The 286,533-nt window shown below is 42.6% G+C and overlaps 9 protein-coding genes across 14 annotated transcripts in view; 5 read left to right on the plus strand and 4 right to left on the minus strand.

The window, feature by feature from the left end:
• Nucleotides 1–38,820: 38,820 nt before the first annotated feature.
• On the plus strand, nt 38,821–125,224 carry SPAG17 (sperm associated antigen 17). Its single transcript, XM_066341189.1, has 47 exons — nt 38,821–38,913; nt 47,326–47,466; nt 48,269–48,328; nt 60,039–60,170; nt 64,266–64,428; nt 66,559–66,753; nt 68,971–69,152; nt 72,036–72,191; nt 72,786–72,873; nt 73,807–73,928; nt 74,817–74,951; nt 75,039–75,152; nt 76,601–76,751; nt 78,396–78,626; nt 80,564–80,652; nt 81,307–81,423; nt 83,009–83,163; nt 87,726–87,805; nt 89,433–89,515; nt 90,765–90,998; nt 92,241–92,352; nt 92,891–93,016; nt 94,865–94,978; nt 97,343–97,575; nt 100,221–100,341; nt 102,139–102,470; nt 104,829–104,937; nt 106,248–106,444; nt 106,736–106,880; nt 108,026–108,180; nt 108,593–108,769; nt 109,565–109,686; nt 109,858–109,988; nt 111,576–111,709; nt 112,095–112,262; nt 113,898–114,011; nt 115,392–115,437; nt 117,064–117,157; nt 117,607–117,660; nt 119,029–119,131; nt 119,750–119,846; nt 120,712–120,807; nt 120,937–121,088; nt 121,552–121,718; nt 122,602–122,662; nt 123,785–123,929; nt 125,088–125,224. Exons 1-47 carry the CDS (start codon nt 38,821–38,823, stop codon nt 125,222–125,224), a joined length of 6,363 nt encoding a protein of 2,120 aa, XP_066197286.1.
• Nucleotides 125,225–130,378: 5,154 nt separating this feature from the next.
• On the minus strand, nt 130,379–149,523 carry WDR3 (WD repeat domain 3). Its single transcript, XM_066341195.1, has 26 exons — nt 149,279–149,523; nt 147,696–147,905; nt 147,172–147,290; nt 146,176–146,254; nt 145,747–145,842; nt 145,182–145,295; nt 144,132–144,233; nt 143,914–144,011; nt 142,902–142,997; nt 142,360–142,590; nt 141,202–141,295; nt 140,770–140,871; nt 140,040–140,125; nt 139,492–139,627; nt 138,740–138,796; nt 137,992–138,092; nt 137,735–137,846; nt 137,486–137,620; nt 136,220–136,270; nt 135,939–136,004; nt 135,043–135,135; nt 134,440–134,487; nt 133,016–133,059; nt 132,401–132,529; nt 131,807–131,900; nt 130,379–131,185 (listed from the first exon to the last, which is right to left on the minus strand). The coding sequence occupies exons 1-26, from the start codon at nt 149,447–149,449 to the stop codon at nt 131,030–131,032; spliced, it is 2,820 nt and encodes a 939-aa protein (XP_066197292.1). The 5' UTR covers nt 149,450–149,523; the 3' UTR covers nt 130,379–131,029.
• Nucleotides 149,524–149,580: 57 nt separating this feature from the next.
• GDAP2 (ganglioside induced differentiation associated protein 2) lies at nt 149,581–174,060 on the plus strand. Its single transcript, XM_066341201.1, has 14 exons — nt 149,581–149,699; nt 151,243–151,493; nt 152,987–153,126; nt 156,977–157,130; nt 158,634–158,722; nt 160,642–160,718; nt 161,775–161,934; nt 163,451–163,601; nt 164,526–164,602; nt 165,258–165,334; nt 165,895–166,034; nt 166,635–166,689; nt 172,266–172,409; nt 173,307–174,060. Exons 2-14 carry the CDS (start codon nt 151,318–151,320, stop codon nt 173,352–173,354), a joined length of 1,488 nt encoding a protein of 495 aa, XP_066197298.1. The 5' UTR covers nt 149,581–149,699; nt 151,243–151,317; the 3' UTR covers nt 173,355–174,060.
• A 14,784-nt stretch (nt 174,061–188,844) lies between these two features.
• Nucleotides 188,845–193,560, plus strand: LOC136373999 (C-type lectin domain family 6 member A-like). Its single transcript, XM_066339105.1, has 6 exons — nt 188,845–188,970; nt 189,860–189,955; nt 191,289–191,393; nt 191,717–191,868; nt 192,071–192,192; nt 192,918–193,560. The coding sequence occupies exons 1-6, from the start codon at nt 188,931–188,933 to the stop codon at nt 193,063–193,065; spliced, it is 663 nt and encodes a 220-aa protein (XP_066195202.1). The 5' UTR covers nt 188,845–188,930; the 3' UTR covers nt 193,066–193,560.
• A 4,881-nt stretch (nt 193,561–198,441) lies between these two features.
• Nucleotides 198,442–203,747, plus strand: LOC136374004 (C-type lectin domain family 4 member E-like). Its single transcript, XM_066339116.1, has 6 exons — nt 198,442–198,577; nt 200,060–200,155; nt 201,491–201,598; nt 201,925–202,076; nt 202,279–202,400; nt 203,125–203,747. The coding sequence occupies exons 1-6, from the start codon at nt 198,538–198,540 to the stop codon at nt 203,273–203,275; spliced, it is 669 nt and encodes a 222-aa protein (XP_066195213.1). The 5' UTR covers nt 198,442–198,537; the 3' UTR covers nt 203,276–203,747.
• Nucleotides 203,748–220,704: 16,957 nt separating this feature from the next.
• On the minus strand, nt 220,705–238,911 carry LOC136375588 (C-type lectin domain family 4 member D-like). 2 transcript variants are annotated; one of them, XM_066341192.1, is made up of 9 exons: nt 237,425–238,911; nt 233,783–237,216; nt 233,493–233,573; nt 228,349–228,694; nt 225,554–225,667; nt 222,511–222,618; nt 222,032–222,183; nt 221,708–221,829; nt 220,705–221,307 (listed from the first exon to the last, which is right to left on the minus strand). In XM_066341192.1, exons 4-9 carry the CDS (start codon nt 228,413–228,415, stop codon nt 221,160–221,162), a joined length of 711 nt encoding a protein of 236 aa, XP_066197289.1. In that variant the 5' UTR covers nt 228,416–228,694; nt 233,493–233,573; nt 233,783–237,216; nt 237,425–238,911; the 3' UTR covers nt 220,705–221,159. The 2 variants fall into 2 exon arrangements, with proteins under 2 accessions (XP_066197289.1, XP_066197290.1); XM_066341193.1 differs by lacking the exons at nt 228,349–228,694; nt 233,493–233,573 and having other exon boundaries at nt 234,038–237,216.
• Nucleotides 238,912–239,121: 210 nt separating this feature from the next.
• On the minus strand, nt 239,122–245,988 carry NECAP1 (NECAP endocytosis associated 1). Of its 2 annotated transcripts, XM_066341190.1 has the most exons (8): nt 245,718–245,959; nt 244,218–244,318; nt 243,973–244,077; nt 243,504–243,585; nt 242,992–243,100; nt 242,702–242,888; nt 241,494–241,587; nt 239,122–241,377 (listed from the first exon to the last, which is right to left on the minus strand). In XM_066341190.1, exons 1-8 carry the CDS (start codon nt 245,813–245,815, stop codon nt 241,329–241,331), a joined length of 825 nt encoding a protein of 274 aa, XP_066197287.1. In that variant the 5' UTR covers nt 245,816–245,959; the 3' UTR covers nt 239,122–241,328. The 2 variants fall into 2 exon arrangements, with proteins under 2 accessions (XP_066197287.1, XP_066197288.1); XM_066341191.1 differs by lacking the exons at nt 239,122–241,377; nt 241,494–241,587 and adding an exon at nt 242,305–242,634 and having other exon boundaries at nt 242,681–242,888; nt 245,718–245,988.
• A 2,146-nt stretch (nt 245,989–248,134) lies between these two features.
• Nucleotides 248,135–254,391, plus strand: C3AR1 (complement C3a receptor 1). The gene is made up of 2 exons (XM_066341194.1): nt 248,135–248,629; nt 252,773–254,391. The coding sequence occupies exon 2, from the start codon at nt 252,780–252,782 to the stop codon at nt 253,896–253,898; it is 1,119 nt and encodes a 372-aa protein (XP_066197291.1). The 5' UTR covers nt 248,135–248,629; nt 252,773–252,779; the 3' UTR covers nt 253,899–254,391.
• A 1,496-nt stretch (nt 254,392–255,887) lies between these two features.
• Nucleotides 255,888–286,533, minus strand: part of FOXJ2 (forkhead box J2) — a 31,101-nt gene continuing 455 nt past the window's right edge. Inside the window, exons 1-12 of one of the 4 annotated variants that reach the window (XM_066341196.1) lie at nt 283,119–283,325; nt 281,848–281,972; nt 266,912–267,264; nt 266,322–266,396; nt 264,331–264,399; nt 263,845–263,985; nt 263,232–263,430; nt 261,060–261,380; nt 260,567–260,668; nt 259,899–260,099; nt 259,059–259,157; nt 255,888–258,496 (exon numbers count right to left, since the gene is read on the minus strand). In XM_066341196.1, the coding sequence (XP_066197293.1) occupies nt 258,408–258,496; nt 259,059–259,157; nt 259,899–260,099; nt 260,567–260,668; nt 261,060–261,380; nt 263,232–263,430; nt 263,845–263,985; nt 264,331–264,399; nt 266,322–266,396; nt 266,912–267,244 (1,629 nt within the window). In that variant the 5' untranslated portion in view covers nt 267,245–267,264; nt 281,848–281,972; nt 283,119–283,325 and the 3' untranslated portion in view covers nt 255,888–258,407. The other 3 variants (XM_066341197.1, XM_066341198.1, XM_066341199.1) reach the window with 3 other exon arrangements.

The following is a 286,533-nucleotide window of genomic DNA, read 5'->3' on the forward strand; positions in this document are numbered from 1 at the left end:
AACTTTTGTGCCCACTGTCTTTCCAACCTCCCATCTTTTCCATCAACATGGCCAAAAGAAAGAAAATTAATTTTGAATGGGTAATCATCACCAATTTTGCTATTCTACCTTTGTAACACTTTTCATTCAGAAGATCCAAATTATCTGTCCTGAGAACAATTAGATGCAGAGTTCATTTTCATGAAGACAGGGAGCTGGAAAGGAAGGGTCTGATGAATTCATGCACCAGTTCAGACAAGAGGAGAGGGCAACCCTTTACCCTAGAGCATGACTGTTACTAAGTTAAATTATTTTTATAGAAACTTACATACGCCTTTTTCAGACTAACACAAACTCCAAGTAAAAAGGATCCTGACTTTTAAGGGTTCCTCCCAAAAGCTTTGCACATGCAGAACAGAAGGGAATTAATCCTAAGCACCCAAAAAAAACTGTGACAATAGAAATAATAATAATCTTTCACTGTGGTTTACACATTTGGCCTTGTTGGACATACATTTCTGTACCAGCATAAACTGAGGCTTGACTTTATTTTTGCCTTTGAATTATTGCCTCAGCTGTTGATACAGTCACATTTCATGCTTATCTTGGTACAGATTATCCTCCTCTAGTAAAGAACTAAGCTACACCAGTCAAAAGAGGTGTGGATTCACTCACCACAGATGACTCCCTGAAGTCTGTGCTGGCCTGGATCACACTGTGCATTAATGGCCATGCAGTGCCAGAGTCATTCCTCCACCCATCCTGTCCAACTGTTAGCCCAGTCTTCCACAGGATAGGATGGATACAAGTGAGGGACTGGATGCAACGTTTAACTAAAGCAACAGGACAATCATCTCTAAAATAAGGGAGTTGCATAAAATAAATTCACTGTTCACAAAGGGGACTGGTCAAAGTATAGACATTGCTTGTAGCTCGCCTCCTAGGCTGATTCAACCTCCATTTTAAGATAAAGTCAGGGGAACATCAATGCAAAATCACAAAATTCAGACCAGAAAGCAATGAGGCCATTCTGAGCCCCTCCATCTCCTACAGACAGTTTTGTTAGATTTCACTGTATGGCCTTGCTGCCCCTTGGCATCACTACCCAGTGACTCTGGTTTGATTAAGACGTACCAGCCAAGAAAGGTCTAGTACAAAAGATTCCTTGCAAAGGGAGCAAAATGTTTTCTGATACTACAGTAGTATGATATCTGACTAAAACTGAGATGAAACAAGGAGCACAAGCCACTTCTCCATTTCTAACTGAGCAAGAGAGGGAAAATGCTCCATTATGGGTTAACGGCGACATTTTCTGTGGTGCAACACTTCCAGAATCAGGTAGTATCAGGAGCTGTGTACAGCACACTGCCAGCTACTGACTGGAGCATCTGCAATCTCCCTTGGACATGAGGGACAAGATCCAAACAAGGAGCCACCTCGATTCTACAGAGATAAGAATTAATGAGTTAGCATTCCATGATGGTACATATCATAGAACAGAAATTACATATAAGACCTACAGAAAATCTCATCTGGTAGCTGGGCTGACTAAAACAAAGCTCAGATTCTTTGCTACAAGATGATGTCTACTCCATGCTGTTTCAGGATTTCTGCAGGTCTTAAAGAGCTATTTAAGTGAAATAAAAATAAATCTTCATAAATAAATAGCTTATTGACCAAACTTGCCAAGGCTGCATCTCCCCAAACCTCAGGGGAAGAACTGACTGTACTGAATCAGCTACACTGAGAAAGGTCCTTCTCTTCATACCTTCAACACCTACAAATCTTCCAGGGTCTCCTGGGCTGCCCACAAGCTGACAGCATTTCTGCAATTAAAATATATTGGCTTACAGTCAATTTTACAAAAGAAAAGTGGAGGATTTCTTTACAGCTTGTGAGAAAGAAGACTGGCTTAGAGGTTTGGGGAAAGACAGAATAGTAGATACAGAGTAGAAGCAGTGTAGCAGAAGAGAGATTGGGTGGATCTGCAAAAGAGATGGCCTGTGTTGCCCTCTGTGTATAGAATTAGTTGACCTTTGGCAGGTGACACAAAAATACAGGAATTTCCACCAAACAAGAAAAGAATTTTTTAGCTTTTTTTTTTTTTTTTTTTTTTTTTTTTTTTTTGGTGTTAAACACCTTGTTAATTTTTCAGCGATTAACAGCCGTTTAGCACATGGAGAGTGTGGTGGGCAACTCATGTAGATGAATGAATTAAGGCTAAGAATGCACACTAAGATGAAAATCAAAGCTGTCTGTTTTATTAGAATAGCATCTGCAAATGAGAAGGGAGGAAATTGGTATCTCATTAAAAATGGGAAAGAGAGTAACAGCATGAGAAGGGGGGGGGAAACTGAAATCTCGTTAAAATAACAGGACAGTCTGTCCCAATTATATGTTTCCAATTGCTAACAAGAGGATATTTGTTAGAGGTTTTGAGTGTTTTTCCTCCAACCAAAACAAACAATTATTAATGGCATTATTCTGTCTCCTCGGTGCAGTAGCAGTGATGGGATCTTTCACAAAATAAACACTTCAGGGCTGAGGATCAACAAAGTTAATGCAAGCAAAAAAAGGTCAATTACTTTTTCTCTTAATGACTGGTTGGAGTTTTGTGGCCTGACCTCTACCCCACTGCACATGAAGTGGCAGGTGGGGCTTAAAAAGAGGCAGCTCAGCTTAGTAATGAACAAGTCCACAAGGCAACAGAGGCACCCCTGCTCTGAACTACAAGGCTAAGAGCTCCTTTCAGCCTCACCAGGTGCCTGTCTCTGTGCTGGAAAGCAGTGAGACTCATCCCTCACCTCTGAACTCAAAGATAAGGCATCCTGTCTAGCAACCTGGGACATTTCATCCCAGTTCTTCCTCCGGCTGATTCAATTGCTTTGCAAATGTAGCCTTGCCTCCACTTGCTTATGTGTAGGCTGAAAGTAAAAACACTTTCCTCTATTGTTTCAAGACCACAGTAGAACAGAGATGGAAATACAAAGTTCTACCTCACTGCAGGAGGAAGCCTAGAGCCTGCTATCACTACAGAATAAACTGCAGCTGAGCTTGGCTAAAATGGTCCAGGATTTGTCCCTCAAACAGCCACGGCCTGGTTTGTGAAACCCACTACAAGTTGTAACAAGGCTGAGTTGCATCACAGTGTTCAGAGAAATTCTGTGCATCTGTTGTGGAAACCATGGAATGCACTGGTCAAAGTGGACAAGTCTCACCCATGCAAAGGCAGTGTGGACCTGAGCCAGACAACGTTCTTTCCGAGTTCCTTTCCTCCCTTCTCCACTTTTTTTTCTTTTTCACAAGTGATTCCTCTGATAATCCTGCATGCTGGTATTACCAGCAACACACAAGTGTGTCTAAAACCTTGACGACAGTAATTAATGTATTCCATCAGCACCCATGTCTCACAGCCAGCTGTTTTGTTGTGAAATCTGCCAAGCCCTAGAGGGTGAAGACTGTGCCCCCTGCTTTCACTCCATACAAAGTCTGGTGTGACTTTCACATAACGATTAGTGGCTTTATTCAATCCATCAGCACAGGGCAGGGGTTACACTGCTCTCAGGGGCATCCAGCAAAATCTGATCTGATAGAAAGCACTCTGATTGAGGAGAAGCACCTATCAGAAGAGTAGCTGCAGGTGGAGAAATGAGACAGGAAAGAGAGGAGGCCTTTTAGGGAGAGAAATGTCACTTCTGTTCTGCTTAGTTATCGGGGCATACAATAGGATGCCTGAGGAAGAAAAATCTTGGCTGCCAGAGTAGGCAGATAAGACAGCAGCTATTCTTGTAGGGACCAGCAGACTCTGCATCTGGGATTATTGTCTTATTCTGTTCCAAGCCTTGAAAATATAAAAAACCTTCTAAGAAACCTGTTTTGTACTGCCAAGCCCCCACAATTTCCCTGTATGGAAAACTCCACTGTTTATGGCACACAAAATAGGAACAGAGTGGTTTTATATAACACATGTATTGCCAAGCTGCAAGTAGAAAAGGAGCTTCCAATTATCTAGAAAGAAAGCCACTTATTTATCCAAAACATAGAGTAAGTAGGAATAGAAAACTTCCTTTGAATTCATTGATTATTAAGTTTATGACTCAGTAAGATTAGTTCTGTCCTTCTCTGATTCACAGCAAGAATGTGCATGCAAACGAGTTTTCCATTACTATTGTCCCAGTAAAGGCAAAGGAAACTCAGGTAAATTTACAGGACTTGAATTTTGCCCTTAAAACAGGTAGGTTTATTCCATTTCTCAAAGCAGTAGTATCAAGGCACCAATATCAAAGCATTCTTCACCAGGAACTTCAAGTGGCAGACAGGAATGTTCCATAAATTTCTTGTTTGCTTTGTACCCGTTACCCAGCTAAATCTACATGGAGGTTCTCAGTCTGTGTTGGGTGCCTTAGGAGTCCTTCAAAACTACCACTTATTCCCTTCCCAAGTTGCGCTGCAGACTGCAGTTGTCATTCCTAGTTCCTGCACTCCACGTCCTTTCTTTGCAGTACCCTTCTCTAGCTAAACTCTTGCACCTTTTGCCTCCCCCTTTTCCACAGTAAGTTTATGTGCTTTATTTCCACCTTCATAACTCTGCTTTTAATTGCCTCATTCATGAATCAGAAAGGATTCTGTCTGATAAACTCTGACTTATGGGGTGGATGAAGAAGCTGTCCATCCTTCCACTAGAGCTGTCTGTCACTGTATGCACAACCTGCAACACCTGAAGTGGTTGGCACTACTCAGCTTCCCAGTTCAGGGCAGCACCATGCTGTCAAATGCTGCCAACAGCAAATGCTTTCTACCCTCATGACTTTATGTGTTTTCCTATCCTGTTGTCCTCTTCGAAATATCCTGGACTGTCTATATTTAGGAGCTTTGCCTTTCATCTCCCTGGAGGTTTTTTCTTTTGCTTAAATTTCCAGGACTCTTTTACCAGACCTTGGGTCTTCTTATTCTCTTTTACATAACACATGGCAAAGTTAAATTACTTTCATAAAGTCATGGCAGGGGAAAAGGGAAAGCAATCACTTCACAATTTCTAGAAGAAAACTGAGCTTGACAGTTCACTGGAAAATAATCAGCGATGCTACAATGTGCATGTGAAATATTTTTCATGAGCTTTCCAAAGTCTGCCAGACTTGAATCCCAAGACATGGGCCATGTTGACCAAAGAGGGCACACTTCATTTGTTCCACAACCCTTTTGCAGGAAAAGCACAAACTAGCCTTTACCAATCATCACTGTAGGTGGCAAATAGCGTCAGTAGCTAGGTGTAGTATTCAAGTATAGGTAAAGACTCCCTCCTGTGGAGCTAACAAACTCTGCAAAACCCTATCAGAATTTGAGACTGCTCTGCAGTGGAAATTATTAAACAACATTTGGGACAGCCATTAGCTAAAAAGATACAGGCAGACAGTTTTAGTCAGTGGTGCTTCACTCTAACTCTGCTAGCCTGAAAAAAGAGATTCAGCTGTTGCCACATCAGTGGGCAGCTATAGCAAGGTGGCTTTGCATCAATAAACCTTTTCAAAACAAATAATGATGGCTGTGATGTAGTCACCCCATGCCTGATCTCACACTCTTTGCACTTTGATGTCATGAGAGGTGTGGGACCAGGGGTAGCTGGGGGCATTGGTAGCTTGTAGGGGAACTTCTGCCTCATGTTCATGCTTACAACAACTGCTTGGATATTCACAAATACTGTCTCATTTAACAGATATGAAGAGCAAAGAGGGCACTGATGAAAGACTCTGTGGATGAAAACTGGGGTCTGGATGAAGCCTGAGCTTCAGAGAATGCCCAGATTTTCCTATTTCAAAGATTCTCAGAATCTCAATGAGTGTGCAAATCCTGCTCCAGCACAGCCCAGTGCCCACCACACACCAAAGCCTTCCCTCTGGCATTGCCAAGAGACTCGTGCTGCCCCCAGGACAAGAAGCCCTGAGGGCCTTGGTCAGTTTTTGAGAAGAAACATGGAATGGCCACAAAGGGCAGGATAGTGGCTAAGGGGAGAAGTTTTTGAAATAGCCACGGCTAGAAGTGAGGCAGGACAAGACTGTGAGAAGCCTCAAGGAGTGCTCAGTGGAGGAGAGTTCATGACCTGTAGCACATACCTTTCAGCAGCCCGAAGAAACCATCTTGTTTAAATCCTTTCTGATCCACAGCTGACCATTGAGGGTCTCCAGAGGCAAATGAGACGTCTGTGGATTACTTTTCTCCCAGAAGACTTGCAGTCAGCTCTACCATACCCTTTCCACCCTGCCAAAAACAATGTAAACAAGTTCCTTCTGTTTAGTCTGTGGCCAAAGAAATCCCTATTTTGAAGAACTCTGGCCCTGATGATCAGGATTGTTTGAACATCTTTATTTTTATTTTTTTTTTCATTCATGCTGCATTTAATGGCTAGTAGATAGCATGTTCTCCTGTATTTGTGCACAACCTCACTTCTACAGGTCAAACTCCTGAGCGCAGCTAGAAGGACTGCAATGCTACATTTAGAGGAGTCTGAGGTTGAAAGCAAAATGTGCTGGGTACACTAACAGCCCTGCAACAGTGTAGGTGCCTCTTGTAGACAATGTGTGCAACTCCGTGAAAAGAGAAGGATGCCTTCACTGCTTTATTCAGCTACCTCCTTTATACAGACAATTATGAACAGCCAGGGGACAGAAGAGCATCCAGTCGGTAGAAGGCTAAGTTTTAAAACATGATAATCGCTTTTGCTGCAGAGAATTGTTTTGGTGTGATGTAGGATTAACTTCATATTTCAAAGTGCCTTTATTTTATTGGTTGTTGGGGTGTTTTTTGGTGTTTTGTGGTGGGTTTTTGTTTTGGTTTTGTTTCGGTTTTTTTTGTATTCCTTGATTAAAAAGCATCTAAACACATCATGTGATGGGAAACCTTTTTCACTAGCATAACTAAGAAACATACAATGAGATTGTGGTCAAACTTTCTAAAACATTTTACCTCCACAGCTAAGACCACGCACTGAAATGGGAGATTATAATAAAAGTCCAGACATAACCTTGATGATAGCTTCTGTTGTTTTGAAAGCTATAATATAGGGTAGCTACTTGTACCAGCCCAGCAAATGGAGGATTTCTTTTGTCCCTGACATATACAAAAGATTCCTTTGGGCTAGGAAAACATCTTTGGGTTCCTTAACTGAATCACCAAAAGAAAAGAAAGAAAAGGGGAATAAAATTACAAGAGAAAAAGACTTACTGACTCCATCTAATTCAATGAGCTCCCAAAATAGCAAGAAAATTCTGCCAAACCTCTAATGCCACAAGGTTCATTCATTCCCTGATCTGATCTGGTGTTTTTCATTCCACACTAGGATAGAAAATTTCACTAACCCCTCCTGGAGCTGCACAAATTGTTGTGCACTCTCTGCTCTTTCTCTGCTGGGAACACCTCTGGTTATAGAAAACTAAGAGCAACAAAGAACAGTTTGGGATGGGAAAGAAAAAGAAAAGAATGGTTATGTGGGAAAGCCCAAAGACAAGAGAAGCTGAAGAGATATACAAAAGGAGAAGAAAAACACAGGGGAAGGAGAAGAGGGGAAGGTGATGAGAGGAATAGAGGTGGCCCTCAGAATGAAAAGGAGATTATGAAGAGGTATTTTATTTTCCCATCCATCTGTTAGAAGCAGAGAAAGCACTCCTCATTTCATTGTACATTTGGTGGAATTCTCCCATCTGGTTTGACATACCAGCTGAATCTACAACCCACCCTGAAGCCTCTACAAATATGTCAATCAAAATGACCTGCTGGGAAAGCTGTGAGAAGGCACTCTTTTGTGTTATCCTCACATGCATGTTAGACCCATACAGAAACCCTGCTGTATCTTAGTTTCAACCACAGGACGTTGGAAAGCTCCTGCAGATGTTATTTTTGCCATGCAAGTAAAGGAATATTGTGATGTGACTAAACCATGAAAGATGAGGAAAAGCCATGAAATGGAGTCTGATGTGTGAGCTAGCAGAGGGGGATCAGTCACACATGGGAGGCTCTGACACAGGAAGCTCAGCACTCTTTTACATGACTCATCCTGGAACCACAGAGACAACCAGCTCTGCAAATATTTCTAGAGAGCCAGTGATGAAATTGCTGCAGTCAACCCAGATGTTCCTATAAAGAAGCCCTTCAAGAAACTCCTGAAGCATCAATAATGGCCAAAGAAAACTTCCCCATTATACCACAGAGCAATTTAAACAAGTTTCATCATCCAGCTGCAGGAACTATCTCAGCGTTATGATCATTCTTTTGTGCATTTCAGATTTTCTTGGACCCACAAAGTCAGTTCCCTGATTCAGTAACAGGTCTAAATCCTTCACCTCACAGGAAGTTTGAGGAATAGCTTCACTGTATTGCAATTTAAGTTTAGATTTAGTTAAATTCTGAGGAAGTTGCCGGACAGATGAGGCCTGCTTGGTCTGTCATTGCCAAGCTGGGTTTTATCCAGATGCTCACGTTATATTTGCCGGTCCTAGAGCTGTCTCTTACCAGTGTTCACAGTGTGTGCAAAAGGTAAATGATATTTGTTCGTGTTTGCGCATCACTATTCAAATGACAAATACCTGGTGTCCCAGCTGGTTCTGCAGATATCATGAAACTTTAGGCTATAGAAAAGTAATTTGAGGAGTTTGTCCAGTAAAATATCAGATTTTTTTCTCACCTCATGACCAAACTTTCAAAGGAAAGCCCGAATAAAACCCCTCTGTTTTCTTAAGATCATTTTATACTGCCAGCTTTTCATCTTCATATGTTTCCTCCGTATTTCAGTTCTGATCAGGCACAGTGGGAGAGAGTCCTCTTTTATTTTTTTTTCAAGCAAATAATGCAATTAATTGTAATCCCATGGTGTAAGTTTGACCTCAAGTGAGAAATTCTGACATTTCTGTGAAAAGGACAAAGTCACTATTGCCACATTTCTTGTGTACACAGTTACACAAGTGAAATCAGAATTATCTTGTGAGCACGCTGAGAAGCGAGGGCTGCAGTGGGACACCCTTCAGGTTATGATGTACATAGAGTGGTAGGGTGGGGACTAACAAACATATGATGAATACATAATAAAGAGGCATTATTTGCTACTTCCACAGACAGGTGAACTCTGGAATATAATTTTCTTTACATCCCTCATACTGAGTTAGAGAAAAGCATAAATGCCCTGTGGCCTGGCTCCCGATGTTGATGCCTTCTCACTGGTATTGTACTCCTGATAGCTGGCCTTCTGCAAAAACCAACTGGCATACAGTTCCATTTAGGGCTCTTTTGTGATGAAAGGCACATTATCTCAGAATAGCCAAAACCTTAGCAGAGGATGCCTTAGGAAATATTGCTACTATTTCCTTTTGACAGGTAGTCACAACTTAAATAAATGTGTCTGAGTGGAAAACTGATACAGCAATGATCACTCGTATATGACCTCTGATAGAACTCTTGGATGCTTCACTGATTAATTCATTTCAGCTTTAACCACTGGCACTGCTGAAGTTAGTTAAGTTTTCAATTGGCCTGCAATTGGATCTTAATCATCCATCTCAAAGGTATGGGTAGACAATTTGAGCCAACCTGATGATTCACTGTCATGCTGAGCAGGTCACACTTGTCCAGAAGGGTTGCATAAGGGTGGGGGAAGGGAGAGAGTTGTCCAGAATGATGCTAAACTGATCTGTACTGATCTCAATCAAGCCTATGTCCAGCAGTAAATCAGATCCTGTGACACAAATAATTGAAATAGAAATCTGGTGTCTTTGTGAGCTGAAGACTGTTCCTTTCTTTAGACAGCAGGCTAAAATGGTAAAATGGTAAATTGATGCCTCATGCAAATTGAAGTGGAAATAGTAAGGCCTACTGTATCAAACAGATTTTCTGTTCATAGTGAGAACATCAAAAGTACCACTAGAATTTATTTCGTTGCCAGGTTCTGATAACAGGACTGTCATCTTTCTCACTCATCTTCTGAGAAAACCAAGAGCCTCTGTTTTAGAAGAAACAAAGAAGAAATTGAAAAAAGTTTTCACTGGGGTCCAGTTTGTGCTTCCTGTGTTTATACTGGAGGTTTGAGCACTGGTTAATAGATTTTTAAAATCTGAATAAATTAAACAGCCTCTTGACTTCTCTTAGAGGATGTTTCATCTCTTTCAGGAGACTTCCTTGTTACCTTGCTTCACAAAATTCCACTCTCTATTCCCTACCACATAACCAAGGTGAAGTTTTAAATGGGAAAGCATACACAGCCTCATATGGAAGAGGTGCTCTCCCTTTTCTCCTTTCCTGTCGTATGATCAGATACACAGAGGCCACGTGCCAAAAATGCCACCACCCCACATCATGTGAGCGCCATTTATGCAGTGGCATAATGGGCAATAACACTGAGTCATGTGCTCATCTCCCTCCTTGTCACTTGATGGAAGGAAGGGCTGTGGGGACTTTGGAAAAGATGACAGCAAAGAAAAAACTAACAGAAAAATTATTCCAGCCTGCAGAAAACTCCCTCTTCAGCCACCTCTACAAACAGTTTCAAGTGACACTTCTTTCCACTAATGGGCAGCTGGGAGGCTGTCCTAGAAGAGAATGCCTTGGCTGTGTCTTCTGTCTTGGTCATCATACGGCTGAACAATACCAAGGTCACAGACTTCGTGAGGAAGCCTTTTACCCACTGGAAATTCTGGGTACATATAGAGGCGAGCAGGCTATGGATTTCATCCATACAGGTTGGGGAGACATGATATCTGATTGCCCCTGTGCTCTGGGTGCATACTGCAGATCTGAAAAATGTGTAACAGGAATATAGGAAATTAGGATAAATATTTTTTTTACCATCCATTCCTCCACATACCCACCATGCTTTTTGATACACTCTTGGCTAATGTTCTATCACAGCTATCACAAGTAGCAGAATATTCTTTTTACATTTTAAAATAATAAAAAATTACAATAAAAGGGTTTCCCCCCATGAAGCAACCATTTGTCTTCCAGCAGCAGCTTCTTCCACTTCTGTCTCCACTGTTCAGGATCACTTCCTTCACTCACGCATCCTCTGAGCCATCTCTAGTACTGTCTGTGGTATGCCTCCTTGGGTCTGCATCCCTTCTGAGTAAGAAAAGATGGTATTAGCTTTTGGGGGGCAGTTACAGGTCCTATCTGAACAGGTGCAAGGAGCTGCATATGCGGTGAGTAGTATGGCTGATGCCAATTAAGGGGAGAGCACATGCAACACACGTCCGTCAGTTAAGATCCTGCTTCTGCCTCTATTCTTTGTCTCCATCATAAATTCATTTGGAAGGGGATTGTTTTGTTTTCTTTGTATGGCATTCAGCATAGAGAGATCTTCATCCCATCACAAAGGCTTCTGAGGTTATAAGCACAATGATGACAGTGATACATATGAATGAAATACATTGTGGTGTTCCTGTTACTTTGCATATTCCTAGATAAGCAATGGGAGATGTTTGGGAGCCTCTGTTTTAGTAGAAGATGATGCAAGGATGATTGTTCCTTCAAGGCTTTGTTAAATACAACTTTAGGCACCTCAGTTCAGTACATTCTTGAATTGCATTTCCCCATCAGACCATTGTTTCTTGGACCTTTTGAAGTGTCTGTTCTGTCAGTCAAGTTCTCTGTCAGTTACCCTCCTTTTCATGTCATGGTGGCTCCCTTCTAACCAAAAATTGATCACAGGTCCTTAGTAGCTGCAGTCCAGCTACTAAGCTATACTCAGAGTTGTGATAGAGGGGCATCAGGCAAGGAACTCCCCAGACAGCATCTGCTTTAGTGGAGAGAATTCAGAGTATCATAGGTTGATGTTTCACAGGACAAATCACATCAGTTCAAAACAACGTCATCAGTGTTCGGGGTTTAGCTTCGGCAAGATAGTAAAAAATTACATAAACATTCACTATTTCTGAATCACTAATTTTTTTAAGGAAAAATTTGGTTGTTAATTTTTTTTAAGAGAACATCTGAAGGAGGGCCACAAAGATGGTGAAGGGCCTTGAGTGAAAGCCATGTGAGGAGTGGCTGAGTTCACTTGGTCTCTTCAGCCTGGAGAAGAGAAGACTGGGGGAAGACCTCATTGCAGTTACAACTTCCTCATGAGGGAAGAGGAAGGGCAGGCACTGATCTCTTCTCTGTGGTGACCAGTGACAGGGCCCAAGGGAATGGCCTGAAGCTGAGTCAGGGGAGGTTTAGGTTGGACATTAGGAAAAAGTTCCTCACCCAAAGGATGGTTGGGCATTGGAACAGGCTCCCCAGGTAAGTGTGGTCACAGCACCAAGAATGACAGAATCCAAGAAGCATCTGGACAATGTTCTCAGACATCATGGTGTGAATCTTGGGGTGTCCCGTGTAGGGCCAAGAGTTGGATTCCATGATCCTTACAGGTCTCTTCCAACTCAGGACATTCTGTGATCCTATGATTTGTGTTTTGATTTGGGAACAGAAATGAATGTTGAAACATTAGAATTTCTCAGAATGTCATGCAATGTAAATAAATAGTGCCCTGTTGCAGTTCCTTCTGATGGGAATTGTTCACTAGTAATCAACCAAGAAGCTCTGCTGAATTTTTCTGAAATGGTAGGACAGACATTATGTCTGTTCCTACCACCCATCAAAAGTGGCTTTGAAGCTTTTGGGCCAAGCTGAAATGCCAGCCTGTGAACTGCAGCATCTCAGCACAGATGTGCTTCCTATCCTTGCACTTCTGCAAGGTGATGCCTCCAGAAAAGGACTGAAGCAGAAATGCCAGGAGAAAGTGGTATCTTTGGCTGTCTCAGCACATGAAGTTCCTGTGCTTGCTCTACTCCTGGACTTGCATTCCAGGAGACACGTATGATCCCCTCACATGAAAGCTATTGCCAAAATATTTCTGTGGTTGGCCTTTGGTTTTTGCAACACAGATTCCTTAGCCCTCTCCTCACCTGGCAGTGTGTGCCTTTTTGTTCCCTGACATCTGGCAGAACTCTGTGGTAGAACTTTGTGTAATATAAGTGTGATTGAACACTAATAAAAGAGGAATTTAGGTTTGAGTTTGTGCGGCCATTCCAGTATTTAGCTTTTAATTTCTTCACCAGTGTTTGGAATGAGCTAAAATACTTCCAATATGAAAACAAAATATACCTGATTTTTTTTTAAATTAATTCACTGACAATAAGAGTATCTTTTTCCTATTTATAAGCTATCATGACATACTGAAGTGGAACTGTTAATGATAATGATAATTATCTGCATATAAGACTAACTGAACAGTCAGACTTTATTTCAGTGCTGAATCACTTTTCATAACCATATTTCTTTTCCTTAGTTGATCATTCTTCTCAATATATTTTACTGTGATTTTTTACAAAGACAGTAGAAAAACACCTTGATTTGAACACTCACATATCAGCTAATCAGTCAAAATGACCAAAACCGAAAACGAGATCATACATTCCAAGAATCTGTATATTTTATCATTTCTTTCCATCATATTTTTAAGAATTGTAGTTTTTAAAAGTATTTATAAGGATAACAATAACTTTGGGGGAGAAAAAACCTAAAATGGGCTACTTCAATCTCATAAGGCATTTGCTATTAATATTTTCAAACCTGAGATCAGATCTCTGAGAGATAATGTACAGTACACTGAGAGATCTTAAAGAACAGTTTGACAGAAAAGCAAAATAATGGGACCTTGCTTTCCTTCTGGGACCTTTAGCCACAAGCTGAGCCCAAAGTAGTGTCAATGAGCTGATCTTTGAGCTGGGATTGAAACTTCAGACTTCTGTTAGCCCGCCATTTGAATATTATTGAAATCACAAATACAAATAATGAAACCAAAATAAGTGGTGTTCCTGCACCAGGTGTCCCAGATAGTACTTGCAATTAGCAAAAAATGGGAGCATTTTAATTATACAAAGATCTGCATTATGAATTTCAGCCTTTGCGATCATCTCTGTCTAAGGACAACACTGGAAAAATTCTCTCTCTGTTTCAATGTCTGATCAAAGTGAACTCTTGAAACACTGTCTTTTATGAATTGCATTAGAATCTGAGATTCCCAAAGAAACAATTGTGTCCAGCATTCAAAGGCCTGTGCTCCAGGGAACATGTCTTTGAACAAAGCAAGGCACATGCAGACACTGAGGCAGGGAGATCCCTCTCGTGAATGTTTCTTACCAAGGTGGGAAGATAGTCTAGATTCTGCTTCACCTGGAAGTGCCACCAGCACTCGAACAGCATGAGTTTCTCAAGAAAGGGCATCAGTATTCTGAGGAACCCCATGAAGGAAAGAGAACAGCACATTGCTATAAACTTTACCTAATAGCATGAGTATTTAAACCTCTATTTTTTCTGCAGTAAAACTGTTATTATCTGAACTCTCCATCTTGATTCCAAATATCTGGATTTTATCAAACTCACTCATTTTTGAGAAATTACAAAATAACGAAATCCATTTAGAAGGAGACAAGGAATAAAATCCTTCAGGAAAGTTATAGTTCCCTTTAAAAACCTGGAATGAGCATTGATCTCCAGTGCCAGATTGCAACAATGGCAAAGGAAAAAGTCATCAAGGAAAATGCTGACTTCATATCACACCTGATGGTAACAAACCCAGCTGCAGTTTCAAGCAGGGGAACAGTACTTCTCCCTCACCGCTTTAAAGTCTGATCTGTTTTAAAGTTCCTGCTAAATTTGACAGTTTAAAGGGACATTTAAAGGAATTGCTCCTTGTACCTTGTGTTATGCTTTAGCTCTGGAAGGAAAAACTCGCCCGTTTTGCTGAAGTCCTGCCAGAAGCTCGGCAATGTGCGCTATGTGTGATCATCCATTTGGGACAGGAGCGAGATGGTCACTTGCACAGACCTTTTATAGCCATCTGAAGATCAAATGACCTGCTGTGGTTCTAATCAGGGCTCAGCTCAGCAGGAACTGCCAAAAGGAAAAGGCCAAAGGAGAGAGAGAATTCAAAGCTCACATCATAACAGCAATCAAGTGGGGCCATAGTTACAGGCAAACCACAGAAATGAGCAGGGTAAAAGAATTATCCAACTATCACAGGCACATTAACGCTGGTCGCATTCCAAAGCACTCATTACAGCACTCCAGTGTGGCTCTCTGTACAGCTGGTCAAATAATGCTCATCAAATAAACGATTTGACAAATTTTGCAGAGTTTCAAAAATAAATTATCCAAAAAAGTGTGCTTTTTAAATTATTCCCACAGCTGTAGTCTTGCAAGTCCAGAAATATGTTCAAACTCTCCTCTTTCCCTGAGCTTGCTCACTCTCTACATTTTCTTAATTCATGCTCCCCAGTCACACCTTCTAAGCAACTCTTTTAAAGTCTCTGGGTGCACATTGCAGCCTTCCCAAGCAACTCAAAAGACCAGCACAGTGTACCTTGTCCAGTGCACCCCTGAATTTTAATAACAAATCAGCACATAAATCAGCATAATAAAGCCCAGAACCTTGCCAGTTTCTCCCAGACAACTTAGGCATCCAGTGATACTACACTGAAGTGCTCCACTGAAGTTAATGGCACTGTGTTGGTTTACACTGTGTGAGGATCTGCTCTGTGACTCAGGGCAAGGCACACTTTAGAAAGGGTCCTGCTTACTTGCCTGCCTCAGTATGGTTCTCCATTGCCCGGTATACTGGGATTTGTTAGTAAGTACAACTCTGCAAATTTGTATTTTCCCACGATAATCTCATTTGAAAAAAAAACAAACAAAAACCAACCAAAAACAACCACCCAAAACCAGAGCATATATTTATTGACTGTAATGGATTAAAAAAAAAAAAAATCCTGGAGCCAGGAAAATGGCTTTTCATACATAACAATGCATACTGAGTGCTTGTCCCAAACAAGTATAAAAGAACAGGTTCAGCAAATTTTTTCTAGTTCTTCTGAGTGGCTTCAAATGATAACTGTGTTAATACAGCCAAGCTGTAACAGTCATCCCTTAATGCTAGACCCAGTTCTTAATTCAGTTCTTGATTCAGTTCTCCACAGCTCTGGATTGAAGGCCCTTCCAGTAAGAAATATGTAGGCCAAAGCTTTTCCTTTTTTCACAATCATTAGGAACAGCGACACAACAGCAGAAAGATAATTTATTCTGTATCAACAGAAAGAATTAATTTTCCTCGTCCTGCTGGACCAACTCATTCAACAGTATAAACATACATTTAATCAACAAAAAGAAGTTAGTGTAGAAATTATTCAAAACTGTGCAGATAAAATTATTACATTTTTTAATTTTGTTGGCAGATTTGAAAACCACTTGCAAGATGTCCCAGACACCTGGCAGATCAGGTCCTGTTCCTGCTTCCAGCCAAAGCTCCCTCCTCCTGAACAGTGAGATTATTGGTCGATAGAGGGAGGCTTCTGACCATGGGAAGCAGGATTCTGGCCAGGACCAAGGTCAGGCTGCAGAATTTGTCTGTCTGCTGAAAAGCAAGTGAACGTTCAGTCTTGCCACTTTTAGAAAAAAAAATGCAATACCTATATATTTCAAAAGGCTTGGTTTTTGTTGGTTTTTTGAGGAGGTTGTTGGGTTTTTTGCTATTTTAAAGTAATAATACTTTTTGTGGTGCATTCATTTAGAAAATCAAGACAAACTTAACATTTCCCCAAAGGAAGGGAAGAGCATAAAAGTTTTTTATCATTTACTTACTATAGCTATGATAACGAGGGATGCACAAGCATTATGGTTATTAGCAGAATTATATAATATCACATTTAGATTCACAAGAAAATTACTGCTTCACTGCTGTCCACTAAAAAATATGTATCCAATTCATGTAAAACACAGGAATACAAGCCTCTCAAAATTTCTCATTTCTTTTTGACTATTTCTTTTTCCAAACTGGACAAAATTACTGTGGCTAAGAGATGAAAATAGAGAGATGTGCACTATTTCTTTAAATCCAGAGCAGGAGAAAGTCATATGCAATAGTAAGCCTAGAGAGTAACTTTGGAGATAGATCAATTTTCCTTAATCTAATAAAGTTGAGAGGCAGCAGGAGGGTGCTTGTACTGATCCATATCATTCTGGTAGTTCAAACCCTTCACAAATACTCTATCAAAATGGGTGTTAAGCAACGTTGCAGTCTCACTGGGAAATTAAGTTGTAGATTGTTCTTACGATTAGGACAGGAAGAGTAGTGTGTGCCAACAGAGGCTGTGTTGGTGATTTTAGGCACATGACCAATTTATATTTGCTAGGATCTAGACAAAGGTGTGCCAGTTCACTCCATAACAGCTCCCAAGTAGTCAAAGAACTTCAGTAAAGTCAGTGGAAAATTAAGTATAAGGAAAAATGGTCCAGTAACAGAAACAAGTAAAATGAAAATGTATCTAAAATGGAACCATGATGTCAAAAGCAGAAGCAAAAAAAAAAAAATAAAGCATTTTGACCTTTCTAATTCTGTATGTATTGCAGAAGTTCTTAAAAATCTTACACATTTTATGTTTCTTTCTCTTTCCTCAGTTGTGTATTTTTTCACCTTTATAGGAATGGGTTCCAAAGCCATGTTTATTACCCAAGAAGGAGCTTTCAATTGTGTCAGAATATTCAGCCTTTAAAATATGGGAGAAGGAGGGAAAAGGAAAAAAGGTCTAGGAGTGAGAGAGGCCAGAAAGCACCAGACTGTTATTTTCCAGATGCAGGATTACCATCTATTTTGATTTTTATAGGGCAGTCCTGAAACACAAAGGACATGCTTCCATCTTACAGGATTGCAGATTGGGATTGTTAGACTTGTAGGTCCAAAGGCAGCAGCCCTTTTGGTAGACTCTCTCATCCTGCTGTCCACACACATGAACCAGTTGTATACAGGGTAACTAGGTCTGGGCTCAGGTGTAGTTGCCATGAAACCTCAGGAGTCTTCCAAGAAGCTGAGGGATGATGGAGCTGGGCCTGATCTTTGGCCTCCATACAGCATTCTGCTATGTTTGTGGTGCTTCTCAGCTAAGTCACTGCAGGTGCAACAGCTGCTGCTGCTGCTTCTGCTTCATAGGTGAGGAAATCTAGGAAAAGCTTTCCTTTCCTAAGTCACCTACACAAGTCCTAAGGGAAGCTTAGAGAATAGGGCTGAAAACACACTTATTTGGGGCAAAAAAGGAGTCAACATGAAAACAGGCAAAAGATATGTCAATGACAAACAAAGAGGGATAGGTGTAAACACAGATGCTAGAGGTGTTTTTAGGGAAGAAGACCCCACCAAGATTCTAAAAGGGCTGAGAGAGAAATAAGGAAGAAACAAAATAAAGAAAAAAAAAACTTAGAGACTTTAAGAAGGCAGTGGCACACATTTGAGTGGGTGCATAAGGGTATTGGACCAGCACTGAAGAGGATGAAAGCTAAAAGAAATCTAAGTTTTAAACACCACTACTGCGACTAGGGATGTCACTCAACATAAGGACTGGGCATTGATGAAGGGGAAAGAGGTAGACAGAAAAAAAAGTCAGACAAAGATATTAGAGAGACTGGAAACAGATCAAGAAGCAGGTTCATCAACAACAGTCATCCAGGATCCTCAGTGTGGCAGCTAAGTCAGTCTTTTCATCAGGGCAAGACTTTGGCCTCAGTGGCAGGGAGTAGAACTATAAAAAGACCACAAGATCTAAATGAGCATTTCAACAAGCAAAGAGGGATTTGAGAAGGAAGTTCATAAAGAGAAGAGGGAAGAGGCATAAAGCTGGACAGAATAAGTCAAGGAGAAGGAGAGGATGTAGGGGGAGCTTGGTATTTATAATCCGCATATTTCTTCCATAAAGTGATGAGGCAATTTATTTTGGAGAGGTTTATACTGTGTGGATGGCAAAGCGACTGTAGACAATCTGCCTCATGCAAGTTACAATTGAGCCATCGGTGTCAGGTGGCACAGGAAGAGTTAACTTCAAGTCCCACCAAGTGGCTGTACAGCTGCTGAAATGCATCTGTCAACAGAACTATTACTGTCATCAGATCAGCACAATGTCCTTGACCCTGGAGGTCAACTGTGAGGCATTAGCTGCTACACAGACAGAGCTGTCATGCTCCTGTGGGAACCGAAAGGTTACAAGACCAATTGGATCAGCCCCAAAAGCAAAACCATCCCTCCTCATCCAATAGTGACTTAGAGGTGCAGGTGGAGAGTTGTGATAGAGTTCCTCCAGCACCTTTTCCCTTTGGAAACCTAGATTTAAACACTCCCTTTCAAACAGGCAAGGAGAGGGACTCTGCTTATTGCCTTTCATAGTCCTCATTTTTGCACATCACTAAACCATTGAGTAGTTCGTTGGATACAAAGCCTGCACTAGGCATTGAATGGCAGAAGGCTGGAAGAAGGTGGGAAGTAGATTTGTCCAGGGGGAGTGACAGGAGTGGAAAGGCTTGGGGAAAATAAGTAGCATGGGACAGAGGTTTTAGGACTGCAGGAGTGAAGAGTTGCAGGACAAGACTAAGATGTCTGTGCTTTCGACCATAAGGAGATTAACACAGGGGTTAAAAACTCCTTTTTAAAGTAACTGGTGGCATTCACATTGACTCCAGTTATGTTTTTATTATTTTGTTTACAGTAAAGTGTACTGTAGACTACTGTAAATCCACTGTAAAATTTTACTGAGTAAAATCTCAGTAAAAGTTCTTGGCTGTCATAGAGGTAGAAGGCTCTTAATGTCACATTTCTCTGAAGGGATGTGAAGTCTTAAAGCTAAGATTTCATTAGTTAACAATTCCATTAAATCTCCTCTGCTGATATATATAGACACATAATCCAGTGCTGTTCAATTTTCAAGCCTGGCAATTTCAACCCAGCTTAACTGAAATATTATCTAAATTGCATTTTTAAACAGGTGATTGGCAGTGAAATGGCAGCATTTCCCTCAATAGTAGAATACAGCAGCATGTAAGGGAGATGAGAGAAGGCAGAGGAAGCAGGGAATGAAGACAGAAAAGGTCAAAGGGAAAGGGAAAATAATCAGTTTGTTTTGTCTTGTTTTTGTTTTTTTGTAAAGTAATTGCAAACTCTTAGTCTAACAGCACATTTTTCAGCTTATAGAGGTGCCTCCCATCATGCTCTTCCAGCTTACCTCCTCTGAAGTCCTTTTTTTGTTTGTTTTGAGAAAGCCCACAGTAGCAAGATACGTTTGTGTTACTTAAACCAGGCACAGCCTCCCACTATGTGCCAAGAGAGAAGAGGACTCAACCCTTTTGTTCATCTTCAGGTTCTGCAAATTCTGCAGCATTCATGAAGTCACAGCAGGTGGAAGCTCCCAACCCTGCAGCAGCTGTGCACAGACTTGATCTTCAGGTTTTCACACACAGTCCTCAACATCCCCTGGCCAAGCCTTCTTTCCCTGCTCTTTTTTTTTTTTTTTTTTTTTTTTTTTTTTTTTTTTTTTTTTTTTTTTTTTTTTTTATGCAGAAAGCAGTAACCCTTTGGCCCAGCTAGCCCCCCGCTATCAGATTCCAACAGAGGAATTCTGGGCACGAAGCTTCACAGACCAAACAGGTCTCCCGCCTTCTCTAAATGTCTCCCCCTCCCTCTCTCCCTCCCTCTCTGTTGCTGGGAATCCACCCTTATCCAGTGCAGCAGGGATGATATTTTTGAATTGTGTTTATTTGTTGGCACCCTGGTGTGAAAGCGTTTCCCATCAACTGCATATTAATCTTGTCAGCAGTTTGTGAACATTTTCCTCTCTGCTCTAAGTAGACCATGACTTTTGGGTCTCTTTCTCTCTTTCCATCCCACTTCTCATTGTAATTAAAGAGAAACTAATCTTCCTGGATTTTGTTAAAGTGAGTTCAACCATGTCAAAATAGTAAGACAAGGATTGCTTTAGCCCTAGAAAAAGTGAAGTTAGAAAAGTTGCAAATAGGCTTTTAGAAAAACACAGATGGGGATACAGATACTAGTCTTTCCATGTTCAGATGATCTTTAACAGTCCTCAGTCATTTGTCCCTGTACTCACTGGAACCTGTGCTAGGTTTTCCTTATCTTGAAAACTCCAGGGACATTGCAAACACACAAAATTGCATAACCTAAAAATTTTGAAAATATTCATTGATACGGCGTTTTGTTCACTATTTCCATCAATACATTAAAACCTCTGTTATTTGATCACCCAAACATGCCTGGGCATTTTTTGCAATCCCAGATTCATGATCCCTATTTCTTGGGTACATTGTGACTTTTATCTCAGGGTTGTTTTGGAGAACTGAACTGAGTATATTTGCACTGAACAGTATTGCTCAGGAAAAGGCATTATTAAAATCTCTCTGACTGATAATACGATGTTGGGAATGGATGGGGACATTGCATAGTCAAATGATAGAAGAGGTAACTGAGAGTGCCCATCACAGAGGGACTGCACATATCCATCTTCCCCACACCCATCAGAGAGGAAAGTGGTCTCCCCACTCCACTGGAAGACTGGAACTAGCAGAAACCCTGTACCTTCTTTGCTTATGATGATTCAGATGTCCAGATGGGTCCTGGAGCCACTACCAGAAGATCCAGCTGTATCTAGGATGGGTAGTGCCAGCTTGAAATAAGCTCTACCTGATTAAAAGTGGAACTGCTTGTTATACAGCACCCCAGGCTGTATTTACCATCTTATTTTCCCAGGACCCTTGCTAAATAGCCCGAGCAAATAGAGAACTTCAGGAAATACCTTCTGGTTCCTCTATTGTAAGAGACCCAGTTATTTGGAAAAAGCACGTGCAGTCTCCTCCTTCCAGATCTAAAACACAGATGGGCATAATTCAGGGAAGCCTCTGAACTATGCCCAGCTGTGAGCTAACTAAATGTCTTCTGTAGCTGTTTGGCATTCATATGATGGTAGTAACTCTCAGCCTTTCCACCTACATTAGGGTGTGACTTTTGTGGAGACTTTTCTACTGTGCCATTACAATTCATGCCTTCATTACTTCACAAGCAGATTAATTGTTATGTACCAGGGAGAGGCTGATAATTGAAGTAAATTCCACAAAGATGGGACTGGGAAGTATTACTTGCCTTCTAAAGGAGCATCTTCTTAAGATAATGTGTCCCCACAGCCCTGGGAATTGTACCACATGCCCATTAGGCCTCAACTTCCTCTTTTTGACCCAAAACAGCCAGAACCAATATGCACAAAACATTCCCTCTTCCCAGGATCCTGTCCTCACTGAAGCTAGGGATGGCTGATAAACCCAGACCCAGAATTTCCATATCATATCATATCATATCATATCATATCATATCATATCATATCATATCTTTTCTTCTTTGTGGTGTCCAAAATTCCCCAGATCTGTCAGCTTTTTTGGTACAGTGTATAAATTGTTTATATGATCAGTGTTTCAGGAAAAGGTTCAGTTATAGAATGGAAGGCAAAGAATGAGCTTTTATCTGTGTGAAGGAAAGTGGACGGTGGTTTGAATTTATGCTGTTGGCCTATCTGAGTAAGAATATTTTGTGATGCTGGCTGACAGATGTTTTGTAAGAATTTGATATTGCTAAGTGCCTTAGCAATGCTGTATTCAGATTTCTATTGTCACAAAGCACTTCACAGTAAGCAAACAGATTATCATCTCAAACAGAGAGGCCAATGACTTGGCTGAAAAATTAGCAACCTGCTTCCTGTGGACTGAAAATTAATTCTGATTTTTCTCTTTGACAGCAAGGTTTTTATACCACACCGTGGAGCTGCAGATTCGGCCTCCCTTCAAATATCAAGAGAAAGATCATGCTAAGCACTGAAAAGTGCAGCAAGGTGAGTAATCTTGTACTGGTTGAAGACTCGAAATGCAGCAGGGAGAGGGCATGTGACCCTCTAGATGCTTTAAATTCAAATTCCATAACTCAGCCTCTTCCTGCAAGATTTCATTTGCAAGGAAGATTTCATTTGCTTCCTGTCTGAATACTCATCTCCTTGTTCTGCTAACAGAGCTACATCTTTCCATTCTGAGCTCTGATAGTGCCTCTGCTACCAAATTTACATCAGATGCAAGTGTGCCACTTTGTAATTTATGTCAGCATCATCCTGGCTGGGGCTAATGAGGCTTCATGTGCCATAGGGCTGCAGCTTTTATTTTTATTTATGTTAATGAGTCCTGCATAAAAGGTTTTGCCAAAGTCTAAAAACATGCAAAACTGATGACATAATTGTGGGAGAGTCTACAGGAATATGAAGCAGGATTAGGATACTATCAACAAATCAGAATTTAAGTATTGTTCCACTGGGCAAGGAGTGTTTTCAATTAATTTGTAATTAAATAAGGGAAGCAATTTAGTGAACTCAGAGAGATATTCCAGCAAACGGTTTATCTCATCAGTCTGAGCCACACATTCCTCCAGAACAGGATCATTGTTTAGATCTTGGGCATGTTATATGATCTGACCTATAGGAGTAATTCAATAAAACATCAATATTTTCCTTCTATTAACCCTCAGTGTCATGCTGAATGGAGAGAGCTGCCTCTGCCTCCCTTCACAGTCCCCATTAGATCTGTACCCTCTCTATCTGGTTGGACAGGTGTTACCACTAAGCAGCCTGGGGCTTTCAAACATAGTCAAACCAGACACATTCCCCAGCCAATTTGCAGCACAGCACTGATGTGTGGAGAAATGGAGATGAAGCAATGGAGGGACAAACAGAGGACAGAGAAAAATGAAGGGGAAACACACACTGCTTTCACAGTGAAAAACATAGTGTCAGTTGAAGACATTTACAACTGACAAGATTTGCTAATTTTTTTCTCAAAATATTCTTTATAAAATCCTTTTTCAATCAGACTCAGAAGTATAAGGTAGTTTAAGAGGACCTGAGAAAAGACGAGCAATTCCAGATGGAGTTCTGTGCATTAATATATTCTGGCCAGGCAGAGCAGGGATTTGTTGATTGTTTAAAGGGCTTAGTGCAACAGCTGGGCACATTTTGTGTATTACCAAAAGTAAGAGCACAACTGAATGCTGATGTCCAGACATCTGGCCTTATAGCTATTGTTCCTGGCTTTTTCTTTTTTTTTTTTTTTTTCCATAGCCAGAATTATTCCATGAAGTAGACTGAGGAGAGAAGACAGGCAGAGGAGTAAAAAGAGCATAATAACCATATGCTGTTAAAGACTTACTGCAATTGCTGCTAAAGAAATGAAGACACAGACACCTTTGGCATAATTTTTTTTCCTTTTCAGGTCTCTACTCACTTTTCCTTACTCTCTCCTTCTCTGTTCCTAGCCTTCCCTGGCCATGGTCATATTCATGGTAAGACACTTGTTTGGAAAAACCAACTTTAAAAAAAAAAAAGTAATTTATGGACTTGTTTTCTCATATTGATCATATTCTGAGTTTGGGGGTTTTTTTTTGGAAGCTGTAGTAGTAATAATGTTGAAAGGAAAATGTAGTCCCATCAGGAAGAATGCCTTTTGAGTCAGGACTGTTCCTCATTTTCTCATTGTGAAAATTATCAAAGCTTGGCCAAGTTCAAAGGTCACATTTTGATATGCACAGGTCAGAGCTGTGCATGTGAAGTCACTGAGGATTTTGTGCATTCCCTGCATGCATAAGAAGCCAAGTAGGTTGCTTCTTATAGTTACTGCTCCTGTAGTTAATAGTGGCAGGACAGACTCCCCTCAGGATTGTGATTATCTGCTACTGGCAATGAGAGAAAATGATGGAGAACACCTACTGAATGGAAGCAGATGTGGAGGGGAGAGGGAAGGAATAGAAACCAACTGATACTGAGCAGGAAATTGAGCAGAATGCTCAGGACAGGAATCTGAGTAAAAAGGAAGGCCACATTCAGGAGAATAGAGGACGAGGCATCTGAAAAGGAAAGACTCAGCCTGGGGAGAAGGATGTAGTCATAAGCTATTTGGAAACCTGTTAGATGAAGAGATGTGGCAGGAGAGAGATCAATTCTAGTAAGAGATGTGTGCAAGCTAAAATTGGTCTACATAGAGCCTGAGACTGGAGAGGGAGCAGAACATACAGAAGACAGAAAATAGAGTGAATGCCAAAAGTGATTGAAGATTCTGAGAAGTTGGAATGGGACAGAGCAACAGAGACAGTGAGAAATACAGGTAGGGAGAAATGACTGTAAACTCAGCATGGCAGAGAAACACCGATCAGTGAACTAGTTAATGCTAGTGACACAAATCAGAGAAGGGGGTCAGAGACAAGCTGAGCCAAGAAACTGGGGCAGGCATGGGAGAGAAGGGATTGAACTACAACACGTATCTATGAACAGGAAAAAGGAAGAACTGCAGCAAGGTTCAGGGAACAGAGATGGGACACAAGGATCAGTTTGTTTGGAGCTGGCAGAGGGGATCCACGGTGATCACAGTCCCCATGGAAACAGAATCTGCATCTCACCACTCTTCTCCTGCCACACATTCTCTCCAAAATCCAGTAGTATGGGCTAGTACAAATTGTATGACCTCATCTCTTTTTCATGCTTCTTCACCATCAAACAGCAAACCTCTGCTGTTACCAGTTGTTTCACTTAGCTCAAGTGACAGGGGCTTCTGAAAGTGACCTTAAGTTATCAGTTGTTAAGGATGTCAGTGTGATCCTACATAACTGGTTTATTTTTCCTCTAGCTCACCTTTCCTCTTTGAGGCCTAGGAACATAATTCAGAAAAATATTTTAAGACAACACTATTGAGCTGTTAAGGTCAAAGACTTTTAAGTTGTTTAAAATAAGGACAGCATTGTAAGGTATGCATCAGGTCAAAAGTATGAGGTTATGCTACTGTATGAATTTAACCCTGTGTTTCATAGCGTTTATCCTGTCATGCTGTATTAATTTGTTTTGTATCTAACAGTGAACTCAATCTCCAGCTCAATTTCTAGTATGCTGAGACACAGCATTCAAAATACCTGAAAATTATTCCAACCCAAAAAAAAAATTGCCTGCATCCTTTTTCAGCTACACATCCTGCAAAGAAAATTACTATGACAGGAAACATACAATTTTCAGAGGTCCACTCTTTAGAAAGTTCTCCTTTCCTACTCCAGCAGTGGTTCACCCTGCCCCTCTCAAGCTCCTAGAGGTAGGTCCCTTTTAGCTAAGGAGTGGCCTTGGTAATTTAAAGTTAAATACTGCTTGAAAAATCAGATCATATTTTCCCATTTCCATTTAGCAATGGGTCCTTATCTGAGTGTGACTCAAGCCTTCTCTGCCCATTCCTGAATGAAACAACCAGGGGCTTTTATGTCTTATTTAGCTCAGACACCTGAAAAGAGATCACTTTCCTTCTGGAAAGACCAGACAGGACTGGGTTACAGAACAACACAAATCTTTGGGCACGTAAGAATTGCCTTGGTTGTGGTGCTGTGGTTTTGTATTTACAGTCTGCCCAACTACAGGCATGGAACACAGCCACAGACTTGGCTTGTTCATCTTTGTTTTGGTTGCACCAACACCTATAAATGAAACAAAAAACCCAGAAAAGGGTTTCTGATCTTAACCGCTGCTGAGCCTTTGCCCAGCTGTACAACTTCTGGCTTTCTCTCATATAATTATGGAAGGACCAGAAGATTGATCCTCAGTCATACACGAACCTTCCCCTCTGAAGAAGGGAAAAAAATTAGCTCTTATGAGGAGGCAAACAATACAGATGATAAGGCCAGAAGAAGCCATTGTGATCATCTGCTCCAGTCTCCTGCATAACACAAAGCATAGGGCTTTCTTAAATTATCTTATCTTCGAGTTAGAGTGTCTATTACAGGATAATAAAACATTCAGTTTTGCCTGTTCCACATTAAACACCTGCTTTTACCCACTGCAGAATATCAGGAGTTTGTTAGCAGCAGTGAAGAGGTCTACAGTGAAGAGATCTGGTGCTCAGTTTGCCTTACCTGTCACACTTGAATGACAGGATAACTTCACTGAATGGTGTCATCTCAGCAGTGCAGCTCCAAAAAAACCCACGGACCTGAATATCAGTCATCAATGACCCCCTGGTTCCTTACTGAGCGTTACAGAGCATTGCTGAGAGAGACCATTCCTTTCAAAGCCCATGGGGATTCATAGCAGGAAAGACACGATGACTTTCAAAACACTGAAAATTGTTTATAATTGAAGTGGTCACTTATAAATAGCTCCCACTTGATGTCATGTGGCCAGCTTAATTAAGTAGTGCAGAGCGTGTGCGGTCATTCACCTCCGATAGAAAAATCTGTATTGGGCCTTCACCCTAATGTGAATTTCCTGACCTGACAGATGGGGATTGAGTGTCTGTTTATGCCAAGAGGAGTTTGCTAACATTATTCCTCTAATTACTAATTATACCAGTGAAAGGGGCTTTACGGCCAGAGTCCTGGATACGTGAAACTTGATCATCAGAGATTTGCAGGAAAGATGGAAGATTGATGGGTGACATCAAACAGCTGACAAGGAGGCCAAGGCAGCCAGACGGACAGCAGCTGCTCCAAGGGGCTTTGGGGGGTGGAAGGGGGCAGCTGCTCAGGGGGACAGGGGTCCGTGGGGGAGCAGCATTAAGGAGAACAAGCCATTTTAAAATTTCGCACCCCCCTGTCATTTCAGATATGAATGGGTCTAATCTCCTCGGGCTTGAGGCTGCCTGGGAGAGAGCGTCCACTAACAGGTGTTAGGCAGAGGCAGAGCAGTGGGGCTGAAGGCAGTTGCTGCTACAGAGGGGTGCCAGCTTCAGCTGCAGTAGAGGGCTCCAGAGGACGCTGGATCAAAGAAGAGGAGGTGGAGGATGTAAAACAGCTCCTCTGGCCTCAGGTTTTTCAGATCCAAGCCTGAATATCAGTGTGTCCATTCCCTAAAGCCCCAGGAAAATTGTCCCAGTCAGCTACAGAGTAAGGCCAAAGACATTGTGAAAAGCTCCCTGCAGGGCAATTTCCTTGCCCTTTACTTTCCAGGTTGCATAATATCATCAAGATACATCAGCACCTGTTTAGGGGACCAGACCTGAATCATCCTGGTGGTCTGTGACTCAATGGTTGCCTGATTCTCTGAAAGATATTTGGGCCAATCTGGTCTGTGTTTCCCCTGCCCTGCCAGCATCTGGTGGGCTGGTGACTGGCACTGCACAACAGGGCTTGTACAAGTTCTGTCTCCAGGGATCCTGCCATAGTGTACTTTATGTGGTCTGCAAACCACTGGTTTTCTTAGCATTCTCGAGAATCACAGGGACTGGCTGCCAGAGCTTCCCCTACATGCTGTGTTGCCTAAACTTCAGATGTCCCCAACTGCAGCCACCCTGCCTGTGAAGACTCTGTGGAGACACAGAGACTCCCACACTAACAGCTCCTCTTCTACTTGAGGAGTTAAACCACCACCTTGAATGACATTCCCTGAGTGGACACAAAAGTCCTGGTACTTGCATAGCTACTCCTGTCCCCATCATGAAGAGGATTAATTATCATGAGCCCATATCACTACACTAGCAAACCAAAGCCCATATCCTGTTCAAACCCTCTATTGTACAAACCAAGCAGAGGGACCACTGGAAACACATAAACTGTGAGTCTACTGAGAAGTTGAGAGAAAACAGCTTTCACTGGCCTGGAGCAGTAGCCATCTGGCTGATTCATATAATAACAATTAGAAATTTATTATTGAAAAGAGACAAGTGCTTGGATTTTCATTCCCTGAAGATGAAGGAAGTATGGAGACTAACAGTGAACTGTCCTTATGAAAATAGCTTTTTGCTCAGTGTAACAGAACACAGCAACATTAGCATAGGGATGAGTAGATCTGTGATATTAGAAACTTTCCCCTAGTATAGTAGGTTGAATTTCGAAGTGGTATGATACACAGTGTACATGTACATCAAAACATAAATAAACTCTACTGCCATCTAGCCAATAATCGAGGTCTCTACCATAAGCTCTATCTTGGGTAACAAGTCTGCCTTTCACCAGATTTGTCAGAACATTTTCATAATTTGGCATGTTTACCAGAGCTCTAGGTCATGAGTGTAAGTTTGAAACTATCAAATGCTAAGATAGGCAATACTATAATTTCATGATTCAGCATGCACACACATCACACTGTTTCTGCTCCAGGTGAAGTGCTGTAACACATATACCTGTTTTTGAAGGATGGAATCCCTACTGACGTTTGCTTTCCTGTTCTTGTACTTTTCATACATAGAAAGTGCTAAGCATTTGTTAGCTTAGAGAACAGTCTTGGTCTTGAACTGCTATCAAGAATCTCGCCTGAATTTAGCAGCTCCAGCTTTACAAATGCATACTGAACCACACTGAAAGTATGGAAATTTAACATTACAACTTGTTTTGTCTTGTTCTTTCTTTCTTAAATTTATGTTTCAGACTTACTACTGTACACAAGTGTCTTATGCACTTAGAAAAAAACACTCAAAAAACACCACATCAGATTCTCACATGAGAAATCACAGAAAGCAGCCTGGCAAAATATCCCCAGTATGATCTTTATCAGGCTGATATGCTGTTCTTTTAAAAAGTCTAATGCAAGTGAGTTCCAGGGCTTCCCGTCTAGGTCAGGAGCCTTTCAAAACACAATTAAAATATTCTATTTCCCCACTGACTTGACGAAAACAAATGGATGAAAGTGTGTGCATAATGTTTCTTCCTTTCAACAATTCCTTAAATTCCAAATGCATAAGTGGAGGTCCAGATACCAGCACGGGAGGATGGGCAAATGAATAGGTTAAGGCAGGTCAAGATATCTCAAAGATATTGAAAAAGATATTTAACACATAGCATAGTCTCAAATGGTAATATTGTCATGCCCCACTTGTACAAATTTGCATTAAAAGAATTGGAATTATTTTCTTCCGGCCTCAAATGCCTGCTTTTAGTGCATTCTCACCCTTCACCACACTTCAAGCTGTACAGCCTGCTTTGTTTGTGTGTTGGAGCAGTAATACAGTGGTTCTCAGGGTTCTGAGCTCTGTCACTCCTTTGTTTTCTCCATGCCTTCACATTACTTCTGTAGATAAAATCAGGATCAGGAGCCATATTCATTCTTTCAGAAGATCACTGTTCCTGGCTAGTTGATAAAGTATCAATGGTGAAATAAATGAAGCCTTGAACAGTGCCTTGCAAAGACCAAGCTGTATCATCAATAGCCATTTATTGTGAACACTTAGGGAAAAAATTGGTTTATGGCACTGTGAAACCTTCCAACATTGTGACATGTTCTGAAAAGCAAAAAAGGAGAGTGATTTCTACATGGCACTCCACTGCTCTTGGCAGGAAAGATCTCCAAGTCTCTGATTTGAACAGGATCCTAGTATACATGTAGTGAATCAACTGACTAACATTTCCTTAAAATCTACCAGAACCACTGCATGAGAAGTGCTGCCAATTTTACCTACTGCATGTTGCTAATCCACTTATTCTGGGCAGAAAAGAAGGGTAATCCACCTCAGTCTGTCCTGTTCTTTCCCTATCAGACAGCACTCTGATCAGAGGCAAGGATACCTCTAGTGATCCAAGGCATGTGTGTGAAGATAGGCAAGGCAGGTACAAAAGCTCAGGTCACTCAATGGCTGGAGAGCTCAGTACCTTCAGACCTGGGCTTCAGCCTCTTGTTCAAACCATCTAGAGTTACTTGAACTCTGATGGTAAGGTCTGAATGAGGAAAGTGTTGAGCTTTAGAAGTCAATAATTACCTTACTTCAGAACTGATCAGCTTTTCCCACAGCTAACTACTGTCACAAAAAAACCAACAGAGATATATTTGCTCCATCTCAAGTACTGAGCTTTAAAAAGGAACATAAAGGGATGATTGAATGTTTTGTGCAAAAGCTGTTATGATCTCCAAAATATAGTTCCATAACCTCTGAAATGTAAACTACTCTAGGAGTGATTCATTTTCAGAGAAGTCTTTTATTCCATCCAAACTCTCACACTTTTTGGTGGCATAGCTCTGTCTTTCTAGCGTTGTCTAAACAGCATTACACAAGAAGACTTTCAATTTCAGTTAATTAATCTTCTGTCCAGGAAGACAATATTTGCTGTTACAAAATTAAAAAAAAAAAAAAAATTCAATTAAATCTTGCAAATGTTAGCTATTTGTCTAAATGGAAACCAGACAAGTTGCAGTTCATTGATCCACACTGGTAGTAATGGCACTCAAGATTTACTGTTGAGAGTTTGCAGTAAAAATAACTAATTCATCAGTGTTTTTCTTTAAATTATTATTGTTTAGTCATCAGAGGATTTAGTGGGATGACGAAGAAAAGCAAGATAATTCAAGGGAAGTGAAAAAGTATGTTTTCACCAAAAAAAGCTTTCTTTTGGCATGTAACTTATATTTTAAAGAAAACTAAGAAATCTGCTTTCTTTCATTTTGCTCACAGTCCTAATTTGACATACACAATGACTTTCACAATGACTTCACGACATTTACATACTCCAAGTCTAAGGGTACTGTTGAGACTTAGAGATTAGACACTATAGCTGGTACATTGGGCCAAACTGCTGAGCTCAACTGTTTATCTCAAATCTCTCCACATTATTTTCAAATGGTGACTATTACCTCTCTTAAAAATCATTGGATACAAAGTAAGCCTTAAGGATGCATGATCTGAAATCACTGGCACAAGCAAGTCAATGCATCTGGAGCATGGCCAGACTCTAGTTATGTACCGTACCCTTTCCATTAATGGCCCTCCACATCTTGCAGCCCTGCCACAGTAAATGTTTTGCTTTGTCTGAAGTAATGAGATGGAGAGAGATGGAAAAAAGCCTGCTTTTTCATTTTGACTGCTATTAATGTGAGTTAAAGAATGTGACTGATAGGAATTAGTGCTAACACAGTTTGTTAACTAAGAAAAGTGCTAATTAGAAATGCTTTTGAACTCAATCTCTGCAATGATATAATATAAAAAATTTGCCACATTTTATTTGCTTAAAGCTTACTGAATTCATATGAATGGCTAGTCATGGCAGAAGCTATCCAATGTTGATGATATATCATTACTGAATCTTTGTAACTTTTATTTATTATACAACATCCATCAATAATGAGTGGAGCTTTTACATTAAATCAAGTGTCAGCATCCGATAGGGATGAAAATATTATCTATCTTTCATAAAATTATTTAATTTGATCTTTAAATAAATACTTTTCTCAGAATTAAATCACTCTGACAGAGCCTTTGTTTTGCTGGTATTTGCATAAAAAAAGACTCCACAAATTATTTCAACTTCCCATATTGTTAAGACTTGCTAAAATCTTGCACAAAAGATACATATGTAGACTTTGGTGGGGCAGTCTTATTTTGTGGTTATTCCACATAACTGCACAGTGTCCTTCCAAAGAACCTGAAGAATGCTACTCCTTTACAGATAATTCCACAAAGGTAAGCCACATTTCATAATACTTTACAGCTCTCACTGTCTTGGTAGGATGGTGCAAGATGAGGCAGAGATTGCCAATAGCGTGCTCATCTCCATCACTGGGTTCTCATTATCTGGACTTTCTATAGGAGGACTCACAAATTTTAGTCTTTGAACTCATCTCATCAGCTACAGCAGAAGCCAGCCTTCCCATGTTCTTTTATTTCATATAATTGCCTGGGAAATGGTGGTAGTGGGGTGCCCAATAAAGGCCAAGAGAGGAGGCATTCCAGCACAGCTGATGAGGAAGAGGACCACACCTGCATAAATATGTTCATTGGAGCACTGTGCTTGGAGTTCACAGGATGGGGTTCTTGGCAGGTGTAGCTCAGATCACACAGAGCAGCTGTGTCTAGCAGCAAGGACTGGCAGGAGAGGGGTGCTGGTGAAAGATGAGCTCCTGCTGGGCAGCGCTGGATTTGATTCTTTATGGTGCTACAGTGTGCGCTCCAGTTTGAATGCTGGAGATGCAGGATAAGAAAAGCTTGTGAAGCAGGAATAATGCAGGTGGGGAAGAGAGCAGCACAGGATGCTTTTCTAGTCCGTGGTAAGGAGACAGAGGTTGCACTTCAGGTTTATGAGAGAGTAAAGGATTTAGTGGGTGACATCATAAGGCATATGATAATGTTTTGTGATACAGTCCTAGGACTGGGAAGCTTAATCATGGCTGTTCTATAAAGCAGATTTCAGGCACTAGTATGACTGAGAGCCAAAACAGAGCAGGAAATAGTCATTGCTCCATGTACTTCTTTCCAAAACATGCTCACTGACCCAGATCTATTGGGGGGTGTATATGTTCAGGAAAATGGTTTAGAAAGAAATGAGGGGGAAATAAAGTCAAAGCAACAGTTTCAGTACAGTCTATAAGATGGCAATTTAGTAATTCTGCCATTAGACATCACCTTAAGAAAATCCAGTTAAAAACTATCCAACTAAAAGTTCACTGAATGAGACTACCAAGGCCAAAGAAGCATGGCCCTAGCCATTCAGTTACTCCAATTCTAGTACACTTTACACTTATTTTTAAAAATAATCTCTTGTTTTTTTAAAAAATAAACACACCGTGTCTTTCCACCTCTTTTCATCAATATTTTCATTGCAAAGTCTGGCATACAGCTCCAGTCTATTTACCCTCCATGGTGTTAATGTTTGTTTTTAATGGATTAGAAACTTTTTTTTTTTCCCACCAGTAATGGCATAATGTTTCGAATCCTACTTATTTAGACTTTGCTTTGTTTGGCTCTTGAGAAATGTTAGCAGTCAGTGCTCAGCACTGCTGTGCAAGTCACCCTTTCTGGATGGTGATAGGAGTAACGACTGCTAGAGTTTTTCTCCATGAAAAACTTAATAACCTTAGGGAAACTACTCCTTATGTGGCAGAAGAAAGCATGCAGCGATGCAGGATTTGAAAATATAGGAGAATGGAGTGGAGAAGGGGAGTTTGGCTTTCTGGAAGATGGAGAGAAGGTTTTCTTTGGATTTCTTCCTTTAGAGAGAAATATAAAAACTTGTGATCTGTTTTGGAAAGGGGCCGGAATAAAACTGGAGATACCTGAATTTGGATTTTTTTTTCTATGCTGGCTGATAGCACTGAACTATATCCAAAATTCAGTTACCTAGAGACAGAACTACAATACCAAATGCAGGAGTCTTTCTTTAAAGAGACTGTTACACAGGATCCATCTGGAATTTGGAAGTCATTTTACTGACAGATGATAATGGATTTCATTTTGAGCTTTGCCAGGAATCCTTATGCCATTTGCTACAGAGAGGAAAAAACATTCTCCTTGCATATGCACACACATGGGAGAGTGGACTAAGAAAGCATCTTTTCCAAAATTAAATACAGAGCCTTGCAACTTTTAATGTTTTTTCCCAGTAAAACAAAGTTGGTGGGGACTCCTAAATCTAAACGTATTAATATAAAGAAAGTTTGATCTGTACGTTATACTTGTGGTAAACAGCAGAGTCTACAAACACTTATAACTCAGCTTGACTAGAAACATTTGAGTGAAGACTGACTGGCCAGGCACCCACTAAATGCAAGAGCTGAAGGGAGAAGGGAATATCTACTTGCTTTCTTTTGGCCATGTTATTAGATGGACTAGCTTAAATAGGCTAGGCCCAGAGCGTTGCATAGAGTGGCCTAGCACTGGAGGGCAGGCTCTGCCATGTGGTGGATGGACTTGTCTGAATTGCATTGTCTTTACAATGCAGCTCTTCCCTTTCCCTTAACCATCCCGGCAAGTTCTCACAGTTCAGCAAGCATCTAGCAACCCTTATTTTACCACTACAGTCTGAGAAGGAGAGGTTGTTTTATTGTCTCATGATCAGAACATAGTCTAATGAAGAAGTTACTGAGCCTTGGCACTAGAAAAATTAAGAGTGCCATGTCATATTCAGAAGAGGAATGTGTTAATATATTTACACTTGGCTTAACCTTTATCCCTTTCAGGGCACATGCACTTACAATTTACTGATGTAGAAATAAGCCTTCTAGATCCTAAAGCCAAAGAAGATACTTGCTCCACATCCACACGGCCAATTCAGCCCATGTGGGAAGCTTTATGCAAATTGTATAAACAAATTTAGAGACTACGAAATAAATTATGAAGAATCATTTGGTGGCCAGAGCAGCAACTGTAGGCAAAGACCTCCTACATCCAACTTGGCACGTGAGAGTTCAGGGAGGCTGTGGTAACACATGCTATAGCTGTCAAATCTGTGTAACTTGTGAGACACTTGTGTCCTGGGGGGTTGCAAACTTCAAGCAAAAGCTGTTCCCAGCCCAGATGCTGCAGCGCTATGAAACTCGAAAGGAAAGCAAAATGAGTTTCATGTTCCTCCCCTTCTTCCTTTCTGAGGGGAAAAAGGACTGAAACAGTGTTCTCTTGGGGGGGGGGGGGGGGCAGGGGGGTTGAGGGGGAGGAAGTGTGCTTTTCTCTTTTTTCTTAATACCTTTCTTCTTTTAGAAATATAAGGAGGATGAAAGGCTATTTCCTTAGCAGTGCTGAGGGCCATGTTAGCTGTTCTAGACAACTTTTCTAGCCAGTTTTCTAAAACAGAAACAGCTTTCTGAAGCCATAATTCAGGAAGCCTCCCTGTTTCAGCAACACTTAAATCTTATGAAAGCAATATAAAGCAATTAAGTGTGTTCTTAAGGACTCAAGCAAAGAGACTCTGCTTACTTCCCAACAAAAGCTGAGAAGGTTCTTACTGAAAAGATCATTTTTTCCAAATAATTTTCAAGCATTTAAAATAAGCACATTTTTAAAACAAAGCAAGCAAGATTAAAATTAATTCCTGTCTCAGTTAATCAGGCTCTAATTAATAAGAATAAAACCGTTTACTGGTTTTTTAGTCAGTCATAGTCTTTCAGAAAATATCAAGTAGAGAAGAAATGACATGTACAACTAGTAATGCCTTTCCACTCCGCACACTTCATTGAAGAACAAGTAAGTGCAAATGTTGTTTAAGTTGCCCTAGAAGAAAAGGCAACCAATGTTCCTTCTCTTCCTCAAGGAGGTAAAGAGTATACTTCATTTTTAAATACTCCTATACTACTATTAAAAGTGTGGGCATGTGGACATGCTACCCTCCTGTATAAACTCATAATGCACAGCCTTGTTAAGTGTCTCCCAGGGAAGGGTAAACTATGCTTTATTTACACAGAGTATTATTCAGAATTGCAAGTGTACTGTAAATTCATGGCTTAGGTTACTCCACACATGCATTCAAAAGTGGGATTTTTTAATCAGCCAAAAAATTAAAGGCTCATCTTGGCATTTTTAGGTTGCCACTCTACCTGAAATTCTCACTATAAATATTCCTGTCACACACAAAGCCATCACAGATAGTCCCATTAACTCTTGCACTAGACCAAATTTTTCTTGGAGATGTCAAGCTTACATCTGCACATTCCTGTTTTCTGCAGAAGGTACCCCAAACTGCGAACTCTCTCTCTGAATCTGAAACCTGCCTATTCCTCCAACCAGAGGCTTATCAGTATAGCTGAATTATATTTAGGCTTGGTAATACAAGTTTTGAGATTGCAGCAGCTTCATATTTTAGTTATCAGAAGGAAGCTGAAGTCAGCTGCAAAACATGCAGCTGGGTGTTGTGCAGTCCAGACCTTTTGGAGGAAAGAAAGGCCGTAGTTTCCCAATATTTCTGATTTATCTGTCTGCTTCAGGATTTAACCAAGGGGGTTCAGTGATCTGGTTCACAGCTTGGCCAACAAGCATCTTTGGCAACACAACAGAATAAACAGGGACAAGCAGCCAAACAGGAGATGTCTTCAGCTGAATTCAGTGATGGATAACCCATTTTAGGACTACACGCTACAACCTTTTATAATAGAGCATAAATACAATTTCTTCCTCTCCTTTGTGAGAGTGGTGGAGGTAATTTTAAATGAACTGGTATAAATTCCCAGTGATGAGATATCCTGCTTTAGCTGGACTTGGTATCTGCTACAGCATCCAACAATAAACAAGTTATCAAGATGCATTTACTAAGGTGGTAAGCAGGACAACAAAAGCATTTCCTTCAAATAGACCATATGCATCAAGCAAACCCACAGTATATAAACAGACCAGTTCATGGCTCCCATAAACTGGGATAATAACCCATAAACAGGCCAGTTCATGGTTCTCACAGCTACTGTTTGTGTTCTCAGAGCTTTTGGTTGGCTAATATCAGTCTCTCTGTTTTTTAACCTTCCAATGATTTGAGCATAACAATCCAGGTATGGGTATAATTAAACAGTTATCATCTCCCACCAAAGTCATGGGAATGCACATTCCAGCCACACCATCAAGATCTGGGTGCACAACCCTCTCCTGTCACTCCTCCCAAAATTTACATTTATTCCTGAAAACTGAGTCATGAAAAATCTGATGGGTTGTTCATAGTTAGGGTATATAATAACGGTATCTGTGCATTCAACCCCAAACCCCTCTCCTGTTCTGCTATATCAGCTGGTGATCCTGCCCACTTCTCCTTTCATACTCTGTCAGTGCACCTCAGCCAGCACAGGCTCTGTATCCAAGACTTCAGCGAAGAACAAGGATATAGTGGGAACATCATTCAGCCTGTTTCTTTGAACAAGTGATTTTTGTTTTTCCTGGACAATAAAAGAAAAACTGAAAAAGAGAAAAATGGACACGAGCCAAGACATCGGCTGGGGGAAAATATTAATGGATGTTGGCAAATCTACTGTGCAGCTTTCCCATGTTACCAACCACATCACTATTTACAAACACCGGGAAGATACCTTTCTGGAAACTAAAATGATGAGAGACTTGCCTATGCCCTATGAAGCTAAACTCCTACTTCTTCACTAAAACTGTGTAATAAAAGGTGTTTTATATAGCACACACACTAGGTCAGTATCATCCCAGAACAAAATCCTGACTAAGGCAGTAACACACTGCGCAGCAGGGTTTTAAGCTCTGACGAAAATAAAATAAAGATTTGGAGGCTCTGAGCAACCCCGGTCAGTACAAGGGTGTGGGGGAAGGGCAGCATGTGGTTTGGGGTATTTTCACCAAATGTTAAATCACACAGAATATTTCACTCGTCTCCAGTGTGAGATCACGACATGACTCCTCTGTAATGAATTCTTTATCTTGGCAGCTCTCCTGTTTTCTCCCAACAGTGCCTCCCTCTCCCCTTCTGGTCTCAGTGCCGTAACATATGGTAGTATTTGGAGAGCCACTTGGGCCTGGGAGCAGGCCTGGCTGCCCACACCTGCACACTCCTGCCCGCCACTGGGCCCGGAGCTCGCTCCTTCACCCTCCTCAGGGGCAGCCGAGAGCCGCCACATGCTGCCATGTGGCCCTGGGGACCACATGTGTCACTCGGTGCCCTGGGGATGGGATGTGTCACTCGGTGCCCTGGGGATGGGATGTGTCACTTGGTGTCTGTGTGCAGCCCCAACACTCCCCACGCTGCCTCGGCGAGGCTTCTCCTTCGGGTGGCTGTGATGGGGGCGGCTCGTTGTCTCAAAAGTGACGATGGTCTCAAAAGTGACGGTCTCAAAAGGGATGATAGAAGTACCCAAAAGCCCCAAGAGAATGCACAGAATCCTTCAGGTTGGAAGGAACCACAGTGGATCATCTGGTCCGACCTCTCTGCTTAAGCAGAGTTTCTAGAACCATATGGCACAGAGCATCCAAACGATCCTTGCCTATCTCCAGCGAGGGAGACTCCGCAACCTCTCCGGGCAGCCTGTTTCGGTGTGCGGTCACCGGCATAGCAAAGTTCGCACTCATATTCAGGTGCAGCTTGCTGTGCATCACTTTCTGCCCCTTGCCTCTTGTCCTGCGGCTAGGCATCAGCGAGCAGAGCCTGGCTCCACGCTCTGACCGCCCTTTTAGACATTTACAGACGCTGACGCTGTCCCGCGCCGCCTTTCCCGGCGGGAGCGGCGCCGCAGGCCGGGCCCCGCGCTGTCCCTGCGGGCAGGCTCCGCCCGCGGCCGCCGTCTCCGGGGCGACGCGTGGGGCCGGGGCCGCACCGCCATGGGCCCCAAGCGGCCCAAGTCCGTCCGGGAGTCGCCGGTGTCCGGGCAGCCGAGCTGGGAGGCCGCGCTGGTGTCCGCCCACCTCGAGGAGGTGAAGGCAGCCGGGGGGCAGAGCCGGCGGGGGAAGGGGCAGCGGGCCGGAGGCGGTGTGCCCGAGGCCGCGGGGAGGGCCGTGAATGTCCCGGTGTGCGGCCGAGCCCCTCTGCCCCCCGCCACCGAGCGCGGCCCTCAGGGTCCCTGCTCCTCTCCTCGGCACTTCCCTCTCTGGGCTCTGGGTGCCAAGTTTCGGCTCCGAGTGAACTTTTTATAAACTGCTGAACAACCAGGTTTGATGGAGGTGCTGACACAGCATTAACCGTAGCGTTGAAAATGTGAGGCTGTAATTTTCCTGCCTGAGTGTGTGCAGCTAAAAGGCACTTTTTTTTTTTTTTTTTTTTTTTTTTTTTTTTTTTTTTTTTTTACATAGTGTGAGGATCTAAAGGCATATTTAGGTTTCCAGGTTCTGTGTAAGCAATGTAATTCTCATAAATCTCGACTTGCAAGAGAGAATTCGGTTTCAAAGTAGGGTGGTAGTTTAGCAAACAATAATATTTATCTCACATTTGTTTATCTAGCACGGCTTCTGCAAGTGAGACAAATTGCTTCCCTGGCTTCCTTGTTTTCTGGATTCCTGTTGTGCCCGATTTTAAAAAAAAAACCAAACCTGTTTTTTGGTTTAGCTGATGTGGATTTATGTTTTGTTGGTTTTTTGGTTTTTTCTTTTTCCTTTTAATATGCCAGCAGCACTGGTTAAATATGAGGAAAATTTAATTTCAGAGGAGGCTTTTAAACCAGCTAATTGCTTTTCCTGAAAAAGCCACAGATGTCCAAAAATCTCTTAAATATTTACTTGCTTTTACTTTTATTTGGTAGTAACCATATAATACAAGCTTAGCCAAACAAGACCATTTTTTTAATAGCTTAGGCTGTTAAAGGCTGTTGTTTCCCATTTTCCCCTAGAACACAGATTTTTCAGTAGAGTTCTAAGGTGCTTGAACCCTTTTTTCCTGTGAATCTTGTCTCTACCCTTGGGAAAGCTCCCTGAAGTGCAAGAATGGGGTGAAGGTTCAATCTCCATCACCTACTCTGTGCCTGGTCTTCCTCCAGTGCTTAATAGCAAGGTGCCAATTAGTGATTATGGTTTTTTATGGTGGTGTTTATTGTGGTTGTGGATATTGTGCAGTGAATTCACTGAACAAAGTGCTTTGTATGCCCTGCTGCTCTACACATAATTTATTATATTTCTTAAATGCAAACCATTATACCGAAGTATTTTTAAAGGTAGGAAATAAAATGCTCAAAATTTAGGAAATGTCAGAGTTGGTGTTATTCTGGACCACACATTGAGGCAGATGGAAAAAAAATGTTGCGCGTTCACGGAATGGGGCAGGAATTCCATAGGAAAGAGTATGTGATCGCCTACTTAAAGATTATCGTAATGCCTATATCCATGGGGGCTGACTTGAGATTCCTTGTTTCTGTAATTCTGGTGTCACCTAACTGCTTTCTGTTCCAGTTAAGCTAATTTCACTTTCTCTGCCGTGCTGTTCACAGACAGAGCCTTGGGAACTTGGGAAAAACTGTCCCCTTGCTGCGGTCAGCTTGAGCTCAGGCTTCTGAGATGCTGAGCAGCCACTGAAATTTCTTACTGCAAGAGTGTTGTTGTTCAGCTCTTACAGTCCTGGGCAAGAGCACACTCAGTGAAAAACTGTCAAATGCCAGCAAATCTCTTCTGAGCATGTGTGAATCAAGATTCATCAAGTGTGGCCAAATGTGGGTGTACATAATGTAAATAAACATGCTCTGTAAAAGCAAATCTTTGACACAAGTACAGCTCTGCTGCCAAATTTAATTCCTTCCTCTTGAACACAGAGGGCATTGAATATCTTAACTACTTAATCACATAGGGGGTTTTATTAAGGGATAAACATGATTTTTAAAAATCGAATCTCATTCTGCAAATAGTCTAACCACACTTTCCCTTCCCCCACCCGCCCTACCCCAGTAATCATATAACATACAAAGATTAAACTCAAATATATAAAGCTCAGGAACTGAAAGCAGTCTGTAAAAGAGAGTGTTGAGCAGCTTGAATTTTAGATCTCACCAGACATAGTGCACTAAACTTATTTCTTACTTGTCCTCAGTATTGTATGTGAAATACCATATGAATCTGAAATTATTTGGGAGATGACAGGAACTCCTATCAAGTAAATAAATGTCTCTCCTGATAATTCATATGTAAAGAATTTTTAAATCTTTTACTTGTATCAATTTGAAAAATATTATTTCTCTTTATTGGATGCAAAGGAAGTTTACTAGAACTGGTTTTAAATTGTACCAGATAGAGTGGTGAAATTTCACATTTTAATGTGTTTATGACTTGCACTATTTTATTAGTTCAATCTATGAAAAGCATTTTACCAGAGCTATTAAGACTTCTATGAACGAGTGTACTAACGAAAATATGATTTAAATGGTATTTACTAAGCAAATAATTGCTTTTACTAAATGCACTGTGAAAACTGGCAAACACACAACTTAAAAACACATACAGAGGAAATATGGATTTTCCAGAGCCTCACATTATAGTTTATGTATATCTTTCTTGTTTGTAATATGCTATGCAGAAGAACATGGAGTTGCAAACTATATTTGCCTTCAGATAGTTATCATCTGTTTTGATTGGGTTCACTACAGAATTAAATTGCAAAATATAAATTAAGATTCTTAAGTAGTTTTAAACTTAGCATGTGTTAAGTAGCTAAAGGGCGATATTTGCTAAGTGAAAGGTGAAGTCTGGGCAAATGCAGCCTTTAATTGAAATAACTGTCATTTATTATTTGTTCTTATTAACTAGTATAACTAAGCATAGCAGCTGGAAGCCATGTTCTGAGCTGACTTTCCATCTGTATGATTTCTCTCGTTTCACTGGCATTTTAGGGTCTGAAAATCGAGCTTAAATCTTGTGAAACCTCTAAAAATGTTCTGAATAGGATAGCTCCACTTTTGATTGCTATTCATGCTACTTCGTCTTCAGAGAAAAATTAACATTCTGTTGAGCTGTGATATTATCTGCCCATGTTATACAGCAAAAGCTCTTAAGAACAAAAGCCATTAGTAAATGGGTGTGTCAATCAGCAGGTAATGAAAGTGGGTCTGCAGATTTCCAAGCAGTGATGTTCTACCTTAAGGCTACAAAACTCCTGATAAACAACCTTTCCGAGTAATGCCAGTTGTATTTACTGGTCTACAAGCTCCCTCATTGTTGAAAATAAAGGGTGCTAGAGTTGCTACCGTAATTGTTCATAAATCACTGATATGCTTGATGCTCAGATGTTTTGAGTGTGAGTTTTCGAATGTTTCTCTTCTGCCCTTACAGGTAAATTGGAAATTCTCTAATGCTGTAATGAAATTAACTTACTGGTTGTTGTCCTAAGGTAAAAAAAAAAAAAAACAAAAACAAAAACAAAAAAAACCCAATCAAACAAAACAGACACACAACCCGAAAAAACCCAAACAAACAACCAAAAAACCAACCAAACAGAAAACAGTAAACTCCACCACATTAAGTGCCACAAAAAGAAAATGACAGATACCCAGATTGTCTGGAAATGGGAGGAGGGTAAGATGGCAGCTTGATGCTTTTCTTGGCCAAAGAGATCTAGAAACTGGTACTGAAAAAATAAACTATATACCTGACTTGTTCAACTGTCTTCCCTAGAACAGCTGCCCTTTTGTGTCCAGGAAATGAAGCAGAGAAAACAAGATATGTATAAAAGGGAAGAAAAAAATTGTGTGCTACATCTGCTTTTTTTTCTTCAATGGGAATTAAAGTTATATATTTTCTTAACATACCTATGCTATTCTAATACTGCTGTGATGAAGAAATGCAGGCTATGTGTACTGGTTTGTAACATTGGAAAAAAATAACATTACAGAGGAACATGATAGAGCCTTGAGAGCAAAATCCTGAGAAGATGAGGCATCTTCTCTGTTTTGTGACAGCAAGAATTTTGGACAACCATTTGCTGCTTACATGGAGCTTCCAGAATTACGTTGATCTTGCAGATTTGGGGCCTCTCCAGCTAAGGGACATAGAAGTTTTGCACACAGACGGTTATTTCTAACACCAAGAGACTTTGGTGCATTTTAACTTTTGATATAGCCAGGGGTTTAAAACCAAGACAGTGTCATTTGTAACAAAGGTGGTCACTGGATGTTTTCCAGTGAGAGTCATCTGGCTGGCCCTTAATTGGAGTTTGTTTCAGGTTGCTTAAACAGTATTCAGCTGCCAATGCCACATTTCCAGCTTCAGTTTTTTTTAAATTCGCATTTGAACCAGCATTGTTGATTCTGTGGGATATCTGTTCCCTGCATTTTGGTTTTATTTGTGCAGTTTCTAGTGCTCATGTTAAATTCTCAATGGCAAGCTCCCTAGACTGTTTCTATGATATTCCAGTAGTTATTTTTATGGTTTTTTCTATCCTGTTCATTAAGCTGGGAACGTCATTTGAGGTAGCCTTAGGGTCACTAATCTATCCTCTTTCAGATCCTTTCTCAGGCCTTGATACTACAATAACATTTGAAAGAATAAAACTAAGTAGAGGAGCAGTTGTATATTGAGGGAGAAAATATTTTTAAAGTAACCATATACATTTTACTACTTTTCCTTCACATTTTTATGTTGTGATTTTAGGTGGTGAGCTGTAGAAGCAGGGTCTGTTTCTTCTCTGTCCTTTCAGTGCCTTGAACATTAAGGGTACTGTTACAGGATCGATAGTATAAAGCCAGTAGTGCAAAAATACTAGATTTTTAACCTCAGAAAATAGTCTAATCAATTAAACACCTTAAACTGTGTATTTACGCTGCCCATTGACTATTGACTTCAATTCATGTTCTCAGTGTGCAGCTTTCCTGAAAAATTATCTTTAAGGGCTTCAAAACCAGCCTAGAAATAGATGACATGCTATTAATGACTCTGGGAAGTCTAGATCATTATTTGCTGTGAAGATGTAGGTAGCTGCTTTGGGTATTTACTAACTACTTCCAGGTCCTATTCCCAGGTATTGCACTTTTTTTAGAAAATCAGTTTCTTGTCTTCATTTAGTACTAGGAAGATATAGGCTGTCTCTAATAATAATTAAATTTTCGTGCAAAAGACCTTGTATCGAGCCGCATATACTTCTCTAGAATTAAGTAAGATTATAATTTTCACTGCCAGTTCAGTTATCTTGTAGAGGTTCATTCCATGTCTTTTATTTGAATGTATTTGCCAATGGTTTGCCTGTAGTATAAATATTCTCATAGCTGTTCTGTGGAGCAGCTTTATCACCTTATTTCTTTGAAGCAAAGTATTTTTGGTAGGGAGAAGATGTGGCCCACTGATGGTAATTTCTTCTTGGATAACAAAAATCTGGAGTTGGATAATTTTGTTTGTGCAAGCCATTTTTATTTTTTTTATATATTCATTTTGCACAAACAGGACCTACCATGGTGTTTTGCTTTGATGCTTTGTCACAAGCTGCTGAGAGGGTGGGCACCATAGTGGGAACAAGGAAAATTCTCTTCTCTTAGAAAGGCTTATAATACTTTTGTGGAGAAGGGTCTCATTGCTTGACCATAACTCTGAAAATACCTGGGAATTATTATGTGGGCTAGAGGATAAGAATTTGGAGAAGGAATCTGAGGATGGAGAAAGCCTGAAGTGGGATTAGATAATGAAAGTAGAGACTAGCTGAACAAGGAGACAGAGGACAAGAGCTGGGGAGCAAGTCACAGGTGGGGGAAACACTGAGACAAGTGGTGTAACTCAGATGAGGAACAAACAGTGGAAAAGGAAGGAGAAATTAACTAGGAACAGTTGTGAACAAGGGGTGGAAAAATCAAGGAGAGGATGATAAAGAAGACAGGTTCCACAGACAGTGTTGTTGCAGTGATATTAATCAGTGCTAATCAGGTATAATTTGTGGGCAGCAAGCTATCAGCATGTTTTAAGGAGGAGCTAAAGGAGCCATAAGGCAGGGGTTTAGAACTCTCTGATAGGTATTTTTTATATATCTGAAAAACTGCGGGAAGTTGTGGGAGTAATTTTGTATATCTGCTGGACCGTGCTTACCATAGGATCCTGAGTAGAACCTGACATTCCTGATTCTTGCTGCTCTTGAGCTGTCAGCATCTCTCTGTGAGACTTACTGGACCTTGTTTCCCTCGCTTGATGGTCCCCACTGAAGTGGGCAGTGGAGTGACAACAGTTGCTCCGTTAGCTCATGCCATAGGTAGATGGTTATTCTAAAGATTCCATGTCTGCTGGTCAGCATTGGGAACACCAGGATACTGCCACATCAGAGCATTTCAATCTCCATTCTGAGAGCCTAGAAAAGTATGCATTTCCACACAAGCATGGAATCTAAATACTTCCTGTTCAAAGAATGCTGAAATTTTACTGTCCAACTTTTGGCAGGTATACAGTGATAAATTTAATCCAGATTAGTTATAACTCCTGTACATGTTGACAATATTGGAATACCTAGAGCTCTTTCACAGTGCTGTGCACCTGTAGCTATCTTGCAGCTTTAGGGAGAAAGACTTAAAAGGGCAAAATGAAATTCAGTGCACTTGGTGCAGTCCTCACTACTGCTGCCACTTCTCCAATCAGTGGTGTCTGCTGCCGCAGTGCAGCAGGACACTCATAAATTCCACCATGTTTACACACTCCTAGAACATCAGTGATATGCTTGATCTCTCTAGCACTTCATAATTTCAAAAACTTGAGGTTTATTTTGTGCTGCAATAAACCATCAAAGAAGTTCATGATAGGTGGAGCTGTAGGCACCTTTTTGGATTAGTTATCTGATCTGTAGCTACTTGCAGTTTCACTTAATGAGCCAGGTGATCTTGACATCTTTTTTGTTTTTCTGAATATTCTGTGGTTAGAGAAATGGGGCATACTTATGTGATGTTATCCTTTGTTACCTTAAGTGTTTGACAAACTCTTTCCCACCATGCAAGCATGCACTGTTTTGAAACTTAAGTCAACTGTGGCTTTCTCCCATCCCAAGCCATCAGTTACTCAAATTGCAGACCTTTACGTAGGCTCTTTACCAGCTAAGAAAAGGAGCAAATGAAGAAGGCTACTGTAAAACTGGAAGAAGATGCTTCTCTTACCATCTGAGTCTTTTTTCTTAGAATGGTCCTTTTCCTCACTTTACCATAACTCAGCTCAGCTCAGGTTTTGTTCCTATTTCACAAGGACTTTTTATGTAATATAAATATATGAAAATACTCAACATCCTGAATTACCACCCTATCCGAAATCTCTTAAAATCTTTCTTTGCTATGATGCACACTGGCTGTGACTCTGCTTAGCCTGGTCCTGATTAATGGGACAGTTTTGGGACTGCCTTGATCTGAATGAATCCCTTCCCATGTTTACCTTTATGCAGCTGCATTGGTAACCTTGCAGTTTACACATGCAGATATGCGTTGAAAAAAAGTAAATTTGGTGATTCTTGTACATCGCAACTGTTACAAATGTTCCTAGTTCAGCCACCATAATGCTGATAAAGAATACTCTAGAGTGAGACGTAGATATGCTGGAGATAGTAACTGTGAAAGGGATTCCAGCAGGAATATGAAATAGAGTAACCAGTAAAAGTTGCTTAAATTATATAAATTTTAAGCTTTTGTGGATGCACATCACTAAATAAAGTGTTCCAATCTTCTCTTGTTCTGCATTTTTTAAGTGCTGAAAATATTTTTTACATTATAGTAATGTGTATGCTACTGCAAATGTTTGAAAACTGCTAGTGTTTTTAACTTATCAATATTGTAGTGTACAACTTGCCATTGGTAAGTAATTTTTCTTGATTCAGAATATTTAGTGAAACCATGCAAGAGTCATACTATGCATTAATATACCTTCACAAAACATCATAAAAATAATCCTACAATGTACAGAAAATAGTATCTGGGCATTATCTAAATCACAGGATGAGGGAGCTGAAAATTGGGGGGGGTTTCCTACATCCAATAATTACAATAATACATACATAATTCATTTCTTATTTGCTACCTGAACTGTCAAATCTGCAAATGGCATTTAAAAGTTAGTACATCTTTGTGTGACGCTAATGCATCATTTGCCTGCGCAAGGGTTTAAGGCTGTTAGTAAGCATGTGTGTTTTCCATAGCGTAATGCTGCCACCTGATGGTAGAAAGAATTGGGACAAAGTAGTAGGGACTTTTTGGGGTTGCATGCAATTTCAGTGTGATTAATACAGTGATGTTTAATATGTCTTAAAGTGACATAGAGCCGTCTCTGCAAGATTACTCTTTGAAACTGCAGAGAAGAACTTTTTTGCATGAGTTTTAAAATATGAGTTTTAAAATTGAAATGAGTTTCAATTTTAATATTTATATTTTTATATAAATATTTACAAAAGTATTTTGTTTTGTAATGTAGGATGACTGGAAGCCTAGCATCACTTTCGTTGTTGGGACAAAGATTGAGGATGAAATCCACACCCAGGCCCTGGCTCTTGCTGTGCAGGTGCCACTGCGAAAGCTCTTCAGTGTGGTAACACGTGAAGACATTTACGGACAGGTATTCCAAGAAAGTGACTTTTAATAATAAACCAAACTGTAGATGCCACTTCTAGATCCTGCCTTCTTTGGTCTGTGGTAATGATAAACTACTCTGTGGAAGTTTCAAAAATTTCACTAATTCATTAAGGTTGGAAAAGATCTTTAAGATCATTGAGTCCAACCTTTGAACATGCCTTTATCAACTAAACCACAGCACTAAGTGCCACATGCAGTCATTTCTTGAACAGTTACAGGGATTGTGACCCTACCACCTCCCTGGGCAGCCGATTCTAATGCTTGACAAACTTTTCTGTGAAAAAAATTCTTCCTAATGTCCCATGTGAACCTGTCCTGGCACAGCTTGAGGCCGTTTCCTCTCATCCTGTCATTTGTTGCCTGGGAGACGAGGCCGATCCCCACCTTGCTAGAACCTCCTTTCACGGAGCTGTAGAGAGTGATAAGGTCTCCCCCGAGAAATGGATTTCTCTGGGCTAAAAAGCCCAGCCTCTCTCATCCACTCTTCACAAGAGTGATTTTCTATACTTTTTTTCAGCTTCATTGCTCTGATTCATAGAAGTTTGAAATGGAAAAAGAAAAACTTATGGAATAAGCTGCTCTGGTCCCTGTAAACAAAGTTTTGTTACAGACTTTTCTTCAAGGTGTTGATCAAAAAATCTCCCTCCCTAAGGTACAGGGTTGCCGTAAGATGATTCCTTGCTGTTTTGGGGTGTGAGTGTAGTGTTTGCAAAAGGGAATAATGAGTAAAGTACTTACTTTAAACATAAAATCTTCTTACAGTAGAATTCTTTATTTACTTGCAGATTGCAGAATTTGGGAGTCAAAAGGGAAAAAAGGCTAAGAATCTGCCTATGTACTATGAGGTAGGTTAAAACATGTATTGCAGAGTCAGTGCACTTTTTACAGTTCTCTGTCCTTGTCTAGAGCCTTGTGATTTTGTTATTCATTCCTGAGTAAATGCAAATTTGTTGGTTGTAGCTGGTAAAAACATTTATCCGTCTAGATACTTAAACTGCTTTGTTTTTGTGATACCAGCCATATTCTGTTGGACTCCTGATTAAGTGATGATCAAAACATGTTTTCAGAGATATGAGTTTCATTATTGAAGGATACATGGTCGTATTTTGATAGCGATGTCTCAAATTACAGAAAACCTGTCAGAATCTTCTGTCTCAGATGCTCCCAATAATTTAGAAACTTACACCTTCATTTATGTGTATGCAGTCCCCTATATGAAACACTATTCTATGTGCAAGTACTCCTTATAATCTCAGTTTGATGTAACCTGATTCATCTAATGGGCTATGTGAGCAGGGTTTGGAATCATGCTTAGTACAAAGAGTACTTCCTCCTACCCTGTTAATGTTTTACTTATAGCTTGTGAGAGGTGATAAAATCCTGCTATTAATTAGAAGATTGTTTCAATTTTTCTCAGAGTTTTACAGTCCTTACAGACCTGGAACATAAAGAATTTTGGGTCCCTCTAAAAAGACTTTGTTTGTGGTTTATTTCTGCAGTGACTAATAAACTTTTTATGTGTCTCAGGTTTTGGTGGACCTTATAACAGTACTTTTTAGCTGCGGTCTGTTTTTCAGTAATGCCAGACTGCTATCTGAACAAGTCCCTTTGGAATTACTTACCGCTGATGGGACTGTGAATGTTATGCAATTAACCCTCTTCATTTAGGATTAGTCTCTCAGGCAAACTCACCCTTGTATTACCTGGTATGTAAAACTTCTTCACTTCTACTTGACAGAAGGATTTTGAAGTCTAGCTCTAAGCAGAAGCTTTGTGTGGTACCTGTATTTAATTACTAAGAACAATTTTCCTTGTGAAGTGGACACTTATTAAATTCCAGCTGTCAGTGCTGTGTCTCATTAGCTACTTACTTTACTCCTCAAAGACATTTTTTTCCTTCCCTCCTTTAACACAGAATATAAAATGCCTGTTCTGACCTTTTGCTTGGACTCAGTTTCCGTTCAGGCTGTAGCAAATTAAAAGATCGATCATGTTGCCACAGCATTAAGATCCCACCTCTCTGGGCAGAGTTTGTTCCTGAACATTCACATACATTCCATGTGCAGTTTGAGCAGTCAAAGCTTTCACTGCTTCCACTAGCAAAAATAAGCAAATACAAGGTTGGCAGGGAACACAGGGTTGTGAAAAGTTCTTCTGGGAGGAGCATTTCTGTCATTGCCACATGCAGTTCTCTGTGGCAGGCTTCAACATGCTGCCATTTCCACAAGTTTCCATATTCATTTTAGAGGTACTGTGTGATTCCTGACATTTAATGGTCTTTGAACATACGACATGTATATGTGTGTGAATTTGGGACTAATGATGTGCATAGTAATGTGGTTATTATTGTTGTTAGTAGTAATCTTGTTACCCATGCCATTGGTCTTACACTTTGCATCCACTGATTTTAATCGATGGATTAAAATAATAAATTTTAATAAATTTTCGTGCAGAAGTCTACAGTGTCAACTAGTCAAGAACCTTTAACAAACAGCTCATAGTACATGGCAAGCTAATTATATATCACATTAAAATAACTCCTGCTGTCTGCTCTAAGTTATTCTCCTTCAGGCTTTCTATCATTTTATTGTTTTGTATCTCATATCACTCTTATTGTACAAAGTGAAGAGGCTCAGGGCAAGGTTTATAAATATGTAGCTAAAAGATTTCCAAATCCAGGAGAATTAGGTGTCTAACACCTTTTCTGACTCTTACATGACTTGATGGGGGTAGGAGTCTTGCTGGGTAATTTAGTACTAATTCGAGCACTTAACTGAATGACGATAGACTTATTCTCTAATAAAGATGCTGAGGAATTAATTTTTTCCCGTATATATGAAAGGGAAAATGTTACGCTTCCTGTAATACATCAACAGATTTCATAATTTATCATGTACAATTTTTCTAACAAGACCTACAACTAAAAATATATGTATTTTATCAGCAAGGTATGAATGTTTTATTGTTTACACACTTATTTGTTTGGCCAGTTTTCTATTAAGCTTAATAACCTCATGTGTAATTAAGATATTTTGCCTACTAAATATGATAATGTTGTTAAGGTCTGATTATTGAGAGATGTCTCTGCCCAAATTAAGGTGTAAATAAGACCATATGCTGAAGTCAATGGTACAGATTTTATTTAACAATGAATTAGAAATAGAAGAAAGGGGAGAGAACGATAAAGTAGAAAATTACACCACCTGTGGATCCAGCAACATCCTGTTAGTCCTTCTTCACTCTGGACTTTTTGGTGGGGAGGGTCCCAAGGTCATTCAAAACTTTTCATTAGCTCTACATTTTAGCAAACAAAGAATTTAATGTTTGTTGGCTACGCAGTTCTCTTATGCTATTGGTTAAATGATTACCTCACCTCTAATGCTGGTTAGTCTGCATGCGCAGTCTTTCTCTTCTTTGGAGTCAGTGAGTTTCTGGGATCAGTGTTCACAACCTTCCCAGAATTGCCTTTTGTCCATTTGGGGCTGATTTCAGCACAGATGCTGATTTGGCTGTCCTTGTAGTTCATAGATCCCCCATTATCAGTGATACATTCTTTTTCATAGACTTTGTTAACCTCCCCCTAGGTCTGAGGTAGCACCTACACAATAGTAGCACCTTTATCTTATGTTGTCTACAGTCTAAGTTTCAGGTATCCAGAGGAGTATTTAAGTGGGGCTTTGGTGGTTGTTGGTGGCCACAGATGCCATCTCTCCCAGACCTTGGGGTGATCTTCGTTTGACTGGTGATATGCTTATGAGCAGTTGCTTCTTTACACAGTTTGCCACAGTGGGAATTTTTGTCCAGATGTGTTACCCAGGATGTGCTAGCCAGATCTTGCCTCCATCAGACCTGGAGTTAGCACCATCCTGTCGCTCCCTTCTGTGCTAATCTCATGGCAAAATCCTTCTGTGCCCTTAACAGTGTTTGAGACAGTCAACTGCACTCCTTAAGTACTTAGAAGTGTTCTAGTTTCCCAACTTTGATTTTTGAAAATCTATTCAAGCCTAAATTTTCCCCACTAGAATTGTTCATGAGGCTGATATTTATTTCTCCTACTTCCCCCTTGAAACTTCTGGTGAGATTGAGTTGAGGTGTTGTGTGGATTAAAGGATTATTTTTTTTCTTTTTCTTTTTCTTGTAAGAGTTATTTTGCAGTTTTGTTGGGCTTACTGCGGCAGGGAACAGAACGTTGCCTTTGTGTTACCTGGGAAATTCTGAGAAGGAATCATGTCCCATACTAATAAGGAAACAAGCTGGAGCTGCAAGGTAGTACCATGGTGATTATGAAAGCAGATGGAGCCTCATGAGGCCCTTTCACATGAGATGACTGGAAGAAGATGGATAGTGTTGCTGGAAATAAACAGTTTAATAAGGGTCATGGCCATGAGAGAGAGAAGGATTGGAGGGAGAGAGATGTGGAAGAGTTTTGTGGTTCTGTCAGATAAGCTGAGATGCTTGGGAAAAAGTTTCATGGAAAGATGAAAAGGGCACAACTGGCAGAGATTAGAGCAGTTTTGTTTGGTTGTGGGTTCCTGAATGTTGCCTTCAAAACATTGTCCCTGTGCTTGAGAAGCCAGCAAAACTAAAATCTTGTAACAGAAGCATCCTTCCATGCTGCTCTGACTCGTCTCTGGGACAAGTCATCCTGTGTAATCAAAAAGGTATAATTAAAACTGTTAATATTTATACTACTGCCAGACAAGAATTAATATATTAGTTATTTTTTCTCCCAGCAAAGTTTCTGCTATAGTTGCCAAACTGAAAAATATTATCAGATCAGATGCCAAATCCAAATTGTGTCCCATTCTCATCCTGGAATTCCATGAGACTGGAGCAGCATAAATCAGTTGTAAATAAGTTTTTCTCAGCTGTGAATCACCAGGCTGATAACTAATTCTACTGGCATCTCCTGCATTCCTCCCAAGAGTTGGTTAAAGTCAATACTTGTAGTCCAAAGAGTTCTTCAGCTACCTGGTTTTAATACTTTGATTTTATTGTCCAGGTCTACTGATTTTTGGTATTCCTAGCTTTAAAAGCTGCCTTTTTGCAACTTTCTCTTGATGCAGTTGTAAATAATTACTTTTAATGAAATGAGACAACCATATTATCTGTGGGGTTTTTTTTCTGAATATAAAGGAGAATAATATCTGATTAGCCTGACTTTTCCTGCATTTATATTGACTCTTCTGTTGTTTCTGTTTAATACCAGACCATGTCAATGATTTTTTTCTCTGATACAGTTAAAAAATAAACTCATCATTATCTCTGCTGGCATCTGTTGTCTCTTAATTTTTTTCCTTTCTTCATTGAATCTGAAATAGTGAGATTTTTTAAATTACACTATCCAGAATCTTGTAATCCCACCTGATTTATGTGAATTATCTCCGATATTTGCATGTGATGAGCAAGCAAATGTTAGATTTCAAATCACATACTGGAACTGTAGATATTTAAACAGAAGATCATACAAAATTTTGACTACAAATCATTCTACATTTTGTCATCACTGGGTGAACACAGGACCTGTTTGATTCTCCTGTTCCAGATCTGCCTGGCAGATTGTTTTCATACAAAACCTCACTTTATTTTACCTCCTTGCCAACAAGGAAGCAGTGTCGGCTCAAAAATCTCAAGCCTCTGGGTGGATAAAAGCAGGAGAAGCTCCAGGCTTACTGTCAAGATACGTAACAGCCAACTCTTATCACCAGGCATACCAAGATACCAACTAGTTGTGTAGTTTCATTAAACAAACCTTCTCACTCTACATATGCATGTCAATAGAATTATTTTCCTAATGCAAGTTAGAAAATTTTTGTTTTCATTCCACTGAAACAAAATTAATTTTAGAAGTTGGTGTAAAATGGAACAGCTCAGGAGCCAAAACTTATCTGGTGTCATTGTTTTCATGAGAGGGTTTGACACTAGAAACAACTTTGGCAACCATGCTGAACGGTTAGAAGGATAAAAAGACTTTATTTTTCATTCCACTACAAAATAAATTTCATACTGCACTCCTAAATGTCATAATGAAATGGAGAGGTTCTCCAGTCAGCCTTTGTCAAGTGGTATTGTGTGGGTGCAAGTGAAGAGAATTTTATTGCAGAAGGACCTGGCCCTGACACTGTGTGGATTCACAGAGATTTAATGTGTACACTTGGGAATTGTTGCTAAAAGAATATGCCTTTTAGGGAGGTACAGGCTTCAGGGAAGGATAAAGGACTTTAAATCCTACTGTGGGCATTATCTACTCATCTGTTTTCAGCTCTTTTCTATGTTACCAAGCTCCTACCGGTTTACAGTATAGAATACAGGATGTTTTATAAATAGTCCAGTAAATGAGGTGATATTTTACCTGAGATATTTAGTGTTTTATCTTCTAAGGAGGGTTTAACTACTCTGCCTGCTGGTTCCCAGTATTTAGGTCAATCTACTTACAAGGCTGTTAGGGAAAGAATTGGTTAATTTGGGTTTAGCATGTCTTTGCATCAGCCTTTGCCATTGTCAGAGCATCTGATGCCACTGTGTGATAAAGTGGCCTGTGTAGTCCTTTAAGTTATCAAATTGTATTCCTTCCATTCAGACTTATTTATTCCATGAGTGGAAACCATTGTTGCTATGAACCACGCAGTTCCATAAATTGTAGCTGTTCACAGTCAGTCTAAGTGTCTGTAGCTCGATATCCTGTTCCAGGAACAATTCCTCATGTTAAGAAGTACCAGCATTTCTAAATGTTAAAACTGGGGGAAGAAAGTCTTGAGCTTGAGCAGGAAAACTATCTGTATGTTCTAATCCTGTTTCCTAAAATCTGAGAGGTGGGGTTCTATTATTTACATGAGGCAATTGACATGCACGTCTTCTAGTTTCATTTCAGAATAGTGACTCTGCATAGACTCCTAAAGCTAGGATTTTAGAAACATGCATTATTATTTTATTACCATTAGTTGTAATATTTTGACCTGAGGCCATTCCTAATACTCAAATTGTTGGCCATTTATTTTCTAGGAAAGACAACTGATAACCTTTTAAAATTCATCTACCTAATTAAAATCTGCTTTAGAATGCTGGTGAGACTTTGGGTTTGCTTCACAGATTACAAGAGTTCCTTCATACATGCAAGTTGGTATCAGATTTCTGCTTTTTCTGTGCAGGTTTTGTTGAGAAGTCTGTGTAACTAGAGGAAACAGCAATTACGTCTGTGAGAATGTCATCCTTGAAGTGTTAGAGGGACTCTCTGAAGTAGCCAAAGGCAATGCTGTCTTCGGAGGTTTTGTCTTCAAAGTTTTTGGGGGACTCTAATAGGTTCATAAAGGACAATAAAGTGTATGATATTTTTCTCAAGTAGAGCAACTAATCCAGGAATCCTTTGTCACCAAATTTAAATAATAATAATAATAATAATAATAATAATAATAATAATAATAAATATATATATTAAAACAATAATAATCAAAGCCCTGTTGCAAAGCTGGACCAACCAAGATGCAAAGATCCTGTCCAGTTTTGTGGTGCCAAGGCCATTGGAACTACCTGGCCCAAATATTCTGACATGGCTTAGAAAACTCTGTCAAGATGTAGCTGGATGGGTTCTGCCAGTACAAGGTTTGATGAGGCAATTTTGTTTCTTAATCTTTTTGTTCCAACTCTGATTGGGTACTCTTCCTAGCCAGATGCAATGTTATAAAAGCATGACTAAATCTTTTAGCTTTGTGGTGTTTATTGTGTGGATTCAGTTGGCTGAAATTGCTGGAGAAAATTTGCTTCTCAGAAGCTTAAAATATTCTGTGCCATAATGGAAAGATTTGCTGGGCAGATTCATCCCACTGAAATGTAAACATTTCAGTATTTGATCATAGCAATATATCCCTTCATCTGAGCACAAATCACAACAGACTGGCCTGTCCTCTTTTTCTAAAACTGTCTGGGTACTGTAGGGGTTCTTCTGAAATCACTTAAATTTTGTTTCAACTCTTTATCCCCAGTCAGTGTTAAAAGAAAACAGATATATGAAAGGTCACATGAGAAAACCTTCCCTGTGCATAGAACTCCTTCCTGAGATCACAGTGCTAATACCTGATCGTTACAATCACTGGATATTTGTATCCCTTAAAGCAGTTTGATTTTCATAGCAGCTGATGGTCAGGGAGCATCATCCGAGATGGTGAGAGCTCCTTTATGAGCCCTGTAATAAAGCCCTCCTCATTTTTATATAATATATTTTCTCATTTTTACTGAAATTAGGTTATTCATCATTTCTGTTTTTCTTAAAACATTAAGTACTTGACATAACACTGTACATGTGTGTTAGAAAATTCTCATAGAGCATCCCTGGGATTAAATCAGTTAAAATATCCCCTCAGGTTGCAGATTTTCTGTAGAGAGAGGTTTAGAGAACAAACTTTCTTACTATGGATAATTCTAATAGGTTTCAGCTAACCAGATCAAGCTGTGTTGTGTTTTGGGAAAAAACAGACTCACTCATATGAGTGACAAGTTATTTTTCTGGAGTACAAGCAGCCATTTGCTTCTGCTTTGAGAAGTGTTCTCACAATAGAAAGGAAGATATTTAGCATATGAACAGCATTCATATTTGCTCAGTATTGCTTTGTTTCAGTAGGTTTAGTTGGAAAGAACTCCATGAGATACAAGGAGTAATCAAATCCACTTTAATTATTTTCATTCTCTGAAATACATCTTCACTGATCAACAAGGTTTATTTGTTTAGCTTATCTTAGGTTTTACAGTCTACCTTATGGATACATAAGTGTTATATAGAGTTCTGCTCAGATATGCAATTGATTTATTGATTTTTGTATGAGTCCTTAAGCTCTCTTTGAACTGTGAGTCATTAATCCACCAGTGAAAGATAATGATTAAGCGAGTGGTCTTTTGACATAATAGGTGGGAATAAGTTCTGAGAGTTAAAATGAAGTTAGATCTGATATGAGAAACTGAATTCTTTCAACACCCTGGAGGTGTCATCTGAAAAAAAGTTATTTCCATTAACTCAGATCCTTCTTGGTATTCTTTCAAAATGATTGTTTGTAGTATGTTTAGTCAATGAAATGGTATTGACAGAGTCAGAAATATTTAATAGTACATGTGAAGAAGTCTTTAGAAAAAACAATTATCAGTATGACACATGCAGCTTTTGTCCCCTAGTCTGTCTTAAAGGTTACTTGTGAAAGGCTCATAAGACTGACAGCAGATTATAATAAGTCAAGATCACTTTTTTTCTCTCCCTTTTATTACTTTGCTCAGGAAAATACATCTGCATAGTAATTACCAACATGACTGTGTAATTGTCAGAGCCTCTTGACTGATGACTATCCTGGTTCAAATTAACTTGAACTGTGTCAGCAACTAAGGGATTTTACTTATTTGGTTCTAGGAACTATTATGTTTCTTTTAGTAAGTGGTGTATGAGTCTGAGGCATATGTGATGGCCTGGATTTCTTACAATTTCAAGAACAAGAGGGAAAACAGGGCTTTAGAAAGCTCACTGTGGGTATGGGAGAAGTATAATGTTATGTGTGCTGACCACTGTTTATAGCCAGCAATGTTACTGCTGCCAGGTGGTAATAAAGCTGTAAAGTTTATAATCTAATTTATCTTTTTTCAAAGGTTTTCTGATTATGATTTCGCCACCACAAGGTTCTGTATCTTGAAAAAGAGGCATTTCAAAGAAAGATAGCACAAAGTCTCTGGCTTTAAATGTTTCCCTAACTTTTAAGACCTATCTGCTATCTCCGTGGCGCTGACATCTGTCAATAGTGTAGGGTCACTTACAAGCACTCATGCAGTGTTTGAGTGGCTCAGAATACATGCCCTTTGCACCAGACAGCTAAATCTCTGCGTGGCTCATACTGCCACCATATGAGATCAAATACTGCATTGCCAAGGCCTTTCTGCACTTCACCAGTGTGACCCCTGCTGTGTGAGGAATGCTGTTTCCTCTTGCTTTAAAGGAAAAGAGGCCCTACCTAACGAAGTTTGTCTATCCAAGTTTCCATGGTTTTTCACATAAGAAATAGATCATCACTGGTGGAATGAAGTATAGCCAATCTATAACAAATCCAATTCATAGTATCCAAAAAACTTCCTTCTGTGTTCCTACACAGATTTTGTCCTGAGGTTTTTGTTTGGTAGGTTTTTTTCGTTTGAGGCTCTGTTGATTTTTAACTGTTTATGCCAAGTACCTGCATAATGCACAGGATCACAGATGAAGAAAATATGGATGTGTAATAATTTTAATTTCTTTTTTCTACTGTGCATGGATTGATCAATGTTGTCTTTAAGATTGGTTTCAATTTCCTCCTGTATAAAGCACTTTTTACATTTCTGCATGAAAAGGTATTTGCTTTCTTTCTATTGGCAAACATAGTTCACTCATTCTGTCTTTGTTTTATTTGTGTGACCTCTTTCCACAATCATGGAATGTATTCCTGTTAAATAATTTTGGCTATACTTCTCGTGGCTCACATAAGAAAATGTGTTGCTCTAGTCTACTTCATCAAGTCTGTATTCATTTATCTATTCTACAAAATCTACAAAGTAGGAATAATTATTAGGCATTGCTTTTGACTGGTAAAATACTTCAAAATTCTCAGGAAGAACGGGATTTAAGAATTTTAGCACTTTTTTCTTTTTCCATGAACAATAAATCAGCAACTGCCATTGAGCTACGTACGTTACTATATATATACTTTTCAGGAGTCCCTCCAGAATGGCTCCATTTCCCCTCTACTGTGTTTCAAGAAATATGCAACTCATCTACATTAGGCCAGTGAGAAGCATCATTTTCCATATGCTGTTAACATCAATTCTGAAGAAAAACAAAACAAAACAACTTTATGAGAATTTTTCTCCCTGAGGGAAATTACTATGATATTTCTACCAAAGTCTCTTTCTTTCAGAGCACAAATTTGTGTGCCTAGCTCTGTGTGACTTTTTTTTTTTTTTTTAATAACTCATAGTTCTTAGTGTGCCCACAGTCTGTAGTAGCATTTAAGTCTTGTTCTCGACATGTCCTTGATTTTCTGGTGTCAGCTCTGATGTCAGTGGCTCTTTCCAGAAGCCTTCTATGATTGGCTTGTTGAGCTAGTGACCAGTCTTACTTTAAGTACAAAACATGCAAACCAAAACTCATTTTAATAATAATGTATCTTCCTTTGTGTATGTTAAGATCATTAGATGTATTTGTGTTGCAGGAGCAGGATTGTTTTGAAAGGGTTTTTCAGTACATGTTTTGATTTGTCTCCCTGCTTTGCGACTTGGAAAAAATCCGAATTTTAAGACATTTCTTTTTGTGCTCCTTGTTTTCGTTTGCATGAAACAATAATTTGGCACAAAATAGTCTAGATTCTGACTTAGCTTTGCTTTATTCAGAGAAGCATTTTAGTGGCTACATTTAGGTGAAAAGTGAAAATTTCTAAACTAGGCAAGAATCTATGGAAGCTCAAAGCTAATGGTGGTGTTTGTATTAGACAAGACACAGTTCAGTGAGATGCAGTGTGCACCTTCATTGTCTCGGTGTTAGCCAGCAAAATTGACACCATATGTGCCCAACTGTAATTGCTCCATGAGGAGAAAAGAGAAACATGTCAGAACATTTGAGTAACACCTAATTCAGGCCATGGTTATAAATAAAGCTGATGGTTGCTTAAAAACAAAAGTAAGAAAATATTATGGTTATATTATTCCTCAGCAGCGCTTCCTACATAGGTGAACTTTATTACAGACACAGCACAAGTGAAAAGAAACATATAACAACTTTTTAACAGTATTTTTATGTTATTTTATTTTTTTCGCAGTAAATAAAGTGGTTATGAGGCTCCAAGGAAAACGGCACAGATGTTAGTGAGTTGTATGAAATTTAGTGGAAACAAGCTGTAAAAAACATAGTCATAAAACAGCCTGTCAATGCCACACATCTGGACAATGCAGCTGTATGTTCCCGCTGCTGTCATCACCCTAAGAAAACTCAATAGCCTTATTTCACCCCAATTAGGCTGCATACCAACAGAATCAGAATTACACAGGGAGGGGGTGTGTTTTCACCAAGACAGACCCTCTCAAATTCCCTTCAAGACGTTTTTATCTTTCATTTAGGGCTAGTCCCTCAGACACTGGTCACTTTGTAAACAGTGCTGTGAACTAGTCCCCTTGCTTTGCTATCTGTTATGTGCTTTTTAATTTATTACTTTATAATATACAGTTGCTTAATGTTGTTTCTTTGTTTAAAACCTAAAGAAAATTACATTTGCCTGTGAGAACTCTGTGTCTGTTGACTTTCTCATAAATCATAGAATTTTTTTTTGTTTTAATTTTATCTCATGCTATAGCTGATATAACTTTATTTGAGGTCTTTGGAACTGAAGAACAACGGTGTGTCTTACTGATATGTTGTTTTTTTCTGGAAATGTGGCCATTTTGACCCACACACAGTACAATGTGAGATAGCACTTCCTCATTTCAGCATGCAAGTAAATATGAGTGGAGTGCAGTATTAAAACTATGCGAGTAGTAGTTTTGTTGTGATTCTTTTTTCCTTTGCAGGTGACAGAATTAGCCAAAGCCTTTCTAGACCAGGGTGAAGAAATTCCTGTAACACTAATGGGAAAGCTGTTGAAATTTCAATTGCTTTGTCTCAAACAGAAGGACCTGAACAGAAGAGAAGAGGAAAAGAAGGTACTATAGTATGCCCTAGGAACATTACATTTTTGAAGACACTTCTGTTCTCGTGTTGCTTCCATAAATTCAGCTTTCTTCTCATATTTGGCTTTCTAGAGCTGTAATTAAACAGAAGTGTGATTAGAAATATTTTTTCAGTTGATTGAATTTTGTGAGTGAAGTTCTCAATTACTCAAATGCCAGAACATTGGGAAAAAAAGAGAATAAAAATATTTTGGAAGAAGTCTTTGCTAGAGTGAGAGCTGGTAATGGCTTAGCTGAGTCTTAGGACCAATAGATAACAGAGCTAGGAACAGGCTTTTGCTGAATGTATCCCTGCTAAAGTAAGGGTAGAGGAGAGGTTGTAACTTGGGAGGTATCAAGAATAGACACAGAGCAGACAATGACAGAGTTCTTGTAATGAATCTCCTCTCTGGAGAGAACTTGGAGAAGTTATCTCTTCCATCCTCTGGCACTAAGGCAGTATATTATTTATATAAACTATTCCTGGCAGATGTTTGTTGAACCTTTTCTTGAAACTTTCCAGTGCTGTGTCTTTGCTTTTCCATGTTAATCAGTACTATCTCTGTAACACATGCATTTGAAAAACGTTTCTGATCCTACCAACCCTACTCTCATTTAAATCTGTTTCAATTCTCCCTGTGTATGGGGACAACGTTACAGTTCATTCTACAGGAATCTATTACATATTTAACTAAACAAACCCAAATATGTGTCCTGGTTGTTTTTTATTGTGCATGTTCCTCTCCCCTGAACTCTTTCAAAACAGTACATATTTTGAAGTCTGCTTCTCAGAACTGGGTGCCACATTTTCCAGTGTTCCCAAAACTTGCTTCCATTTGTCTTCAAGGGTGTCACTACTAGCTCCAAGATTGTCTTGAACAGATTGCATATGTGTTCTAGGAGAAATTTCACCAAGCTTGCACAGAACCATAGATCATACCTCTAATTTATTTCTAGCAACTTTTGGAGTTGTCAGTGGTACATTTCAACAACTTACTGAACAGTTGGTATTGCTATAGTCCTTTTCCAACATTCATGAAACTGAAGAAAGTCAGTTAATTAGCAGAAAGTCATATAATTACTGCAGTAAGTTTACCCTGTTAATTGATCAAAAACTATAATGTGGAGTGTGATGACATGGAGACCTAAGCAGTCTGGGCATGTTAAAGATGCAAGCAGAAAATAGTTTAATGGATTTTGTATAGCTGGAAAGTCTGTAAATTTCTTTATCAACGGTTTTATTTGTGGTAGTAGTTGGTGGATGAATCACAAAAACATTAAATGCTAGGTGATTCATTAAAATTGTGCCTTGTTCCCACAGAAGTCAGTTTATCAGGACATGATAATTTAAATGACAGAAGTATATGAAGAATATGGGAAAATTAATGTGTTTTCAATCTGAAAAGAAATTGAGAGGCTGAAGCTATAGAATAGATTGTTAATAGTGAATTGAGAAAAAATGGCTTTTCTCTTAGGCAGCAGTCAATTCTTGTAAGTAAACTGACAAACAAAAATTTAAAATTTGATGGCACTTCAATATTAAAATGGAGTCTTTAGAGCTTTGATTTGGCAAAATTAGTCTTGTAACTGTAATTTTATTTCCCTGGTTAATTTGAGGATAGTCAATGTTGAAAGCTGAAGGGTCTGGCACTTACAGTTACTTCCCCGTTTTAGCTAAACTGTCTGCAAAAGTTGTCACCTCCTTTGAATTGTATCTATATCAGTGTGTGAGAGGCAAAAACAAGAAGGACAGAGTCAAGAATTTGAAGGCTCTTGGATATGAGGATGCTCTGGACTACAGAATGGGCAGAAACTGACTTCTAATTTAGAGTTCAATCTCTAAATTGGCCACCATAAATTTTTTAATCCTTTCCAACTAGCTTGTACAATGCAAGTTCTGTTGCCAACAATCTGGGTGTTGAAAGCAGGATTTTACTCACAAATCAGTTCTCAGAAAGCAAACATATCTGTCCTTGGGATTTTTTAATAGATACTAGTTAATAGAATGGATGAGCAGAACTAATATAACATGTAAATATCTAAAAATAAGGCATTAGGAATTTTTTGTATGTCATTCGGATCAGGAGCTTGTCATAAATTGACACATGTATTTAAAATATTATGCAGAAGAGGTGTCTCTGAATGAGAAAACTGTTTGAGGTAGTAAAATTTTGTAATGTGAAGCTTAAAATGACAAAATTGCAGAAGTTAGTGGATTATTAGAAACTCCAGAAAAAGCTGCACCTTGTAGGGAAGGAGAAATAAGACATTGAAAGGAAAAGGAAAGAGTTCAAGAAAGGAGAGGCTTTTACTTTCTAAAGTGTTAAGGTCAAGTAGTGTTTGTTGGAATTCTGGCAAGTTCAGAAATGTCTCTGCTTATTCAAGAATTACTTAAAATGATGCAGATGCAATAGAGGAAGTTGGTTGTGAACTTTGTGGCATGATGGTTGTTTCATCTGTTTGGTGTGTTCATCAGTTTAGAATTCAAAGAAGTACTATCAAAAATTTAATTTGAAATGTCAAAGGTAGAACAAATTTGAAAGAAAATAATGAAAGCCTCCAAATCCTTCATTACACAGTGGAAATAGTTTCAAGAATCTGTTGAAGACATTTCTAAATTTTACAGAAAGGAAAATTAGGAAGAAAAGGTAAAGCAGGAAAAGTTTTTCTGTTTTGATTTTGAATTTGAAGTAAAACTTCCACAGCTGGAAAGTCTGCTTTTCTGATGCCTAAAGAGACAATCTGAAACAGAGGCTGGATAGTGTAAAAGGAATAAAAGATATTTATTAAACGGCCTTTATAGGACACACCTTGGGCAGTACAAGAGCCTGGCCAAAGCTCCACCCAAGATCACGAGTTTTCACAGTTTTATAACTTTTGGTCCATTTACATGGGATTAATTGTCCAATTACAGCTTCAGTGAAGTCCCATCCTCCCAGTTTGCTCTCCTCAATTCACTGTTGTTTGTACTTCTTGGGCCTGAAACTGCAACAGTGTCCTTCGTTCTCATCCTGAAAAAGGATTGTTTTCTCTAACTAAACTGTGAAGAGGGCTTGCCAGCACTTGATATGAAGGTCAGAGTTATATACTAATGCAGTACAGAATCTAGAAAATATGAAAGCTAAAACTTAAGGCATCATTCCAACTGGATCTATGAAGCTACTATATAGACTTAACAGCCCTCTATCTTTTGCACGAAGCGCTTTCCTAATTGCTTTAATAGCCTTTGAAGTGACATCAGCAGGACTGTAACTATAAGTTAAGTTAATATTTTTATTTTATTTAATGTAGCTTTATAATCCTGGAATGTATTCTTTGCATAGTTCGAATGTAGTATTTCTGGTGGGCAAAAATAAGGTGGAGACTTTCTTGCTCTATAGAACCTACTTTAGCTTAATATTTTTTGATTGTTTTAATTTTAGACCAATTCTCGATTTTTTGGATTTATAGTATGAGACTTTGGGATACTTACAAAATCTTTTTTCATCCTGTACTCTTAAGTTACTGGGAAGAGCTTTATATAGGTGTTTTTGTTCGAAAATAATGAGAATGACTGAGTAATATCCTGTGTGAAATGAACGCACAACTCTTAGTTCTAGTTTGCATTTGACAGATACTTGCATCAAAGAAAAATAGTACTGGTACCAAGTTTGCACTATAGTCAAGAGTGTTAACAGAGATGTTAAAGATACTAACAGATATTGAATATTTATTATATTTCCCCTCATACAAGGAATCTTCTGGTTGATGAAAGTGCTGTAGTGGAAGTAACTAAGACACAGGGATTTTTTACTCACCTTCCTACCCATATACATTTTGTTAGTTTGATGAATATACTGTCTAACTACTTCTTTCAGTTCCTTTTTAATGTGAAGTCTTAGCATTATGACTGAGTAAAAGCATATAAATAACTGAATGATGTGTTTAAGTAGGAAAAAGCAGGGTGTGCAAGACAGATCCATCATGTGAATATTGTAGCAGCTGAGAGGGAAAAGTGCTTTAAAAATTGAACACCTAAAGTTTTACAACAGTCTGACTTTTGTTCTGCACAAAGGCTATAATGAGAACTTCATTTATTTGTCTTGTCAGGCACAACAGCAGCAAAAAGAAAAAGAAAAAGAAAAGGCTAAACCTCCTGGTAAGACATCTGGAAAAGATAGTAAAGGAAAAAAGTCAGTGGCAGCACCCTCTGTTAAAAAAGACACCAAATTGAAACAACGAGGACAAGTAGAAGTGAAAGACAAATACATTGGTATGTAAAATATGATGATATAGTCCTGATCAACCTTTGAAGTACTTTGCTTTGTTCCATGTTGAAAAGTCAAGATCTATTTGGCAATATCAAAGCTTTGCCACTTTGCATTTGAAGAGGGCACTGTGTTCTGCTCAGTGTTAGAAGGGATTGTGCAGTTCAAGAAGTAAAATACAGATGAATTATATGTGGCATGTTAACATCAAAATGTTTGGGCATATGTAAGATGAAAAGAAAATAGCTAAACAAATCCTACAGAAAACTTATCCTACAGCAAGATTTCAGAATAACTAAATGTGTCAGTATCTGAAGGTGGCTTTCTCCTTATACTGTAATTTAAAACAGAGATGATAGATCAATTCTGTCAGTGAAAAAAATTTCCTAACATCCAATCTAAGCTTCTCCTCTTTATATTTGTTTTAATATAAAAAAGGTATATATAAAAAGAAAGGAAAAAAAAAGGACCATGCCTTAAATTCAAAGACAGCCTATATCTGTTTCTGATAGCCAGCAGTCATTTTATTTTTCATCCCATTGTCACCTTTCTGAAATTAAACATTTCTTCTTTTGAGTATTCTCGAGACTACTTGCATTGATGTCTTTCCTCTTTTGCATATGAACTAGTCATTGATAATTAGAACTCACTGATGGTTATCCACTTGTCATGATTATTAGCATAATCATAATTATAATTTTCAAATGGCAAGCAGTCTTCAGCATGTATATATTGGAATTTTTTGATCTCTGTAAGTGACTATGCAGACACCTCTCTTCTTTTAAAACAATTATTAATGTTCAGTATGTGCTTATGTCTTTTCTTCTTGCAGTAACTGAGACTTTAATTTTTGGACTTCAGTTTCAGGACTAGGAGTGAAATATTAAGCTAGTTTTCTACTAGTTTTGATTTTTTGCTTTATGCAATATACATGCTGGACTGCTTCCTCAGTCAGTCTCTCTATTTCCATGTTATTGTATATTTAGGTAATATTACAAGCAACAGAGAGCCTGCTGCTCCAGGTGGTAGCAGCATTTGCACAGCCCTGGCCATGTATCGGAGCACAGGCAGATGTCAGTGCCAGGCTACCTTTTTTCCTTCCTTGGATAAATGAGTCCCATGAGCTGAGGAGTCAGTGAAACACTTTGGCATGTGATGTGTTAGTAAGCATAAGAAAGAATCTTAATGCTAAATAGAGTATAAACCTGGGGTTTGCTTTTAGTGCAGGTTTGTCTGCACTAACTCTATGTGTTTTCAGCATTGATGGAGAGATACAGGACATTCAGCAGGCAGTTTCTGTTAGCTTAGGATGAATTAAATCATCTGATACCTGTCTTACTACCTGTATTTCTCCATAAGGCATAAAAAGAAACCACACAACTCTAGAGCTTCTAGAGAGTTCATTTCTACTTATATCATGCTTAACCTTTTGCTTTGGTACTGAAATGTTGCTATGCATATTTCTACATGATTGATAAGCCCAAATAGAACAGGCACTCAGTGAAACTTCTCATCTGCATTTTAACATGCATTTAGATATGCCCCTGCCAAAGGCCTAATGTGAGCTGGTATTACCAGCTGCTGATGATTTTGCCAAGAAGTACATCTAGTGAACATGAACCTGCTGGGTAGGGAGGAGTCAGCAGTGAGTCAGCTGATACCTGCAGCTAATCCTTTGAAATTATTATGACTTGGGTAATCTTTCATGTAAGACACAGTAACTTACTCTGTGTATGCTCCATGTCCAGCTTTATGCAGGATGAAATGGGATAGTTGAAACTACCATTAGAGCATGTGGGTATGTCCTGACACTAAACTCCTTTGAGAGGAGCAATTACAGAAATGCTGTTACAGCATTCCGATTATGATCGGCTTCTGCAATTTTTCTCCTGGTCCTTCTCCAAACAATTATTACTTCTGACTTGTAGCCTTCCTGCTGTGTTCTACATGGTTTGGTGCAGAACTGAGTTTTATGCACCTAATTTTTGAATTTGTATGTAATTTCCCAATAAGATTATAAAAGAACTGTTTATCTGACCTTCATTTGCATTACCCCATATAGTCATGTATAAACTTTATTTTGTTTAGCTGATGAATGTTCTTACTCTAATCTGGTTTTGTTGTGTTTTGAACAGATGATGAACCAGATGATGGTGCTCATCATTACTTTATCATTCTGGGTTTCCCTAATCTTCAGTTGTTGCTTGTCTTGACTGACCTTGGGATTAACATTTCAAGTGTGATTCAAATTTCTTCTGAGAATTACACACCATTGCAGATATACTTAGGAGCAACTAAACTTCAAAGACGATCCTCTATTTCATCTGCAGGTAATCTGGTAATTTAAAAAAAAATATGTAGAAAGAAGATAATTTTATATCCAGAGAATGACTGTTCTGGCTGTGTTTTTTTTGCATGCCTTGCCTTGTGTTTGTGCATGCTACCTTTGAGCAGCTGTGTTTGCCAGTGCCTAACTTGCATTGTCATTGGTTTGCCACCAAACCAAATGGTGTGCCAGTGCAAAAACTGGACAATAGAAAGAGGGACTGACTAAGCAAGCAGAATTTGCAGGCACAGTTGTCACCAAAGCACAACATTTTATCAAATGCACACTTCTGTGAATTGCTAGGAAGTGTACTGATAAGAAATTTGGCTCATTTGGGATTTTCAAGGAGAGTGGAGAGTTGGCTGCTTTGGAAATATGGCCTCAGTCACAGAAGAATATACCACAGCATAATGCCCTGTAATTGTACTCAGCTGTCCCCAGGCTGTAACACCTTTCTTGAACTGGGATGCTGGTAAACAGCAAGCTAAATATGTGTCATCAGTGATGGCTGGCTATCCTGAGCTGTAGTGACATAGCCAGCAGGTCAAGGGAGGTGGCTATTCCCTGCTACTTGGCTGTCATGAGAATAGAATTATGAACTCTGCAGTACAAGAAAGATATCAATAAACTCTATTCAAACCAGCAAACAGCCTCCCTATAAGGACTGGCTAAAGGACCTAGAAAAAAGAAAAAGTGGTTGTGATCATGAATGACCTTTGGAGTTTTCAGGCCCCAGTCATAGGGTGGAAGTTTGGAGAAAGCCTCTTGGTGGAAAAGGACCTGATTAGGGAGTACTTAAACAAACTGGACACACATAAGTCCATGGGACCTGATGGGATTCACTCAGGCATACTGAGCGGCTGGCTGTGATGTCACTGCAAGGCCACTGTCAATTACTTTTGGAAAAACATGGCAATTGGAAAACATGCCTGAAGACTGGAGGAAAGCGTCACTCCTATCTTCAGAAATGGCAGGAATGACTCAGGAATCTAAAGGCTGCTTGGACTCTTCTCAGTCTCTGGGAAGATGATAGAACAGCTAATCCTGGAAACATTTCCAGGCGCACGAAGGACAAAGAATTGGTCATTTGGCGTGAATTTGCTGATGGAAGTCATTCTTAACCAACTTTCTATGGCAAAATGGTTGTCTTGGTAGAGGAGGAGGGAGCAGTGAATATTGTCTGCCCTGACTCAGTAAGACCTTATGTCTTCTCATAAAGAAGCTGGATAAGCAAACACTGAGTTGAATTGAAAAGTGGCTGAATGTCCTGGCTTAGAGGGTATCAGAGGGGATTGGTGGCATGAGTCCAGCTGAACATCTTTAGTGAGTCACTAAAGGAAAGTCCTGCACCAGTTCATGGTGGGAGCAGACTGGCTGGAAGCAGCTCTGCACAGAAGGACTTAGGGGTTGGTGGCACGTGAGCCAGCACTGTGCCTTTGTAGCAGGCAAGGATAATGGTGTCCAAGGCTGCATCATGTCAAGGGATTTGAACTTTCTTTTGCACTCAGCACTGGTGAGGCCACACTTGGTGTTAGTTCTGTGTCCATTTCTGGACTCCTCAGTACAGGAGAGATATGGAGCTACCAGAGAGAGTCTATCAAATGACCTCAAGTATGTTCAAAGGACTGGAGCATCTCTCATATGAGGAGAGACTGAAAGACCTGGGAACGTTTATTCTGGAGAAGAAAGAGCCTGGAGGGAGCTCATCAATGTGTATAAATGTCTGAAAGGAATGTGCAAAGAAAAGGAAGCCAGGCGCTTTTCAGTGACAGGACAAGAGGCAATGACAAAACTGAAATATGGGGTTTTTCAACAAAACTGAAACCTGAAGACAAAGAAACACTTGTTTACTGTGAGGGTGACTGAATGCTGTCAGAGATTGCCCAGAGAGGTCATGGAGTCTTCATTCTTAGAGCTACTCAAATTCAATCTGGACATGGTCCTGGGTGATCTGCTCTTGGTGACCCTGCTTGAGCAGAGGAGTTTTACCAGATGACCCCCACAGGTTTCTTTCAGGACCAATGACTGTACTTGGAATAGAAAATGATGGCAAGTTATAAGTGGGGGTATATTTTAATCCCGAAGTTGAGTGTCAGATATTTGCTGAGACTCTGAGGATAGAAATATTTTAACAATACTTAGGGAATACTTGTACATGATTCATGCTTTATGTTGAAGGGAGACATTGTACCATGATTGGTCAAATACTTATGTATTTTAGATGTAGAAGCGGTGAAAAGAAAGGAAGATGAAGCTAACAAAGACCTGGAAACATTTTGGAAATTCCTGGAGCCCGTTCTGAACAGTGGAAAGCATGGATCAAGTCTCTTTGATGTTGCCAGGCTTCATTACCTAGTTAAGGAAAGTGATTTTCCCCCTGACTGGTCAGACAGTGAAAAGCTGGTCAGTACATTCTGTGTTTACAGTGCATGACATGCTTTAGGATTTGTAACTTTTAAGAACACTTTAGGAATTTAATCTCAAGTCTTCTCTGAAACAGAACCACAGTAGTTAGTACATTTGTAATCTTAAACAAAAATTATTTCCTGTATATCCAACCATTTTATTCAGCATTTGTTTACAAGGACTCCTTTGAATAAAAATGCCTGATTTGGAGTTTCTTAATATTGTAGCCACAGCAAAAAATTTGTAAAATAGTTTTAAATTTATTCAGCATCTTTATAGACCCAGTTTTCATCTCATTCAAGAGTCATATGTATGCATGAAATAACACAGAAGTTATATTTTTGTCCTCATAACATCAGGTCTACTTCCTGCACCTCAGAATAGTCACATGAGAAAAATTGGCTGAATGCAAGAATACTTTTTGATATATTATATTGTTTTATCATACTCAGTACTGCTTCTTTTTGTCCAAAACATGGCTCTAACTTATTACTCATTATAGCCTGCTGAGTCAGGACTATTACCAGGCACTGAAGGAGAAAGTGAGTCATTAGGAATTTTTTCCATCCAAGATTCTCATGTATAGTGGAGGTAAAAAAGTCAAGTATTTTTCAGTCTACAATGTCAGCAGTAAAAAAATACAAACTGCTAAAGCAAAATAAGGTAAGGCAACATGCTATAATTTAACCTACTGTATTTGTAGTCTGTATTATTAGGATTAAAGGACATTCTAGGGTTAAATTACATTCTTCTAACCCTTATTTATAGTACAGTAGATTCTGTATACAAACAATTCACAGTGGTTTCCAAAGCATTCACTGAAAATTTCCATAATTGTGGAATCATGTAGGCTTGCTACTTATAATATTACTTATCATTATACTCTTTGTATAATCTTACTGTGCCAAGCCTCTTTTGGGAAAACAGTTTTTATCTTCCCTATAATCACATGTTACAAGGGACTGTTTCTACTTTTTAATATCCTGCAAACACCTATATTATAGCTGAAATAAAGGAAAAAAAATCTTTCACTGAAACAGATTTCAACAGATTTGAGTTATAATTTCATGAGCCCTACAGAAGTAAGAAAACTTGTAAGTTTTTTAAGAAACAGGTGGGGAGCATATTAAGTTCTGAAATCATAGGTGGATAGAGTAAGTCTGTTCTTGTGGACTTGCTGGAGAATCTCTGAGTCCAAGCTTACTGCATCTCTGAAGTGCAAGATACACAGCAAGAAAATTCTTGGGACAAAATGTTGGATATTAATATAAAAATGACAGAGTACTGGATACTACAAGTAGTCTCTGCTGTCAGATTTGAGATCTTTAGAAAGGAAAATATATTCAAAAATATTTTCTTTGTTGAAGAGTCACTATTGGTTAAACTTGAAAAACTTTTGATAAGCATATATATCCTGAGGAGAGACCAGGCAAATTGAATTACAAAATTATAATTATACTAAACTTTGCTTGGATCCCTTTGAGTAGCACTGGGTTTTGTTACTTATGACTTTGTAAAAAATCTTGTTTTAAAGACTGTGCATTGAAAACACTCTAATATTTTATACAAAACTTTTATGGGCTTTAGTGATACCTTAATAAATATATGGATGAAAAGGTGTTATACTAACCCATTCTTCAGAAATACTGAATTGGGAAAACAAAGGTGCAAGTATATTCATGAACACTCTGTTTTCGCTAATAGAATTTCTTTCCCAAGTGTCTTTTCTAGTCTTTCAGTGTTATGAAAATGGAGACAAGTATTCCATAAGTTATCAGTGATTTGGGATTGCCTGTTTCCCAGCATCATAAAGAGGCACTGAGTTGATGAGAGCAGGTGCTTAATACTTCTTAAGGGTTTGTTGTTTTTCCTAGTGCCTAATGCCAGCTGTGCTTCTTCGCTGTGTTTTATTTAGAAAACTTAAAATTTAGACATTCAATGCTGTTAGCCACCTCTTAGAGGCAAACTTCTTGAGGCTTGCCCTACTTTCACGAAAGTGAAAGAATCACTCAGAATAGTGCTTTTTACAGGAATTGTCTAAAAGTTTAAATAATTCCATCCTTTCCACAAAGTCCAGGATGTACAGGGGAAGAATACATCCATTAAAACTGCTGAAACTTGAGTGTTTCATGTGGTCTCCAACAGGGTTTTGGTATCTGTACAAAAACATTTAATATTTAAAATAGCAGCTGCTATTCTTTTTATTCCTCCCAGGCTTTGGTGAAAACCACAGTACATGACCTCAAGAACCATGACTGTTTCCTTGTCAGACTTTTGCAGATACAGCACTCTCCCTTTGGACATTTGGGCAGTATGCTGACATTCCTTCACTAACAACTGTAGAGCTCAGAATGCCATTCTAGAGGCTTTCTTTGTTTTGAAAGGGCAACAGAAAGAAAGAAAATAATATGAGATTATATTAATTACTTGGTTGGGGTTTTATTTTTTTATCCTTCCAGGGCAGGGAAATGATTGAGCTTGTACATATACTGCAGGTTGATACTAGGAAAAACATACACATATTACAAAATACTTTAATTTTCCTCTCCCATTCCTTCCCATACAAAAAAACCCCATAAGTTCCATCTGCAAGGCAGCAGACCTTGAACAGTTACGGTTAAGACAAGTTAGACTTTATAACAACTAAAGCACTTTGGCAATATACAGTCCATACAGTGCTGTGGCAGTGTTAGAAGCAAATAAAATTAAGCAGATTTTAGAACAATTCTATAAAACATATTGAATTGGTGAAGAGAAAGTCTTTTGGAGAATCCATAAACAGATGTAGATCTGCTGGTTAAAGAGCTACTGACTCCTGTCACTAAGTTATGACACCTTTATATGCACACTTTGTCCTTTGTATCTGATTTTCTCTCATAGCTTGCATTTGGTACTGTGCTGTTTGAACACATTGCTTGTTTGATGTATGACTGCCTGGACTGGAGAAGACAGCATTGTAACTACTTGGAAAACACCAAGTTTTTTAATGTGTCTCTGTTACCAGAGAGCAAATCAACGCAACCATCTGAAGCTGAGGCAAGAGCCTTCTCTCCTTGTTGGGAATAACTAATTATAGGGTAGAATTACTATCTTTAATTTTGACTCAAAAATTCACCTTGAATCGTCACACTCTGAGTAATTTTCAGTGAATGAAATTTTTATTTTTGTCTTCTGCATTTTAAACCCCCCAAAAATGGGGGGAAAATAGCTGAGCATTGAGGAAACAGAAAAAGGAAATTGGAAGGATCCTACAGGCATAAAGTGTCACAGATGTAAGAATTTCTTAAATAGTGTCTGATGATACATTCTTTTGTCTGAAAAATCAATATGCCTGCACAGAACTACTGTGCAATATTGCAGATCTGTGAACAGTCAAAAAGAATATTATTAGTTCTATGCAAGATCAATTTCTTTATTTTATTCATAGTAGGCAAAAGCCTAAGTGGGCAGAAGAAAGTAGCTTATTAGAACATACACTACATTCTTATTATCTTTTTCCATGTAAAAGTTTAGCATGTAGTCTAGGGTGAGTAACCAAAGCTAAATGAACTTAAGTTCTCCCACCCATTTGTGCAATACTCATTTGTATTATGGTTTCTAATTTTTTAATGTTAACTTTTGTTCTCTTAGGAGCAGCCAACACCAGTACCACCCGTGACACCTACAAAGAAAAAAGGGAAACCAGAAGAAATTCTGCCAACAGTAGTTTTGTCAGGGAGTATGTTTAAAGGATAAAAAACATCCATCTGTAGTTGTTCACTCTGTCAAACCATTCATTCATCTGACAGCACAAGTCCTCAAAATGATTTGTGCAGTGAGGTGAAGATGTTGTGTATCCTGGTGAATGCATTGTGGAAGTGTCTAAGTGGTGATAGCCAGGTTCTTTAGAAAATCATGTTTTCTATCTGTTCCTTGTCACAGTCAGATTTAAAAGATCTCAGTAATTTTGTTCCATCTCTAACTCTGTTAGAGTCTTTTTAATAAATATTGTCTGAAGCTTCACAGAATGTTCTGAGTTGGAAGGGACTCACGAGAGTCCAACTTAGCCCTGCACAGGACATCACACCATGTGTCCGAAACCATTTTCAAAGGTCTTGAACTGTCAGGCTTGATACTGTGACCACTTTCCTGGGGAGTCCGTTCCAGCCCAAGCGCCCTCTGGGTGAAAAATTTCTCTAATGCCCAAACTAAAATTCCCTTGACTTGAGATGAGGCTGTCCCCATGCAGAGCAGAGCAGGACAGTCCCCACCCTTGCCCAGCTGGCAATGCTGGGCCTGATGCTTCCCCAGGACACACTTGGCCCTCCTGGCTGCCAGGGCATGGCTGGCTGATACTCAATTTCCCATCAAACAGGACCTCTGGGTCCCCTTCTGTGGTGCTGCTCTCCAGCATCTTATTCCCAGTCTGCCTGTACATCCAGGGTTGTCTCATCCCAGGCACAGAATCAAACACTTCTGCTTTTTAAGGTTCATGAGGTTGATAATTGCCCATCCCTCTAATTTGTCAAGGTCTCTCTGCAAGGCCTCCCTGCCTTTGAGAGAGTCAACAGCTCCCCCAGTTTTGTTTGATCTGGAAGCTTGCAGAACTGACTTGAAATATAAATTGGCATTTTTGAACAAACATATCTTAATGCTTTATCTCTTAATATAGCAGGTGAAGAAACTTCTCTTCTGTTTCTTCCAGTGGAAATGAGGTATTACAATGACTTGCTGAGTAAAATTCCTGAGGAGTACTTTTCTGTACCCTTAATGCTGAGCTGCATGTTGGAACAGGTGGGAATGCTCTCTTTTTAGTTTCTGTGGCTATATCAGCCTAGACTTAATATAATGAATTGTCAAAGATCAATAAATCCATCTGTTTAAACCTAAAATATAAGACTCTGCATTCAGGCTCTGAGCAAGGAGGTTCAATACAAAGGAGTCAAAGCTCCAAACTTTGATTTTCTTTCATATTGTGCACTTACCCTGTATATATATAGTGTTATTCCATAATTAATTATTGAAGGCTACAGATATAATCAAATGAGGAGAAAGGTGCAATTCTTGTCTAAATCAATAAGAAAGTTTTCTTGTACTACAGCAATGTTATTGATACTGCAATTTTGCTGATTTACTCAGTACAAAGGTCTTAGGTCAAGCCTAACATAAGAGCATCAATGCTAGTGCTAGACAAATCTAACTTCTGTTGAGTTCAGGCTCAGTCTATGATTTTGAAGAGACGCACAACATGATTTGGAAATCCTCCTTCTTTTAGGAGTAAAATTTCAGCGTAGTATCAGGGTTTCTACTTTTTGTAACTTAGTCTGAAAATAGACTCAAGTAACAATACTCAAAGTCTAACACCTAATAGACAATCAGTTTTTAATTACCTGTGTTCCTTAATAGTTCTTAACATCTCAAGTTAGAAATATTTTTCTTCTCATCCTTTCAAGAGTAACCAATAGGAAAAACATTTAATTCTGTTTTCCATGATCTTTGTTTTGTGCAGAAACAAACTTGGAAAATTGTACTTTTGCTGCTTGTAGAGAAAAATTAGGCTTTTCTTCCCTGACAGAAGTTATAGATGTGTGCTTAGCTTATAGCAGGATTTGCTTGGTATTTCTGGTAAAGTTAAGCAGCAGTCATACTGTGATAGAAGCTAACATACTCTATATTTGCCAGGTTATTGCAAGTGAAGAAGACCTTACACCACCGAGTCTGGTGTCAGAGCCTCAGGCAGATGGGCTGCAACGTGCCGTTGCAGATCATATAATCTCTATCCTTCCTTCTCTTTCACTTCCTATGCATGAAAAAAAGGTTTGTGTTGTCTTTCATTCACTTCATACATAAAATGATGAATCTCATTTTTGGGGTTTAATACCTCTTCCTTTTATTTTTAAACAGAATCTGTATGACTACTTTTCTCTTAAATATGTTGAACAAGAGACTGTCACCCCCCAGTACCCTCTCCTATTTAACTACCATGATGCCCTGGCTCAGCGGTTGCACCTGCTGAAGGTACAGTTCAACCTATTTATATGTAAATATTTCCAAAGTTCACAGGCAATGAATGCTCAATGCACTACAAGGGAAAGAGTGGTGTTTTTGCAAAACAGGACGGAATATCCTAGATCTTTTTTCTTCTGAGGTGGACCCACCAACATGTGTTTAGTTTACTTAAGAAGCAATGAGTCCTGATGGAGGACACCTCACGAACATGGAGCACAAACATAATGATTTCAGTGATCTATTTGCATTATTAATGAGAATGTTTAGCCTTTGGCATAGATGAGAGATATTGCAGAACTGTTGATTTGCTGTTAAACACTGATGATACTGTGGAAAAGGAGTTACTAATTTGCTAATGGTGATTTAGCATGGAGACTAGACTGAATACTAAAATGTTGAGAAGAAGAAGAAAATACATAGCAGTTATTAATGAACACAAGAAATGTATTCGGGTTAGCTAAATAGTTGCAGCATAGTGTGTAACCAAGATACTGCCAAATTCTGAGGCAGAAAGATTCAGAGACGGCATAGTTTGGGACTATTGCAAAGTAACAGTTCCTAGACTTTTTGAATCAAAAAAACACTGTGAATGTCTTGTATTTTTCCAAAGACGAGGTTTAGTTTTACCATTAAACTTTTAGAATTAACTGAGGATAACACAAGGGATAATACAGTTCTAGAATTTCATAGCTAAGGTGTGTCTGCCTGGCTTCATGGATTACAAATTACCTGGAGAATACTTTGACAACCATTGATTAGAAGTATTCAAAAACAACTCAAGTTTGACACGTTGGATGCATTCAAGCAGAAGGAAGGACTGAGTAATCAACATAAGAGATGCTCTTAGCAGACATACACTTGATGTATTTTATATACTTGCTGAAGAGAAGGTTCAGGATATAGCCCAATGTTTGAGGAAAGAGTAGAGGGCAAATATTTTGAGTATGCAGTTGAAGAAAAAGATAATGTAAATGTGTAAAACTAAAAAGAGTGAAACTGAAAGACACCACTACGTCTGAAAAAATAAATCCTTGGATATAGAGGAATGCCTCTCCTCACAGACTGATCAATAAGTTTATGGATTTCATTACTATGAAAATTAGCACAGAGCAGCTGAAAGGTACATGGAAGGTAGCTGCTACCAGTCTGAATAGATCAGTACATATTTCTGTATTTTTATGTCTAGCTAGCACAGGCAAATAACTTCTAACAAATGTCTGTTATTATGCTGTCAGTCATTCTCTTATGTGTCTAATGGTTTTTTGCCTACAGTATCTGACACCATGATTCAAAACCACACTGTGGGCACATGTTCAAATTTAAGTTTATGTCCAACTGACTTAAGAACATGCTAATGTCTTCTGCTGTAGAAAGACTTCTTTATTCAAACATAATTTTTGGAAAGTCAATAGTATGAAAGTTTACTTTAACTTTGGTACTTTGATTTTTTGTTCCAGGTCCAGGAGAACTTCAATCCAGAAAAGATTGAGCGTGAAATGATGGATAAACTGCCTCTTACAGAACTTATCCATTTCACCTCTCCTTCAACTGAAAACAACACTGAACGCTTGGCCAGAATTCATGAGCTCATGCATTATTTTACTACTGGTAAAATAATTTTCATTGATATAATTTCCATTCTTTTTATTTCTGGTTGATGATCCTCTTAAATAGCAAGAATTTTGAGACAAGATTTTTAAGCTGCCAAAAGGAGCTTTGCAGAATTTCACATTTTCACATTCTTGCTCGTATATAATTATAGCCTACTTACAAGTTAACCCTAACTTCAGACCTCAGTTTCATGGTTAATGGGAATGGCTGTGTGAGTGTTATATATTGCATAACTGAGAGCTGGAAGTATCTTGGAATTAATTTATTTATTTATGTTTCCAAGCATACAAGCACTTACTAGCTCTGAGGAAAAAAAACAGCTGTAAAAATGGCAATTTTGGTCCTAGAATACAGAACGTATTTTGAGAGACACTGATGTAAACTGTGTTTATTTAGCAACTCACTTTTGGAAGTAAAGAACTTATATCTTAGGTAGACAATTTTTATGGAACAATACACGGCTTTCAGAATGTATTCTGTGTAAGCTGTTGGTGTTAATAATGGAACTACTTTGTAACAGTCCCTTTATCAAACCAAGAATATATTCTCTACTCCAACCGTAAACACTTCTGCAGTTACCTTTTCTTGGAGTGTGCTTGCCACTGTGACATACACTGGGAAACAATCCCAAAGACTACATAAATACCCTTAGTCAGTATCAAAAGTCTGCTCTAGGTTATTAAGAAATATAAACATCCAAATCCCTTTGGTGACATTCATGTTATCTTATAAGGCACTGGATTTGAAGGTACTTCCCCAGCTCTTTCATCCTGAATTCCCTGTGTTGGATTAATTTATGCTTCGCTGTGTTTTTTCTAGTTGTTGGTATGTTCGTTTTGGACGGTGAGCTGTTAAAGTATTCACTATTGTTGTAGTCTTCCAGCTGATAGGTGTTGAATTTGATGATCCTCATTGGGCCATACTGTACTGCCAAGCTCTCCTAACTGGTAATTTAACTAGCAAAGCCTTTGCTTTTATCAAAGGAGATGATTAATTTGAACAGAAGATGAGGGGTCCAACATTCTCAAGATATATGACATGTTTAAGTGCTTAACCACCCTAAAGAGAAAACACTTCAAACTGAAGATATTCTTTATGTGATCTGGGCATTATACTACCTGTCTTAAACTTCAGTCCTTTGCATGGTTATCATTGTTATATGGACATACAAGCATAAATAGGATGCATTATTGCCTTTACACCTTGCATACTTCTCTTTAAATTATGTGTAAAGTTCTGTCTGTCTGAAGAAAAAAAAATTAATATATTTTTGGGAAGTTACAGATGATGGAAACATTTCATGAACTGAAAATAGCTAGTTGCTAACTGGCCTGATAAAGTCTACTCAGTATTTTAAAATCAACATCATTTCTATAAAGTTAATGAGCCAGAAGGTATTCAGGTGTAGGAACCACTTCATTTAAGATGGATTAATACATAGGCATATAATTTTGCAATTTGGAAGCATTGAGCTTCGAATGCAGTGTAAAATGGAGCCCACATAAATTGATCCAGTACCATTAAGGAAATTGGTGTTGGCTTTTGCAGAGTTGCCAAGAACAATACACTTAAATAGTCTTGTATTTATTTTCTGCTGAGCTGTAAGGACGTTTTCAGTTAATGATTATAATTCTTTTTTAGAACTTCTGAGTTGGGCTGAAGTAGAAAGAGCCTTCAGAGTATTTACTTTTGAAAGCCTGAAGCTGACTGGGCTGAGTGACTCTGGTTTCCTGGAGAGCTCTGGATGTAGGGTTGGAGGTGATTCTGAAGTGTCTGATATCCCTTGGGATAATCCAGCCATGTTTGCAAGACAGCTGAGACAACTCTTCCTTATGGAAAAGAAGTTTAATGGGAAATCCCCAAGAGGCTCTGGTAAAAAGCTTTTTGTTTATGTTACTCCTGAAGAATTTGAGAATTTGAAGAATTTATGTCTTACCATATCATTTGCTATTGCAGGAGTGTGATTTTTCTTCCTTGTACAAGTCAACAAATTTTCAAGGATTATATAGCCTGTGCGTTGAATAACTGTGTAGGAATACTAGAATAAAGACAAAAGCTATTTTGTACTACAGGATTAACAATGATAGATGATGCAGAATGAATTTTCTGAAGTTCTACGTTTTCTCCTGCAGATTTTAACATAAGGAAAAGTTGTTTGCCTGATCAAAGATGTGTTGGCCAAAAAGCAACATTAAAAACAAGTGATTATTTTTTCAGGACACAAGAAAAGTAGAAGTTAGGCCAATTTAAGCAATTAAACCTTTAGGTTCCTGATCACAGAATTGTGGAATCATTGTTTAGGTTGGCTGGGACTTCTAAAAGTCATCTGTTCTGACACCCCTGCAATAAGCAGAGACATTTTCAACTAGATCAGGTTTCTGAGAGTCCAGTCTGACCTCCAGTGCTTCCAGAGATGGAGCATCCACCACCTTTCTGGGATACCTGTTCCAGAGTTTCACCACCCTTATGATAAAAAATTCTTCCTTATACCTAGTCTGAATCTATCCTCCTTTCCTTTAAAAGTATTACCCCGTGTCCTATGACTACAGGTCCTAGTAGCAAGTCTCTTCCAAGGCCACAGTAAAAAGAGCTCCACAGAGCCTTCTCTTCTCCAGGCTGAACTCTTGGAGCTTGTCTTCATAGGAAAGGTTCTCCATCCCTCCGATCGCCTTCACTGGCCTACTCTGGACCCACTTCAGCAGATCCATGTGTTCCCTCTGCTGAGGACCTCAGAGCTGGATGCAGTACTTTGTGATGTTGTCCATGCTTTCCTAATAGAGATGCCTAAGCGGTTTAGATGGCATCCTTTCCTTAGAATGCTGGAGCAGACAAAAATGAGTCCTGCTTATCTCCTTTTCTTCTGAATCTTGGGAACATTTTGGGGTGTTTATTTTGCTTTTATAGTAGCCACAATCTTAAATTTTGCGGTTACAAGCATAACAATATTTCAGCACTTCTGCAGGACAAAAACAAATACCAGGAAGATAAAACATTTGCTTTCAGGTTTCTTCAATCTTTAAAGGCAGTCAGTAAACAGGAGTAATTTCCAAGAGAAGCAGAGCCTAAAGATGTATGTCTGGAAGCTGAGCTGGTTATAAGACACTTACAAATACTTTGTGGTGTATTTTCCACCAGAAAGAGTAATTTTCTTGTACATATGAATTTTGGTCGAATATTAGTGATCTCTGCCCTAACTTAGGGAATAAAGAATTCTACTTAAAGGAAATTAATTTTTTTTAATTAAGAGAATATAGAAGTTAAAGCCATCATGTAATGCTGTTCATATCAGGTGTTCATTGCAACAATTGATCAGATTCTCAGAAGTAATATTCTGTCAGTAGCTTATGGATCTGTATAAACCAAATTAATTTAGAATTTAAAATTTGCATTTGTCAAAAATGTCTGAAAATGCTAAAACAACTGCTTTGGCCTTTTATTTTAATGTCATCTGTGCAAAGGACTGCTTTTTAAAGTATGAAGAAAAATGATTCTTTGTTTATGAATATGGAGGATACTTCTGAGAGTATTTTTAGTGGGCCAGCATGGGTCAGATAGAAAGGATGATTTGAGTGGGTTTTATAAAGTCTTCTTGTCTTTTCTTTCTTTTTTTACTTTTATCTAATTATCTGGCACTTGTCACTGGATTTTAAAGTAGCAGAGCCGATTGTGTATTTATAGGACAAATGTGACAAAAGGAAGCTTCAACTTGCTCCCAGTCTCATCAGAAAGACTAAGGAAATTACATTATTCCAACCTTAGTAGGGCTGAAATTTCTGGAACAATTCTGTAAATTCTGCTTCAATTTCCAGGGTATACAGAAACAAGTGATGAAGATGAAGAAGATGATCCTGTCGGTCCACTTTTGAACGTAGATTTGGATCTTCTTTATTCAGATATGGCAAGTGTGAGAAATGAAGTTAACTAGGCTTTACGTGAGGCAACAGAAGATACTGCTCTATGCCAGGCCCTCTTGCTGGGGATTCCTTTGCAGAGCTACATGCAAATGTTAATTTTGTGATGTTTGGCAAATACTAACATAACTTTTAAGCACTCTGAAGTCACTTTCTTTGAATTCCATGGTGATGGTTTCAATGAAGGTGTTAATGATAATTCTGTGCTGGTTTTGCTGAATGCAAATACAAATGTGAAAGTTTGAAAGAAATTGTCAAACTATGTCACACTAGTAAACTGTGTAGTTTGGCATCTTCAGAATCACCTGTCTGCCATACATCCCATAATAAACATAGCAATTTTAAAATCACGTCATAGGACATGTTTGAATACTTATAATTGCTTACAGAACTCAAAGACATATAAGCTAATAATAAAAGTATTTAGATTATTTTGTCATAAAAAGCCCAAGACCAAACCTGCTTGGGAGTTAAGTGTATTTTTTATTAAACAGTGCCATATGGGTCTGCATATATGCATCATTATGCAGTTAACTGTGATGCAACATGGGGTGCTGTCTATTAATCCTACAAGATTACAGTAAATTTAATACTGACACTGAAATGTTGATATTCATTATTTTGGTTTGTTGTATTTTGAGGTGAGTCAGGAAAATTATAGCCTAGGACCAAGTTTAGAAGAAATAAAAAAGACACAGAGGCGTTGCTTGACAGACTGGAGTTTGGAAGAGCATTTTCAACCACATGTTCTCCGTCAGGTATCTGTGAACTGACAATCTCATGTGTACAGTCCTCCCTCAGAACGTAGAATATACTGTAGTAGAACTACTACTACTATAAAGTAGTAGTAGGGGAGTTCAGGATATTTTTCTGCTCAATAATTTATTCAGTTTTATCTTTCATTTTTACCAAAACTCACTGTGCTTTAGCTACATTTCAGTTCTTCACATGAAATATAGTTTGTAATAGGGTTTGATTTCCTGATTTGGCCAAACTGGCGCTGTCCTATTTGGCAACAAGTCTCTTAGCTGAAAGTGTGGTGGAGACAAAACCACCCTGCCCTTAGAGGTGATCCTCTGTGGCAGTTTTGAAGCTCAGTGCAGTGAATGTGAAAACATACTTTGCTAAAATAGAAAATTTGATTATTACAGTAATTCACCCTTCAAGAGCTAGAAGCATCATTTATAGAAATCTTGCAAGCTAAACACTAAAATTTATCCTGCAGAAAGACAGAATGACAAATGTGAAAGATATGTTTAAGTGTAGTTGGCTTGAATTGGGAAGCATCCTCTTGAGAGGAGTGGATTTTTAGCTCCTTTGCTGCCTTGAGCTTTGGGGGCTGTAATTCTTATTTGAGCCTAACACATGCTATACATGGGTGAAGGAAGTGCTCGCTGGACTTTTGCTGCACCACTTTAGTGTGACAGTTTTAAAGTCTGGTAATGCATTTCAGTGCATGGGGAATCCCTCCATATGCAACATAAATAGCTAATACTACTTCAACTATCAATAATTAGTGAGTCTACTAAAAAGATACTGATGGAAAATAAAAGTAATAAAAAATAGCATTTGATTGCAGCTGAAAATAACCTTTTGAAAGAGAAGTCATGGCAGTCAGGTGAAGTCCCAGATGACTGGATAAAGAGAAACATTTTACACATCTTTGAAAAGGGTAGAAAGGAGGACCCTGGGATCTACCAACTTAATCAGCTTCACCTCTGTTCCTGGGAAGATCATAGAACAGATCCTTCTAGAACCTTCAGTTGCATAGTTCTGAAAAATAATAGTTTAAAAGAAGGCTTTCTTCTGCCTTGACTATAAAATAAGTTTCAATCTGCAGGCAATATAAATATTAAAAATGATGGGGCAGTGCAGAGCAGAATGGAATAATGCAGATGACAGCAAAGCTCGGAGATGTGCAGGTCATGGTATAGCAAATTGAATACCAAGTAAACTCAACTTAGATAAAAAAGTAGCTTTCTTTTTATCTGGTATATGATAATTCTGGTTTTATATACTATTTATTGAAGTATTTTATTATTTAAACTCGTTTAAGTATTTGTTGATTATTTTAATTTATTTGGGTTTTATGTAGCTGAACTTCTTTCATTCATGGTCAGTCAGAAGGTGGAGCATAGTTGGTATCTCTTCTCAACATGAATAGCAATGAAGTTCCAATTCCCACCTACCTGAACAATTCAGGTTGCTGGCATCCAAATGCTTTGAGTACATCTTGTAGGAGAGTGTTCTGGAGCACCTGTTGATTAAAGCTGTGCTGTGTAGCCTCTGCACAAATGCTACCCTCTGCAGGGAGGATGTACCTTTATTTCTTTCCCTTTTCAGGTTCTTCATGCAGCATCCCAAGAATACAGATGTATTGATTCCTTTTATCATACCCAAGATAACTCATTACTAATGGTTTTTCACAATCCTATGAATCAATATCGTCTGTGCCAAGAGACATGGAATATTTCTCTGCACTCTAATGTTGGACTTAGGTAATGGATTTTATCTTCCCTGTCTAATTGACAGTCATTTTCAATTAAAGTCTCCATGGGTGGGATTAGGGCAAAGCTTTGAAATTAAGATATGGCTGTGTAACACTTTTATGAGAAAGGAAGTCAGCAGGTCAAAACCAGTGCTGTATCAAAAGAATTCTGTTGAACTTTCCTGAGTGTGAATAATGCAGGGTGTCACTCCTTAACACCAAATATAAAAATGTAAATAATGTACGCATACATACAAAATCGTATCAGGAATGCTACATCAAGAAAATTGTACTGGGGACATTTCAGGTGAAGAATGTTAAAAAAGTAATTCTGTCTAAGCGTATACTTACCAGATTTTTCAACTAAATACACATAAATTGAGTGATTTAGTGGGATTTTTTTTTTTTGAAAAGTTCAAATCCGTTTGTTAATTTTTTTTTTCACAGAATAACACATTCTTCTCAATTCCTTATCAATATCTGCTCACCAGTTAGAGGTGTGCAAGTGGTTGGTATGTCCCCTATTAGCCCTTTTGTTAGCAGTATTTATTTTGGAACACATTTTTGCACTGAAGCAGTGATATAAATGAGGATGTAGATGCAACTACTATTCCAAATAATGGACTGAAAATAGAATAACTGTCCATGTACTGATATGTAAAAAAGTTAAAATGCCATGGAGAGACAGCTGGGATATCTTTAACTATGTCACTCTGGTGCTCTATGGATTAATTAGATCAAATAAAATTTATCAAATTTGTCAAATAAAATTTCAAACAAATTATCTGGTATAAAAATACCTCCTCCCCCCCATTTGTCTGCAGGTATCCTTTTCTAAGTGTAATGCTTCATTTATCAGATTATGGGAATTTTCACAGTAAACTTTTGATGACACCTCTATATATTTTAACAGGTTTGAATACTAAATAGGGAAAATGTGCCTTCGTGAAGATGTATTTTGTATCTCTGCTCTCAGTCAAGGAACTCTGGTTGAGTTCCTCTAGTTGATGAACTAGGTCCATCTCAACTTTCCAGGCATTTGGACTTAAATTTGAAAACAGGCTGTTGTGATTGCCAGTGAGTAGGACCAGAGCCAGAAGATATTTACTAGCAGAATTTCAGTTTCTTGGAGAAAATGCTGGCTGTTTTGTATTTTATTGGACAGATCCACTGAATGTCTAGTCAGTGGTTTTGCATTTATATAGCAACTAAAATCTTCCCCAAAAGATAGGTGAAAGATGTTGTGTTCAAATACACCTGGGTCTTGCATTCAGAGAGACCCAAGAATAGGGTCAGTGGTCTCAAGGGCTGTTGCACAGAAGCCTGTTGGCACCCAGAGCTCTTTACTCTGCCATCCTTCTTACACTTCTTTGTGACACTTGACTTTAAATGCCTAATTCAAGTTGCCTAAACATAAGCAGTTGGTGCCACTTCAGCTGCCTGGTGTATTTGAGTTTTCTGGGCAGAGTTCACACATATGACATAAGACCCATAGGAGACCCATACACTTTTGGAACAAACACCAGAGAGCAGGTCACACACTCGAGAACATCTAATGTGTCACCTGGTGTTAGCTGAGTAATGCCTCATCCCAACAGCATATTGGTGCTATGGAAGCAGAGGGAGGTACCAGACTTCCTCAGGAAACATTTGTCCTTGAAATAACCACTGTTCATCTCTGGGGTTGTAAAACCACAGATTGGCTGGTCACTTTGAAAGGGCATTCATTAGATCAAGATCAACTGAGAGATGGGAAAGGCTTTTGATACCTGCAAGAAAAGCTGCTAATTTTGCATCCAACGGAGAAATTATGCATTTTATCTGCCCTATAATTTGGTTGAGGATGAAATAACTGTGTGCTTTCTACTTACTCTTCCACAACTCCTGGAAACAAGGCTTAGACATTAAAGATAGAAAGAATGTCCCAAGCAGAAGCTTTCTCCAGTGACATTTCACCAGGTTCTATCTCAAACCAGCAAGGAGTTACTAAAGAAAATGTCATGAATGCTAACAAGATGGTTTGGCTTTGCTCTCGTTTCCTAGACATGTTCAACATCACTGCTATATATGATACTTAAAATTTTTGAAGAGCTGTTGGTCCTCTTTGGTTCTGTTATGTGACATTGATACCTGCCTATACTCGGCAAAATAATCAGCACATTTTCAGACCTTATTCAGCCTTATTGCTAAAGATCATTTCAGATTTGCAGACAAAGTATAATAAATATTTGCTAGTGTATGTTTCCAAGCAACATAACACTTCTGTGGAAGATACTCATTAAATACCTGGAGTGCTTCAAGCTATTGCCTGCAGTTAGCTTCCAGATCCTGCTGAGTTCCCAGAAACAGGCACAAACTCTACTCATTAATTAAGAATATTATTATTTGTTTTTACCTTTGTATGAAATAACTGAATCCTGGTGAGTTTAGTAACAATTTATTGATTTTTATTTTATTAAAATTACTATCATTCTTATTTTTGGTATAGCTTTAAGAATCACACTTTCATCACAGAAGAGTTACAAATGCACAATAGATGTAGTGATAATCTCTCTGATATGAGTTCTCTATCTGTGTTCACGTGTTACTTCTTTATGGTGACAGCTTATAGACTACAGACTGTCTTTGTAGGGCTGTTTCATAGTTGCTGTCTGGAATATAAATCTGTTATCTGCTAATCAGCTGGTTACAGAATCACAGAATAATTTCATTTTGATTGCAGTGAGTCCTGTTACAGCAAATTTTCATGCAAAAAGGAAATTAAATTTCTGACATTGCAGCAACTTTTGCTCTTGGAGATCCCAGTTACCTTCCTTCTTCTTTATGGACATCAGGTCCTGTAGTTCGTGTAAAACATCCAAAAATTCAGAAATTATACTGTTTAAAGGGAAGGCAGGAGGAGGCTGTATGTAAAATCTAATAGATGCCACTGAGTAAGGGAATCCAAAGGCATGGACACATGTACCTGCCATGGCAAGTGTGTATATAAAATATTTTAATTCTGATTAGAATGAGTGGCCATTCTATCAGGAAGCCAAATCAATTCAGGCATTATCAAAACTGTTATTATGATCAAAGTTATTCTTAATGACATTTGTTTATAGTTTCATAGTAAGCACATTACACAAGTTACTGGAAAAGAATAATCCTTTCTAAGAAATGCTTCTGAGTCAGACATTGGCAGTTGTTACATCAGAATACATATTAATAGAATGTGTATTTTAGACTTTGAATGACTGTTTCATTGGCCTAAAATATTTTCCACACGAATAGTCTCTTTTTTATTTATAACATATATTCATCTTCAAGTTATTCCAGTACTGGCTACTCTGTGTTCCAGACTAGTTTTGCCTTTTGTTTTCAACACCATAGGTTTTTGTAGCTTGTACACTTTTCTTCAGATATGAACAGAATACCCCTCTCCCTACTGAGTATATGTATGATCAACAGTTTCTCCATGCATGTTTCCCAAAGCAGACTCTACCTACATTGCAGACGCTGGGAGAGACTTGTATATCTTGAAGCTGTACCTGAACTGTGTATTCCAGCCTGTGTACATGATCTACAAAATAATTCTCTTGGACATATTGCTGCAATAAGAACTTAAAAACTTACATGGGGTCAAGAATTGATTGTATTGTCTACATGTTCATACCCAAAAGCCTCTTCTCCACACAGAGTTTTTGAATACAATTGAATCATCTTGAACTTGTAAATACAAAATATAATGCTGAAAATATTCAGCAACTGAATCTGATGCATTCTTCAAAAGCTCCTTTCGATTTTGCACACATGAAGAATTTTACTTTCAAGAATTGTGATAAAACTCTGAATGAGGGGTTGAGTGACTGTTACATATAAGATTTCCAGCCTTCCTCCTTTGCTGAAAGCAGTTGTTTACAGTAATTTCAGATGTTTTGAAAGATGAGACAGTGCAACTACAAATGCCAGCAGCAAACTCTTGATCAGTTTGTCATTCAGTTCTCACTTCAGCTTAATTGTTACTTGTGAGTATTCTTAATTCATGTCAGGTTAAGGTACACTGATTCTCTCATCTGGATTTGGATGACAATTTCCAAACACCTTTCTTGTCACACTGATAAAGAAGAGCTTGTATTACATACAATAACACTTAAGTTTATGAACAAAAAAATGAAGCATATTCTAAAAATCAACTTCAGTCAAGAGCAATTAAGAAAATAAATTATTCAGTGGTAAAACAGTGAGAATGAGAATGAGTCTGAACCGTTTGAAACTGAATGCCTTGAAGTTTTTGGATTTCCTGGACTTTTCTTTAGGAGCAGGTGTTCTTTGGCAGGCAAGTTTCTTAAATTTCTTTGCAGAAAGGATAATCTAAATTCCAAGTGTAACATGTACTAAGCAAATACCAACCAGGCAAAAGTACCAGTTCCTGTAAAAACTGAGAGAAATCCTGTCAAATACAAGTCTTGTCTCAAAGATTATAGAATAATACTTGTATAAGACACTGAGAAGCCAAGTGATCTTGTTTGATCTGAAATCGTATTAATGAAAACTGTATTATGTTAAATAGAGGGATATTCCGCTTTTCAGGAACTATCTTGATCTGGTGGCCAAGTCAATTGAAGACTGGGTAAAAGAGGAAGAAGCTAAATACCAAAAAGAGAAGATGGGTAAGGAAATAGAGTCTTTTAAATTGGAAAAAGCCATGGCAGAAGGTCCTGTTGGACTGTTGGCCAGTGCTGTCAAAAAAAAGTAGCTTTACTAAGAAAGCCAGAAGTATCTTTTTATTGTGTTCTAGGAAATTAATTTTTCACTCTAAGTGCTGAGACACAGATTTGTTCAGATCAGAATTGCATGGGTTTTGACAGGATAACCCTGTTTTGACATCTGTATTGGCATAAATATGTTTGGGAATTAATTAAATCTATATATTTATATATTCTGCATCTTTCTCTGTTCTGAAAACTGACACCTTTTGTATCAATTTATATTTTCAATATCTGTGCTTATTTAATGGGATTAAGGTTTACATACAAATATAAATCTATTCAGATGACTGAACATGTGAAGAGGCGAGTACTAGTTAAAGCTGGCAGCATGGTTCAGGAAAATTCCTTTTTAAAGGGCAGGATAAAAGCTGGAAGTCCAAAGCTGTGGGCTAGAAGCTAAAACTGGAAACTTGAATTGACAAGACTGCAGAGCAAACTTGAATTACAATCAACATTTTGTGTAGTGAAAATTGTAAGCAGTTCATACAATAATTTTTCAGCATGCAGCAGAATCTGAAAACCCCTATTGACAGAAAAGAACTTCCATCAAAATTGTCTACTTGTGTGTTTAAATGGTATTAACAATGATTTGTTTAGGTTTAACCTTTGCTTTTTTTACCTTTTTTGAGAATGAACTTTGAAACAGCCTTGGACTAGCAGTTAGCATTTACAAAAATAGAAACATTACTCCTCAACTGATTATAGTTTGGAAACAGAAAGTACACTTATAACTACTAAATCATAATTTGTACATATCTAGCTGTCACAGGAGCTAGATTGAATCTTGTCCATGTGGTGCTTTGTGACAGTTATGATTCATAGAGTAGGTCACTTGCTGAAAGGAAAAGATCACCCCTAGCTGAAACATGTAGATGGGCAATGGTGTTCTTAGGTGTTTTCAATTTCACTGACGCTGCAATTTCTACTTTATCAAGCAAAGCAATTTAACTAGAAGTTTCTAAGACTCGAGTTGAAATCATCTTTTCTAGAAGACAAATATGGGGTGTCCAAGCATAGTATTAAACTACACTTATAGAAGATACTCTCTTCATAAGTCATAGATGCTATAAAGCCATAATAGTAATCAAAAGATATGGTTAGTGTTTCTTTCATGTTTGAAGGTTCAGACAGCATTTATTTGGGACTTTTTGTCCTGAAAGATTGCAATGGCTATGACTATAGTATTGAGCTTGTTCTGGCTTAGTTAAAAACAAACAAGCTTACTGCCAGAGCAAAGCCTTCAATAGCAAGATGCAGAGAGACAGTCTTTACACATGTTGTTGATATAATGTTTAATGTATTTGGTCCCCAGTTATGAAAATCGAGTTTCTTCTAACCTAAACAGACTTTCTATTTATTTCTAAATATGTTTAAGGCTTACTTTATTGTAAGCATATACTTACTTATACTTTCCTTATTTTTAAATATACATTTTTATTTACTTGCACATCTTTTTTTCCGATTTTTAAAAATTATTCTGTTTCCCTATATTTATAACCTCACTTATTCTCTCTTTCACTTTTCAAAGGCAGCACATCCAAACCTGAGAATGAGACTGAGTCTCAATCCAAGAATGAGGAAAGTCTCGTTATCAGAGAAGATTCTCTAAAGGTGAGGCAAAAATATGTATGTTTCTGAAATGGACTAGATAGCACTGCTTTCTTAGGAAGGTAAGTCTTTGTTCTTTACGTAGTCTTGACTGAGTCCTCTTAGGTTTTTTGCTCTTTGTTATTTTTTATAGATGTTATTTTCTTTAATTTATTTCTTATTGATTGTGAGTCATTTTGTTTTCTTAATGGAAGACTGTTTGGAGTTAGACTAGGCATCCCAAAACAGTTTATAGTTGCAATTCTAGGAAATTAAAGTTAATGATAATATTCTACTATTAACTGAAATTTTCTGATTTTAAAGGTATGATAAGCTAAGATCCAGATTCATGGAAGTACTTGTGTACCCAACTGTCTTTCACTGTCTACAGCTCTTTGAAATTAGGGATTGTAAATATGGTACCTCAGAGTTCCCTTACAGCAGAGAATCCCATTTTATAGATTTAGTCCAGGACCATTCACTACAGATTAATTGACTTACCCAGGTTTACATTTCTGGCTGAGGTAGGGATTAAGCACACAGTTGTTTAGAATTGGTATTATTCATTAATGTGCCAAATCTAGTTTTATTGATATTGTATTCCCCTGCATTTTTTTGACTCCTCACAGACTTACTTCTCATCTTCCTCCCAGCATGTGATGCTGTGCAATTCAAGTCCTGATATGGAAATGTAGATAGGAAATGAGGTTAACTGTCACAGCTCAGTTGAGGCTAACACCTGACTTGTAACTCTCAATGCTTGCCATTGCTTCCCCAGAAATGCTTCTGCTTTCATGTGTTTAGACTACAAACCCCTAAATACTCCAAAAAATCTCAAATGTCTTCCTGATGCAAGCTGATAATTTTGGGACCTCATTCCTCTTTCTGTAAAAAAAAAAAAAAAAAAAAAAAAAAAAAATTTCATCTCACAGTTGCATTTGGGGAATAAGCTAATACCAGTGATGCATTGGGGTTTGGTGGTAAACATTGTGGAAAAGTATTCAGCAAATTCTCCTGTGACTGATTGCATAAAATATGAATAATCTCTATGAATCTAACCTGATGCATCTCCTGCGGTCAAAAATGGCAGCTGTTGTAGATTGAATGATTTGGTGCATAATATTGTAAGACTTCTGACTCATTTGGAAATGTGTCTTAGCTTAGAACTTTGATTACTTTGGTTTTGTTTGCTTCTACTCTTTCAGCATCCGCATATGAAATATCTTGTAGCACAAAGATAAACACAGTGTTTATTTCCTGATGTTGAATGTAGGCTTGGAAGATGGAGCAGGACCGATTACGAGAGGAAGAAAGAAAAGAAAAGGAAGAAAAACAGGAAAAGGAAAGAAAATTGCAAAATAAAAAGAAAGGACGGGATGTAAAAGATAAAGAAAGTAAGGAATTAAACAAAATACCTGAAGAGAAGTCTCAAAATGAGTCAACAAAAGTCCCTGAACTTGAGGAGGATCATAGCATTCCAGAACCATGTTCTGAGAAAGTTTATAAGGTAAGGAAAAGCCACATTAGAAAAGCACTAACTATATATAGAGTCAAGGTTACAGCAGAGCTGTTATCTATTGTAAAATTTGAGTTCAGGGCAAATTAAGCCTGACTGGGTCTTGTTGCATCCATTGTTTCAGCAGCAGATCCTTTTCAAAAAGTTTTTAAAAGTAGTTCTTGATATTCATGATTGTCCTACACCAGATCATTTAAATTTTTTTAGTGTAATATGACATGAACACAAACATAAGTTGATCATGTTGAGATTTTTGTGAGAGAAGATAAGAAAGGAGAACATAAAAACTTGTCCCATTTTCCATGGTAAGGAACTATTAGACCTAGTTGAAATTTTGACTGTCCACACTGGAAATGACCATTTCTTACATTTCCTCTTTCAAAATTTATGTTCTTGAAGTGCCCCAATCTAAAGTATGTATTTTCCCATATTTCAGAAAGTAACTCCATTGGCATGTGTGCAACAGGAAGTGTAGAGCTTAGCTCACCCTTGGAGATTAAGGCACATGAAATCTAAACTGTAATTGTGTTTCATGTCCCTGGCAATCCCAGGAACTAATGTCTAGACAGTTCAATGGAGAGAGCAGCTCCCCTTTTTCTCCCTGTTGCACTAACAGAGGGAACTCTTCACTGTTCAGTTTTTCAGCAGTTTCACCGCCTTATATTTGCAGTCTTTCTTGCATCCAAAACTTGCATCCATCAATATAACTCAGTCTAAATTTGCTGAAGTACAGACTTCAAACTCAGAAATAGATAACATTTCAGTCTGAACTTACTTGAATAGAGTCACATAATTTTTGCCATCTTGTGGCACTCTGCAAGGCATAGCAATCTAATTAGATTTACAGTATCTGAATTCCAAAACCTAGAGGGTAGAAAGCTGAATCATTACCTGCACTTTATGTGATCCCATGGCATTTTATTTGTCTCTTTGCACTTGGTCAGAACTTTTCTTTCTCTCACACTGTATGTTAGCCCATTGATCTACTTGCTACGCTTCAGTTTCCATGATAGTTTTTACATGTAACAAGTTACTCCAGTTAACAACTGGGAAACTATTTGGATATGACAATAGCATGCTAAATATTTGCTCAAGGTTTTATTACATTACTTAAATATCTAAGCAAAAGATGTTGAGCAGTACAGTGTAATCCTGATGATCTCTCCTTCATTTACCTCTTTCATGTGCACTGACTTTCTCATTTACAGATAATTTAAAACTTGTTTTTTCCAGTTTCATGGCTACAATACAGGGGAAGATATCATTCAAGTATCAGGAACCAATCAATATCTTTTCCCATCCGATGGAGGACAGATTCAAGTAGAAAAGATAGAGTTTGTAAAAAGTAATTCTTTATTTCTTTATGCTTTACTTTGACTCAGTACTAACTGATGGAGTAATTTCTTAATCCACAGATGCTTTTTCATGTCTCAGCAGTAAACATTCAGGTAAAGAAACTCCATATTAGGCTCTATCACTACTAATACTTACAGTTACCTGTAGTATGTTAACAGTTGATAGATAATTGAAATACTAGAAAACTAGAAATGCAGAAAAATCAGTTCTTATTTATTTGTTCCAATGGTAACTGATGCATGATGTTTCCAGAATGTTCAAATTATTTTTCCAGTCAAATGCAATATATCTAAGCAATAAATTCTTCTGCAGACTCTCAGATTTAATTTTCAGGAAGTTTTAAAATATTTAGTCTAAACTCAGATAACCTTAATTCTGTCACCTTGGTTTTCTACTACATGATTCAGTCCAGTTATGAGCAATTTTCTTTTTTTGAGTGCTTTTAAGTTGCAGGTGCATTGTTTATTTGGGTGCAAATAAGTTCTGAAGCCTGGTGGATGCAATAATATTATTCCATTGCTTTACAGAAACTTTGATAAAGGTGAAAGTCATAAAAGACAACCACAATTTCTTCATTCATATCACAGACCCCAAGGAAAACTTCAATGAAGCTGAGGAGCAGGAAATGAATGAAGAACAGCAAATTAGGTCAGGTCAGTGGATTGATGTCCCTGATACAAAGAGTAAATAGTTTGACATTTTTAAATTGGATGCAAAATTTATGAACTAGCAGAAAATACATTTTTACTAATGGCAGAGAGTAAGAAAAGTCAGTGGTCTATAAAATAAAGTAAAAATCCAATTGGCTGACTTAAGCACTGTACAGAGAGGTCTCAGCAAGGCATAGAAGCACAGTGCAGGTGAACATGTCCAAACCAATCTCTTTTCCAAAGCAAAGAAATCACCATTCCTTAAGAAAATAGTTTTAAGGGGAAGATTTCCCCTTTTCATGTGGACCTCCTTTTGTGGGTCAGGTGACATAGCACTACTGCCTCCTCAAGACCTTTGCTTTGAAAACAGATCTTTCTGCAATCCAGCAGCTTCTACTGTTGGTTGACATACTGTTAATACTCAGAAAGCATTGAATCCAAATCCTTTCTGAACCCAGGTGAGAGTGTTTCCAAGAAGAAAGCCAGTTTGTAGTAATTTGTGTATATGTTTGCCAAAAGCATTATGGAATTGCTGTCACCAAACTGAAGAGTATTGGAAAAGGATAACTTAGACATATCAGCTCCTTTCATCTTCTTCAGTGCTAGAAAGCATCCTGCTTTTGCTTCTCCTCTTGGCTTGCCAGCAATGTAATTGTAGGTTGTCTTAATACAAACTTTGCATCCCTTCCACAGACAAGATTTTTTTTTTGCCTGCACTGATAGGCTGACCTGCATCATTCTGGGGTCTGCCAGACAGTGCTGGCAATCACCAATGTGTGAGTACCTGAGACAAATTGTACTCACTGGGCACAAGTACGAGGCTTTCTTCCCATGTAAACAGGAGCACCTTACAGAAAGGCAGCAGGGAAGACAAGAGTCAATCCACTCTGATACTTGACAGTGGCTGGATGGTACAATGGTAAATGTGTAAAGCAGTCAAAATTCCAAAACAGCATCTTACAGGTAGTATTCAGCAATAAGCATTGCAATGACAAGAAATAGGAGCAGACAAGGTCTCAGGATGTGTGTCCCATGTTGATGAGTTTGGGAGATAGCTTGGCCTGCCTTAACCTTCTTTTGTAGTCTTCTCTGCTACTCCTCATCATTTTAAGAGGCTGTTCCCCATATGGGAAATCCCAAATTTTTTTCTTACCAACAGAACATTTCTTTAAGGTAGTAGCAGCTGAAGTAGGACCCGGTGTCTGGGAGGTGTACCTTGTGTAGTTCATGATGTTTTCACCATGACGTACTCATTACATGGTACCTTGATCTGCACCTCTATGTGAGTTTGACTCCTGATCCACTTTTACAAATCCAAGACCTCTCTTTGGATCTAATTTCTCAATTTTTTTGTCCTTTCTTTTACTTTCTCCTCGAAGTACACACATAGAATCATAGAATATTCTGGGTTGCAGGGGACCCTCAAGCATAATCAAAGTTCAGCTTCTCTCCCTGTGACAACATGTGAGGGACAGTGATTTTTATTAGTGCATAGAAATGGGCAGATCAACATTTGTGTCAGCCAAGAAACAAAGATCCATAACTCCAGAATTAGGTTCTTCTGCTGCTTAAATACCCTAAGACTTTACACTGGTTGTTGCTATGAAACCTGTTTTTACACACCTAGCTAATTAGAATGCTATTTCTGGGCAAAAAACCACAGGTGTATTGCACAAAACTGACTATTATACAGTACCCTATGAATGGAATGTTGGTTTTCCCTGCCCTATTTAGTCTATTTGGGTTAGTCATCCTCACTGAGGTTCCACTTTTCACACCAGCCACTGGTTTACAGGTCAGGTGGTTCTGGTATGTGTTGCTATCTTTATTTTTTTTAATTTTTTTTTAAAGGAGAATTGAAAAATCAAAAGAAAGCTGTGAGCAAGTTTGGATCTTTTTCAGCCACCTTGGAAAATGGAATCCAGCTGTCCCTGAGCTATTACGGACCTACAGGGGAGACAGCAGGTAAAGTAAGCAAATAGAATAGGATATTTGAGAACCATAGGGAGAATTTTTTTCCTTTTTTTTTTCCCCTTCATATACTCCTTAACTCAATAATTTGTTGCATACAATTCTGCCTTTCTCAGCAGCTGTTACTACATGGTAGGGAATTTTCAGCAAGGCTCAAAATGAGATTACATTGTCAAGAATATTCTATGATTCAATTTTCAAAATGGAGGGAGGTCTCCAAGCTTTTCTGCTTACTGTGAAAACAGAGCAGTGCAAGTATTGTTATTAAGTAGCCCAGCAAAATCAGCCAATTAATTTGAGCCAAAGAAAATGTGATTTGCTGAGGAGTCTTCTTGGTTTTCCAAGAAATAATATTTTTGTAAACTTATATAGGTGATTATGGAACTTTCATTTTGCTTTAGGAGTTGGACTTTAGGTTACAGTTGTGCAGATAAATGAGGGATTTCTCTCAGCCTTTCAATAAACACATTCACCAACTGGAAGTAATTGCTTCAGAAAACCACAGTGAAAACAGTGTCTGCTTTTACCAAGAGCTTTTTGTTTCCATTACATTTGAAAGGCTACTGAAACCATCTTATGGATAAAAGTGAAACCCTTCTCTGATCAGAAAATAATTCCAGCATTTTTCAGCTCTTAAAATATGAAAACATTTAATTGAATGCATCTTTGTGTGGACTGTGGCAAACCACAGTCTACACTCAGTTTTAATTGTTCAAATATATTTTACAAATTAATTACTGAAAAAAAGACCTTTTAGACTTGGACCAAGAGAGAATTCACAATAGAGGCCTGAAAAGACTTGGACTTTGGCATAAAAGAGAGACATGTCTGATTAAACACCTACATGTCAGCTCTGATGTTTAGACTTTTTCACATTCAATATAATCATCCTATTCTAGATTAAAATAATCCTTACCATGTTGAGCTTTAGAGCACTGCTAACTGGCATTCTTTGATTGCTTGCAATTTTTCTACGATCATTTGCTTATGCCAAATTCCTGTGGGTCTTTGTATCATAAATGCTCAGAAAAATTCTGACCAGAAATATTCGCTTAGATGATTCTCATATGCCATCCATTCCTAATATAGAATGGGTATACCATGAAATCTGGAATTTCTCTCTACTGATCAATTGAATTGTGTGCAAATTACCCTTTTCCCCTGTAGTACTGAAATAGTTTTCTAGAAACTCTCTAATTCTCATTTTTCTTACTGTTTTAAACACTTTATCTATTTCATCTTCCTTTTAAGGAAGCTAATGTGACAAAAGGCCTCAAGTTGGTTTTCAGCTTTATACAACTTTTTTTTTTGAGGGGAGGAAATGTTAATATTTCTTCAAGTTTTTGAATTATTCTTCATTTTCTCCAGCATTATCCAAAGGTTAACTTCAAATCATTTATGTTAGAAATAATCTCCTTGTCTCTTCATGAGTCTGGGACTGCTTGAGCACCTGTAGGGCTTTTGATTCTGGATACTATAGAATCTCTGCACTTGCTCTTTATGTCTTGACAAAATTATGAGAGATACAATTCCAAGTCCTAGACATGTGAATGTGTGTATAAAAGGAGGGAAACCTTCCTTAACAGACAGTCCTCTGGAATTTCACATCTCTCTCGAGATTTCTAAAGGCCCTTTATCTCAGTCTTGACAATCCACTCCTTTTCATTGTTGCCCTCAGACACCATGTTCTCATTTTTGGGGGCAACCAAAATTAAGGCATAGGTGGAATTTCTGTGCAAGTGAAGAGTCACTTTGTTGAAATAATTACAGAAAATGTAAGTTTGTATTTCTTTTATTTTCAAGAAATTTTTTTGAAAGGCAACATGAATACTTCCCGTTGACATGGCTAGCAGGCTGTCCTAACCCTTGACTTCAAGAATTGCAAGAGTCTTATCAAGTCTCAATCATTAGAACCTTTCTGAAGAATTGTACTAAAAGAGACCTGTGTAGTACAAAATTTGTAAAGTCACTCTGTGCTGGATCAGCCCATGATAAAGCATAACACAGTGATCATTTACTAGATACTAGATTCTGAATGTCACCAATTCTAAGTATTCTGGAGATAAAAGAGAATTTTAAAATTGTATTTTTTTATTTTTGAGGTGACAACCGAGTGACAACTTGTGGGAAGCAATAGTTTCAAGATGCCTTTTGGGCTAATAAGTTGTCACTCTGTGCAAAGATTTTCTAAATACTCTTTTATGTTTAGTCCCTCTATCTGAAATAACACACTCTCCCACTGAGGTTATTATTTCTAAGGTAAAATTTAGTGTACAAAATATTTTTAAAAAATAAAATGTGGCCATCTACATTTATGAAAGTTAGTTATGTTGAAAATACTGCTTTTCCTTTCCTTAGATGATGAAACAGGTCTTGTCTTAGCAAGAATTCTTGACATCCCTTCTGTTCATCTTCCAACTGTAATTCCGACAACAGTTTATCCTATTACACTGATGCCAACTTCAGGGAAAAGAGATAAGTCTGACAGAAGAAAATCAGGAAAAGCTTCTTCCAAAGCTTCTTTCAAAGGAAACCGTAGTAAACTAGCTCCTCCATCACCTGATGACCTGCTACAGCAAGAAGAAAAAAAGGTGAGAAAAGAAACAATATCCAATCCAAAGAAACAAACAAAAATTCAAATGCATGAACTTCTGTAAAAGAAACATGTATTCTTCTCAGAGGGGTTTAAGCTGTGCCTTTACGAATTCCTAACAATTTGTGGTGCTCTTAAAGATATGTTTTACTCTTTCAGTTGTTCTCAGATGTATGTATTGGTAACTGTTAATGAACTTAGTCTTTATGGCTCTGTGATGTAAAGCAGCACTAAGTCTGCCATGGCCGACATAGTTTTGTCAATTTTGGCTTTATAGTTGCAGCTGTTACTCTGCAGGTGATCAGGGGGCTGGACCACCTCCCTTGCAAAGACAAACTGACACAGTTGGGGTTGTTCAGGCTGGAGAATAGAAAGCTCCAGAAAGACCCTAGAGTGCACCTTCCGGTACCTAAGTGAGGCTACAGGAGAGCTGGAGGGGGACTTTTTACCAGAGCATATAGTGACAGGAAAAGGGAAAATGGCTTTAAACTGAAAGATTAAGATTAAATATTAGGGAGAAACTCTTTACTGTGAAGGTGGTTGAGGCACTGGAACAGATGCCCAGAGAAGCAGTGGATGTCCCATCCTTGGAAGGGTTCATGGCCAGGTTGGATGGGGCTTTGAGCACCCTGGTCTAGTGGAAATTGTTTCTCTCAGTGGAAGGGATTTGGAACCTGACAATCTTTAAGGTCCCTTCCAACCTGAACCATTCTATGATTATTAATATCTGAGCTACAAGAACTGCTACATTTTTAGTTTAACCAAGTAGAACTTTTTGTGCCTCCCGAAACCCATACTCAAAAATCTAACCAACCAGCAAATCAGTGAAGATAGTTTTGCAGAATCTTGCACTATAATTTGGTCTCTCCAGCTGATAACAAGCCAGGGACCGACAATTTGAGTAAGTTATTTTTTCCCTTTAACTGAGGTACTTCTATCAAAGTACAGGTCTTTGGACAGGATGAATGAATTTTTGGAAAGCAGATTCTGAATTTCTGTTCTAAAGTAGTTTTTAGTACCTCGTGGTTGAAATAACACTGTGGCAGTTGTTGTTGCAAAACAGATTCTGTGCATATCCACAAAAAGGGCTCCTTACCTAATTTCAGCATGGAAAGTGGTGTAGGGAGTTGCCAAACAGCACTCAGCAAAAACATGCAGCAATTGTGTGGCACGAACTAGCCCTATAGAAAATAGCCTTAGAATTAAAAATCTGCCAGGATGACATCTAAACCAAAAAACTTTTAACTATTTGGTTTGGAGTTACTTTGGATAAAGAGTATCTATATTAGTGCATACAGCATCTGTCTGTGTGAGTGTGCAAGTACTTTGGAGAACAGGATTAGAATCCAAATCCAACTTGACAAATTCACATGGACATGGTCTGTAAAATAGGATGCAATTCAGTAAGAATAAGAGGTAGGTTCTCCAGTGACATATAAGTAATCAGTATATATCTACAGAATTGATAACGATTGTGCCAGTGACAGTTGTATAAAGGTCTGAGAGTTGTCATAGATCACAAGCTATCTGTAAGTCAACAATGCCATCTTCCTGTGAGAAGGGCAAAGACCACTGAGATGTGAATACAGAGGAGTATAGCCTGCTGAATATGTGAAGTCATTTTTCTTTTAAGGCTAGTAGAGTCTCAGTTGGAGTATTGTGTCCAGTTATGGATACTGCACTCCAAGAAAAATATGGGCCACACTGAAAGTTTTAAGCAAAGTGTGAAGAAAGATTACAGCTCTAGAAGACTTAACCTTCTAAAGATTTAAAAGAATTGGTTTGGTTTTGTTTGATCTTAAGTTGAGAGACCGAATAGCCTTCTGTAAAGACCTAAAAAACCTATTATCTCTTATGTGAGCTCGAATCATCATTCAAAGTATTTAGAGGTAAACTAATTTTCTGCAGTAGTGATTCAAGGCAATCAATGGGAAAATGTCAGTAAGGTTAATCAAGGTAAAGCCCTGGAATGGTTTACCAGTAAACCTCAAGCCCTGGAAAATTTTAGAATATATTTCATTAGATTTTTTTGCTAATGATTTAGTTATACTTGATTGTTGTTTTTACCATGAGATAAAGAGAAGTAGATGACAACTTCTGCCCTATTCTGTGACTTCTACCTCATGATGCTGTGACAACAATCTTAGGGTATTGAGACTAGCCTTAATTACCAGTAATATTATGTAAATTAACTGTAAAATATACAGCATCTTCTATGCTGAAAAACAAAATATGGTGTTTTTTGTTTTTCAGGTGGCAAAATATCTGCCATTTCCCCCCTATATTTCTATTCCTAATAAGCAAGAATATGGGATAATACCAGGACAAGTTCTCTCCATTACCTGTGTCTGCAACCCAAAACTTTTTTCATCTTATGACTACTAGCATAGTACATAGTCCATTGTTACATAGGTTTTTGAGGGGACTGTTCTTCAAGGTGAATGAAAGAAGCATAATTAAAGAAAATAACTAATATTTCCACTTCTGAATCCATAAACTCTGAAAATGTTAAATATGAGTGGTAGACAGCACTTAAAAAAAGTATTGTTAAAATAGAATCTGTACAGACTAAATCTGAACTCTAATTTTTTCTTTATTATTTTAAAATGTGGAATATAACTTAATTAATTTATCATTCTGTAGATGGAAAAGGAAGAACCAGTTCCCCAAACACAAGACATATCAGATACTCCTGCTTTTCCGAGTTTGAATGTCTCCTGTCCAAATGGACTTGTATTAACTTTCCTTGGGGAAAGATTTCGAGGTTAGTTTTCTGAGACACTGCAAAGTAAGGAATCACTGAGACTGCAAGAAGAAAATTATTTCTTCATTGAAAAGTTTAGATGTAACTCTAATGTTTTTAACATGTCAGAATGCTAAGTCTGCCATAATGTCTATTTAATAGTATTTGCAACATGAATAATATGGTTTTATTCAAACAAATACAAAATCTAGAATCACAAGTTGTTGAATATAAAAGATTGAGGGCAAGGAAGAAGCAACCCTAAAATGCTCTTGGGAGTCATGTTGAATAATCATTTGAATATGCACATAGATTGGAATACTAAACCTAAACAAGTAAATTCAATAAATAAATACACATATATTGAGGAATCTTGAGTGATTATGGGAAGATGCTTATATTACCTGTATCTGCAATTCCTTTGAAATCATATGTACTTAAGTCCCCAAGACAAAATGTTAATAATTTGAAAGATTAGGGGAAGAATGCCAAGAATGATTAAAACATCAGAAGATGTATCTTATAATGAGCTCATTTCACTATGGAACTCTATTGAATTACCAAAGAAAAGGTCAAAAGAGTGACTGATGCCAGCCTGCAAGTACAAGGAAACAGAATTTTGGTGATAGTTTGTAAACACAGTATACAAAGCTATTAAAGTTTTCAGGGGCAGGGGAGGGGTTGACACTGTAAACTAAGACTTTATTCTAGATTTAAGTTATACTCATTTGGTAAGAATGTTACACTCATAAATGGTAAGAAGGATTAACAAAACTAACCAAGGCTGTGATGGAGTCTCTGCTACTGGATGTTTTACAATCAGATTTTTTGTTGCTTTTCTAAAAGTGCAATCAGTTTCAAATAGAAATTATTTTACAGAAGTCCTTTGGTTTATGCCATCCAGTACCTACAGAGAAAACACTCACAATAAGCCTTTCTGCACTTATCATTGGGTTTCGTTTAGAAGACAGATGAGGTATATAGATACTTTAGAGCTTCTGTGACTAAAAAATGTTCTGCAATAATTATTTTTTCCAATGTTTTTGAAAATCAGTGTTAGGTTCATCTTTGCATATTGTAAACTGTTGTAAATCTTGAGAGTTTTTAGTCATGCTGTTAGGTTTTGAAGCAGACAAATGTGAATTTTGTTGTCATCTAGATAGCTTTAAAAACATCCATTTACAGATGTCGTTTAATACCAGTGTACAACAAATCTGCACAGCCCAGTAAATGCACTCTGACTAATCTGGTATGAAGTAAAGAACATGCCATGTTCTCAAACATACATGGTTTGGCAAGAAACGTAAGTTGAAATGCTGAGTAGTTGAGGTGAACAGAGCAATTACAGACACTTACATGGAGTCTTTCAATAAAATTACCATAATTATACCCCTTAGCATATTCAAAACACTGCCATCATTTAATCTATGAAACTTACTTGCTCAAGCAGAATATATTACTTGAGTTTTTATACAAATTCAAACTTAGTGAAACTCCATTGTTGGTTTTTTTTTTTTTTCTCCTGATGTTAATCTTCCAAAAGTTTGGCATCCATAATAAATCGATCTTCAAATTTCCCTTGTTTTCAATTGGAAAGACAGCCACCTTCACAAGAGGATGCAGAGTCTCTGAGTGGCTGTTTTGAACTTTGCTCTAAAATCAGTCTGTCTTTTACTCTGTGGATTATAGACTCAGCCAAGGAGGTTTAGTCTTACTCAGCTAAAGTTTCGTGTCTTCTGTTGACACCATGCTGCTGGGTGTGTAGCACTGTTTGATTGTGTGCTATGCAGAATTAAGTAATTCAAAGTTTGCTTTCAGATTTGAAAAGTGAAGCCACTGCCACTGAAGCAGGGAAAGAGATGGTAGAGGAAAGTGAGGCCAAAGCAGATGAAGGAAAGGAGGAAGAGGTTATGCAAGGTGGAGAGGAGGAACATCAGGTTACAGAAGGTGAAATAAAGCATGAAGACACCAAAAGACACCAAAAGGCTGAGCAGCCTTCTGTGGACATTATGGTTAGACAGAGTTATCCCCAAATGGTAAAGAACTCTCATCTTTATTTATCTCCGGCAAGGCAAGCAGAACAAGAAGTGTCAAGAGTCATCACTAGTCAAGGAACTGTTATAAAGTACCTGATGGATGGATCTACCCAGGTATATTCATTGCAAGAATTCATTGCAAGCAGTAACTTTTAGTACATTTAAATGTGATGGAAGATTACCCTTAAACTTGTTTTTGTCTACTGAGATTGAGAAGTGTCCAGTTTGTAGATGAAGGAGTTAAGTAATACTGAATTATGCTGCCATGTCAAGACTAAAATACTCTTGTCTTTGTTCAGAGTCAGAACTTAGGGAGATTTAAGTAGGAAAATTTCAGGCATGAGAAGATTTTAGGCAACTTTGTAATTAGGAAATAGCTGAATATGGTTCAGAGAACTACATTCCTAAACTTAAGCTTCAGAAGCGTGGATTAGTTCAGCTTTCAGTATTTTTGGCAATATGAAAACGTCTATATTTCTTTTAGTTTAAACACTTATATGGGATCCAGAAAAGACCTTGAACTGTTCTTCAGTCCTGCAGACACCTTTAGGTATCCTAAATTTGCAGGAAAAAAATTCTATATATTCCTAAGTACCTGCTTTGTTTACACATATTCAGGTTGTCTCAAATTTTGGTACAGTTTAGGTGGTATAGGCTCTCTTTGCAAAAACTGTAATCAATCTACAACTTTTTTTTTTTTTAACTCTTAGATTCTACATGTGGTTAGCAAACAGATGAAAAGAAGAGTCATCTAATTTGACTCAGAATCTGTAAAAATAATTCCTTATTTCCTGAATTTCTTTTTCCTGTCTAAGTAGACCATAATTCCTAGTGTAAGTTCTTTACATTTATTCATCACACTAGATGATAAAACATTTAGCCAGGATTACTGAGAAATATATCCATTTCAGAAATATGCTGGGAAACTAGCTGCTGTATGTCTGTATATTCTCAACATACAGTTTTCTGATAGAAAAAAAGTAGATCTTATGTGCCTAGCATGATTTTACAGCAGTCTTTGTTTTAAAAGATTGAGTGCTTCTTAATATTAACTTAATGTCTATGAATCATCAGAAATTTATTGTCTATGGTAAGCATTCAAAAAAACAAAGAAGGATTTAATTCCTTACAACAACAATTTCAAGAGTTGTTTCTATATGTTATCCATTTCTTTTCTACATTGTACTGTATTGATAATTTAGGCATGTTTGGAGTAATTCTAGAGTTTTTCTGACACATGGAGAACATGCATGTCAAGAGTTGAGTGTAAGGAATCTCAGAAACCAGCTATAATTAGATAAATAACCAAGACTTCTTTTTCTTAACTATCATAATGGCTAAAAAATTAACAGGAGTCTTAGACATGTGGAATATCTCAGTACAGATAACTCTGTCAATACAGATGCATTTATCACTGCTACCAAAAAAACCATCATTAACCTATGACCATTTATTCAAAGAATAATCTTTACTCTTTAGTTTTATAATGCTTTTTTATTGTTAGAAGAGTCCCCAGTAATTACATCCATTAACTGCAGCAAGGAGCTCTCCTGGCAATGACTAATGGGATGAAATTTAACAAAACCAACTGTTGGATCCTACACGTGGGACAGAGTAACTGCAGGCACAAGTACAAACCGTGACAGGAGTGTCTGGGGAGCGCCCTGCAGGGAGGGCCCTGGGGGTGCTGGTGGCAGCAGCTCAGTGACAGTCAGCAGGGTGTGCCCGGGCAGCCCAGAGGGCACAGACCGTGTCCTGGGGGATCCAGCACGGCAGCACAGCCGGGCAGAGCAGAGCGGGGATCATCCACTGTGCCCGGCGCTGCTGCGGCTCACCCGGAGTGCCAGGACAGCGCTGGGCACCACCACTTCAGAGGGGTGGGAAGGTCCTGCAATGAGTCCAGAGAACAACAGAGGCAGTGGAAGGGCTGGCAGGGGCCCCCAGGAGGGGCTGACCACTCTGTGCTTGCCTGCTTTGAAGAGACAGAGGCTGAGTGTCATCCTCCTTGCTCTCTGCAGCTCCCTGACAGGAGAAGTGCAGAGGGAGGTGCTGATCTCCCTGGGATCCACTGACAGGATACATGGGAATGGCTCAAAGGGGCACTAAGGGAGGTTCGGACTGGATATTAGGATGCCTTTCTTTACCAAGACAGTGGTCAGACAATGGAACAGGCTTGCTAGAAGGGTGATTGATGCTCCCAAGGTTCTCAGTGTTTAGTGCCATTGACAAACATTAACTGTGTCTAAAGTGGTCGGGCAATTGGACCAGGTGATCACTGTAATGAAATGGTCCGTTCTATTAATTCTCTTTAAGATAGCTTCTTTATTTCTTGCATTCATTCTGAGATTTTACTTTTTTCCTCTCCATCACCCACAGTATTCTAGTAACTATTGCATTTGTGACACATTCTTATAAACTTTCTAGTGGTGTTTAAATTTATTTTAACCGCTAGTATGTCCTTGATTTCTGTAGATTCTGTTTGCTGATGGCACAGTGAGTAAGAGCCCTGATTCTGGTCCTGTCTTACCACCACCTACAAATTCAGAAGCAGAGCGTTCATCTGAGAACAGCACTAAGAAAGGTAACATTTCTTGTGTTTTGAACAGATATAAAGTTATTAGGGCTGATGATAATAATCTTAATCAAGAGCACATTTCTTTAGTCTGAAAATTCTGACAGTGTGAAAATGCAATTTTATCTGTACTCAGCTGCTGCATGCTGCTATATTACCTTCATAGCAAATAATTTCTCTCCTACTCCAAATTTCTTTTTGTCCCAATATGGTAGGATTCTAATAACTAAAAAGTTGTGTAAGAGGTTCATTGGTATCAGAGTGAACAGGAAGCCATTTAAAAGAAATCCTTGTAACTACAGTACTGTTAAATCCTTACTTTTGTCTTACAGTTTTTAGTCTTTGTATTAAGAAGTGCTTCTCTCACAGAGGATATGTTTTTGTTTCTCACTCTACTGTGTTCCAAGCCACCTACTATTGGTCATTATCAATTGGTTGTATGGACTTGTAGTTGGTGGTAATATAGCCATTCTTACTGTATTTTGTTTGACTGAGAAAGAATCAAATACTGTTTGCTTCATACCTCAGAGTGTAGTCCAAGATCACTGTCAGTATTACTTAGTACACAGAACAATTCTGACCTGTCATATTGACATATAATTTATTGGAAATAGGTGAATAAAAATTGCTGCCAAAGAGAAAGGTGTTTCAAAAAGAGACTTTTTGAGTCAAGTCCAGTCTTTTTCTTAGAATATTCCTTTAGATAAATACAAAGATGAGAACAACTCTGACAAATCATTTTCTAATATGAATTCTCAGTATCTGTGACCAGTGTATGTACTTTATTCCTTGTCCTTTTTCTATGATCACTTCTTCACCTTCCTCACCTTTGTTCTCTTCTGCTTATTCTTGATAAATTTCTAGTGATGAATTTCATTTTATTTTGGGTTTAGGGGTGGTTTTTTGCTAGATATTTGCTCTAAGTCTTTCAGCCTGCTCTCTGGACTATGCTCCTGTCTTTTGCATACACTTAGTCTAATTTATTTTTCCTGAGTATGGGAGACAAGAGTTCTCTATAACATTCTTAATAAGATCTCTCCTATTGCCTTTCATAATGAGCTCTTCATCCTTTTCTTCTGATGCACCATAGGAGTGATGGCATTAGCATGCTGTTTACTTTTTCCATAAGAAGGCACATTAGATAAGGCTAGTTCAGGAGCATGTCTTAGAGTAGCAGGAGCTGTAATTTTCTTCTAGCCTGTTTAATAGTTAATTTTTCAGTTCTGTCAAAAGCAATGTTCACAAACTCTGCACTTCATTGACTTTGTCTTTTGCCTTAGGGAATATAAGGTCTGATACAGAAATTTTTGTCTTTGCAGGGAAAGGCAGTGACAAGAACGCTCTATTACACTTACTCAAGGATGAGGAGTTTGAAAAGGCCAAATCTGCACAATCTAAGGCAGGAACCTGGATAACAACAACTCCATTAGGCATTCGAGTGGGCACAGAGGGTGCAACAAGAATGGATCTGAAGCCACTCTTAATGTATCAGGCCACGTGTCCAGCTGATGGAACGGTATTACTGCTTTTGTGTGACAATAGCACTGTCTATAAGCTAAGAGACAGGGCTGCCATCACATAAATTGTAGTATTTGTTCTTTGAAAACATTCTACAGGTTGTGTTGTTGCACTGTTAGAAATGCAATAGCTTTAGATTTTGAAGAAAACATGATTCCTGTCTCTGAAGCAGATGAAGAAGTGGTAGTCAAGCTTCTTTGGAGCTTCAGTCCTGATGCCTTATATTGTTGTTGCTGCTGTCACAAGTATCACAGTGCCAATATTAATGAGAAGTCCTTCATTCTTTCAGATCATGACTGTACGAGAAGATGAAGTGATCATTGTTGAGAAGCCACATGGTAACAGAATAGTAGAGTATGCTGATGGCACCAGGATCACAACTTTTTATGAAAAATGTGGAGACTTCTCTGTACGAAGGGGTAGTGTGGAAACAGGTAACATCAAAAGGGGAGCACATACTTTTCTTGCACTTGACATATCTTGTGAAGCAGAAAGTTGTCAAAATATAGGTGGCTTATACCAGTAGCCTAGATAACAGATATACAAGTGCTGTCTGGGCTTAGTTTGTTTGCTTTCTTTCAGCAGTATATTTGGTGCAAAAAATATACTGTTGTAAGTAATGAAATTTTGTTCTTTCATACCTTTATGGTCCTCCTTCACCATGAGACCACAGGGGCAGAGTTTTAGTATGTTCATTGCCCTCTCTCCACCTGCCCTAATAATAACAAGGAAGCTGCTTTGAATTCTAACTGAGGAGGTATGTAAGGACCAAGGCATCCTTATATTCCCCCAGTGAAGCCACTGACTCACCAAGCTTGGAGATACTAAATACCTGAATATGGCTGTGGAAAATGTCCTGCCAAGGAAAGTAAAACTTACATTTGCCTGAAATAAGTGGGGCTAGAGGTCATCTGTGATTCTTCTGACTGGTGTTATATTCTGCATGACTGCTTCGCTTGCAATTCAAGTCCTCTTCTCCTTAACTAAAATGAAGGGGACATTTACTGTATGGGTGTCTGGACTGTTCAAACACAGTGTAGGAAAAGACCATTACTGTGTTAGCAGAAAATGTTCAGGAACAGCTCCCTGTGGGATTTTAAAAGTCAAAATCACTTGAACTGATCTGTCTCTTCAATGGAAAGGCAACAACCAGATTAACATCCCTGTTTCATTTCTTTTCCAAGGTTTGTGTTGCTGAATAGGAATTTCTTCACGTTTTACAGCTTGTATTATAGGCACAAAGAATTTCAGTGATCCAACTTGTATATTACAAATATCCAGATCATCATGGTTAGTACCATAGTTGATACATTAGAGTGTACTTTCCTGGCCAGCTACAGATGATTACAGATATTTTTTGCTGTTGGGTTTTCCTATATCGAATTCACAGTCCAGAACTTCAAAGGTTGCATGTTGTTTACATAACATAAAAATATGTGATAAAGGATGCTATGGAGTTTGTGAAGGTCTTGCACTGAGGAGATAAAGATCCAGCACTATGAGAGAAAAAGCAAAATACATCCTAAGACATTTCCATGATTCATGTGCTCCTGTCTCATTCTTCTGTATTAATTCTTAGATGAACCCTCAGAAGCCATCACAAAGAAGCTCAAAGGTATACGAGTAGAGAATCCCGAGTTTGCTACTGTTATAACAAATTGTCGGAATGGTACTTGTTGTACTGTCTTTGGAGATGGAACATCTATCCTAGCAAAGCCACAGGGAACATATCAGGTGGGAATTATTTTTAATTTGTGACAGTGACATTTAATTTTTGTGTTCCAAGTTACCTGCCATTAGCAGCTCTCACCTTGATTACCTCCCTTCTCTATAGTCTTCACTAATCCTGTTATTCCATCTCTTCCATACTCTGCCAATGCTTGGATACTTATTCACAAATGTATAGTATATTTAAATCACAGTCTTAAATTTCCTGAAGTTAAATATTACAAAGACACAGATCAGCCTACCTCTTGGACCTCATCTTCCTTCTTTCTCTCCCTTTGATTCCTCTAAACTGGATGATTAAGTATTGAATGTCTGAAAGCTGTCCTCTTGATTTGTATCTGTTCTTCATTTTCAGAGTACTTTTAAATTGAAGTTTTCACCTTTGAGGATTGACTATCTTCTGGTTTTGCTGTCATAGGTTTTACCCAGCAAGGGAGGCTTTCTTTTCTTTGATGAAGATTGCTCAGCAGTTTATAGCCATGAAGTTTATGATTTCATCAGCAAGGAAGAAAAGAAACAAGCAGGGAGATACATTATGAAACACACTTCCAGCACAATTTGTGAGATGACAGATCCTGAAGGAAATACTTTCAAAGTAAAATACATGGAAGGAAACCTGTTTCCGCATTCTAATTTTGTCTTACAAACTTCTCTCAAAGTGAAATTGTAACCTTGTAATATTTAAAGTAGCCAGAATCGGGTGTCTGATATCTTCTTGACCAAGTGATAGATGTAAATTTTTTTTATATATATCCCTTTTTAGAGAGACTGAAACAGAACAAATGGTGAACAGTTTAGCTCACTGGTAAAGTTCTCTTAATTAGCATGATTTACACTATAGCAAAAAATCAGCTCTGCAAATGAGGATTTAAAACTGAGTGTGTCAGATTCAGTTCATAGACTGTCCTTTGAATCACCCTTATTTAAATTGTGTCTTGAAAAAGGCATCATTATTCCTTTCTAGGTCATTGTTAGTTATCTTGTTTGAATATGTTAATGTGGCATGAGTTAATCAGCACATATTATTCTCAAGAAGGAAAATCTTGTAGAAGTTCACTCAGTAGGTATACATCAATATCTGTCTTGAGTATACAGTTACCTGGCGTAACCAGTGAGTGAGTATTTTTGTGTCACAGTCCTTGGGCATTTATTAAATATCAGCATGTGATCGTAGTACTTATGATACAGTTTGTCTTTCTAGAAATGTTTTGGGGGTTTTACTGTCTTTTCAATTTCCCTCTTTATTTCTTTTTCTGAGTTTCCAGTTGCTCGGCATGAAATGTTTTTTTCTATCTCTTTGACTGGGCTAGGGTATGTTAAAGTTCACCGGCAAGTCACTGTTTTAAAGGGATCTTTTAACTCAAGTAATTTCACATGATTTCTGCTATAGGTCCTGGCTGATGGCAGCATAGATGTGTGCATTCCCAGCATTGACATTGATGGCAAGGAGGATGGAAGTTCAGAAGCAGATGAGGTTAACAAACCTATCACTTATAATGAGCATGCCCCCAGGTAAACTGCACTGCATCCATAAGTTAACACTCTTCTTTACTACACAGTATTTGTACAGGGTTCATAAACTGGTGCTCCCTTTGTTCAGTACTCTGTATTTCCCCATTTGATGCCATGACATTGAAGTTCTGCTTTCTTGATACAGTCCCATGTCTGTGCTTGGCTGTGCAGGTTTTTCATCATCTCTGCAGACAGTTCTGGAACAGAGCTCCTTCGGGAAAAGGATGTACACAAGTATGTGGCAGAGGCCTGTAGTGATCCTGCCACTGCAGTCTTGCAGGATCCTGTACAAGAACAGCCAGGTAGAAAACTTCTCTTTTCTGACAGACGAGTAATAGAAAGAATTGCAAAGTTTCAAAACTCTTATTTGGGGAAGGAAATGTTTTTACCCTTTTAAATAAGAGTCCATACTTCTGGACCTGGGAGTGAAAGAAAGGAGTTTGGGGGAAAACTCTAGAAAGCAGAGAATTACCCGAAGGGCACTGTTAAGGGGTAAGTGAACAAACACTTAACATATCTTTATCCACTCTCAGTCACACAAATAAAAGTGATTACCAAATAAATATATTCTTTGTGTTTATCATTTAAAAAATTAAATGTATCACAGTCTCCATTAATGATGTAGCAATGAGGGCAGTGATGCCCTGATATTGACCTTTAGCCTGTCTGTTGGAAAGAATACATACTAAAAAGCTGAAAAGACATGAGTGGAATAGCCAACACTACATGGTACCAACCACTTTGTAGTAGCAATGCAAGAAGTTATGTCCTGGAATAGTTGGTTGTCATTGTAAAGTTAGTTGGAGATGCTGCGTTTCTATAAAAGACACTGTGGTGTAACAGGTGGATGCTGACAAAGAAATAACTTTAAAAGAGAGGAAAGTATGGTTCCCGTGGATATGAGGGGATGATAAGGGAAGTTTGCTTCAAGCCATGAAGTCCTAAGACACATTTCTCATAGATTTATGTCATAAGCATATGACATAAAACAGCTTTCCCACTTACTACTCTTACAAGGTGTGGCACATTTTAAAATGTACTTCTGTTCACACAAACTACTAGTTCCCCATTGCAGAAACCAACTGAAATAATTCTGCCATGAGAAAAAGAAAAAAAGAAGAGACATGGAGGGAGCCAGAAAAATATAGAAGGTGAAAAGATCAGAAAGATGAGACAGTTAAAGTTCCAGTCAAGAAAGTTTACCTACAACCAGCTATCATTTGTAATAGTATCACATCTGATTTTCCAGACTCCCTGCTCCACCTTTCACAATACTGGCTCTATTTGCCTTGACAGTGAGGCTTCACAATTTTATATCATTGTGACAAAATACCTCAGTGGTGATATCCATTTTGAAGGTCACCTGTGGGGTAGATCATAGTAGATTAAGTAATTGTTGGGTTGGGCTGGAAAAAATATTTCAAAGAACATTTAAATTTATGCAAACAATACAAATAAATCATCTCTAATGGAATCCATCTGGTGATCAGGATATCAAGAAGTATAAAATACAGTGAAGAATTCTGCTTGTTCTGAATATGTTGTATTACTTCTGAAATTAGTATTCAGTACACATGAGTCAATGCTCATCTCTTCCTTGTTTGGGCTGCTCCCCACATTATACAACTAAGCTGTTAACCAAGAATCAAAGCAAGTAGCATAAGCAGTTCATTGTTAAAAATGGGCTGAGTAATCTGAACTTGTACAACTATTCTATAATCAACTCAATGATCTGATACTATCTGTGGCCATGGATACATGGAGTTTCATCTGTTAGCAATAATATTTTTTGTAGATAGGTAAGTGGCTTTTTCTGTAGGTCTGAGACCTACACTTGTATATAAATTTTTTTAATTTTAACTGATTCTTGGCAAAATGTGTTAAACCAGGGGTCTTAAGTATTACTATCCTACGCCCTATGGCTGAAGCGTCCCCCTGGGTAATGAAGAAAGAACCAGAGAGTATTGTTCCTCCATATCTTCAAGCAGAGGTCCAGAAAGAATCTTCTCCTCCTCCTCCTGAGGTATAGTTGTTTCAAAACTGTCTTTCCTTTAAAATCAGTTGTTCTTGGTCTCTGTGGGGAAATGAAACTCTGAACAATGTGAATGTTAAACTGAGTTTATTCAGCAGACAGAGCAAAGGGTTGGCTGTGTCAGGGAATGTGTGGTGCCATTCTTTTACACTTAGTGAGGGGACATAGCAATTTAAGGAGAGTTTCTCTTACCAGGTGAAGATGTTTTAGGATAGATAAATTGTTCCTAGGAATCTACTGGCTTTATTGTCTAGGTCTATGATTCTATAAGGAGAGCACATGCTTTTCATCTGAGACATATTGCCAATAGCTGCATTTTTTGGTAATGCAAATAGCCTCTTGCTCTTTTTGTTTGCTCCTCTCTGTTCAGAAGGAGATCACAGGTGCCCCGATCAGAGGGTGTGTTTGGAAGGGTCTCAGCATTGGAGCAGCACCTTTGCCAGGCCCTGTGCGAAAATGTCCCAAAAAACTGCAAATCCGCCAGCTATTCCAGTATAAGCCATTCTGTGATGAGCTAAGAGAAAAGCTACAGCTTTCCCTCAAGGTATGTCAACCACATCTATTTATTCTTCCAGTAATCAATAGAGAACAGACAAATAGACAAATTTGATATGATAAATATGAAGTATATACCTGAGAAAAAGAAATCTGCTATGCTTGAAGAACAATTATTTCATACATAGGCAGGTGCTATAAGTGTTTTTCTGAAAAAGTTCTATTGTTTTATTTACCTTTTATGAAACCTAGTTTTCTGAGCCAATACATGTGATCCAGTCCAGTAGACTTCACAGACAGTACTCCAACAAATAATTTCCTTGTTGTCAATATCTATATCTGTTACTTCATTTTTATTTTGCTTAGGGTTTGTTTTCCTTCCAAAAGTCTTAAGAATTTAAATCTATAAAGCTGAACAAGGATTTCTAGCTCACCATAATTCTACAGTTAACTTGGTCAATGAGACACACTCTGGTCTTGGTTATGTATTTGTTTTCATAAATCAGTGTAAATCATTTCCAGGTTCCAATCTGAGTTTTGTTACTCTATCTATGTCTAAGAAATAACTGTGTAGCCTTCTAAGAAAGTTTGTAGCCATTCCTCATTAGTGACTTCATAACAGGGTGCAAGCTAGACCTCCTGTGCCCGTGTTCTGAGATGGAGTCTAAAAGTCAGCAGCTTTGCCCTTCTCTATGTTGGTGTAAAATAATCATTTATTTAATTCACATGGTGAAGACGTTCTTTGAAGAGATTTTAAAGTCAAAAGCCCATTATTACTTAAGAATTAGAGAAGAGCAAAATATATGTGTCCTGTAATTTAGTCATTTAACCTGTTTTGATAACGGCATCGCAGACTGAATTTGAAAGTTAACAGCATGTGAAATTTTTGAAGGTGGTAGCATATTGTAGCCAGTTATATAAATTTTTTTTCCCCCGCATTACATTTCAAAGAGAACATGCTTGCAATAGAAAAACACTGACAGCTGTCCAGCCCAGACATGTTTGGGATATGCAAGTCTATCAGAATGAAATGTTACCAGTTTTTCAGTCTATAAATGCATAAAAATTATTCTTTAATTTGCATACTGATCTTTCGAAGGCAACACTATAAGAAAAGTTCCACACCAAAATGGCAAGGAAGTCTCTCCATCACCCAGATCTATTGTTGACTTTTAGAGAAAGATGAATGCTGTTTGTTACACTGGGAAGGAAGCACTGCAATTATTAGCACTGAAAAATTGTAATAATTGCTTAAATGTGCAGTGGAAATACCCTCATTGTTCATAAATCAATATTTAAATAATTATTTTTTCCGGAACGAAAGCCCTTAAATAGTATTTTAGCCACAGTTTCACTTTGTCAGAGCAAAATCAAGATCTAAAGAAAATATTATTCTTCCTTTCTCCATCTTCTATAAGATTAAAGAGACATAAACAAGTGAAAAATAACTGGCATAGGAAACAGATTGTTTCTGCAAACCTATCTGTTAGTAAAGTTCTGTACTGTACGTAGCTTTCCAGAAGACTGGTGTGTTTAAAACCCTTTTTTCCATCCAACTAATTTAAAGAAAGGTGGGAAAAGCAAAGTGATTTTTTTCTGTAGCAGTTGGTATGATTATGTCAATGTAGTATCTGTTTTAAGCCTACCTCTGTATCTTTCTTGTTCTTTTTCATTTTTTCACCAGGAATATATAGACAACATCTTAAAGCAGGAAAATGAGCTGGAAGAAATAAATGTGAAAGAACCAAGAACAGAAGAGGAAAAGGAGAATGCTGCAAGTCTCCTTGACCTCATGACAGTAAGAAAAATCAAAATTTTAACTACTTCTGTCAACAAAATCCTTGTATTGCATTGGAAGTGTGAGCCTTGGAACATATTCTCCATTAATAAACCAGCAAATGTCAGAATAGCACTGTACCAGTTCTGGTGTAGATTAATGGTGAGGCAGAGCCATGCTCAGCCTTCAGCTGGTCTGAATTCAGCTGGGCACTGCTGCCATTAGGGGAAGCAATGCTCAAAACTGTTCAGGAGTGTGGCTCTACTGAATGATGTTCCCAAACACACAGACCAAAATTACTTTCCAGTAATTTGCTTTTTTTAATATCCCCCAACATCAGGATGAAAATGTTTCCAGGCTGTTGTCATTGCACATGGGAGGCTTGTATTTCAACCACAGCCACCTCCATAGCAAGAATTTAAACCGTGCTTTTGGGATAATACACAAACAGTCTGGAGGAATATTGTTATTACTACTGAGCAGCATTAAAAAAAAAAATCTGTGTATTTATAATCTGTGTATTTTCGTGGATAATTAGAGCACAAAAAGAAAAAGGAGAGAAATAAGTAGTGGGAAAGGTGGGTGAATAGGAGAAGAGGATGACAGCTTTTCTGGAAAGAGGGATAAAGAAATGACCTGTCAGTAACTCCATCTGCAGCTATCCTCTAGGCAGACATTTATTTGCTTCAATGAGACCCAGGTGCTGAAGCTCACATGCTGCTCGGATCCACTGAATGTGTCTAGTGACTAATTACTGTTGATTATCATGGCTACCTTTCCAGTTAGAGATTTCACACTGGACAACCCTTTTGTGAGCAGCAGTCTCAGTGTGCACCTGCTGTGACCCAGGAATCAGTGTCACATTGCTCTCAAGTCTCCAATGGCTCTGTTACAACCCAGACTGTCTGGGCACAGGAACTCTGGTTTCCAGTTAACTGCTTCAGAGACAGCATGAGAATAAAGGAGCCTCTTAACCCTCATTCCCTTTACTGTAAGCCAGCCACATGAGATCTCCTCAGTAACAAAGCCTGCACATTCCTGAACACATTTCCCATTTGACTTGTTGGGAATGTAAGTTTAATACAATACAAGTATATCTTGTTCAGATTTTTAGCAGAAAGAATTAGCTTAGCTGAGCTAATAAAAAGAAACCATGTAAGATACAAAGCTATCTGTGAAGTGGGTCATCAAGAAGGAAACAAATACCTGTTTAGAACAAGGAAATTGTATTTCCTTTTTTCCCAGCTTGTGTTTTCTAACACACTGAAATACCTGACAATGTGACTACAAGAATGGAAGTAACAAGATAGCATTTGTTTACAATATAAATCCTTTGAACAAGATGCTGTTGTTGTGAATTTCATTTCACACGTAGTCACAGTTATTCCTTCTTCATTGCAGTCCTTCCCTGGCTGGGAGAAGTCAACTGAAAAGTTCAGTGACAGAGGTAATAAAAACTTAATACATGTATTTTTAAAATACCTTAATAAGTTTTACAGTATTGTGATATTTTTTAAGAGGGAGTATAAAGGTGAATTAATCTATGTGCTGTGTACGTTTCTGTGGGACCCCCACAGGTGATTAGAACTTGTTAGCATCAGTGATCCACTATCTCTGAAAAAATAATTCCTGGTTTTAGGCATAGGTAGTTGACTTTTCAACTCACATTTCCATGTGTAATGAGTTTTCTTAGGTATAAAAACTGTGACAATACTTGGCTACTTTTATGCAAGTAACAACTCTTCAGACAAGTTTTTCAAAGCAACTAAATAAATCCTGGTTATTTATTACACTTCAAAATCTAATCTCTAACCATCACGTGTTGGGGTTACATTCATCTACCTAAGAGAAAAGATGGAGCAATATATCGTGAATTTCTGTTAGAATTTTCACAAGGTATTTATTAACATTTATTAATGTTTTCAATATGTACAAATAAAAATTAAGATGTCTGTTTCTTTATAAAAACCCATAAGCCTTTTCCATAGAAAACCTCATTCCATCCCATAGTGATGCTTATCTTTAAAGTGTTATTTTTCTGCCCTTCATACCTTGTCAAGAGTATTTCTACTTGTCAAAAAACATCATGCTGTGCAAAGTAAACAGAAACTGCTGCAACAAATACTTGCTGAACAGTTTCCTTTTAAATGGCAGTGCAATTTCAATGTAATATTTTAATGAAGAAGATAGTGGGAAAGAAAAGCACTTTGGAATAGGTAAAACCAGAAAAAGCTGAAGATTAAATTCATATTTTATGGTGAAAAACTGAGGAAAAAAAAAAAAAAAAAAAAAAAAAGAAGAAAACCACATTTTGAAGTTTGAACTTGTTTAATTCCCAGAACACTAAGAGATATTGTCATAGTCTAATAGGATCATATCTCTCAAATGCTCACATTTCCTAAATTTTGCCACAGAAAATTGTTTTCAGCCAAGGAAATTTCTTTGGACCCATGATTTACCTTCAAGGTATAAAGTAAACAACACACTTTATAAAATATGTCAGAAGACAGGGCAACTCTTTAATAAAGCCCCAGAGCTGGTCACATTATTAAATGTGGAAAGACTGGCATTTCTCCATGATACATATTGAACTAGTAGTTCCTTCCATGAAAATGTTGATTATGGCTGCTTCACAGCCTCAATTAAGCACAAGCAAGCTTAAGCAAGTTAAATGTAATAAGGGTCCCTGAAAGCCCACATTATTTTCTTCAGCTGTAGATAGAGACCTCAGAGCACCCCAGTTAGAAAGTGGCTGAATGTCAGCAACTTTTCCTATTCACAGGTATTTGTATCTTGAAAGAACATAAGGATATGTCAGGAAATACAGGGTGGGAGTGTGAACTTAATCTGCTTGTCCTTTCAATACTGAATTCAATTTCTTATCTGTTAATGTTCTGATCTTGATTTTGGAATTAAGTTCTTTCTGCCTTTTCCCCTCACAGTAACACTCTATTAAGTTTCCATAAAGTGGCAGAAAGATGCATTCAAAATATATCCTTTGACGTTTTTTCTTCATGACACCTAGCAGTGCTTAGCAGGGCATGCCAACTCAGTCCTTCCCTTCACCCTGCAGCCCGTGTGAGCGAGCTGTATGAGCAGGGAGTGGCTCCTTCTGCCCGGCGTCGCAGAAAGATAAGCGCTGCATACAGAGAGGACCAGCAGCAGAGGTAGGACGGAGCAGCCAGGACTGGTGCACATGGAAATGACACAAAGGGGGAAGCCTTTGGCACAGGGAGGGCGCTGGGCTTTACTGACTGTCAGTAAGGGCTGGGACCTAGAGCCACAGATACATATGGCAGTGTTTTACTGTCTTGTCCTGTGGTTATTTGATCCCTCTATGTCTCTCTTTCTTTCCCTGAAAGATAATTCAGAGTTTGTTGGGAAAGGATTTGGATGTTTCTTGGATTGAATGATCCAAGGAAAATGCAGATATGAGCAAACAATTTTGTGCAAACCATACTAGTCCGAGTCAGGAGTCACCTGAGGTGTTTACATAACATACTCTCATAAAGGCATTTTCTTTCCAGGGTTATCTTGTAAATATTTTTGTATTTATAGAAGACTACTAGTTTTCTCATTCCCACTATTCTCTTTTTTTTTGTTTCGGGTGATTCAGTCCAGAAGGAGGAACACAAACCTCCAAGTGGCAAAGCAAAATAGAGCAGAACAGGTAATAATATTAGTAGGATCAAGTTCTTTTACGAGCCAGCTTAATCTACTTTTGTCAAGAATGTTATTGATTTCACCAAGTCTTGGGTGATGGTCCAGTGGCTTGCCTGCAGATAATAGGGTATTTTCTGCTCAACAGAAATGCTGAATAAATGGTTTTAATCTTTCTTTTTTTCTTCCCCCCCTCCCCCCTCGAAAAAAAAAAAACTTAACAGCTGTTAGGTTGGGGGTAAAAAATTAATTAGTGTTAACTTACAGTATGCAAAATAAGGCTGAAGTCAGAAGCCCTCTGTTTCATTTCTGGTTCTGCCACTAATGTGGAAAATACTGTATATTAATATTTTCAAATGCTGATGCTTTAGGTTAAAATTCAGGTATTCCACAAATAAAAGCTGATTTTTTCAAATAGAACCCCCAGACACATCTCATGTAGTGGGGCTTCAAAGTTCCTCTAGGCAAAACTGTCCCAGCTTTCTCGGCTTCTCCTCACATGAAAGGTTTTCCAAACCCTTGATCATCTTTGTGGCTCTTTTGTACATCAGACAGCTCAGAAGTGGACACAGCACTCCACGTGAGGTTTTCCACATTGCTTCTTAATTATGTTCTGACTTGCATGAGAGTAAAAAGCCTTTTAGAGTTTCAGAGTTATATTTTAATATATCATTTCATACTGTTTTGTGTCCTATTGTAAAAATTACTTTAAATATATAAATCTGAGCAGCCAGCACCCAAGGGCATCATGTGCAATTTTGGCTCTAAAACAAGGGTTGAAACTCTCAGTTTGATTAGAAGTGATATTTCATAGCTGATGTTAGACCTTGCAAATCAGTGAAGCTCTAGTAGTGTAAAACAGGGTAAATCAAGCTGATTTAGCAACATGACTGATCTTTCCTCTGGTCAACCTCACCTTCAGCAGTTTGAACAGCTTCTTTTTTATCTGCAGAGCCATCAAGTCTTTCTAGGACAAAATAAGGAAATTAGATGAGTTTTATATTTTAAATTTTCTCAGTGCATATGGAATACCAATTCTTCACTTGAAGTGTTTGTTGGAAGGTGAGAAATACACCAGTGGCAGTCCCAGACGTGTTCCATGAGGTTTAGAGAAATGGAGCATGTTCTGAGGAGGTGCTCTTCATGGCAGGCAATTCACTGTCCATGTGCATTCTGATCAGACCAATCAATTCTGAATCCACCTCTAAGAAAATTGCCAATTACAAGAATGTCACTCCATGTGATGAACCAGGGAAAAACTGCCACTTGCCTTTACCAATTCCATTTTTTAATGCATAATACTGAAAAACAGGGTAAACTCGGTTGTAGTGCCTCTTATCTTTCTTTTCCTTACCAACAATGTGAAAAACATCCCTAGGAAAGAACTGGATGAACAGAAGACTACGTTTGCAGCAATAAAAAACAAAATATTTGCTCCATATTTTGAATCTGAATTCAGCAAGGACTTTTTCCAAGAAAAGGTAATGCAGCTGAAAAGTGGATGAGTTTTGTTAGGCCAGTAGTACCTCCCATACTCCCAAAGACAATTTTGGGTTTACATCTCAGCCTCTGTTTATCTCAACAAGCCATTACAAAAGACAGCTGTGGAAGAATTAATACTGAAAATTGTGTGCCCTTGTAAAGGACGTGTATCTTGAAGATGGTTATATGTTCACTGAGTACAAACTCTATAAAATTCCTTACATAAACTCTGGAGAGAGCCTGATTCAGAGCAAAGCTCAACCTCAGGGTTTTTTTACTTACCCCTCAAACCTCTCTCCCTGCTTATTAGAAATAGGATAAGTAAAAGTAACATTCCTAATTTAGAGGTGATCTTGGGGACTCACCTGGTAAATGCTGGAAGTATGTAAAGCCTACTCAGAAATGTAGGTTGTAACCTGATGTAACTATTTAAATCTCTTTTATAGTCACCACTTTGCTTCTGCTTATTTGGTTGTTGTTAGTGTTTTGTTTTGGGTTTTTTGTGGGTTTTTTTGGTTTGGGGGGGTGTTTTTTGTGGTGGGAAGATTGTGCCTGCTGGCTGTTTTTCCTAGGTGTTTAGTTGGGAAACCTAAACCCTCTTTCTTCCTTCACTCTAGTTTCCTGATTTGGAAGCAATGTCTAAGGAACTTCCTCCACTTCAAGAAGAAAGAAGTGTGACTTCCCCTCTGTGGATGCAAGGAGAACCCAATGGAGGTAATCAACTGTCTGGAATTGGGTTTGTATCTTCTTCAGGAGGAAGAAGCCCTTGCAGACATCACTGAATGTGAAAGAACCATCAGCTTTGGATGCTAAGCTGAAGAACTGGGCTATGAATGAGGAATGGATAGATGAAAAATGCTCAAGAAAAACATTATCGAATAAATAAATAGTTAGGGGTAGATGAGCAAGAACCAAGGAAGCCAAGTTTAGAAAAAAACTGGTGTGACTGTAGGAAAATTTTGGGAGATTTCATTCTGAAGTTCAGTGGTAAGCAGGAACTGGTACAAAAGCAATATGGATTAGGAAACATGCAGGCTAAGGATAGACTGGAGGATATAGGAGGAAAGCAGTGACTCCATGATGGGAAGCAGTGAAAGAGGGAATCATTATCTTAGGCGTGAGCTTTTCAGAACTGAGAGGAATACTTCAGTTCTGTTTGAAAAGCAGAGCTGACAAGTTACTGAAATCATAGAGTGAAGTTAAAAGTAATACACAGAAAAGATTCATATCAGGAAAACAGTCCTCTGTGGAGCTTTATCAGATCCTCGCTAATTACCATATTTCTTCATTTTCAATCACCATAAGGCCTGTGCTGGATTGTCTTTTAGTCCTTTATGGCTTATAGTTTAGTTACCCGGAGAACAAGGAATGACTAGTAATACAACAGGCACTTCTGAGATCTCTGTGGCCGAGTAGAGCAAAATGCCACATGCAAAATTTTCCCAGCCTCTCATAGCTATGTAGACCAAGATTGTCTAAATTAAAGTGCCAAAGACTTGATTTTGTTTCACTGTTTATGAAAATGATGGTGATCATGAAAAACACTTGACTCAGTATTCCATTCTTTTCCCTTGGGCAGCTGAATTTGTTGATACCACAAATGATTTGTCACTTTCATCTGGCCTTCAGCTGCAGGATCCCTCCAAACTGGATGATGCTCCCAGTGGAACAACAGGTACACCTGCCTTCCAGAATGTAACTGCAGCAGCTTGGTATCTCTTTATAACTTTTGACACAATATTTGCAATATAAATTTAAATCCACCTGACATTTCTGCATGCTTTTGGAAATCTTTTCCTTCCAGACCTAAAGGTGGCAGCAAAAGCAGAAGAGACACCTTTTCAACACAAAGTTCCAAGTCTGATGGTGGATGTTACCGGACAGACAAGAAAAGAGAAAGTAATATTACCATCATACATTCAAGGGAAAAAAACAAACACCATACCAAATAAAAAGGTAAAAATAACATCTTTCTTGTCAAGATTCGTATCCTCTGAGTCATCTCTTTTCCATAAAACCTTCACCCTGGAGCAATACTGGAAGGTATTTTGAATCTGTTTACTGAAACATGGCTGTTGCCATTTAGTTATGTTTACTGGCAATTCTAGAAGTACCTTTCCTCTCAACTGCTAGCAAAAATTCATTCTGCATCAAGCCCATGAGAGCTATTTCCAAAAGATCAGAGCTTCCCAGTTTTCTGTGAGACACCTGAATGGCTTAATACATCTGAAAACTCAGACCAGTATAAATTTTCAGACAGTATTCGAAGTGCTGCTTCAGTTTTTACTCAAATTAGGATGTCTTTTTTTAAGGGTGAGTGGACAGAGTGAGTGGACAGAGGTCAAATATAGGTTGAGGTATTCTCTACCTGAATTAATGGCCACAAACTTTCTCTTTGTCTCATATTTTGTTTGCAAAGATAGAAGATCCTGCCTCAGGAAAGGTCAGCATATCTTCTCTTGCAACAAGACAGGATCTTACCAGCTTCCATCTCATCCCACCCAGGGTGACATTTGGGGTGCTAAAGGAAGGCTGCACCTATGCAACCACGGTAATCATGAAGAATGTTGGTGTGAACTTCTCAAGGTTAGTTTGAATTCTTAGTACCCTTGGTTTTATCTCTCCAAATGGATCCCGACAAAAATCAAGTGCAGTTTCTGTGGAGCCACCACTCCAGACAAAGTGCAGGAATTCTGACAGCCACTTTATAGGTCTGCCAGAGCTTTCCATAAGATGGAGCCATATCCTAGGAATGCCTCTTCCGCTGCCTTTCCTTTACCAGCATCTGGTGCAAGGGCATGCTGGTAAACTGTTCTTCAGGGAGGAATGAAATCCACAGGATCATATTCCAGTGCAGTGCTAAAGTAAAGGTCACATTTGATCTAATGATCTTTAAAACTCTGAACAGTAGGAAGTTGCAGTCACAAAAGGACTGAATCTCAGATGTGAGACAATCAGTAAGAAGCGAGGAAGCAAAGTTTCTGCTTTAGTTGGTATCATTTAATTAAAGATTATTTGCACAAAATTCATACCAGTATCATGCCTTCTGTAATAGAATCACATCAAAGATCATTAAATAAAGATTGTTATGGACTTTTGGGTCTGCAACACACAGGTGTTTGGCAAGAAGCTGTTTGGACTTCTGTTTCCTTTGAATGTGCAGGTTTAGAATGCTGCTGTTTCACATTCTGTTGCAAGGACCAGGCAGTGTTTAAAAGCTCCTTGAAGACTTACTTTGGCCCATTCATCTGCTCCTTTGGGGTTTTTTTGTTAGAAACCTGAGCCTTGGAGAGAAGCCCAGGAATACTGCTGTAGTCCAACTGGTACATTATGATGGAAAGAAAGGATGAGTTAAGAAATTCTGCTGTAATTTAAAAAGTAGAGGAAGATCAGGCAGCCTGCTTCCTAGATGTGATTTCTCCTGCCTGAAACAGTTTGTCGCAAAATGATTCTCTTCTCTCTCTGACAGGTTTCGAGTGAAGCAGCCACCTCCACACACAGGACTGACAGTGATGTACACACCAGGGCCTGTAGGTCACCCAGGAGAGCTTTGGGGGTTTTTATTAGACTCAGCTGGCCCTCAGGCTAGCTAGGGCACCTTTCTGCGACAGCAGCTGTCTGGGAATAGAGCTGCCAGGGTACACAGTTTTGTTTGAAGTTATTTGAAGTGATGCTGTCTTCCACTGTCCCTCTGCCACCTTCAGCTGAGCATCCCATGCATTCCAGTCTCAGTCTGTGCCAGAATGCAGAGGGATAAAAACGTTAAGTTCAGTGGAAAGCAGCCCATCAAGCAGTGAGGTTACAGAGAGCTTTTTCAAAGCTAACAGGATTACTCTACCACTGCCTCTGAGTTTTCCCTTCTGCTTAGTGTTTGTTCTATCTGCTCTGTCTTATGCCTAGACCTCACTTCCTGTACTGATATCTTCAGCATTTGAACCTAGTAAACTATTGCCTCAGTCCTTTATTCTCCTGCTTCTAGTTCTCTCTACATTAAGTTTTTTATCTAGCAAAGCAGCATAGCACAAAAAATTATCCCATTAAGTAGGAAGCTTTCATGCTTTCTGCCTTTGTTCAGACTCTCTTTTCACCTGCAAGTTATCTCTGGATAAATAGTGCTGGCCACTGTCCACACAGCATCCTTGTAGCAATATCTTGACAATGCATGGAATCAAGAAGCAATTACTTGTGCAGAGAGGCAATGCCAGAGTAAAAGTCAAATCTCCTAGTCCAGAGCCTTAGCCACAACTCAGAACTTAAAATCATAGAATAGTGTGGTTTGGAAGGATCTTTAAAAGCCCCAGTTGAGAGAGAAGGATGGTGTGGGAGAATATGTTAAAGGCCTTACAGAAATCCATCTAGATGGCTGGAATAATTTCCATTCTCTTCTTTTCTCCTCCCATCTGCCCCTGTTGTACCTCCTTACCTTTGTTCTTTTTAGAATAGAACATAGTATTGTATTTTATTTCATTTGGAAGGGACCTACAATAGCCCTCTAGTCCAACTGCCTGACCACTTCAAGGCTAACCAAAAGTTAAAGCATAGTATTAAGGACACTGACAGGCTTGGGGCATCAACCACCAGCTCCAAGTACTGCTGGAGGGGACCATGTATGAAACTTGCACCTTACCTGTAAATCATTCTGTCTCTCCTAGGTGGCAGCAGGCTTGCAGGTTGAACTGGAGATAGAGATTTTTGCCATGCTGATTGGAGGGAAAGACGCTGGTGGCCTTGAAGAAGTTTCCCATGATATTGAAATAGTGACAGAAACTGAAACTCTTCTCCTGCCTGTGAAAGCAAATATCCTTTGTTGTCTTATTTCTCTCACACACCTCATAGCATCCGCCCTGGGGATCTTCTTCCTGTTGAGAGCCTCATACATTGTTTCCAGTGCAGGCTGTTGCAGTGGCAGGCTTTACTGTCCTTTTCAGAAATACAAAAATGGCTGTTTTCAAAAGCACAACAAATGAGCCATTTAGGATTCTGATGCCAAATGCATTTTACATCAGAATAATGTGGTTTGAAAAGTGGGGAAAAGAAGAATGGCAACTCAGAAAGATGTTGCTTTAAAAAAATAAATGAAAATAATAGGAACTGTTTCCCACCACCCCTCATGAAAATACGTTATTACGTTTTTGAATCCATGGTAGCATCTGGTGGTACAACCTCATGAGGAACAAAATTATGTATCATCCTGACACTGCACAGGCAAATGGGACAATCCCTGCAGCAGCAAAGATGCAAGCACAGAAGAGCATGAATGCTGTCAGAAATGAGCCTGTGTGGGTTCAATGGGCTTGTCAGTTGTTTAACTGATGACAGCAGTTAAAGAAAAAGATACAGTAAAAGAGCCAAGTCAATAGCTATTATTTCTATTTCCCCTGTGCTCCAAGTGAAGTTCTGTTTGACATTTAATCAAATTTATACTTACAAGCCTGGGAGAAAGGGTCCTCTGGAAACCTATAAAAGAAATAGCAAGACAAACTACCTCCAAACATGCCAAAAACTTCATTCACAGTAAGGACCACCCTTACCAAAGAAAGGAGAACTTCAGGATACTCTGAGCCTGACCAGAGTAACAGCTAACAGCAACTCCTCTGAGGCTTTCTATGCTCTGGAGGTGACGTTGAAACTCTCCAAATTTACTTTGCATTGACCCAAATAAACCTTTCATGCCTATAGTTGCAGAGCTGAGCTAGACAGGACTAGTTGCATAGCAGCAAAACCAGCTGCTGTTCTGTTCCCACTCACTCAGTCCTCAGACACAGTTGCAGATCAGCCTCCAAAATGTGCCCTTCCTCCATATTTTACCTGTTCTTTTAATCTTTGAGCTGAGGCCACTAGTCCCGATTCAAGATGTTTCACACCTTTACTTCCAGAATTCATTCCTACCTCCATGAGTTATTTTACTTAAAGAAAGGTACCAAAATGGTTAAGGTCCTTAACATGGTATTCCACCTGTGTTATCCAGTGACATGTATGAGTCCCGCCCAGAAGGGTTCCCCCAGGGAGGGATGGCAGCAGCAGTCCAGGCACTCTCTACAAGCCCCAAGCCACGGTTACGGATTACGCTCCCACGAAAGACTTATAGCTAGTGTAAGTACTGAGTGCAGTGACAGCAGCTGTAAGTTAAAGTACAGGTGTTTTACCTACTCTTCACTTCAGCAGTAGCATCCTGAACAAAGCTCATGCAAATGATGCACCTATCACACTGACTTGGTAACTGTGACAACAGAGGGGAAACACTGGATGGCATTAACCAAAGCACTCACTACAAGGGAACTGCAGGTTACTACAACTGCTCAGCTCAGTAGAGGCACTCACAGCAGAGCCTCCTCAGTCGTGTCCCAAATCCTTCACTTACAGTGTCCACATTAAACAAGTCCTTGAGCCTCCTGGAAGCTGCATTTACTACAATTAAGCCCTAATAAATCAGCCTCTCTGTAACACTTTTCAGTTTCTAAAACCAAATCTTACTGGTGACCTGTTGACACTGACAGCAAGTCTAATAAGAGACAGGAGTCTTACAGATAGGGCAGCCTCAATGTGAAAAGCTCAAATACACAAAACCCTCTGCGCACACTCATACAGCACATTTCTGTAGCCTTATAGAATCAGTCAATATGAAGAACCACAGAATATCCTGAGTTGGAAGGGAGTCACAAGGATAAGGCCCAGCTCCTAACCCTGCCCAGGACATCCTGAGAATCACAGCATATGTCTGACAGCACTGTCCAAACACTTCTAGAACTCTGTCAGGCTTGGTGCTGTGAGCACTGCCCTGTGGAGCCTGTTCCAGTGCCTAGCCACCCTCTGGGTGAAGAATCATTTCCTGATATCCTAACTAACTTCCCTGACACAACTTCAGGCCACTGCTTTGGGTCCTGTCAGTGGTCAACAGAGAGGTCAGTGTGTACCCCTCCTCTTCCCCTCGTGAGGATGTTGAAGACTGCAATGAGATTTCCTCTCAAGTCTCCTCTAGGCTGAACAAACCAAGTGACCTCAGCCACTGCTCACAAGGCTTCCCCTAAAGGCCCTTCACCATCTTTGTAGCCCTTCTTTGGATCCTTTCTAAGACTGTCTTTGAATGGTTAAGTCTTCCCTGACAACAAGAAAGTCTTATTGGGAATTTCTCACAAACCACTAGTCAACATGTTTAACATTAGGCTGGCGTTCACCTCGCCCCCATGAGCTCAGGAACTCTACAATGCAATTGATGCTGACAGTTCAGAAACAGGAACCCTGTGGATGTCTCTCCTCAGCTGAACAGTCCCCGTTTGCTTTGTATGTGTAACAGTGACATAATCTTTTACTTCCAACTGAAACATCTGTAAGCCTGCCATGTTATCTAACCAATCAACAAAGAAATTCCAGCTGTATCTCATTTCCTCTCCTCTGGAGAAAAAGAAAAGTGACCACATCAGTCAGTTCTCAAAAACTTCACAGACGTGTACCTCTGACTGCTGCATCTGCTCTAGGACTGCCCAGTATACATCAACTATAGATTTTTTTTTCTGTTTAAATATTTTCTTACCTTTTCCAGTGTGAAATTTTACCCCCAGAATAACACACAATTATAGTCTAGAAAAACAACCGGTTTAATGCCTTCCAACTCAGGGATTTAAAACCTGGAGCTCATCATGAAGGCAGTTTGGACAAACTTCTATCACTTCATGTTGAAATGGAAGAGAAATACCCAGTCAGTTCACATTTTAGTGAGACAACCCCAGTCCCAAGAGAAATTCTGATCAGGGTCAATTTCCATGACAAACACCAAGGGAGAGAAATATACTACACAGTATTCTCCTCCTACATGTCTAATCCAGATAATCATAACTGTTGTCACCACAGCCAAACCTCCCTTTTCTACTGACAGTGTCCTTTTATGAATTGATTGATAATTCGTATTGAAGCTGGCTGCAGCCATCCCATGCTACCAAACAACTGTACCTAATGCCTGTTTGAACATTCCTCCCCTCAAAGTCTCCTGGACTCAAAACCATATCCATCTCACACATTTCAAGGAACTCTGGGTTGGTTGGTTTAGTCTCACAAAACATGGAACACCAACACTCCTAGGGTAAATCCTGCAATTGGTTAAATAGTCTTGTTCAGCCATCCAGAACAGAAACAGTCAAGTCACTGCAGAGGCACTGTGTGAATTTTCTACATTTCAATCACTTTTCTCAAGTGGTTATCACCAGAGCCTCTCTACTGGCACCTAGAAATTTCCCTGCAATATTAAACTTGATCACAAATATGCCACACCTCCTAACAGAGACCAACAAGCAAAAATTACTCATCAAGCATCACCTGACCAAACTTAGTCCTATCTCATTATATTTTCTGTTATTTCACATGAATATTTAAAACACTTCAAAAATATTTCCTTAACATACTTAGAATTAAATACCCCACAGGAAGCTGCTCATTAAAGTCTCCATTATTCCTAAGCAGACTGCCCATCCTGAGTGTGTGGTTAGGATTTTTATGCCATTCAATTTGTACAGTAAAAGCAAATCCCTAATCTACTTGAAGCCCATGTAAGGACTCTGTCTCATGTTGTCATTTCCTTCCAAGAGCCAAAGGCCAAATCTGAAGCCAGTCTACATCAATCACAGCGCTCACACAACACTTGCAAAGAATATGCACATAATTGGGTTTGGTTCAACAACTGTACAAAGGTGGAGCTGGGATTTCTGATTTCTTCTTGTTTATTCTTCTTTCCATTCATGTTAATTTTCTGTTCTCTTCCTCTACAGGTTAGAGCCCTAGAAGATCAACATGAGGATCAGCAACACTGAAATACGTAGATTTTTAGTCCAACCTTATGGAAACATCCATGTCATTTTTTCATTTACTTATCAGATTAAATGAGAATAAATATTTTTCCTTTTCCCTGTTACTGGGAAAGGTGGTCCAAAAGTTGCACAATCTCCTGATGTGGCTGTCTGAAATGCAAACAGTGGAAAGATTGCTGTATTTCAACCCTACTACTGAGCAGTGCTGCATGGTTCCCACTAAGCTTGTTTTTAAAAGGGATTAGGTTTTAAAAGACCTGAAATCTTTCAAGTACTGGGAATGCACCACGTTTCAACACAGTCAACTGTGATTCTTCAGGAGCTGCTGACCTGTTCTGGTCTTCTAGTTCCTAAGTTTCTGTTTGCTTTCACAATCACAGACATAGCTGTGTGCTCACCTACCTTAAATAAGCTGCAAATACCAGATGGGGGTTGTTAGTACACCTAGTTACACTTGACAGGAGAGGGATTCTTGTGCCCTCTTGTTCAGAGTCACACATGAGCACCTTCAAATGTTCATCTGCTCATCTCTCTTCATGCTGGAAGATTGAGGCACTTAGAGATGGTCTTTTCCCCCTCCTTGTTCCCACCTACACAGCAGTGACTAAAAGATCACAGGCTCTTTTTGAGTCCAAGTGCAGCTCTGCTTCCTGCTTAGGAATTAATTTCTCACAAGATCCCTTCCCCTGCTTCATCCTTTTTCCAACATGTGACATGCTGTGAGAGAAATGGGGGATTTTCCTTCATGCATGCAGATTACTTGTTCTCTCAACACTTCACAGTGATGGAGAATCCCATGATTGGGCATTAATAGCAGCTTTCACCAGTGTGAAATATGAATGCCAGTTCTGAACCCTCACATCCAGGTTGTTAGGTGAGATACATATTCTAACAATACAGATTTAAAAATCCAGGGAATTTCAGCCAAGAAAGGGCAAACTGATGTCCCAAGGATAATAAAACTCCTTTCAGAGGACTGTTGGCACAGGACAGACCTCCTCCATTTAAAGCACATGCTGGGCTCTGTCAGTAGCCACCCAAGTCCTGCATTAGTACAGACCTATCACAAGTGATACGAATCTGAGAACTAGAGGGAAACTTCAAGAGGACAGCCTGTGTCAGCAGCTAGGGAGACAGAACAACTTTCCAACCCCTAAAAGACCTTTTCTCCAAGGATTCTTCCCTAATACCAGTGACAGCAGAGACGAAAGTGAAGGAATTCCACCTCTTAAACTTAGGTCAGAGGATATCTTTCATCATTATAAGATGACTGCATCCCAAGCTACTCTTCTACATCACCATTTACATAGTTTTCATTAGTCCCTGAGTTCATGAGCCCGTGGCCATGTTTTTTTCTTCCAGGGGATCATCAAACAGCAGCTCATCACACAGCATCCATAACATCTATCTCCCTGTCATTAAGGTAAACAGAGGCAGTCAGGCTTCCCTTTTTGGTACCAGGTTTTGACATCTCTCCCCTCAGTCACCTCAGGTGACAGTGCACTGTAGTGTCACCAGCCACCTCTCCATCTGTAGTACTTGTTTTTCCAGTGGGCTGGCCCATTTCAGCAGATAATGTGGATAACAGATGTCAACTGACTTTACCAACAAAACGTATCATCCTACAATGCCTCCTCTTCCTCCTACTAATCCTTCTTAGGAGGGTCTATTTTGGGAGTTGTAAAGGAAAAGAACAGAATAAAATGAAAGAGAACAACGTAAGTCAGGATAGAGACATGTTTGAGTGCAGCTGTTTGATCACAAGCCTCACCCACATCTGGACAAATATAAAATTATAGCAGCACCTGGAAACAACTGGCAGAGCTGTATGGAAGTTCCCATTTCTACAGATTCTAAGACCCACGTGGAAATGGAGCCCAATGTGCTCCTGTGAATTACCCAGACTCTGAAGAGGCAAGTGAACAATCATCCCCTGACAAAGTCACTTACCAACAGCAGAGGTGTGGTTGTTACATCTGAGGTGCTGCCTAGAGAATGACCAACTGAACTGCTGGCCTTTTGCATAATTGCTAGTAAGAGAAAATCTAAGTCAAAGACAGCAAGCAGGCACAACTGGGATGGAACTAAAAATCCATATGAAACTCAAGGTAGAAGTTCAGCTTTGAATAACCAAGTCAGACATGTGAGTCCAAGAGCCAACAAAGTATCCGGAAGCAGCCCCCACCCCATCCCCCAAACCAGTGACTACTGGTAAAAGAACACAGGATGTGCTGTAAATTAATAACAACAGCAGCAGGACTTGTTCACTCCATTCTGCCCCACTGCCCACACTGAAAATAAATCATTTTATCTGATAAAGCACAAGGACGACATTGCAACAAATCAGTGCGATTTCTAAAGCCTGGAACACATACAAGGCAAACAATCCAGGCTTCTCACACTTGGTCTGCCAGCTCTCCAGAAAAACACAATCTGGGATGGCAGCCCTTTCATTTGCTCCCACTGATTTTATTCTCTGTAAAAAATCCTTTGAACACTGACACACAGGCCAAGGCAACTGAGGATTTACAAAAGAAATACCAGGACAATACACTATGAACAAAATTGTCTCACAAAGCAAATATAAATATGCCTTTAATAGAGCACAGCCATGTTTCTCCCTGTTCCACTAAAGAGTGAGTGGCTGTAGATCAGGTCCTCACACTTCAGCAGAAATCACAGAGCTTTTTCCACAGGCCATGAGCCACCAGCAGGTGTCAGTGAAAAATCTTGCCAGCTGCCTTTCCTGAACAGGGCATGGTCTCACCAGCAGTCTGTGTGCTGGGTTCAGTGCTGCCAGAATAAGTTGATCTCAGGATAAATCAGCTCCATTTCTAACAGGCATTCCACTAGAGGAAGAGCACGTGCCTTTGACAGCCACCTCAGAAGGAGTCCAAATGCATCCATCTGCAGCAGACTACAGAGTCCATCCCCATTCTGAGTTGGGTTTACATGCTGAGTTGTACAACATGGGGAGGGGACAGACTTTGTCCCAGCCACTGGACATCATCACAGATGTTCAGCCACAAGAACACTTCCATGGCCAGCAGTGAGGCTACATGAGTCCATCCAGGTGATCTGGGTCTTGGGCAGCAAATGCTAGAGCACTGCAAGAACCATCTTCTCTTTCTTCTTCCTTTTTCTCTTCTTCTCCTCAAAACGTTCAGTAGCATCAGCAAAAAATGTCACCTCATCCTTGGCCTCAATCTCCCTCTTGAGGAACTGGAGCCCTGCCATGTTGAATCCCAGCACATCCTGCAGAGACAGACCAGCACCACAATGTGAGGCACATCCCAAGCTAGTTAGGGGACAGAGTCCTGCACTGGCCACCCTCTACTAAGATGATTAAAAGAAGACAATCCACAGTTTAAAGAAAGCAACATCAGCTTAAATATAAGCTTCATCTGACCAGGAGAACAGTCAGTCCTGCACTCAGTAGGACTCAGTTCCCTACAGTCCTCTCTTAAGAGCAGCAATAATCCAACATCTTTTCTGAAAGACAAGTTGCTGGCAGGCACCTGAAGCTTCTTCTGGGAAAATGCAGAGTCTGCATTGAGGTAGAAGCCCACAGAAAAGTCCAAGAGAAGCAGGGAGTTACTCTACCTCCTACATATTTAGAAACTAGCGAGCTGAGATCCAAACACACGGATCAGAAAACCAAGTACAAATGAGGCAGGGAGCACAAGTATAAGTTCATCCCTGGGTATTTTCACATGAGGAGGAACATAAGGAAAAGGCAGCCTATTTGCAGAAGAGGATGGTTTAAATGAGCTCAGACCCCCCAGCCCCCCCTGGACACCACAGACAACTCATGCTCACAAACATTGTCTCACCCATTATTCTAGATCGTGGAACAGGGGAGGGTGCAACACTCACCCGGGCCTCACTGACTCTGGAGATGGTGGTTTTCTTCAGATTTTCTATCACTGTCACCAGCATCTGGTTGCTTGTGATCTGCCCAAAATGTATCCTGGGAACAAAGCAGGCAGAATATTGCAGCACTGTTATTAGGAACATCACAGAGGCCCTCTCCTGAGTCTCTGTATGTTCTGGACATATGGAGTTTTTTTAATTAGTCTTCCCCAGACCAGCATTGGACATGCACAGGCGTGGACAAATTCATCTGGAAAAGCTGTTTTCTTAAATTTAACAGTTGTTCAAGGGGAAAATTTTTCTGAGGACAGGTGCTCTACAGTGACTCTGTACCCCCAACAGTGCCTCATGAGACTTGATGTGGGATCTTTTCATTCCAGGGAGACTTGGGCCACCACAATCAGCAACCCCATCTGGGCATGTCAGCACTCTGCATCCAAGCAGTTAATTCCCACACACTGTTCACTGTGGGCTGCAGAGATTCCTTATCTCCTGCAGAGACCACACAGGTTTATTCTCCAGGATGCTTCTCAAGAGTTTCAGGCCCAGAGACTCAGAAGAAAGCCCAGACACTGTCTGGGCAGATAAAGGACTCACTTGAGCAGGAAGAGGAGAGCTCGGCACAGAAGCTCAACATCTGAACCCAGCTGAATATATTCATTGAAGAGTCTGAGCAGATCAGGGACGTAGGAGAAAGGCAGCACCAGGAGAGACTCTTCCAGCTCACTGAAGGAAAATGCAAAGGGACACAAGCCTTAGTCTCAGCCACCACACTGCTACAGATGAGCAGGAACATCCACATAGATGGGTTCTGGTACTCAGCTGTGCTAAACATTCCTCACAGCTGGTCCATGACTGCCCACATCTGCACCAGATGTCCTGCATCTGCACAGCCCAGGCCTCTTGTGGCACAGGGAGCAGGCACACAGCCTTCCCTCCTCACAGCTCCAAACTACTCTCCATGTACATGCACATGTCCAAGCAGCCAACCCACATCCAGAAGCTTCAGTCCATACTCCCCATGGAAGAAACACTTCCCATTTCCCAGTTCAATGCACATTCCAATAGACACTGTCAGGAAGAGTTGACTCCAGACTCTCTAGCACTGCCCATACCTTTTATGAGATCACTCAAGACCCCAGCCAGTCCTGGGCCTAGAAACCCAACATTCAGTCACAAATCTGTTCAGCAGATAAAGCTCTTAGGACTCACCTCGACTTGACCTTCTTGAAAACTTCCAGCACATATGCAGAAGGCTGCAACAGAGAAAAGACACCATCCCTGCTTAACAAGAAATATCCCAGGACCAACATGCCCTAAGGTCCATTTCACACCGTTAAAACACACCATCACATCTTGGGACACAGACACACCAAGCTGAATATAACAAAGAATAAACCCCTTCAGCTTCAATCAGCTGCCACTCTCAGAAGCTCTCCCTCAGCCTTCCCAGGGTACTCGACACTGGTGAAGAATATTGTGAAAAAACTAATTTATATTTAACCAGCTAAGTCATCTCAATTCATGCCAATGAATCTTGTACAAATTGGACAAAAAGCTTGGTAAAACAAATTATATATAAAAAACCTTATACAAACTCATCTCCCAGACTTAATTCCTGATACTCCTGTTTATCTGCTGTGGAAGCGTTTGGCAGATGCAGAGCTGGGAATTAGGAAAGTGCCTCTAAGTCACAGGATTGCATTCACTTCTGTTCAGTCTATCCAACTTACAATTAAACAGACCTATAATCATGGAGGAAGGGACAGAAGGGCTCTTGCAAGTTTTACAGGTAATTAGAAGGAAGACAAAGGCTGTTTCATCTGACACTGACATTCAGCTTTGAGCAACCTGGTCCAGTGGGAGGTGCCCCTGCCCAGGGCAGAGGGGTTGCAACCAGGTAATCTTTAAGGTCCCATCCAACCCAAACCATTGTATGCTTGCATGAAAAGGGGAGGGTGAAAAAACAAGGATCTTCCTAAGGGTAGGAAAGAGGGTAGAAAAACACAGTCTGGGAGCGCACAATGAAATAAACAGGAAAACTAATCTACTTAGAGTAGTGAATTTTTATTTATCAATTAAATCCATGCATCCTTGTCTGTGTATTTTGTAATATATCACAAATCCACAGAATTTAGTGAAAACTGTTGTGCAGTAGTATGACATGAGTGAATAAGGGCACCAGCTCTAGCCTGCAATACCTTTGAACTATCATTCAGAATTTTTTCACTGTAAACCCTGCAAGAACAGGAACAGAATGAGTAACAGGTGTAGCAACACCACATAAATAAACCTGGAAAAGGCTTGAACTAGCTTTCCTATATCTTGGAGAAGAGTGTAAAGCCCTGGCTCATGATAAGGAAGATCATAAGGCCATGGCTACCATCAGGGTTGCTTAACCCTAACAAGGTTAAACTTTTGTAACACACATGCTTGATACTAAAACATAAAATAACACAAAAAAACCCTATTAGCATGAAAACCCCAAATTATGTTCACTTTGCACAAACAAAAAAAGTTGAACACTAAGCAATCCTTCCCCATTGCAACGCAGAATGTTGGCTCAGCCAGCAAATCCACCAGCCCCACTCCAGCTGAGAATGGACTACAGCCTGTGGCCTGGGCATTGCACTTACTGTAATATTTCCATAGGCACGGAGAATGGGATTGACGGGGAAGGGAACCTGGAGACACAGAATGGGTTAGAATGAGGCAGGTGTGTGTGTACAAATGCATATTCAGAGCAAACTTTTACCCACAGTAGAAGAGAGCTTTTATTGAGTGTCTTCCTGCAATTCCCACACCTCCACCTCCCCCAGAATGTTGCTGAAGGCCTCACTTGAAGCCACCAGACACTCTCATTCTCAGACATATATGACTAACTCAAACATGGAAGAATTTTCTTCTGCTTCTTGTCAGCTTTCCTACTTCTATCACAGCCCCTTATCCAGCAGGGAGTGTTAAGATGAAGGCAAAGATGAGGCTTTAGGATGAACCTGCAGCAGCACACTCTTCCAGGGACAAAACTTACTGATACAATTTTAGGCATAAAGATCATTGGAAAGAACACACCCCTAACCACGCCTCAGAGCATGGTGCCATTTACTTCTCCAAAAGATTTGAGCAAATGTCTCCTGTTTTCAGCTGTCCTGACTTTATCTGCATGCTAAGCATTTCCACTTGAGCTGGAAGGATGCACCCAACACACCTTGGGATTTTTACATTCCTCAGTCTTTTACCTCTTTTCCTGCAGCTTTGCATATGGCATTGTGTTCCTTTAGTTTTGCCATCTCTTCTCTGTACAGCTCAATAGCTTCCATGATCCTCTCAGCCTGTGCAGCACAAGAACATCATGTCAATGACACCAGACAAGCCAGGGCAAGGCTCAGCTGGACAAATATAGTTGGAAGCAGAGGTGCTGACACAGAGCACCACACAGCATTTCCCCTGAAAACCTCTACTCCAGACTGCACCACTACCCTGAACACACAGGTCACATCCTGAAGGTGTCACACACCAGCCACATCCCCCCACTGCCCTGGATGCTCTCTGCTTACAGCCCAGTTGTTGCTTTGACCACCACCCCCAGCAAGCAGTGCCCCTTTGAGGCACGAGTCAGGGTCAGGCCATTTTGACTATTCAGATGAAGGATTTCTTCTGAAAATCACCAAACTGTTGAAATCTGCAGCCACGGCATTACCCACCCCCCACACCTTCCTAGTGTCAAGCAGCACAACAGATTTCCATCTTCCACAGATGCCCACTGGACTGCACAGCCCTTCGGGGAGAGGCCTGATGCCTTGCGAACATCCCAGCTGCCTCATCCTCCTTTGGGATGCAAACCCCACAGGGCAAGAGCAGCCCTCTCTGTCCTACATGTGACAGGCAGCTGCAGCAACAGGAACCTCACACCTTATTCCTCTCAGGAGGAAAAAATTCCTGGTGTGTGACCCTCCCAAGTCAAAACCCTCCCTGCTGGTTTCCTGAGCAGGACAGACTGCCTCTGCATGCAAGAGCAATCTGCCTTTAAGTGACAGCACAGGTTACTCTTTGATCTGATGCTATGACCCCGTGACAGCCCCCCTGAGAGGCTGCTAAGGCAAAAAGCCACACTGGCAGAGCCACAGCACCTTACCGCTTTGATGGTTTCAATGGTCTTCTTTCCTGCCAGCCCTGTCTCTCCCTGCGTCTCTCCAGCCACCTACAAAATACAAAACACAGAGCTGCAGTTCCATCCTTCCACAGTGCCACAGCCAACTGCATCATGGGGCAGCCACAGCTTCAGCACCCCTCTATGCCACCTCAAAGCAAAAACATGATCCTTTCCCCCTGACACCTCTTCCATGCCTCTTACAGAAACAGTCTTTCCAGAGTTTGTACAGTCAGACTGACACACATTCAGCAGGTGCAACTCACCACAGGCTGCTCTTCCTTTGCCACACTCTCTTCATATTCAGCTTCTCGTTGCTACAGAGGATGAGAACACAACATATTAACAGCAGTGAGCAAGGCAGGGATGCAAGTCCCTTCCAAATGGGTTGAGCAAGACAGCCTGGAGGGCTTCATGCAGCCCATTGCAAAACCAGGACCAATCAGCGGAGATCAACAATGCCAGGGACAAAATAGCCATCTGTTCCTGATCCCAACCCCACAGTGAGCTCTAGGATCTCCCACAGAGAAAGAAATCCAGGCGTCTGCTCTGGATGCAAGAACAGCCCTTCAGGATCTCCCCACAGTGAGACAGACACCGCAGTTTACCACCACACCTTTCACCAGTCACACAACACAGAGACAACAAATCTAGAAAAGTCCCAGAGTTGTCCTGGGCTGCAAAGAAAACAGTCTGCCATCTCTCACATGAAAGGGCACAAATTATGTTATGCATAGTTCACTACTCGTGTGTTCATGCCCACCTTGCTATTCAAACTTGACCCAAACCAAACTTTTTTGGAATCTGGAAGCTATCTCTTTTTCCTTTTACTAAACACAGGGCATCAAGGTACAGTATGTGGCTCGGCTCTTGAAACAGGCTGAGATAAAAAATCCCCAAAGATTTATTGCAGATTTCTCATCCACTCCTGCTTCTGCATTTTTGCTTCCTCCCCCTCTCACCTCAGTTTGAGAACTGCCTTACTAAGGAGTGACAGAAACAGGCTTCTCTGAGGGATCCAGCAAAAAGATAAAAAGTTACAAATTGTTCCAAGGGAATTTCTGATTGGATACATTAAAAAAACCCACATCCGCCAACCCCAATGGTGGCTCAATGCTGGAAAAGATGCTCAGTCAGTCTGGAAAATCTCCTTCCTTGGAGATGTCAATGTACCAAGGCAAGTCTCTAAGCAGCTTTAAGGTCATCCTGCAGTGAGCAAGGTCGGACTAGAGACCTCCAGACTTTCCTCCCCATTGAAGTCCTTCTGAATCTATGACTCCTCACAATACATGCTCAAACAGAATAGAAGGAGCTGGTTCTAGCAGCCCTGAGCTCTGGGGCCTGCTAATAAGACAGAATGGACCTCTCATAGCTGGAAAAAGGACAAACTGCATTTAATAGGAGCAGTGCTCTCCATCCCTCCACGTCAGCCACCTCTCAAACAACTTGCACTGAAAGGTGCACAAGAGAATGTCAAAGACTGTAAGAAATAGTCTGGAAGTTGGTTTTGGTAGGAAAGATGCAACCCTCACCATTTCCCTCTCCTCCTCCAAAATCAGAGGCTCCCTTGTCCTTTCCCAGAGGCGCAGGGACTTGTCATGGGATGCTGACACCACATAGTCTCCATTGGGACTGAGTGCCAAACACCAAACCTCCTGGTGGTGCCCCTGCATAGATGACAGAAGAGGTATGACATTAACATCACCCAACTTCCACCCCTGAGGAAAATCCTGCTCACGCATGGATAATGCTTCATTTGAACAGACTCCAAAACTTTGTACCTCCAGCGTCTGGATATGTTCAAATTTATCTGCATCCCACTGCTTAATCTTGCCATCCTTCCCAGCTGTGAAGAAGAGATGGGATTTGGGCACAAACTGCAGATACATCACACTGGAAGAGAAAAAGGCTCAAGTTTACCCACGTGGGGAACACTGAAGAACTCCCCCTAATCTCTGCTGGATAAAAGGATTATTGCTGGATCACAACTCCTTGGAGACAAGTCCACAGCCCAAAGATGCTGTAGGATTTGACTAACCTGTCATCATGGGCAAAGAGAGAACGGTGACAGTCCCCAAAATCCAAGCCCCAAATCTTCACGTTCCTGTCAGCAGAGCCGGTCGCAATTAGAGTCCCATCCTACAAAGCAACAGAGAGGAGGGTGTGGGGAGCTGGCTGGCAGCCCCACTGCTGCTGCCCAGTGACTCAGCACTGCTGAGCAGGCAGACACCTGGCTCCTGAAATGTGGCCTCCTGACACCTCCACCTCCTCCCCAGTGGCCCATGTTCTGGCCCTCCTCTGACCATCTGCAGGTATTTGGTTATATCCTGACATTTTTCTTGGCTTTCAATAAGCTTCATTCCAAAGATACCTCAGAGCCAAGGTGCAGCTCAAGAATGAACAGGAATTAAGAGTCTGCTCCGTCTCAGCACCTGCCCTCTGCTCCCACTAACTCACTAATTCAGGCTCCTCTCACACAGTAACTTTAGCAGAAAGCAGCTCGACCTGCTACAGTGAGTGTAAGGGACCATTACAACATTTTGATTTCCACTCACTCACAAAATGGCCCAGGGTCAGTTCTGTCATGACCCCAACTCTGCTACTCTTCCAGTGAGCACAGGACTGCAGTGTAAGAAGGGGCTTGCTGTGTCTCACCCAGAAACTGCTAAGCCAAGAGCAAGGAGGTGACAAGAAAGCATTATCCTGGAGGCCTTGATGCCAGCAGAGGTTCTCAGACTCATCCATATCACCACAGTCCCATGTTACACAGTCCTAATGATACTTACATAGCAGATGTCCATACACAGCACTGGCAGCTTGTGTCCATACAGAGAAAGAAAAAACTAAAGCAGAAGAAAGGTGACTCAGTTAGACATGCTGCGTAGAGAGGTGTGCAAATCTCAAGCTCCAGCCTACTTCTGCTCTGCCTCAGGAGCTGTTTTTCTAGCACTGCCCCACTTTCATTCTTGCCCTGAACGCTGTTACCAGCAGGATCATGAAGGCAGAACTAAAGGTGGAAGCAGCCAAACAAGCTGAACTAGCTCTGTTTGCTCTCTAGCTAACTCTGGTGCCAGTGGAGTTCATTTCTGTTTCTCCCCAGATAACTGCCAGCACCAATTTGTCTTGAGTCACTCCTCAACATTCACATGCTAATACGTAACTCACAAATCCATCACACACTGCTCATAAGGAAGGTTCCTCTCCTGCAGGCTTTGCCTCTGCCATGCCCCATTTAACACCACTTGAGACACATTCATCCCCATCTTTACAGCACCTGACAGATCCGGAGTACCACCACATCTGCAAGGTTTAAAATGAACCTTGCCACCTGCAACATCAGAACAATTATTAAATGAAAAATTGATCTTCCAGTTCCCAGTGTGGAACAACCATGGCTCTTCAGGTTTGCCAGCAAAAAAGCCCCTGAAGGAGGATGCATGTTCCACATAACACAGACACTTTTCCTTTGTATTCCTGATCTTGCATGCTACAGCTACATCCCTTCCCACACAGCCTCACAGCACATTTGGTTACACACCTTGAGTGTGTCAACATAGAAAACCTTCACAGTGCAATCCAGTAAGGAGACAGCCAGCAGCTTCTGGTTGGGGCTGTACCGCACACAGAGCACGTCTTCATCCAGCTGTAAAATGCGCAGGTGTTTCATGGAAAGCCTGGTAACAAGAGGGAAAACCAACTGTTATCCCAAGCAAACAAACTAGGAAGAGAAATGGATACAAGTCCCACCCTGCACCCTGGGAAAGCAAGAGAATTCTAACATGCAGCACCTCTTTCCTTACTACGACAGGACTGGAAATAAGCAGGCTCTGATGGCTGTTGGACTTCACTGCTACACTTATGGTAATGATCTGCAGGCCCAGCCTGATTAGACACTAAATCCACACACAAAAAAGCACCAGAATGAGACAAGTGCCCTTCTCCAGCTAAGCTCAGATCTTCACAAAACTGCACTGAGCCCACACTCCCCTCCATGTGTTCCACACATATGTCATGGGCAGTTCTTGCAGTGCACAGCAAAGGCCAAAGCACCCGTGAACAACAATGGCATAAGCATTGTCTTCTCACCTTTTCTGAACACTGCTCTCATCCTTCACAAGCTCAAACTCCCAGAACTTGACACATTTATCAGCACCTCCTGTCACAAAGCCATGCTGTATGGGAAAAGAAGAAAGTTGCTGTTAAACTAGTTCCTATCACCCAGAGAAAGTCTACAGCAAGGAACTGCCAACACAGAAGTTTTTGAAATGTCCCACTCTCCACCAAGAGCACTTGATCTGATTAGAGCACACACTGGCTGAGCAACAACAATTTCAAAAGCTCTAACTTATTTTGGAGGTCTAAGATGAAAACCCCAAACATAAAACAAAACCTGGACTGAAACTTTGGGATTGAAAGCAGTCACCTCAGCTGCAGGTAACAATATGCTTTTGATTTGTGGGCAGCTTGAGACTCTCACTGGCTAACACACAACTTAGTACCACCCTACAACAGAGCCCTCCAGAGGAACAGCAGTCCAAAGTTTTACATTAAGAAGGAGGGTAAAATCTATCCCATATGTTTTCATCTGCAGTGTGGATGAGTATCAAACAGATTATTTCCCACTATGGTCTTGATTCAAACAGAAAGTTATTAGACACCACCAGCTGCACCCTCCACCTCTGAGGATGAGGGGTTCCATGCTTCCATGGAACAAAGCATGTGATGCAGAACAAATTCCATGGTGCAAACACAGTACTAAAGGAAGGAATTACATGAAAAGATGTGCAAACGATACTTATAAGGGTGGCTGAGTTACCTGGTCTGGTGAAAGTGCAATGGACCACACTGCCCCATCGTGAGCATCAAGTGTCTCTATCAGACTGCCAGACGCCAGGTCATACAGCTGCAGCTTCCCTGTCTGGGGAGAAAGACATCACAGAGGAAGAATCAGCCTCTGCTCACAACTCATGAGAGCTCCTGGCAGAAAAGCTCCCTGCCACTCATGTCCCCAGCAGCCAGCCTCATTAGGTGGCTGCTACACAAAGATGGCCAAACTCCTGATCTCCATCAGGGCCTTCCCAAAGCTCTGCTTTCCACCTCAAGCCACAAGAGCTCTGTAACAACTCTGGGAACACAGCAGTGCTCCAGCTCAGGGGAGGCAATGCATTTTCTGTGAAGCTGCCTTCATGACATTTTCCTAACACATTCCCAGACCTGGGCAGCCTGGAGCCAGAGGGCCACTCCTCACCTTGGTCCCAACGATGACCTGCCGATCTCCAGGCACAAACAGCGAGCAGAGCGCGTACTCACACTCCATCGTGCGGATGCACTGCAAGGTCGACCTGTGGACAAAGACAGGGCCAAAACCTCTCACCACACACACAGTCTGCCCTGCTCAGAGAGACATGCTCCAGTGTGGCCTCTACCTGCAGCTGTCTTTTAGCTGGGTCAGAAGACAAGCCACCACCATCCTATTGACCCCAACACTACCCAGCACTACTGCTAGCAACATTTCCCATAAAAACACGCCACTGTGTTGTCCACCATCATGATCTATTGCTGTTGTGAACAAGAACAGAGCTCCTAATTTTAACCAGCATTTGAGGAAGGGACAGAGTCTAAGACAGTGTATTCAAGGGAAACAGCTTGAAATCAGCACCACTCCAGAAACACTGGGACAGAACTCTACATCTACACGCAACACTCTAGATCAACACAAAACAGAAGCCTACTTAGTGCAATACTAGATCCTTCAGATAAGATGTCAAAAACCCCACATGTTCCCTAAAGAATAGGCAGTAGCTTGTTTAGGGTAACAATTAATATCTCTTAATAAAATTGAAAAAAGAGAAAAAACCCATAGCAAAATAGTCTATACCCGACTGCTATATACAACCTTTGTATTTAGACCTTCTGTTGAAATTAGAGATCTACAGTTTCTCAGTTCCTCTAATAAAGGAAAAAGAAAAATAATTTTCTATTTACTGTGGACCAATTTATTTCTGAGCCTGAGAATTGCTAGCTCTTCCCAAGGCAAACTTTTCAACAGTTTTCTTTTTCCCAAAACAACCTTGTGTAAACAATATTCCTTTCCCATAACAACAAGTGTCGTTTGATATTTCTGTTACTTAGCCAATGGGAGAAGTGTCAGTCCTATGGACCAATAATGTGCCTTCTTAGCATAGCATGTTATAAAAGGGCTGAATGAATTGTAAATAAAGCCTTCTGATTTCTACTGCCTTCTGACTGGAGTCAAGCATCTTTATTTCATGTCCTACTGCGACAATTTACTTCCTTTACTTCATTCACTGTTTTATCTCTTTCCATTGTCTCCTCTTTCTTATCACTGTTTTTCTCAACACAGCATCCCTCAGTTCTGGGAGACTGACCCAACCAGACTGTGTACCTGTTCCAAATCTTCACAGACTCTGCAGCTGCTGAGAGAATGGCAATGTTGTCAGAGCTAAAAGCCAACGTCCTGACATCACTGCGGTGGCCTCCAATGGTTATCCTGGACACACGGACAGCCTGGGGCACTTGTGCTGACAGGTCCAGGTGGTACAATTCAACAACATTGTTCTGGAGCAGCAGTACCATCTTCAGCTCTCCTTTTGGAGAGAGAATCAAGTCAAATGACCTGTTTGATTAGATAAAATCAGAGCTGTACACAGGGGCAATAAGACGAAGTGTTGCAGGGATCAATTAGCAAGAACAACTGAGACAGAGAAATATAGACAGAGCACATTCAACAAGCAAGTGCACACCGAGCCACAGAGGTGTGAATGTGTGAATGGGCTGGAGATCACGGCAGGCCTCTCCCCAGCTCCAAGCTAAATACATGCTGAGGGGTAAACCTCTTCCAGCTCTGCCTGCACTGAGCCATGCAGAGCTCTCCCCAGGTAGCTGCACAACCACTCACCAGACTCTACAACAGTAGAGTCCACTCACTTGATTTTAGAAGAAGCTTTGACATTAGCGACTCGCTGAATCTCCTCCTGCAGGCTCAGCTCCACACTTCTTTCAGGTTCCTCTTCAGAGTTCTGTCTGGAAATGACAGATAAGGGAGGAGAGTCAAATGATCCAGCATAGCCAATACAAACTAACACAGCAACAGAGAAAACATAAGGAAACTACCTAGCCTGCTGAAAACAACATCCAGCAGTGCTAACCACATTCAAGAATAGGGACAAGTGAAGGCTGGACAGTGAAGTTCAGGCCAGTATTCAGACTACTAAAGACACAAACTGTACCATTTTTTGCCTTTTAGCAACCTCCTCTGGAGTCAAAACACAAGGCACATTACAAAGATGTATACAAAACAGGCAAGAGAAGCTGTGTCTGAGACCAAGACCAGCTTCTGCTCATCTCCTATCACTCACCAAAAGCTCTCAGTCATTGCCAAAACGCATTTCCAGATTCACCTGCCCTGTGCTTTAGATTCTACCCTCGAGCCAGAGCCCTCCCTAAGGGCTGCCCCTGCACCTGTTAAGTGTCAGGATACACAGAGACACTTAACACAGAGTAACCATTAAGAAAACTCTCACTTGTATCTCTACCTGCTGTAAAACAGGAGATAAAGTATCAGACTCTCTGTGGTCTCTCAGATGAAACTCTCATTCCTGCATTGCCTATCAAGAACTTACTTTGAAGGACCAAGCAGTACAAACACCAACGTCAGGCAGAGCAGATCTGCTCTGCAAAAACGATCTTATGTCCATTTCTTTGCACACTTCAGCTTTTTTTTCTCAGAGGGAAGACTCATAAAGAAAGGTGTTTCCTTAGTCTCTGGGAGCAGTGCTGCTCAGACAAGCACCAACGATACACAGAAAGATCGACCCCAAAATACAACAGCCAGCACAGAGAGAATGGCCAGAACCGTGGAGTTCAACCACTGTGTAATGCTACTGAAGAGCTTTTCTAGACTGTTCTGCACATAGACAGAATCCAAAAAATTACTTACTTGGCTTTTTTCCTTGCTTTCTTCATTTTCTTTTCCAATTTCTTTTGGATTTCCTCTTCAGAAAGGACAGAGAACACTTCCAGAACAGCATCTGTTCCCTAGAGTCAGAGCAAACAAATTCAAAGGTATGCAAAGCCCTGGCTGGCCCTTACAGAAAAACATCCAAGGTCTCTACCAGCCTCCCCTACAGCTCAGTAGCAGAGCCCCCCGTTACTCACATGGCAGGCCAAAAACTTGCCCATCCTGTCTGTGCCAAGAGTCACCACTCGGTCTCTCCCCTCCCGCATGATGGATCCAACTTTGCTGCACTTAACGATGCGCTACAGGGAAAGAGGAACAAACTTGGGTCTGAAAGGTCAAAGGATCTTCTCAAGCAAACTCAAGAAACGTGCTGACAAGGGAAGTCAAGGAAAGGGGGAAATGAACCTACAGAGTCCTGGCAAAACAGCTAGTAAGGATAAAAAAGGGACAAAACAAGCATCTGTGTGAGCTAGAAGCTTATCTCTTGGTGTTTCGTTGCATTTCAGCTGAAAATAATCATTGGCAGTCTCAGTGGAAGAATAGCTTTATTGGCAAACCATAGCCATTTAAGAGACAGAGCGGATTTTTTATGCTACAGAGGCAGCAGAGCTCAGTCAAAAGAGGCAGACAAGGTGAGAACAAAGACTCTTAAAGAGGGCATTGAAGGGTGGGAAGTCCTCTGGAGAGGAAGATGGAAAATTAATTAACAAAGTCAGGTATCTACCACAACTACAAGCAGCCTGAGACTTGAGCAGTACCCCAGAAAGTTCTACCAGAAAGACAGATTCAGTAAAGTCTCCAGCAGCAGCATAAGCAGGAATGGACTTTCTGCAATCCTATCTCACACTGTATTTCATTACAGAAACTCTGACCTCTCAGTTTCTGCAAAGCTGAGCATCAGTACTGAACTCAGCAGCTGCCAACCAGCCAGGAACTATTTTATTTCTGTGTTATGTGATGAAAGAGCTCTATTAGCACTGTTTACATTCATACATTTGCTAGTCCTTCTCAAATAGAAAGCAAGAAGAGCTGTCAGTGGAGAATAAATCCGTGGTGTTTTGGCACACGTACTTCTGCTGATGTTTTGCAGGTAGATGAGACAGCAACTGCTGCTGAGGAAGTTGTTATAAAGCAAAACAAAAATTATCACATTTTCCCAAACAGACTAAATATGACACTCAGAATATAAACCATACAAATGGGGTTAGATACAGCAGGTCAGAGACAGCATGGAAAATTGATCTTACTTCCTCAGGATGCTCATCCAACTCTAAGGTCTCATCCTCTTCAGTATTTTCTTCTGCTCCAGGTAAAGAAGACCCTTTGCTTTTCTTGGATTCTGGTTCATCAGGATCTTTTACCTGCTCACAAGAAAAAAAAAAACAAACCAACAAAAGGAGTACCTTAAACCTCAAGAGCTGTAGTATTGTGGTTTCTGGCTTGCACTTTATTTCCCTGGAGATACAACTTGAGTGTCCTACAGCATTCCTGTAGGCACCAAGCACCTGGGCTCCCATGATTATCATCCACCCACAAGACTGTCTTCCTCAGCTGTAAGTCAGAGGACAGGAAGATCTGACACACTACAGAAATCTCATCCTGGAAGGGCCTGCAGCTTCACTTGAAAGCTCAAACCACGGCAAACAGCAAAGCCCATCCTATGAGCAGCTTCTGGACCCCCTCAGACAACAAAGACGTTGCTTTGGCTGTTTCCAATACATCCATCAGATCTGAACATGTTCCAGCTCCATCTCAGTTCAAAGACAAGCAGCTGGGCAGGGTGGCTGAGGTGTTACAGAGGGAATGTCTTACCTCCTGAATGTATGTGAGGTCCCACACCCTCAGCTCACTGTCACCGCTCCCAGTGATCAGACGCTTCTCTTTGGACAGCAAAGCCATCCCCCAGACCTGTCCAGAGGCACAGTGTGAGGAACTGACTCCTTTAACTATCATTTAAAAAGCACAGCATTATTAATGGACTTATTTAAACAGCAACCAAATAGAGAATGGATCTAGCTGGGACCTCCTCTGGGGACGTGTACATGGGAATTGTCACCCACTGCATCTGATGACAGCTCTTGGAATGTTTGGAAGTTTCTCACTGGCTCACTCCTAAAGCCTAATGAAAGTAAAATGTATGATGGTGCCAGCTTACAACACCTGAAAGCAAGGAAAGCCCAGAGTGAGCCATGACATCCCACATCCCTCCAGCCCAAGAGCTCCCATCCATCCCCTTTTTACCTCAGCTCGGTGTCCAACCAGAGTTTTGAAGCAGTGCTGGGTGTCCAGATCCCACCATTTCACCAGCGTGTCTTTGGCACTGGAACAAAGAAGAAAAACTCGGACATGAGGAAAGACTCCAGAGCTCACCATTTTTTTAAGTGGTAGAAATACCAAAAAATCTAAACCATGCCAGAATGTATCACACAGCAGCTGCTCAAACGCTGAATTTTGCAAGCCAAACAAAAAAGGCACAGCAATGCTGCAAGAAGGTATCTATCAAGTCACTGAAGTTCACCTGCAAATATTTGGAATTCCATTAAGAAATGGGCATCAGCTACCAAACCAACAAAATACTACTTTTTCCATGTGGAAAAAGCAAAAGAAAGTCATATTCATTTTAAACTGAGCTGATCACATGCAGTTTTCCATTAAGCTAGTAAATGGCATATTAAAAAGTACAAGATTAGTGACAGATATTTCAGCAAGAGTATCTCCTGTCAACCATTTATTATTAAAGGGCTTTAGTCAACTTGCAGCTCATTTAGTTGAATAACTAAAAATCAACTAAAAAAACTCTATCATGTTTTAATTAATTAGTATATTTACAGCTTACAAGGAAACAATTTTTCTGTCACACTGCTATGTGAATTGCACATACAGAAAGTAAATCTGCTTAATTCTTGAAGATAAAAAAAAAACAACAAAACTATTACACACTTAATGAACGTGTTATCGCTATTCTTTGTTACAATGATTTTAAGCTGATGGATTTACCAACAGGTTAAACCCTTTTCCAAACACTTTTTTCAGTATGGCCATTTCAGCTGCTCTAAGGCTTGGATTCAGGCACCAGACTTAAAAATATGTGGACATCATATTCCAAGATGCTGGTGGGTGTGAGATATCACGAGACAAGAAGGAAAATACAAATGGCTATTAGTACACAGGATGTCTAAATTGCAACTACAACCACACCTGCTTTCCTGATCAACAATTACTCTTAGTTTGGCTCACCAAGTGACCAACAAGTTCTTCTCCTTCAAGAAAAGGACTTGAGTGATGACATCCTTGTGTCCCCTCAGGCGGTACAGGCCACTCTCATTGATTACATCCCACACAATGACTTCTGTATCCTGGAACAGAGAGAGTGTCTCCATGAGACTGGCCCTTGTCTCTGCAAAACTTCGGCCACAAGACTGAAAGGATTACCTAAGAGCACACTTTCTTACTCTGAATCAAAAGGGTGATTCATGCAAGTGGCATTGCTTCTCCAAAGGTGCAGTCAGACTGAGAAATGTACCATCATCCCAGCCTGAGACACTTTTGCTATTCCTGACCTCACAAGATTCTTCACTTGAACAGCTCTTCCAGTGCCCTACTCCTGCCTGCAGCCCCTGCTGCTCCCCCAGCTCCTCTCGCTGCCATCCTCTGGCTGTGGGCAGAGGCCACACTTCAAATCCTGAACATTTCAGGGCAGGTCAGCCTTGCCCATGGGGCATCTCTGCCAAAGGGTCGTGCTCCAGAAGTCAAAGCCTCACCTTTGAGCCAGACACCAGCCTGCCACCCAGGTGGTCATACTGCAGGGCTGTAACTGCAGCCCTGTGCCCATTGAAAGTGACAGTCGATTCTCCACTCAGGAGGTTGAAGATACGGATTGCTCCATCTTCATACCCAACAGCCAGGTGCAACCCATCTGGAGAGGGGCAGAGGCAACTGACTTGCTGCTTGAGACCCTTAAGGATAAGAACCTGCAATTTTTAGGAGACAAAATATGTATAATGCTGATAAATGACATGTCACAGTCAGATACTTACACAGCAGAGAAAATACAGTCTACTCTTCTCCTGAACTTCCAACTGAGCACTCGTGCCACAGTTCATTTTTCGACTTCCTGCATCAAATACAGTATCATAACCCCATTTTCCAAGGCAAACAGCAGCTAGAAGGGAAGCAATTTCTCACAATCAAACAGGAAACCAGTGCAGAACAAGCCCTGCAACTCAGAACCTGAAATTTCTGCCCCCACATATTAAGTGCCAGAAAGCAAGACATATTGTTTGAGAGTAAAGTCGGAAAGTTTCTTCCTGACTCCATCCTCTCTTGCCTGGCCTGTCTTTGGTATAGGAGACAGAAGCTTTTCCACCGACTGCACAAGAACTTGAGAATGATAAAAATATCTCCAAAACAACATACCAGCAGTCAGCACTCCAGAGGCTGTGAAACAAAACCAGAATTCAGTCTGTAGTGTCCAATAGCACTTGTGGTGATTTCTGAATCTCACAGAAGACAGTGTGTGGCAAAGTCCTTACAGTTACCGTAAACCTCCCAATGAGACACAACTTTTACATGGGATGCCCTGTTCCACAGCCAAATCTCAGACTGTGACATCCCTGGTTTGTCCAAGAACATTCACATAGACAGCTAAACAGGGAGCACGTTTCCAGTTACTGTGACAGCAATTACTCTTCCACAACTGAGGTCCTGAGCAAAAACTCAAGGGATCCACAGTGAGATTCAGCCATTTTAAGACCAAGTCGAGATAAAATAAATTGCTCTCACAGTAAGAGCAGAGAAGCAGGACCACTACTTCCTCCCTCTTACAACTGATAGCTACAAGTCACTACCGAAAGAAAACTAAGGCAAAAGTCGCTGTATGCTAGATATCCACTAAGCGAATCATCCACAGCCTCTCCTGTTCTGTGTGTGCTGCTGCTACCTGTTGGATTTCAACAAATGCAACTCTTAAAAACCCTTTAAACGGCAATAATAAATTACTTTCTTGTATCTAGCAAGACTTTCTTGTAAGCATCCAACACTGCAGTATATTTTGGATTACTCAAAAGGCAACACGATGTAGAACCTTTTGGTCCAGTGCCCAGCTTGGAGAACTGGAAGACACCGGCATGATGGGCCAGGGAGAGCTGCAGACTCACTCCATAACCCACCCTCACGCTGTGCTCACCCTTCCCGAGAGGCGGGGAGGCAGTGGAGGCACCGCTCCCCTCCGAACGCCGCTCAGTAGCACAAATCGCTTCGCTCCAGGCGGCCTAAAAGCCCCGCACGCCGCACCCCAGCCCTGCCCCGCCACCGACCGCCGCCGGCACCGCATCCCGGCTCCCACCTTCTCTCCTTTCCTTGTGTCCCACACGAACACGTGCTCGCAAGCCGGCACGGCCACGTAGCGGCCCCGCTCGCCGCGCAGCGCCACGAAGGCCACGCCGGCCCTGGCGCTGGCCACCAGGCCGAAGAGCGCGGCGGGCTCGTAGCGCAGGTACTGCCGCGTCAGGCCCATGGCGGCGGCGGGGAACGGCAGCGCAGGAGGCCGCGGGGGAGCCGCGGCCGCCACACGTGCGGCGCTCCGGGCCCGCCGCGCTGGAAGTGCGTCAGAGCGGGCCCGGCCGCCGGAGCAGCCCCCAGGCTCCGCCCGGGAAGGGAAGCGGAAGCGCGGCAGACGCGGAGCTGCCCTGGGTGATGTCGCCAGACCGGCGCCGACCGGGACCCTCCGTCCGGGCGGGGCTGGCGGCGGCTCTGCGGCTGTGCCCGTGAGTGCGGTGCGGTGCCGGGGGCACAGCCCGGCCTGCGCCGGGCGGGCGCGGTGGGAGCCGGGCGGGGGCCGCGGGATGCTGGAGCGCGGTGCCGGAATCGCGGCTGCGAGCCGTGTGGCGGCAGAGGCAGGTTGTCCTCCCGCTACGGGCACGGCACTGCGTCCCGGGCACCGGGGCCTCGGGCCCCGCCCGCAGCGCTCTGTGCCCCGCTCCCAGCCCTGAGAGCCCCTCGGGGCCGCCTCGGCCGCGGGAGAGCCCGGCAGCCATCGTGGGGGACATGCGATCTGCGCACCCCGCTTCGCCCGCCCCTTGCTGCCGTAGCCAGAGCCTGCCCTTGGCTGTTCAGCAGGGGGAAGATGCTGCTGTGGACGAGCTTCTGGCTGGGGCCGGTGTAGCCGCGCTTACCTTGCCGTTCTCCCTCACTGCCTTTTCTCCCAGCGAAAATCTTACTGAGATGCTCTTACGGCTATCTCTGTCCTAGTGTCAGCCTTTATTACCTCTCAGTGTGAGCTTGGATGCTTGGTTGTTTTGTTGTGTTTTGTTGTGTTGTTTTCCCCTGGCTAATGAATATACTTAGTAAGTCGCGTTTCACAATTACTCCTTGTGGGCGCGATCGTTTTTAAATTATTATCAATTATGAACCTGTGAAAGGAGTTAAGTAGTAGGTGTGTATGTGGCAAACTGAAGTTACTTACGTGCGTATGTTTGTGCTAGTTTGACTCACTAGGATAGTTCAGGAGCCACTGTGGAAATGTAAGAGCCAAAGCGTTACCTGCTGGCAGCTGAAAAGTGAGTATTGGCAGGTTTGAGCCTTCATCTAGCAACCACTGTCACCTCAAAATCAGTCAGATGGCAGAGTTCAGTCTAAAAATTCCCTGGGCCAGCGTTCAGATTTACAGCTTTACTCTTTCTTGCAAAACTGATTTGGGTGAAGGGATTTTGTGGGTGAGCGCTTGGCTGTAAGAACTATGTGACAGTAAGTCTTGTTTGCAGCAGTTCAGAATTCACTGAACTGCAAGGGCTGTATTATTCAGGGAGAGAAAGGGGTTTTGTTGGTTTGTTTCTAAGGTTTGGGGTTTTGGGAGGTTAGGGGCATTGTGTTTTGGGAAGCTCTTTTTTCTTTTTTATGTAAGTATTTACCAGTATCTGTGAAAGAATAGATTATACATTCCCTGCTACAAATTTGTTTTTTGTCTAGATAAAGAAATAACACTTTTTAGAAAGACTGAGTACCTCTCTGCACTTGGGAATTTGTTCTTGCTATTTCCAAAATGCAATCCAATCACAAGTCAGTTGGATCAATTTAGTAGAGAAGGTATTTTCATCTTGAATTGTTGGAAGAGGCTTGTCTCACTGCAAGTATCTTCCTTGTTGCATACAGGTAACAAAAGAAAGTGTTTGAGTGGGAAATCTGTTTTTTTCTGTTGTCTGCTCGCTGTTATTGCATTGCAGTCTTGTGAAAGGTCTGGCTCCACAGGACGATTAGTTTTAGGGGAGAGCTGGTGACCTGGTTTGATTTTTTTTTTTTTTCCTTTTAAAGCACCTGGAAAACTCCAGTGAAAATTGGAGTGTGACAAGTTAGCACACAGAGGAAGGGAGTTGTTGTTTCCATTCCATGGATCCCCTGGGTGCTCCTTCGCAGTTTGTGGATGTTGACAGTCTGCCAGGCTGGAGTGATGCCTATGAGGCTAAGCAACTGGATTGTCACCAAAGTCCTGTTGAAAAAGCTCAAATTGATGTTAGATCACCTTTTCCATACAGGAAAGACATCAATGAAAAAATAATCTTGTGGTAAGTTTGATGTGGCTCTTGTGTGTCAGTCATCACTTCTCCTATTTACTGCAGCATCCATACCTTCATGTAATCATCACTGCTGTAGAATAAAGCTTCTAAATCCTCTTTTCTTGAATCAAACATTACAGATCTGGGAAGAAAATAATCTTTTTGTTCACTGTAACTTTGAAAGTCTGGGATTTTGCTCCACCATAGATTACGCTAATAGCAGTTCTTCATGCATCAGACTGGAGCTGTACTTCCTACTGGGATACTGTATGCTTAGTATCAAGACCTAGTTGGGCACTTGGATATGAGGTTTTTATTTTTAAAAAAATATGTTTGCTGTCTACTAGCTTTTTCTGTATTTGCTGGTGTTATTCTGTTTTCACTTTTCTGTTTTAAATCAGTATTTATTTCTTTCCTGTGGTTCCTGTGGCTTGCTTTTGGCTCTTCCTGCCTCTCCTTCCTCCATTCTGTGTTTTGTCTCCATAACTTTCTTCCAAAATTTATTGATAAAGTACAGTGTGCTGTACTTACTCCACCAGTGTAATTCAGGTACTTGAGCCTGCTCTTTAGGTCAATAACTCTTTAACTTAATCAGTGTGAAGGGAGAAGGATTTCTCAGGGATGCAGATTCAGGCATCAGCCTGAACCTTTTTCTGTTTAATATATGCAGAAAGTAAAGAGAGTAAATAAAGAGAGGAATAAAAGGTTAAACATCTCTTATGGCTTGGGCAAATATGTGCAATTTCAGCTGCTAGTTTAGTTTCTCCCTGTGCGTGGGAATCTTTATTTCCCTTCCTAGGCTCTTTGATCCCAAAATCCCCAATGGCTGCTGCTGTGACAAAAAGAAGGTCAAAGTTCTGCTACTCCATTGTCTCTTCTGCATCTGTGCCTTGTTTATCTTCTGCATGTCTGATCTTTGGGCAGCAGAATGAGCATGATCAACTGGACTGTTCACTTTTGTTTTGGGAACAAAAGAAAAGAAAACTTGTCTAGCTGTAGCATCAGTCTAGACCCACAGTGGTCTGAGGAACAGCAGCTGTAAGGTGCCCTGGATAGTCTGTCTGCAAAAATAAAGAAGTACATTGAAAAAATTGTTGACATTTTGAAAGTAATACAACACAAGGACTGTCCTCTTATCCCCAAGAGAAAATAGGCAGGTTTTTGAAGTGTGACACTCCATCAGTTTAACAAGCTGCTTTGCGTGTTTGCTGCCTGAGCTGCCCTACATACATCTACAACACTGCCTTTTCCACAAACATCCCTGAGTTACTGCTGAGGCTGGGACTCTTTCAGGAGCTGACATTTTGCATGCAGTCTGTCTCCACCAGGTAGAGGCGAAAGATGATTCGGCTTGGTGAGCACGTCAGGGTACACCACGCTGTGTGGGCACTGGAGTCCTGTTAATTCTTTTCCTGGAACTTGGCCTTTCCTTGCTTGTCAGCGCTGATTTGAGAATATCCTGCTCAGTTGTACATTCAGGCTGCAATAAACTGTTTCCTCAGGAAAGGAGACGTCGCACTACTGAACTGCACGGCCATCGTAAACACCAGCAATGAGACTCTCACAGATAAGAACCCGGTATCTGAAAGTATATTCATGCATGCTGGGCCTGACCTGAAGGATGAGCTCCAGAAGCTCAAAGGTAAGTGGCCTGAAACAGTTTTATCTTACTGAAATCTGCTGTCCTTGCATAGTACAAAGCATCAGGATTGGAGTGCAAATGAAAAAGAGCTGGGCTTCCCCCAGCCCCCAATAGCATGAAAAAAATGTGGGGAACACCTGCCAATCTAGTGTCTCTTTGCTGTTCACATTAGAGGTAATTGAAAGTCTCTAGCAGATATTTGAGTTGATGAGCCCTTACTTTGTGACACAATAATTCCCACTGCTATCCGAAGCCACTTTGAGCAGTTAGCTTATCAGAGCTTTTACTCAAGGGAGCAGTGTTTTACATCTTGGGACTTTATCCTGTTCAGTGTGTATACATAATGAAAGACAGAAACTGAAGTTCACCATTGAAGAAATTAAGTGGATTCTGTCATGTACTTTGTGTATCCTCTTTCAGGATATTAATATACACAGTCTTTCAGAAGGATAGGATAATAATAGATGGATTGATAAAACACTGCATCTCTAAATAAAGTCCTTCTGATTTCTTAAGTTGGTTGGTTCGTTTGTCTCTTGTGTACAACAAATGACTTTATTGGAGTGCTACAAGAGCAGCCCTAATGCAAGGCTATTCTAGAAATGGATGAGTTTTGCCTAGAGCCTTTATTAACAAAGTTTGCTGCTGATAATGGGAGGTGAATGCTCAGCCTCTTTTTTTTTTTTTTTTTTAATCTAACAGGTACTGGGAATAAGAGTTTTCTTATTTTGTGTGTGACGAACAAGAGTTTATAGTTATCCAAGGTCATACGGAACTCTAATATGGTTTACAGATAAAAATTCACATCTCTAGGAACTATGGTCCTGAGCTGTATTTTGAGGTCTCTGTGTGGTACTGCTCACTCTGGATAACAGCTTGGTCTCCTTACATAGTAACAAAATGGATATAGAAGAGCCATATTTCTAATATAAACTCTTAGTAGCTTAAATTACAATTGAATAGAAATCCTGTTTCTATAAAATGATCCTTTGCTGATTCAGCTTGCTTTTTTAATTAACCTAGAAATAAAACAGGAGGAAGAGTAGCCATTTTATAACAGAGCAAAAATTCAATGTGTGCTGTGGGTGGAAATTAAAATACCATAGGTGCTCTAGAGTAGTTAGGACCCTGCTATATATGCCAGAACTCTTCTAAAATACTCTTGGGTTTCTTGTGTGCACTGAGAGGTGAGAAGAGAGAGACTGCATTTCAAGGAGTCCTGAAGTCTGAGATCTATCAGCTCTGTAGGGAGTTGTTGTGCTCAGCTTCTTAAATTCCCTTTTACCCTGCTGAGTTATGCATAGCTTTGCATCCTCTACCACAGTGAAAACACTTATGTGTTCTCCCTGTAATGCATTCTGCAGGTTCACAACTCTCTATGAAAACACTTCTCTTTTAATCTTGTGCCAAGAGCTTTATGGAAATCAGTTCTTCTGTGACACCCTACTGACATGTTGTGTGGGGGAGGAAAGAGAGGCTAGGGTACAGATTTGGCATTTGAGCACCCCTAGTATATTTGTCACTGTAGCATAAGTGGATGGAGAGCTTAATTAAGAAATCAGTTCAGGATTCATTTGTCACCTCTGCTTCCTTTCTGCCCTCTTTCACATATAGCCTTGACATTTTTTCATTGGAGAATGTTTGTGCTGAAAAAGTGAAAATGCATGGTCTGTGTTCTCTAAAGCTGTAAAATGCATTTTCAGTTAGGTCTCTCCTGCTTTATTCCTGCTGCTTTGTATATACCCATATTTCATAGATTCCAAGGAAAATAATGATCTGAAAGCATGTGACATGCTGATTGTTTGAAGGCCTGTGCTTTCTTTAAGACTCAGCTAAACTTCTATGTTCCTGGGAGCAGTATCAGTTTTGATTCCTGCAGAAATACTACAGCCAGGGGCAGGCTTGCAGATGAAGTGCTATGGATAGAAGCTTGCTTATCAGCAAATACTTGTTGCAGTCTAATGAAACCTTCTGTGGCAGAAGTCTTCCAGCTCCAGTGATGCTTTTTCTCTGCCATTGACATGATGTAGAGGATTCAGACTTTGCATTTTAAACTTGGAGAAAAGTTATTCTAATAGCTGAAATCTTATCAGATGAAACATAGGATTTTGACTTTGTTCCCAGTTTTGCCACAGACCTTGACTTATGCGGTTCCCCTCACCTTGCTTCTTAAGATAAGAGTAATACATACTGCTTATTTTAGTTCTGTAAGTTGTATAGACATCTCCAGGCAGAATGCATTGGGAAGTATGAAGTGTGATCTTAGTATAGTTAAAGATTACCAATGTTACATCTGCTTCCCTGAATTTATTGTTTCCCCTACTGGATTCACAACTATACCTCAATCAAACTTGCTTCATTCCTTTTTTCACAAGTTTTTCTGACAGGCCTTTGCTTGCTCTTTGCTGTTTGTGAGGCATGGAGACCACAGAAAAAGAAATGTAACTTGATATCTGATACATTGTTTTGAGTTTGGCTTGATTTTTTCCATATTGTGTTTATTTCATCACTCTCATGAGTTGTCTTAGAGGCTGTGCAGGAATTCAGAAGCGTATGCTTAGTTTTAGTATGGTGTTCCTTCCCTCTGATTAATCCAGAAGCACAGTGGAGATCTATAGAAGCTAATGATGTGATTTGTTAGATCAAAAACTTAACAAGATGCTGGCTTCAAGGCATCTTGATGTTGCCATTAAAAAGATATGCTTGAAGTTTTGGATAACAAAGATTCTCAACCTTGAGTGTCTGTTCCCATAAAACATGCTTTCATGCATGTTGCTAGCTTGCCTGAGCACTACAAGGAAGGAGTGGAGTGGGAGAGATGAACATCCCTGTTCAATGGGCAGCTTAAGCCAAGCTCCTGCAGCACTGCTGCCCAAAGGGTGGCTGCAGCTGCTTCCTCCAGGCTCATTCCCTGTTGTGTGCACCAGCAACCTATAAGATCAGGTTGAAAGCTAATCCAATGAAAGTACTGGTTTTCTGTCAGATTAGAAAGCTGAAGTGCAGCTGTGCAGGCAGAGGGACGAAGGTTTGAAAATACTTGTCTTCGAGGGTAGGGAACAAGAGAGACTAGAAGTACTTTTTTAGCTGTCCAGACCTGAAGTGGACTAGATTTAGGTGAAGAAAGGGAAGTTTAGTAGACTTCAGTAGACTTTTCTTCCATGTGCTGAAGGAAAAACAGACTTCAAACACAGAATCTGTTCCTAGAGTATGTAACTGGAGGGTGCTGTGAATGGAACAATTAAATATATTGCTTGAACTTCCTTTCCTTGAGACCAGACAACTAGTCTGTCCAGAGAGTATGAGCTGCATGAGGATCATATGTCTGCCTTGTGGACATGAAGAAACTTGCAAAACAGAGCAAGCTACCTCAGTCTGGGAGCATAAATTAAACAAGTGTGTTATCTATTCAGCTTTAACAGCTTTGCCAATGACTGGTTTGTTTGATTAAGGAGACTTGTAGTAATTTTATCCAAAAAGCAGTCTCCCCGAACCAAGTTGTAAAATTCAGATTTATTGCTAGCTGTGTGGTATACTTGTGCATCTGTTGTCTGCCATTATTTCTAGGTAGCGTAGTAAGCACTGCAATTAAAACAGAAATTCTAGCCATATCTGGTTAGTCCTTATATGCACAGTTTTAAAACTGAGAGGAATGAGCACAGTTCTCACCTCCTCAGCCTGACTAGGTGCTAAGCAGCTGGTATGAGATCGGATGCTCTGGACGTCTAAAACACCGACTTCTGTGTATGGAGTTGTCTGACTGGAGGACGACAAGGGCTTGAATGCTTCTGGCTTTCTTACCATGATACGTAAGACATGGGCATGACTTCCCCTCGTGTTTTATTTCTCCCAGGCTGCCGGACAGGCGAGGCCAAGCTGACGAAGGGCTTTAACCTGGCCGCGCGGTTCATCATTCACACGGTGGGGCCCAAGTACAAGAGCCGGTACCGCACGGCGGCCGAGAGCTCCCTCTACAGCTGCTACCGCAACGTCCTGCAGCTCGCCAAGTAAGCACAGCCCTCACGGGGGTGAAGCCTGGGGCACAGCTGGGCTGGGAACTCGGCCCTGCACAAAGGTCTCACCTCTGTGGATGTCTTCTCATGTGTGCTGGGTCTGGTTAAGGACAGGAGAGCAGGAGTGGCTTCGTGGTGTGCTTCATGCCTTTGGTTATCATCTCTGCTGTGGCGTAGATAAAATGCACGGAGAGATCTGGGCTTGTTGAAGCGGTGAAACGGGGTAGCTGGAGCTGTGCAGCATTCATTTCCTCAAAGGAGAAATATTAATAATTGCTTTGGGTTCTGTGGGAGTTTGCTCCAGCAGCAACTTCATGTGTGTCTGCAGCCATATGGACACACTAAGAGGCAGATCTGACTGCTTTGTCAGTTCATGTGTTTGGCTTCTTTGCCCTTGTACAACAGACAGCTAAAATTCTGAGTCAGGGTGTAGGGTTACTTCTAAATCTACAGTTGTGGCAGCTAGGTTTGTGGGGTTTTCCTCTTTCATCTGTGTATTTTCTACTTCCTCTAACAGGAGTTTTTCTTCCTATTTTTCTGTGTTCTGTTCTTCTGCTGTGACGGCTGTTGTAGTGGTAGCAGTCACAAAATACACCTGAGCAAGAGCAATGTCAGAAAGCATACGTAAGAATTTTTTATGGTTGGGAGGATCAATTCTTCCAAGGTTGGACCTTGTGTTACAGTGCAATAGCAACTGTTGCGTACTCAAGATTACAGCTATGTTTTTTAGCATCTGCCAATTTTGTTCTGCCTCAGAAGTTCCAAGCAAATTCAGGCTAGGACTGAAACATGTTAAAAACTTTCAAAGTTCTTATACTTCTGTATACTGAATGTCTTTCAGTCAGTCTGTTTTCTAGAGTAACTTTTGATGTTTGTGAAATTGTCTACCATGTTTGAGCTGGCTCAAAGTCCTTTGATTTGGCAACAGCTCTGCTTTACTCGCCTGAAAATGTGGCTCAGTGCTGAAAGCATCTTACTGGTCTTAAAGTATGTGTCACTCCATTCTGATGGTTGTCTAATCATACCTAAGATGGAGTAAGCCACCTTGGCCTGTGCCCAGACCTCTAACAAAACAAAGTCATTGGTCAGGTGAAGAAACAGGAGTGTGTATGCATTGAAGAGCACCTTCTTTTTCCCTTCTTCTTACTGTCAGTCCTAAACAGGAACAAAAGTGTTTTGAGCAAGGATTGAAGGGAGTTTTTGGGAAGAACTTAATTCAGGATATGAGAAGCTGTAGGAATAACATAGCTGAAGTAGCAGAAGAAATCTAAAAACAAGCACCAGAGGAAGCAGTGGGGAATAATTAATGGTTCCCTCCTTCTCTACTTAGTGAGGGTGTGTGCATCTTGTCAGGGAAGAATCCTCCTGCAAAAACTTGGAAGAGGATTACTGCTGCTAAGAGCCAGGGAAGAAATTAGTGGTGCTCCCTACTGTCCTGACAGACAACTGTTTGCACCTGGCTGTCTCTTCATTTGTTTCTCTTTTTCTGGATTCCAGGGAACAGGCAATGTGCTCCGTAGGATTTTGTGTCATTAACACCCTGAAAAGATGTTACCCCTTGGAGGATGCAACCCACATAGCCCTGCGTAAGTGTGTTGGGAAACAGCATATACTGAATGGCAGCACTCAGCAGGTCACTTATCTCTGAAAGATTTCTCTTGAAATGGGGAAGCCTTTTTTTTAGGGGGCTGTGGTTTATTAGGGCCTGTAAAAAGCCAAGGCATTCTATTGTTGATCAGAAAATGGAAGATAAAAACAAATTACTCTTTCTCTTGGTAGACATCCCTGGGATCTCATCAGTAAAGATCCATGGGAATCTGTGCTGGAACTCGAATTCTTCAATGTATTCATTTATAACCTGGAAAAGATGCTAAAAGAGAGAGAGTTTGCTGGTAATAGAAATTGATTCAGAATAGCGAAGATGAGGCCTTACTGTTGAATACTTGTAGGCAGACAGACTCGAGCAACAGTGAATTTCATCTGCTGCTTTAGTGTCACCAGCACATCCAAGTGTAAAGTGATATCCTTCCCCCACTGACCCACTCCTACAGGCTTCTGCCTTTGCATACAAAATGATGGGCTAATTATAGGCAGCAAAACATCAATATGATAATAGTTCCATGAAAACAACAGCTCGGAGGAGCTCAAAACAGCAAGCTGAGTAAGACACAACAAAATTAAGAATGTTATGCAATTAATCAGTGCTTTGTTCCTCCTTTAAAGCTGCACATTCAAAAAGAATATAGTGGACAGAGAAGTTCAGGAGGTCCACAAGAATAGAAAAAGGCAAGAAATAGCAAAATGAGCTCAAGAGTTTTTCAGACTGGACTATACCAGGCTTGAGGGGAGTGTGATAGATGTCTGTAAACTCATGAGTGGCATAGAAATGGTGAAAAGGAATCAGCTGTTCACTGTCTCCCAAAATAAGAACCATCAAACCATGCCAGTTCAGAACAAACAAGGGGAAATGGTTCTTATGCTTGTTATTTGTTTTATAGAAATTCTTACTAAAAAGCATTGCTAAAAGTTTTCATATTTACTTGTGCTCAAGAGGAAACTGTATTAAAGAAAAAATGAAGACCACTGAAAACAAATCTGAAAATATCCTAGGCTGAAAATATAGTATAGAAAAATGCTCAAACAAGAATATTATATACTCTTGTGTATATACTTATATACCGGTTCCTACTTTCCCCCATTTCTTTTGGCTTTTTCACATATTCACATAGATTCAGAACTGTTTGCTGTGGAACTGCACAACTGCATTTGTTGTGTAATGTCACAGGTCAACATGATTACACAGGAATTTGTGTACAGTAGTACACAGGAAGCATTTGAAAATATCTCCTTTTTTCCCTCTGCTGTTTCTTGAACTCCCACAGAAGTATTCTCTGTAGACAACTTCTTTTATTGCTGTCTTCTGTTGTCTCTGGAGATCTCTGTGCTACTTGATAAAATACTCCTGTACCAACCAATTTCTTTGGACACTTTCTCTCATGATTTACAAATAAAATTTTTGTATGCCTCTCTGGCACAGCTGACCCCAGAGATTTTGTGTTGCTGAGCCTGCCTTGAACCAGCTTCTGCTGTAGCTTGCTTATATTGCTTTGCTGATAACTTAGGGCACAGTGACTTGTCCTAACTTGTCTGGTTTCAGCAGTTTGCACAGGACTCTCTAAAGGAAAGATTTGGCTTGATTTTTCCAGGCTACTAAATCACATTTCACAGTCTAAGGAATGTCCAGTAAGCTAAAATCAGAGAGATTTATTCTCTATTTGTCTCTCTAAAGTCAGCAACAGGACAGAGTGGAGATGGAACTTCCAATATGCCCAGCAATCATTTGGTGTGCTAAACCACCACTTAATCCACACTTGCCTACAGCCTGTGGAGCTATTTAGTATGAGGAGAGATGTATCTCTCTGCCCTCTTGAGTTCTTCACTTGTAGCTGTGTGTGTAGATTCCTCCTCCTGTTTTGCTAACTACATTTAATCTGCTTCCTTGCAGGCACAGTTAGGAGGTTTCTGGAGGTTCATGGAGAGACTCTGGAGAAGGTGGTGTTTGCTGTCTCTGATCTTGAAGAGGTATCTTCTTGGCATTCATTCCACCAAAATTCCTGGGCATAACTGATCTTCTCTGCAGCAGTAAAGCTGGATTTGGATTTCCCCTTCAGATCACATAGACTTTTGGTCTTGCAGCATCTTTCTGTCTCCTTCTTAGCGTATCCTGTTTTCCAGAACCGTTCATGCTTTTAGCAGTCACTGTGGACACTTTGAGAATCTTTCTGCTTTTGGTTTCAGTGTTGCTGAGCTGTGGACAGGGAGCAGCAGGGGAGGTGATAGCATGCAGTTATGCTGGATGCTATCTGTTAGACAGAAAGGAAATTCCTCACACAAAGTTTCCTCCTTACACAAAGATGTGCTTGAAGAGGGCCAGTTCAGCATCTCTACAGATCACCTACAAAGATCTGAAACGCTGCTTGCTGGCTTGTTGAAATAGCAAACTTGACATTTAGTGATCTGTGTGCTAAGAGATGTAGGCAACTTGAATATTGACCTTCCTTGTACATCAGATTTGTTCCTGTGCAGAACACCCACACTGTGTTCAGGTTCTATGGCATATGGATAAGGAAAATAACGAATTTGTTTGGGGTCATAAAATTGCTAATCAGTTGGAGAGAACCCATGAAGTAATATATTCTGTAGAGATTTTCACTATTTTCCTTCACATGGGGAGGTATTTTCTTGTTGGGTTGGTGCTGCTTTTCCCAAGCAGACCACTAAAGGTGATCTGTGTTGTGGTGCATTTTAACACAATAACATTTGCTGAAATCTGTTGTCCATGCATATTTTAACTTCATTACAAAGCTAAAGTATCTGCAATCTACCCAAGTTCATGCAGGTTTTAGCTAAGTCCTCTCGAAGTCATTTTTTGCCAGTGTGACAAAAAAACCCCAAGAAGTTAACCTTTATCAAGGTTACTTGATACAGTATGCCCAGCTCGAAGCCCAAAGTAACCATTGGGGGAGGCAGTACTTTGCCTCCAAACTGCTGAGAAGCTCCCTGCTGCAGAGGCAGGCACTGTTTAAGCAAAGAGCACGGATGTTTGATAGACCCTTCAGGCATTTTTCTCATTTGTAGGCCACTTACCAGAAGCTGCTGCCTCTGTATTTCCCAAGATCCTTGGAAGAAGAGGTGCAGTCCTTGCCTTACCTCCCTGCAGATATTGGCAATGCAGAAGGGGAGCCGGTGGTACCGGAGCGGCAGATCAGGATCACTGAAAAGCCAGGCCTTCCAGATGGTGAGTTGGGAGCTGGGCTTTGGGATCAGTATCTCTCTTTGAGAATGTCAGTGGTGAAAACAGAAAAGGAAGGAGAGAGGTGTTTTCCCACCTCAATTCACATAAGTCAGGTTATAATGATTCCATTTCTCAAGCTGTCTCATTGGCTTCTTGTGTTCCCCAGCAGTAACCTTCAGTAGAGCTGTTCTGTTTTTTCCTTTCTTGGTGGAAGAGGTTGGTAGTTCACTCCCTTTGTAAATTTTTTTTCCCAAAGTGATTAGGATCTTTGAAGGTGTTTTTGCAGAATCTCGTGCAACCCCTAATTGAAAACAGTGTTACGGTTAATGGTCTGTCCTGTGTACTAGCAAAGTGTTGTTTTTGATTAGCAAATGCTGTCTCAAAGGATAGATCCTATTGATACAGCAGGGATACACTGCATCCAACTAGTAGGTGGGCAGTGAAAACTAGCAGAAACTCCCTAAAAGATATAAAATAACCAGGGGAACCCAGAGATCTGTGTTTGGAGGTGGCTATCAAAGTTCAGTGGTAGATGTCAGGGTGGAGGTGAGATATGTGTAACAAAACAATATAATACATTAACAGACACAGCAGACACATTCTGCCTTGCTTGTTAAGCAGTAATGTGCAAGTTTTACAGCCTTAAACCATCCAAAGCATATCACTTGGAATTAATTTCAATTTTCTGCTTTTGCATAGCCACTTGGGATACAGCTGAATATTTAATATTTGCCGTTGTGGCTGACCAGTGTGAGGTATTCAACCACCAGCTAATAATTTGTGAAGTTACTGGATTTGCATGTGTAAGAGTGAATTTGTATAGTGGAATCCTTCACTCTTGTTCCGTTGCTACTATAACATGTCATGCTAAAAGGGGAAACATTGTTCTCGTCCAGATTGCCCAGAAAGACAGTGCTAGAAGTCTTAGCAACATGCCTGGATAACATCAATTCAGTGGAGCATTCTGGTATTGTCACCAGCAAGTGAGCTTGTGTTCTTCTGTTTCATCAGCCAGCCTTGTTGTAAACAGTGCTATAAAAATAGCTACACTCAGATCATTGCAGCATTTATTCAGGAAGTGATACAAGTCAGTGAGCCCTTGCTACAGTACAGCTTCTAACTGAATAAAGCTGCAGCTTCTGTGCCTCTGCGTGCTGATTTTTCCCCCTCTGACAAGTACCATGACTGTAAAGCTCAAGTGGGATGTAAAGCTGAAGTCACTCTCTCCAGAACTTGTTTTTTGGGAGAGTCAACCCTTTGTTATGAGCTGATGACTAGGACTTCCCAGTTAGTTTCCAGGCAAACCAACATTTTAAGCGAGTGGTCCTCAATCACATGCTGTGATCTGCCAGTGATACTGGGGAGGTATCACAGCCGCATCATGGTCCCTCAGGGGTTTTGTGTTAGTCTGTAGCATAATGACTGTGTTGTTTCACTGGGAAATGTCCCAAGTTCATCAGCAGCATTGCTGTCCTGTACACAGCCCAAACATTTGATACCATCTTTGTTTCTACTGCAGATGCTTCAGATGAAGAGGGTCTGGAGGCAGATTTGTCTTTCATTGGGTCTCATGCTTTTGCCCGCATGGAGGGAGACGTTGATAAGCAGAGGCGCCTCATCCTGCAGGGACAGTTGTCAGAGGCAGCACTGCAGAAACAGCATCAGAGGAAGTGAGAATTTGCTTGTTCATGTGAATATTTGTGTTAGTTAGGACCAGCCCTTGTGAATGATGGGTCTGTTATCTCCAAAGCCTCAGCTTCCAGCAAGCAAATACGGGTAAAGCCTGGTGTCACCCTGGGTTGATGTAGTAGCCTCTTTGGCCTGAAGGGAGAAGGGACAGGAGGAGAAAAAGGGAAGCTTGTGATGAACCCTTTAGCACACCCAGTGCCTCCAGCCACCTGCCTTACCCATTTGCCACAAGATGTCACTGTTTTGTCACCACTTTTTGTAGGGGAATTCTCTGCTTTTGATACTGCTCACTTGTTCCTGAGGCTCTGTGCAGATAGCAAAACACTTTTCTTCCATTTGATAAATAAAAGAAGGCTCAGGCTTTCTCCCGTTCCCTGCCTCGGTAACCCTAACATGCATGATCACTTCTTTAGAAGATAATTCCATGCTGGACACCTCTTGAGGTTCAATGTTAGCTTGTTTTGTCAGATGAGGCACTAACTGTTCACCAGTTGTTCGTAAAACTCTTTGCTGCATAGTTGTGTTTGACATCTAGGCTTTTAAAGGAAATTTTCTGGTTTTTTTCTTTTTCTATCTTTTAAACACTGACATGTTTAAATGGAAAAACCTCTGAGATCTTTTCAGCCCAATTGCAATGCCACTGTAGTTAGGAGTTGATATGTATTAATAGTTATTAATTGCCCAAGTGAAATCTTTAGGTGTGTAATTAAGACATTAAATTTTACTTTTTAACACTTCTTTCTTTAAAAGCTTGATAGTTGCTCCATAGCTCAGAAAATAGCAACATCAGAGAAGGCTCAGTCAAAAAAAGCTTGTTTTGTCCTTCCTTTCCCATATACCGCTTCAGGCTTATACTGCTGATCCAAAGGGGGATTATATCTGACCAGATGTTTTTGACTTTCTAGTTATAATCGCTGGCTGTGTCAGGCAAGAGCTGAAGACCTCTCTGACATTGCTTCTCTTAAAGCTTTGTACCAGACAGGTAAGTTCAGGGTACTGATGACTAATCTATGTTGTCTTAAAGTAAAACTATTTTCCTTGCACTTGCATATAGAACAGGTCATGCTGAAAGCATAGCTGTGTTTCTGGAGAGAAAATCTGTTCAGCCCTTTGGCTGATCTCTTAGGCCTCATGAAAACCCAGATCTTACCTCAATCTTTGTGTAAGTAGCGTGGTTGTGTGATACCTTCTGCTCAGTAGCTGCAAGTTTCCATTCTTTGCTTTGCCTTAGACAAGGCTCTGTGGGCTGCAGGAGGTCAGTGAGGAGCGCTCTGAGAATATGTGCATTAGTGTTCAGAGCCTGCTTTCTAGGAAGAATTTTGCTTTGGTGGTAGAATTACAAGTTAATGAGTTTTTTTAATTAAAACCTATGTTATTATTTGATATTTAGGTAAATATGGAGTAAACAGGCAACATAAAATTCCAGTCATTAAGTTTCTCAGATGTGATACCTGAGGGTTTTTTATCAGAACAGGTACTGGTATAGTGAGAGCAGTACCTAAGCATATTTCCTCTGTTGGAAACCAGATGCATTGCAAAAGTTCTGAGCTGAGGCTCTTTCTCCCTGGTTTGAAAAGGCCAAGCTACAAAACCTGGCATGACTGAGAGAAGTTGAGACATCTTTCTTTCTTTTGTAGGTGTGGATAACTGTGGCCGCACTGTGATGGTGGTGGTTGGAAGGAATATCCCTGTAACATTGATAGACATGGAAAAGGTAAGGCCTTGTAAAACTAGAGTTGTCTAGGTTGCATATGAATGTTTTGGATGGAAAAGTCTGATTTATAGGGATAGTTCAGTGTTAATACTAGAAACATCATTTTTAGAAGACTTAATATGTTGACTAAAAAGTATTTTTATAGGCAGATGTAAATGTATATACAGAGCTACATGTGCTTTGGGCTGACACTTTTCAATGAGGCTGTTTTTAGAAAAAACAGGGCTAGTATGGACTCCTTTTTCTCCTGAAGAAGGAGAGTTACCATGCTTCTATAACTGCCAGGATGTGAAGAGTGAAATGCAATGGATTTAATGTAGTTTTTCAGGGAAACAGTAAGAATGGCTCTCCATCTGTGAGGTCAGATAGACAGAAGGCTTCCAAGTTATTACAGTCAGGGTGAAGACTTGGAATGTTGACCCTGCTTTTGTAGCTGAAATGTAATGCCATCCAGCCTTATGATTCCTGATTTTTAGATGAAATGGGGGAAGTATATTAAGATGAAATGCACCTGTGAAAGAGTCCTTTGCAAATATAAATTTTGTTTCTTTCTGCCCCAGGCTCTTCTGTATTTCATCCACGTCATGGATCATATCGCAGTGAAGGAATATGTCCTGGTGTACTTCCATACGCTCACAAATGATTACAATCAGCTAGACTCTAACTTCCTGAAGAAACTCTATGATGTTGTTGATGCCAAGTGAGTGTCAATAGGAAGAGAAGATGTTCTGGTCTTCCTCTGTGCTATGCAAATATTTGTTATTGCCTGTATGTGGTTTCCCATTTATTTCTGAGAGAGTTTGGCTGGGGGAAAGACCTAAATAATTAAAAAGGCAAGAAGAAGAAAGAGGTGTTTTCTTTCCTTCTCAAGTCCATCTTTTTAACCAGAACTTCTGTCCTCTGCAGTCTCCCTCTGAAGCTGTTAGGGAGGCACTCTGGTTGTCTTGTCTGTCATAATCCTGAGCTGGAGCTTTTGGAGCCTGGTTTTGTTAAAGTGTGTTGCTGGTTGTGAGAGGAGAGGTTTGGGTAACAGTGGCAGTCATAATTTGTCCTTAACTTACTTTCACTTCCTACTTGAAAGACTGAAAACTATGATGTCTTTAACTGAAAAATCACCATTCTGCTTTTATTTTTTTCCCCCTTTAAATTTACTTTTTGCTGTCCCCCCTTACATTAGATCTAACTCTATAAAACTACATCACAGGCACTTAGGAGAAATGGTCTCTTTTGACAGTTGGCTTGTGTAGGTGACCTTATTTAGAATTCACTTTTCAATTTATTTTTTCTTTCTCTAAACCAGGTACAAGAGGAACTTGAAGGCATTGTATTTTGTCCACCCAACGTTTCGTTCAAAGGTGAGGTAAATCTTACAAAAGAAAAGTGTATCTTGCATGTTGGTGGAGTAGCACATAAGCCTGTAGCATGAAGAATGTGGAGATATTTTGGGAATATAGAATATATTGAATATAGAAGATTCCCAAAATCAGGCAGTATCTTCTGGATCCACAGTCAGAACTTGAAATTCATCCCAGCTTTGATCTAGCTTCAATCTTCCAACCTTTGTGAGAAGCTGAACCCCAATGCAGTGCACACTGTCTTGTGCCCTGGTTTTTGTGTGCTCTTACCAGAGAGAGGTGGAAGCTTTGAATCCTGTTTCTTTCCAAGGGAAACATTTTGTCATTTTCTTGCTGGCTGGCTGGGAGGGTGATGAACCACCATGACCAAATACTCAGGGATTATTTTTTTGTTTGTTTGTTTGTTTGTTTGTTTGGTGTAGTTCATCTCTTGGATGTTTCATCTTTTTTTTTCACCACAAGAGGTATCACATGTGTCCTGTGTGTCACCTCAGAGCTGCCCTCAGAAGGGCAGAGAGCAGTGTCAGGCAACAGTGAGATTAGGCAGGGTTAGAGTGGAGAGCAGCAAAGAAAGATGGGAAGAATGCCTTTGATGGAGTGCAGAAAAAAACCTTGTTAATCCATCAGGAGGCAAAAAACCTGAAGTTGTCATGCATAAGTTGTTACCCTTGGCTGGAATCTTTTTGAGGCAACAGAAGATGGAGCTGGTTACTTTCTGGACTTCACATCCACTACTCCTATTGCAGCAGTATGAGCACTTCAGATGAAATAAGTGGCAGCAGCAGCCCTTCCTAGAATTTTTGTTTGTGCAATGTTTTGGTTTGGTAAGATAGCCATCTGCTAGGGAAAGCTAGAGGTTTTTTTGGAATGGAGCATGTAAACCACTAAAGTTCCTTTTCTTTTTTTTTTCAATTATAAATTTGCAGTTAAAAGCCTTTAGGCAAAAGATTTTGGAAATAGAAATAGCAGTTCTTTACTAGTATATATAACAAAGTAAATGAAAAAACAACTACAGCATTAATAACAGAAACAGTACCAAGAACCTCGAGGGCTTTGCTTCACAAAAACCCAGGGCAGTTTGGTCTCAGTGCTTTTGTAGGATTCTTAGAGCACTAAGCTGGAAACAGTGGAAAAGTCTCGGGCTGGTAGCTGGAGTGGCAGGGCAGGGGCAGGGCGATGTGGAGTCACTCTTTAGCAGACAAGCTGTGCCGACCAAACCGTGACTGCAGGGCAGGGCTGGCCCAGCTCTCGCAGGGTGGCAGAGAAGCTCAGAATTCCAGGGCGAGCAGATGATGGCAGATTTCCCAGGACTGGATTCCTCCAGAGAGAGTGAACTGTTCTAGCAGTGAGCAGCAGCCCAGCTGTTTGCTCTCCCTGAATGCTGAAAAACAGCGGCAGGCTTTCTCAAGCTCTGTCCTTTACCTGGCCCAACCAAGCTTTGACCACCCCTTTGTTTTTTGTTAAATACTCTTAAGTATTGACACTTAGTCTCCTTGGTAACTTATGGGGAAAAAAAATTCTTTAGAGTAAAAAGGAACAAACTTAACCCTCAACATGCAATTAAAACAGAAATCGGATCCTCCATGTTCACATCAGATTAACCTCTGTGTTTATTCTGCTTCTTGCTGACATTAATCAAATTTGAGAAAATTATATGCCTGGAAAAACACATCTGTTTGCACATGTTCAGCAAGGATTTCTTTGACTGCTAAATTTCCAAAGAATCCTTTCTTTGCCTGTGCACAGCTGGGACACCATGAGACGTGGACCTTCCTTGTTTTTACGGAGATAAGACTGAGGCTTCCCAACATCATAGCTTCCAGTTTCTTTGGGGTTATTAGTTACTCTCACAGGATACATATCAGAGGTCTGTGTCCTAGAACTAGAGCTTCCAGCTCTGATGTTCATAAAAACGTAGGATCTGGCATAGAACATTACTAAGGTCACAAAGTTGAGTGGAAAAGCTGAAGCTAGGAAGTACTATAGTGTTTTAGATTCTCAGCAGCACTTCAGCCCCCTCCTCTCTTCCCATACATTTCTGTTTAGTTGAGAAACGTTGTTGTTGTTGTTGGAGGATGACAACTCATCCTCACTGATGTCTGTTGCCATCTTATGTGTCCCTTTGGAAACTGCAGTGAGATTCAACAGAGCTGTAGGTGAAGCAGATAGATGGTTGGTGGGCCACAGGGATGGTGAGAGACACAGAGTTCTCCGACTTGTTGGAAATAGTGTTGGTTTGTATCCTATTCTGGCAGCACAGCTGGAGGCAGAAGGGAATGTGTGTCCATGTCTTTCTGCCAATCTTTTTTGTGACTGGAAGGCAAGCAGGATTGCTTCTGACTGTTGCATAGCTATCAGCTTATGAAACATGATAGGGAATATGCAGCAGAAAGCATGGTGAAGAAGATGGCTGCTAAGAGGGAATGGTTTTTCTCTTCCCTCCTTTTTTTGGCTCTTTCAGGGCTCTTGTGCCCATGGAAGATTGCTAGCTCAAAAACTTCAAATTTCTTCAAAAATGTTTGGCACATTCATCTTTCTATTTGGATCACTTACTTACTTTCCTAGAAGTAGTAAGAAATATCCCATGCCTCAAATCCAGGAGGAGGGCCTGTGAATTCATGTGACTTCCCAAACACATCACCCTTGTACACAGATCTTCAATGTCTGGTATAAATTGTCCCTTTCACAGCAGGATTGAATCCTGACATCTCTTAGAGTCGCTTTGGCTTATTTATGGGCTTAAAGGGATCAAGAGTCTTTTCATCATGTCTTTTGGAAAATCATACATCCCTAGAAAACCAGTCTAGTTCTTCAGGTGCCAACAATAGTTCTTTGTTCAGTTTCTAGGAATGTAGCTGCTGTAAACTGTGTTTTCTGAAGGTAATTGCCTGCCTAGAATACATGGAGTTGGGTGTGCAGGGGGGAAGGTTCAGCAGTTGTCCTAAAGCACAGAGTAACTGAAGCAGGGTGAGACACTGTGCACACATTTTTGTGCAGTGCTCCTGCCTTTCCTCATGCTTTGAGTGTTCTTGCAATGTGTGAGATGAAACTGTGCTTGTCATGGAATTGTAGTATGGGTGTCAACAGGTTTGTAGGCTGGAGTGGCTCTTGCTGCATGAGCACTTGGCTGCCAGGCCTCAGATCAAAGTGCCCATGAAGTGCCATCACAAGTTTCTTTGTACTGTTACATGCAAAGTTCCTCCTGCTTGTTTTTGATCAAGCTGCTGATAGATAAATAAAGGGCTTTTGGGGGCATTTTTTTGTGAATCCTGTCAGCTTCCCTCTTCTGAGAGCTCTCCAAACAAACTTTTTCAGAGCTTGTATTTTGAACTGAGCTATAAACTGCTGGATCTGAAACAGTCTCACCCAGGGTAATTCTGTTTTCATTAACTGGCTGTGAATCAAGAATGTTCCAAAGTTGAAAGATACCCAAAGACTGAAATTAGATATTCATAATCATCCTACTATTTGTATTTATCATGAACAATTTTTTGTTTTTTTTTTTTCTATAACGATTCTAAAAGCAGATTCTTGAGATCAGATGCCAAAGGAGAGGTTGTTGCAAATCCCTTATTGTTTTTTTCTACACAAGATCATTCCAAATAGAATAAAATTTCCCAGATTTTAGTAAATTTCTCTTTGAGGTATGCCCAAATTAAGAGATTAATGACACACCTAATCTGAGTTGCTGGATTTTTGTGGGAGAGGTCCCATACATTTAACTGTGGGTTTACAGCTTGGCAGAGTGACTTTGACAGCCTTTTATTTAGATTCAGAATATCAGGACAAGAAAATGAAGGGAAACTTCAGCATATCTCTTCATTTTTAACTTTCTTTGGCTGCTCTGGTATAACTTATTCTACTTTCAGTGCATTAACAGAGATTTGATGTAATTTAAAATTCCATGTCCTGTTACAAATAAGAAAATACCTGCTGTTGTATTACTGTTTCTATAACCTGTGGTTATCAAGAAAAGAAGTAACAGAAAAATTCTCCAGAAACATTTCTTCCACCCACCCTTCTCTCTGTGTTCCTGGGTAAGATGCGAAGCTGCAGGGGCTTTTATAGTGAGAGGAATGAGGGAAAAAATAAAAAACACTTTTCTCAACAGCAGTTTTTGTGATGGCTGCAAAAATATCCCCTATTAGGCTTCTATACACTAAACATCCATATTACTATGGATGGCATTATGTTTAATGGTTGTCATTCATAACACACCTTGAAATCCATGCTACTTTGGTGCAAGATTGAGAAGGTATTTTTCATCCATTAAACTGTCACTTAGAAGAGGTCTTGTTAGAACAATATAGTGAATAATGGATGCCAGTAAAATCTGTCTCACTGCTTCCTGCTAACATAAATCTCTAAATCTACTCTCAAAATAATGAACTGATTTCAAATGTTCTGTCATGCTCTTCACCTCCTTTTCTCTTTTTCATTGTTGCTTTCTCATTAAAATAAGCTGTTTTGAGGAGGCAACACAGTTATTCCAGGACAGTTTTTAGGAACTGACTTTCTTTAATGTTCTATTTAGGCAGATCACTTTTATTGACTTAATCTTAAGAGTTTATTTGAAACTCTTGCTTTCCTCAAGAATTTTCTTGCAGTGTTGCCTCTTTTCTGATAACTTCCTGCAGTCAAAGCAAAATTATCAAATAGAATGACAACATGGTCAATGTTTTTAAGGACTCCGAAGGTCATCTGCTCTGACCCCTGGCTGAAGAAGAGTCAGCAAGAGCTGATTGCTCAGGACTGTGTGATTGACCCCTACTCTGAGCATTTGTGATTTCTAGAACAGGTTTTTTCTTTTCCTTTGCCAGGAAAAGAATAGAAAAGAAATAAACAATAAGTAATATAGTACTTAATTTTGGAGACGTTGGATTGAAAAGGTAAAGCTTGTGCAGTCAATCCAAGCAGGATTAGATTGCTGTCTTACTGGTCTTCAAAAACAAAAATTCCATACTCTGTTGGTACCCAAAACAGACAGACGTGTGAATATTTAAAGTAAAATCTTGTAGAATAAGTTGATAGGCTTGTTCTTGTAGAGTTAAATTAGTAAGGCTTTGATAAAAAAAGGTGATAAAACAAAAGATCACTCAGACAACCCAGAGCAGAAGGGAGAGTTCAGTACAATCTTCGAAAAGCCAAGTCTCCCTTTCTCTCGCTCTAACTGGCCTTTCTTTCAAGTGAAAACTTGAATGTAAAGGGTTGAAAATGCTTCTGACAGTCAAACAGGTAATTTTCTGAACTGGCTAAACTTGGAATGAAAGTATGCCACTATACTCATGGGTTTTGAGGCTAAATAGCAGAATAGCTGTCACTCTTGGGCTGTAGAAAGGGACCTTAAGCTGGCATTTGGGGAAGAGTGAGTGTAGAGTCAGAAAAATTGCTTGAAGCTCTCAAGACACTGCTTGCTAGCAGTTGGTAGTGCACGCTTCCTGACTTTGTGTTATGGCAAAGATTTTAGTGTTTCAGGTTCAACTCATGCCTGTTTCACTGTGGAGTATTATTACATTGAACTTGAAGGTTTTGAAGCAGCACCTTGTTAATTTGGTTTTGTGGGGTTTTATTTTCAGGTCTCAGCATGGTTCTTCACAACCTTTACAGTCTCAGGGCTAAAGGACAAAATCCACTATGTGGAAAGCCTTCAGCAGTTGTTCACAGCCATACCCCCAGAACAGATTGATCTTCCCCCTTTCGTCCTCGAGTATGACGCCAGGGTAAGTGACTGCCTGTGGCCACCATCAGCCTCTGCCCTAAGAGCAGCTCTTGTACTGCTCCCACTCTGATCTGCAAGAGCTGTGAGGGGACTGACTTCCACATCTTGAGAATGGGGAGAAGGAGGAGGGAAGGTTCCTGGAGAATCTGTGTTGTTCTGTGACTAATGATTCTCTGAATTTTTTTGTCTACATCAGCACAAGCAGAGGGCTTGGCTAAAAAGGAGGCTGCTCTCCCTTTAGAGCAGTCTCCTAGGTGCATAAAAGGCAGTCTGCCCTTCTTCAGCCAAGAACTGTAACATAACACACCAACAGCCTGTGGACAAGAGAAAATTTGTGTTAGCTGCTGTACCCTTTATACTGACTGGAAAAAAGAAATAGTAGCTGTGTTTCATCTTCCCTGCCTCCTGTACTAACAAGCATGCAGAGAAAAAAAAAAAAAAAAAGCAGGGAAAAATGGAGCAGTAGAAAGGTGCCCTGCCTTTGTATAGGACCCTGCCCCTCAGGTCTCTAACCAACTGGTGGCATGAATATGGCTTGCATTGGCAGAATCATTCCAAAGGCTATGTTACGTGACTCCAAAGCAGTGGCCAGAGCTGTGTGTCTGCATTGGTGGCTTTGAGTCACTGGCTATGCCACCATTTGTGGCTTCCTGGTGTCACAGCTTTGGCTTAATGGCAAAAGTTAAATTTGCACTTCCTGCTTAAGACACAGGCAAAACCAAGGCCTGTGCTTGCCTGTTCACAGCACAGTTCTCTCCTGGGTGAGTTGTGGCACGCACTGTACTCATGGAAGACAAAACAAGAACACCTGATTATTTCTGCCTCTGTGGTACTATCGTTGCATCAGGGTGTATTGGAGAAGACTTCTGTTCAACTGTTCATTCTGTTCTCCTTGCAGGAAAATGGGCCTTACTATTCCTCTTATCCTCCATCCCCTGACTTGTGATCTGCAGTCCCGTGATGCTGCCGGTTTCCCATGGATCCAGTGACCTGATGCCTGCCAAAACCTGTGCATTTGCCCATGGACAGAATTCAGAGAGAGGGTTTTCCTCCCCCAGCTCTGGTATTTTTTTACTGATGAGATATTTTCAAGCACTCAAGCAATCAAGAGAACTTTATGCCACTGTGAACTGTACAATTATTTCAAATATATTTATCCAATGGAAAAGCTGATTTAAAGATCACTAGATGCATTTGTTTGTTTTGTTGCTGCTGCCGTTGTTGTTTTTTGAAGCTGTTACATTATTTTTCTGAAGAGATTTTCTCTTTTCTGGGAAATCATGTTTGTAACTATGACTGTTTTCCAGCTCTGTTTGTAATACCCATTTCTGACTGGTCTGTACAAATACTGTGCAGTACCAGCCTGACACATCACTCATCCTATGGTCTGTGTTTCACATCTCCTTACTTCCCCTTTCTGTTAGTACTGATTACTTTAGTCTTGACCCAACAAAACTGTCTGGAATTGGGAATGCCATGTCTGCAGGCTGCCAAAGCACTACAGCCAAGCCAACATTACTCCAGGATTTAGTCCCATAAACTGCCAGGTGAGCTGGCAGCCTTGAAAAAATCCCTGGCAGTTTTCATTGGATGATGTGAAGGACCATGTCAGGATGCCACTGCCCTCCCAGGAAGAATAAAACTGAAAAGCATTTGTGGTTTCATTTCTCTCACTGTACTCACTGATGTTGTCATTGCCCTGGAGATGTTTGTGGAAGTGGATGCCATCTGCCTGTGCATGGAGGGGAGGGAGAAATGCTCCAACCCCAAGCTCTGGTGGCAGAGATTATTCCTTGGAGATCTGTGTCCCTCTGATTTCCTTTCACATTGACACTCACTGGTTTTTGTCAGACATGATAAATGCAAGAGAACTTAGCCACAGGTTATTGAGCTGCAGGTGAGAAGTGTTTCAGGGCTGCCCATGGGAAGCTAAAATAGGAGGGACAAGGCTCCCTTGTAAACAGTCAGGAATGGTGGGCTTGGGTAGAAAAGGATTAAATCCTCCATGAGAAGAGTGTCATGACACTACTGAGGATGCAAATGATGGTGTGATTTCCATCATGGGAGTCTGCCTGCTCTTCTGCCCACACTTGGATGTCTCCCTTTACCAACACTCAGAGTTCCTCATTTCCCACTCTGCAATCCATGCCTTACTGAACCATGAGCAGAGCTCATTGAGACATGTCTTGGCAGGTGTCCATTCATGCCTGTGGAGCTGCTTGGAAATGAGAGCCTGCTCTTGGTTATAAATACTGGGAACTGCTGGGATAGGCAGGGGAATGTTCACTACTGGGAGGGAATTGGGAGATACTGGGAGTTACTAGGAGTTACTGGGAGTTACAGTGTTCATACAAACACTCCTCTGGAGAGAAGCCAGACCATAATATAAACATGCCCCCTTAGAGAGAGAGCTGTCAGGGCAGACAGAATAGAACCAAACCCTGGCCAAGAGCTCTCTGTGTTCTGGTGAAGAAATGGTTTCATCACTGATACCCCACTGGTTCCTTCTTACCCCAACCGAGCCCATTGGTACCTTTTGGTTCTCCCAAGGTGCCCATCAAAATGAAACTAACGCATTTTACACTGAGGTACAGGTGGGAACCCGCCGCCAGTTGGTAAGCAATCTAGCTGTTCAATTTGAAAAAGATGGAGTTTATAAAATTCCGACAGGGAAATGTGCTCCCACCGATGGTCCATTTGATATCCTCATTATTGGAGACTGCCTTCACAAGCCCTAAGAAATTTCTGGTTTTGCTGAAGTTACTACCCTTGAACCTGGGGAAGAAATCTTTATTTCTGTCTATTGTGTCAATCCTCCATATTTTCCACCAGCAGGTATCCCCATTGCTCAAGCCTTTTTATTGCCCAAAGACTTGCCTCAACAAGTGCCTCCAGACCTGACTGTTGTGTGGGTCCAGTGGATGGGGGCAAACAAACCTATTGAAAAATTTAACTTGTTCTCAAAAGGGAAAAGGTGGTTTGGCATGCTGGACACCAGGGTGGACGTGACCATTATTGCCCACTCCGAGTGGCCAGCAGACTGGGAATTAGAACCAGTTTCTGGACTTATATCAGGCATCGGGGGAGTGGCAACCTCCTGGAGTTCGAAAAAGAATATCATCATCGGAGGGCCAGAAGGGAAGATGGCAACTGTGGGACCTTTCATCGTTAGGGCTCTGATCACACTGTGGGGCCAGGACGTACTAGCGCAATGGGGAGCCTCCTTGCAGATCAGCTGCCAGGATTTCTAGTTGGGGCCACTGAGGAGGGCACAATTGACACCGTACGGCTCACCTGGAAACAAGATCTTGCAGTTTGGGTTGATCAGTGGCCCCTTTCAGAAGAAAAACTGCACACCCTAGAAGCCCTGGTGGCTGAACAGCAGTCCAAAGGACATATCGTTCCCATGAACAGCCCATGGAACACTCCAGTTTTTGTAATCAGGAAACTGGGAAAAGTCAGATGGAGGCTCCTCCAAGATTTGCACAAGATGAACAATGTAATTGAGGAGTTTAGCCCTTTACTACCAGGAATGCCCTCACCAGCCATGCTTCCCAGACATTGGCCATTGGCCATCACTGATATTAAAGATTGTTTCTTTAATATACCATTACACCCCCACAATGCCCCCGCTTTGCCTTTCCCTCATTAAACTGCCAGGCCCCTTTGCATCATTACCACTGGCTGGTCCTGCCTCAGGGCATGAGGAACAGCCCTACCATATGCCAGTGATCCATTGTACAACTTTTGTCACCAATTCCAGAACAATTTCCTGACAATTTACATTTTGCACTACCTGGATGATATCTTTGCTTGTGCTGAGAATGCTACCAATGTAGATTGTGTCCTGAAGAAGACCATTGGAGCAATTGAGAGCCCTGGCTTCAAAATCCAAGAGGACAAAATTCAGCTTCCCAGCCCATGGACTTACCTGGGACTCCAGCTGCATGAACAAACTCTCATGCCTCAGCAAATTGTCACCAAAGACGACTCCGAGACACTGCATGACCTCCAGCAGTTGTGTGGATCCATCAGCTGGGTGCATCACTTGCTGGGGATCGTGACAGAGGACCTCGCCCTGCTGTTCAATCTGCTTTGAGGGAGCAAGAACCTGAATTCGCCATGGACCATCTTGCCAGAAACCCAGGCCACCATTGATAAAGTTCAGGAAGGCTTGTCCTCCCGGCAGGCCCATCGATTTGAGCCAAGTCTCCCCTTTTTACTTTCCATCTTGCATAAGATCCCTCACCTTTATGCTCTCGTGTTCCAATGGGATCCCAAATTGAAAGACCCTTAACTAATTCTCGAGTGGGTTTTCCTACCAAACCAACCCACAAAGATGATAACAACTCCTACCGAGACCACGATAGGCTGAACTGGGAGTGAACTGGGAGCTACAAGGACTGAACTGGGAGAGAACTGGGAGTTACTAGTGTGAGAAACAAGCTATGATTTGTGTCAGAAAAAAATATGTATAATGATGGCATTGTGGCATGGGGCCAATAAAAAGATAAAATTTAGGAAACTGCCAGGTGAAACGGAAGGAATGTTAACTGAACAAAATGCTGTGGGTTACTGAGCGGAATAGTTAAGCAGAGATGTAACTGTATGAAGCTGCAAGCAAGGCAAAACTGCCATGAAAAGGAACCAGAGGTCAGCAAAGGATAAAGACTCCAACCCCTCCAGCGACCACCAGAATCAATAATGAATGGAAACCAGATGTCACAATGAGGAATGGAAACTAAACATCAAAATAAAGAATTGAAACTAAACCTCATAATGGGGAATAGAAGCTGGGAGGAAACTACTAACATGGACATGTATAAACACCTGCAAAATTAACAGTTGGTGTGCACATTGATGGAGCGCTGACTCCCCATGCACCCAGTGCTCTCTTGCCTGCTTTTTGTCGATCAAAAAATCAGTAAATTGCTTAATTTGAAAATGGAATAAAGGAGTATGCCTCCTCATTTATAACACTGGGGGTTCCTGGGACTGAACTGGGAGTTACTGGGAGTTATTGGGAGTTACTGGGAGGGAACTGGGAGTGAACTAGGAGTTACTGGTGATGTCTCAAGTTTTAGCTTTCATGTTTTTCAGGTTCTGTGCTGCTTAGGGCTGTAGCTCTGAGCCTCATTTTAAGTGTTAGTAATCTCTCTTCACAGAGTAGGTAGACAAAACAAATCCTTTTCCTGCTGATGAGATGGACAACTTTCAGGCCCGAAACCACAAACAATGGTGGACTGAAAAGAGAAACAAGAAGGATGAGACCTCCCAATCTGAAGCTGTAACTGGACAATTAAACCCAATATGCAAATGGACCAAAACTTACAAAAGTGTGGCATCTTGTGACCCATTAGCTATTCTGTGACCATTTTGGGTCCCCCTTGGGTGTAGCCCTGTGTCAGAATCTGTCCAAGGATGTGATATGCCTCACGACTGTCTCCAATGATTGAGGACTGAGACCCCAGACTCTGAAAGGAGCCCCTGGCCTGGCTGAGGTAGAATGTTTGCCAGGTCTCAAAGGACTGGTATGCATCTCCATGAGAACCAAGTGCAAGAACAATGGAACGGGGCACAGTGACCTAAGCCAAGGCTGCTTGTCCAAACTGGTCTGTCCATACCAGAGGTATGGTGTGCAGCTTGTTCCTGAGCACCCAACCTCAACACAGGTGGCTCCTGCTTTGGCTCTGTGCCCCTCACTTTAGTTCCCGCCTTGACCAACCTATCAAAACTCTGGAGACCACAGCTGACTTTTATGATCACCCCATGGAAGATAGACGGATCTATTGGCCAGACCACGAGGATTTCATCTCTCCGTTGGTAGCTATACCCACCCTCTCTTTCTCTTTTCTTGCTATGCTTTGTTTCCCTTCAAATCCTTCTATTGCATTTGATGCTGCACTAATAAAAGTGCATTTGTTTTAATGAATACTGAAATCTCCTCTGTGTTGTTTTTTGCACTCTGAGATCAGTTAACAAACCACCACAATTCCCACTTGCATTAGCGGACCGTGACATCCAGGTCCTCCCCAAGGTGGATCCTGGAGGCATTTCAATAAATACCTACTTTATTCTCTAGCTCTGTCTGGTCTCTGTTTCAGGTCAACCTTCCCAAGGCATCTGTTTCTGGCAACCCAGATTGGACAGTGAGGCATCTGAAATACCCCCTGGACCTGAGAAACACCCAGCTCCTGCCCCCACTCCTACTCATGCTCCGAGGCAGGGGGCAGTCCCAGCTGTGGCCCAGGAGGTGTCAGACCCCAAAAATCCAAGTTCCGTGGACCTGACAGAGGCATGTGAGTAACTGAATAAAAGGGGTATTTTGTCTAGCACCTGAGCTAGGTGTCAATGAAATGTCAGGTGGAGTGCTCTGTCTCTCCCGGTGGTACTAAGAGAGGATGTGTCGGAAAAGTGAGCTCAGATTGTAGTGCTGTTGGCGTGAAGCCAGCATTGGCATAGGGGGTTAGTCCCTTGCACTAACTGCAAGGGACTGTCCTTGCTTGCTTGCTTTCTCACCCTCTCCTGGGTCACTTTCTTACTCATTATTGTTGAAATACAAGGTGTATATTTTCTTGCAGATATTTGTAATAATAATATCCCCAGAGATAGTCCTCTGGGGTTAGTACTGAAAATTTGGGGTAATTTAACTGGGGAGATGCCTTATTCTTTAAATCAAAACTTATCAGACTCTCAGAAAAAATCTGGCTAATTTATGAACTAGGTAATGACCAGACAGGGCCTGAATTTGAGAGTCTTGATAGAAGAAGTTAATGTCAAGTTTAAGCTCCCACATACGCAAAGACCAATATTTCAATAAGCTAGAATATGCAAGGCTCTTTATGGTGATGGCTCTCAGAGCCAGAGAAAAAGGACTATATGTTGGTCTTAAAGGAAAAACAGGGGAAGAGTAAAAAAATGAATGATGAGTTGATAAGGAACAGCCAATGTAAAACCAAGAAAGAGGCGGAGTTCAACCTCATAGCCCCTGATCTGAGGGCGGGCTCAAGCCCAGGTCTGGGCAGGGTCCCTCCAGCCCCGGTCCCACCAGTGCTACCCCTGGGGACCCCTCCACCCCTGGTCCTGCTCCTGCCAGTGCCACCTCTGATGGTGCTCCCAGCCCCTCCACCCCTAATACTACTCCCGCCAGCACCATCACCGCCAATGTCACAGCAGGCAGCAGGGGAAGAGCTTTGGCAGCCACTGCCCCCAATCGGGCCAGCCCCTCTGCTCCCGCCACAGCCCCTCATCAGAGCGGAGGGGCTCCTAGTTGGGTTAGCACCACCCACCTCGTGTCACCACCTCTGGCCAGGCTGGTGCCACGGCCATCCAAACAAGGGGGCTGGGGTGGCATGTCCCTGGTAGGCTCCCAGCCTGTGAAAGAGGAAGGGGGAGATGACAGCCAGTGTGTGCAGCCCACAGCACCATGCCTGGAGGAGAAGCCAGAAGACAGGGAAGGTGAAGGAACCTCCCATTGGAGGAGTTGTTCTTCCTCTGCTCCCAGGCCTGTGAGTTTCCTGAACACCAGGGAGCTGCCTCAAATGATGTCACCGAGGCACGCGGGCACACGGCTCGGGACCAGCGGTATTGTAAATCCTGTGTGGCTCTTCCTGTGATCGGGATTAGGCAAAATACATTATACACTACAACAGGAACAACAAAGTCAGACACCTCTGACAGGGAAGATGGGATGGATACCGAGGAGGAGGATGAGACTGAGCTGCCCTAAGCAGGCAGAAGTGAGGTAAAATAATGAGACAAGCCATCAGAGAACATAGCTCGATTGCAAACCTACCAGGGCAAAAAGACCAGTTTTACAAGCTCCATTGAGGCAAGCTGTTGGCAATCAGGGGCCGCTGTCTGTGAACGTTCCATATTCCCTTATCGAGTTAGAGCAGTGTTAGCAATGTATCTGTATAACAGACCATTCTGATGCACCAGCCAAACTGGTTGTGAGTAATCTTATCAAACTGCTTGCAGTTTTGTTACTGGAGCTCTCAGGAATTCATCAAGGCTACTGAGAAAACAACAGGATCAAAAATAAGAACAGAGAGCCTGATAAATTGTCTGCAAAAAATGTAAACCCTAGATGGGGGAAGCACAACGTGATGATGGACACTTGACCAATTAAATGTCCTGAAGGATGTGTACGTACCTCATGACCAAGCAGCTTGGCCAACCCGGAGATGCATGCTCACATGGACAGTAGACCTAGAATCTATATCTGGCATGTAATGTAAACAATAAATGACTTCTGTTGAAATCACATTGATTGTGTTATCCAGTTGCCCATTTTCCCCTGCATAGTGGTGACCCATGACATTAAGAGAGCACATGAAGTGGACCAGGAGTCTTCGAAATCTGAAGGAGTGTGAAGAGGGTACTGTGGAGAGAAAAGGAAAGGGGCTCAGCCTTAAGCCTCCATGGCTGGCCATGGGGCTGGGAGTTGCAAGACTCCACTCAGAGTATGGGGGCACAAAATATCTGGAGGAAAAGCTCTGGAAGAAAAACTTGGAGTACAGAAGTATGAACCGTTTCAAAGAAAGACTCCGGAAAAATACACACTGCAGTGGGTGCCTGGGAAAACAGGTGAGGGGCCAGGATTGGAGGAGATTGAGGAAGGCTTTGTCCAAGGAAAAGGAAGCCACGTTACACCTCCTCCAGACTGTCCTTTCTGAGAAAGGGATTAAGGATGACCAGGAGGTCTTAAAGAGGTTATTAACATGGGGCCAGTAGAGAGGATTTTTTGCGAACCCCGGCAGCTCCACATGGGTGAGTTGTATCCTTCAGAAAACTCTGCACCCAGTCAGTACCAGTCAGTTAACAATTCCGCACTGGGCACACGAGCTCTGAAGACAGCAGGAACAGGACAAAGTTTCCTGAAACACAGGAATAAACTTTTCAGAGGTGAAGTTCCAAGGCCATTCCCTCCCAGTCTTGGTGCACAGGTTTTTCAACAGACCCAGCGGCTTTGCTGGAGCGGGCCCTGTTCGCCAGGCTCTGCAGGCACTGGGGGATGTGAGATCAGGTCAAAACATCTCAAAATAACGAAGGGATGTTTATTTTAATTTAAAGACTTTGATAGGGTTGCATTCTCATTCAGTTTCTAAGCAAGAAATAAGACATTTATTGCTCAGGGTAATTAAAATTATCTCCCGGAAGCTACATAAAGACAGATGAAGTTTCAGCTTCTTTGCTCCCTGCGTGCCATATATTTATGAGCAAGTTAGAGGTTCCAGCGAGCAGTCACATGGCTGCCCCCGTGTAGAAACCATGGGTAGCCCCACCGAAATTGGAGCTGCACTCAGCCCTGCTGAGCCTATGACAGACCCTGTGCAAGTCCCAGTGAACCTTTTGTGGGCTCCCTCATCCCCACGCGTGGCTTGCCCAGTCTTGCAGATGTCCCCCTTGGCCATACAGGGCCGGCCGGCCCCCCAAGCGAACACATTTTGAACATGGCGCGGCATCGGGCAGCATCCTTCAGCAGCGCTGCGCATGTGCAGCACAGGGTCCATACAACAAAATGGCAGCACCCTTCAAAGACCTTTCGTGCAGCAGAAAGGCTGCTTCTTGTTCTTCTCCATACAACAAGATGCCGATGCCCTATCTGCAGCGTGTGCATTAGGTCCGATGCCATTTTGCGACCACCAAGACTCGCAGCCTCCAAGTACAGAGCCACCTCTGGCCACTTCTATTATTGCAACAGGTGGGGTGGGAGAAGAACGGAACAGAAAATTATACACGAAGAGAAGGAATACAGCAGCGAGGAAATAATTCTATCTCAGCAAGAGGGACAGACTTGCAAGATGCAGTCTCACTGAATCCAGAAACGGACCCCTCAAATTTTAGATCACATGATATTTCAGGAAAAGTTTAAAATCAATTATTTGGGCTGAAGTGAGGTAAAAAAAGGATTAAAGAAAGAGATTTTGACATAGTAAATGAACAGGTTTTTAATTATGCCTTGTCAGGAAACTCATAAAAGAGCCCTCACCTCCTCCTCCGTGGTGGCCAGAGAGACAGGGACCCAGAGCAGGGCCAGGGCTGCCACTGCACCCACAAGCTACAGCGGCCTGCCAACCAAGTATGGCCCAGCCCCTGCCTGACATCCTCCTGGAGCCCAGCTGGCCCGGCTGTAAGGAATGCAGCCACTGCCAAGAACAACATGATCAACCACAGATAATCTTCAATCTGACATATCACAACAGGACAGTTGCAGTTACAGGCATGTCGGACACTGGTGCAGGAATTGGAGGAGCTGCATTGTGTTTGCAAAGTGAGTATACAATTGCAGTTACAGGGCCAGAAAGGAAAATAGCAGCAATTCATTCCCTTGTAGTGCAAAAAACCTATCACTACTGTGAGGAAGAGACCTGCTATCACAATGGAGTGTAAAAATAGAAGTAAATTTTTAATTGGAGTCATGGATGTATTTACCACTCTGAAGCTGAATTGGAAGACAAATAATCCAGTTTAGGCAGATCCAAGTAGAAAAGATCCAAGAGCAGACAGCTTTGCAGGGAAATGAAAAGACTTGTCAGAAATGTCAAAGAGAGTAACGGCAATCCAACAACATGAAAAGTTACTAAGCAATACAGGAGGAAATAGAAGAAACTTCAATATATTGTACAGGCATTTGCAAAATGCTGCAAAGTTGAATAGTAGTTTACCAAACTTTAGGTTGTTAGGATTTTTTTAAGTAAAGCTGCAGTTACTATGAATTATACGCAAGGTTGAATTTATATTTTAATATAAAGGATTATTAAGCTCCACTATGTTTAGGTTAGAGTACTGTTATATTATTGCTTTAGTATCCAGATACTAAATTCTCTTCAGATTAGTTTGTATCAGTTTTAAGGGTTGTGTCATTTTAAATTATTTTAAGTATTACTGAAAGATGCTTGTCTGAATTTCAAAGGATAGTTATTTTTTTTTTAGAACAAAAGCAACTTTGACTGAAGCAGCTATGATAAACTACTAATGAACACCTGTTTTTAGACAGAGGAGCATGCAGTTTGTTTGTATGCCTTGAAAACACATTTATATAGGGGGTTCTTTTTAAGTTAATTTTGTTTTTTGAATTAATTCTAATTTTTTACAATTTTAAGGTTGCTGGAGAAATAAGAAGCAATAAATGCAACGCCTTATTACCTATCAAAGATTTCAACATAGTCTGATTTCTTAAACAAGAATGTTGGCAAATTTGCCAGATGAGATTACACAGGGTACAATTACAAGAAGCTACTCAGCTGTTCAGCAGTCTGCCAAATTATACATTATTATATTTGTTTTTCAGTAACCCTGCAATATAAGAAGTTTTACTAAATTCTTATTTTGGTGAAATTTGCAGTTGCCATGGGTTGTTCTCATAACTGATTTACTTATAAATTTAATATGCTTGTTGACTTTTATCACTCCAGTGTACCATCATGCTGCTATTCTACTTATGGATTGTTCACTTTTTCATTTGATTTTTTGTGTTAATAATAGCAGAATAAGCTATATCTTGTCGTATTTATAGTTGTATTGAGTATGATGGCTGAGTTTGACTTTTCTTAAGTGTACCTTGTGTTTTACTGAAGTAGTAATTGAGCTACGTTTTACTAATTTGGAGTGGTTTTAGGGCAGAGTTCTATTGAGTTAATCTTGTTGAGCTTCATTGCTTTCAAAATTTGTTTATACCAGGTTTGAGTGTTATTCAGTCTGAGTTATTATGGCTTTTACTGGTCAGTTGTTCAGGGTTTTCTTTTTTATGCATCATGATACCCATGAGCTGTGGCTGTGCAGACTGTGCAGGAGGCAGAGCTGTTTGGGCTTTTCTGTGTTTTCTAGGGGTTCTTTAGGCCTCTTGATGTCTTTGCGCTTGAGTGGAAGGTGGAAGCTTTTGGAGACCTTATTCTAAATGATGGATAGACTCTCTGTCTTTTTTCTTCTTGGAATGTTGTCCATCCTTGCTGTGGGTTGCTGTGTGTCTTCTCAGCTTTGGATTCGGGTTGTCAGTGCAGTCTCTTTTTGCTTCCATCCTGTTTTTCTGATTCCAACTCATTTGGTGAAGGAGCTCATAATTTTATTTCCCTTTTTGTTTCATTTTACAGTTATAAATATATGAATGTCTGGAATATATTACCTCAAACTTTTCAGATAATTGCAATTGATATATTTTTAGGAGAGGAAGTTAGGAAGTTACAGCCCTCAGCCCCAATAAGTCACAGCTGTGTTACGGGCATGATAAAAGAAAGGGTTAACTAATCAGAGGAAGATCCTGAGGAAGAAGGAATTGAAGGTATTGCAAGAGTGGTTTGGGAAGACTAGAGGACTGACAAAATGGAAGAGACACTGCTGTGAGGATGTGGAAGAACAAGAATGGGACATCCCGCTATAATTAATATGATCAAAGTGAGCCGTTTATTGCAAAACTATAGTCTCTTTGATACACGTTTTTGCCTTAATCATATGTTACTTGCTGCTTCACAATTGGTACATCTCAGCCTTTTAGCCGCTGTTGGTTGATTGTTCTTGCATACGCGGCAGATTACACAGTCCTTTTTCTGGTTCTCATCTAGTTTTCCCATCCTGGAGCTGTTTTACCATCTTTTATTTTACTTCGTACGTGACTTCTGCATCTTGTTCTGCTTCGTACGTGACTTCTGCATCTTTTGTTCTTCCTTGTACGTGGCTTTTGCTGCCCTTGAAACGGTTACAGGCCTATTCTTCCAGACAAACTGGATTGCTCACATGTCCCCATTTTTGGAGGAACTCATCTTCTACATGAGGAATCTGCTATGAGATCAGGAGTTTTGCAGTCATAGTCAAGCTAGGTGAAGGCTACGGTCAGAAGCAGCAAGGGAATACTTACTGTATTCTACTGTCATAGTCCTACTAGAATACAGTTATATTCTAGTAAGAAATAACCAGAAGTCCGAGTCTGCAAAAGGAACCCTACAGTAGGAGTTTACTGCAGTCAAAGGTCAGTGAATAGTTAGGATCAGGATGGCTGAATTATAGAAAAGAATAAACCAGGACCTTTTCACATTTTTGGACAAGAGTCTGTAGCTTGACCATTTCTATCTCAAACATGAGGTCTGAATATTAATTGTATGGTGTGAACTTACTGATATAATGGTAGGCATTATTCATAAGTTGATATTATTATGTTATAGCCAGCTTCTTGGAAAACACATGTTGTTTCAAGATTTTGTTTATTTTTTTCTTTAATTGCCTGAAGTATTTCATAACTGCTGTTGTTAAGGACCTTGTTTTAAAAATGTGCTAAATTGTTCTCCTAGCTGTTTATGCTAGTTTCTCCACTAGCTCAGTGGTTTGACCAAGTGCTGTCTCATAATTTTTAAGTATTTTTCAGTGTTCCAAGAAATGATAACTGGACTTTGTCAAAAACTTCCTTTGAACTGATGATACTGTATTCTTGTTACAAAAGCACTCTGACAGTTTGCTGTGTTTAAGGCATTCCTATCCTGAGGGAATTCTGGAGATTAGTTATTAGATGATTCAATTAGGCTTTCACACTAAGATTTTTAAGGGCCCGTTTTGAAATATGTCTAAGGAATTCTCTTCCAGTTAAGAGTTCAGGCAGTGGCCAGGCCTTAGCTCTATGTGGATGGGAAATTTGCCAACAGACCCAGATGTTTTTTGCCTTAAAACAATATTCAGGTCGCCTTGACTTGGCAATTTGACCCTATGGATATGACAGCTGGACCTATCTTTGACAAGAGCTTGGAGAACCATTATCTGGAGAATGATTGTCCAAATCTCCACTGATTTGTAGTTTATCAGCTGTTGCAGACTCTGGGATGATGGTACAGTATTTCAGATGCTAATTACCTAATTTCACATGTGTGTATTAGCTGAAATATTCCTAATGGTTGTACCTTACTTATTCCTGATTGCTGTCAGTTTCTTGTTTCACTACATACATAGTTCTGTTTTGTTATTCCCTTCATGTTCTTAGCAAGAGCCACGCATGCTATTTTTCACACAAAAAAAACAAAACAAACAAACAAATAAAAAAATAGGGAGGCAATTAGTGCCTTAAGATGCTTAAATAATGCAAGATGCCCATCAGAACTTTAGAAAACAGATAATTTTGAATAATGCAAAAGTCATACTAGAAAGCTAGAAAAAAAGATATCAAATCTACATTTCAATTTTGAACTCGTATGACATCTGCAGAGGCTCTATGTGTTCAGATCTACCAAGTTTTGGCTGTAATCGACATGCAATTAGAAAACAAGTAAGTAAGAAAACACTTTGTAACCTAGCTGCATGAAGTTTCCCAAAGGATTTTCCAGGCTTTTAAGGAAAAATCTACTTTATCAATATAGCAAATTTTTTCAAAATATTTTTCCAATTGATTCATTAACTTAAAGAGGTGCATGTGTTTTTATCATCAACAAGTTAAAAGTAGTCATCTATTCATTTGATCAGATATCAATTGCCTCTGAGAAAATGATGCCCAGTGAGAAGAGAAATTACCTGACCACAACCCAACCTTCTGCAGTGGTCTGAAAGTAAAGCAAGTGAGAGGCTCCAAGTCAGAAATACAATTTAATGAGAAGAATATTAAAAAAAAAAAATAAAGTAAAATAAAATAAATTCAATAATACAAAAGACCACTGACAGAGTCAGAATACAACCTGAGCAGGGTGATGAAAGCAGTCCAGGTGAGGTGGTTTTCTTGAAGCAGTGATCTCATAGAAAAGGTCTGGTAGCTCTGGTCCTCTGAGAATCCAGTAAGTAAGGGCTGCCTCTACTGTCCCAAATCCCAGCTTATATCCAGGTGGGAATGCTTGGCTCCTTCCCATGGGCGGAGCATCTCACAATGGGATGATGAGTCATGGAAGAGGGCCTTGATGGCCCATTAAAGAGAGATAGCTCCTGGAGGGAGTTATCTGTGAGTCATGGGCAAGGCATTGATGGGCCATTAACAGAAGACACTCCAGAGCGAGGGGAGCCTGGGAAGAGCACTGCTCCAACAATTGGATTCATCAGTTCATGAAGATAGTGACAGAACATATCCTATACAACAACCCAGGACACCTTCATAACCACAAGAGGAGCAAAAGTAGGACTGCCAGAGCATGGCTGTATCTGGAGACTTACAGAGAAAACTTGTAACAAAAGCCTTACGTCATCATCATGGTATAGTGTTCCTACTAACCTTCTTCACTATTCCAGGTTCCAGGCTCCCAAAAAGACATTCAATGATGTCAAAGATCAACATTTCCAGCTAATGGACTTTCTCATGTGTTAACTATTTGGACTTTAAAACAATGGTCATTTATCTCAATTTCCCCTGGAGACACTGGACATTATTTTATTTTTCTCTTACTGCGAGACCCTGTGTCAGTGACATGACTGGATTTAATAAGTTTGTTCATTGCAGTTGGCTTTTTATTAATCTTGTCCCATATTAAATAGAAACCCAGTAATAGGCTTAATAAGATGCAAATGGTTTTAACCACTTAACCATTGCAACAGAACATATGAGCTTTTTTTTAATTAATAAAAAAGGGAGAGATGTAGAGGTAGATGAATTATAAAAGAAAGACCTCATGAAATCAGGCCTGATCTCTTAAATTAATTGCTAGCCTGTCATCTCTTTTAAGTGTAGGTAAGCAATTTGCAAGTTCCCATGTAAAACAATTCTTGGTATGAAAAATTCCTTAACACAACCACCTATTCTTGGGCTGGAAAAAAGTGCATCTGTGTAAACAGTAAGATGTGATCCATGAGAACCCAGGAAGGAAAAATGCAAACAACGTGAATCTTAGCACATTCACACAAATAACCTTAAGACCAAAAAATGAAGTAGTAAGAAAACTACCAACAAACAGATGTTGCAAACGAGGTCTGTGAAAACTGTATCAAAGAAGTGATGTGAATAAAGAATTGGTGTTTCCCACATGAAGAAAATGGAGTTTTGGAGAACTTATTGCAATAATATCAAACCCTTTGCTCAAAGCCCCAGCCAGCCTTCCAATGGAATTCAATGAAAATGTTGACACATTCTCTGTTGTGCTCTGGATATCTGGGCTTAGAATGCACATGGGCACTGCCCAGGCTGTGCTCAGTGGCTTTTGCCCTTTGTTGGCAAATGCCAAATATCCCTGCCCCTGTATGTATTTTCACACGCATGGACCATCAGCAGGAAAGAGCAAGCACCAAAGAGGGAAGGCCATGGATGACCTGTGAAACTGTCTGTGCAAAGGGACACTGTTTGAGCTGCAGAGACGCTCCCCTCATTTGTTTTCATTTCCCTTCATGAGTATCTGAGCTGAAATGAGTATAGTGTGACATGTCCAGTTCAAGTTAAGATGAAAGTTCCTCAGTTTCCCTGTGCTATGGGTTATACTAAGGATATGGCCTTGTCAGAACATCTGATTAGAGCCTGTGAATGCCCCTCACCAGTGTGGGAGGGGCCCTGTGCAGGAGGAAGGCCGTGTCTGTGTGTTTGTGGCCACACTGGTAACAGGGACCCTTGGAGAAGAGTGATCCTCTTGTAGAGATGATGAATGAGCAAGGGAGAGTCAGTCCTGGAACTGCAGGTAACCCCCAAACCTTCCTTCCTTTCTGTCCTGTGCAAGGAGTTGGGGGAAAGACAGGGCTGGCATGGATCCTGGGAATGGTGTGGTGGCCTCCTACCAAGACATGGGGATTAGGACAAGAGCAAAGCTACAGATGAGGGAAGTGGGCAGTGCCCAGGCTGGCAGAATGACCTTTTTCCTAGAGCCAGGGGAATGGAAGTGCAGACAGACTGTGCCCTGCTATTCCCTGCAGTGGTTTGTCTCTAAACAGTGGGGATGAAGGTTGCTGTCCTTCTGTAATTCCCTGGTGACGCTCTCTGCATGACACTGAGCACAAGGCCCTGCTCCCATCTCTGGTGTCTGCAAGGACAACCCAGCCTGGGCTCTCCCAAGAGCTCCCAAGTGCCTTTTCCCCCTGTGGAAACAATCCCCTCTGTGTGTCTGGCTGTGCACAGCCTGAGCTGGGCAGTCACTGCTTTGTGAGCCATTGCAGAAAGGGGCTCACGGTACAGAGGCAAAACACAGGCAGTGAGAGAAAGAAGGTCTAAAGAGAGACGAAGAGGAGGGACATCCAGAAACAGCATTCAGTGACAGACAGGGGAAATGGAAGGCAACAAGGAAGATGTGTTGAGGGGAAAGGAGGTCTGACAGGATAAAGAGGGAGGGAGGTTTGGGCACAGGACAGGCAGGTCTTGGGGTAAACAGGAAAATAAGAAGCAGCCCCAGTGTTCCTGTACTCTGTGGGTCTGAGCCACTGCAAGTGACAGGCAGCAGGACCTGCTTCCAGCACCTGTGGGGATCCCCAGTCCTGGGAAAAACAGAGCAGAAGGGTGTTAGGTACACAGACCCCTGGGTTATCCTGCCCCTACTCTGGCCTGCGACATGCTCACTCTTGCTTTGTGGTTTTCAGCCCCAGCAGAAGAGAGAAGCTGCCCCCGGCTGAACATCTGCCTCTTCCTCCTTACAACCCTTGCAATCAAAGCTGCCTTTATGACCATCTGCCTTGGTGAGTGCCAGGGTCTCTCAATTCCCTTGGGACGAAGGTCTCAGGTGACTGCTTTTGGTCAGGTGGAAGTCCCATATCCTGGTCCCTCTGCCAGCAGGCAAATGCCCTTCACCAAAACACAGGTCAGAGAACTCTTCTGATGCAGCCTCATGTTTTGTGAGAATGTATCTGTAGCTTTTGATGCACCATTTGAATCTCTGGGCATAAGGCAGATCTCTTGGCTAGGCTGGCTGTGGAAGGAGCTGCCTGTGGTGGCAGCAAGGCTGTGAGAGCAGTTTGCTCCGAGTCTCTCAGTCTGCATGAGCTGAGAGCTTGGACAGCCCTGCTCTGATGGAAGGGTTTCCAGAGGACCATGAGCCAATGGTTTCCTATCCTGCTTCCTCAGGAAGGCTAAGGCCCTAACAGTGTCTCTCAGCAAACAGCTTTCATGGCTGACTGAGGAAGGCACTGACCCCTTTTGATTCCTGCAGGGATGAACAGCTCCACAGTGGGTCAAATCCCTCTGCTGGACTAAACCAAAAGCCCTCTCTTCCCATCCTTTCTCTTTGTGTAGGGAGGAGGTCACCTTCATTGGCAATGGGAGTGCTCAGCCAGACACAGCCTCTGTCCATCTCCTCTGAGCCTTCCTCCATTACAGCTATTCAGTAACCAGGCACTGGAGCCACTATGATTGTTCTGCTCAGCCGTAAAATATTTATCATTAAATGTAAATTGAATTATCAATGGAAATAAACATCTTGTTGTCAAGCACACCCTGATCAGCTTCTACCTCCTGAGTGTCTGAGTCACGTTAAATCTTTGGGATTGTGGCTATAGCCTGTCACAGTGCATTATTCCCCACACACTGGGAGCTGGTAAGTCCTAGGAGTTGATGCTGCCCCCTGGTTTCAGCAGCTGCAGCCGTATGTCATTACCTTCCCCTGGCCTGTGTGTTGCTGATGGAACAGGCCCAGCTGATGGTGACTCCTCCAAATGCCTGGTGGTGTGGAGTTCAGGAAGAGACCAGCTGTGCCAGTGAGAGGCTGCTCTGTAGACTGGCAGCTGGGCTGTAGGTGTGTGCAGGGCAGAGTGGCTGTGCCTGGCTGGGCTCAATCCTGCTGGGTGTGCCATGTCCTCTGTGGCATGTGCTTCCAGGGCTCCTTCTGCTGTGTGACTTGGAAGACGGTCTCTTTCTGCCTGGGAAGGAGCTGTGCCACTGCTTTGGGCCAGGAGAGGAGACAGCTGGGACAGTGCTGGGTGGGGAAATGGTGGAAGGAGAGTCAAGGGGCCAGAGATGCAGTGTGAGGAGCTGGGAGGAAGGGCTAATCCTGCTGCCTTTGCTCTCCCTTGGCAGTGCTTCCCTTCTGCCACAGCAGTGACCAGCCTGGAGCCCCGCAGCAGCAGCAGCAGCAGCAGTTCTCGGAGTGGGAGTGCAAATCAACGGTGCCACAAGGCACAGGTCAGTACTGGCCATTTCCCCTCTTCCCTGGGGCTAAAGGCCTCCAGGGTCTGTGCCAGGACAAGTCAAACCACATCATCCAAAGAACTTCCTCGAGACCTGAGATCCCCTTGACAAGGAGTATCACAGCTTGGGGGACACAAAGCTCACTGCTCATACCCCAAAGCAGTGGGAAGAAATCTCTGTTCTATCCCTATCTTTTCAAGCACATTCTCTCAGGAAAAGTCACCAAGGAGGACATGAGCACTGTCCCTGGAAAACTTGTATCTCTGCAGTCAGCATCTCTTGTTAGTAACCTTCATCTCCGTCCTCTCCCTGCACAGAGAGAGGCTGGACGTGCTGCCCAAAGGGCTGGAGAAGGTTCCAAAGAAGCTGCTATTTCCTGTCCCTTGATAAGATGAACTGGGCTGAGAGTGAGCAGAACTGCACTGGGATGGGCTCCCAGCTGGTGGTGATCAACAGTGAGGCAGAGCAGGTAGGTGCTCAGGGCTGAGAGAGGGAGCCAGCAGGCAGAGACACAGGGCTGGGCCCTGCAGGGGACTCTGAGCCCCTCCTTGTCCTGCAGGGAGGGGGAATGTCCTGTCTGCACCTCTGCAGCACAAGCCCACAGGGACTCCTGGTACCTCCCTGTGCTCAGTCCTGCCCCTCATGGATGTTGCATTCTCTCTGATTGCCAGGTTTTCCTCTCTGAGCAAATAAAGAAACCTTCAGAAAGAGAGAATTTCTACATTGGTCTGTTTGCAGAGAAGGTGGGCCAGTGGCAGTGGGTGGACAAGACTCCATATAATGTGACAGCAGCGTGAGTATCTCTGGCTGAAGAATGTTTGATGGAACTCTTGGTAGGGAAGGAAACTAGGAGAGATGTGACAAGTTCAGCATGAGAGGGGCTGTCACCATTGTGAGAGATTGTTTCCTTGTGAGAGATCAAAGATACAGCAGCACAGGGCTGTGTAGGACATCAGGTTCACATGGCCCCATCTCTGCTGGTTATTGCTTATGAATTCACTACCTGAGACTTGGAAGTCAATGCTGGAGGCACAGAAAAAGCTTCAACTTGGTGGCTGCAAGAACCCTTCAGAACCCTGATGAGCAGCCTAGCCTGACCTCCATTCACTGCACTTGTATGCACAAAATGACCTCTGCTGAAATGCAGGGAAGGAGATGGGGCACAGGGAGAGAGCACCAGGACTGTCCTTGCTGTGTCTTCTTCTGGAGAACAAACTTGCTCTGGGGGCCAACACGGGCCTCTGCTGGGTGTGAGGTGCATGGGGTGAGTGATGGAGATCAGTTCCCCACAGGATGGAGCAGGGCCCTGTTGTGCTGGAAGGCTGTAGGAGGGAGGCAGGTTTCCATGTGACACTGGTGCCAGTGGGATGTGGAGTGGGAGCAGGGGCATTGCTTCTGTCCATGGATCAGCAGTGGGAATTTCTGTCTCTTCCCTTCAAATCTTGCTTCCCACTGTGGCCTTTTCCAGCAGTGCTTTACAGTGGACACTGAGCAGTAACAAGCCTGTCTCTGTCCCAGGTTCTGGCGAGATGGAGAACCAAATTTTTTCCCTGGTGAAAATTGCACTGTAATGCATGTGCTTGAACAAAGTATCAACAACTGGAATGACGTCAGATCAGATTTAGAGCATCACTGGATCTGTGAAGCTGCAGCAGTAATTGTGTGATGGAAATATCCCTGTCCTGAGTCAAGCTGGGAGCTGAGCACTGAGCTGGGAAAAGGGCTGGCTGTGCTGGGAGGGGTGGGGAGCCCTGACACATCTTCACTGTGTGGGGTGGCACCATGTGTGTGGAAGTGAAATGAGCTTTGTCCAGCATCCCCAGTGCATGTGGTGGCTCAGGGAACACAGGAAGGCTCAGGCTCATCAAACAAAGGTCCTGTGTTCTTGTGTCCTCTTCTCTCTTAAGAAGGCTCTTGTGTCCAGGATCCTCTGGCTGAAAAGAGATGGACTTGTCCAGGAGGAAGACACAGGAATGGAAGACAGATACCCATAGTTTCAATGTCCTTTGTCTCCTTGAGCAGAGCTGTTTGCTGTTTGTTGAGTCACACACACAATGTCCCCTAGCTGTACTGTTTTATTGAAAAAATCCTGAAATCTTACACAAGAGAAAATACAATATCACACCAATGGAAAAAAGACCTGTACTCTGTGTGCATATCTCTCTTTCCTTTTCCATCCCTAATCTGTGGAAGTATGATCAGAAATTATGCAATGGTTTGGGTTGGAAGGGGCTTTTATGGATAGTCTGGTTTCAAGCCCCCTAGGTCATGGGCAGGGACACCTTCCACTAGATCAGGCTGTTCACATCCCCATCCAGACAGGCCTTGGATGTTTCAGGGATGGCGCATGGCTCCTGTGGACAATTGGCTCCAGTGCCTCACCTACCTCACAGTAATATATTCCTTCCTAATATTAATTCAAAACCTGCCCTCTGTCAGTTTAAAGCCATTACCCTTGGTCCTATCACTACATTCTTGTGCAAGAAGTCCCTCTCAATACGGCTATTTCCGCTGCTGTAGTATTGACCCTTGTAGGGAATTTTCTCCATTGCACACGATACAGTCAATAACACAAGGAGATGTGAAGAAGTGAAGAAGATGTGAAGCAGCTGTGAGAAAGCAGTGTTCAGCAGAGACTTGTGGTGGTATCAGGGAACTGGAGCTGTGCAGTGTTGCAAACATCCTCCCTTCCCTTTCCTCGTCCCAGTCTTCTGGAGCTTCATAGTGCAGATGTGTATCTGATGCAGATCTAACTCCTTCTCTGATGCCACTTGAGTTAATGTTCCTTGTTGTCCTGGGGTGGGAACATCACCACCATGCTCTTCCCAGCCTCTTTGGCGCTGAGATGCTTCTCGCCTCTTCCACTCCTTTTTTCCAAGTTCCAAGTCTCACCTTTCCTCACAACTCACAACTTCACCTATTTCTTTATGCTATTTTTCTCTTTGCCTCAGCCTCCTCCCGTTCACTGATGGCTCTGCCTAAGCCCAGTGCTCTGGCTGTGAGCACAACAGCACAATTTCCTTCTGTCCCCCTAAGTCACACATGTAGACACAGAGTCAGTGTACCTCCCCAGGAGACCTGCTGCTGGACACGTCTTCTGTTTTAGGGAGTTTCCTGGTAACAAGCTCATCCCTGCAAAGCAGCATTCTAAGCACTTCCCTCAGAGTTTCTTTTCATACATATTATTTTCATTTTCACAGTGACTTTCTTCTCCACTGTGTATCTGCATGCATCTGTCTTCCGAGGACTTAATCTTTTCTGGGTATGAGTTCATTTCTCTAGATCTCAGATCCCCTTTTCCCCACAGCTTGTCTCCTGATCCCTTGGCCTGTCCATTCTCAAGTTTCCATGGCAAGTTCTGCTCTTTGACCTGTTGTTAACTTTTGCTCCCCATAGGGCTCTGTCTTTGCATTAGTTGAATGAAACAGTCCATGCTTTGCCTCCTTCTGAACACAGCCTGAAAAACAGAATAGGGAGCAAAAGAAATGCAGTGGTGCTCCACCTCGGTGATCCAACTGTGTGCTCTCACTTCATAGAATGTCTCTCCATCTTCCTTGAAAGTTCTTCCTACACAGGAGCCCTGGGGTGAGACTATTCCTGAAACATGCAGGAGATGATCCCTCATGGAGCCAGCTCCTGCCTGGCCTACCATGCTGTCATTTCAAGAGTGGGTAGTTGTGCTAGCACATCCCCCTGGCCCTGCAACTGAGGGTCTCTCCGTCTGCAGCCTAGAAAGTGCTCTGCAGTGCACACCTTCTCCCAGCACCAGCTGCGGGTGTTGGGCTTGGGTCTGCCTAGAGACCTTCTTGGGACTTCCTTGTCCAGGGACTTTGGCACCATTCCCACACATTCCTGCCTTTTGCCATGCAGGACTCCCCTTTAGGCCTCCCCTCTGCAAGAACTCTCAGCACACAAGCAGGACAAGGAGCACATTTCCTGTCTCCCCTCCTCCAGACAAGAGTCATCCCAGCACAGGAAGGTTATGGCTGCAGTGCTGAAGCCAGCTGGAGGTGCACAGCCCCAGAAGGACAGAGCTGACCAGCAGCTTCCTCTGCTGGGTGTCCACTCCTGGGCCCAGACTGCAGAGACCAGCAGCCCCTGCTGGGTCTGGACACAGCTCCTTGCCTTGGCTGTAGGAAGAAGGCAGGATTCCATGTAGGATTGCTGCCCCCAGGAACAGAGCAGGAGAAGAACAAGGGACATTCATTCTGGGAGTTTGGGATGAATCGGGATCTGGAAGAGTCTGTGTCCATGTCCCTCTGAGCCCTGAGACTCCAGGTCCTGGAGCTCATCACTCCCTACAAGGATTGACAAGGCTGTGTTGGAGGGTAACGCGTTTGCACTTCTGGAGCCCTGGGGAGCTGACTGATGTGGAAGATGGTGCCGATATTGGAGTCCTCCAGAAGGCTCAAGGACAGCAGGGCTGGAACAATCTTCCACAGCAATGAGAGCCGTTGTTTCCTAGTACCTGAAGCTGAAGCATAAAATGCCTGATGGAGGAAGCCTCAACCTGAGGACAAATGGGAGGCCAGCAGTCAGACAGAGAGGGTTTTTGAAATGGATGTGAATGCTGCAGCCTGCATGCCCACTCTGCTGTGAGGGAATATTGCATGGAAGACAGATGGTTAGGCAGTTGGTACCATTCCTCCCTTCTCTGCTCTGAACAGTTCTAACTCAGCCTCTCTTCATATGAAGGAGGTCCATCCCAAAGATGCTTCATTGGACTTGTCAAGGCCTAGGAACCTTCCCTCAGTAATTCCCACCTGGCAAAGCCTGGCTTGGCAAGGAGATTGGCTATTTCCTCTTGCTTCTTAGGACACATGGTCAGTGATGTGGTCAACTGCCTGAGGAACAACCTGCAGACAACAATCTAGCATTGTCCCCATGCCTTTGAGGACGCAGTAGAAAAAAAGCCATATTCCCTCTCTGTCTTGGGTACGTTCACTCTGCGTCCTGCTACTGCTGCCCAGGTGAGACTGGAGGTGCTGCACAATGGGCTAGAGAGGCTGTTTCAGTTGTTCCTCCCATACATTGGCTAACAGGTGTCTTGGAAAGCCAGGAAAAAGGTTCCCACAGGGTGGAGATCAATGCAGAGACACATCATCGAAGTGGAAGTCTTTCTAGGGGAGCCTTGCAAACAGATGCTCAAATTGTCCAGAGATTGCCCTCCTGAAGCCTCTGGTTGTGATCCTGGCTTTTGCCCTGCTGCCTTCTCACATAATCCTCAATCCCAACATCTCAGAGTCAATGCATACAAGATGGCACCCAACCTCTACATCCCCAACAGTTCCTGCCTCATTGGTGAGAGTGAGAGCCACCAGAGTCCATCTCATCCTTGGGTCCTCCAGAGCTGCTCTCACACAGCTCTATGACAAGGAACCTCCAGTGTCCTCCTGGATTGTTTCTACTTTACCACTGAAAACAGAGCTCAGAAGCTGCAGCACAGGTTGCAGAGCCTGACAGCTGCCTCTGTGAGCTTCCCTCACACACTGCTGGGGCTCAGGGCTCTGGGGCTGCTTTCCAGGCTGTGGGAGGGCAAAGCAACCAGCCACACAGGAAACAACTTTCTCTGGGATTAACTCTCTCTTCCTGGATTTTCCCTGCTGCTGGCACTTCTGCTATGTTTTCTGCCTTCTGCTCTGTTAGCATTTCCTTCCAGGCTCCTTGCCTTCATGTCACTGTGGTAGATCAGCCTTTCCCTGCAAATCATTTGCAATTCAAGGCAACTGGATAGCAGGACTGCTCAGGGGATTCAGGTTGCTGGAGAAACTGCCATCAACCACTGGGAAAGAGAGAATGTCCTCCACCAAGTTAATTTCTGAAAACAAGCACACTTGCTGTTCTTCCTACTTGGAACCCTCTCCAGCCTCACCCATTGCACCCCATCTTGGTCAGATGGCCTGCACAGCAGCAAGTGATAAAAAGGCGTGTGGATGCAAGCAGCTGTGTCAATTGAATAGCTGCCACTGTTTGAGGGGGCATCTGCCCCTAAACCACTGCAGTTGAGGAAGAACGTGAACACCAACTTCCACAAAGGGGATGTGTGTTCTTGCAGCTGCATTTCCTGGGGAGCTGGTGGGAGGCTGCAGGTTGCACAAGTCCGGTGAATGTGGTTTTATGTGGGATGAGAGCTTGTGAACATTAGTTCCACAAAGATGTTTAGAAAAGGAGGGTCTGACCCTTCCTGCAGCCTGTAGTGCGCCAAATGACAGAATCAGAGATCTCTTCTACACTGAGCTTAGCCTTGTCCTCACTTGTAGGCATTTCTGTGCCCTGATCTTCTGCTGCTTCACCTGCAATGCCTCTGCTATTGCTATGATCTCTCCTGTTCCTGTGACACTGCATCCCTGCATTCCTCTCCACAGGGAGGAACTGTATGATGGAACGAGACCAAAGGCTGTGTTCCCATCTCTGTTCCAGCTGTGTCTGCAGCTTTTGCAGTCAAAAGCAAGTGACACTTCATGATCTGTCCTGCACACAGACCCTGGCCCTGCCCAGTGATCTTTCTGCCCCACAATGCCAGGTCGTCTTGAACCCCTTTGCTCAAAGCCCCAGCCTGCCTTCCAGTGGAATTCAATCAAGACAATGTTGGCAAATTCTCTGTTGTGCTCTGGATTTCTGGGCTCAGGAGGCACATGGGCACTGTCCAGACTGAGTCACATATCTGCTTTCCTGTCATTTTTGGCTCCCTTTTGCAGGCTGTGCAAAGTGGGTTTAGCCCGTACACAGCAAATGCCAAATATCCCTGCCCCTGTATGTATTTTCACACGCATGGACCATCAGCAGGAAAGAGCAGGCCCCAGAGAGGGAAGGCCACGGATGATCTGTGAAACTGTCTGTGTAAAGGGACACTGTTTAAGCTGCAGAGATGCTCCCCTCATTTGTTTTCATTTGCCTCAATGGGTATCTGAGCTGCAATGAGTATTGTGTGACATTTCCAGTTCAAGATGAAAGTTCCTCAATCTCCCTGTGCTGTGGGTTATACACAGGATATGCCTTTGTCAGCACATCAGATTAGAGCCTGTGAATACCCCTCACCAGTGAGGGAGTTGCCCTGTGCAGGAGGAAGGCTGTGTCTGTGTGTTTGTGGCCACACTGGTAACAGGGACCCTTGGAGAAGAGTGATCCTCTTGTAGAGATGATGAATGAGCAAGGGAGACTCAGTCCTGGAACTGCAGGTAACTCCCAAACCTTCCTTCCTTTCTGTCCTGTGCAAGGAGTTGGGGGAAAGACAGGGCTGGCATGGATCCTGGGAATGGTGTGGTGGCCTCCTACCAAGACATGGGGATTAGGACAAGAGCAAAGCTACAGATGAGGGAAGTGGGCAGTGCCCAGGCTGGCAGAATGACCTTTTTCCTAGAGCCAGGGGAATGGAAGTGCAGACAGACTGTGCCCTGCTATTCCCTGCAGTGGTTTGTCTCTAAACAGTGGGGATGAAGGTTGCTGTCCTTCTGTCATTCCCCTGGTGACGCTCTCTGCATCACACTGAGCACAAGGCCCTGCTCCCATCTCTGGTGTCTGCAAGGACAACCCAGCCTCAGCTCTCCCAAGAGCTGCCAAGTGCCTTTTCCCCCTGTGGAAACAATCCCCTCTGTGTGTCTGGCTGTGCACAGCCTGAGCTGGGCAGTCCCTTATGCCAGCTGGTGGATGGGGTCCGCCACTTGGGACCCAGAGCGCCACAGCCACCCCAAAGGATGTCTCGCTAGAAACAGCTCCTTGGGGGGTCAGGGCGCTCTTCAGCTGGCAGAGGGGCTTCTCAGCATCGGGCAGAGCAGTGATTTTTTAGCTCAGTGATTTCAGCTTTCAGTGATTTCAGCTCAGTGCTCTTAGCTCATGCCCTTGTGAGTTTGCCCCTCTTTTAGCCGGTCGTGGTGAGAGAGAGAGAGGTCTCGTATGGAATTTCCGCAGGTGGTACTTTATTAAGAGCGTACTAGTGAAAGGGATCCAGGGACGAGGAACCTCTGCTGAAGAGAGGGAACCCAGGGCTTTTTATGGGACACCAGGGTGGGAGGAAAAGGGTACAGAACCAATCAATTGTAACAGATCTACATAAAATCCCGAGGGGGCTTGTGGGTCTCCAGACAGGTCACCGTAGCTGGGAGGCCTGTCTGTCCTAGGGGCTCAGGGTGAAGTTGCAAAATTCTTCCTTGACTCCTCAGCTTGGCTCCCTCCAGGGCAGAGCAGCCGGGGCTCCGCCCACCTCCACAGTCCCTCCTTTGTGAGCCATTGCAGAAAGGGGCTCACGGTACAGAGGCAAAACACAGGCAGTGAGAGAAAGAAGGTCCGAAGACAGAGGAAGAGGAGGGAGATCCAGAAAGAGCATTCAGTGACAGACAGTGGGAATAGAAGGCAACAAGGAAGATGTGTTGAGGAGAAAGGAGGTCTGACAGGATAAAGAGGGAGGGAGGTTTGGGCAGAAGACAAGCAGGTCTTGGGGTAAACAGGAAAATAAGAAGCAGCTTCGGGGCAGCCCCAGTGTTCCTGTACTCTGTGGGTCTGAGCCACTGCAAGTGACAGGCAGCAGGACCTGCTTCCAGCACCTCTGGGGATCCCCAGTCGTGGGAAAAACAGAGCAGAAGGGTGTTGGGTACACAGACCCCTGGGTTATCCTGCCCCTACTCTGGCCTGCGACATGCTCACTCTTGCTTTGTGGTTTTCAGCCCCAGCAGAAGAGAGAAGCTGCCCCCGGCTGAACATCTGCCTCTTCCTCCTTACAACCCTTGCAATCAAAGCTGCCTTTATGACCATCTGCCTTGGTGAGTGCCAGGGTCTCTCAATTCCCTTGGGATGAAGGCCTCAGGTGACTGCTTTTGGTCAGGTGGAAGTCCCATATCCCGGTCCCTCTGCCAGCAGGCAAATGCCCTTCACCAAAACACAGGTCAGAGAACTCTTCTGATGCAGCCTCATGTTTTGTGAGAATGTATCTGTAGCTTTTGATGCACCATTTGAATCTCTGGGCATAAGGCAGATCTCTTGGCTAGGCTGGCTGTGGAAGGAGCTGCCTGTGGTGGCAGCAAGGCTGTCAGAGCAGTTTGCTCTGAGTCTCTCAGTCTGCATGAGCTGAGAGCTTGGACAGCCCTGCTCTGATGGAAGGGTTTCCAGAGGACCATGAGCCAATGGTTTCCTATCCTGCTTCCTCAGGAAGGCTAAGGCCCTAACAGTGTCTCTCAGCAAACAGCTTTCATGGCTGACTGAGGCAGGCACTGACCCCTTTTGATTCCTGCAGGGATGAACAGCTCCACAGTGGGTCAAATCCCTCTGCTGGACTAAACCAAAAACCCTCTCTCTTCCCATCCTTTCTCTTTGTGTAGGGAGAAGGTCACCTTCATTGGCAATGGGGGTGCTCAGCCAGACACAGCCTCTGTCCATCTCCTCTGAGCCTTCCTCCATTACAGCTATTCAGTAACCAGGCACTGGAGCCACTATGATTGTTCTGCTCAGCAGTAAAATATTTATCATTAAATGTAAATTGAATTATCAATTGAAATAAACATCTTGTTGTCAAGCACACCCTGATCAGCTTCTAACTTCTGAGTGTCTGAGTCACATTAAATCTTTGGGATTGTGGCTATAGCCTGTCACAGTGCATTATTCCCCACACACTGGGAGCTGGTAAGTCCTAGGAGTTGATGCTGCCCCCTGGTTTCAGCAGCTGCAGCCATATGTCATTACCTTCCCCTGGCCTGTGTGTTGCTGATGGAACAGGCCCAGCTGATGGTGACTCCTCCAAATGCCTGGTGGTGTGGAGTTCAGGAAGAGACCAGCTGTGCCAGTGAGAGGCTGCTCTGTAGACTGGCAGCTGGGCTGTAGGTGTGTGCAGGGCAGAGTGGCTGTGCCTGGCTGGGCTCAATCCTGCTGGGTGTGCCATGTCCTCTGTGGCATGTGCTTCCAGGGCTCCTTCTGCTGTGTGACTTGGAAGATGGTCTCTTTCTGCCTGGGAAGGAGCTGTGCCACTGCTTTGGGCCAGGAGAGGTGACAGCTGGGACAGTGCTGGGTGGGGATATGGTGGAAGGAGAGTCAAGGGGCCAGTGATGCAGTGTGAGGAGCTGGGAGGAAGGGCTAATCCTGCTGCCTTTGCTCTCCCTTGGCAGTGCTTCCCTTCCGCCACAGCAGTGACCAGCCCAGAGACCCGCAGCAGCAGCAGCAGCAGCAGCAGTTCTCGGAGTGGGAGTGCAACTCAACAGTGCCACAAGGCACAGGTCAGTACTGGCCATGTCTCCTCTTCCCTGGGGCTAAAGGCCTCCATGGTCTGTGCCAGGACAAGCCAAACCACATCATCCAAAGAACTTCCTCGAGACCTGAGATCCCCTTGACAAGGAGTATCACAGCTTGGGGGACACAAAGCTCACTGCTCATACCCCAAAGCAGTGGGAAGAAATCTCTGTACAATCCCTGTTTTTTCAAGCTCTTTCTCTCATGAAAATGTCACCAAGGAGGACATGAGCACTGTCCCTGGAAAACTTGTATCTCTGCAGTCAGCATCTCTTGTTAGTAACCTTCACCTCTCTGTCCTCTGCCTGCACAGAGAGAGGCTGGACGTGCTGCCCAAAGGGCTGGAGAAGGTTCCAAAGAAGCTGCTATTTCCTGTCCCTTGATATGATGAACTGGGCTGAGAGTGAGCAGAACTGCACTGGGATGGGCTCCCAGCTGGTGGTGATCAACAGCAAGGCAGAGCAGGTAGGTGCTCAGGGCTGAGAGAGGGAGCCAGCAGGCAGAGACACAGGGCTGGGCCCTGCAGGGGACTCTGAGCCCCTCCTTGTCCTGCAGGGAGGGGGAATGTCCTGTCATCAACTCTGCAGCACAAGCCCACAGGGACTCCTGGTACCTTCCTGTGCTCAGTCCTGCCCCTCATGGATGTTGCATTCTCTCTGATTGCCAGGTTTTCCTCTCCAAGCAAATAAAAAATGCTCCTAAAAGAGAGAATTTCTACATTGGTCTGTTTGCAGAGAAGGTGGGCCAGTGGCAGTGGGTGGACAAGACTCCATATAATGTGACAGCAGCGTGAGTATCTCTGGCTGAAGAATGTTTGATGGAACTCTTGGTAGGGAAGGAAACTAGGAGAGATGTGACAAGTTCAGCACGAGAGGGGCTGTCACCATTGTGAGAGATTGTTTCCTTGTGAGAGATCAAAGATACAGCAGCACAGGGCTGTGTAGGACACCAGGTTCACATGGCCCCATCTCTGCTGGTTATTGCTTATGAATTCACTACCTGAGACTTGGAAGTCAATGCTGGAGGCACAGAAAAAGCTTCAATTTGGTGGCTGCAAGAACCCTTCAGAACCCTGATGAGCAGCCTAGCCTGACCTCCATTCACTGCACTTGTATGCACAAAATGGCCTCTGCTGAAATGCAGGGAAGGAGATGGGGCACAGGGAGAGAGCACCAGGACTGCCCTTGCTGCATCTTCTTCTGGAGAACAAACTTGCTCTGGGGGCCAACACGGGCCTCTGCTGGGTGTGAGGTGCATGGGTGAGTGGTGGAGATCAGTTCCCCACAGGATGGAGCAGGGCCCTGTTGTGCTGGAAGGCTGTAGGAGGGAGGCAGGTTTCCATGTGACACTGGTGCCAGTGGGATGTGGAGTGGGAGCAGGGGCATTGCTTCTGTCCATGGATCAGCAGTGGGAATTTCTGTCTCTTCCCTTCAAATCTTGTTTCCCACTGTGGCCTTTTCCAGCAGTGCTTTACAGTGGACACTGAGGAGTAACAAGCCTGTCTCTGTCCCAGGTTCTGGCGAGTTGGAGAACCAAGCAACGCGCCTGACCAGAATGGCACTGTAATCCATGCATTGGAACACAATATTCTGAAAAACTGGAATGATGTCATCTATTACACCATGCATCATCGGATTTGTGAAGCTGCAGCAGTAACTGTGTGATGGAAATATCCCTGTCCTGAGTCAAGCTGGGAGCTGAGCACTGAGCTGGGAACAGGGCTGGCTGTGCTGGGAGGGGTGGGGAGCCCTGACACATCTTCACTGTGTGGGGTGGCACCATGTGTGTGGAAGTGAAATGAGCTTTGTCCAGCATCCCCAGTGCATGTGGTGGCTCAGGGAACACAGGAAGGCTCAGGCTCATCAAACAAAGGTCCTGTGTTCTTGTGTCCTCTTCTCTCTTAAGAAGGCTCTTGTGTCCAGGAGCCTCTGGCTGAAAAGAGATGGACTTGTCCAGGAGGAAGACACAGGAATGGAAGACAGATACCCATAGTTTCAATGTCCTTTGTCTCCTTGAGCAGAGCTGTTTGCTGTTTGTTGAGTCACACAGACAATGTCCCCTAGCTGTACTGGTTTTGCTGAAAAAGTTCTGAAATCCTGAGCAAGAGAAAATACAACATCACACCCATGAAGAAAAGCTCTGTGCAGTGTCTCTGTATCTCGTTTTTCCCCACATCGAAGCTGGAGAATTATAGCCCTAGAAGCATGGGATGGTTTGGGTTGTATGGAACCTTTAAGGATCATGTTTCCAGCTTCTAGATCTTGAGCAGGGGCCCCTTAGACTAGACTAGGTTGCTCAAAGCCCCATCCAGCCTGCCTCTGAACACTTCCAGGGATGGCCTACACACAGCTTCTGTGGGCAACTTGTGCCGGTGTCTCACATCCTTTACAGAAAATAATTCTAAATAATTTCTAAACCTGCCCTCTTTCAGTTTAAAGTCATTCCCTTTTGTCTTATCACTACATGCTCTCGAACAAAGTCCCTCTCCAGCCTTATTGGAATCATCTTGAAAGGTTACTATAAGACCAACTAGGAATCTTCTCTTTCCCATGCTGAACAATCCCAGATCTTTTAGACTGATCTCCAGTCCTCTGTCTCTATCCTCACTGCCTTCATCTTTGTGGCCCTCCCTTTGGACTTGCTGCCATGGCAGAAACAATCTACCATGAGCCTTCAGAGCCACCTGATGGAAAAAGTCCTCTTCCTGGCTCACCTGCCCAGGCTCACCTGTAGCAGCAGTATTCCTCGAACCAGTGGTATATCATGAATACATTTCTTCACCAGAACACAGAGAGCTCTTGGCCAGGGTTTGGTTTTATTCTGTCTGCCCTGACAGCTCTCTCTCTAAGGGGACATGTTTATATTATGGTCTGGCTTCTCTCCAGGGGACTGTGTTTGTATGAACACTGTAACTCCCAGTAACTCCGAGTAACTCCCAGTATATCCCAGTAAATGGGAATTGGGAGGGAACAGGGAGTTACTCAGAGTTACTGGGAGGGAACTGCGAGTGAACTGGGGGGAACTGGGAGTTTCTGGGAGGGAACTGGGGGCAAATTTATTCATTTGTTGGATAAGGAGAGTGAGCCAATCGCAGCGCTGGGTGCCCAAGGGGTCACTGCCCCAAGCAGTGTCCGAATTCATCTCTCACATGTTGGTCCCTTATACCATTCCAGGCACTTCACTTCCCCACATTTTCAGTTATTTTCTACTTGCTTTTCTTCATAATCAGCAGTTGTGGCTTTGAAGATCTGTTGCGGAGGTGGTCCGAGGTAGTATTCTGCTGTCTCCCCAGTCTCCTTTTTAAAAATATCTTTTCCCACTAGCATTAGTTTTGGTTATATAATTAGCTTAAGCAAGCCTTACATTTTGTTAGTCAGCACACATTTTGCAAGCCTCCTCTTAACTATTTCACATCTTTAAAGAGTACCATGCCTTAACACCTGTGCTGGGCCCCTCTGTCTCAGTTATTACAAAACCCCAAATTCAGCATGTTTCCAAAGACCTTTGTAAAGCCTCTCCGTCTGTTAGTCCCACTTCCCTTTGTTAAAAGATTGCAAATTCTTCTATACTAAGAAAACAATTTATAACTTATACAAAGGGTAGTTTAAAACTTATACTACAAGGTGGTTTAAGGTTTATATTGCAAATAATTACAACTTTGTTATTGAAACAAATGGTTAGCTAAAAGCCTACTGTTGTATAGTTGCCTTGTTAAACCCCACTTCCATGACTTACTTACCTGATATTTTTTCTTAAAACTTCTTTATAATACTCCCATGGTCTGTGTCCACATTGCCCACAGATGCACAATGCTATTTGATTGACATGAATCGCAACCTGATTTCTCACATGGGAAAAATCTTTATTCACATCACTTCTTCAATAGTTTTACAGACCTCATGTGCAGCTTTAATTGATTCATCATTTTCTTGCCAATTACTCCATTGGTTAGTAAAAGGTATTCTACTTGTCCATCAGATCTACCTGTTCTTGGATTGGCTGCATCTTTCCTGATTCTCATGGGACAAATCCCTTGTTCTTGCAGGTGCATTTGGTTTTCAACCCATGAATAGGTTGTTCTGCTAACGAGTTTCCCTACCAAGATTGTTGTTTTCTCATGGGAACTTGCAAATGACTTCAAAAAGTGACAGGCTAACTTTGGCAATTCAGCAGAGCAGGTCTAATTTGATGAGGCCTTTCTTCTAGAATTCTTCCAGCTGTCACCACATTCCTTCTCTGTGGCATGGTTGGATTTCATTATGCCAAAATGAGCTTTCATCTTCTGTTTCTCTCCAAAGGCTTGCAGCGCAGTACTAATATCTGCTCATATTCCAGCAGCACAGGGAGAGCAAACCACTGCTGGAAGTTTTCTCACCACTGTAAAGATTCTGAGTTGAAACTGTGGGAATTGACTGTGCTGCAGAGGAGGAAGTGAAGGTGCAAATGATGGAGATAGATCCTGCCAGGAGACAGTACTGGCTCCCTTGCAGTGTTTGACCAGATGATCCTGCTGAGCACATCCTGAAAGACTGGTGTCTGTGGCTTGAATCTACATTAAGTGCTGTGTGCTCATGGCTGGTGCGGCTCCCGCTGTGCCTCCCAGCAGGCTCTGTACGTGCCCGTGTTTGCAGGGGCAAGATGCACTCAGGGTCACAGGAATGGCGATGACTTCTTTTCAGCAAGAAGCAACACCAAAAACCTCTAAAGGCCGCACGTAGCAAAAGGGGCAAAAAACGCCGCAAACAAATAGAGAAAAGGTGAAAAAGGCACAAAGCGCTTGTGGCTCCCACCTCCTGCCCCGCAGCCCGCGGAGCTCCGCGGACAGGGGCCGCTGGTGCAGGGCCGGGCCCAGCAGAGCCGCCGGGGCTGTCGAAAAAGGCCGCGCTGAGCCGGGAGGGAGCGGCCTTGGAAGTGTCAGCCGTGGGGATGAGCTGCGAGCGGGAAATGTGCTGCGGCTCCTGCCGTCCGCGGAGCTGGCGCGTTCCGTCTGGAAGTGCGGAGCGAGCGGTGCCCGGGGCTTTCTGCAGGCTCCGAGTCACCGGCGCCGAGCCACCGCGGCCACCGCCCGCCCGGAGAGCGGAGCCGCCAGCCCGCATCGCCGCCTGCCGAGACTGCGTCCCGCCGGAGCCGCTGGACAGCGGCGCAGGCACACAGCTCCCGGCTTTGTGTCGGCTTCCCGTGCCGCCGCCGGCTGCGCGTGCCTTGGAGGGAAAGCGGTTTCCAAGTGGCTAGAACATTTTTAATGGGCTTTTCAAGATGAAAAACGGAATTGCAGGGGCACTTTTCCATCGTTCGTGGGTAGAGGGAACAAAATCGGACCTGCAGACACGGACGGTGCTGACCCAGAGATCTCTGGAGCCCGCGGGTAGGAAGGGGGGCTGCTGCCGCAGCAGCTGCGGTCACTTCGGTAGACTATAATTTTTTGAATGAATTTCTAATAAAAGACCACGTAGGTAACGATTTTGTGGCTGCCATCCCTTCCCCCTATGTCTGCTGCCCCAATTCGTCGCCCCTTTCGATAGAAGAGGCATTTTGTCCAACTGCTCTCCCGCTGTTTTCTGTGCCATAGCAGTAAAGTTGCTTTTTCTCCTGTTTTCGTCGCTGTTTGCGCACTATCAGTGTCCAAACCCGTATTCTGGCTTTTTCGTCAGCTGAAATTGCTGGCTCGAGGATTTCCCGTATTTTCCTCCTTTTATAAACTCCCAGTCAGGACGCTGCACCCGCGGCCGCGCCTCCTCCAGCCTCCCACCAGCCCCCAAGGAAATGCAGCTGCAAGAATACACATCCCCTTTGTGGGAGCAGGGGCTCCCCGGGTCCCACACACTTCCCGTTGGACATGTGGGGTTCGTGTGGATGCACACCTCTCCCGGCAGCCTGTGAAGCACAGGTGAAAGCACAGGGTGACAGTGTCACACTGCAGAGCTGTGGCTCTGTGTCTGCCGCACCCCTCAGTGCCTTGAGCGAGGTCACCCACGGCACTCAGCTGCCAGGGAGCTTCTTACAGACACAGGTGGCCAAGCTGCAGAGCACCCTGAGCTCGATGGCCACTTCCTTCCCGTTTCTCCATCCTCTCTCTCTTCAAGTCTTCTTGCTTCTTCTAATTTTTGTTTTCAGACAGTTTCTTCTGTGCCTCAGAAGCCTTTCCCTAATGCCCTGCTTACTGTTAAGCTGGTGCTCATGTTCTTCCTCAACAGCAGTGGTTTAGGGGCAGATGCCTCCTCAAACAGTGGCAGCTATTCAATTGACACAGCTGCTTGCATCCACACGCCTTTTTATCACTTGCTGCTGTGCAGGCCATCTGACCAAGATGGGGTGCAATGGGTGAGGCTGGAGAGGGTTCCAAGCAGGAAGAACAGCAAGTGTGCTTGTTTTCAGAAATTGACTTGGTGGAGGACATTCTCTCTTTCCCAGTGGTTGATGGCAGTTTCTCCAGCAACCTGAAGCCCCTGAGCAGTCCTGCTATCCAGTTGCCTTGAATTGCAAATGATTTGCAGGGAAAGGCTTATCTGCCACAGTGACATGAGGGCAAGGAGCCTGGAAGGAAATGCTAACAGAGCAGAAGGCAGAAAACACAGGAGAAGTGCCAGCAGCAGGGAAAATCCAGGAAGAGAGAGTTAATCCCAGAGAAAGTTGTTTCCTGTGTGGCTGGTTGCTTTGCCCTCCCACAGTCTGGAAAGCAGCCCCAGAGCCCTGAGCCCCAGCAGTGTGTGAGAGCAGCTCACAGAGGCAGCTGTCAGGCTCTGCAACCTGTGCTGCAGCTTCTGAGCTTTGTTTTCAGCAGTAAAGTAGAAACAATCCAGGAGGACACTGGAGGTTCCTTGTCATCGAGCTGTGTGAGAGCAGCTCTGGAGGACCCAAGGATGAGATGGACTCTGGTGGCTCTCACTCTCACCAATGAGGCAGGAACTGTTGGGGATGTAGAGGCTGAGGTCCACTTTGTGTGCAGTGATTCAGAGATGTTGGTGTTCAGGATGTTGTCAATCCTTGCAGGGAGGGATGAGCTCCAGGACATGAGGTGTCAGAGAGATATGGACCCAGACTCTTCCAGATCGTGATTCATTCCAAACTCCCAGAATGAATGTCCCTTGTTCTCCTACTGCTCTGTTCCTGGGGGCAGCAATCCTACATGGAATCCTGCCTTCTTCCTACTGTTCTTTAGGTTTTTAGTGAGAATTTCAGAAGGTGTGGGAATACATTTCCCACACCCAGCAAGTATTTTCCAAATAGGGAAAGAGTTTCAGTTTACCTCTAGACATTTTTATGAGGTTTACCTAGATTTTTCCATACCCTTCTGGCAGTAACTGGCTCAGCACCAGCACAAGAGCTTGAATCTGGCTCTAAGATTGTAACTCAAAGCCTCTTGGTGATTTTATTGGCAGCAGGCCACGTTGTCCCTCCTAAAACATTCACTATTCAGGAAGAAGCACAAAGGAAGTAAAAGACTTTTTGGAGTGTTTTAGCAAGGTGTCCGAGATTTTCTCAGACACCTGTGCACGGCTTAGCTTTTGTTTTCTGTAACGTTTGTTGTTTTGTTATTTTTCCCTATTAAACCTTTTGCTTTACAAAAGCTGAAGATCAGTCTTGCTGATTAATTTTAGCCACTTCTCTGCAAAGGCTGGACCCTCAGAGATTGATACATTTACATTACATTCTGGTGGTTCATTACACTCTGACCAGGTGCTAACCTGTATCAAGAGGGGAGGAATGGCATCACCACTAGGCATGGCATGAATGTTTTGGGAGTAAAGTTGAGGAGTTTTATTTCCACTGGACTTTGGGAATAAAAAGTGCAGTACTCTACGGAGGACATATATCAGAGATTTTTGGCAGGAAAATCTGAGGGGATCTCTAGCGGAGAAATTTGGTTTTAGGAAAGGTGGGAAAAGTGTGAGGTAATTTGGGGAGGACAGGCAGAGAAAATTTTGTGAAAAAACCTGAGGTGATTTTAATGGCCAGAAAGAACATTTTGGAGGTAAAATCTCAGGTAATCTGCAGGGGAGTTACTGAATATTTTGGAGGCCAAATCTGAGGTAATTTGTATGGGATAAATAGGGAACATTTGTGAGGGAAAATCTGGGGGGAATCAGTAGGGGGAAAAAAGGACATTTTGGAGATAAAATCCAAGGTAATCATTAGGTGGCATTTTGGGGCTTAAATCAGAAGAAACGTATAGATGCCAATGGGGACGTTATGAAGGGAAAATCTGAGACAACCTCAATTGAATGGAATGTTTTGGAAGGAAAATCTGAGGTATTCTGTAAGGACCAGAATGAACAGTGAAGGAGAGGTGGGTGCCCCTAGTGATGCTGAGGGGGTTTGAGGGTCACTGAGGGAATACAAGTGTCACTGAGGGGACATGTGTCCCTGAGCGAGTGGCAGGTGCCCCAGGTGTCACCGAGGGCATAATAGGTCACTGAAGGAAAGGCTGACTGCCATGTGCTGCTGAGGGCCCATGAATGTGACTGAGGGGAGGTAGTTGTGAAGCCCAAAACTGGGCAAGAAAATAAAACTATAGTCAGAAGGTTACAGAGCAGGTGTTTGTTTATTCAGAGCTGGGAGTGAGGTGGATCTCTCCACCAAACCTCACTCAATCTTCTTTAGCCTTCATTTCATTTTGAAAGTCCTCCCAGGGAAGGGCACAGTTATAATGTGACCTTTACAAATTACAACTTCTTTACAAATAGTAACTAATATGGGCATATTCCTATTGTTATAAAGCTGTGTCATGGTTTTATTGCAGTTGGTTGATTTTGTTCCTGTGTCAGTTCTTTCTGTGGTGGTCGTCAGTCTTCTGGTGGTCTTTTGATGAAGACTTGTGTATCCTTCTCACGTTTGAACTTTTTACCTCCAGCTTCAGCACATGCCTGGTGCTTCTTGTTTTTTTCAGTCTAACTTGTTTGTAGCAATTTTGCAGTTTGCAAATTCCATTAAAATTTGCTTTTTTGCTCTTGATGGTGCTTGTTATCCCACTGCCTTTGCCATCTTGCTTGTTTTACCTGCACATCTTGGTAAGGTATTACTTGGTACAATACTACTTGGTACAATATTACTTGTAACCTTCTGTTACATACCACTTAGAATTCAGGTGCCACTTGTGTTTCTCTGATGAGATATTAGTTTTGAAGAATTAAGGACTTTAGTTAAACTAGGTATTGCTGACGTAGACTTCCCTTTACTAACTAGACATTGTTGAGGTAAACTTCCCTTTTTTTAACATAAGCCGGATTTAAGGAACTGATAAATCAGGAGACCTGTCAACTTAATCAATAGACTCCAAGAATACAATGTGATCCTAAATCAGATAGTCTTGAGAAAACAGGATCCAGGTGTCACCAACACTAAAAGGTTAAAAAGTCAAAGCGAGGAAGACCCATTTTACTTCATCATTTTGAGACCCCACCCCATAAGAAGGACCACCGACCCATTTCAAGGAACAAACTACGCATGCTTAATTGCTTTTTGCCTAATTACCATACGAAGCGGGGAATGGGATGGACCAGAGTTATGAATATGCATTTGTGTTTTGGATATTCAACACTTTTGTACATAAAAAGACCCTGTGAGCATCTGTGATTTGCACGTGTGTATTTGGGAGCTATCCCGCACGCTGCCCGGCGTCGTAATAAACACACACTTTCTAACTTCAAACTGTTAGAGAGTCTTTGTCCGTCAGAGTTGCATATCGGTATTAGATCAATATCCATATTTTTTTTTAACAAATCACTGAGGGGGAATATGAGGGTCATTTGAGGGGAGGCAGGTGCCCCGTGTTCCTCCAAGGGGACAGGAGGGTCACTGAAGGGGTGGCAAATGCCCTGTGTGCTGCTGAGAGGGCATGTGGGTCACTGAAAGAATGGTGTGTGCTAAGGGGACACAAAGGTCACTTGAGAGGCAGGCAGCTGCCTCGGGTGTCGCTGAGGAACCCTGAGGGTCTCTGAGAGCCATACGGAGTACCCTGCATGTGTAACTCCGGCAGTGGCAGCTGCCCCGCGTGCCACTGATGGGGCATGCGGGTCACTGAGGGGGGATGCGGGTTTGCCGCGGTTCACTGAGGGCACAGGAGGGTCACTGGTGGGGAGGCGGGCGCATCCCGAGGCCCACGGGAGGGGCAGGCGGGTTCCTGTCGTGCGGCCGCCGCCTCCGGATCGGCACCGCCGGTTCTGTCAGCGCAGCGGCGGGACCCGGAGCCACCGCGTCCTCCGCTCCCGGCGAGGCGCCGCGCGGGGATCCGCGCCCGGTCCGGGAGGAGCCCCGGGGCAGCCCCTGGGCTGAGACACGGAGGAGGAGGGGACGGCAGCCGTGAGGGGACTGCGGGGCTTCAGTTTGCAGGGGGAAGTGCTGAGGGAACGTCTTTTTTTCTCATGGGCAAGAACTGTGAACCCTGGGGGCAGTTCCCAGTCTCCAAGGGGCAGCAAAAACTTCAGAGGGGAGGAATGCTTGAATTCCCTGGCATCACCTGTGGGGCACGGGATGAACATTTTGGGTAAAATTGAGCTGTGCGGGAACAAAAGCTGCGGTAATCTGTGGCAGTCATGCAGCGGACATTTTTGGCAGGAAAATCAGAGGGGATCTCTAGGGGAGAAAATTGGTTTTGGGGAAAAGTCTGAGTTAACGTGGGGAGGGTGAGCAGAGAAAATTTTGTGATAAAACCTGAGGTAATTTTAAAGGGCCAGAAGGCACATTTTGGGGGTGAAATCTCAGGTAATATGCAAGGGAATGAATAAAAGTAAAATGTCATGGGTTGAAACACTATCTCTCTGGTAGGACTTTGGAATTCTGTAGAAAGGACAGGAACCTCTGCCGGGGGCGGTTCTGAATTTGCCATGTAGTTCTGACCATTCAGAAAATGGAAGGCAACTTTTGGTAATCCACATAGGAAAGCTGAAGCTGAGTTGGAGATTTCCTTTCTCCCCTGTCCGGTGAGCAGGTAACACGTGGGCAGCCGAGGAGAGCCCGGCTTAGGCCCTGGCTGCCCCTACAGGGAGGCTGGGCCCAGCCGGGACTCCAGAGCCGCTGTCCCAGAGGCCGGGCTGCAGTCCAGCAGGGTGTCCAGGACTCCAGAGCTGCTGTCCCAGAGGAGGCCGGGCTGCAGTCCGGCAGGGTGTCCAGGACTCCAGAGCCCACAGAGGAGGCCGGGCTGCAGTCCGGCAGGGTGTCCAGGACTCCAGAGCCCACAGAGGAGGCCGGGCTGCAGTCCAGCAGGGTGTCCAGGACTCCAGAGCCGCTGTCCCAGAGGAGGCCGGGCTGCAGTCCGGCAGGGTGTCCAGGACTCCAGAGCCGCTGTCCCAGAGGCCGGGCTGCAGTCCAGCAGGGTGTCCAGGACTCCAGAGCTGCTGTCCCAGAGGAGGCCGGGCTGCAGTCCGGCAGGGTGTCCAGGACTCCAGAGCCCACAGAGGAGGCCGGGCTGCAGTCCGGCAGGGTGTCCAGGACTCCAGAGCCCACAGAGGAGGCCGGGCTGCAGTCCAGCAGGGTGTCCAGGACTCCAGAGCCGCTGTCCCAGAGGAGGCCGGGCTGCAGTCCGGCAGGGTGTCCAGGACTCCAGAGCCGCTGTCCCAGAGGCCGGGCTGCAGTCCAGCAGGGTGTCCAGGACTCCAGAGCTGCTGTCCCAGAGGAGGCCGGGCTGCAGTCCGGCAGGGTGTCCAGGACTCCAGAGCCCACAGAGGAGGCCTGGGCTGCAGTCCGGCAGGGTGTCCAGGACTCCAGAGCCCACAGAGGAGGCCGGGCTGCAGTCCGGCAGAGTGTCCAGGACTCCAGAGCCGCTGTCCCAGAGGAGGCCGGGCTGCAGTCCGGCAGGGTGTCCAGGACTCCAGAGCCCACAGAGGAGGCCGGGCTGCAGTCCAGCAAGGCTGGCTGCGTGTCTGGGGCAGCGGCGGGGATCGGGGCCGGTCCGCACAGAACTATGCCCTGAGCCCCCTTGGCAGTCGGCACCCCTGGCCCAGGAGGAAGAAGGGATTCCCCCCTCTCCTCCACTCTATGCTGGGCCGTACAGAACAACTGGAGCAGCTCATGCTATCAGATCCAGGGGTGGAAAAACAGAGTATCCATCAGCCTCCCCTTCACCTCTATGGTTGAAACATTTGCAGCTGCCAAGGCAGAGATCACCTGACCACCACATGCCTGGGTAGGCTTAAACTCTTTCCTGACATAGATTGAGACTTTAAAACTCTATCCCTTCTTGGAGATGAAAGAAAAGGCCAAATTGGAGACATGTAGAGGAACAACATGGAGATCTCAAAGTCAGTAAAGGATTCTTCCTTTACAGTGGTAAAGAGGACGAGTTGTCTTGGTTCTAGGCTGAAAATCTCCTATGGATTTTGGTAACAGGAAATTCTCTTAAATCATGGACAATATAAATTGGAGAGATGATTTGTGGATTTGAGCAAAGTATCTGTGATGAACTGAGTGAACATTTTTGTGCCCTCATGAGAAGTTGAACAGAGAGAGATGAGAAGAAGCCTGCTGCCAGTGAAGAAGTGAGAAGACCCTCTCTGTTCCCTGAGTTGAAAAAGATCCTTCGTTTTTTTTTAACAGCTCATTTTTAAACGGCACCACCCCAATTTGTGAAATCCATGGCCCATGGGGAGTCGTGAGAAAGGCTATGTGATATGGGAAGTTCCACAGATGCAGATTCTCTGGGCGGGCTGCTTTTGTGTGAAAGTTACCAAAACACAGGAGTGACTTCTCTCTCTCAAAGACTGAATGAAAGACTGTTTTATAAGTGGTACTGACCTGGGGTTCTGAGTTTTGCCTCTTTACATTGTTTATAGAAAAATGAAGTTTCTAGTGAGAGAAATGGTTTGTTTTAGAAATTTATTTGTGTGTTTTTTTCTTATTTTCTTCTCTTACTGTTTGTTAATAAAATCTATGTGGTTTTGCTTCTAAGTTGAGCCTGATTTTGCCTTTTTCTCCCAAAATCCTCTCTCTCAAATAAGCAAACCAAAACCACAACATAAAATTTAAAGCAATCTCTAATGTATAGAACATTTTAGGAGCCAAAACTGAGTTATCTGTCAGAGATATTTTGGAGGGAAAATCTGAAGAGGTGTGTGAGGCAGAGAACAAACATATTTGGGATAAAATCTAAGGTGATGTAGAGGACACAGCTAAGGGGGAAAACTAGTGGCAATCTTTTGGGAGGGCCGAAGTCACTTTCTCATCACAAAACCTGAGGTAACTTATATGAAACAAATAAGCACATTTTTGAAGGGGGAATTTGGGGCAATTTAGAGAGAAAAAATGAGCACATTTGAGAAAGAGTCTGTTGTAACACAGAAGTGAGAGGCAGCATCTTTGACATCTTTGACAGAAAATCTGGGATAACTTAAAAGGGAAAGAGGTGACATTTTTAGCTAAAGACCTGGGATACTTTAGAAGGGTATTGCTGTGGGCAGAATGGGAGCTGCAGACAAAATCTGTTACAAAAGTCCTCCTGATGAGTCATGAGGTGCAAAATCAACCCCCTTGCTTTCTAAACTCCTCAGAGAAGCATCTCTGTGTGGCATAATCCAGTCGTAGTCCCAGAATTAGTCAAATCTTTATGCATAAAAGATTTTATAGATGTAATTGAACATCTATACAGTTTTATCCTTTGGGACAAAGGATTGCAAACCACATGTATTCATGTAAACTTATGATTTCTGGTGATTACAACTACATGAAATACCTTAATCAGAATTCTTTCCTAAACAGTATAGGTGTTATAAAAACCAGTGTAGTATAATGTACTGTTTTCAACCAACAATGATTATATTAAAGCTAGCAAAAAAACCTCTTCAGTGAAAGTTAATACAATACAGCCCTGCCAAAAATGATGCAAATCTCTTCTGCATATCTTTGGGAGGGAACTGAGGAGTATCTACAATCAGGGAGGGATCATTACAAACCAAATTCCCAGAAGGAATATCTGGCAAGACCTAATGTTGATATTTGGGACTGGGTGGCTCCAGGCTCAGTCTGTGGGGCTGTTGGGTGGCAGTTGCCTCCAGACACAGGAGCTGGAGCTTCTCAGGCCTGAGTGTGTGGTCATCCACTGACAGAAGCCATGGGATGGCGAGGTTTCCAGCTGGTCGAGGGGTCCGCCGCTTGGGACCCAGAGAGCCACAACCACCCCAAAAGATGTCTTGCTAGAAACAGCTTTTTGGGGGGTCAGGGCGCTCCTCAGCTGGCAGAGGGGCTTCTCAGCAGGAGGGCAGAGCAGTGATTTCAGCTCAGTGATTTCAGCTCAGTGCTCTCAGCTCCTGCCCTTGTGAGTTTGCCCCTCTTTTAGCCGGCCGTGGTGAGAGAGAGAGAGGTCTCGTGTGGAATTTCCGCAGGTGGTAACTTTATTGCAAAGGTACCAGCGAAAGGGGTCCAGGGACGAGGAACCTCTGCCAACCACAGGAAACCCAGGGGTTTTTATGGGACACCAGGGTGGGAGGAAAAGAGTACAAAACCAATCAATTGTAACAGATCTACATAAAATTCCGAGGGGGCTTGTGGGTCTCCGGACAGGTTGCTGTGACTAGAAAGTTTGTCTTTTGCCTTAGGGACTCTGGGTGAAGTTGCGAAATTCTTTCTTAACTCCTCAGCTTGGCCCTCTCCAGGGCAAAGCAGCTGGGGCTCCGCCCACCCCCACAGCGAGGCAAGAGCAGCAGTGGCTTCGAGCTCAAAAGGGAAATGGCAAGGCAAGAGCAAGCTTAGAGGTGAAGAGAGGACACGAGAGGCCCTCTGGGCAAAGGGTCTTCCTGTCACGGCCAGGGCATCCTCAGGGTGCTATGGCTAGCTCTGTGCTGGGTGACCTCTCTGTGTGCAGGGCTGGGTCTTTGCTGTGTTTGCTCTTTTGCCGTTGTGCTCCTTTGGCTGCCTGGAGAGAGGGGCAACCCTGTAAGGATGGTGAGAAGGGGGAATGGAGCTCTCCTAGCCCCTGGCCCAGCCAGCCTGTGAGCAGGCCAGGGCTTTTCCCCAGCCCCAGCAGCTTTCTGCCTGCCACAGGCCCCTGGACATCGTGACACCCTGTACTCGGGGCACATCACAGCCTTTGTCCCCATGCCAGCCATGAAGTACTTCCACTCCTCAAGGCCCCTGTGTCCTTCAGGCAGTGCAGTCCTGATGCCTGGAGAGGCTACCTAGAACAGAGGTGAGACAATGTTAAAGGAATAAAGCTGGTATTTCTTCAAAAGGCCTTCAAAGGATACACCTTGGGCAGTACAAGAGCCCAGCCATGGTTCCAGCCAAGATGGACTCTGAGTCAGGAGTTTTCATGCTTTTAGAAGTTTTGGTCCATGTGCATATTGGGCTTAATTGTCCAATGGCAGCTTCAGGTTATGAAGTCCCATCCTCCCAGATTGCTGTTGTCAACTTGCTGTTGATTATACTTTTTGGGCCTGAAGTTGCTATGGGCTTTTCAGGCTAGCAAAGGACAGTTTTGTCATACGAAACTGCATGGAGGACTTGTAAACACTTGAGATGAAGTCCAGAGTTCTATACTAATGCAGTGCGGAATGTGGCAAATAGGAAAGGTAAAACTTAAAGCATCAGTTCGAGGGCAGGTCTGATGTTTTCCTCTCTCACTGAGTGGTAGGTTCTCTCCCTAGAGCAGGTTGGCTGCACAGAACTTGCTCCCTCTTCTGGGACTGTCTTCCTCTCCTTCCCCTGTCTTCCTGTCCCACAGTTGGTGGGAGTGAGCAAGTGCATTTGTGCTGAAGCCCACCTTTAAGAAACAGAGCAGTGTAGCTTAGACTACTCAGGAGGGAAAGAGGAGCTGTGTGCAGCAACAGGCAGGTGCCCAAAAAGCATGGGTGGAGAAAGTGTCCGGCCTTGCCCCTGCTTTCTGAGGAGGGCGCGAAGCCGCTGAGCGGCAGCGTGGGCACTGTGACCCACCTGCAGCCAGGACCTGGGTCTGCGCCTCTGCTGCCGGGCACAGTGCTGGTGAGCTGCCAGCGTGCCAGCCCTGCATTCAGGGCACGTCGGGACCTTTGTCCCCAGGAGCAGCCCCAGGTCCCTGTAAGCAGGGCCAGCTGGGGATGTGCTTCAGCCAGGTGACAGGAAGCAGCGCTCTCAGGCCCTTGCCAGAGTGCAGGTTGAAGGAGTGCTGTGTGGCAGGACACAGTGCCGCCTTTGGCACTGCTCTGGGCTGGTGCCACCTCCCTGGCGGCCTTGCTGAGGAGGCTCCCGGGGCTCCTGCAGGCGGCTGTGTTGCTGTGCTGTGGTCGGGCTCTGGCCGGCTCCTAAGTGGGGCACAGGCTGGAGCCTGTGCTCCGTGGTGCTTGTTGGGGGTTCCGGGGTGTGGGGGCAGCCCCGTAAGTGAGGTTTTGTGCATCTCCTGGCCTCGGGCCAGTGGAGGGACCCCCTGTAATCCGGTGGGTATCCCTGGCCCCGGCCTTTCAGAGGTGTGGGGCCAGGAGTCACAGGGCCGAGCATGTGCCCTCCTGTCCTCGGGGCCAGGCTCCCGGCTCCTCAGGCCCCTCGGCTTTAGGCTGTGAGCCCGACTGCCTGGCTGTAGAGTCTGCTTCTCGTTGCTGTGAAAAACAAGATTCACTTTTTATGTAAATTTTAAGAAATAGGTTTAATAAAAGATAAGACAATTAGGAGATAAAAGGCAAAGTACAGCTGGCTGGGTGACTTGGCACTCAGCCAAGTCCATACCCTGCTATTTCAGAGACTTTCTTTAAATACTCTTTCTATTGTATCAATCTGTTAAATGTTCATATTTTTCCATAAACTAGTTTCCATATTCCAGGGACTGTTTTGCATGGCCCCTCCTTGGGTCCGCCTTTTTAGAGCATGCGTGTTTCTTGGCTGTGTCTTCATTATCACCTCCAGATTGGGCCTTGGTCCGTGCTTTCTTCAGATGGGAGATGCTGATAGTTGGTTTATCAATAGCAGAGTCTTCTTTACATGTTCACTGGATGTTATCCCAGCCAAACAGACAGTTTAAGCATACTATATCACTACTACCACTATGCCTAATTTTCTTTACTAACAGCAGAAATAAAAACTTATATTCTTACCACAAAGTTACTAATCATATAGCACACACCTTGCAAAAAGCCAACTTTATAATAGGCATTTATAACATTGCCGTGGGGGAAGGATGAGCTCTGTGGCTCCCTGGATGTGGACTGCCCTGTAAGCAGGGTGTGGGCCTTTGTGCTCCCTTCAGCTGGCAGCCTGCGTGGGGTGCCCACCCCATTAGTGGGGAGTGCTACAACTGGAGAGAAGGATCCTCCATAGGCCTTGGGGACCAGGGCCGCCCTGTAAGTCAGGGCCAGTGCCCTGGAGTCTAGGGCACTTTACAGTCCAGGCATCGGCCTGAGCCCCCTGTGAACAGGGCTGCAGCCTCCTGGCCATTGCTTTGCTTGCCCAGCTTCATTTGGCCAGAGGGCCTGGCTCCCAGCATGGCGGGGACTGCACTGGACGTCTCCAGGGTGAGTCAAGCTGAAGTTGGAGGCTTTTGGGCAGCCTGGGGGAGTCTGTGGGTGCTGGCTGGAGGATCATGCTGTGGAGCTGTTGGGTGGCAGTTCCCTTTGGGAGCTGGAGCTCCTCAGGCCTGATTGTGTCATCATCCATTGGCAGAAGCCGTGCTCCTTTTCCTGCTTGTGTGCTAAGAGTTCTTGCAGAGGGGAGGCCTAAAGGGGAGTCCAGCATGGCAAAAGCCAGAAACCCATGGGAATAGTGCTAAAGACCCCCAACAAGTCAGGGCTTTCAGGGGAGTCCAAGCCCAGCAATGCAGGCTGGTGTTGGGATGAGCTGGGCCACTGCAGAGTCTAGGTGTAGATGGAGAGATCCTCACTTGCATTGCCACATTGTATGGGTGTGAACAGACATTTGTTCTGCCAGAAGGATTTAATCCTGCTGCAGCCAGGGAGGGGAACAGGAGCAGGCAACTGTTGGAGCTGGCATCAGTGCTTTCTGTCTGTGCTAATTGGTTTGGTTTTTGCACATCCTCTTTCTTCCATATGTCCCTAGATCAGTACCTACTGTTCCTGCAGGCTGTGTCTCACTGCTGCCTCCAGCTGTGCATGTGCTCCTGCAGCCACCACGCACTGCTGCTCATCCAACTGCTCGACTGGATTAGGAAGCCAAATCTCCTGGGCACCTTGTCTCCAGTAGGAATTCCCCTCTCTCTCTGGGGCATAGAGAGAGGATTCACTTCCATAGGTGCGACAGAGGTGCACAGACAGGAGTTGTGCACCCACCTGCCTTCCCTGTGGGGAGCTGGCACTGTTCGGTCAGGGTGGCTCAGGCGCTTGATGTTTCCTGAGGAAGGAGAAGTGAAGATACAGGAGGCAGGAAGTGGGAGGAGATGGAGTAAAGGAAGATCCATGGTCTCCAGTGGTCTACAGCAGGACAGAAGGGCAATCCAGTAGGCAGGGATGTCCTGGGTGGGATGCCATGTGTAGCAGGAGCCCTGCCTGTTTAGGGTCTTCTCCAGCATGATGTGGCCTGGGCAGGCATGCCATTACAGGCACCACTGAGGATTTGGCTTTCCAGGAATGCTGCTGCCTCACCTGCCTGGTGAGCCTGGGCTCAGCTCTGAGTCAGGAAGAGGACTTTTTCCATCAGGTGGCTCTGAAGGCTCGCCCTGGATTGTTTCTGCCATGGCAGCAAGTCCAAAGGGAGGGCCACAAAGATGAAGGCAGTGCACGACAGAGACAGAGGATTGGAGCACAGTCTAAAAGAACTGGGATTGTTCAGCATGGGAAAGAGGAGATTCCTACTTGGTCTTATAACAACCTTCCAGGAGGATTCCAATAAGGCTAGAGAGGGACTTCTTTTGAGGGCATGTAGTGATAAGGCAAAGGAGAATGGTGTTAAAGTGAAAGAGGATAGGTTTAGAGTTGATATTAGGAAGAAATTATTTTCTGTTTGGGAAGCACTGGCCTACGGTGCCCAGAGAAGCTGTTCAGCCCTGGAAGTGTTCATAGCCAGGCTGGATGAGGCTTAGAGATACCTGAACTAGTGGAAGGAGTCCCTGCTCAAGACGTAGAAGTTGAAAACAGATCATCCTTAAAGGCTCCATACAAGCCAAACCATTCCATGCTTTTAGGGCTATAACTCTCCAGCTTAGATATGGAGGAAAAAAAATATACAGAAACATGGCACAGAGTCTTTATTTTGGTGTGATGTTGCATTTTCTCTTGTCTAAGATTTCAGGATTTTTTCAATAAAACAGTACAGCTAGGGGACATTGTGTGTGTGACTCAACAAACAGCAAACAGCTCTGCTCAAGGAGACAAAGGACATTGAATCTCTGGATATCTGTCTTCCATTCCTGTGTCTTCCTCCTGGACAAGTCCATCTCTTTTCAATCAGAGGATCCTGGACCCAGGCACAGAGAAGAGGACACAAGAACACAGGACCTTTGTTTGATGAGCTTGAGCATTCCTGTGTTCCCTGAGCCACCACATGCACTAGGGATGCTGGACAAAGCTCATTTCACTTCCACACACATGGTGCCACCCCACACAGTGAAGATGTGTCAGGGCTCCCCACCCCTCCCAGCACAGCCAGCCCTGTTCCCAGCTAACTGCTCAGCTCCCAGCTTGACTCAGGACAGGGATATTTCCATCACACAGTTACTACTGCAGCTTCACAAATCCGATTATGCATCACATCTGATCTGACGTCATTCCAGTTGTTGATACTTTGTTCAGGTACATGCATTACAGTGCAGTTCTCATCAGTGGAAGCACTTGGTTCTCCATCTCGCCAGAACCTGGGACAGAGACAGGCTTGTTACTCCTCAGTGTCCACTGTAAAGCACTGCTGGAAAAGGCCACATTTGGAAGCAAGATTTGAAGGGAAGAGACAGAAATTCCCACTGCTGATCCATGGACAGAAGCAATGCCCCTGCTCCCACTCCACATCCCATTGGCACCAGTGTCACATGGAAACCTGCCTCCCTCCTACAGCCTTCTAGCACAACAGGGCCCTGCTCCATCCTGCTGGGGAACTGATCTCCACCACTCACCTCACATTCAGCAGAGGCCCATGTTGGCCTCCAGGGCAACTTAGTAACATCACCCTCTGTTGCACCAAGAGGCACCTTCAAATTTTCCCTACTTTCTCTCCCTACCAGGGGTTCCATCAAATATTCTTCATCCAGAGATACTCACGCTGCTGTCACATGATATGGAGTCTTGTCCACCCACTGCCACTGGCCCACCTTCTCTTCAAACAGACCAATGTAGAAATTCACACTTTTAGGATCTTTTTTTATTTGCTTGGAGAGGAAAACCTGGCAATCAGAGAGAATGCAACATCCATGAGGGGCAGGACTGAGCACAGGGAGGTACCAGGAGTCCCTGTGGGCTTGTGCTGCAGAGGTGCAGACAGGACATTCCCCCTCCCTGCAGGACAAGGAGGGGCTCAGAGTCCCCTGCAGGGCCCAGCCCTGTGTCTCTGCCTGCTGGCTCCCTCTCTCAGCCCTGAGCACCTACCTGCTCTGCCTTGCTGTTGATCACCACCAGCTGGGAGCCCATCCCAGTGCAGTTCTGCTCACTCTCAGCCCAGGTCATCTTATCAAGGGACAGGAAATAGCAGCTTCTTTGGAACCTTCTCCAGCCCTTTGGGCAGCACGTCCAGCCTCTCTCTGTGCAGGCAGAGGACAGAGAGGTGAAGGTTACTAACAAGAGATGCTGACTGCAGAGATGCAAGTTTTCCAGGGACAGTGCTCATGTCCTCCTTGGTAACTTTTTTCCTGAGAGAAAGAGCTTGAAAAGACAGGGATTGTACAGAGATTTCTTCCCACTGCTTTGGGGTATGAGCAGTGAGCTTTGTGTCCCACAAGCTGTGGTACTCTTTGTCAAGGGGATTTCAGGTCTCGAGGAAGTTCTCTGGATGATGTGGTTTGACTTGTCCTGGCACAGACCGTGGAGGCCTTTAGCCCCAGGGAAGAGGAGACATGGCCAGTACTGACCTGTGCCTTGTGGCACCGTTGAGTTGCACACCCACTCCGAGAACTGCTGCTGCTGCTGCTGCTGCTGCAGGGCTCCGGGCTGGTCACTGCTGTGGCGGAAGGGAAGCACTGCCAAGGGAGAGCAAAGGCAGCAGGATTAGCCCTTCCTCCCAGCTCCTCACACTGCATCACTGGCCTCTTGACTCTCCTTCCACCATTTCCCCACCCAGCACTGTCCCAGCTGTCACCTCTCCTGGCCCAAAGCAGTGGCACAGCTCCTTCCCAGGCAGAAAGAGACCATCTTCCAAGTCACACAGCAGAAGGAGCCCTGGAAGCACATGCCACAGAGGACATGGCACACACGGCAGGATTGAGCCCAGCCAGGCACAGCCACTCTGCCCTGCACACACCTACAGCCCAGCTGCCAGTCTACAGAGCAGCCTCTCACTGGCACAGCTGGTGTCTTCCTGAACTCCACACCACCAGGCATTTGGAGGAGTCACCATCAGCTGGGCCTGTTCCATCAGCAACACACAGGCCAGGGGATGGTAATGACATATGGCTGCAGCTGCTGAAACCAGGGGGCAGCATCAACTCCTAGGACTTACCAGCTCCCAGTATGTGGGGAATGATGCACTGTTGTATTCCAGCTGGTGGATGGGGTCCGCCGCTTCGGACCCAGAGAGCCACAGCCACCCCAAAGGATGTCTCGCTAGAAACAGCTCCTTGGGGGGTCAGGGCGCTCCTCAGCTGGACAGAGGGGCTTCTCAGCATTGGGCAGAGCAGTGATTTTTCAGCTCAGTGATTTCAGTTTTCAGTGATTTCAGCTCAGTGCTCTCAGCTCATGCCCTTGTGAGTTAGCCCCTCTTTTAGCCGGCCATGGTGAGAGAGAGGTCTCGTATGGAATTTCCGCAGGTGGTACTTTATTGGAATGGTACCAGCGAAGGGGATCCAGGGACGAGGAACCTCTCCTGACCAGAGGAAACCCAGGGGTTTTTATGGGACACCAAGTTGGGAGGAAAAAGGTACAGAACCAATCAATTGTAACAGATCTACATAAAATCCCGAAGGGGCTTATGGGTCTCCGGACAGGTCGCCGTAGCTAAGAGGTTTGTCTTTGTCTTAGGGGCTCTGGGTGAAGTTGCGATATTCTTCCTTAACTCCTCAACTCTCTCCCGGGCAAAACAGCCGGGGCTCCGCCCACCCCCACACTGTTGGTTACAGCTACAGCCACTATCCGAAGGATTTACTAGTAATTTAGACACGCAGGTGTGTGGATTAGAAGCTGATCAGGGTGTGCTTAACAATCCACATGTCTATTTTCATTATTCATTTAATTTAGGATTATTTCTACTTATACGCAGAACAGTCATAGTGCCTCCAGTGCCTGGTTAGTGAATTGCTGTAATGGAATAAGGATCAGAGCAGATGGGCAAGGGCAATGCCTGGCTGACCACCTCCATTACCAGTAAAGTGTAGAAAACTGAATGACTAATAAAAACGCACCTGAAAAAAGCAATGAACCTGAGCTGGTTTTAACTCCCCTGTTTTGTCTTGGTATTTGGGAATTCTCAGTATCTTAATGTGGAGCATACTGCAGAACTATGTCCAATTTGGGCCGCTCATACCAAGAAGGATATTGAAGTATTGGAGTATGTCCAGAGAAAGACAGTGGAGCTGGGCCAGATCTGAAGCACAGGTCCTGTGAGAAGCAGCTAAAGGAGCTGCTGGTGTTTATCCTGAAGAAGAGGAGGCTCAAGGGTGAATTTATTGCTCTCTACAACTCCCTGAAAGGAGGTTGTAGCCAGGTGGGTGTCAGCCTCTTCTCCCATGTAACACCCAACAGGACAAGAGGAAATGGTCTGAAGTTGTGCCAGGAAAGATTTAGTTTGGATATTAATAAAAGTTCCTTGACTGAAAGGGGGCCAAGCATTGGATTAAGATGCCTAGAGAAGCTGGTGGAGTCACCATTCACAGTGGTGTTCAAAAGACAAGTCGATATGACACTAGGAGACACGGTTTAGTGGTGGGCTTGGCAGTGGTTGGTTAACATATTAAATATTACCTGAGCTGCCTTTCCCAACATTAACGATTCTATGATTCCATGCTTCAATGAGCAGCAATTAAAACCACATTTGTATTGTGATCCATCTGTGCATTGCAGTGGGCACTCTCTGCTACATGCAATTTGTACTGCTGTTTCATTTAAATGTTGTATCGCTCTGCTAAACCAAAATCCTGTGTAGAGTCAATTAACTTGGATAAGTAAATTTTCACTAAAATTTCAACCTTCCATGTGTATCAGAAGGTATCAGATGCCAACATCCCAGCCTAAAACTCCCCAACCATTTGACTGAGTACTGGGAAAAGCTACAAATTTCGGAACAAAGCAATACAAACTTCTGAGACTCAGACACTAAGGGCAGAAAAAAGGAAAGGCTGTGGTTTATTGTAATAAGATGCCTCTTGCAGAATCCATCGTGGTTATTGACAACTTGTGCAAGCATGCCATGAATTATCTTTAATAGAAAATGAGACTGAAACAGTGATCACAGTCTTCACAAATAGTCTGTCCAGTAATAACCGCTAATGAATTATTCTGCAAACAACCCTAAAAAGTTGTGAGAGTTAATTAACTGCACTGTGAAGTTAATCCTGGAGATGTCAGGACTGTGAGAAGCCATTTTTTTCCACTAGGACACAAAGCATATTCAAGTACCTTAGAGAGCCTAAGTTCAGATTCAGCTGCCTCTATAGTCTCTTGAGCTTCTGTCTCCACTTTTTCCTATCTGCCAAATGTAACTGAGCTCTCTTTTTGTGGGAAATGAAGGTAGAGAATTGTTCCACAGTTCCAAAAAGGCCATGCAAGATTGTAATGTGCAATCTGGGCACACTGACAAGGCCTCAGGGAAGATTTGAGGCATGTATACAGACATATACAAAGTCAGGGGAGGAAAACCTGAGACCTTACACAAAGCCCAGACAACCATCAACCATGGTCTCTCTACTCTTCTCCCAGCACTCCCCCCAGACCTCTCCCTTGTAATGTCCTGCGCATACTCACCAAGGATGACGACAAGGACAAGGCACACCAAGAGAAGTAGCAGTGAGATAAACCATGGTAGCCAGAGTGGGTATTTCTGGGGATGGTGCTCAGGCTCCTTTGTCTCAGGAGGTACTAAAAGTGATGGAAACACACCAAACAAAACACCACCGTCAACTATGGGTCCATCAGTCCACAGTCCACATACCAAGGATGTATTACTCAAGGGAGAGCTCCTCAAAAGAATTGAATTTCTGATGTGGAAGTTACAAGGTTTGGGAGAAGGGCAGACTGGGACAGAGCAGGGAATGTCTGTGGTTTCTGAAGAACAGTCAAATTTAGTGAGTGTGTTCCCAGCCCAGCCAGTGAGCCAACAATGGTAATTGTTGGTGTTTGGGGTGGTGCCCTTCACAAAGCCTCAAAATCTGCAGTGAAACAATGTCTTTTTAGATTGAGCCCAAAGCTGCCAAATGCAACATTGTTCAAACCGTGATACTTGAGATATACAAGGGAAGATTTCATGTTGACATCTTCCCAGAAAACTTTTTCTGCCTGCTTCAATTCCTTCTTAGCTTTTTGGACTTCCTGTAATCTGAGTGAGGATGTGAGACAAAAAATGTGCAAGACTATGATGGCATGTCATCGCTGGGAGATTAAAAGTTATATTTTTTTCCTTCCATCACTGCTTTCCAGGATTCAAAGATTTGCTGTAATAAAACTAGGTTGTGATAGGCTGGATATGAGGGGAGAACAGAGGGCTGTGTCCAGCAGCCTGAGTAAAGTACTCAGATTAAGATTTGCCAGGACCTCACTTTTGTCTAGAGGGATATTGCCAGTCCTGAGGAAGTTTGGGAGCAGGCAGGACAGTGGGTTACAGGGAAGGAGAAGCAAACACGTGTTAAGGGATTGTTCTAGCTTGTGGCAGGTACACAAGCCAGGGAAAATAGGAGGGTAAAGTGACAGCAGCACTCACTGCAGGACAGGAGTCAAGAAGTTTTGGGAGAGACTGCTGTTAAAAATAAGATTTAGGGAGCCTTCATTCATTGTTCAGCATGAAGCCCCCAGGTCTGTCAGCAGCCAAGTGTGCCTGCCAGACACGCCTATAAGCAAGACTGTCAGAAACCTGCTCTTTGTGGAAGCATTCCGACTACTTCCCAGAAGCTTGGGAGAGACTGCTACAGCAGGGCAAAACGCATCATCTTTCCTTTTCAGGAGAGAACATGTGTGGACAGACAAGGCCCAGGTTTCTCGGGTCAAATAATGGTTTTCTAGCCAGAGTTTTGCCTTAGTGAAAACAAAGAGCCCCCTCGTAATCTGGAGTCCAACCACCTACTTCAGAAATAGCTCTAACCAGTCCAACTGATTTTTTTTTGATATGCAGTGCATCCAGAGATTGTTCAGCCTGTGCCCAGTTAGACCTGAGATTCCCATGCTCACACCCAGGTGGCACAGGGAGCACTGCATGCTGTGCACCTCAGCAACACAACTGAAGTGCAGTAATCTTGTGCACACTTGGTGGGTTGAGCTCCCTGCAAAATGCTTTCCACAGCTGGTCTGTGCTCTGTAATGTGTCCAGCATGATCACAACACACTTTATGTCTTGTAATCATTTGGAACACAGTGGGGAACTTCCACCACCCCACCTCACCACAGTGGAAATGCTAACTACATCCAGAACCAACTAATCTTGGTGCACTGAAAACAGTGAGCTTTCAAGTCAGACAGGACTATGTACACTCTTTATTTCCATGACTCATGCGTCAGAGCAGACAAGGAATAACCTGGAACTGAGGTAAAGCTGTAAATAGGCAAGCTAATATCCTTAGCGGTAATTATTTATTTCATTAAAAAATATATTATTCATTGATTTATGCACACATTTACTACCATGGAACCTGCTGTTGTGTAGGGTCCTGAATGTCAGGCAGAAGCAGAGAGTTTACACAGAACATCTCTCTGAGTTCCTACTTGTGGCATACTGACTACAGACTACATACTAACCAGAATATGCCTTAAATTTGCATGAAGTCTAGTAAAAGAACCATTTTACCACTGTAATTTTTAATAGGAAAAAATTTGTTTATTTGATGTGTTAAATGTTTTTCAGGAGTGGAAGACATCAATAACAGATTTGGATCTCCCTCCAGATCTTAAATAATTCTTCTTCTGCGTATTTTAGGGTGTTCAAGTTTTGGGTCTCTTTTCTCTAAGGACCATTTCTCAATCAGCCATGGACAATGGGGTTATGTTTCTGCAGGCAGTGCCACTTCTCATGAAGCTGCAGAGTACAACTGACTGCTCTACTACAAGCGGGCACATTGATTCTCCTACCCTCTCCGCAAGCAGCAATCTGTAGTCTCACTCAGAGGCCAGAGCAGCCAGGACTTGGGCTTATTTGCTGCTTTGGGAACCCCTCCACCTTTGTGACAGATCAGATTGTTTGTAACAAACCACAGTCTCTACTGTTGATACTCAGAATGGTCCAAAAATTACTCTTTCAAGACTGCATAACATCTAGGGTACTGAGGGAGCCCAAACAGATTCTTAATAAATGCTCATTTGAAAGCTACTGTTTGTGCTCCCAGTAGTCGTTCTTGTTCATGTTGCAACTCCCATTCACCTCTCCTCTTGGAGACGTTCCTCAAGACTCTTATTTCAAAATTCCTTCAGTCTCCTCATCATTTAGGTCCTTTTTTGCATCACTCCATTAAGATCAGGTAGGAACCAGAGTCACAGAAAGAAAAATCTCCATTCCCTCTTTTTCAGCCCCACTCCCTCCATCTCCCTTTCTCCCAAATAGCCCATTCATTCCTTACCTTTGACCACTGGAGCTGGTGGTTCAGTTTTGAATTTCACCTCAGCATAGGTGATTTCCGATGCCATTTAATCACACTCTGACCCTGCCTTAGTTTTGCCACATAAAAGGTGGTCCTTTTAGCTCCTTGTTTCCAGAGGGTGACACAAATAGGTTACTGAGCCTTTCCCATCAGTTCATTCACTCTCTGCCATCAAAGAAGGCTGTGCTGAACACTGGAAGCACTGGTGATAACCTGAGAATTCCTGGGAGCTCAGAAATGCTCCACAGAAGTCTTCAGTTTCTTAGCCCAGGAAATCAGCCCTGACACTATGGAAGATTTTGAGACATGAAAGAAAAACGAGAACCTAACAATTGAAAAGGAAGTTGCACTCCTTCCCCATATCAGATTCTCAGCTGATAGGCTTCCTTTTCAAGACATCTATAGGGTTTGGGGTTTTTTCCTCTTTTTAACTTTCTTACTAAATTATCTCCCCATATTTTCATGCCTTTCCTTGCCTGTTAGTAATTCTGCCATTGCTTTCACATTTGCAGCTATCACAGGTCCTAGCCCAGTTTAACCTGCAGTCCAGTACAAAATGCATTCTGCCCTACTCGTCCCATGTAGTTAAGCTGCATTTACTACATCAAATATCACAACTATGTATCATTCTTCAAAGCCAGTCCCAGTTGAAAGCTAGCACTAGAAGAAATCTCAGACTAGGAGATGTTCCCGTAGAAGTGAGACTGAGGAGTTGCAGCCTTAGACAGAGCAATAAAAATAATCAGAAGTTGATATATCCATGAAGAAACAGAAAGATCAGGCTGGGGTCAGGGAGGAGCATAAGCAAAGTGGAATTTAAAAAAATACGTTGATGGTCTGAGAGATTACTGGGAAGGATACACACAGAAACTTTTCTATTAAAACCTGGTTTACAGCCTGTGGAAGTTCCAGAGAAGTGCTTGCTTCAGGCTCCATTTAAGAGGGTGAAAGGGGATGGTTTACACTTTTCTGCTACTTTTCCAACACTGTCATTTATCTCCCTTATCTGCTTTCTGGTAAAGACCTCTGATATTATCTTGGGGAAAGTGTCAGTGCTTGGTCTTATTTTAAGCTGGAGCAGATCTTGAAAAGAGAGAAAGGAAATATCTGCTGAGATACATTCTAAATCAGAAAGACTGAGAGCAGATGTTAATAAGTCAGGCAGGGTGAGGAGGCTTCAGTCAGCAGATAGGATAAAGGTTTGGATTGTAAGGGACCTTCAAAGACTATCTTCTCCAGGCCACCTGCCTTGCACAAGGACATCTTTCACTACATCAGGCTGCTCAAAGCCCCTTCCAACCTGGCCCTAAACATTTTTAATTAAGGGTAATCTGCAGCTTCTCTGGGCAACCTGTTCCAGCTTCTAAGCAACCTCATTGTAAATAATTTCTTCCTTATATCTAATGTAGATCTGGCTTTTTCAGTTTAAACCCATCACTCCTTATCCTACCACTACAGGATCCCTCCATCTTTCTTATAAGCCCCCTCTAAGTACTGAAAAGACACAACAAGGTCTCCAAAGCAACCAGAGGGAAGAAGCTAGTTAGTTTGGCTAGCTGGAATTCCCTTTTGGCAGAGCTGAATGAGATGTTTGAAGGACATCCAGTGAGCACAGAAGGTAACCAGAGCAGAGCTGGAGCTGAGATAAGGCTGTAGATGGAAGAGCATGCACCAGACGACAGAGAAAAATATGGCAGAAGGTAAAGGGAATCTGAACTCAGATTATGGAGAACTGCCCCTCAACAGAGTGGGGCATATATAACTGGATGTTTTTACCAAGGACCCTCCTTGTGTCTTGTGTGTCCTGAGCTAACTTTACTTCTCCTTTATGTATTGCGTGCAAAGAGGGTGACCTTCACACAAGAATAGGAGCAGCTGCAGGAGAGAAGCCTGGTCCCTCAAACAAGCATGCTGCCTGCTTCTCTTTCCAACATCCTTCCAGTACTATCCTTTGTCTTCAGTCTTGGCCCTCTCACTGTAATTAAGTCTCTCTAAGTGTCTGCTGAAGTCTAGTTAAGCCCTCGAATTTCTTGTTGAGAATTCAGAGCAATCATCTACGTGCTTCCCACTGTCCCCACCCAACCAAGCCTCAGCAGACACAGTCTTTGTGGGGAAGAGGCTTATTTCCCAGCAGAGTTTCAAGATTTCCACTGTAAAGAAACAGGAAACACAATCAGCAGATAGAGAAGGAAGTTACAAAGCAGCTTTATGAGCTTTTTCCATTGAAACACATCTCCAAACACAGCCAAGGCGTTTCAAATGCAAATTCAAGCTCTATCTGCTCTTTTTATTAGATTACATTAGACTGCACTCAAACATCAGTAGACACCTCAGTTCTCCTTTGTCAGCCATCAGACTTGCTGCTTGCTATCAAAATTCAACCCTGAATCATACCTCCATAGGATGCAGTGCCAAGCCAATGTGTGACAACAATCGTGATATTCCTGAGGGGAAAATTTGTCCTTTAAATTTCATATGCACCCATGGCCTGTAAATGGGTGGGAGATAGGGAACAATTGGAGCCTGCAGTTAGTTGTGGTTCTTAAAAAATAATTTTAAAAAAATCTTGCTTAAAAACCCTCAAAACTCGTGCTTTGCTTCCCTGCATTCTCACTGCTGTTCCTCAGTAACTCCCCCCTTCTTCTGTGTTCTGCTCACTCCTTCTCCTCTCACAATACCTGTGTTTCCCCACAGATGTTGTTTAGCTCAGCCCTACCCCCCACTGCCCGGTGCCTCCCATGCTTTCAGCTCCCATGTGCCTCGCAAGTCCCAGCTCCTTTCTGGGACTCTCACAGTTCTGCTTTCCCTCCTTACTTGTGCTCCAGCTGCTGGTTGCTCTGCAAGCTCCATAGGCACCATTTGTTCCTGACCCAAAAAGAAGGCAGCAGAGGCACTAATGCTTTCTCCCCTACCTGTTGGTGAAGTTTGAATAAGGTGCTATCTGCAAGTCTTTCACCCCACAGCCAGCATCACCCAATTTAGCAAGCAGGTCCATGTAAGCAGATGAAACAGTGCCACTGCACATGCCTTACTTTTTTTGAAAATTCAGCTGAACCTGAGGAGTTAAATTCAAATTTATAGGCAAAGAGTAGGACTTGAATCCTAAAGCTGTGACCCTACACATTCCAAAAGAAATCTCACTTTTGAAATGACCACAGCTGTGGTGGAAGCTGCAGGGAAGTGACACACTTCTTACAAGCCAGTTTGAATAGAGAGAGGCAGCTGAGGGAATTGAGCTGAAGGCTTGTGAGTCATCACAAGTGACATGGAGGTTACACAGGGACATCGCATTGGCCACCCAAATACCTAGACCCTCTTTAGAAGATTTGACAAAAGGCAAAATGAAGCTGGCATGACTAAAATTATTTCCCAAAGGGATTATCGATATGCATTTTTCAACAAGATGACCTTGCAGCCAAATGAGGAAAATTGAAATGTGTGTGACCTCCAGTAAGTGCAAAACCATAACCAACCATAACAAAACCATAACAAAACTTCCTTGAACCCTTTATATTTGATATATTGCCTTGAGGGCAACTGAAGAGCAGGGCGTAACATAAGCAGAGAGAACAAAGCTAAATCAAAACAAAGCTAAATTAATTATTTGTCACGATGGAATAAATTGGTGAAATTCACACACAAGAGCTCTGGTTTGTGGGAAACTAAACCAAAGGATCTGTCCAAAAGAAAAGTGATTGTGTCAAACGTATGGAATTAGCAGGTTTGGGCAAGATGGTCCCAGGGATTCTCAGGAAATTCAAAGGTAAAACACTTCTAATAGCAGTGGGTTGCATTTTGCCTTAAACTATCTTTTAATCAGCAAATCCCAGGCTGGCAGGGAACATATCAAAGAAGGTGAAGGGAAGAAGTCTCAGGGAGATTTAGGAAGTTATAGGTTTGACATCTCTAGTGGTCAGGTTAATATAAAAAAATAATTAATTGAGGGACACGTGTATAAATATGATGTACTTTGGGGAGTCAGTATAACTCTTATAAGGAAATCCTGCCTCTTGTGGGTCTTTGCCTACAGTCCTGGCATCACCTGCTCTTATGGCACTTGTAGCTAGCACAGACTTCCAGGTGACTGAGATAAAAGCCTAAACCAAATCCAGACTTTGTATCCCTGCAGCTGGGTGAGAAGAGCATCAGAAGTGAATCTATGCCACCTTCTTGGTCTTCCCTCCCCACACCACCTTGCTCCTTTTCAGGGATTAAGGCTATGGAGCAGGGCAACCAAGGGAAGAGCATAAAAAAGGCACTGGAACATGGAAGATGGGGACCCAGGGCCTGACATTGAGCAGTTAATAAGGGATGTCAAATAACAAATTGAAGCAATTCAGGCAGCAAGAGCTCCTTGAGAGCTCCTGAGGGATTTGGCTGGTTAGAGAGAGTTCAGTAAGAAGTGATCCTATTGTGTACCCTGCTGCATGGAACTGGTTAGGGAAGGGACAGGTAGGATGCTGCAGTTTATACTGCTCCAGGGGCCAGTGTGGGAGCACAGCAGCCTCCTGGGATCTGAGAGAAAGGCACCCTATGCCCTTCTCAGCCAAGGCTGACACTGCCCAGAGCTGCAGGGAGAAGAGACCTCTTCTGGAAGGCAGTCAACCCCTCTAATGACAGAAGGTGAACCAGGGTTCTGTACAGGTTGCTAGGAGACCAAGAAAAAAAAAAAACACAAAACTTATATGGAGCTGTGAAAGCACAGGAAAAAGACATGTGAGGATCCAGGGGTGAAGAGAAAACAGGGAAGTACCGAAAGGACAGTGGGAAAAGGGAGTGAGAGCAATGAGTGGGATGGATTAAACAGAAGGTAGCACTGTGAAGCCACGCAAGTTTCTGGCAGGTGGCAGCACTTCACCACAGGCAGGGCTGAGTCGGCAGAAAGACACAAAATCCTGAGCAGAACCACCCAGCGTGACATGAATACATTGCCAGAGATCAGCAGCTCCCCAAAATGCTATGGTTACAGTACTATGCAGAACACAGGGGAACAAAAGAAAAGTAGGAGTGATGAAAAGATTCCATCCAAAACCAGCTTGTGCATTTCTCCCCTGGCCACATCCCTACCAAATTTTAGTAGGTGCTGAGGGTTTCAAGCAGAAGAGATCATGTCCCAAAGTTACCTGAGCTGAGGGAGCTCAAACTCAGTAAGAATTGGGAAAGCTGTGTGCTCACTCCAGTGTGATGATAAGTTACCAAAATCCCTCATGTCTAAGAGAAGGAGTAAGAGAAAGAAGAACATGATGCAGAATCAGAACATGATTCCAGAGAATCTTGAGACAAGAGGCCCCAGCCTGCCTCTTTACATGCAGCACTAACAGAATTTTCTTCAGAAGAGCAAAGATATGTTTTATTTATTTCCCCCAATTAACTGCTTATCAAATCAAAGCCAATATAGGGCACATTCAGATACAGTTATCTCAGAGCCTTGTTTTATGCCATTACTTTGAATATCACACCTTTGTCCCCTTCCTCTTTTGGAACTGAATCACAAGTCTCAAGGCTTTAAATTGTTGGAGATCAGAACTAGATACTGCGGTTGCTTGCCACAGCACCACATCTGACTTCAAACCTGGGCCACATCCAAGTCCTGGTCAGACCTCAGTGGCCTGTTTTCAGAGGTGGGGCTGTGGAGTTTATCTTCTTAGAGTGGGCGTATGGAACTCACACGAACAAGCTGTGGCCATGTAACACCTCTCCACAGAAGCAATTCTTCATGCTTCATTTCCAATTCTAAGGATCATACACATCTCCACAGCCTTAAATTCAGTTTTGCTACTCTCTGCCCAGTGAAGTGAATGCACATGATCTCCCTCTCTTAAAGATGGAGTGAGGGAAGTGGAAAGAAAAGCAAAAAAATGGAAGACAACCACTGTCACCAAGCAAGTATGGGGCTGTCACATAAGGTCACCCTTCAATTCCACTCTTGTTGGAACTTAAACTGTTTCCCTCCACATCCTCTCCATGCATGTAAGTGGAATGCAGTAAAAAATATTCTCATAAGAAGGTTGTGGGGAGAGCTGTAATGGTTAGGCTGTTCCAGCAGGTGCTACTGGAATAGCAGCACAAACCTCCCTGGCCCTCCAGAGCCCCCTTACCCCCTCCTATCCTCAAGGGTGGATTTATCAGGAAGACTGCAAGTGGCCTGTGCTGCCCCTTACCCTGCATCCAAGGTGGCCCTGCAAGCTATTTGCAGCCTCTCAGCCCAACCTGTGACAGCCAGCAGTGAGGTGAGGGGACACCACCTGCCTCCAGAGCAGCCAGCCCATGTGTCCAGTCAGGATGGGACAAAGAAAAAGCCATCTGGAAACAGCCATAGAAAGCTGAACTAAATCCAGGGAGTACAGTCAGCTCAACCGAACACTTCTTGGCACCTCATCAATGAAACATGATGGGGAAGTTTTAATGCAGGGAGGCCCCAAGCTTGGGGTTCAGCCATATGCAGGAACCTCCTCATGACACAGATGTTAACACTGTCAGATGGGGAAAGGTAGGGGGGTTTTTTTGGGTTATTTTTGAAGAGCACACTCTCCAGGTGCCTGTGTCACCCACTTTTACTGTGATAGGACACTGAAGTCAGCACAAGGAAGCAAAGGGTGGGCAAATGGCACTCCAGGGTGCCAGCTTCCAGCAGAGAGCTGGCACTGACCTAGAGGGCAAAGAGCCCCTGCTGCTGACTCACGGCTGGCTGGGACTGCCTAAGAGGGCAAAGTGCTCCTCAATGACTCACGCTGGCCTGCAGCACCATGGCCCACGTCTCTTAGACTCTGCCTCTAGATCACAGTTGTTTGCATATTTAGCATTTTAAGACTGGACAGGACAGGCTCAGCACACCATCCTGGTCCTTGCAGACCCTCTACTCTTTCTGAGGCAAAGGATGACTGTCAGATCTCAGCGTTCCTCTTCACTGACCAACCCCCCACATCAGACATCTCACCGCACGCTGGCCCAGCGTGGGACCCACCTCAGCACAGCTGAGCACAAAAGTTGTGCTAGGAAATACTTCAGACTGGAGGTATCTTGTTCAAACCTTGCTCAAATCAGGACTGCTTTTGGAGCTAGGCCAGCCTACCCAGGGCAGGTTATCTGCTTATAGCAACCTTGTTATTATATGTAACAGGGATGGGTTGTATCGCTTAAGGACTTTTCCTGGTTTTCTACCCAAAAAGAGTGATTTCTAAGCACATTTTGTATATGTACCCATGGTATTGGCTTCAGCTTTACATACGGGTGACAGCAGCCCCTAACTCTGGGCTAAACATATTGCTGTATCTATAGTCACTTAGCATATATTCTCCAAAGAAAATGTTCTCCTACCACTTATCTCTCACTGGAATCCAGTTCCTTGTCCCTGCCAGCTAACCAAAAGGAAGGTTTGTGTAGCACTACAAACATAGCATCTCACACTTCTTTCAACAGTTTGCTTGACACCATAAACACGGACTCAAGAACGAGTGCTTAGCCATCACTTTAAAAAATACTAGAACGAGTTTCATTCCTTTGGGCCAAACTTTAAAAACAGACATCCATATCTATACGCACACCTACCACAAGAGGGGATGTGTGTCTGCCCTGGGACAGCTCAGCTCCAAGCCCTACATTACGGTGTTTTGTATGAGGGCACTGAAGCACAGGGGGCGGTAGAATAGCAGGACACGGCTGCATTCGGAAGCACCAGTTCCATCATTGCTAAGCTATCAAACTACAAATCATCAGCTGCGATTTCTTTTCAGAGAGCACCCCACCAGTGCTAGCCCGGTCTCAGGTGATGTCTGCTTGCATCCCACCCGCCACGCAGCCAGCCCCTGGAAACGGTGGTGGAGGGATCGCAGGGAAGCCCGCAACAAAGGGATTCGGCAGCAGATGGCAGCACACGCTCACGGGTCAGATGAACTCAATACCTGGTCGCGGCTGTCACCAGCCCAGCCAGGCTCGCAGGCCGGGCTTGGGAGGCAGGGAGCGCCACACTTCTGTACATGCCTAACACGCAAGGCTCGGCACAAAGGCTGCAAGTTACACGCGGCTCCCTCCTTTCGAGAATGTCTCTTCAGACTGCTTCCAGGTTTGAAAAGCCCGTCGACTAAGCAACGCAACTGCCTCTGCCTCAACAGGCAGGAGCTGGTATCCTACAATGCCTGGGAAAAAAACGGGACAGCAGGCCACTCATTGCAAATTACGTGCCTGGCCTGCCCCAAACACAAGTGATGCAAGAAGTCCACTGCAAAATCCCAGCAGTGACCGGAAAACATAGCTCTGGTCAGGAGCCACTACACGGTCCAGGTGTTGCTGGCTGATCTTCCTATGCTCAGCTTCAAGGAATGTCCATCCCCATAGCCCAGCTCTATTATGGGTATAGGTAATGGCAGGTGGCAAAATTAAGCTGTCATCCTGCAAAGTGCTTTCCCTCACTGTTAGCATGGACAGAGCTATTTTTTTGGAAGAAAGAGACCAGTAACAGTCTCCAGAGTGAGAGTCTATTGTTCACATAGTGTAATGAGCACTCATCAGGCTACCTAGACATAGAGGCATTACAATGTGTGTTAACCGCTTAGGGCACTGTGCTCTGCTTACAGACATTAATAGCCCCGTTGTTCCTCCTCCTAGAACCATGTAGGTTTATGCTGATTTAGCAGGATGAGTTCAGATTCAGATCCTTTTACCTCATTATCAAAGCTCAGGAAGACTTTGGGGGTTTTGGTTTCCCGTTTGGTTTTTGTTTGATTTCCTCCAATGTACAGCCCTTTTCTTACAGGTCCCAAACAGAGCACCAAAACTTTGTGAAATCTGGCAGGTTTGTGTCTGCAATCCATATTGTGTGGCTGTGCTAAGAACAGTTGCTGCATGGCTCTGACACCAAGTCACAGAACACAGAATAGAATTAATGGAAGAAGAGGCAGGGAAATACATCCCACCTCAACTACAGCTCCCACAGAAGAATTGACAACCAAAAACCAGACAAAACTGGGATCTTCCCTTTGACACTTGTTTCCTGATTCTTTCTATGTTACAGTCTGTCTCTCAATTGGAAGAAAGAGAAAACATGCACAGGACTCACCAAGCTGTGCATTCTAGCAGGTCTTGCTGTAAGGAAAGGCATGGGGCCTGGGAAGATCTCCACACAGGACTAAGCTCTCCCTCATGTACTGTTTCCCAGTCTTCTGTGCTTCTTTATGCACAAACAGGAGTATATCCCAGCACTTCCCTTAGGTGAACTTCATCTGAAAATTCTCCTGCTCTGGAGAAAGACCCTTTAGGCTTTTCAACTCTTTCTGCTGCAAGTACCTACTGAAAAGTCCGAGAAGCTCCACCATAGCTTATGGGTAAAATGCTTCATCTTTTCCCTGCCAGGATCTATACAACATACCCATCCTATTTACCAAAACAGGGTAAAAGCTTTGGTCCTAGAGCTGAAAATGTCTTTTTATTTTCCCCAGCCACTACAGACACTAGAATGTTTGACAATTCAAATAGCTGACTTAAAAGGTTAAGACTTCTTATCTTTACCCAGATAACAAGACTTGTGTTGTACTTTCAACACAGCCATATACACAGCTTTGCTGTCTGGCAGAGGAACATGGAGTGAGCATACTGTGCAAGATGGCTGCAAGCATGTGGGAACTGACAGTGGCCAAAGAGAAATTTCTAGGCTTCAGGCAGCAGCAGCAGAGCCTGTGGGAATGCTTACTTTCCCACACTGGCCTGTGATTGTGAGGAGGAATCAAAAACAATCCTTGGAAGATGAAAAACTGTCAGCAGGTGGTGTTTTTCTAACTTGTTGTCTACTTGTAAAAAACAGTCGAGGGCTGTCAGCTGTAAATGACCGATCATATTTATTGTACCAAAACAGTGGATAAAAAAGGATGTCCAGGCTTGATGGAACAATGTCAGGGTCCTGAACATACTCTTCACCTCCTGGGGAATTGGCTGGACTTAGGTCCAGCTTAAGTAATAGAGGTGTTTGGCTTTGAGAAACCTCAGCAACACTGGCCTTATCATAGTGAAGGGTCTCACCCTTGGTCCCTGTCTGAGCTAGTGCAGCCATGCCTGGCCATGTACCCTGCTATCTAAATCCTCATCCTGACCTGCTCTGATCTTTGTGCTTAGGTACTTCAGGACTGCTCCTCTGCTGGTGCGGTCACTGCCCCTGCCTGCCCTGCTGTGACTCACCTTCCTGCTTCCTCTCATTTCCAGGCAGGCTGTCCTTGCTGCCCGTAACAAAGGGCCCACTTGGCTCACCTTGCCCCTCTTTCTAGTAGAGAAAGACTGTTTCCCACCTACCAGCATGGAAAGAATAATTTCTGAAAATATGTGCAGGCTGTAGAAGCCTTTAATATCTGAGATGCTAAATATCAGGGCAACCAAGTCTTCTCACTTGCTCCTTTTATCCACACTCTTACCAAGTCCCACAGGAACCTACACTCAGGCCTGTTTCTATGTTGTTGATTCGTGTTTGGTATTGTGTGAGTTTTTTATCCCATTTCAAACAGCCATGTCATTTTTGTGTCCTTCTTCTACACTCCTACCACTTCGCCCAGACAGAGCCTGAACCCATCACTCCTCAAGTTGCTCCTGTCCAGTCTGCAGGCCACAACAGGTATGCAGAAGAATAAGTAGGCTGTGAGGATATTGCTGGAGACATGAAGACCTTCAATCTAGAGGCTTCCAAAGCAAAAATAATTTGACAACTTAGAAGACTCGTGACATTCTTTTCCCCAGTATTACTTGTTTAATTACCATTTGCACCAGTACATCTTATGCTTTATATACATATATCTTTAATTTTTGTTTCTTCAGCTTTTCAAATACATAATATATTATCTCCAGAATACTAAGACAATACAGAAGAGGCTCCTATTTAATTGTTAATTGGTGCCATGAACTTCCTTGGTTGGGGAATTGATACATAGTTGAAATGACAGGACCTCACAAAGATGTGAGCAAACAAAAAGAAGACAAAGAAAACCAAATGCCAACCCAGCAGAGTCTATGGTGTTGCTTGCAGACTACAGCCACCCACAAGTTCAGGAGGCAAGGAGTTGAAGTACAGTGAGACTGAAGAAGTGACTATGAAGGCAGGGGAGGGCTGGCAGGAGGAAACACCAAGACAGCCAGGGAATCAGGGTTAAATGACTAATTAAAATACATCCAAGAGCAGTCTGGTCCCCACTTCCACAAGTGGAACTGCAGCAGCTTTAGAGCTATTTTAAGAATGTTGCTCCCCAGAGGGATGGTCTAAGTGAAACTGTCTCCAAAATGCCCTCACTGTAACCAGACAAAAATGACAAAAGACCTTTGCCAATACAAGGTGCATACGTCTAACTACTCTCTTAAAAACATCACCAGAAAAATTTTGCCCAAAGAGAAACATTTCCTTGTGAAAGTGTGCCAGAGACACAAAAGTGTTGCTGTATTGAGTGTTCAAAACAGGAAAAAGCCTTCCAGCAAAGCACCAAAGCCCTAGTGTTCCAGTAACTGGGTACAGCTGTCCAGGAGTCACTGAGTCCCCAGATAGTGTTCTGGCTTCTGCATCAGCATGAAGGGTAGCAATTCAGCATTGTGAGGTTTCCAGCCTGCCCTGTGAATTTGCCCAGCCAGAGTAATGAACAGACTTACATGTCAGATCACATCCACAGCTGCTGAAGATGTAGTGTCCACAATGAAGGGCCTCAGGAAACTCTCCCAAAGAAAAAATGTAGAAAGTCATGGCTTTTTACCTCTTCCCAACTCCCTTAACCACACAGGAAATAAAGGGGGCTTGGACATATTAAAAATAATAAAAAACATCTAAGTTCCAATAACCAGCTCACATCCCTCAAAGTTGGACTCAGAAGAAAAGTCATAATAAGGAACATAGGTGGGAGAATTTTGCTCCCACAGATCTCAGGATTGAGTCTACTATACATTTCTTGCTCAAATGAGTGAGTTGAAAAAAGGAGACTGTCCCTTCATCACAGAATAATCTATTGTCCCACCATAATTCTTACTTAGATATGCAATACTTGTAACACAGTGCCAAGTCACAACACAAGGCCAGGGCTCAGGATAGTGATGCAGGAACATGAAATGCTGAGTGGTGACAATCACCTGGTTGTCATCTAGTGCAAGTAACTACCAAATTGTAAAAACAGGGAGGTGTTGTTTTTTTTTTTTTTTTTTTTCTTAAAGCTATTTCCAGTTAAAACAGCTCAGTGACAGTGAGGCCTTTGCCTGGGCAGAAAGGAGTTAAAATCAATGAAAGAAGTTCCTCCAGTGAACCTGCAAGCCAAATCAGGAGCTTTGAGATGGGGTGCCCACCTGGAACTACAGCGCACTGGCAGCAGGTCCACCCAAGGACTTGCATGGCTCCTCCCATAGGAGCATGAGGACATGCAGCACTACCAAGAATTGCACCAAAGACAGGAGAACAGTGTGTGCATGGGGCGGGTCACTCCTCACCACAGATGTCATTAATCCAGGAGGATTTTGTGTTGAGACAAGATCTATATCCTTAGAAGTTCCATTTAGCAGGTGTAGCCAAATGCAGCTGTCCTCAGCACCGTGAGCTGCAGGGGCTGCAGTCACTACTGAAGGCAGCCACAAAAAGCAACAGCCTAGCCAGAGAAAATATGAAGGACAAGGAACCCAGAGGCACTTACCCAGCCTCCTCCTATACCCACTTTCTTCAAGATTCTTGCTTTCCCTGTATGGAAAGACAAGGAAAAAGAACTAGGATGTACCATGTAATGGCCAAGTGGATGGAGGAGATAAGGCTACCTCTTTCCTCCTTGCCCATCTTGGGAGGAGACAGTATGTTCTCTTTAGCTTCAGTGGGATCAAAAATAGGAAGTTTAAGTGAAGGTCTGATCTAAAAATGAAGGATTGTCCCAATCTGATTGAAGACTAGAGAGGTTTGTACCCCCTTCTGATCCCATTTGGTGCCTCTAGGTCATCGATTTGTCCCATTCCACTGCTTTGATCATTCAAAACTGGACCCAGTTGGACTGCTGAGGAGCCTGATTGGGAACAGCACTGAAACAAAAAAAAGGAAAATCAGATGAGCAGATCCAGTAAGACTTCTTAACTTCTGGTTCTTCCCACATCCATCAGGACACTACCCTCCCTGTGTTTTATTCATCACAGTTTACCTGGATGCAGTGCTGAAATCTCCCCAGAGGTCTGTGGTAGCTGATACTGGTGCCTTGGACGCAGCTGCAGGAGCATCTAAGTCTAAAAGAATGTCTAAGGAAGAAGAGAGAGATAAAAAAATACATTGGCTTATCCAGAAAACTCTACAGGCATTTTAACTGTCACCTTAAACAAACTCCTGGATGCAGAGGCAGAAAATCTTTGAAGGGACTCCAGCTCTCCCTGCAGAAGTCAGACTTTTTGAGGGCTTTGTTCTAACAGCATCTCCTTTTCCTGCATGTGCACACCTCCAGCTGACACTGCAAGGGTACATTGTCTTCAGGAACTATTCAGTCTTCACTCAGCACACTACCTGACACATTTGTCACTTATTACCTCTCCCAGCAGACACAAGGCTCACACTCAACCCAAGCTCAGCAGTCATAACAGCTGCCAAACAGGCATCACCTTAACAAACCACACACTGGGACCACATGAGCTCTGCTTTTGGCTTCTTCTCACTCAAACCTGTGGACAGCACTGCTGAAGTCTCTGCCTTCACAAAGGGATCATCAGCTCTCCAGACACCTCTGCATGGCCACACTTTTAGCACAGTATCCAGAAGACTTCAGCAACCTCTTTGTTACAGAATCCCAGGATGATGTAAGTTGGAAGGGACCTCCAAAGATCATCTCATATAATCCCACTGCCATGCTATGAACAGGGACATCTTGCACTAAATCAGGTTACTCAAAGCCCCATCCAATCTGAACACTTCCAATGAAGGGCTATCCTGCTTCTCTGAGCAACCTGTTCCAGGGTTCCACCACCTTCATGGTAAAAATTCCTTCTTTATATCAAATATAAATCTATGCTCTTTCAGTTTAAGCCTTTACCCTGGTAAAAAGTCTTTTTTATACAAGCTCTCCTTACATAGTGAAAGATCTCCCCAGAGGCTTGTCCTCTCCAGGCTGAACAACCCCAACCCTCTCACTCTTTCTTCACAGGAGAGGTGTTCCAGCCTTCTGACCATTCCCACAGCTCTCCTCTGGACTCAGTGTAACAGGTCCAGATCTTTCTTGCACTGGGGACACCGGAGCTGCCAAAGAGACCCAGACTCCTGGAACACACCATGTCTCAGAGGGCACTGCTGGAACTAGGCTGAACACAGGTTTGCTGAAGCAGCACCTGCCAGTGCTTTACAAACTGGCTCAGTGCTAAGGTTTACCTGCACTGCTGGCATTACTGGATTTCTGCACAGGTGGTGGTGTGACATGGTTGGCAATGGCTGTGGAAGAAGGGGGAGGTATAGGAGGGACTGCAGTTTTGCCTCCCGGTGGGGGTGGCAGCAGGCTTAGGCCCCCTGATCCAGACACGCGGGGCTTCGCTGCTCCTGCTTTCTTTGAGGTCATGTTCTGTATTAAAAAAAAAAAAAAAAAAAAAAAAAAAAAGGAAGTGTAAAGAAGAGACTCCATTGGCACATCCAGAGAAAGAAGCAGGGTAAACTGGTCTGCTTACCCCAATGTTTAGTTTGATGGTCTGCCCTTCCTTAAACCCCAAGTCTAACTTGGGACGTGTGTCAGCTTCCTGGGACTCCTTCGAGATTTCAGTCTCCTGCTTCACCCACCTAAACAGAAGAGAGGAAAACATGAGACCCTGTGGCAAAAAGGAACAGTGTTTTAGAAAAAAGTGTGGTTTCCCTCTCCATCCCACCAAACTACCTTGCCTTGTCAAACCAGCTACCTGCCCTACTCCTGGTGTCACACAGCACAAAGCTGGGACCACCACAAACCCAAGAGGCTGTTTAATACTGCACCTAGAGCATCACAGGACCTAAACTTAAGACTTCAAGATCTGACCCAGCAAGAGCTCTCAGCTTGCACGACAGCTGGCAGCACACACTAGTGTTCCTTTCCAGAGCAGGGCTTCAGGGCCACCCCAAGGAAACCTGTGCTAAATGAACATGCACCACCACCCGCCATGTTCTACAGGCCAGAAGAAAAATAGCATTCCAGAAAAGCAAAACTCACTTGAAGTGATCCTGCAAAGAGACGTTGAAGTCAAAGGCATCACCCCGATCCGTGAAGCCAATGCCTATAAAAGCACTTCGTCCTAGCAAAGAGACAGGAGGAGTCACTGCAGGTGCCCTGCAACTGGGCCACAAATCCCTCTGCTTGTCCTAAACTACCCTGTGCTACATCTCTTTGGCACACCTGCAGCTGGATGCCAGCAGCTCACAGCAGTTCACTGTCCCTAGCCTTAAGGATGCACCTTTCTTCCCACAGGGTGTGCTTGGAAACCAAATGTTCCTTCCCAGCCCCTGGACCTTGTGCAATGTAGAGAACCTCCTCTGTTTACCTCGTCCTCAGACCCCTCCAGGCACACCACCTGGCCTTTTCAGCATTCCCAACACCATTTTCATCCTCCTGGCAAGCTCCCAGCTCCACCTGGGTCTCTTCCATCCCTAGCACTTGGCACATACATTGGCCCCTAACTCACCAGTCCCATCCTGAATTCGAATGACAAAGTAGCGGCTGGAATCTGCCACAGTCTCCACTGCAATGCCAGGGTATTGATCTATGGGAGCCTGGGCAAAAAGTTCTCCTGCAGACAAAGAATCAGGTGTTAAGAAGAGTGACTCCTTCCTAAAGCATGGCCAGGGCTGCCATGCACAGGGTTAGAAACATAGGCTCGCAGGCAGCAATCACAGTCCCAACCTTGCCAAGGCACAGCCTTTCCCTTACCCGAAACCTTATCCTCCAGTTTTATGTAAGCAGTTTTGCCTTTGGAGGTGACACGAAGCCGCCCTGTCCAGTCTGGATGGTCCAGTTTCCAGTCAGATGCCCTGAAAGGATGAGAAGGTGATCACTGACCATAGTCAACATCTCCAGTTCTGCCCAGCCACCTCAGCAGAAGTCTCTGCTCCCAAACCCTCAACCCCTGCAGCTGCCTCATTCCACTTCCCTTTCCAAATAAGACAGGGGATCTCAGCTACTCTCTTGTTGCTGCCAATTGACACACGACTCTGGCTGGCATCTCTGGGCAAAGGAGAAGAGACACAGCCCAGAGAACATCAACTCCTCACCTCTATAAGCTTGCAAAAGAGGGGAGACAGAAGCCCAGAAACTCACTTGAACAGGAAATCCACAAAAGTGACTTGTGAGCATTGCGAAGACCCCAAAAATTAATTAGCAACATGCTGAAAACACACTCCATTATGCTACCCTATTGTTGTAAAATAACACTGACTGCTTCTGAGCCTAGAGGCAGCTGACTTACACCAGGCAAAATACACACACACACACAAACATTTTGACTGACCCATCACACTCTTTACCACATAGTCTTGTGAACAAAAAACCAAAACAACAACAACAACAAAAAAAACCCCACCCAAACTCAAATCAAACAAACAAAACAAAACAAAATAAAAACCACCACAACACCCAACCTACCGCATCACACAATAAATATTCTGACTTGGAAGGGACCCAGAAAGATCACTGAATCCAACATCTGGTCCTGCACAGGACACCCCAAAAATGACAACATGTGCCTGAGAGCATTGTCCAAACACTTCCTGAACTCTGGCAGGCCTGGTGCTGCAAAATCGACAGGACTTTATAACTGGAAACAAACATCCCTGGCCAGGCACAACATCCGCCTACGGTCTGTCAGGTTCAGGGAGTACACAAACCCGCTTCTCCAGGAGGCCTGTGGGCACATCTTACAAAGTCGCACTCTGCTGCTTTTGGCTGACCAGAAGGCATTCCTAACCGCTGGTCCTGCACTTAGAAATCACCCTGAATTCCCCCTGCTTTGCTCCACGCCACTGCGAGAGCCACCAGACCAAATCCAACGTGCCGATATAGCACATCAGCGCCACAGCCCAGGGAACCCAGCAAGCCGGGAGCAGACGTCAGCTCTCCCGGGAAGAGCCAGCTGCGCCCTCAGCCCCTGCCCGGGATTAACAGAGCAGCCCCTGCTCCTCCGCAGCACGGAGCGGAGGCTCCTCTGCCTCCAGGCGCTGACCACCTGCCCACGAGAGGCGACTCCAGCCGGCAGCTCCTCCAGAGCTCGGCTGGAGGCGGCTCAGGGGCTGGCCAGACCTGCTCGCCGCGGCTTTGCCGAGGGGCGAGGCCGGGACACGGCGTGGCACAGCCCAGCCGCCGGCTGCCCTGCGGGCACGGCTGAGGCAGAACGGGCCGCGCCGGGGCGATCGCGGGCGCCGCACGCTCCCTCACCTGTACCCGCGGTTGGAGGTGCGCGGCGGGATGCGGTACACGTTGACATCGGGCTTCACGCAGAGAACGGACTCGTACTCCAGCTCGGCCGCCGCCATGTCGGCCCCGAAGCCCGGCGAGGAGCGAGCGGCGGGAGCCTAGTGACCAGCGGCGCTGCCCACCGCCATCTTTGGTGAGGGCAGACACCGCCTGAGGGCGCCGGCGCGGCCGGGCCAGACGCGAGCCACGTCGCAGAAGCGGAGGGAGCCATCTTGGATGCTGGCAGCGAGGAGCGGGGGCGGCAGGGCGCCATCTTGGAGCCGCCCCTGACACAGCAGCGGCGGCCGGCGCCATCTTGGGGCCTGGCAGGTGCCGCGGCGGGGCTGGCGCGGCCATCTTTGTTTGGGGCGCCATCCCCGCGCCGGGCCGCGGGAAGTGGTGGGCGGGATGGCGGGAGGAGCGCCGCTGGGTGTCGGTCTGCTCGTCCGCACCCCCCGGGGGTGCCTCCCTGCCGCCCTCAGCGGTTAATGTTAGTGTTCGTTCTGTGGTGCGGGCATCAGGAAGCTAAAAAGGAAATGCGGTACAAAGCAACAACAGGTTTTGCTGCTGGAAGCGATGGAAATGCCCAGCTATGCAAAGCTTAGTTTCAGGAGTGGTCTTCCCCCAAAATGTGGCCAAAGTAAGAGTGTAGATACTAGTTTATTTATCAATAATGATAAGGCTGGCAGCATTTAAACCATTCTTATAATGATGGCTTCTCAGTGGAGACTAGTGCTGAAGTTTAGTCCTGTGCAGCGTCCTGTGAGTGAGTCGCAAAAAATGCCAATGTTTCCTCTGGAAAGTGGAAGAAAGGGCATTAAGAAAAGATTAAAAATTGCACAGAGGCATGCCTGAGCGTTCCATGTCAAGCATTGGAACGGGCTGCCTAGGGGATGGTGGAGTCACCATCCCTGACGGTATTGAGGCAAAAATAATCAAAATAATGACTGAAACAACACTAAGTTGGAGGTCTTGGGTTTTGGGGTTGGGGGGGGGAGGGTTTGTTTGTTTTCCCAGTAGGGAATAGCATTAGTTAATGCAGACAGAGCCATTCACAGTCATCGCTGTCTAGTAATAACTTTCTATATTTTTTTCTTGTTCTATAACTTTTTATGACCAAGGGCCAGTACAGCATTTGGAATTCGAGAAGAAACTTACATTTGCCTTTTGGATAGTGTTGCTTGTTGACCTAATTTTTCATTAGAACTTCCTGCAGTGACTACTCAGCTTTTTCATTGAGCATCAATACCTTACCAGGAGCACACCCCTCCATGTGCGTAGTTATGGTTGCTTTTCCAAGTTCAATGATTCACAATTAGCAGTATTAAATTTCACCTCCCTCTTTACAGTGCTGTCATTCAGCGTGCCACAGTCCTCCTACAGTCCCTCCAGAAGCAGAGTATCTCGGATGAGGGAGTGGCAAAGGGCCAACCAATTTAAGGCATGTGAGGAAAGACTCACAAGCAGCACCAGAACGCTAGGAATACATCTTCCATTCAGTTCCATCGAGACTTAACCAGTAGAGACAGTAGAGAGCATAACAGTCTTCTGCTTGGTTCAAACAAGCATCTCTGGACCAAAAAATTATAAAGCATTGCCAATAACCACTGAAGTTTAAATACTTTTTTTTTTTTTTTTTTTTTTTAAGGATTCAGCAGAGAGGTTGAAATATTAAAATAAAAAATATATAACCTGGAGCATAGAACTGGTTGAGGACCTTCCTGCAAAGTAGAGCTTGACTGGCAGGTCTCATGGTGGTGACCAGGCTATGTGTCCCTCAGCCAAGAGGAACCCCTATAGGAGTAAGGTCCTATCAACACTGCCTGTCTGGACCCAAGGAGTCCCCCTGGCAGGATGGCAGCTGAGAATAAGATGAAGCTACAGGAATTTTCCTGGCAGGCTGCTACAGCCTGTCTATCTTTGTGAGTACAGCTCAGTCCTAGCTTATCTTCCTTTTTCTGGTTTTGTGTTGGAGGCAGCATCTGTGTCTTTCACAGACACACTCAGGAGGAGGAGTCTGCTCTGTCACGGTTCATTTTTCAAACCAAAATACTGAGGCTGATTCTTGTATGTCTGAGCTTTGTTGTTTCTGCTAGCAGTCTTGATTTCCCAAATTATGAGGGACGAAGGGGAACCCCCTTGTAAAACATTGGAAATGCCTTGCCCTGGAAGTCTTCCATTTTTATTGTCTTGCCACATTTTGTGCAAATCAGCATTTCAGTTAACCGCTTCTTTTTGTCAGTCAAGTTCCTTTTTAAAAAATAGACTTTTAATAGACCCTGAAAAGTAAAAGGCAGATTAAAATCCTTTCATTATGACCGGTCATGGTTTGCTGAGTACAGTGTTCTGTATTTGATGAAGTAAACTGTCTCAAGCTGGGACAGAAGCTGATCTGGATTGTTAAAAATCCCAGAAATGGGATTAGCTAGGTGAACATGCTGACCTGGTAAGATATAGAAGTGGCTACAAGACAATAACAGATCAGATATTTCACAGCAACATGGCAGGGTTCGGACTTCCAGCAAAGGTCACACTGTGTCAACAGACAAGATGTCATTAAGTTGTGTTACAGACTGTAGTAAAGTATATGTCTGTGATTATCATTCCTGTGCTTTCTATTAATATTTTATTTAGAGCAGTATTTTATTTTGACAGTTTTGAGAAGCTTCCTGTGGTTTGACTCTTTACTTTATGAGCAGATGATAATCTACATCTTGAAATGATATTCAAATGAGTCATTTTATCAGGGTGAAAGAACACACTTGGCACACACATGCGCATGCAGGGAAAAAAAATGCAGTTCCTAAAATGTAATGCGAACGTTTTTTTTAGTCACTACGGAGACAGGATTGATGGTACTTGCTCCAGCACACTGAAATAACTGCTTCACTCAGGTAGGTATCATAAGCTGGAGAATTTTGCTTTCCTCATCTACTTGCCATTTATTATTCTTCACTCCTGAAAACATCTCTCACTCCTCCAGTTCCCCCTTCCATTTTCAAACCACATTGCAGCCCTTTTAGCGCTCTGGAAAACATAGTGTGGGCAGTATCTTCTAATTGATTCATCCCTCAGTTTACTTTGGAGTAGGACTTGCATTACTATTTTACAGCATTCCTTGTTTCCCTATTTTCTTCATACCATTTTCTGTAGCTATATGGGAGGCAGCAGAGTTCAGCTCTTGCAGCACTGTTTGCCAGTTGTCCCTCTAAAAGTTACTTCTATGTGGATCAGCAAGACCACAGGAAAGGGAACAAACTTGGGGGAGAATTTTAAATTAAGCCTCTAGCTTTAAGTTAAGCCTTCCAGTGACTTCTTTCATAGCTTTCCTTGCAGGTCACCCTCACTTACAAGTCTCTTAGCAGATATTACCAAAAACTGATAAATGTCTGTTATAATTGTTTCTCTCATTTTCTTCTTCATGAAGCAGTTCGAATGCTTGTGCATTGCTCCACATTCAGACTGATGTTATGCAAGAATGAGATTGATGATTTGAATTTTTTAAAAATAATATTTCTATTTAGTTCTGCATACAACAATTTCAGACTGGTCTTTAAGTACTGGCATAATAGAGGTTAAAAGAGGGTCAATTGTCTTATTTATGTCTTCTCAGTTCCTTCTGCAGGCTGTATTCAGCTCTTCCCTGTTCAGTTTCCTTGCATTTTGGTAACATTTTTGAGACGTTTCAATAACACAACTGCCTTCATCAATTCAGCAAGGGTTTAGTTAACAGGAATTTTATAGACAATTCTATTAATGCCTAAAAGATGAAGATCAGGAGTTTTTTCTCAATTCTGTCTTGGCTTGTTGGTTTTCTTTTCCTTTCTATATTTACTAAGTCCAAGAATAATTGAGCAATTAACGTTGTTCCTCTACTACGGTCATAGTTTTAAAATATCATTTAAGTATGCTGTAGGTCAGCTTCATTGTCTTGCAGTAAGACACCTCAAATCTAAAATGGTTCAAGAATATTACTCTGTATTTTCATTTTTATTTCTACAAGTAAATACCTGTCTGTTCTTCATTTCTTATCTTTCATAGAATCTTAAACCATTATTGTCTTGTCTTTCTTCTGCTCAACATCAGCTTTCCAATGAACCAGCAGACAGCTCAGAATGTACTGAGAGGAAAAGGAAGTGGTCACTGACACTTCCCTAAAATATCCCTTAGCTGACAGAGTTGATGTCCTGTCTGTTCTATTTGTAATGTTTAGAAAGTGAAGCAGGGTTATTTCAGGAAGACAGGCATTGCTTTTTTAACTTAAATGTACTTCACCAGTTATGCCAGAAGAGATCACTCATTTTAAAGGAAATAGGAACTAAAAATGCTGATTTGCCTTTCTGAAGGAGGAAGTCAACCAGGAAACACACCTGGGGACAGCATGGCCATGTGAATAGAGAGCTCCACTTTGGAGACTAAGGAGAACCAGATGGAAATCAAAGGGATGATAGAGATAGGAGAACATAACTGTATAGAGCTCCCTGTCTGAATAGCAGGCTTATGTAACTTAGCCACCACAAGAATGATGAAGGTCTACAACGGGCACACTAGTAACATATTTGTGTAGGCCAATGCCTTTGTACCCTGACAGCTCTGTACTGTCACCTGGCTCAGGGATGCTTCAGTAAAGATTAAGAGAAGAATTTTGGGAGGAGGATCACAGAATCACTATGTTAGAGGAAACCAAGATCAAGTCCAACCCATGCCCTAACACCTCAACTAGACCATGGCACCAAGTGCCACGTCCAATCTTTTTTTTAAACACATCCAGGGATGGTGACTCCACCACCTCCCCAGGCAGACCATTCCAGTACTTTATCACTCTTCCTGTGAAAACTTTGAAATATCCAACCTATATTTCTCTTGGCGCAGCTTGAGACTGTGTCCTCTCATTCTGTCAGTTGTTGCCTGGAGAAAGAGAACAACCCCCAGCTGGCTACAACCACTTTTCAGGGAGTTGCAGAGAGTGATAAGGTTGCCTCTGAGTCTCCTTTTTTCCAGGCTAAACAACCCCAGCTCCCTCAATCATTCCTCACAGGGTTTGTGTTCCCAGCCCCTCACCAGCCTCATTGCCTCCTCTGGATGTGTTCAAGCATCTCAACATCCTCCTTAAACTAAGGGCCCAGAACTGGGCACAGCACTCAAGGTGTGGCCCCACCAGTGCCCAGTACAGGGGAAGAATGACCTCCCTGCTCCTGCTGGCCACACCATTCCTGATACAGGCCAAGATGCCATTGGCCTTCTTGGCCACGTGGGCACATTGCTGGCTCATGTTTAGCTAGCTGTCAAACACTATCTACCCACGCCATCCTCAGCCTATAACATTGCAGGGGGTTATTGTGGCCAAAATGCAGGACTCAGCACTTGGACTTATTAAACTTCATCCTATTGGACTCTGCCCATCCATCCAGCTGTTCCAAGTCTCTTTGCAGAGCCTTCCTACCTTCCAACAGATCAACACACAATCCCAGCTTAGTGTTGTCTGCAAATTTACTAATGAAAGATTTAATAGCCTCATCCATGTCGTCAGTAAAAATATTGAACAGAACTGGCCCCAGCACAGATCCCTGAGGGGACACCACTGGTGCCTGGCCACCAGCTGGAAGCAGCACTGTTCACCACCACTCTCTGGGCCAGCTGCATCCCCTTCCCCCTTCAAATCTAATTTAAAGCCCTCTCAATGAGTTCTGCCAGTTCATGAGCTAAAGTCCCTCTCCCCTTAACAGAGAGTTGGAGCCCATCCAGTTCCAGCAGACCAGGTGCCAAAATAGTTGCCCCATCATCAAAGAATTCAAATTTCTGCTGATGACACCAACCCTTGAGCCACTTGTTGATAATGTGGGCTCTCCTATTCCTTTCATCATTTTTCTGCCACTGAAGGGACTGAGTGGAACACCTGTGCTCCTGCCCTATCAACCACTTGAGCCAGTGCCCTAAAGTCCCTTTCAATTGCCCTGACACTCCTCTTTTCAATCTCATCACTGCCAGCTTGGAGTATCAGCAGTGGGTAATAACCAGAGGGCTGAATCAGCCCGTGAAGTCTCTCAGTGATATCCCGTACCCCAGGGAGGCAGCAGACTTCCCTGTGGGATGGGTCTGGTCAGTATATGGGGCCCTCTGTTCCTCTCAGAAAGGAGTCACCCACGACTACCCTTCTTTTATTTTTAATGTCAGAAGTGGTGATCCGTCTGACAGATGAAGTGTAATTGGGAGGCTCACTAGGCAGATAATTTTCTTCTATGTCATCTGGCTGACCCTCTAGATCCAGGGCCTCCTACCTATTCTGAAGTGGCACCTGGGCAGGTGATGGGGGTTGGGAGGAATTTTTATTACTTCCCTAAATAGGGACCCATTTCCACTCTCCTTTATCCAGGAGTTGTCCTCCCATTACCTAACAGTAGGAGGAAGTCCTAGGACTCCTGGTGGGCCTCCCTCAAGCAAGGACTGACGAGGCGGAACTCCACCAATCTATCTCCCTTTCACATCCCCTAATACTCCTTAGTTTTTCAACTTCCTCCCTAAACTCAGCCACCAGTGAAAGGAGATGATTCACCTGTTCACACCGCAGGCAGGCTTCTTCTGCCATGCTCCCTGGTGCCACTCACAAGCCCAAACATTCCACACAGGAAGGGGTCTGGACAGACACATCCTTTTTGGAGGGTTCTATTTGGCTACATACACTTTTACTAACTGCGGGTTTTGGTCATGTAAAAACCATTACTAACAACAACAAAAAAACAAACAAACAAAACCCCCAAAAATCAAAAACCCACCAACCTCCAAACCAACCAACCAACTAACCAACCAACACACAATAAACAACAAATTAAAAACCCCACTAGCAGGAGGAACCCTGCAACCCTGCCTGCACAAACCGCCATGCCATGTTCCTGTTAGGCCACTCCTGTTACACCATACTCCCTAGAGCCCTCTTTTAATCACCCCTCCACTCTTTGGAGGAAAGCCCCGCCCTGCGCCTGCATGGCTAATGAGAACCAAGGATGTGAATTGCTACTAATTTGCTTTCTGTTTTGTAGCTGCAGAATGCCTCAAGTCTTGGGCAATAACAGTTCACAGGAGCAGGCTGCTGTGTATTATCCATCAGAATCAATTGTCTCCATTGCTATCTTCACCATCGTTTTCATCATAGGTGTCCCAGGCAATGGGTTGGTGATCTGGGTAGCTGGTCTGAAAATGAAAAAGTCTATAAACACTATCTGGTTCCTAAACCTTGCTGTGGCTGACATCATGTGCTGCTTGGCCTTACCATTTTTCATTGTTCACATGGCCCTTCATGAACACTGGCCCTATGGCTGGTTCCTCTGTAAAGCCATTCCATCAGTCATAATCTTCACCATGTTTGCTAGCGTCTTCCTACTCGTGGCCATCAGCATTGATCGGTGCCTCCTGGTGATGAAACCTGTCTGGTGTCAGAACCACCGAACAATGAAACTTGTATCGCTAATATGCAGTGGCATTTGGATGCTGGCCTTCATTTTCTGCTGCCCTGTCTTCCTCTACCGTGAGACAAGTGTTTACGATGGCAAAACAGAGTGTGGGTACAATTTCGAAGTTGATGATTACAGAGATTATCCTGTAAATGCATCTGTAAATGTGTCTGTAAATGAGCTATGGGAAGAATACTCAACCTACAGTGGTAGTGATCTGTGGGAATATACTAATGATAGTAATTATTCTGTACCCCTTGCCTCAGTGGTAATAAACATCACTAGGGCTGTCTTTGGCTTTGTGCTCCCCTTTGGCATAATGGCAGTTTGCTACACCCTCATTGTTTTCAGAACACGTACAGATCAGTTTCACAAGCCACATAACAGGACACTGCGAACAGTTGTGTTCGTGGTAGCTGCATTCTTCATCTGCTGGGCTCCATACCATGTAGTTGGGATTCTCCACATTGTACCTAGTCTTGGAACAGGACTGAGTGAGTCACTGATCCTGTGGGATCACCTCTCTACAGCACTTGCATATGCCAACAGCTGCATCAACCCCCTGCTTTATGCTTTTGTGGGACAGAACTTCAGGGCAAAGGTACGGCAATCGGTGCAAAGAATCTTGGAAGGTGCCTTTAGTGAGGAACTCACATCTTCAACCTTTCAGAGAAGCCAGACTTCAGCAGAGAAGAACCTTAGCAGCACCTTGTAATGCAGGACTTCTATCACCACTGCAGAAAGAGCAAGCTACAGCGCTGCGCATCAATCACTCTCTGCTTAGCAGGTGGTGTTGCTCCAGTATGTTTGATTAATCTGCAGCTCCAACCCAGGACACTGCAATCATTCTGCTCAAGACAGATAACTAACCCCCTTTATATCCTACACTAGAGAGATGGGAAGTTAGAAGCACAAAGAGTAATAATCTGAGGGATGACAGGAGAAGCAGAAGAGACAGTACTTTAACCTACACAGACTATTTTTAGAAAGCAGGGCTGGCTGCATGTTTGTGGTGGGAATGATGTAGTTGAACCTCTCAATTGAGATGTTATTTGCATACGTCTGTATTCTCCATCTCCTGTCTCTGATAAAGTGCAGATAAAAGTAACTTGCAGATAACCTGGATATTTCTCCTTGGAAGGTAATCACATCTTTTCTCTGACTCTACTAGGGCTCTGAGGTGTATGTAAGAGTATCTGAAGTTTTCCAAGACAGTACTGCTACATTTCCTTACAGCCATGCACTAGAACAGCACTTACCCCAGTCAGCTGCACCGAACTTTTTATGCCCTAGTAGATGCCCGATCGATTTCTTTGTCCTGGCAAATACATCACTGTATGGTAGTAACTGGTCAAGGCACATGCTGTACCTGTGTTCATTAGCATGTGCACACTCACCATCTCCCCCACACTCCCTCCACCATCAGAGTCCAAAATCTTCCTTTTAGGAAGCAGTTTGAGATTATGCAAATGTACCTACTGCATTTTGAGATGGCACGGTGAGCAGAATTTGAGCAGCTGCAGTTACTGATGACTCAGACTGGGTGAGTGCTGGACCATCAGCCATGTGACAAAACCCTGGAACTGAGAAGTGATAACTTCGAACCTGACCCCAAGAAGGTGGGGAATGACCATGTGGCTGTTACATCAGGCTCTCTTTACAAGAGAGATGTGCTTCTTATGTCCTTCCAGTGGAGAAAAAGTTTCATCCAGTCAGGCTATTTGGGGTATTCCCAAGGTTGAATGTTCCCTGCTCCTGAAAAGCAGAAATGTATTTACTAGGTACTCTACGGACACAGTTTAAAATTTGCTTTTTGTTTTCCTTAAAAGAGAAAGGCCAGCAAACAGTACAACAAATAGACATGAAGCACTGGTAGTTTTCACTCTGCCTGTCTTGGGTTGCAATATGTAACCAAAAGTGTGTATTCTATTTGCTATCTATTGAAACCAGTTGGAGAGGTGATTTCTTTATCTCATGTATAACCCATTCCTCATAACTCTGGGGGGAGGGCCGTGTGTTAATGGGCCAGCTGTTAAAACCAGGTGGAGCAGTGTTCTTATCTCTTCCATGGCCCATCCTCCCTCCAGGGGGTATCTGCTGTTAATGGGCCATTAAGGCTCACCACATGACTGATAAAATTACATCATCCCATTGTGAGCTGCTCCACCCAGTGGGAGGAGCCAACCATTCCTACCTGGATAAAACCTGAGAGTCACAACACCTGGATAGCCTGTTTCCACTGATTCCCAGAGGAGGACTGGATCCATCTCGCCACCACTGGACCTTCACAGGATCATCTTTACTCCAACAGAACCACATCTGTCACTCCAGGAGGACGGACTTGGACTGCTCCCAACACCCCGACCAACAGCATTGTCAGATCTCATTCTGTCAGTGTTTCTAGAATTTTTTTGTTTGCTTGTTTTTTTTGTACAATTACATTTTTATTTTTAATATTCGTAGTAAAGAACTTATTTCTGGTGAGCATGAACTGAAACACTACCAAATCTCACTGCCGTGAGAACAGCCAGCTGGGAGAACCTTCAGCTCTTAACGTTCTGAAGTGTCTCCATCTAAAGAACATCCAGGTGTGGGCGGTCCATTTAGCCATGTCCACACCCAAATTCTAAGGTGGGAATCAAGCCATCCTGACAGGCACCGTTGAAAGAAAAAAAAAAAAAAATCAATACTGGCACCAAAACAGTTAAACCATAAACATTCACTTTTTCTTTTTATTAAGAAAGCATGCACAAAAATAAACTCGTGAGACCACGCCCCTCTCTCCCTGACCACTGACACGAAGCATTGGGGGCCACAGCGGGCTGGGGGGGCCTGCAGGACCCCTCTGTGGGCCAGGCTGCCCCCCTGCCCTCCCTGCAGGCCGGTGCCAGCGCACCCGCAGAGCTCCACGCCCACCCGTCGATGTCTTACCACGCACTAACAACACACATTGATTTCAGGGGCAGAGGAACGAGGCTAATTTGCACACTGACCGGCATGTATTTACATATGCAAATGAGGCACAACTTAATACGCAAATGAGGCAAATATGCAAATGAGGAGCACTTGGATACGCAGAAGGAGCCATATTTGTTTGTTTTTCTTCCGGTGGTGTTTTCAGACTTCCACAGGGCCGGCTCTCAGTAATGTCCACTGCAAAACACTAACTGGCACCTGCTATAAATTGTCTCTTGTTGTCTCCAGTGCCACTTTCCACAGAAACCTATCACATATACTTCCAAGTTGTATCATTCCCATCCTGAAGCAGCAGAGATAACAGCTGACTCCATGCTGAAGCTGTCTGGGATTCCTCATTTCTCTTGGAAATGCTCAATGACGAACTCCCCCCCAAACACACACTTAAAACAAAAAAACCAAAACAAAATCTGAAAAAAAAAGGAAAGAAGAAAAAAAAAAAAAAAAAAAAAAAAGTGCTGTTCCCCCCTTCCAATGCAATGAGACTCTGTCCACTTCTCTGACAACAATCCAATTTCCAACTCGTTTATCCCTACAGCAAATTTAAAAAGCAGCGCTAGTTCCCCACCTTCTTGCAGTCAGAATCAAGGTTATTACTCTACTCCTGTGCCTCAAGTCTGTCAAGCAGCCGTGATAGTCTATTTCCACATTTGTTCCCTTCACTGGTAAATAGGGAATAAGGGCTAGGGGAAGGCTTTACCAAATATTAAGAGGAAACGAGGTTTGACAGAACGGAGCCGTAAGAGAAAAGAAGGGGAACACAGAATACAACTCTGGGGAGGAAGCATCTCAATGCTCACTCCTGTTCCTGCACCTTTTCCACCTTCCTGATCTGAACATGCTGACAAAGCTCATCCTTCAGGATTTACACTAGATTATATCATCTCCCCAGCTGCACTGCAAGAGGTCTGAGACACCCTCCTCCCTTTTATACTACACTCTTTGGCTGGTCGGTTCAAACCCCTGCCCCACTTCACCCTCTCTCCCCTACTGCCCCTCCTACAACAACTGCTTGCGAGGACCTCCCAGTCCCTGAGCAGAGGGTCCAGCAGCACCCCATGCAGCCCCACTCTGCACAGCAACCTCCTCTGCCCACCATGAGCCCATTCACCAAGTGGGAACTGCTGACAGAGGATGTACACCTACACAGCCAGACTCCTGTTGATGGCACTCTCAACCACAGGCAAGGACAGCCTCCAAAGAAATATGAGAGGTGGAGGACCAAATAACAATTGGACAAATACTGATGGGAAAAAACTTCAAATTTGCATATAAAAGGGAAAGCCTCACTACCTATTTTGAAAAAGGGCTTGAAGGGGTGTGGGGTGAAATGAAAAGCTCTGGGGAGCAGAATTTGCTGAATCACATGTGACACCCCTGACTGCTTCTTTTACCTGATGGGTATGTAGGCTTCACCTAGAGACTGCAAAAGGCAGTGTAGGAAATGGGTCAGGATTCCCTCAAAATCTCTCAGTCTTCACAGATGGTACCACATTCTGAAACTAAACTTCTCTGCTGAAGTACCATCTCTGTTACATTCTCCTTTCTCCATACTCAGGTCTGCCCTCCCAGCTCAGCTCAGCTCTCCCTACCTCAGGGACTACCTTCTCTTTGTACTTGGGAACACTACTTCTTTTCTTGCTGTTCCTGCTGGTGCAACAAAGTTCACAGAGCTAAGATCACCCCTCCAGTGTCCCTTCAGCCCCCTGACCTTTACAACATTTACGAAACAACATAACTACAGGCTCCCAGGGTCCACTAGGCTCTCTCACTCCAGTAGCCAATACAACAGATTCACCGGCCACCTTGAAGGGAAAGAGGGATTGTTAAACGCAAAATAACGGAGGCAGAGAAAGATGCACTCGAGGATTCAGCCTTCCAAGGTCTTTTCATGGCACCAAGGACCCATCTTCCCGCCCTCCGCAGGGCACTGCGCAACACGAAAGAGCCGATCCGATGCGTCCGAGGCCACCGGAGGAGGGGGAGGGCTGTGCTCAATTATTGGTAATAATAATAATAACAATAATAATAATAATAAACAAAAGAAGAAAAGAAGATAAAACAGGACGCAAGGAAGGATTATCTTCGGCAGCATCTTGCGGTGGCTTCTCTGGCGGAGATAGAGAATATATATCTATATACAGGCAAGGCAGGGAGGCTGGGGAGGGTGGTGCTGACACCAGTGACCCCATGTCCCCCTCCCCTCCCACGTCCTTCATAAAGGACGGGCTATCAAGTCTGTAACTCGCTAAGTGATCAAGTCCCAGTCGAAATCATCAGGGATTTCCTCATTGGCGCCTGGAGGAGGCCCTGGAGGCCGAGGGACCAGATGATGAGCTGAGCCAAAAACAAGAAAAAAGAAGAAAAAGGAAAGAGAACAGTTAGAATCCAAAACGAAATGCTTTTTCAGTGGGCCCTTGGGCAAAAGAAACCAGAAGTGAATTGGGCCTTCTCCTTTCCAACAGTCTAACAAGCAAGAACACTACTGGCATTAATCTCTGTCAGCATCTACCAGTGTCTGGGAATGTTCTACTATGAAATTCTCCACAGCAGCTTCTCCAGGAGTTTCAGCCTCCTTTACTTACCTCATAGCTGATTGGTGATAGAGCAAAAGTGACTTCCTCAGCAGAAGCTTCTCATGTGCAGCTGTCTTCAAACAACTAACTGAGGGTGAGGCTAAGCTAGAAGACTGTTCATGTGAAGTGAAAGGAATCAGGCCTTTGAAATCCTAAACCTTCCCAAAGCTATATCAGAGCCCTACATGGAGGGTCCCTTGCAGTCTCTCTCTACACCCAGTGCTTCATTTGATTACTAAGTGCTTTGGGAGAAATGCACAAAGGGGTTGGGAACCAGTTCTTTAATGTTTATTGGAGTAATATGCCTTAACATCACTCCTTACCTGGGCGATTATATCCCGGTGAGTCCTGGGTGGAAATCTGGTACATAGGAGATGGCCCGGAGAAGAGATGGGGAGGCTGGGGCTGACCATAGGAGTTGACTGTGAATGGAAATGAATCAAGAAAACAAAAAAACAACTGTTAATATTCAGGTCAGAAGTTTTGCCCTTGACTGGGTAGCAGCTCAGCCACAGAGCAACTCACTCAGACCCACAGGATACTGAGGAGATGTTCAGCTGCTGGGTCCTAACTCCAAGCTATAGCTTGGTCAGGGATCTTGTTCTTGAAACCAGCAGGAGTTTCTCTATTGTTGTAAAAGAAGAAAATTTTCATCCAGAAACACTACAAGCTGGCTCAGTATCATCTACTTAGTTCAGTACTAGATGACACACACCATGACAGTTCTATCAAGACCACCATATCCCTTCCCCAGAACGCACCCCCTACTCCTTGTACAGTATTCCTCCAACAAGGGTGCAAGAGCTTTCTCCTTTACTGTTCCCGCCATCTGGAATAGCAATCTCTTTACCTTGCCATTTCTCTCTCTTGGTCACCTAAAAAACACCATCTCCTTCTCCTCTTCCAGGTTTGCCTTTTAAATATATTCCTGCCTGGAGGCTGCCTGTCAATAGTATGTATCACACAACAGCAGTCTGTCCAGACCACAGGTATAGGACAGCCCAGTTCTTTAAAGCCAGAGAAAGCTGAGTTGCTATGAAGAGCTCTGACAGTCTAGCTCTGAGTTGCTCAGTGCTGCATTGTCTGGTAAGGCTGCAAGTAATTTAGGATACTCACAAAACTGGGCCTTCATTCACACATCATTTTAGCCTCCTCCTAATTACCTTGGTTCATGGATTGCTCCTGTTTGCCACTGTTCAGGGCACAAGAATCAGAGATTCGAGGGGGCTGCTGTGGGCCAACCAGATGAGGGAGCTGACCGGTCTGGGTAAGGAAGTGATTAAGGGAGTCACAGAGGTTGGCAATATGGTGTTGATCCAGCGTCCAGTTCTTCCGCTCAGCCTGGCGCAAACTCTCCATGAGCTCTGCAGAGGACAGAGCAGAGTGTCAAACACTGTAGTCACACAGTGATCTTCACTGAAAAGAATTTCTGTCTTCTGCTCCTAAATTCTTCTTCCTCCTCACAAACCAAACCTTATCATTTCTAATCTGCCACCAGATTCCTGAAGAGCTCCACATCTAGGATACTGTCACGCTGACTCAGGTAGACCAAGGAAGAGTTGGAAGGAAAAATCTCAGTTACTTTTCTGACATACTTTTATGACTTAATTCTCCCTGCCCCAAATCCTGCAGTGTTCATTCAAGTGCTTCAGGATCTTTAACAGAACCCATGAAGTAGGACACCTCTTTTTAAAAATGAGGTGAATCACTGAGAAACACAGGCATTTGCCACAGTTACATAGAAAAAAAGATCCCTGCACCCCACTCTCATGTTCTAGACTACAGCTCTAGCCCCTAAGTCAGTAGCCTCAGTCACTAGGCCAACACTGACCTGAGAATTGGGAGTGCTCAATGCTAGACCAGTTCAGCCGGTTTACCATCTTGAAGCTTTCCTTCAGGGAATCAATGTTGGAGCACCAATCAGGGGGAAACGCTGGAAAGAAACAGGGGCAAAATTAATACAATACAGATCACCCTTTCCTTCCACCCCTTCATATAAAAAGATTGGCCCCTCTTCACCAAAGAGCCTGACACTACAGCAGCTAGAAATCCTTTCTCCCTTGGAAAACCAGGGGTGGTATCTCCTTTTTCACTAAGGTCCTGACTTTATGCTGCATCCCTTAAGAGAATCCCAAACCCAGGGTGGATATACCCTCCATTCTCCAGTAAGAAAGCAATTTCCTTCTCAGATTTCTACCATATCTGGCTTTTCCTTCATTTTCTACACACAAGTAGGCAGTACTTCAGAAAAGCTCACTTGTGGGATTTCTGTCTGGGGCCCCCTCACTGCTCCCCACCCGTGCTTTCCATCACCCCAGACTCACCAAAGCCAGCACTGTTGATTGAAGCCTGTGACTGCTGCTGCTGCTGGTGTGGCTGCTGCTGAGGGTGGGAGTGCGGGTGATGTTGTTGATGCTGGTGGTAACCTCCATGCTGCATCGGGGGCGGGTGCATGGACATCACTGGTGGAGGGCCATAACCTTCACCACCCTGCTGCTTTCCTCCTTGGGATGGGCAACCCTCTGGGGTTGGAGTGTGGAGTGGGGGAGCAGCACCCACTGAGGAGGGGCCTTGCTGCTGCTGCTGCTGGTACATGTAGTAATTGTGGTTGGAGGGCTGCATGTCACCAAGGAGTGAAGAGAAACCTGCCAAGTAAATGAAAGAGGAGGGAGCTTTAAGAGAGCCTGGATCAGACCTCACATTATCCAGCTCTAATTTCACAGTGCTCATCCCGCTATTTATGAAGTTTTTGGAGTGCCCTCTATAGGCTGCCAACAACCATCACCTGTGCAGTTATGGCCTTGCTGTGGTCCAGACTGTTCAATACAAAAGGCTCTACAACAAAGACCCAGAAGGATATAATACAGCGTTAGGCACTTAAGTTCCTCCTTGGATTTTTTCCTAGATTTACCAAAGTAACCCAGCCTCTCCTGAAATGTCAAGCATGCATTGTTTTCCTATAAATGACCATTAAGCATACTTTAACGGTAGAACATGTAGAAAATGGATAACTTAATACATCTGACTTGCTGTTTCCAAAGACTCCTTTCAGTTCCCTTCTTACAAGCAGTTTGGTCAGGAATCCTCAGTTTTTCTCACACTGATCATTAAGAGGTCATAAAAGACTCTGGTTTTGTACAAAGAGCACACTGCACACATCAGGGCTCCTTTATTACTTTCATTCCTCCTGACTCACTGGGTGTGTCATTTCTATCCTCCTGTATTTCAGGCAACCCCTACACGTGAAAGCATCAGGTATTTTCCATATTTCCCCAACACCAGGAGCTCAGCATATCTCTGTGTCTGCTTTCCCTGTTCATTTTCCCCACACACTGGGGAACCACTGTGGAAAACCACAGGCAGGGCCACTGCATGCTATTAACCTGAGCTACTCACTTCTTCCTTTGAGTACCCTTACTTGACCATCTGCAAGCGAGCCTCACATTTTCATTAGATTCAACATCAACCCTTCAAGTATCCTACTACCGTTCTGCGGCAAAAGAATAAATACTGCCATCCTGACTCAAAAGCTGCCAACAAAGTTTTTTTTTTTGAAACTTCAAGTTTTCCTACACTGCCTTGCAGCCTACAACTTGGAGGGAAAAAAACCAACAGACAGCTGCTAAGTTTGTAAAATCCAAGAACTCACCAAGTCAAGGTTCTTCTCCGCATTTTTCTAGCTTGCTCATACTACAACATATCACACAACAGGCTTCTACTAGGAGTGCCAGCCTGATGAACATAGTAAAAGTATATACATCTTTATTTCGCTGAAGCTTCAAGGTCAGGAGGCCCTTTCTGGAGTAGCAAACTTTTCTGCACTGTGTGATGGCTGATAGCACAGGCGAGAAGCTCATGTAACTACATATTCCTTTCCACACCAGATTAATATTTAGAAGAGTGTTTAAAGGCAGAAAGAGCTTTAAGTTTCTCTGAAGTGTTTCATCCCTGAAGTGATTCTGCCCTCTTCTGGCTGCTTATTCAATCCCAGAAATGCAAGATATGAGTAGAGTTGGAGGCTCTCTCTTCTCTGCTCTCAATCCACAAAGCTCAATTCTCCAAGGCCTTGTACAATCCTACTTTTAACAGATCTGAGCAATGATGATTTTCCATCTCCTTCTGAGACATTCCAGATGCAACAATCCCCTCCCTCTTATGGTTCCTAGCCTGACAGACTGTGAATGTTTCTCTGACATGCTTTTCTCCAGGACCTCATTTTTCTCAGCTTCTGAGAAAAATTTTAGTATTTGCATTTGTATCAAAACAAGGCATTTCTAAATCATTGTGCTTTTTTATTCTGAGAGAACTAGAGGGAGCAATGCATAAAGGACGTGCAGATTTCTTATCAGCTCCTGGCAGAAGTAATTACAGCATGCCAAAGAAGGAAAGTCTGTTTGCACAGGCTCCTAAACGAGGAAAGATCTGAGAGATGCCAAATGGACAAGACTGTGTGGGCAGATACCTGCCCACCCCACATGACGCATGGAGTTACTCACCGTGCTGAGAGGAAGATGATTTCTCCAGCATGGATTTGTAGAGATTTCGGAAGGACCAGCTAAGATCCTGGAAGTTGATCTCGGAGTAGGAGAACTTGAAGTCATGGTTGGCACTGTACAGCGGGGGTGGCACATCGGCCCCTTCACGGCCCTGCCCCCCTGCTACAGTTGAGGCAACATCCACAGGCCCTGCTCCCTGCTGAGGGAGGGAGAAATAAGGCCTTTAGCCTGTACTAGGATTTGCAGCTTGAGACAGAGGTCAGACTAGATACACATAGAACGTGCACTGATGTCCTGTATCACTTAGCTCATCTTCCAACAAATCCGCCCAAATGGCATTTTTCTTGAGGAACACCAACCACAGCACAATGGCTCCAGCCTTTTCTTCAGCTAACACCATTATGCCTTTACCCTTATCCCCATCTAACCCTTTGCTAAAATCACTTCCTCCTTGTTTTCTATCTCTGCAATTTCAGCTCCTTCCCTTCTTTTTATTTTTGCCTCCATATCACAATTTTTCACAATTCCCTCTCCTCACCACTTCGCTTTTCCATTCATGCACTCCTCCCACTCTCCTTTTCCTCCCACTTCTATCCCTTTCCCTGCAGCTCACCTGACTGTAGTTAGCAATGGGGGTGGTGCTCTGGATTGACATCTGAGGGGTGGCCTCGGGTGGCAAAGAGGCTTCTGTGCTGACTGGAACAGCCCCTCGGGGGCTTTTACTTGCCTCTTGCTCTGGGGAGTCTTGTGGTATCTGTGGATGGGGAAGAAAGAGAAAAGGAAAGGAGCAGAAATCAAAAACAGATGGGAAGTGAAACTGCAGATGGGAAGCCAGCTCCCCCGCTGTAGAAGTTCATGGCTTAAAAAAGAGGACTGGGCCTTAGTCACTGAAAAGTCAGGATAAAGGACTTCAAACAAGATTAACTTTGCTACTGAATAGCAGCAACAACAGGCAATCAGCAGGACGTACACACTAGCTCGTTCAGTCCTGGCCTTTGTCTGCCCATCTATACACCCCAGCCCCAGAACATTATCGCGGTCTGGTGCTGGAAGGGAATTCCCAGCCCACTCCATGCTGTGTGGAAAGAAAAACACTCACGTCATCATCTGGAGGATGCCGCCTCTTGCGAGATATATCTGGACATGTATCTATTGTCCAATATGAGCCCTGGAAAGAAGACCCATTGGTGAATGAATGACAAAATCACAGATATTCCTGAAGTAGGGGACTGCTGACTCACAGAATGCAACACCAACTAAACATTAGGATCACAAGGACCATCGCCTAGAACCTCAGACAACCAAGACTCGGGTGTTGCCAAGAGATTCCTCTCTTGCACTGGACTGCACTGAACTATGAAGTACAATGCTACTGGTAGAAGGCAGAATCCTCTACTTTCCACCACTCTTGAGACAGGACACAAAAGGATGGTTTGATCCAAGCTAAGAACTCTTTTGGGCCTGTATACTCTTTTCAGTGGCTTCCTCACAAGTTGAATTTATGATTAACTGATGAGAACCAACTTAACATTAATATTTGGCAGAGACAGCCAGAAGAATTGCTCTTTTTTCATGGTTGTGAGACTCCAAGCATTCACAGAGGGCTCATGATGGCTAAGAAATAAACCATGGTTAAGAACTAAAACAAATGATGTTCACAGAGGTCTGTTTAGCCTGGACAAGAAAAAGCTAAAGGGATCAAACCACTGTCTTCAACTGCATAAGGATATTATAAAAGACAACAGAATCAAATTCTTCTCAAAAATGTACAGCACAAGAAGAGGCAACAAATACAAGTTACAGCAAGAGACAGTACAGTCAGATATAAACAAAAATTTCTTTCAATGATGGTGGTGCAGCACTAGAACAAGTGCCTGATTTTGCTACCTCCAGGCCTGGAGATATTCAAAATTTGACAGATGTCATCAGCCTAATGTGATTGTTCCTGTCCAGGAGAGGACAGGGGTACATCTTGACTGCCAGAGCTCCCATTCAACATCAAACAGCCTATAATTATGTGTGTTGTCTTCTGACTAAGTATAAAAAGAACTCTAAAGTGGATTTAGCTTGTTTTAACCTCCCATTGAGATCTGAATAATCTGAATAAGTAACAAGCACAGGTTTTCATTATAAACCCAGCCCAACATGCCAATGAGCACCTACAAACATATACCCTTAAGTCAGTTAGAATTTCCTGGAATAAGCCACATAATTAATGGTATTTTTGAGCCTGTGAGCCTCAAAGATCTACTATTTCCATTTAGAGATGCCAACTGAGCACCACACAGTCCTTTAAATATAACCTGAAATAGAGGCCTGAGCAAATGGTGCTTTCTTGTAACTTTATGATGAAGGGGAGGAGACAATCTTTCTGTCTAAATACATAGCTTCTTGCCCCTACCATCTCCTCCTGCTTGTTTGGTTGTGGGTTTTTTGACAAAATCATATCTGCATGCCAAGATGCCAAGTCTTGGTTTTGCTAGTAATTCCCCTTTACAATCTGTATGTACTATCAGAGCTTTACCTGTCCCTAGTTAGCCAACATATTCCTAAATTCCTGAGTTTTACTCATAAATAATTTCTACAATTTAAACTAAGTGATGATGACATTTTTTTCCAATACCAAATACTTTGCAATCTATATAGGTGGCAATTCTGCTCTCATTTCCATGGATCTTGCCTCTATAAAATCCATGGTATCACATCACAGTCCAACTGTTCACCAGCAGCCACTATGCTCTCTCATAACAGAATATATTGGACTATACCCACATTTTACACACAAAGATAAAGAAGAAAAAGAAGCAAAACTAATAAAGTACATTCAATCACACTTTTGACTTCTGCTAGTATCTTTAAAGTCAACTGAAGGTCACAGAAAAAAATAATTACTAAAACCCTGAAAGTTCCTTTACAGGTTCCCTTTAAGTAAATGCTTCTGTAGCCAAAGGACTGCAGTAAATCTTACTACTGCTTCCATTTTTGCCTACACTTTAGGTTTCAAATTCCAACCATGAGTTAGAAAGGGCAACCCCAGCTTATTTCCCTGCAGTTTTAAATTGCTTGCCCAGGAGCACGCAGATTTCTTACCTTCCCAGGATCATCTCTTGGTCGAGGCACCTTTCGAAAACATTTATTTAGAGAGAGGTTATGACGAATAGAGTTCTGATGAGAGAGTAAGAGATACAGGTAAGTGCTACAACAAAAACATACATGTTATGAGTATGCCCTGGAGTAGGAAGAGAAAATAGGATGGTACATACTTAAAAGCCAAAGCTCACTACATATTTGCTGAAATGGGGCAGAACAGAAGCTGTGGGAAGGGATGGATTAAGATAGTAATATGGGGCTGAACCACCTCTACACCTATAGAAGGTACAATGAAAATAGCATCAGTGTGATGCAGAGGATGGAAGTGATGTGTGTTTTGTGGGGGTTTTTTTGTTTGTTTTTCTTGGTTGGTGGTGGTGGGTTTTGTGCACACTCCTTAATGCACCACCACATACCTTCAACAAAATTCTCAGAGAAAATGGGACTTCTGTCTCTGCATTTTCTCCAGTTGGTCAGCTTAGTTTTACATCAGTCTTACTTTAATCAGTGAGGCTGTTTTGAATTAAGAATTAAGAAAGTAAGCCTTATAATTAGGCAAAAAAGAGTACTTCAGTGATGTAAGCCCTCACCTTCCAACCAATACCAGCATTTTTGTAGTAGGGAAAGTTGTCACAGATCCAACGGTAGATCTCACTAAGCGTCATCTTCTTGGCAGGTGATGAGTTGATGGCATATGTGATCAGAGTGGCATAGCTGTAACGTGGCTTCCCATCCTGGTGCACTGCTGCCTCATCCTTACTCAGTGTGGCATTGGGATCTGTGGGTGAGCCTGGGGGACACTTTCGGGCAGACCCTGGAGGTCCTGCTTGTGAGGAACCCCCTAATTTTTCAATAGTAGCCCTTAAAGTAAGCTGTGGGAGCCAGTCTATGGAAGTGAGGCTGCTTTCCAGGTCAGAGGCCATGGTACTGGAAGCAGGAATATCTGTGAGGAGAAAGGAGAGGAAAGGAAACCCTTGAGACACAAACAAGGTAAAGCCTAAGAACAGAAACATCCATTTGCATTCTTTTTCTGCTGTCACAAATACCTGTATAAAAATCATCCTACTTCACGCATCGTATTCACAGCTAGCCAGAACCATCCCAAAAGGCCTACGACTGCTGCAGGGAGCACCAACCATACTGAGAGCAGCTGGGACAGTGCCTTTTAACACTGATGGGGTAACACAGCTAGGGCAGTCTCACCCAGGGCACTGTTCCCAGGTAAAAAACCAAGATCTTTTTAAGGGAAGTGGAGCCCTTTCAGCAGGTATATCACATTCATTCCTTTATTATGCAGTCCATATAACCTTGGTACTCTTCACCAAGACTACCCGTAATTCAGTAACTTTAGTGTCAGGTAAGACGAAAGTAATAGCTAAAAGGGAATACTCATTCATGCCATATACAAACCACAATTTAATTAGATCATCTGAAAAATCAGGACTATCTTAATTTGAGGGGAAATTAATTTCTCTCTGAGGCTTAGCCTCTCTTTTTGCATTAGGTGACATTATAATGAATCCTATTCGTTAGAGCTAGGATTACATATCTCATTTTAAAACACCAAGATCATGCATAATACTATATATAGATAATTACATCTACCATGTCGAGTTGGAACAGACTATATTAAGCTTGTAATAGTTAAAGCTTTGCCTACCACAACCAGTTTTTCCTACATATACATATATGTGTATGTTAATTGATTGATTGATTTAAATCCTGCTTAATTCACAATATAGCAGGCAAGTACTTTATCCAATTCTGAGACCTAGAAGAAACTTACTTGTCTGAAATCACACAAGTTTGTTGCAGGAAGAGACCCAGGATCTTTTATCTTATAAATGTTATATACTTCCCTCATAAAAATAAAACACACCTGGCTAGCAGTTGTAAACAGGGATTTCTACATAATGATTATTTCATAAGAAGAAAACATTTAGCAGCATTAACTTGTATAAACTTAGCACACTAGCTTTTCTGTAGTCTGTTGCAGTAGACAAAAGAGCAGAAAGTGCATAATTCCTACTCACGACTGGCTACGTTACTATACTGGGAGCAATCCCTTGAACTCTGGACTGAAGCAGCTGAGTTTCCAAGGCCATGACTTGCACTGCTCTTTGCATAGAGAGAAGAATCATGTCTTGAAGGCATGCAAGCTCTACACCTCTCATTTCTGAAATTAATCTTTCCAGAAGATTAAATGGTACTGTCTTTGAGCATGCTGGAGCATACACAAAGCAAACACACAAACAGACTTATGTATGTATAGCAAATTAAACACTTGCATACATATAAGAGAGAAGAGACTGACACGAACACACTGCTTAGGAAAGATTCATCAGCAGACACCTCCCACTGAGTGCATCACTCAGATGAGTGGATCAGATGAGACAGGGAGACACCCATCTGCATGAATACCAATTAGATACTTGCTCTAAAAATAGGCATTTGACAATAACACAGTGTGGATGCACAGATCCAGAGACAGATGCACCCAGCATTTTGACACTGAAGCTACCCGTTCTTCCCCCACACCCATATGCATTATACCTTTCACTTCTGCACTCCAGTGCTCTCACAGCACTAAAGCAATGAAGTCCATACTCCAACGCATTCATATGCACTAAACCTTTCATTTCCATGCATGTGCTCACCACACCTGTTAAGGCTCGAACACCTACACAATACCCCAACAAAATCCATCCCTCAGCCCCCACTGGCAGTAGCTGCTCAGCCCTGGCCTCAGGAAACAGATCCTAATTGCACGGCAAACGCTCTCACTCACACTCTTCAGCACCCACAGACTGAGAAGTACAATTGCAGCGCCACAGCCCCTATGGTGAGTGGAAACATTTTTTTTGTCTGTGGAGGAAAGGAATAGCCCATCAGCTACTAACTTACCTATCTACTCATCTGCCACACTATCACTTAGCATGACTCCTTGCTGCGCAGCTAACTAATTGATCCAAGCTGCAAAAGGCTTTCCATTATCCAGCCCCCTCAAGTTGTGCTTTATTGAATAACTTGTTTTGACTGATTTAATCTAGTATCAAACATTAGAAATTTACACAAATTAAAAATAAAAAAAAACCCCAAACCCCTCCAAAAAACCAAAAAACCTGCAGGACTATTCCTTCCTGAATAATACAAGGGAAAAGCAACAGATATTTTTATCCAGTGGGGATGGACAGACCACCTTGTAATCAAAATACAGCTACATTTAAGTGGCAACTTCACAGGTAAACCCCTCTTAAAAGTTGTATCCCACTTGAAAGAAAACAATGTTAAGTTGAATGCTTCATTTTTTAAGTGTGTCACATATAAATTTTAATTTCTGTGCTGCAAGCAGAAAAAAAATATTGCTTCTTGTTAAACCATTATGAAATACCAGTCACACTAACAATACAACTCCAAAGTAAAATAAATAAAAATCTCTCTGTTCCTCCCCTTCCCCTTTTTCATTTGTATTTTTTAAAGGCAAGAACAGAAATCAAGGAAATTGGGTTATAAAAGCCTACGGCAGATTAAGATACCAATCTGAAACAGCAGAAATTCAAGAAACAGAAGAAAGCACTGTTGTTTTCACAGAGCTTAAGATTTGCCTAGGTTATGTCAGTGGAGCATCTGGGATGATTGGCTATACAGTAAAATGTAAAGCTGATATGCAACACCCCATCATCAAATACACAAGCTTTTGTGCATTTGTATAAAATGCACTTGTCAGGGTGACAAGCAAAATTAGAATTGGGTCAGATTACACCCACACTAAGAAATTTAATATTTTGATTCCTTGGCTTATAAAAATCTTTGACAAGTAAACAAAATCCAAAAATCATTTTAAAAAAACCCAAACCAAACCCTGCGTCTATATAAGCACTTGTCACCCAGTACTGAAACAACCACTTTTCACTAAAGCACAGCAGCTTTTTAAGCACATATATGCTAGACAGTAATTTAGGACAGAAAGTGAAGACTCAGACCAAATAGCAATCACATAGGAAATTTCAAAGCAGTGGAATAAGACTTTTGTTTCCAAGTTTGCGCTTGATCATGTTACTGGATTTGCTGGCAATATGGGATCTGTAATAATCAGGCATAGTCAAACATGAGGTAAGGCGGCAATTCCAGAACACTTTCAAGGCAATAATAATTCAGTGTAATTGGCTACTAAATTATTTAAAAGAATACTTGCTATGCAGTAAATATTACTGTTAATTTATGTTGCATTTCTCATTCACCTGACCCAAGTGTTTGGTGCATCAGCTAGACACTACTTAATGGTATGATAAAACAAGACTGCAGCCAAACCAGAGCAGCTGACAATTCTTCCAACCTTCCTTTCCCAGCTTATTCCCTGGCAAATCTTTTGAACTCTTATGATCCCACTCAAACAAAGAAAAAAACTAATATAACTAATAAATACACTGAACTGAATCAAGGGTGCTTTAAAAATCCTACCACATTAGTAAGTCAGAATTAATTTTCAAGAAATAAAAAGGAAGTCAAAGATCAGAACTCATAATCTCCCACTTTACAAGGTAAATGCTATCTGTTTATGTATTTGGCTGAATTTAAAAAGCAAGGGTAGGGTACCCAAGGTCATAACCACCATCAACAGCTGGAAGGTGACTGCAGAGCCGTCATATCTCAAGCACTAAATAGTTACAGTACAATCCCAAGTCAGACAGATCAGAGAGATGCAAAAAGTCCAGCCAAGCACTGATCCCGAACTACAGTTAGACAGACAAGAATCTGTCCAATTTGTAAAAAAAATGTATTAAAGAAAATCCCTGCATTGAATACCTTTTAATAACCACTAATTCGCTTGGGACTAGTAATACTTCCCTACAGCTTTCCAGGAAAACTACTGCCTTACTTTGAACCTTTGCAACTAGCAAATGGAAGCTCCTGCTGCAAATGCAAGCCCGGCTTCTGTCAATGGGACAATAAGGGCCATCCCTCGGCGGCGCTGAAGAAACATATACTTTGCTGCTTTGCAAATGCTCACTCTAAGTCACTCAGATCTTATCCAGGATCACTACTACTCGTCCATCAGGACAGAAAAACATATGAAATGTGAGGAACAATGCTCTAAGTGTCACACTGAATGCAGTTTAACAAACATTTATAGCCTGAAGCATTCTTTAAGGCTGGATTCAAAGGCTGGTCAGGCAGAATTAGTTAGGACTGAAGCCATACAATGAATGGCAACGTGCTGTGCACTGCCTACAGAAGCTGTCTATTCTAGAATAAATTTCTACATTTACATTTTTCTGTGTTTACTTTCACTGTTGCTTTATTTGCTAGTATTCTGCCCCAATGAAACACAATGACAAAAGATTTAAAGGAGACTCAAGTTTCTCAACATGAATGTTGAGAGAAAAAAGGCAAAACAGACTACCAAGCAATGACAGACATTGCTGCAGAACACCTGTGAGTATACAACCACTTCTATTTAGGTGCCTGAAACACAGATCCAGGATCTAACTAACAATACCCATCTAACATACTCAGAGACGCCCCTAGTCTCGAAGGTATTTCGCAAATTAAAAAACTGGCAAAAAAGGACTATTTGACTGCAACCTTTCTGAAACAGTGTCACAATGTAAGGAGTAAAAGTAAAACAAGAAGACCACATGCATGAAGAAATGGAGAGCCTCTACTTAGGTGAAAAAAAGGCAGTTCTGATGTACCCATGCAATACAAAAAGGGGAAAATAATCTGTTTTGCTGAGTCTAGAAGGAATTTTGCCATTTTAAGATATGTGCTTTCCCTCATAAAGAAGGTGGTGTGAACTAAGACCATAAGAATAACCACTTAAAAATCTGATCTTTTCTAAGCAAACATTCTCACAGAAATACTTGTTTCATGGAAGAAATAAGAAAAGAATACTGGTTATCTGCCCAGAGTGAAATTGCTATCCATCACTTTGGTAACTACTCTTGAAGGCTAAGAAGCCTTCAGGAATTGTTTACATTCCTAGAATCAAATGAAGAAGGAAGAGAGGCTGCTGAGTATTGCTCATAAAACAAAACTTAACTTGGAAGGAGTAACAGGTGTCATGTCAGTGACACAAGAAAGGCATTGCAGTTTGACAGCACCCTTCTGTCTGCAGTGCCATATGAAAGGAAGAAAACCCATCCCTGGGGCAAAGAGGTTAAGAGAAATTCTCATATCCTAGAACCATGCTTCCCTTTTTGGGGAGCAGCAAAACAAGTCAAAAAATGTCTTCCCAATTAACTACAGGCTTGCAGATGTGGTAACAGGAGGCACATGGTTCTCACTAGTCATGAGTCACAAAGGGAAAAGGGATCCAAGTGAAGGAAGCTACTGTCACCTAAGAGCACACAGCATGGTATTGCTTGTGAGTATGAGCTGTCACACTGTGCACCTGTCCATGTGTCAGGTTCTGACCCTGCAGCCCTGCTCGAAACTACTGCGTGTGCAAGACAGCATGGCCCTGAATGCTCACCAGGGAATACAGTGAACACGGCTCTGAATGCTCCAGGAATTTCATGGATTACTGTGATTATGGTATCCTGAATGGAAAATTTGCTCAAAGTTACACAAAACACTGAGATGTGTTAGAGGAAGATGTGTTAGAGGAAGTTAGAGGAAGATGGAAACTTTTAGACCATGTATAGCTTAATATAAATCACCAGACTAATTGTTTTGTTATAATTAAACTGTTATACAGATATGATTTTCCTTTAATAAATAGAAATCTCAACAAAATAAGGTTCATATAAAGGCTCAAACAAAAATAAAAAGAAAACAAATTTGTTTTCACTGTCATTACAGATTAGATAAATCTCACGATAGCACATTTATCATAGGACCTCTCAATTCCCTCCATTTTGTGAAAGGTGCACAAGCAGGCTATAAATTTATATCTTGAATTTAGTAAATGAACGGCACTGACTGTGCAGACATTTTTGGTACTAATGAAGCATGAAGTCTTGTGAGAAGTATAAAGTCACCCAAACCCTCATGCTGGAAGTGCATCAGGATTCAATTCCAAACGCAATTATGTCCTAGCTTTGTTTGAAACTGACAAATGGTATAGTTTACAAAACCTGACCTGCTTATTTAAACTTATCAACAGATGGCATTATAGCCAAAGTCTGAAATATGCTCATGTCAAGGGAGGCAGTATCTTTATGGGCATAACAGGCTAGGATTGAACATAGCTAGGGCCTTGCCAGATTTTAATAAGACCAACTAATCAAGTATTTTTGTTGTCTGCTATATAAACATACAGGAAAAAAACCCACATTGGGAACTACTACACAGACACTGCAGACACCCCTTAGACAGTCTGAAAATATGTGTTCAGAGTTAGGACCAGTTTGTTTATTTATAATGCTGGGTAAGGTAAAGTGGGGAATATGTAAAACCTGTCAAAAGAAAAAGTAAATGATACTGAGAATACTGGTATACATAAAATACTTTTGAGCTGGAAATTATTTCCTTTGTAATAAGACTACTAGAAAAGATTTATTCTAATAATAAGCCAAATGTCCCATGACGATCCTCCCAATAACAGATTTGAAGTAAAAAGTAAACCAAGCACTTTGAAGAAATGCAATGAAAATACATCACCACAGCAGAAGTGTCTCTGCAGCATCCCTCCACCCTCACTACCACTATGCAATATTTCACTGTTGGAAGTAGGAGCTGTAATTCCAAGCATATGCCAAGGCAGGAGAGAAATCTTTGACATTTGCTTTAAGAATATTAACGGAACAATTACTCTTACACTGAGAAAGGTATAGGGAACTGGCTTTGGAATAAGTCAAATTTATGAGCACATATCTGAAATGAAATTTTCCCTTGGAAACTGGTAAGTCTGTGGCAAAGAAACAATATGTAAGAGCAGGTATTTCCCCTAGCCCTATGAGAGCCCCCGAGCTGAAGGATTTCAATTTCACCTGCCTATCAGAATCACATCCAGTAATAAACCTGCAGCACAAGATATGCAAACACCGATTTAATACCCAGATTGTCTCTGAAATTAGAGACAACATCAGAAGTAGATCAGCATGCAGACTATCTTGCTCAGATCTGCACAGCATTGCAAAGACATATACAGAAACTCAGGTTAAAAGAATGTAACATACTTATAAACAAAAACTGTACTCTTATTCACATTAAAAAAAATCGGTCCCTTAGTGAAAAATTACTGTTACCCTTGCATTTTAATGACAGCAATAATGAAAAGCTTCTATGGCAGAGAAAGGAATGTCAGCCATGTACAGGGAAAATGAAAATCTGACTGCAAGTGGTCAGAACTTGTTCACCAAAGGCTGAACCACTGAAAACAGATTAGTCAATATGAACTCTGCAATAGTTGCTGAAACAAACCACAACCCATTTGTGGAAACGGGTATCAAGCAGTAGCAAGAACTCTGTACCGAATTCATAGGAAAAAAGGAAATCAGTATCAAGTGCAGATTAGTTGTATACCACATGCCCAAAATGTACATAGAGCACATGCTCCCAGTGTTGAGACTACCAAAGCACTGCAGAGAAGCCTGTTCAAGGAGTCTGAGAGCAAAGCACAGTTGAAATTGAAGCTGGAGAATGGTCAGAAGAATCAAATAATACTGTGTGAGGCTCATAAATTCTCAACCACTGTTTTAACATAATTCCTTTTTACTATTCTGTTAGCAGTTACTCTCAAACTGACAGAAAAACTCTGTTCCAGTAGACAAAACACCTGACAATCCCTGGCCTGGCTCACAACTCGAAAAGATTTGTACCATGCTTGAAGGTCAAGAGGATACACTGCCACAGTACACACACCCATTAATGGTTTCTCCTTTTCTAAAACACTAGTACTGCTGCTTGGCTTTCTGCATCCTACTCACAAAATGCTCCATTTCGTGTATCATCCTGAAACTAAATCTTCTGTTCATTTCCTTACAGACACTGAAAGAAGTCTCTTTCTTCCACACACATGCTTGCCAGTTGTCACCTTGCAGCTGCAAGTAAATATTATTCTTCTCTAACCTTGAACATTCCAGACTCTAAGATGTCTCTTTGCTTACAACAATCTTTATTTCTTTTGCAATCATCCTTCTTCACAAAAGGAGCCAGGGAGAGTGGAGTACATACAGTAAGACGACTACGTTTGAGTATCAGTTAGACCTTTGAATAATTTTCAAAAATGCAAATAATGGCTATTTGCATATTTGAAAACAGCTAATTGCAAATATGCAATTAACAGTGGGACCCAATGATCTCAGAGGCCTTTTCCAACCTTAATGATTCTAGAGTTCTATGAAATAAGTACTTTCCAGTATGTCTGGCCTCTATTGGCTGGCAATATTCCCGTGTGTATCAAGGTATGAGTCAGCTGAGGAAGAATGCGAAGAGACGTTCACAGAAAAAAAGGAAAAGCACGATGTCACACTTGTGTTGCTGATAGAGCAAAGGACAGTGCAGCAAGGGACAGAGACAGACAGGGGAGAAACAGAAATGTGAAGGCCCCTTCACAGGGTGAGCACAACAAGCTGAAACCTTACATGGTGGGTGATAGCCAAAGCACAAGCTTGTCAAGGAGGAGATGGCAACGTGTTGAGAAGACAGGCCAGGAGGAGGACAGCTTCAGCAATGGTGTTGTTGAGAAGAAGGTAACATGGTTGTCAGAGGCAGCAAGAACAGCTCGCAGTAACAGAGGTGGAAAATGTAGGAAGAAGCATAAGGGTTACCCAAAGAGACTCAGAAAGAAGCAGCAAAAGATTCAGGCCACGAACAGGAAGATGAGTCCTACACTGTATCTTCAGAACAAGAACATATTATACACCCAACTATGGAAGTTTGCAGCAGAGGAAACAAAGGCAAATCTCAAAGGAGCTTTCTTGAGTTCCATATTGGCCTCAGGGGTCTTAAACTTGAAGCAATTAATTAAAAAAAACATGTTAAGGTAGTATGCAAAGTTGCATAATTTAATATCCCACGCATGAAGGAGGTAAAGAGAAGCAAAGAGAGGGTACTGGAAGTGGGTCATTGTGTCTAACTTATTAAAAAAAAAAAGGAAGGAGATAAATAGCTTAGTGCAGAAGCTGCTGAATGAATGACTAGAATGGTTAGGAGGGAAACTAGGAAAATACTGTCACAAAAGTCAAGGGAGGACAAGATTTCAAGAGTGGGCATGATCAAGTGTCAAAAACAGCAGGGAAGCCAAGAAGGATGAAGATGGAATAGAGACCCTGAGACTTGGCCAAGAAAAGGTCATTAGAGATCTCGGCAGAAACTTCAAGGGAGCAAGAATATCTGTACTGAAGTCAACTTACAAAACAGTTCTAGATTGCACACAGACATAGAGAATCTTTCAATTTTGGAGTGACTGGTCCTTCAATGAAAGCACTGGAGCTTTCACTGTTTCCTAATGCCACAAAAACCAGCATATAGAGATTTTGAGTTCAGTATCACATTGTAATTATGGCAATAAGCAGCAAGAGCAGGCAGCCATTAAAAGTGGTATTCATCCTTATACTTTGGAACCCTTATAAAGGATCAATAACCTATTCCAGGATAAATGGGAAGCCATGCATGGAGAAGCATACAGTCCAAGGTCAGCCAGCAAAGGAATAGCAGAACCATGCAGAGAACATTGCTCTCCCAAAACCCAGACCAGTTCTCCACATTTAAACCTTGTCTGCTTTGTTCAGGTAGAGATAACAAGAATTTCAGATGTAATTATTTTAGCAGCTTGTTTATTTTTCTCTGCAAGTTCCTGACAAGGAGGGAGAATTTGTCTTGGTTTTACTTAACAATAGTTTTTTGAGGGGAAACTGAGAATTCAGAAACTTTGCTCCTTTAATTTGTGACCACAAAGTGTTCAAAATTCTTTCCCAATTATTCAGATTTGAACTTTTAACAGTAATTACATATTTCTGCTATAATCAGCCACAGTCTTTATAGAGCAGAGAGCATAAACAAAATTTGAATTGCTAATGGTAAAAAACAAAAAAGCAAATATTTTTTTCCTCGAGGTATAAAAGCTCTCACTCATCATCTCACCCTGCCCCTCATTACTCAGTCTCTCTTATACATAAAAAAGGCCAAAAAAAGAACACACATTCTCCTTAGTTCTTGATTTCACATCAAATAAACTGACCAGCTCATAAAGACAAGGAACAAGGTACTGGGCCTTGCACAAAATGCTCAGCCCAGTTCGGAAAATCAAGACCCTCAAGTGCCAGAGGCAACCAGAGAATGTAACGGAAGGGTTTTTCATTCTAACTAAAATCTAGCTATTCCTGAGGAAGGAGAGGGGCTAGAAGAGAAGTAGAGTGGGAGAATGAACTGAGTTGGACTGTGGAGACCAAGTGCCATTCCTCAGCCAAGCAGAACTGGATAACTTCAGTGATGAAGAAGTTTCTTGAGATAACCTCAGACAAAAAAATCCCATGTCCTCAGGCATATGATCTAATGAAAGGCAAACCAGGAACAAGTCAAAATGCAGGTATGGAAGTAAGACCAGAGCCTGTGAGATGCAGCAAGACTCCTGTCAGTGAAGAATCCTAGTGAAGAGATGAGGGATGCTTGCTTGATGAAGACAAAAATCAGCATTTTAGACTTCTAGGACTATAGGACAGAATGCCAAATGGGACTACAAGAGAAAAGAGATGCAAAGGGCAGGAACAACTGAGAGGAGGAGTGGGTGTAGGAGGAAATGCAAGTCTAGAAGTAGGCAGGCTGGAAACACGGGCCTTAAAGGTGCAGGAGAGGAACAGGAGTGCCGCATGATGCTATTGAGCCCAGGGATTCAGGAAAGGTCAGATACTACTAAAGTACTTGCTGTCTACCTTTCATCTGTGCTTCCTACCTAAATACGTATCAGGTTTATAACAGGAAGACTGGACAGGTCAAAGACAGATGGATAAAATAACAATCTAGTCCAAATCTTGGCAAAACATCACAGAATACATTAAATTTGTCTTAAAAGTCTGCTTTGAGATCTCCAAATTTTGAAACATTCACAGTATTTTGCATTTGCACTTCAAACATAAGATGAGAATTTGCAATTAATTAATTGTGAAAACATACTGCAGCATGCTTGCTCTCTCTCAGTAATACACATACACAGATGGCCTTTAGAAGTGAAAAAAATAAGTAGAGGGCATAAATATATATATTTACGTTCATCATGTATCCCTTAGAAGGAAGAAAGAAAACCAGCGGAACAGATAGCAAGTAGCAATACTGCCTCCTACAAAGACAATAAGCATTTGGAGGTTGAACACATCAACTGGATAGTCTTGCTAAAATAACATGTGCCAACAATACAGCAAATAAAAGGCTTTTCTTTAGGCTTCAGAGTTAACACAACTGAAGAGTTCAAACATGTTAGCTATCACATTAGGCTGCCCATTAATCTAGAGACTACTCATCTTCTCTAACATGCCTCCCAGACCAAAAACAGTATCCTTCAAAGTTTCAGTCCTGAAGCATCACTCAGGAGCAGATTCTGCAAATGGCATACTACAAAACAGAGAGTGTTCTGTGTGAAAATCACTGGTTACTATTCTATCCAATAGGTTGGGTAGAAGGTTGGGAGGAGCAAATGGAAAAATTAGTCCAGAAGCATTTTTCATCTTTTAGTTGCTAATGACTGGGATCCAATTCCTGTCTGACAGCTGTGTAAAATGAGATAATCAGCTCAGTCCTGCTCTTGAGGGACAGCTGTCCATATCACAGTTGCTATTAACCACACCTCCTTTCTGACATTTGAAGTAAAGGGCCAAAGATCCAAACTGGGATGCAGATTGAATCTCCCACTATATGAAGGTCAGCTGAAGTTTAAGGAAAGAGGTAGTAACCTGTAACCTGTACCCCTGTGATAAGAATAAACTTCTTCAGAGACACCAACATTCAGCTGTATTTTTAGAGGGGGGGAAAAAAACCCCAACCAAACAGTAAAAAAACCCAAACCAGAAGGACTACAGCAATCACAGCCTTCTCTCAGACTGAAAACTCAGATCCCAACTCCTCAAACTGTTTCATTCTTTCATTCCAACATTTTGGGCACCTTATTCTATCCTAGAAATTTGCCTACAAAACCACATTTCAAGATAAAACTGAAAAAGTTACAGAACACATACTTAAACCGAATTATAACCTCATGATCTTTCAGTAACATAATCCTTTTCCCATAACTCTTCAGACTGTCTCATTTCATTTTGCTTAAGGGCTTGACCTGAGAAATGCCACACTGTCAGTTCTCAGACGGGAGCTGAGTGCCCATAGGACAGGATCAGACTGCCTCAACTTAAAAAGTCAACTTTTGAGTTTTGGAAGCATGAATGTCCAAATTTAAATTTACAAACCCATATATGCACAACTCAGTGTCTTTTTCCTCAAATGTAGAAGACTTCATTGCTTCTGTCGAAGCCAACTCTATATTCCTGGACATTTACAAGAATTAGGCTACTCACTTAGGTACATTAATGTGGTTTTTAAAGTCTAATTTTAGGCAGTCAGGTTTAACATTCTTAATGTAAACTCTTATAGACAAAACACTTACATTTAAACGTATCTATAAAATACCCTGCACTTTCATGAAGATAAGAACTACTCACTATTTTTCTCATAGAGATACTTTTGTATAAAATAAATGGTGCAGAGCAGCTGCAGTATTCCACCTCAGAGGAAGCTGCATTTTCACCTGTGATAAACATTTCATGTGAATACCATGATCACACTAAAGAGCTGTGCTCTCGAAAAATTATTCCCTAAAAATTATGAGTATGTCCCAGTTTTCATATAGCTGTGTTTTAGATTACGAGATCTTTAGAGCAGAGATTGTCTTAATTTGGTGTCCAAGCCAGTACTGAATGCCTTGTCAGCAATTAACAAATAAAATAACAATTAGTCCATAGCACACCACTTCCAGCTTTTTATGTCTGTAATAAACATTTAAAGCTCAGGCAGCAAATACAGAATCTTTATCATTAATAGAAGAAAAAAAAATGTTTCATATGCAGAAAGGTAATTGTTGTGGAAGACCAGAATTTTGTTAAGGCTGGTATATAGATTCTGTAAAGTGCCCTGGCATCCATCAGAGGCAAAAACACTTGAAAAATGTCAAGTCATTACTGTGAGGAAGGGGGCAGCGTGAGGTAAATTAACCTCAAGAGCATGAAAAGTCAGTTTATCCCCTTGAATGTACAAAGGCCAAAATGCCTCAGTTATCTCTTCCCTTGTGCTAGATAACACAGCTCTACTCAAAACAGGCTGATTGCATAACTATAGGGCAACAGGTAGGAGGGCATCTAACAGTACCCCCAGAACATATGGATGCTGGGTGCTTCAGCCTTCCCCTAGGAAGAGCCACCTTCTGAAGCTATGGATAATTGACAAAATCCTCTACCAAAATGAGGAATCACTTTGGCATCTTTTGTCTGATCTTGCAAGCACATTACACTAAGGAGTCCCTTCTTCAGAGACTCCCTATTTAACCATTGCTCTCCAAAAGGGCTCCCTGTCCTGGCCATTTGATCTTGGATTTCCTCACTGCTATCTCACTAGAAACAGTAATATCTCAGGTGAGATATCCAAGATTCTTCTGCTACCGGAATCTGCTTCGGCTGTATTTGAGACTAAGTCTCCCTCAGACTTGATTTCTCAGGAAATCACTGTTTTGGTGTCAGAATACTCATTTGTGGCTGGGAATTAACTGCCTCATTTACAAAAAGCAGTAGCTTGGCTCATGCAGCACCAGCACTAGGATTCCTAGCCCCTGAACACAGCATAAAACACAGATGAAGAGCAGTGGCAACCGAACGGCTTCTTTTGGCTTTCAAGGCAGGTTCCACCAGCACTGCCACAGCTTCCATTCCCAGGCCCCTGAGGACCCACAGGACCCAGTCTCAAGGGCATTCTTTCCAGAATTCACCCCACAGTACCTTAGGTACATTAGGACACACATCTCAGAGTATTTGCACAGGGATCTGTAGATTCAGAGCCCAAGCACAGCGAGGTCTGCACCACACAATGATTTTATTCCCACAGTTACAAGCATAGTAGGACCCAGATGGAGAACTGGCACTCCACCCCATGGGTGCATCCTTGGACACTGGCACTACAATCACTGCTCCTGTCTCCTCAAAGCTTTTTTTTTTTTTTTAATTTGGCCACTATTACCATTCTCAACGACCCCTAAATGACAGAAATCATTTCACACCAGTGATGATTAAAGCTGAGTCTAGGATAAATAAATAGGGAAGAAAGTAGAAGGAAAAGGACAGAGAGGCTTCTTACAATTAAATAAGGCTAAGGTCTTCCATAAGCTAGACAGTGAGGGAAAGAATCAGGTCAATTCCATATAGCATATAGGGGAGCTAAATGACTGAGAAAGACACACAGAAAAAGAAGGTGGGGAGAGCTTCAGAAACAGAAAAAGCTAAAAGATTAAAAGCAAGCAGATACAGTGAGAGAAGAGACACGGAAAACAAGGACAGAAGGTGAGAGAGGACAGCTAGGAATAGAGAGGTGATATAATGTGGTCACTCACTCTGTCTGGAAGATTTTCTGGAGGGAGGTGGATTATCTTCAGTGCTGGTTGCTGGGGTGCTGCCCTTCACACTCCTTCTCTGAGACCCATACTCAGACCGTTGCTGTCAGCTATTCCAAGGGCTTCTTCGAAAAATATTTCAAGGGCGAAAGGATTGTGGATGAAATCACGATCTTGAGTATCAAAACAATCTGCTTGGAATTGTCAGTCCCCTAAAACTGGTGGTTTTATCCCAGGATGGAGATCCTCTCTCCCTTTTGGCACTTAACTACTAAAGGGGTGTTCCCCTGGGAAACAGCCTTTTCAGTGATGGTCAGATTATTTCAGAAATCAATTTCCCCAATCTTCCTACCTAGAAATCTCTTTACTCTTGCCCTTAAGGAGGAAAAATCTCTTTCTCTAAAACAATTCTTGCTATCTCTGTGGATATTATCAGTGAAATCTGCCTTTTCCTCTCCCTGTAACTAGGAGGTGTGTCTTCTCTCCTTGCACGAGGTATTTGAAGAAAACCCTCTTGGGATTAGGGGATCAGGGATCTTCCTTGGGATGAAGGAGGATGAGATCAGTACTGGAAATTACCTTTATCTCCAGTTAACAGCAACTGGAGACTGGAGAAGGAAAGAATAGCTAAATCTCTCTCTGCTTTCTCTCCCTTGTTTTGCTCTATTGCCTGCTGAGCAGATGTAAATACTTCAAAATACTAGGTAAGTATCTGGAGCTCCTGCTTATTTCTGTCTCCAGAACTGCCTCTCCTGGGCATACAGGATTTCTTCTGTAAAGACTCTCACTACTACCTGGTCTGGGGAAGGGTTGTCTGCTCTGCTCGAGAGACGACTTTCCTCAGCAGCAGGAGGGAGCAGGCAGTAAAGGTTACTCTCACAATCCTCAGGAACTGGGGTCTGAGGACACCTCCCCCCGTAACAAGTATCGAGGGAGCTCCAGAAGGCTGTTCCACAGCGAGGAGGAGCAGACCTGCTTCTAGATAGTTACTAGGGCTGGGTGCCGGAGGCCTCTACACACCCTTGGCTCGTTAGTGGGGAAGGGGGCAAGTGTTAAGCTCCCTCACCAGCTGCGGGAAGGGGCCTGGCAGGGGGGCCGCCGGGGTGTCCCAACACCGGGCGCGGGGCTGCCTAACGGGGCTGCGGACGGGGCAGGGGGCGGCGGGCAGGGTCTCTCCCCCACCCCGGCAGGCTACGGGGGTGTCCCCCCACCCCGGCCGCTGTCCCTGGCTTCCCCCCAGGCCCCAGCTCCTCCTGCCCGGGCTCGGCTACCCCGGGAGGCCGCGGCGGCTCACGGGCCCGCGCGGCGCCTCCGCCGCCTTCCGCCGGGCCGCGGCTTCGTCCCCGGGGGGCTCCCCGGGCTCCGGTGCGGGGGACCCGACCCGGGCGGCGCTGACTCTCTCCAGGCCCCGCCGCTCCCGCGGCTGCTGCTCCGGGCTGCGGCTCCACTGCAGGCCCCGGCTCCTCCCCGGCCGCCGCTCCGCCTCCCCCGGCTCCCCCCGGCCGCGGCCGCCCCCGCCTCCCCGGGTTAAGGAGGCGCCGGGCCGGGGAAGCTGCGGCTGCCCGCCCGCTCTGCCAAGCGGAGGGGAGGAGCCGCCCGCCCGCCAAGACCGGCCGCGGCCATCCCCGCCACCGGGGCTCGGCTCACCGCGGAGGTGGCCGTGGGGCCCTCGCCCCCTGGCCGCTGCCAGCGGCCGCCTTTCGCCGCTCTAAGCGGGGACCTGCGACAGCCGGCCACAGCCCCACCACGGGCGCTCACAAATGGCCATCCCACGCCGGGGTCTGCGCCCTGGGTGACCCGCGCTGCTCCCACCGGCCGTGCAGTGGTTGGTGCCCTGCTTCGGCCCTGAGCGCTCCGAGACAACTCCCACCCCAAAACAATGCAGCTCTCCGTCCCTAGTACTCTGCCCTCGAGCCTTGTCTGTGTCCACAACCTATTGCAGATGCAGAGACATCACCAGATCTTAAAAGGTGTTTCTACCACAACCCTGTTAAAAGTCTCATTGCTATCTCTCCTGTGGGTTAGCCAGCTAGAACCATAAAGGAAACCCCATTTAATTCACCTCATTAACGTGTATATCTAAAGTGGGGGCCCCAAGCAGATGGAACAAGGCTTTTCTCAGTGGTGCCAACCTCTAGGATGAAGAGGCAGAGGATGATGTACAGGAAGTTCCATTTGAACATAAGGAAGAACTTTACTGTGCAAGTAAACTGCACTGTACAGACTGTCAACTAGAATAGGCTGCCCAGAGAGGTTGTGGAGTCTCCCTCATTGGAGATACTCAAGAATTATCTGGATACAATCCTGCAGAATGCGCTCTGGGATGACCCTGCTAAAAAAAACAGGAGGCTGGAGCAGATGACCCACTATAGTCCCTTTCAACCTAACTCACTCTGTGACTCCCACAGTGCTGTCTCGCTTTCACCCAGGTGGCCAAAAATTAGAAGTCTCCTGTTAGTCTGTCTCAGGGATGCAGACCAAGGCAGTAGTACATAGTAACATTAAAGGAGACTGCACAGTAAAACACACGAAATAGGAGCTAATACTGTGAAATGGATGTGTGAGGAGGAGCAGGTGCTGCCTGGTGTCCCAGACACCTGTGGCCAGTGTTGTAGGCAGATCATTTCGATGTGTCAATCTGAAAAGCACGACCGAAACAGCCCCCTGGGGCCCCTATCCCAGTTAGCTGAAAGTCGCCCTGCATTTGATCATCTCATCTTTTTGTGTGTGGTTTCACATCTGCATCCTTCCAAATGGCAGCACTGCTGTATGGCTCAAGGTAGAGAATAGCACACATACTGAGAGGAAATGGCATTTTCTGAGAATTTTTTTTTTTCCTTCTGGTAAGTCTAATATGGAAATTGAGATAGTAGAGGGGGTGTTTTAAGACTTGCTGCTTTTACAGGGCTGAGTTTACCATTGCACCTGCAATGACTCCTTGCATTCCTTCAACAGGTCAAAACCTGTGCCATAGTTCCACACCTTCATTTCAGGAAGTCAGTCATCATCCTCCATCCTCTCATGATTCTCTGTGTCCTCCTTCTCCCACACTATCCCTTTCTTCTTCACCTATGCCAGCAGCTCTAGTCACAACTTTCCTCCCTATGCTACTACCTGTTCTGTCAAGAAGGGTTTCCTGCCTTTTTCCCCATACTATTTGCATTCCCTCACTACAGAGCCCCATTATGGTGTTCTTGATCATTTCCAAGGGCCAACAACCATCTCTTTCCCTCCCACCGCCACAGCCGAGTTCTGTCCTATTGTATCTTTTCTCCCAGCCTCACTCAAGTCCTGTGTGAACAGTTTAGCTTCAGTTCCCTTGTTCTTCTGCCTCTCTTTTGCCTTCTGTTTGGGCTAGGTGGTCTTTGGGTGTGTCTGCTACTCCTAGTCCAAGTTCCCTAGTCTCCCTCTAGCCAGGATTTGTGTCCACAGAGTGCTCAGACTTCTCTTTACTGAGAGACAAGGCAGGAGCATCATTGTGCTGGGAGGCAGATGGGTGGTATCTGCAAGTTGTTTGATCTGTAGCCAACTGCAGAGGTGTTAAAAAGCTGTGGTTGGACTCGACGTGTGCCAGGCATCCGATGTGTGTTCCCTACTTATTTTTCCTTTTGGTTTTCAGGATCCTCTCCCCGAATGAATATCTGAAGTACTGCCTGCTTTTTACAGACAATTAAAAGAAAAGTATGATGTAACTAACTTGTTCCACTGCTTGTAAGAATGTAAATGCAAAAATTACCATCCAACACAAAAAAGTGCCCTAGGGAGGCAGGGCAAAGGATCAGTGTGGCAGAAATGCACAAAGATAAATGTATTGTGGTCCATCATCATATTCAGCATTCAGAGAACAAAGACACATCCCAAAGCCTTTCAAAGCTAAGTAGAAGACTGAGGAGAGCAGATGGAGGCATGGGGAAAAAGAGTAAACTAGTCACCACATAGCTTATTTTTACATTACATTCAATGTATTTTATCCTTCTCCCAATTTTTTCAATACGCCACAGGCGTTGTGCATGACTGAATTGTTAATATTTGTCTAAGGAGATCTATAAATTTTGACAGATGGGTAGCGGGCATTGGGGCTTCTCGCATCCAGGAAGATGTAGGAGGTGGCTTTGGTTTTTGGCAGTTGGGACACTGAAAGTCTCAGTATTTAGGAAGGAATTCTCTTCCACATCCTGGCTGAAGGACTGTTCCTTCCATTCCCCAGTAATAAACAGGCATCTCAACAATCCTGTGTACCATGCAGGTACATGTTTTTCTCCCTGGGCAGAGTTTGGTGTTTGGCTTGGGTTCTTTTAAAACCCCTATTCTTAGCCAGGAAAATCTTTGTTTATGTACTTAGAAAGTACAAGAACGACTGAGGGAGAACATTTAGATGTTGAAGATGCTCAGAGGTAACCCTCTCGCTCTACAACCACCTGAAAGGAGGGGGCAGCCAAGTGGGGGCTGGCCTCTTCTCTCTGGTAACAAGCGATAGGAGGACATAGCCTCAGGCTGTGTCAGGGGAGGTTTAGGTTGGACTTCAGGAGGAATTTCTTCACAGAAAACAGTGATTAGACTTTGCAATGAGCTGCCCAGGGAGGCAGCGCAGCCAATGACCCTGGAAGTATTTAAGGAAAGACTAGATGTGGCACTCACTGCCATGGTCTAGTTCTGTGGTGCTGTTCGGTCAAAGGTTCGACTCGA

The sequence above is a fragment of the Sylvia atricapilla genome, chromosome 2, assembly GCF_009819655.1.
Source record: "Sylvia atricapilla isolate bSylAtr1 chromosome 2, bSylAtr1.pri, whole genome shotgun sequence".
Classification (NCBI taxonomy): domain Eukaryota; kingdom Metazoa; phylum Chordata; class Aves; order Passeriformes; family Sylviidae; genus Sylvia; species Sylvia atricapilla.

Excerpts from the sequence above, each read along its gene's own strand:
- SPAG17 (XM_066341189.1), top strand. The coding sequence starts at position 38,821 with ATGGGCCCCAAGCGGCCCAAGTCCGTCCGGGAGTCGCCGGTGTCCGGG. Across the intron at positions 92,353-92,890 it reads AAAGATAGAGTTTGTAAAAA|AAACTTTGATAAAGGTGAAA; the intron begins GTAATTCTTTAT and ends ATTGCTTTACAG. Across the intron at positions 111,710-112,094 it reads CTTCTCCTCCTCCTCCTGAG|ATCACAGGTGCCCCGATCAG; the intron begins GTATAGTTGTTT and ends GTTCAGAAGGAG.
- WDR3 (XM_066341195.1), bottom strand. The coding sequence starts at position 149,449 with ATGGGCCTGACGCGGCAGTACCTGCGCTACGAGCCCGCCGCGCTCTTC. Across the intron at positions 147,906-149,278 it reads ACACAAGGAAAGGAGAGAAG|GTTCTTATCCTTAAGGGTCT; the intron begins GTGGGAGCCGGG and ends TAAAAATTGCAG. Across the intron at positions 139,628-140,039 it reads GAGAGCAGTGTTCAGAAAAG|GCTTTCCATGAAACACCTGC; the intron begins GTGAGAAGACAA and ends TCTTGTTACCAG.
- GDAP2 (XM_066341201.1), top strand. The coding sequence starts at position 151,318 with ATGGATCCCCTGGGTGCTCCTTCGCAGTTTGTGGATGTTGACAGTCTG. Across the intron at positions 153,127-156,976 it reads TGAGCTCCAGAAGCTCAAAG|GCTGCCGGACAGGCGAGGCC; the intron begins GTAAGTGGCCTG and ends TATTTCTCCCAG. Across the intron at positions 166,690-172,265 it reads ACCCAACGTTTCGTTCAAAG|GTCTCAGCATGGTTCTTCAC; the intron begins GTGAGGTAAATC and ends TTTTATTTTCAG.
- LOC136373999 (XM_066339105.1), top strand. The coding sequence starts at position 188,931 with ATGATGAATGAGCAAGGGAGAGTCAGTCCTGGAACTGCAG. Across the intron at positions 189,956-191,288 it reads CTTTATGACCATCTGCCTTG|TGCTTCCCTTCTGCCACAGC; the intron begins GTGAGTGCCAGG and ends CTCCCTTGGCAG. Across the intron at positions 191,394-191,716 it reads AACGGTGCCACAAGGCACAG|AGAGAGGCTGGACGTGCTGC; the intron begins GTCAGTACTGGC and ends CTCCCTGCACAG.
- LOC136374004 (XM_066339116.1), top strand. The coding sequence starts at position 198,538 with ATGATGAATGAGCAAGGGAGACTCAGTCCTGGAACTGCAG. Across the intron at positions 200,156-201,490 it reads CTTTATGACCATCTGCCTTG|TGCTTCCCTTCCGCCACAGC; the intron begins GTGAGTGCCAGG and ends CTCCCTTGGCAG. Across the intron at positions 202,401-203,124 it reads CCATATAATGTGACAGCAGC|GTTCTGGCGAGTTGGAGAAC; the intron begins GTGAGTATCTCT and ends TCTCTGTCCCAG.
- LOC136375588 (XM_066341192.1), bottom strand. The coding sequence starts at position 228,415 with ATGGCATCGGAAATCACCTATGCTGAGGTGAAATTCAAAACTGAACCA. Across the intron at positions 225,668-228,348 it reads ACCAGCTCCAGTGGTCAAAG|TACCTCCTGAGACAAAGGAG; the intron begins GTAAGGAATGAA and ends CATCACTTTTAG. Across the intron at positions 221,830-222,031 it reads TCAACAGCAAGGCAGAGCAG|GTTTTCCTCTCCAAGCAAAT; the intron begins GTAGGTGCTCAG and ends TCTGATTGCCAG.
- NECAP1 (XM_066341190.1), bottom strand. The coding sequence starts at position 245,815 with ATGGCGGCGGCCGAGCTGGAGTACGAGTCCGTTCTCTGCGTGAAGCCC. Across the intron at positions 243,586-243,972 it reads TCGAATTCAGGATGGGACTG|GACGAAGTGCTTTTATAGGC; the intron begins GTGAGTTAGGGG and ends TCTCTTTGCTAG. Across the intron at positions 241,588-242,701 it reads CAGTAATGCCAGCAGTGCAG|ACATTCTTTTAGACTTAGAT; the intron begins GTAAACCTTAGC and ends CTTCTTCCTTAG.
- C3AR1 (XM_066341194.1), top strand. The coding sequence starts at position 252,780 with ATGCCTCAAGTCTTGGGCAATAACAGTTCACAGGAGCAGGCTGCTGTG.